Source organism: Rhinopithecus roxellana, chromosome 14 (assembly GCF_007565055.1).
Source record: "Rhinopithecus roxellana isolate Shanxi Qingling chromosome 14, ASM756505v1, whole genome shotgun sequence".
NCBI lineage: Eukaryota > Metazoa > Chordata > Mammalia > Primates > Cercopithecidae > Rhinopithecus > Rhinopithecus roxellana.
In genome coordinates this window covers 152297-440654 of record NC_044562.1, presented here as the reverse complement: position 1 = coordinate 440654, position 288358 = coordinate 152297, and the positions used below count along the sequence as shown (strand labels likewise).

The 288358-nt window shown below is 35.5% G+C and overlaps 1 long non-coding RNA gene and 1 pseudogene across 1 annotated transcript; both read right to left on the bottom strand.

The window, feature by feature from the left end:
• Positions 1–242280: 242280 nt before the first annotated feature.
• Positions 242281–243760, bottom strand: LOC104672445 (annotated as a pseudogene).
• Positions 243761–273016: 29256 nt separating this feature from the next.
• LOC115893270 lies at positions 273017–274730 on the bottom strand. The gene is made up of 3 exons (XR_004053256.1): positions 274626–274730; positions 273520–273673; positions 273017–273051 (listed from the first exon to the last, which is right to left on the bottom strand). It is a non-coding gene; the product is annotated as an uncharacterized LOC115893270 (long non-coding RNA).
• Between the last annotated feature and the right edge of the window lie 13628 nt (positions 274731–288358).

Here is a 288358-nt window from a genome sequence, read left to right as displayed (position 1 = left end):
TTAGGGAATTAAAATACATTAAGTAACTTTTTTAGGGTTGATTGTTCACCTAGAGTTGACCTACTTAAGGAATTTTTTAAAAGATATCGATGAGTAAAACATAAACCCAAACTGTTGGGTTTGTTTTTTTCTCTTTAGGATGAAAATTCTACTGAAGTATCCCCTAAACTTAGGGATGTTAGCAGCAGTTGGGCTAGATGATCAGTTTTGCAAATCACAAAATACAAGAAGATTACTAGGAACAACTAGTCTCTTTTTCTCAGTTTATGTATTTATTATAGAAAAGTCTCACTTCCTGGTTCCCAAAATGGACAATTGAGCCTTGCCCAGGCAATTAGGATATGCCAATGATCTGGCCACTCTAATGAGCTCAGCTTTGGGCTCATGACACAAACCAGCCAGTGACAGTCATTCTTGAGAATCTAACCTAAACTACCTGGAAAAAGCAACACTTTTAAAACTTAAATGTTTGTTTTGTTACTTGTGTTACAATATAAACCTTAAACAAAAAGTAACCTCGGTCTCTTTTCCTGTGGTAGACTACTGTGGGGGTTCAAGACAGCAAGAATAGTTGAGTCAAAGAAAAAGTGTAAAAACATACACGCCATGCCCCTTTTAGAGAACCCCCACCCCTTTCTTTTGTTGCCCTCCATCAGGATGTTTACCTAAGAAAGGGAAATATCTTTTGTAGGGTAGAATGACTGTAAGATAATAGACTTCTCCCAGTTGCATTTGTATTTCAAGTCTCACCTTTGACAGTTGAAAGTACTGGCCCTATTAAACAGCTTTAAGTGTGAGAAAGTGGTCAAAGAGAGGGCTAAGTGTGCACTCCAAATTTGTGAAGACTAATGAGGGTCTCCTTGAGTCCATGAAACATCTCAAGTTCAACATCATTTCTGTAGGTAACCTGGAAATCCAAATTTAAGAGATTTGAACAAAAACAAATTTAAGAGATTTGAACAAGAGCAAGACTCTCCTATATCTACTTCAACCTCTTGCAGACATTGATTCCACCTTAGCTATGAAGGGCAGGTCTTACTGGAGGAGAAAGATATTTTGCTTTATTCTATTTTGACTTGAGATCCATTTGTGCCAGTATATTCAGGATTTCAGGATGTTCCAAATCAAACTCTGGTAATCTTGATGTCCTAGAATAAGTTTTTTTTTTTTTTTTTTTTTTTTTTTTTTTTTTTTTAATGACTATCCTGGAAACAATTAGCTTTCAATCACATTTTTCAAAAATATGTGCAGCATGCTGTACAGGTTGTGGGCAGATTATAAACTAGAAGACAGTACCATGCTGTTTTGGTTACTGTAGCCTTGTAGTGTAGTTTTAAGTTAGATAGCATGATGCCTCCAGTTTTGTACTTTTTACTTAGGATTGTCTTGGTTATATGGGCTCTTTTCAGTTCCATATGAAATTTAGAGTATTTTTTTTTCTAATTCTGTGAAGAAAGTCAATGGTAGCTTGATGGGGATAGTATTGAATCTATAAATTACTTTGGGCAGTATGGCCATTTAAACGATATTTATTCTTGCTATCCATGCGCATGGAATGTTTTTCAATTTGTGCCCTCTCTTATTTCCTTGAGCAGCGGTTTGTAGTTCTACTTGAAGAGGTCCTTCACATCCCTTATAAGTTGTATTGTTAGGTATTTTATTCTCTTTGTAGCAACTGTGAATGGGAGTTTACTCATGACTTGACTCTCTGTCTGTTATTGGTGTATAGGAATGCTTGTGATTTTTGCACATTGATTTTTTATCCTGAGACTTTGCTGAAATTGCTTATCAGCTTAAGGAGATTTTGGGCTGAGACGATGGGGTTTTTCTAAATACTATCATGTCATCTGCAACAGAGACAATTTGACTTCCTCTCTTCCTATTTGAATACCCTTTATTTCTTTCTCTTGCCTCACTGCCCTGGCCAGAACTTCCAATATTATGTTGAATAGGAGTGGTGAGAAAGGGCATCCTTGTCTTGTGCCAGTTTTCAAAGGGAATGCTTCCAGCTTTTGCCCATTCATATGATATTGGCTGTGAGTTTGTCATAAATAGCTCTTATTATTTTGAGATATGTTCCATCAATACCTAGTGTATTGAGAGTTTTTAACATGAAGGGGTTTTGAATTTAATTGAAGGCCTTTTCTGCATCTGTTGAGATAATCATGTGGTTTTTATCATTGGTTCTGTTTATGTGATGCATTATGTTTCTTGATTTGCATATGTTGAACCAGCCTTGCATCCCAGGGATGAAGTTGACTTGATAGTGGAGGATAAGCTTTTTGATGTTCTGTTGGATTTGGTTTGCCAGTATTTTATTGAGGATTTTCACATTGATGTTCATCAAGGACACTGACTTGAAATTTTCTTTTTTTTTTCTTGTGTCTCTGCCAGGTTTTGGCATCAGGATGATGCTGGCCTCATAAAATGAGTTAGGGAGGTGTCCCTCATTTTCTATTGTTTGGAATAGTTTCAGAAGGTATGGTATCAGCTCTTTTTGGTACCTCTGGTAGAATTCAGCTGTGACTCCATCTGGTTCCAGGTGTTTTTGGTTGGTAGGCTGTTAATTACTGCCTAAATCAGGGTACTTATACCAAAACAGATGTATAGACCAATGGAACAGTAAAGAGGCCTCAGAAATAACAACACACATCTACAACCATCTGATCTTTGACAAACCTGACCAAAAAAAAAAGCAATGGGGAAAGGATTCCCTATTTAATAAATGGTGTTGGGAAAACTGGCTAGCCATATGCATAAAACTGAAACTGGACCCCTTCATTACACCTTATACAAAAATTAACTCAAGATGGATTAAACAACTAAACACAAGATCTAAAACCATAAGAACCCTAGAAAAAAACCTAGGCAGGAATTCAGGACATAGACATGGGCAAAGACTTTATGACTAAAACACCAAAAGCAATGCAACAAAAGCCAAAACTGACAAATGGTATCTAATTAAACTACAGAGATTTTACACAGCAAAGGAAATGATCATCAGAGTGAACAGGCAACCTACAGAATGGGAGAAAAATTTTGCAATCTATCCATCTGAAAAAGGGCTAATATCCAGAATCTACAAGGAACTTAAATTTACAAGAAAAAACAAACAACCCCATCAAAACTTGGGTGAAGAATATGAATAGACACTTTGCAAATAAATAAATAAAATAAAAATAAAAAAATTAGAAAAAAGGATATTTATGAGGCCAACAAACATAAAAAAAAAAAAAAAAAAAAAAAAGCCCATCCTCAGTGGTCATTAGAGAAATGCAAATCAAAACCACAATGAGATACAATCTCACACCAGTTAGAATGGCAATCATTAAAAAGTCAGGAAACAATAGATGCTGGAGAGGATGTGGAGAAGCATGAACACTTTTACACTGTTGGTGGGAGTGTAAATTAGTTCAACCATTGTGGAAGACAAGGTGGTGATTCCTCAAGGATCTAGAACCAGAAATACCATTTGATCCAGCAATCCCATTACTGGGTACATATCCAAAGGATTATAAATCATTCTACTATAAAGACACATACACACACACATTTTTTGCAGCACTATTCACAATAGCAAGGACTTGGAACCAGCCCAAATGCCTATCAATGATAGACTGGATAAAGAAAATGTGGCACATATATGCCATGAAATACTATGCAGCCATGAAAAAGGATGAGTTCATGTTTTTGCACGGACATGGATGAAGCTGGAAACCATAATTCTCAGCAAATTAACACAGGAACAGAAAAACAAACACCACATGTTCTCACTCATAAATGGGAGTTTAACAATGAGAACACATGGCCACGGGGCCTGTTGGGGAGTGGGGTGCTAAGGGAGATAGCATTAGGAGAAATACCTAATGTAGATGATGGATCGATGGGTGCAGCAAACCACCATGGCACGTGTATACCTATGTAATAAACCTACACATTCTACACATTTATCCCAGAATTTAAAGTGTATACACACACACACACACACACACACACACACACACACACACACACATACTGATAAAAAAAAATATATATATAGAGAGAGAGAGACAAATAAAAAAAGAAGGTATAGTCTTTGCTCTCTGCAAGCTGACCGTTTAATCGTTTCTCATTTCTTGTTATGACCTGGGGAAACGTCAGATTTCTGAGGACTTTAGGTGCTTTGGTGTGCACATTTTTGTAAACTGCATTCACACTCCATTTTAAAAGAAGATATTGTCTGTGAAGAAGATATGGCTGTGGGAAAGTCTATTTAAAAACTTCCTACATTACAGCAGAAAGGGTCTTAGACTACTGTAAGGAGAACAGCTGGCTTTATACCTTTCAGAGGAGCTGAGAGGCCTATCGAACAGCCTGACTGGACCAATTTGACACCATGCAGTGTCTTCAAAGTGAATAATTTGTACTAATATATCTTTATCTTACTTATATCCTAAGTTTAGATACCTTAGAAATATATATATGACTAATATTTTTAATCTCCTCCAAATTCTTTCCTACAGTAGAAATTTGTCCTTTCTGTTGCTTGCTTCTGCAAAAATCTCAAAGATGGAGGGATTTTATTAATTTCTGATCTTGGTAAGAGGAGGAGTCATTTCTAACTAAGGAAGTCTGTATATCTTTAGACAATTCAGTTAAGAAATCACATAAAACCAAGGTGTTCATGCTGTTTGGATTCTCAATGGTCTAAGCATTTTGCTTTATTGGCTTAGATGTATTTCTCTCTCACCATGTCAATAAATCTTTTCTCTCTCTCTTCTCTTAGCTTTCTTCTCCCTACTGCACTGGGGTCCTATGTCAAATAATAACGATCATGAAGAGGCTTTCCATATTTGTGTGTAAAATCATCTTTTTAGGCAGATGTTGGATCCCTTATAGTTATTTGTATTTGATATTATATTGGAATTACTCATTCTTTTCTATACATGTTTATGTGTATATATATATATGTTTATACAGATGTGCTATATATGTATGCATCTGTGTGTGTTTGTGTGTGTGTATGTATGTGTGTGTGTGTGTATATATATATATTTGAGCTCAAGATGACATTTCAGGAAGATTAAAAAAACTGAAGCAAAACACTTATTATTAAAATGTCTGAACTTTGGACTCAGTATAAATTAACTGTTGGAGTCTCCTATGTATCTGTCTATCTATCTATCTATCTATCTAGTCGCTAGTTGTACTGGAGAGTAAATAAATCAATAAACTTTAGCGAATATTTTGTAGCTGCATATCACCAGCATAGTAGGCCCCATTCATAAATGGAATTTGTGTAGTTAGACTAAACATCTGTTCATTCCTTATCACATTTATTTCACTACTTGTGGGTGTTACAAAGGTGACTTATAATGGAATGAGGAAAACTTGAAGGGTATTAGAAAGTAAAGCATAATCAAATAAATTATAAAAATGAACAAAATAGAGGGGTTGGCACCCATTTTCACAGTACTGTGTAAGCTGAATTTTTTGCGGAGGAGAGCATTTTGAGGAGAAGAAGAGCAAGAGGTCATCTTGAAGATCTTCACACTCAAATACTCTTCTTTTTAGTTTACAATTTCTTTGTGGGAACTGGAAGCACCATCATCTGTCTGAGAATATTGTATGTTAAGTAGAATGTCTAGAAACATAAAAGGCTTTCACCTCATTTCTTTCACTGTAATTTTGTTCTCCAAATGTTAAAAGAGAAATCTCCATACTAAAACCTACAAACAGATGTTTGGAAGTTATTTCTTCCTCTGATTTTCTTTTTTTAATCCATTTTGACCATCTTTAAGCTGAAAAATGAAAAAGAAGCAGGTAATAGTTTAATTTATTATTAGGAGTAATTGCTGTCTGGTCTTTCAGGGTTACTTCTATGTAAGTTGTAAGTAGAAAACCATCAAACAGATATTTTACTTTGTAAGCTATTCTAAATGATCAGCAAATACCTTCTCATCACCTAAAAGAAGCCATTTAAAACATTCTTATTCTGATAAAAGAAAATTATAACCTATGTGACCATAGAAACTAAAGTGGTGCTTAAGCTGCAATAGACACATATAATAAAGAAAGACATGTTTAGTTAGCACGTGTTTCTTTGATTGTCCTCTTTTGATTATTAATAGATACAGATTCTATTTTTGTACATTGCTGTGAACCCAAGTCCTAGTCAACTAATAAAAGAAAAAGGTAGACTGTAAGCTGTATGAAAGATTTGAATTCAAAGACTTTTTGATATCTTTTGATTTGAATCATCAATGTGCATAAATCAAACCTTACTCAGAACTTAGAAGAGGGTTTGTTTTGTTGTTTTTGTTAAAGAAACATAATGTTATCCGTGTATTTTGTTTTAGCTTATTTATTCATTCCTAACAAATAAAAATATTTACTGTGTTTCTCATATGTCAACCACTATTTTAGCTGTTGGGGATATGCACAAAACAGATAGTTATTGACACCATGAATTTAACTTCTGGAATGGCTAGATAGACAATAAACAACAACAAATCATAAATATATACTTGGTTGGTAGGGTGGATTTTAATAAATCCAATGGGGAAAAGTGAAGTGAAATAAGAACAGGAAGTTCCAGGTTCAGGGTCGGGTAGTCTTTGGGTCACTTTATAAGGATCATCAAGGAGGGTCTCACCAAGGTGACATTTAAACAGAGAACTGTAGAAAACAAGGGATGGAACCAGATAGATATCTGGGGGCAAAATTCCAGGAGAAAGAACAATAAGTAAAAGGGCATTGAAGTGGAGATTTCTGGGAAGATCAAGGAACAGGAAAGAGACGAGTGTTTCTGGAGCAGGCTCAGAGTCCACAAAGCAAGTGAAATCAGAATTATAATAGTATAAAACCACAAAGGACATTATAAGGGTGTTGGATTTTACTCTGATTGAAAAGCACACTACTGAAAAGTTTTAAAGCAATAAGTAACATTATCTGATTAATTTTCATCCTGATCACTTTGAAACTTGGCTATAGTGAATAATGGTTGCAATAAGATCTGTTTAGAAGACTTGCAAATATGTAGGCAAAGAATAATGATGGCTTAGACCAAGGTGTTATAGTAAAGGATATAATGAAAAAAGGTTAGCCTTGACTTATTTAAAGTAGAAGCAAATAGGATTTGCTGCTGGATGAGTGTTGAATGTGGAAGAAAGAAAGGGTTAGGAAAACATGCATATATTTTAGCCTAAGCAACTGAAAAATAAAAATGAATTGCCATTTATTAAGTTGAGAACCACTATAGAAAGAGCGACCTTGAGACAGGTGAACAGGGTTTAGAAGTCTGACTTTATTTATGTTAGATTTGAGATGACTTATCAACACTCAAATGAGCATGTTAGGCAGAGAGTTGAATATATAAGACTGAAGTTCAGAATAGCTATTACTCATGGAGTTTTCAGCCCCCTATGAAGTATTTAAAGCCATAGGATTAGATAAAATCACATGTAAAAAGTGGATAGGTAAAAGCAAGAAAAAAAAAAAAAAACAAAAAAAAGAGAGAGAGAGAGAGTCTAAGGTTTGAGTCTCGGAGACTTTGCTGAGTTTGAGTAGACGAGAAAGAATTAACAAAGGAGACAGAGAAGATGTAAACATCAGACAAGATGACTTCAAGAAGACATAATGTCCTGGAAGCCATGTGTGGAGGGTATTGTTAAATGGAGACAGTAATTGGCAATGTTTCAAAATATTGTTGATAGTTCTGTTCAAGTTAGGAACAGAAAACTGATCATTGAATTCAGTAATACGGAAAGTCAAAGTAAACTACTTAGAAGTTTGCTTACAGGAAGAGTATCTAAAATGCATTTATTCCATATAATATAAATATGGAAGAAATATAAATATATAGATTATGTATATAATTTATACATTTCCTAATAAATTCTGAGCACTTACATCAGTGTCTGGCACATATGAGACGTTCAATAAACATTTGGCATTTTTTTTTTTTATTTTAATGTATCAGATTAAGAAGAATTGCTAAAAGAAAATAAAGGTGCGGAAAATAATAAAATTACCTTTACTGTGTTTTTATTTAAAGCCAATACTGGCTTTAAATAAATGGGTGTACTTTGCAGTATATATATACTCTGCTTTTTCATTTTTATAGAAATAAGTAATTGATTTTTCAGAAAAAGAAAAATGTGTTCTATGGGATGTCATAGAATCCTAGAAACTAATATTACTATGCAAAATTCTTGAGTGACTATTTTTAGATATATGACAATGTCGATGCTTTTATCATTTGTCATTAAATGATAAATATGGATTCCTTCAATAACACGTTTGAAATTAATATTTTTAGTTATGGTTGCACAGGTAATTTATTTATTCAAAGTATTCACTTTGCAATGTTAAAAAAGAAAGAAGGCTAAAAAGAGGAGAATGCCTGTTATCTTACTCAAATTCTGCAAAAAGGAAAAATATCTAGAAATTATTACTTAAACACTATGAACTCTTGGTATAAAGCACACATACGCTTAGAGGAAGATTAAATTAGAAAACTTGTAGTTTTAAAAACTAGACTTGGTCATTTTGTCTCTCATTTATTTAATAATCATTGAGCACCTAATATGTGGTAAGTAGAATTCAGGATACCAAAGGCAAAGTCTCAGTAACAAAGTCTGCAAGTTGCCTATGCCATCTGCTGTTCTTGCTTGCTACAAAAACCTTTAATTTCTTAAGGAGGAAAAATGTCCAGTCCGCAATACCCACTATTCCAAACTCTCTTGCAATAAAGGTGAGGTATGGCATGTAATTCTCACGGTAATGTAAGTGGAGGTAAGACATAAGTGAAGTTTTTTAGGTATTTTAGAGAAATTTGTTGTCAACCCCAAAACCTTCTTTCTTTCTTTTTTTAAAAAATTTTTATTATTATTATTATTTTAAGTCAGGTCGGTGAATGTGATACCTGGAGATGGATGGGAGATCTGGTGGGGGGAATGGGTCAATTCCCTGTGGGGTTGAGCTGTAGTACTTGCCCTGGACTCCCTACTCCTGGAATTCCGGTTTCATGAGAAAAATAAGCCCTTTACCTGATGCAGTTTTCATTTACTAGATTTAATGATTTATGTATATTCTGTCCTAAACACTGTCACAGTGTATTGGGGGAAAATGCAGGTGAATATGTAATTATTCTTCAAGGTTATAAGATGAACAAAAGAAGTCAGCACAAACATGAAATAGCACAGAAGGAATGAACAACTGTGCCTTGTGGGCATGAAAAAACATGTAATTTAATTGTCATTTAAACAAAGCCTTACAGCATGAGTATCATTAACCTGAAAAAGGCAGAAAAGGGCATTCTTGGAAGGGAAAACAGCATAACACAAAAGGATGGAGTTTTAAAACAAAAAGGTGTATTGCATACTTTATTCTGATGTGTCTGTGAGTGGAGTAAAAGTTGGTTATTTTTAAGAATTCAGGCAGGAAGGGGAGGCAAAGGCAAGACGATCGGGGTCTTAGTCGGCCTATGTTATGGTGGCTGGGCTTTGGAGGAAGTGGGAAATCATAAGACTGTAAGCAGGGACTGACATTATCAATTTGTGTTTTAGATAGAGCTGGCAGCAATGTGGAGTATGAAACATAAGTGCCATCTCCCTTTCTTCCACATCAACCAAAAAGATATTGAATAAAATCCAAATATGCGGAAACGAAGGGATAAATACTGTCGTCAAGTATATGAAACATTTATGAGAAGGATGCTCAGCAGTTGTTCTGAGTGTCTGTGACAGACCAAACACAAAGGAATACACTCGAATAAAAGCAGTAGAGAGTTGAGTTGGACATTTAGCAAAAACATCTCAATTGAGGGCTGCCCTGGAAAAGGATACTACCAGAATGGGCTGATATGGGCAACTGGAAAGTTTCCCTTCTTATAAAGCTGAGAGAAATAAAAAGAGCTATCAGCTGTGGAGGATTTTTAGATATTCACTTCCCTGAGAGTAAGGAGCATGGTAAACTAGGCTTTGGATGCACTTCAGCTTAATTGTGTCATGATCCCTAAAGTCTCGACGTGAAATGTCCTATCTACCACCACCCCCAACAAAAACCCTCAACTACTTAGAATTTAGGCAAATAAAATGCTGATCAGTCATATTCATGACTACTAATGAATATCACTAAATGGTTATTTATACTAAGAGAAATCAACATTTATCAACAAAAATATATCCCAAATTACTATAGGAACTATTGTGGGGAATAAGTCCCATAACCGTTCCCATAGTAATTTGGGATATGTATTTTTTCTTCCTGCATTATGACTTTCTATTATACTTGCTAAAAGAGTTCTATGCTCTAATCGATTTGGTAAATGGGGTGACAAAATATTAAACAAATTTGTTCATTGCAAAACACCTAAAAGTCTTCAACATTCATTATGAATGTATAATAATTGCATCCAAGATTTTATTTAAGAGGACGATAAAATACGCTCTGATTCAAATGTATTTGACCATGGAACTCCATTTTTATAAATGAAACTATAAGCTGTTTAGAAAAATATGCTTTATATAAAATGATGGTGTTTACAGGTTTGAAAAATAATAATAGGAACTTTTGTTTCTTTAGTTATGAAATAAAAGCACAAAGCTAACATATGTTGGGTAATGTAGTATACATTTTTCACTTAATTCCCTATATATTATAGTATATTATCTCATTATTTTCTCATCTTACTTCTAATAAACAACTGTAGATTACTTTGCTGCTGGGCTTATTATGAGATTTATCTTTCAAGCTAAGATCTATTTATGAGCAAAATGGGGTGCTACAGTTATAAAATTACATAATTTTATAAATATTAATTTATTAAAATTAATTTTCTATATTTGGTAGACTTATATGTGGTTCTATTTATAACAATTTAGGAAATAATATTTTCAACTGGCAAACCATATAGGATGCTGGTGAAGTAGGCATAAAATGGGACAATAACGGGCAAGATGGAATATCTAGTCAAATTAATTCAAGGCTTTTGACAAATGAGTTCAATCCTCCTATCAACTTTGCCTTTCATTCTTCCATACAGCATTCTTCCACACCAATTAAACTGGATTCCTTGGGCTCTCCAATGGAGATCATTGACCTTATCACTTTCATTAATGTCTTTGTCTCTGCCTGACTTTTTTTTTAACAAAACAAAACTTCTCTAATTCTTTCATGCACAATGCAAATGGTACCTTCTTGACATCTTTCCTTTATCCATAGCCCCTATTAGTAATTGAGATATCTTGTAAAATTTGCTGACACTAGTTTAAGCAACTAACAGGACTCATCCCATTGGTGTTCTACTTCAAGTATTAATGGAATTATTTTAAGTTCTATGTTAAATCAGGGACTGCTTGAGAATAAACACGTTTATGCATTTGGTATATCAAGGTATTTTGTATCACATATGTTCTTTTGTATTCTAGGTGCTAGATAAATATTTGATTTTCAAAGTGTTTATGGATGAATGAATGAATGAATTCTGGAGTTCAAATGAATATTTGAACTAGATTTTGCCTTATCATTGATTTTTACTATTTCCATTCTTTAGGTGTTAGCTCAGGACTGAGACAAAGAATGGACAAGTTAAGAAAAAGATAAAAAAAAAAAAAAAAAGATGAACTGAATAAGAGACACATGTTATAGATCATTGCCGTATTTATGTAAGACCAAACATTCATGACAAAATTAAAAATTAAAAATCCACTCTCTGGACATTGACTTTATATAAAATGCCTATCATAAGAGATCTATTTCTTCTCATTTTTTGGTTTGCTTGTTTACTTTTGTATTATTGCTGTTAAATTGACTAAATCTAGAGTTTAAAGCCCAGCAGCATTCATAAGATCTACAGTAAGTAGATACAACCTGGTGGTTTTGCATCTACACATTCTCTAAACACATACTTCTTCGGCGATCACTATGTCTACATGGTAATCTATGTAGATCTACACTATGTCTACATACTTCTTCAGTGATCACTATGTCTACTATGTCTTTCAAATCAGTCATGAAGATAGACATTAACCAAATGATCACACTAATACATGCAAAAGAGCTACCATGTTTAAAATAAAAATTTGTGTAGTAAAGTGAGAGCATATCAGAACACATTTAACCTAGTGAGAGAGGACAAGTCAAATTTTCCTCAAGCAATTATCAGCACTTAAGATCTGAAGAAATAGCAAGCATTAACAAGCAGAGATTTAAGAAACAGTATTCTGTCTGGGGAAACAGCATGTGCTCTATGATGATTAGGAGTGTTCAGAGTTTAAAAAACTGACAAAAGCCAAATGAGGACGGGACATTAGAAGGGCCTTCAGGGCCACAGTACTTCTTCGGGCCTCTCAAAGTGATGACGTAAACCATTCAAGTCAAGAATATAAAAGGGTCAAGCTTAGGATAGTGTTTCCATAATATCACACTTTCTGAAGACTGAAGTCATGTGTCATCCCTCAGTCCAAAATGGTCCCTTGCACTTAATAAGAATTATATTTACACATGAAAATGAGGAAATACATTTATGAAATTTGTTATATGAAATGTACAAATGAATTAACATTTTCTCCCTTTTCTCTCTATGGCAAACCCAGTGGATTTCAGGAGCATAAAGAAAATACCTGCCATTTGTAATTTTCTTAAATGTTGAACTATTGTAGGTTGGAAAGTACATAATCAGCATTTTTGGTCTTGACTTCTATTGAATACATGATATTTTTCTGATGAACTCTCAATGTTTCTCCCTTTCACTCACTCCCATTTGCTTTTTCCACTCATAAAAACCTCACTAAGGGCATAGCAAATACCCATTTCATTTAGTTTCCTGCCAGAAGCTTTCAGATTAAGTATTAGAGGGCAATTTTACTTTGTATGTCTCTACCATAGGCTGGGCACCGTGCTAGATGCCAGGGATATAGCAGAAAACACAATGATTTCCTTGCTTTCAGGAAGTGTTTTTTAAAGATGAAGGAAACTGATTATAAACAAGTTAATAACAACAAAGATACTTTCCGAGCATAAAAATGCTATGAAGATAAACATATAATAAAAACCAGTGTTTACTTCTTTGAGGGGATGACTTCCATAATTACAAAGATTAGGGTCAATTAACAAGTGCAGTACCGAAATATCTTCTTCATGCCTCTGTTGAAAGAACACAGATCCAGACTGGTATTTCAACATTCAGTGTAGGTTTTTAATTATTTTTTATTCAGTTTGGGTTTTTGTGCTATCTATTCAAAATAGATAAGAGGCGTGAAATACTCTAACATATAACCAAATAATATTAACATTTTTTACTAGAAATGTGATATGTTTTCCCAATGAGGAGCACATATTTCTAAAATGTCAAGTTTAAGTTAGATTATCTAGCTAGGTCGTCAGCCCCTGACAGTGCAGCTTTCAGGGTCACTTGGTCCTCTCATTATGCTGCAATTTTTGAGGAATTATACTGCTGCTGGATGAACTTCCCAGTCAGGATGGATTTACTAAATCAGAGAAAGTAAGACTCACTCTAAATGCTAACTGAAATTGAAACTTTTCTCAGGGAGAAAGGAGAGGATGAAAAAGAATGAGCAGGGGAAAGAGAAAACGTGGGAGGAGAAGAGAGGAAAGATGAGCAAAAATAATTGAGAAAAGCAAGAGAGAGAAAGGAGAGAAGAAGAGCCAATGAGAGAACAGAGAGTGAGAACAAAGGAGAGAACAGAGAGACAGCAAATGAGAGAACAAAGACAGGATAGAGAGCACACTCTCATTTGAGAGCCAGCTAGCTGTGAGGAGCATAGAAGGTGGCTGCCTGCTATGTTGGGCTACTGTCCAGGGATGACAGGTGCTTCTTCTCAGCATGATTGCCCAAAGATTTCAGGACCTTACTCCTTCTACTTGTGATGCTTCATGCAAAACGGAGGAAAACATTCTTTTGTGGTTATTTAGAACTCAAGCCAGGGACTTTTACCAACAAAGCCATACTTAAAGGCAGGTTAAAGTCACAATCTTCTTCGTAGAGTGCATATTCAATCTGCGTTCTTGAGTGATTGACTAAACTGAAGATAGGGTCTAGAATTTTAACTATAGTCACCTCCACATCTACCGCATTCATTGAGAGTGGTTGGGATTTTACCAAAAATCTCATTTTGATTCTTCTTTCCTCCAGTCAAAAGTTAATAAATAAATAAATGCACAAACAAACAAAACAACAAATGAAACTGCTTTATAATGTGGTTTGACAAACAACAGTATCACCCTTCTCTTCAGGAACATTATTTAGTTCCTCTTTGCGAATACATCTAGAGCCATTTAATCTTTCCATACTAAGCATACCTCTGGGGCTGTGCTGTTTAGAGTGATACAGATGAAGATTATAGGATATGCAAGTTAGTCAACCTTTCTGGAACTCAATTTATTCAGCTATACAATGAGGATAATATGAGTACCTACCTCATAGGACTATTAGAGATATTAAGTAAAGTTGTCTGTATGAAAATATCATATCACATAAATAGTCAATGAATATTAGTCCCTAGGCAGTTCTGGATTGGGCAGGTCATGGGGGTGTAGGAAGAAGTCAGTAGAGTAAGAGCAAACATCCAGTTGAGTTGGGCATCAGTCTTAAATAGAAAATAAGATGTAATCTTTTGTATGCCAAGTTTGTGGACTATGTCATTTCACATACTCACACCCAAGTGAATCAAGAGTCTAAAAATATTTATGGATGAAAAGAAGAGACATCCATAATGAAGACTGAGAAGAAGCTGAAAGAAAAGATAGTAGAAACATTAGAAAAGTCAAGAGAAAGCAACATTTTAAGCAAGATAGGTTAATAATAGCCAATGCTATTGTATAAGAACTGAATGATGTCCCTTTGATATACTGACAAGGACAGGGTCATAGTAAACTTTGACAGAAGCTGTTGGAGTGGAGTGGTGAGGTGATAGTCTGCATTGCTTTGTTTTTAGAAATGGATAGGAAAAAAAAAATGAATTGAAGATCATAAAGACAGAAAACATTCAAAGAGAACATTCAAAGACCATGAAGAGAGAAAACATTTCAAAAGCTTGGCCATAAAGGAAAGGAGAAAAACAATCCATGTTTGGAGAAAAAGTTGAAGTGATTTGTGGCATACACAATGCAATGTGTGCTTCAAACCTGTGGTAAGCAGCAGAACAGATGCCCAAGGAGGTCCACGCCCTAATCTCCCGGAACCTGTAAATATCTTACCTTACAGGACAAAAGGGATTTCACAGGTGTGATTAAATTTACAGGCCTTGAAAGGAGAGATTATCCTGGATTATTCAAGCGGACACACTCTAACTACCTGAGTTCTTGAAAGCAGACCTTTCCTAGCTGTGGTCAGCAAGAGAAGGCTCAGAGAGATTCAGTGTCTCACTTTGAAGATGGAGAAGGGGAAGCATAAATACAGGAATACATGTTGCCTCTGGAGGCTGGAAAAGGCAAGGTCATGGATTCTTACCTAGAGAATCCAGAAAATAACTTAACCTTGCCGACAAGCTGATTTTAGACTAGTAAGACTCATGTTGGACGTCTGACTCACAAAGCAGGTATATAGTCAAATTTGTGTTGTTTTAAGCCACTAAACCTGTAGTAATGTGTTATGGCAACCAGAGAAAACTAGTCCAAAATCTATCTTTGCCTTTTGTCTCGCAGCCTCTCTTCTGGTTAGGTGGTTTCATGTGACTAAATTCTAGCAAATCCACAGAAAAGTGAGATCAGGGCCGGGCACAGTGGTTCACACCTGTAATCCCAGCACTTTGGGAGGCCGAGGTGGGTGAATCACCTAAGGTAAGAAGTTTGGGACCAGCCTGACCAATATGGTGAAATCCCGTCCCTACTAAAAAAATAAAAATTAGCCAGGCCCGGTGGTGGGAGCCTGTAGTCCCAGCTACTCGGGAGGCTGAGGCAGGAGAATGGCGTGAACCCGGGAGGAGGAGCTTGCAGTGAGCTGAGATTGCGCCACTGTACTACAGCCTAGGCGAGAGTGCGAGACTCTGTCTCAAAAGAAAGAAAAGAGTGAAATCAATACCTCAGGACTGGTCCCTCAAATATCTCATGAGCTTCTTCACAGTCTTTCTTTTTCCTCACTTGCTTCCAGTTGTGGAGAATTAAATGGTGTTCTTCCCAGCCCTATAAAGTGACATAACCACAGGATGGAAAGATTCCTGTGTAGAACTTTCTTGAGCTGAACTCTGTCATAATGAAAAATTAACCTTTATTGTGTTAAGTACCCATATGGTGAAATTTGGGGGATATTTTTGTAACAGGTGTCATTCCTCTGAATAATACAATCTTTGTTGTTTACTTTTAAAATGATTAGTAAGATTTGCTACATTTGAATGCTAATGAAATGAAGTCAGTGAACAGGGCAACATTCAAAATAAAGATAGAGAGTGAGTGAGAAGGAGAAGGCAGTAAAGTATTAAAAGTAATGGCAAAAACCGCAGTTACTTTTGCACCAAACTAATAGTAGAGCTAGCATCTATAGCACAAGCAATGGGAATACTCTGGTAGGGAAAGCAAGAAAAAAGTAAGTGTAAATGAGGGTAACTCTTAAAGTTGCAGTGTTAGAAAGTTTAGAAATAGTCTATTACATCTGATAACTTCCAATTTTTCTCTGAAGTGGTAAGAACATTTGTCGGTGAGATGGAGAGCAGTTTGGTCAGAGATGGCACTGGAGTTTTTCTTTATAGGTTTTAATGGATTGTAAAATGACAAAACATAATATTTGGCATCAGAATTGCTAAGCTGATGAGCCATGTGCCATTCACCCATTCCAGATCATTTTCCAGCTTTCTCTGCAGTGTTCTGAGCCTCAGGAGGTTGATGTCTATGGACTGCATTATGTAGGCTCCCATAACCTTGACTTGAGTTTCCCAAATGAAGACACCATAAGAGATGAAAGAAAGAAAGAAGGAAAGAAAGAGAGAAAGAAAGAAAGAAAGAAAGAAAGAAAGAAAGAAAGAAAGAAAGAAAGAAAGAAAGAAAGAAAGAGAAATAAAGAAAAGGAGGGAGAGAGGGAGGGAGGGAGAGAGAGAGAGAAAGAGAGAAGGAAAGAAGGAAGGAAGGAAGGAAAGAAGGAAGGAAGGAAGGAAAGAAAGAAAGAAAGAAAGAAAGAAAGAAAGAAAGAAAGAAAGAAAGAAAGAAAGAAAGAAAGAAAGAAAGAAAAGAAAGAAAGGGAAAGAAAGAAGGGAAGAATATTCTCAACCCCACCTCTGCTTCTTCCCTGCTTTGCCTTGATTCTATCAGTGATTGTGTTCCAGTTGCCTCTTCTGTCAGATGGTCCTTCACCCATGGCCCCAAGCTCTCTACAAACTCTAGCAACAAGTTTCATTATTTTTTTCCTCTTCACATCTAGCAGGTACAGTAGCTTCTCATTATTATTATTCCCAAGATGCTTTCCTTCCATCATTGGCTTCTTTAATACTATCCACACCTCTGTTAGTAGATCCATTATTAAATGATCCTTAGTTAAATTCCTGGTGCACCATTGGTTTCCTGCTACAGCCCTGACTGGCACCGCATTGGAGGCCATTGTAAACATGTTTTTATCCTGAGTGAGATGTGAAGGCTTGAGAATATTTTGAGCTCTGCAACTAGTTAGATGTGTGACTTTGAACAAGTCATATAGCTGTCTCTGTTTCGATGTATTCATCTGTAAATAAGATAATTGCACTATTGAATCATTTCAAAGGTCCTCAGTATTTTGAAAAGTATTTAGTGTGTTAGTCATTTTTACATTGGTTATTTAAATTCTTTATTAACTGGGTGAGTCAAGGATATTTTCTTTTATCACATCACAGCATACTTTTAGGCCAAGAAATTCTTAAAAATTCATTCCCTGGAGATTATTTTTCACTCACTTTTAAATGCACTTCTCTCTATAGATAGATAGATAGATAGATAGATAGATAGATAGATAGATAGATAGATAGATAGAGATATACACGTATATAGATATAGATATATACATATATAGATGGATAGATATCACCGTAGGCAAACTTCCTTTGTTTCAATGACTTTAATTTTTATATTTTAGAACTTCTGGATATTTACTACCATTTTTTAAAGAAAACATTTCAGTTGTATAGATAGAGATACCAAGATTTTTTTCTAGCACAGTAGATTAGATATTGCATGAGCAACAATCACTGACTTTAAAATGATCATACCGACTTTTAATATATAAAATATTTACTACAAAACAAAAAGACAAAGAAGAGATTCTGAATATGCTCTCACAAATCTATTTTGTTTTATGTGTATTAAACATTTGTAAAGTATTCATTGTTTACCAGCTAGTCATTTTGAGTAATTGGAAATACGTGTTTAATTTGAAATGTCTTTTTTCTATAATTTTGTTTGGTTAAAAAGAGCCAGTTGGATACTCTAATTTATTGCTCTATATGTTCACTCTACTTGGCTTGAGAAATTGTGAGTACATAAAGTAAAGCAACTTTTCAAAGAAAATGTATTATTCTTCCAAACCTTAACTTAGTATTAGCATAACTTACTATATTAGAAGTTACTTTTTACTTTTGAATTTTTAGTCTTTGATATTTCTGTGATTGACCTAGAAAGCACAAGTCCTTAAAAATCATACTCAATCCACTGCCATTCCCTGCCTTCTTAACATTATAATATATGTTTATTTCAACATCAATAGTGTCATTGGAAAGAAAGAAAAAAACCCACAGCAGATCACCTTATGCCTAGAATATGTTAACGACAGAGGAATGGAAGAGTAGCAGCCACTATTTTCCTATAGTGGTAGGAAGGTTTTAGTGGCTAATTCAAAAAAATTTTAATGTGAATTAATCATGCCATTTCTATCACTAATATGTAGAGCCTCTTATTGTCTCATTGTTGCATCTTGAACTATTTCTCTGATCTAGAACTTAATGGCCAACAACCATTAAGATTATGAAAATTTTCAGATACCTTGTATCATCAGCTATATAAATGTAGATCATTCCACAAGGGTAGGGTCCATCTATGGTAAGATGTTCACTACATAAACTAATCTCAGTAGTGTCGATTTTCTTATCTTTTGTCCCATGGGATTGTATGTTCTTTGAAGGCAGGGATAACTTCATACTTACTGTTGAATGCTAAACAAAATCATTTCACCTACTATTATTGAAATCAATAATTATGAAGATATTTCTTGCTTCACAGAATAAGAAAATAAGGTTCAAGAAATCAGATAACCTTTCTAAGTCTTATAAGTATTTAGTAGCATAGCAGACTCTAGGTTTCCTGACTTACAGACTGATTTATTCCTTGGCTCTCTTTTCATTTTCCTGGAACTTCTCTATGAACTTCTCACATCCTTTCTCTTGCCTTGAGTCTACTTCAATTAATAACTAATGAATATATATAATATATGTATGTGTATACATAATATAATTCTAATAGCTGATGAATATACATATATACACACACATACATATATAATAAACATGTGCATTTTTATATACACATGTAGGAAGTTTTTAGACAAGTTCCAAGAAAGTGACAGAGGCAAGGAATAAATAAGTCTGTAAGTCAGGATACCTGGAGTCAGCTATTCTACTAATATATACATAGATATACATACATAAACACACACACACACACGTACTTTTTAACTTCAGTAGCAATTTCTAGAAATCTCAACGAAAAATTTTGCCAAAAGAAATTTTTCCACTTCTACTACTATTGTCAGGAGAAAACAGTCACAGGCCTTTATGTTCTTGTTCAATCCTTGTCTGAAGGAAATATTGGACTTGTAATGCTGCACATATGTTATGTAAATTATCATAGCACTTTGTATTGCTTTGACCTTTACAACACCCTATAATTTGATTGGCTGACTAGTCAAGTTGATAGTGTTTACAGTCTTGCCCTTACTTGGATGGACATGATAAGATATTCCAATCTAGCCAATCAAAAAATAGAATATCGAAAAGGTCAGAGTAGTATAATGTTTTCTTAAACTACAAGCTTCTCTTTCCTGGTCAAATAATGCATTCTCAGAAGAAAATAGAGAAGTCATGTGAAAAGAAACATATCTGAGAATAAAAAATGTAATGAATATTTTATTTGATTACATTGATGTTAACTTTCCTGTTTTTAAACTTGATTGTACTAGGAGAACTGCTTAGATTTTTATCAAGGTTGTGTTGTCACATATTATGTTTTACTTTTCTTTGAATCTCTAGAACCTATAGTAATATCATAATACAGTGCTTAGTATATATTGACTAAAAAAAATTAAAATTTGAAAACTATATCAAAACTGTCTCACTCTCTTCCCCTTGCCTGTATAATAACACATAAGACGGAGGTTTTCCTTCTTTTGGGTGTCCTTCTTAGTCTTATCTTTTTTCTTTCTGAAGTTCCCCAAGGCTCAATGCCAGGCCCTCTTCTCACCGTATTCTTTTTCCTGGGAAATTTTATTGAACATAGTTCAATTATCACTCATAAGTTCATGACTTTCAAATGTGCATTTCTATTATGCTCATCTGAGTTCTTGATTCTTACATCTTACTGTCTATTTTAAATTTTCAACTGAGCCCCAGAAGGAACTCAATTTTATTATGTACAAAAACAAACTCAAACTTGTTTTCCTCCCAGTGTCCTTTTCTCAGTCAATGACACCACCATCTAATTTGATCCAGAAGCAATCTAGGAGTTAACCTTGACACTGCCCTTACTCCTGCCCAACATATTACTAAGAACAGTAGCTTTTATCTCTTTAATATCTCCTTAATGTATTCACCTTTATTTTTCATCACTGGGACTTTTCTAGTCAAAGGTGCCATCATCTCTTACCTTGGTCATTGGGTACTCACCTGTTGTTCTGTCTGCCATCACTTTCACAGGAATCCAGAGTTGCAATTTGAAAATAAATACTTCACAATGCCATTACGTCTCCTATTTTCTTCCCCTTCAATAGTCCATTTTTCTTAGTTTACAGACTAAAATCTCTTATATTATCTACCGGACTAATATCTGTCGCATCTGAAGACACCCTTTCTCTCCACCTCTATGCTGCAACTATGAATTCTGGTTCTTATAATGTTCTCTCTTGCTACAGGGGCTTTTGTTTCTGTATTTTAGTCTTGTTAAAGTCTTTTTTTCTAGTTATGAATGAAACTAAGAACAGATATTTTTGTCCACTAAATGAGTGGGTATTCAACACCTTTGAAAAGAAGGGAAAAAAAATGGGCAGACGTGCTCCTGGAGAATATGGACTCATCAACTGGGAAGAAAGCAAAAGCAAGGGTAATATGTTTGCCAATATTCTCTGAATCCACTGGGAAATATCAGAGAAAACCTTTAATCCAAGCAAAGAGTAAAATTATTCCAGGCAGACATGAGACATATTTTTGCAGTTAAACATATGTTCTATAATAATTATTGTATGATAAATCTGGTCATCAGCAAAGAACAGAAATAAAAGTCAGAATATCAATCCATCTATGTCTGTGCCCTTGGCTTCAGGACAAGGCTGATTTGACTTTCACTCTGAGACTCTCCTTCTTCCTAAGTCAGGTGGATTAGAGAAGAGGTGAGTTTATCTAACTTTTTTGTCTTCCTCAATGTCTGTCAAATATTTAGTATTTGTAATTCCTAGACTTTTAAATTTTTCCATTCTTACATGTAATATTTTACTCATTTATTAATTTATAGATTATTTGTTTTTGCATATACTCAAAAGAATTTTTTTGATATGTTGTGCTAGAAACAGGGGTATCCAAGACAAACAATAGCAAAGTTCCTAACTTCATGAAGCTCAGAGTCCAGCAGAGAAGAGAGATTTAATAAAACCAGCAGACAAAGAAAGTAAATGTTGAAATTTGCCAAATGCAATTGAGGAAAGTATCTCAGTGTCATGAAGGAATCTAACAAAGGATCCCAGTTGACTAAAGAATGCTTCCTGGAGGAAGTGATATTTGGGACCGAGATCTGACTGATGAGTCGGAGTTAGCCAGTATAAATCTGATCATGTATGTCACTCCACTGCCTGAAATATTCCAGAAGCTTCCCCCTTCTTAAAGTGAAATTCAAACTCCTGACCACAGTCTTGAAGGCCTTTTCTGGAAATTCTCCCTCTCAGACTTTCATATACTGTGCTTCCCTTTGTCATTCCATTGTCATCTTAAATTTTACCTTCACAACTTCCAGTCTAAAGAAATAGAGCTTTACCAAATTAATCTGAATGTTATTTTTCTCTGAAATTGCATATTTGTGGTTGTGGTTGTTGTTGATCACCTGCCTCTCTCAGTAGAATACAAACTCCATAACAGAATAATCCTTCTGTCTTTTGCTCCTCCCTGTATCTAAATCACTTAGTACAGCACCGGCACATAGAAGAAGCTTACTAAATACTTCTTCAATGAATGAATACTATTTAGATTAGGAGCATCCCTAAGTGAATTACATCACCTTTTCGAATCAGTGTGGCCTTTTGCTTTGGAACTGTGTTAAATTTAATTTTCAAACTTTGGAATTCATCTTAATTTAAACGTGAAACTTAAACACACCAGTGATTAATTAAATAAAAAGGAAGTATATATTTAGTATAACCAAGACAATATAGGTAATCCATTACTTTTCCTTATTCCTATATCCTTCTTAACCATGCAAGAATAGCTATAGATATAAGTGAATTGAATTCCGTTCACATTTTAAATTTGATTCTCAAAGTACCAAGGGTAAGGTCAAATTTGATTTTCTGGAAATATTTGCCTTTTTTGTCCCTTAGTCAAGCCAGAGTCATTTGGCATCCTTCCAAGGACCTTTCCTGCTTCTGTGGGTTATAAACTATGCGTGGGAGAGACCAGGAATTCTTCATTCAGGCATTAGTATATTGTTTGATGAAACAATCAGCAGAATGGTCAAAGGAGAAACAATTTAGGGGTTAAATGAGAAGTAAATTTTATTTTTGTTCCCCGCTTTCTTCCTATAGGCTCAATGTAAAAACTGCAGTTTTCACTGCTTGGGAAAAACATAATAAATTACTAAGTTTCTTGTTTTCAGCAGCAGTAGATGATCTGTCTAAAAACCTAGGCAATGTGTTTTAATGAAAAACCGCCAGTTTCAATGTGAAATATGAATGAGATAAACAACTCAAATGAAGTTAACCAAACAATATTTACCAACTAACGTCTTACAGTTACCTTAACGACAAAGAAATTGGACATTTGGGGATTTGTGGTTAAAACACAAAACCACCTACCATAATCAAACAAGTTTTGTAAAATTCCATAGTTCATCATAAAATGCATGGAGAATCTGTTTTGTCTACCAGAAAATTTCCTTCTGCACTCTCACATAACGAATTCTCTCAATCCGTGAGTAAGAGTATGCTTCAGGGAAATGCAATCCTTAATTGCTACTCTAAGTCATTGGTAGTTTGAGAGGTGCTGATTTAGATGTTGCTAGAAAATCAAACAGCAGAATGTCAGAAATGGAAGAAAATTTGAGACCATGGGCCCACCCTTTTGTATTAGAGAGGGTGTGTGGTGGTTCAACAAATTGTCTTGTAGTTTATTAGCAACTAGCTCAGATTATGCTTGAATTCTCATGTCTTACCACAGCATCCGGTCAGCTTCTCACTAGCTGGATGCTGCTTAGGCCACTACTTGTTACTGCATTGATGCTCAATAGAATTTCATTTCTATGTGGTTTATTTAATAACCACACAACATAAAATCATCTAAATGCACCATCAGGTAAAGCTTATGGTAAACTCATGATAGATTTCAAGGGATAGGGGCTCATATTATTATTATTATTGTTATTGTTATTAGAGTCAGGGTCTGGCTCTGCTACCCAGGCTGGAGTGCAGTGACACTGTCTTGGCTCACTGCCTCCTCGTCCTCCCAGGCTCAAACTATTAGGAGCTCATATTAAATAATCATTGGAACACCTTTCAACTCTCTCTAATAAGAAGCTGGATGATATGAGAATTATACTAAGATCGTATATAATTTTTAAAATCACAAAAGTGAATGGGCTTTGGAAAATAAATAAAATAGTGAAGTCTCTCTACTCCTGGAGATTTTAAGTACTGTGCTTATACTCTTGCTAGAAAACCATGGAAACTTTCTCCATTATCATAATCTATTCTGATCAGCCTGGTAGTCAACATTGTCAATGGTGTGCACTATAATTGAAGGGGGAAAAAAAGAAATTATTTCTGACTTATCTCATTTTAAATGCATGCTTGCCTGATGATGTATTACAAAAAGCCATTATCACAACAAAGTTTAAGCAAAGCTTGTGACCACTTAAAATGTTTGATTTTTCTCTTAACAAAAATAAGAAAGAGATTTAGTCTAAAACGAAGAAATCAACTGTATAAAAAGAGAAAAAGCATGATTTTACAGGAAGATGGATTGCAACATAGAGAATTTCTTTGTCAACATATTTTAAAAATTCTACTTTGCACCCACTATCACATATTCAATATTTTAGCAAGAAGGAAATTTCCTTCCTCCCCTCCACTGTGTATATTTCCTCTCTCCCCTCCTCCTTCTGTATATTTGGTATACAGATATCAAATCCTTGCTTTATAACCCATGGAAACCTACCCAAAGACCAGAGGCATATGGGATTAAAATCTGGGGCTTAATCTTCTAAACAGTATGTGTTGGGTCTTTTTAGAAATTTATTGGTCAAAACACTTTTTTTGTAAAATGGAAAGAAGATTTTAGTAGAGGAGAAACATTTTTATCAAGAGAACCTAAACAGTAGTTTCCTCAGATTTTGATGCCACTCCCCCAACACGTGATTCTTCTCTAAATCCCTGGCTGAGCAAGGAACCATTTTAATTAGACTCTGAGGCAAGCAACATTGTGTCCATGGTAACAGGTATAAAAAGAACTTAAAAAAAAAAGAAAAAAATAAGAAAAAATGTGATAACTGAAAATGTGTTTAAATCATGATAAAAGGATTTAAACAGATGTTATTTTTTTCAAAGTGTTATTTTAAAAAAGAATTTTAAAGGGCTCTTGATATAAGAAAAAATCATTTTTGGATGTATGTTTAGGGAAGGTTTCTCACTCCTATATTCTGTAGTTCATGATTGCTATGGGTGAGTTGGATGCCTGTTAAGAGAAAGGGGTGCCCAAGGGGAGAAATCAGAAAGTAAAACCAAGGTACCTTCAGGTAGATGCTTCAAGTCAAGTGAGCTAAAGTCCCTGCAGTGTTGTTTAACAGGCTGCATGTGTTACAGTCCTTTTTTGTTAAAGTTTGTGTTCAGAAAAGAGAAAGTACAGGACTTGAGTTTTGGAGACCAATGGGGGTGTGGATAAACCTGGACATATTGCTTGAAAAATGAGAAAAAAGGAAGAAGCGTAGAGCAGTGTATCCTTAAATGGTAGATGCACTTGCCTTCCACAGCCTTAGACAAGCCTGAACCTACTATGTGAAATAATTTTCTTGCACTATGAATTTTACCATCTCTTTATTATGAGCACTATATATATGTATATATATCATTCATTTTATATATAATGTATATAATTCATTTATTTTAGATATATATAAATGTATTATTTGTGTGTGTGTGTATATTATATATGGTGAGAGAGAGTGTGAGACAGAGACAGAGAGAGAGAGAGAGAGAGAGAGAGAGAGAGAGAGAGAGAGAGAGAGAGAGAAAGAGAGAGAGAGGCAGGCATAGTCAAGAGGTTATCCCTAGCAACCCACATTTTCAGAATCAGTAGAAAGTCATTATGAACAAGGCCAAGGTAAGAAGAGGGGCTTGACTTCATGTTGATTTTTTTGTTTTTCTGCCAATTACCTTCTCCAGGAATAGTGATTCTGCACTTTGTTTGAAATATACAAATAACTCCTTAAAATTAATTGTCCCTCAGAAAGCCCAGGCAAGTTCCATGGAACTAAGTGAAGGGTAAGTTATAAGAGGAAACCTGGAGAGTGTAGGAGGAAAGGAGACTTTGGGCCTGGCAGAAGGATGGCTTATTTTGGCTGGATTCCTCCTGAAGCTTAAATACCCACTGATTGAAAGCAAATTACATGTTAAGAAAGGCTGGAGTGCCCATGTAAAGGAAAACAAACAAACAGTGACCCTAAGTTGGTCTTAGAGGAAGTCAAATCTCTTGTTGCTTTGCCTCAAATGTTGAAAGAACCTAAATACATCTTTGTGTATTTACAACATAATTTTCAGTTCTTTGGATTTTTGTAAATAAACTGGTTGTCTGAGAAAATACCAGCCAGTGGAGGTGAATTTTGAAGAGTAGGAGAGAATGTGGGTTAATAGAATAGCGTTTAAAGTATTTTATTTTAAAGTTGTTCTTAGATTTGATATTTACATTAATAGGCTTTCTAAAAGTAGTAAGTCTAGATTCGTCATATAAGCTAAAGAGTATAACAGCATAGCACTGATTATAAATCATTTTTTATCGAACAGGGAATTACATTTCATACATCATTCACAAATTGATATAGTAATTACAAAAAAAATTCCTGATTCTACACACACATACAAACAAACTCACACACGAAGACATACTCATACAAACATACACACATACATTTTACACTTACAAATAAACAGGAAAAAATCAGCTATACACGGGATCTCGTGTTATAGATAGATTTCACTTCTGCTATTCTATTACAATGTGAGTATAATACCTACTTATAATTAAATTCTACACTCTGAAGTTTCATTTACACTCTCTCAGTTTGCCTAAGTGCAAAATTGTATGTGTTGTGAAGACATTTGTAATAAAAGGAGAGTCTTTTCCCAAAGTTTTGCGTTTTCTTTTGGATATCATTTCTATGATATTAATAGGTGTCCCATAAGGAAAAGGTCTCCATAGCTACATATATTTATAGAAATTATGGTTTAAACTCACTTTTTCATGAAAACCTTCAATATTTTTAACTTATTTATTATGAATATCTCAATGAGAAAGAGTTATTCTACATTGGCTAAACAAATTTGTTCACAGAAAATTATTTTTCACAGCATCTTCTAAGAAAAATAAAACATAAGGTAAGATACATTGACAAATAGAAAGTCACTGTGGTTCAAACAGTTATTGCTCAAAGACTACATCCTTTTAAAATGAATGCTAGTTGCATATCTACTAGACCAAACACTGCACAACAGCTTGTTTTGTTCTTGGGATAACCCCATGAGATACGTAGGAATATCTGCTTGTAATGAATAAACAAACTAAGACCCGAGAAGGCTAAATATTTTTTCCCAAGTCCAGGCAGCTAACAGATGAAGCTAACACCTCAAATAGTGTTTTATCTAGACTGTGTTCTACCAGAAATGATAAGCAGTCTACTGACTTATTTTTCAAATCAGCGTCCATGCAGGCGCGATGTAAGTAGGAGTACAGTTTTGAGAGAGTATTTCTTTTTACGTCATGATTTTAGACGTGCCAGGAAAAGTCCCCCCTCCTCAAAATGCCTTCTCAAACCATCTACATAATGCAAAACTTCTGAGTAGAAATGTTTCTTTTAAAAGATGTATTTTCTCCTTTGAAAAATGCAAATATTCTTGCAAATTCTTTAAAGCTGTCTCAATACTGTAAAGAAGTTCCCAAATCTGGCTGAGCAGCAGCATTACTTAGAAAAATCTTTAAAAACATATAGACACCTTACAAAACCCTAGATCTTTTCAAACATAGTAGCTAAAGCTGGAGTTGAGAAATCTTTATTAGTATTTTGAAGTTCCCAGGTAATTTTAGTAATCACTACTTAAATCTCTATCAATGTTTTCCCTTCTCATCTGAATGGACTAATTAGAGAGACATTACAACAGTAGAGAACTGTAAATTTGGAGTCACAGGATTTGAACTGAAATCCCAGCTTCACCACTTAATCTCTGTAAGAGGCTGGACAAAATAAATCATCCCTTTTGGCTTCAATGTATTCATTTTATAATGGGGATACTAATATTCCTCAAATATTGTTATTATTATTAAAATATATAATGGCTGCAAAGAGCTTTTTGTATGCTATATACTTGTTGTTTAATCTTCTTTCTTAAGAGTACAGTTTTATTCCTGGTGCCACATGGAAGACTTAAGACACTGTTTCAGCATTGAAAAAGACAGGCTGATACAGAAAAGGACACAGCCAGGAATAGGGGCCTCCTGCGTTTCTCCTTGGCTTTTCCACATTTGTGCTTCTTCACTGGGTCTTTTTCATCAGAACCAAACTGAAGGACACTTTGGCCCCAGAGGTGTCATCATGACTGAGTCCAGATCAGATTCGGCTTACTTGAGCCTTTCTTATTGGGAGCTATTGTGACTTTAAATAAGGTCGCATCTATAAAAAAGCAGACCAGACTAGGCTCAAAGGAGCATCCACATTCTTGATGACACTTGTTTTCTGAGTATACCACCTCCAGAATATGATATTGACCAAAAAGGGGATTTATATGATCTATTTCCAGAGTCCAGGGTACAGTCTTAAGAAACAGTTTCTTGCAGCATAGTGAGACCGCAACTCTACAAAAAAAAAAAAAAAAAAAAAAAAAAAAAAAAAAAAAAAAGAATTAGCTAGGCATGGATGGTGACATGTGCCTGTGTTCCCTGCTACTTGGGAGGCTGAGGTGGGAGGATTGCTTGAGCCTGGGAAGGAAATAATTTTGTTTTGTTTTGAGGCAGAGTCTTGCTTTGTCACCCAGGCTGGAGTGCAGTGGTGTGATCTTGGCTGACCGCAACCCCCACCTCCCGAGTTCAAGCAATTCTCCTGTCTTAGACACTCAAACAGCTGGAATCACAGGCGAGCCACCATGCCTGGATAATTTTTATCTTTTTAGTAGAGATAGGATTTCATCATGTTGGCCAGGCCGGTCTTGAGCCACTAACTTCAGGTCATCTGCCCACCTCAATCTCCCAAAGTGCTGGGAGTGAGCTACTGGGACCAGCCAGAAACAGTTTCTTAAAGCAAATTCTTGTTAATACTAATAAACTGTCAAAGTTAAATTAGTAAAAAATCATCTTTGAATATACAAATAGAGCTTTTGTGTTTTTTAATGAGTGACTTTTTTTTTTTTTTTTTTTCACTGAATGAGCATAATGTAATACAGGGCCTTAAATCTGTGTTATTGTTTCTGTTTTGATTGGTTGATTCCCTGGACACCTTGACTTGACACAACCCCAAATATTTATATCACGTTAAGTGGCTAGCTTATGGAGATTCACATTCAGAGGTCTATTTTTGAATATATTTTTCTTCTTGCATATTAAATGTTTTCCAATTTCCAAGTATAAAATCTCTTTTTTTATATTAATAGTATAAGATATCATCAAAGTGCTATTAAAGGGAAACAATGTGTTTCTACATAAAATGGAAGGGTCTAAATTATTGTCATTTTTTAAACCAAAATTGTGTTACGCTTCTCCATGGCTGAAATGCTTTTAAAAATGTGTCTAGACATACTTATTGATATCACAACTGGCATTTTAAGGACACGATAAGTGAATAATTTTCATAAGATTCTTTTTTCATCTGACTTAATTTTATGAGTCATCTTCTACTACAAGCTACACAATATACATGTGTCAAAAAAAAATAAAATAATTTTGATCAAGTGAACAATGTTGTCTATTACCTTTGAAGAAAACTGTGTAGCCGTGATGCTGCAAGGTACTACAGCTCCAAAGAGTTGTCAGCCAGTTCTCATTTTGCTCATTATCCAATTCTTCTCTCTGAACAGAAAACCATACTACCTAGAAGTTAATCGATCTATATGAAATTGCAAAGGTTTAACCATGTTTTATCTGGAAAGGAATGAAAATTTCTTATAATTCCATTAAACATTGAATCATTTTCATGACAGAAGATAGTCAAGTTAGTATTACCAAGTCTAGCAAAAAGTACATTCTTCCTCAAATAAAAACCAAAAGAAAAAAAAAAATCCAAGGCACAGACAAATTCATGTAGATAAATAAGCTTATTCATAGTTCAATTTTCTCAATTCAACAAATGATAGACCTTTTTTTTTGTTTCATAGTGTGTTAACAAGAATGAGCTTTACTCTACTAACTGCCTCCGATTTGTAATTTATTATATTAACTTCTTCCAATTGCCCCATTAAAATAGTGCAAGCACCATTTTTTTATGACGTAAGAAGACTTCTGGACACTGATTATGGTACATAGTGCTAATGCTTACACTATAGCTCTTATAGAATTCTGCAGTTTGTTCATTCATCAGAAATATATAAGAAAAAGGGGGCTTGAATCAATCTCACACAAGCTGGTATGAAAATAGATATGTTTTAATGATCCGTAATATCAATATAATTCTTTCATCATATCATTTGTTATCATAACTTTTTGAGATAGGGAATATTGAGATAATTCTAAGGGAATATCTCCAAGACTGGAAATTTCAAAATTAAAAGCAATATTTAGAGAAAATTGGCACAATCTCATAGTGGAAATGGATTATTACAATGTTTAGAAAAAACAGCCAGAGTAAATTCAATATGTAGGTAAAATGTATTTCAACTATGTATGTTATAATCGTTCACTAAGGCAGCCCCATTATACCTGATAGAAATTTTAAAATAAGAATTTGGGAAAAGTTAGTCAATGAGATTTTGGACATCTCTTTATTCTCCCTTCAAAGTTTCTTCTAAATAATTAAACTGCTTCACTGTATCCTAAAACAGAATATGTATATCATGTATTACGTTTGTGTACCATAGATTTTATTCCACAGATTAAGGCCTGTTACATGTGAAAATCAGAATCTGAATTGGAATAAAATAATAGTGCCATTTTTCATTGTCTCAGTCCCCACTTTCTTTCTTCTTTTTATTCTCTGCTATATTTTGTAAAGCTGGTGCTGTCTGTGACATGCACTGTTACTATTGGTATTTAATTGTGACAGAGGGTGAGGATGAGAGAGATCTTCCTAAAGTAAGCTTCATGTTTCTCAATGTATCCATCAGTATAGACATTGTTTTAATTAGTAAATTCACTGGCAATAAGCCTAAATTAACAATAGTGGCCTGGCCACATAGCCTTAAATAATAGTAGTTTCCTCATCCTCAAAACTATATAAAAGAAAACAAAACCTAACAACAAAACAATGCTTATTCTCAGCTGTGAGGCCAAACACTGGTTTGAAGACCTCAGTGTGTGGTTGCACCTACAAACTCTTCCTATGGCCAGCCTTGGATGAAAAGGGATGCTCTAAGGGTGTCCACTATATATTTAACAAGTGCTGTTTCTGGTTTTGCTGTGTGTGCATCTTTGTCCTTCATATGCTAACTGTAGATGCTGAGTCAGATGATGCTCATTAGGGAACACATTCTTTCAAGTGATGTCTTCAATTACAAAACATGCATCCTCTTGTTTTAGGATTTCTGATCATCTAGTTACCTGGAAATGTATTGTACAGAAGTTTTTAAGAAGTACTCACCACAAAGTGTACCTAGATATGCCTATTGAGCCTAAATGGCACTTTTTAAACAAATCACAAATTTAGCCATATATATTCTTGTTCTGTTTTGTTTTAACAATAAAAAAATTACACTGTATTTTATTTCTGGATGTTTGGTTTAAGTAAAATATAAGTCCAAACTTTTGCAAATATAGAAAAAAATCGTGTTGATTAAGGATGTAGAAAATGCAGTCTCTTCCTAGTTATAATACAACATGGTGGAGGTTTTAAACTGGAAAGTTTCCATTTACTGTAACCCAAAGTTGCTTTTCTAAATGTTAGAAATTGTTACCCTTATTATTTTTTGGTTTATCTGAACACCAATTGCAGAGAACTTGAGATTTCAAGTCAAAAGTTGCTCTTTCACGGTAATTCCATTTAAAGTCTTGTTATATTTCTTGCTCTTGTCAAAAAGCTTGTATCTAAACTTAAATGGAAGTCACATATGTAGCTTTGTGAGATCCCTAGTATCCTTTAAATGTTCCATGGGGCTCAGTCAAATGAGTAATTGTCCATCAGCTTATGGTTCATTAGGAACCACAAATCAGTTGAGTGGGAGGTGTTTCATGGGAAACTATTCAAACCTAAGTTTTGCTAGATTTCTGATGAATAGAATAGCCTAGGACAAGAAACTTTCATCTAGGAGCTCCAAGGTAGTTAGGCTTGTGGTAGCTAAGGCCTCTAAAGCTAATTGGGCAGATAAGAAAAAGGGGTAGCAATATGGTCAGGACACAGAAAGGAGACATTCCTCAGTGCTTATTGGTGAGTAGAAAGCTGAGCTGGAAGGGTGATCTGTAAATGAAATTCGCTAAAGAATTTAACTTCAAGAGGCATTCTCCACAATGAAAAATATAGCAATAAGCCTTACAATTGTGATTTTTGTTTCTTTCTAAGGGGAAGACTATTTTCATGCATATATCAATTGTAAATCATTTTATTACAAGTGATGTTTAGCTTCATAAGTATTCTCTTAAAACTGATTTTTACAAAAATATTTTCAATTATTATTTTCAATGAAACTACTATTTTAAGGGGAATTAAACTGTAGCATACTTCTGAATTGATGATTTCTCTTAATCATTTCTCCACCATTTTTTTACCCTATGTGCATATGGCAAGAATCATTTAGTAGTGGATTTTCTCCTTAGTCCTATGGAAAGATAAATATGTATTCCAAGTTTCAGAAATGCATGAAGAAAACCAGGTACCCATCTTAAGGTTATATGATATTAAGAAAAGCTTTGAAGTTACTGAATCTTACTGAAACGAACACAAACCAAAAATAGCTTTATGCAGTATTCCAAGAAAGATTGGAGAGATGCAGAAATAGTGTGCAAATTTTTTTCAGATTCCAGTGATTTTGATACTTGAAAAGTGAACGGCAACCTATGCACTAATTCAAATGATAAGGTAGCCTTTTAGAATCTTATACACATACTATATTGTTAATTAAAACATACTTTAATTGAGTAGATTAATTGGATATGTTTAAAACAAACCATCTAGGCTTGCTTTATACATATTATAAAATTTCATTAACCCAAAGAAGTATATTGTCCTACATGTCCTTTGGAAGAACTCTAACAGGCACAACTTACCTGGAGGAGAAAAAAAGAGTGGTCTGGGAAATCTGTTGAAACACAGGTTACTTAATGAAAGAAGCTAATTGTGAATTTAGAGCTTAAAAGGAAACGTGTCTCTAAGGGTGTGAGAAATTGGACAGAAAATTGCATGGGAAAGAGGGAAGGGGGTCATGCATGGCGGCTCACGCCTGTCATCCTAATATTTTGGGAGGCTGAAGTGGACACATCACTTGAGGTTAGAGACCAGGCTGGCCAACATGGTGAAACCCTGTCTCTATTAAAAAATACAAAAAAAAAAAAAAAAATTAGCTGGGCATGGTGGTGCATGCCTATAATCCCAGTTACTCAGAAGGCTGAGATAGGAGAATCACTTGCCCAGGAGGTGGAGGTTGCAGTGAGCTGAGATCACACCACTGCACTCCAGCCTGGGCACAAGAATGAGAGGGAGACAACTTCTCAATAAAAAGAAGCAGGACCAGGATAAGGCAATCAGCATTCCTTCCTAGTAGCTAATCTGAGCAGGTATCACCTAGGGAAGGACTGCCAAGATAATCCAAATATTTTATGCTTTTCAGAAAAGACCATAAACAGAAGGAACATGGCAGTGACAGTATCACATTGACCAGAAAGAAATAGAGTATTACCACAAGAATATAGAAAAAGCAAACAGGTCTTCCTACTCGCTATTTACCACTCAATACTTCTGTGACTGCTGATCACCAAGAAATGAGTGAGGATTTTCCCCACCAAGATATTATGTAACTGATTCTACAATAGACACCAGCAAGGTGTCCACAATTCTGACACTATCTGCCTGAAGATAGCATCAGATCTCAGGGGCTGAGGACTCAGTCTCAGAAAACTGCCCTCTAATTCACATGCGAATTGCAAGACCCAGGTTGTGAACTGTGCTTCTCATTAACCAGATGTAAATCCAGGTTCCCACAGCCTACTCCTTGGGTTTGATTTATTTGCTAGAGCAGCTCACAGAACTCAGAGAAATACTTTACTTAAGTTTACCTTTTTATTAAGAAGGATATTAAAAAGGATACAGATGAACAGCCAGATGGAAGAGTCACACAGGGCAAGGCATGGAAGAAGGGGCATGGGATCTCCTCTCCTATGCACCACTCTCCAGGAACTCCTACATGTTTAGCGATCCAGAAGTTGTCTGGACTCAGTTCTTTTGAGTTTTTGTGTAAGCTTTACTACATAAGCACAAGTGATTACATCACTGACCCTTGGTGGTCCACTCAACCTTCAGCCCATCTCCCTTCCCTGGAGGTTAGAGGCTGCGACTGGAAGGCCCAAACCTCTAAATATGCCTTTGTCTTTCCTGTGATCAGTCCCCACATTGAAACTATTTAGAACCTTCCAGCCACCAGTCATCTCTTAGCTTACAAGGGAACCTAATCACTTCAGAGATTCCAAGGCTTTTAGGAGCTGCATGTCAGGAAACCAGGCTAAAGACCAAATACAGTTGACCCTTGAACAACACAGGCTTGGACTTCAAGGATCCACTTACATGAACTCTTTTTTTTTTTTTTTTTTTTTTTTTGAGATGGAGTCTCACTCTGTTGCCCAGGATGCAGTGCAGTGGCAGATCTCTGCCTCCCGGGTTCAAGCGATCCTCCTGCCTCAGCCTCCCAAGTAGCTGGGATTATAGGCTCCTGCCACCATGCCTGGCTAATTTTTTTATTTTTGATAGAGATGAGATTTTACCATTTGGCCAGGCTGGTCTAGAACTTCTGACCTCAGGTGATCCACCCACCTCGGCCTCCCAACATGCTGGGATTACAGGCGTGAACCACTGTGCCCAACCTATATGCAGATTTTTCCACCTGTGCCACCCCTGAGACAGCAAGACCAACCCCTTCTCTTCCTCCTCCTTCTCAGCCTAATCAACATGAAGACAATGATAAAGGCTTTATGATGATTCACTTTCATTTAATGAATATATACTCTCTTTCTTATAAATTTTCCAATAACATTTTCTTTCCTCTAGCTTACTTTATTGGAAGAATATAGTATAGAATACATAAAACTTACAAAATATATGTTAATCAATCAGTATGGCTTCCAGTCAACAGAAGGCTTTAGTAGTTATATTTTCGGGCAGTCAAAAGTTATACCTGAATATTTTTTTTCCTGCATGGTGGTTGGCACTCTTAACCCTCACAGTGTTCAAGGGTAAGCAGTATATATAGTCGTGTGCTGCATAACAACGTTTCAGTCAGCAGCAGACGACGTATATGATGGTGGTCTCATAAGATTATAAATGCAGCTAAAAACTTTCTGTCATCTAGTGAAACCATACCCGTTGTAAGGTCATAGTGTGATTACTTTTTTTCAAATAAATGAAGCATAGCCTAAATGTACACTATTTATAAAGTGTACAGTAATGTCCCAGGCCTTCGCATTCACTCACCACTCATTCACTGACTCAATCAGAGCAACTTGAATCCTGCAAGCTCCATTCATGGTAAGTGCCGTATACAGGTATACCAATTTTTATCTTTTGTATCATATTTTTACTGTATATGTCCTATGCTTACATATGTTTAGGTGAATACTTACCATTGTGTTACAGTTGCTTACAGTATTCAGTACATAACATGCTGTACAGGATTATAGCATAAAAACAACACCCTATGATGTTCACACGGGACAAAATTGCCTAACAATGCACTTCTCAGAATGTGTCCTCATCATTATGTGACACATGACTATATTTCACGATAGTATAATTATTTTATTTCCTTTTTCCTGAACAATTAATTAATCTTATCTAGCTTCAAGACTGTATACTTAGGCTGGGTGCAGTGGCTCACACCTGTAATCCCAGAACTCTGGGATTACAAAAAATTTAAAAATTAGCCAAGCATGGTGGCACACACCGGTGGTCCAAGCTTCTTGAGAGGCACAGGTAGGAGGATTACTTAAGCCTGGGTAGCAATGATTAGAGTGAGATGAGATTGCACCACTGCACTCCAGCCTGGGCAACAGGGTGAAACCTTGTCAAAAAAAGAAAAGAAAAGAAAAAGAAAAAACTGAATACTTTACATACCTTCAATTTTAAGTTTAAACAATATATTATTCAGATATTATTCAGTTAAGTAACTTGATGTTTTCATTGTTATTTGTACTTAGTAAATTGATCCAATTTTATATGATGTCTTAATCTAATTTTGCATATATAAGATTGCAAATATAATAATTGCATGTATAAGACAGCAGGACTTTAGGTCTCTTATTAAAAGTCATAAAAGCATGAATGATTTTTAAACTACCTACTCTCCATATCTGTTATTTTATGTATCAATATACTCCTGAATAAAAGAATTATACTACATTAATACACAGGTTTTTGTCAGATGAAAGCTTAATACAAAATTAGGACTACTGTTTATCATAATATTTGAACTTTGAAAAAATATTTCATTGAGTTTCATAGCAGAACTTTGAGTTATAGTTGAAAGCAATTGTTCACCTTGCCATCTTTGGCATCAAAATGCATAGATCTCAAAATTTCTTGGAGTATTCACACATCTAAGGGGAAAAACAAACTACACAGAACAGTTCTTCCACTGTGAAAAATAGCAAAATTCCACACCTACAACAAATTGCAAATTTTCACATATTTGCTCCAGGCAAACATTTGCAATTTTCACAGCAAATAAGGATTTTGGCTCCAATACACATTTTTTTTTTTTTTTTTTTTTTTTTTGTCTTCTCCCCTCTTGGAAAAAAGTCACTGTCCCTATTTTCAGAAATACAGAATAACACTTGAAACAAAATTACTGATAATATCATGTTTATTCTAGGTATTTTAATTTTGGTTCTACCCATTCAGATACAAAATATTACTGTAACATGACTGTACTTGATTCAGGAATCCATGAGTTTGGATAGAGACCCTGAAAATGAAACTTAACTATTTTTGTGACCTGAGATACCCAGTTCCACTCTGATCGAGAGACTGCTCCTAAAACGTTGCCTAGTGCTTTCAGGAAATACAGATTTTTTTTTTTTTTTTCAGTAATCAAATAAAAAGAGAAGTTGGATATTCCCTAAAATATATATATATTTTTTAATTTTAGTACTGTAAAGCAATGGTTCTCAGGCAAAGAACAATGATATTTCCCAATCAGCCATGTAGCATTATTACAATAAGGAAATTGAAAATTTTATATAACCCAGTCATGGGACAGTCTTCATTACACCACCATCCACAGAATTTTGGCCTATGTTAAAACAACAACAACAACAACAACAACAACAACAAAAATAGAAAAGCTGACTTTGTTATAGAAAGGGTGCCATTTTACTAATGTTGACTTTGTTATAGAAAGTCAACATTAAGTTTGACTTCATTATATAAAGCATGTCATTTAACTAATGTTGGTTGTCTTATGTTTTCAAACCCATGAATTCTGTTCTATTCCATCCAATTGATTTACTAATGAACTGCTTAAAAAAATTTGGTAAGTTAGGTGTGATGTGTGGTATGCAGTGATGTGTGTGTGTGTGCATGTGTGTGTGTGTGTGTGTGTGTGTGTGTGTGTGTGTGTGTGTGTGTTGCATGTTAGAGAATTTTCCATTTGCACCGCCATCTATATTGCTCCTGTTTTCTGGTTTCTGAGGAAAGTCAGCTCAAGCTATAGTACACATTTGGCTCTGCTCCTCTTTGAAACATAGCTCTGCTTTGACAGGAGAAAAGAGCACAATCTCTTTTGCATAGTTTTTAAAGACTAACCACAATTGATCTCTGTCTACATTACTAGGTTACTCTTCTGGATCTTTCGTTCATCTTTGGGCTACTGACACCTAAACATTATGCCATCTTTGACCCATTTGAATGTCTTTGCTTGTGCAAGAGTGGCATTCTCTGCTCACCCACTTTTCCTACTGAATTCTTTATCCACCAAAATTCAGCTAGCATGCCACTTATTTAGCAAAACTTTCATAATCTTACTACTTGGAACTTTTTCTTATCTTCAGTACCTTTATGATATTATTTTACTCATTCATTTATAATTATTCACTTATCAAATATTTATTGAGTATCTACTGTTGCCAGATAGAAACAAATACAAAACCTTTAGACATAGTTTTTGCCCTTTAAAAGTTCACAGTGAGGGAAATTGTCCCAATCCAATCGCAAAGAAAATTCAAAGAACAGAGATTATCTGCTTATCACTCTTATCGATGCTTTCAAATGGCAAGTAGTTACAATATGCTTTGACTAAATTACAAATGCTTTCCTATGTGATGAATAAACATAGTTAATTTGTTCAAAATTTGATTTGTGGAAAAAGTGAGAGCAAAAGGAACCCAGAAGATGGGAAGTACTTATACAAATATGGTTTTAAAAAGAGCAATTCCCTGCAGCACAATTGAAGGTACAGGAAATTTACAGAGGGAAATACCCTGCTGGCATGTTTGGGGAACTTCCCCCTTGACATCAGCTGCACAGTAGCTGTAGTTCCTATCGCAGCCTCCTATTGTTAGTAACTTTGTCAACAGATATATTTAAAAATGCTCAATATTGCTAATCATTAAAAAAATACAAATAAAAAATACAGTAAACTTTCATTTCACAATTTGTCAGAATGGCTCTATAGAAAAGATTAAACATAACAAGTGTTGCAGAGGATGTGAGAAAAAGGGAATCCTAGTACATTGTTGGTGGTAATGTAAATTAGAAAACAGTATGGAAGATCTTTAAAAATCTAAAAAGAGAATTACCATATGATCCAGCAGTTCCAGTTCTGGTGATTTACCCAAAAAACTAGAAATCAGTTAATTGATGAGATATCTGCATGCCTATATTCATTGCAGTTCCATTCATAATAGCTAAGTTATGAAATCAACCTGTGTTCAACAAATAAATGGATAAAGAAAATGCTGTATATACACACAATGGAATACTAGCCAGACTTTACAAAGAATGAAATTCTGTCATATGGAACAACATGGATTGAATTGGTGAGCATTATGCTAAGTGAAATAAGTCAGGCACAGCAAGACAAACATGACATGTTCTCACATATATACGGGAATCTAAAACAAATGAATTCATAGAAGCAGAGAGTAGAATAGTAATTACAGAGACTGGAGGGTGCTTGAAATGGGGAGATGATGGTCAGAAGTACCAAATCTCAATTAGACAGGAGAAATATGGTTTCTTTTCTTTTTTTCTTTTTCTTTCTTTTTTTTTTTTTTCTTTTTGAGTTCTATTGCGCTGGATAGTGAATATAGTTAAAAATAGAGTGTTGTACATTTCAAAATTTCTCAAAATAAATGTTAAATGTACTCACCACAGAAAATGTTAGTATTTGAGATGATGGATATGTAAACTAATTTTATTGAATTATTCTACATTATATTCATTAATTACAACATTAATTTGTACTCCATAATTTTTATAAAATTATAAATTATCAATTTACAATTTTTAAAAAAAGAGCAAAGAAAGGGTTTAACCGAATAAGCATAAGGTTTTTTGCTAATGCCATTAATCTAGTGCATATCTTAAATGTACCACACAAAGTTTAAATATTCTTTTTAAGTCTCTGTTTCCTGCACCTTTTAAGTCTTAGCCTAATTATTTTAAACAGAGTTGGACCACAACCTTCAAACTGCAACACAGTCAGTCAATCTCACGGAGGAAAAAAAGGTGATCATTTTCTTTTCTTTGCCTAGTTATAGGACAGTTGTGTAGTTATTCTTTAACTAGAATGAAACACTAATTGTATGCTTAAACCTATGATGTAAGATTTCTATGTACGTAATTCTATAACTATTACACATTATTCAACATAAATGGAATTTCTGCTAAGTGTCAGATACCAGTGCCAGATATTTTCATCCATCATTGCACTCTCAGGCCTTTATCTCTTATCTCAAATACTATGATCACCTCTTAACTGACAGAACACCTTTTCTACTGGCTTAAACATGATAGAATAGAATTTATTGTGTGTTTAATATGTGCCAGGTTTATATATATTGTTAATATATACACAATTAACTGCTTGCAGGTTCATTACCATTGAATTCTTAGCTGAACTTCTATGACTGTGTTATTGCTGCATATTCTGTGTAGAAAACCCTGCAAGTCTTCACTATGGAAGTATTAGTCAGCAACTCAATACAGTTGTCATTTTTTTTTGGAACATTCCTAATCACAAAAGCTAAGTGAAATGCTACCCTAACCTGCCTGACATGTTTAACACCCTGTGCAATAAACAATTTTAGCATGTACTTTATTGAGTTGATGATGATTATTATTATTGAAACGGAGTTTCCCTCTAATGCCCAGGCTGGAGTACAGTGGCACCATTTCAGCTCAGTGCAACCTCCATCTCCCGGATTCAAGCTATTCTTCTGCCTCAGCCTCCCAAGTAGTTGAGATTACAGGCTCCCGCCACCACAACTGACTAAGTTTTGTAGTTTTTAGTAGAGATGAGGTTTCACCATGTTGGCCTTTTATGTGTCTCTCTTCTACTAGACTTTGTGCAGTAGTGGGAAAATACTGTTTCCTTTTCATCTCCAATACCTACTATTGCTTAGCACATAATGCACATTCAATAACTGCTTATTTTTAAACTGAAATGAACTTGGGTGCAGGAGGAGACAGAGATGGACAGGAGACTGTCTAAGGCCCATGGTCTCATTCGTTTTTGACTTATGTACTTTGTCATATTAAATATGAAAATAACTGGCAAAACTACACTCTATTCAACAATTGAGTAGCTCTTTCTGGCTTGCCTCTTTCATACATGGTTTTATTGATCCTTACAATGTAAGTATGAGGTAGGTATTGTTCTTATCCCCACGTTAGAGAAGAGGAAATTCAAATTTAGAGAAATTGAATGACTTCCCTAAGGTCACACTACTGGCAGCCAAGGAATTGAAACCAGACCACCAGACCCTGAAATTCTTTCCTTAATTAAGATTATTAAAAAAATAATGAAAGGAAAAAGAATAAAAAATCAATATATTCATTGAGCCCTTCTAATGCACTATTGATACTCCCTGGTAACAGGCGTTTGAGGAACAGTGACAGTATGTGTTTCATCCCTGTGTGACAGAGGAAAGCCTTAATCTGGGAATTAATATCTATATGTGATTGTTCTGTACCAAGATATATATGTTTACTAAAATGATACTCAATTACTATTCAGTAATTTTATCTCCATCATTTATGGAGCATGTATAGGTATATAAAATCTGGAAAATTAATGAACATCTTCAATATTGGTTTTTCTGTATACTTTCAGGTGTTATATTTTTAGTAGAAATAGTTAATTTAAAGCTCAAGACTATGTAATGTTTTTATTTTTATACGCTCCTCTAACAGCTTTATGTGAAGTTGGCTGCAACTATAGTGTTCAGAAACTATTATATAATAGAACATATGTATTAAACTTGTTCATTAAATAAGTGCTAGTTCATATCCATAAATATTAATTGTTTCTTGTGTTGAACTTAGCATAACCCAAGAACTATGTTCTATTTTATAAACAAAGATGAAGAAGCCATATCCTTTCATATTTGCATTTCAATGGTTCTGCAATTGGATAGGGTTGGAAGTCATATTTGGGGAGGCTGTAAATTTTGGATAAGAAATTAAGAGATATTTGGTAGACAGTATAAAGCAGGAAGGTAAAATTGATATTCCTATGTTATTAAACTATGTTGGAATCTCAGACTGTCTACAATCCAATGGTATAAAATAACCAGAAAGCTATTAACTCAATATATATATTTACTATATATATGTTTACTATATATGTGTGTATATATATATATTTATTTATATTTGCAAAACAGAATATACGTATTTCCGAAACAGAATAAAATCCTGGCCAACAACACCAACAGTGGAAACTGAAAAAAAAAAAAAATGACAGATATAATTCTTTAAAAATAATAATAAGAAACAGTTGGTAATTGAAAGAACTGATTTATAAAAATGAACTTATCTGATAAAGTAGACAAATCTGCATTTGCTCCTTCACACTTGTATTCAAATAAAAATTTGTAGCATAAAAAAAAAGTGACTGATAACAGAGATACTGCCCCTGTGAGACCAGTAGAGCTTGTTCATTTCTAAGGTGGATGGATATAGTGAGGATAAACCAGGAGGTGAGGATGAGGTGGAGGTTTGAAGACTGCTGAGTAGATATAGTAGCACCACAGTCTCAGAGAAAAGGCCAAAAATAAATAAGTTAGTAGAAAAGTTATTAGTTGAGTTTAGAACAAGTATTTGAAGGTGCTTCATGACTAAATAGAAATATTCAAAAGTTGTCAACTGGAAATATGTTATCTAATAGTTACACATACCTATGCCCCGAAACCCATACATGTAACCATCCCCTTCCTCTCCTCAAGGACTAGTATGTTCCTACAATAACTGCTTCTTATTTTATGAAAAATAACCACCATGTCCAAAAACCCCTGATTTTCACTACATGGCAATTAGTGTTTCCAATACCTGAAATGCTAAAATTAAAATTATCGGACTTAAATGAAATACGCATACCTTTATAGGACAAAATGGATGGAAATACTTTGTGTAAGTAAAATGTTGTCATTACAATGATAAATGAAAAAAATTAAAATGTGGGATTTCAAAGAAATGCCATAAGTTCACACTTAAATAGCCAAATTTAGATATGTTTATGAATACTAATAATTCATTATTTTTTATCACTGTTATTTCTGACACAATTTCAGATAGAATTTTTGAAGGATGTGATCTTACCATATGTGAAAAGGTTGCTTAAGTTTTACTTCAGTCAGAACTCTATTGTCATGGAGTTCAAATGCCAACATACGATTTTGATGACATTGTTACGTGTTATCTCCTCAGATGATAACTGAAAAATCAATGCAGCATTCTGTTTTAATTATCTTTCTCTAGACACTGATTGTAGGACTATTTCATCACCTCTTGGAGAGGTATTTACTGAGCATTTCCTATGGACAAAGCATTCAAGTAAGTGTTGATGGTCATATATAAAATAAGTACTCAGGCTCCAAAATCTCAGAAGTCAACCTTTTCACAAATACCTCACTTGTCCACTACATTTCATACTGTTGTACTTTCCACCTTTTATCTATTTGATTTATGTTCCACTTAGCTAACAATTAATTATTATTATTATTTTATTCCAAAAACCCTGATAAAGGCACTGTACGTGAGTACGCTGGTTGATGAATGCTTTTATGACCTGCTACTTTATAAATTTTACAATGCTCTCATTCACCTGAGGTGGACTGAGATCGTATTAGCTACATGATGGTCAATGTGCAACTACTTACAATCCTTTGAAAATGTCACTGATGTCATCAAATGATAGTTAATCCTGTGGAATAAAGCTTCATAGTCAATTTTTTGAAACACTTGAAATGTAAAGGTAAAAAGTCTTAAGTCTATGCAGTCAATCTTAAATTGTATTCCTTAAATGTTATTTCTCACCAAGGTTTTTGAAAAGAAGTGGATATCCTTTTGGAATCCATACCTTTTACAATGTGAAGACTTCAAGCTTTTTATGTTGTTTAAAAAAGGCAGAGACCTGTGATTTGGAAGTCAGGTAAGCTGGTCACATTGAGTGGTCATTTTTTTTTTTTTTTTTTTTTTTTTTTTTTTTTGAGAGGGAGTCTCGCTCTGTCGCCCAGGCTGGAGTGCAGTGGCAGGATCTCAGCTCACTGCAAGCTCCGCCTCCCGGGTTCATGCCATTCTCCTGCCTCAGCCTCCCGAGTAGCTGGGACTACAGGAGCCCGCCACCTCGCCCGGCTAGTCTTTTGTATTTTTTAGTAGAGACGGGGTTTCACCGTGTTAGCCAGGATGGTCTCGATCTCCTGACCTCGTGATCCGCCGGTCTCGGCCTCCCAAAGTGCTGGGATTACAGGCTTGAGCCACCGCGCCTGGCCCGAGTGGTCATTCTTTTGTACAATTTAAAGAGCCTTCCTTTCTGAGAAATAAGGTTTTTGTAAATTTAATCCTCTACCTTACTATTCTGAGGGACACATGGGAGTGGCTAGGAGAATATAAAATGGAGGGAAACCCTCACTGGTGATAAAAATCGGAAACATAATAGTCTCATGCCCTCAAGTTCAAACATTTTTTTTTTTTTTGAGATGGAGTCTCGCTCTGTCACCCAGGCTGGAGTGCAATGGCCCGGTCTCGACTCACTGCAACCTCTGCCTCTGGGGTTCAAGTGATTTCCCTGCCTCAGCCTTCCGAGTAGCTGGACTTACAGGCGCCTGCCACTATGCCCAGCTAATTTTTGTAATTTTAGTAGAGACAGGGTTTCACCTGGTTGGCCAGGCTGATCTCGGACTCCTGACCTCAGGTGATCCACCCACCTCAGCCTCCCAAAGTGCTGGGATTACAGGCGTGAGCCACCACACCTGGCCCAAAGGATTTTTATTAAATAATAAACCGGAAGAAATGATGTATTTGGTAAGAACCTGAGTTTGGTCTAGATTCTTCACTCAATAGCTGCTTGATCTTACAAGAAAATATTAAAAATTCCTATCTCTCAGTTTTCTTACATGTAAAATGTAAACATAATGCATCTGTATCTATATCCTAGAGTTGTGAGATTTAATTAACATGGAAACTCCTCAGCCAGGTGTCAGTTCAGTGGGAAGTTAGCAGTAGTCACCTCCCTATCTTCCTCTCGATTTCTATGCAAAAGGGAATCAGTCAGAAGTAGGATTTCTGACCCTCCCCCACTGCCTGGGGAACAATGTGGCCAGGATCTGAGTAGAGCTAATGATGAGAAAACCCCTTTCACAGTCTCTGAGGAAAAAGGACAGGATGTGGTCTCAATGATCTTTTTACAAACCCAATATGGCAGGGTTTCTCCCTTCTCTAGCAGCCAGAACAAATAAACTTTCTTTTTAACTGTGTATCAGAATTTAAAAAAAGAAAAAAAAAAAAAAAAAGAAAAAAATCTAATAGCTGTATAAAAAGATGCATTGTGTCAAAACAAGAGGATATTCCTGAACGCTTAGAGGAATTGATTCAAAAAAGTAGATATACTGTAAAACAAAACAATATAAAAGCCACAAAACAGAATTGAAACAAAAAAAAAATTAGAAGCTTTCTGGTTTATAATCTCATTAATATTTGAGAGAATATTTTATATGTTTACATGGAAGAAGAAAATATGAAACAGAAACAATGTAAAATCAGAAAATATTGCATGAGAAAGAAAATGTGATTGCTTAATTTAAGGTAAGATAGGGCTCAAAAGCAACAAAAAAGATATAATAGAAATGGTATTTGTAGGAATTAAAGTCAAGAAATTCAAGTAGGACACAGAGAAAAACTGTCAAAAAAGGAAAGAAAAGGAAAAAAAGGAGAAAGAGCAAGTACAATTAAAAGAAAGAAAATACAAGACAAAAGCCCAAAACAATAACAAATATAAGGAATAATAATCAAATATATTTTGTTTTTAAGAAAAAACTGTATTGGGATGACAGAAAATCCAGTTACATATTGATATAGCTCAACAAATATCAAGAACAAGAAAACTGAAGAGCCTATTGCCAGCAAATATTTTAATAAATTTTTTCAATCTTAATGATAAAAATTTTACTAGTAGCCAGAATAAGTAAACAACAGGACAATGATTGAGTTATTGTGAATGAACTACATATTGTAAATGATAATTTGGCAATTACCCAACTGGATCAAAAAAAGATAGATTTTATCAACAAATACTGAAACTATTTAAGTTAGAAAACTAGGAGTACTGGTGATATAATTTAGTTCCTGTACAAAGGTCTGAGAACCAGAGGAACAGAGGGTACAATTCACAGTTCTAGTCCAAAAGCCTGGTGACCAGGGAGAGCAGAAGGACAGTAATATAAATCCCAGAGTTGTAAGGCCAGAGAACCAGGAGCTCCAATGGCCAAGGGCAGGAGAATACGAATGTCCCAGCTCAAGAACAGAAAGAGAAAATTAGCCCATCCTTATCTGTTGGTTCTATTCAGGCTCTTAATAGATTGCATGATGTCCATCAATATTGGTGAGAGCAAATCTTCTTTACTCAGTCTATTGATCCAAATACACACCTCTTCCAGAATCACCCTCCAGATATACACACTCAGAAAGAATGTTGTATCAGTTATATGGGAATCCCTTAGCCTATTTAAGTTGACATAAAATTAACCATCACAAGTTTACCCCTTTCCAACTTGGCATCCATACACATCTCCTTAAACCAATTAATCTTCAAATAAAGACAATAACAAAGTCAGGGATGGAGCCTTGACCTGTATTTTTCTTCTATGAGATGACTCACATGGCTCTTTCACTAGTTTTTCTATCCGCTAAATGTGATGTTATCAGAAAGACATACCCTAATTGTTCTATCTAAATTAACATACCTCACCCTTTCTCTATACTTCTTTATTCTTTAGCTGTTTTATTTTTCTTTATAACATCACTTGACAGATTACATATTTAGTCATTTGAATGTGTGTGTGCACACTAATGCAGCTCCATTCTAGAGCAGCATCTGATGTATAATATGCAGTTGATTAATATTCATTGACAATATTAGCAAGACTGGGGTTTGCAAAAGAAATCAGTTTTCAGTCTGCTCCAAAATGGACCAAATTTTTATATTAAAAGGCTACTTCATAGTGTTTTAGAAGATCATGACAGATTTTATCTAAACATTAACGAAGGTTAAAGAACTCTTTAGCATCTTCTTTTAATAGACTCTCACCCAAATATCTGGTTGATTTAGGAATATTCCTAGGAATAGCCATAAGAATATTCACACTTTTATTCAGAGCTTATATCCATAAAAATATGTTTTAAATGGACAGACTGAATGACATAATTGTGTATTGATCAAATAATTGTTGAAAATTATCTATCAATTATACAAAATGTACTTTTGAGGGAGAGGAGTTGTTTTTGCTGTGGTTTACCATAAGCTCTGATTCTTTATATTGGCTACCAGTCAGTATTATTATATTAAAACTACTCACTCTTAGTTCTTGATAACCAAATGGTGTTATCAGTGCTTATTTATTATTTCTATTTTCCGTGGTATGCTGCAAGTATCCATTTTATTCATACATCACAACAGTTAATAGTAAAACTTGACATTTTCTTGCTTCATTTATAAAATGATGAACTGAAAGACCAAAATCTGCAACTTGTTAATAAGAAATAAAGAGTCACAATTTATACTTCACCTTAGTCAAAAGGCCAAGAAGTGATTCGCATACAATTCCAAGGAGTAAGAAATGTAAAAATCATTGCATGAACTGTACTTTGAATCCATACAGAGGAATCATTTCTGAGGAAACAGTTAAAGTTAATTTGGCAAAGAACAGGGCTCACTGTTAGAAAAAAAAAAAAAAAAAAAAAAAAAAAAAAAAAACCTTTAAATAATCTGTTCAGTATGTCATCTTTACCCATACTTTATGTAACATGAAGGAAAAATTAAGTAAGTTTTGATAAAAGTAAATTTTATGATGAATAGCAGTGTGTGGATCTTCAGAATTTAGTAAAAATTTCTTGAGTATGGAGCTCTTGTCACAAGTCTATCCTATTTCACTCAGCCCTCTACAATACTCCCCTGAAATAATATTAATAAAAATATTACTTGTAATAATAAATTTGATATTATAATCAAAATTTGTGGTGGTTTTAAGCTATATCCATAGCTTATTTAACCCTTGTCCCATGGAGAGGTAGGTTCCATGTCTCTTCCCTTTCATCAGGACTGACCTTGGTGATTCACTTGTGAGAAATAAAATGCAACAGATGTGATCCTATGTGACTTCTAAGTCTAGGTCATAGAAGGTCATGCTTCTTCTTCCATTTTGAGATGTTAAATTTGGAGAAAGGCAGCCTCTCCAAGAAAACTGACCACTCTGACACTGCCATGCTCAAGAGACCCATGTAAGCACTCCAAACAACAGCTCAGCTGAGGTCCCTGTCAACAACCAGAATTAATTGCCAGCCAAGTGGGTGAACCATCATGAATGTTAAACCCAGTTGAACCTTCAAATGATGGCATGCTCAGTCGTCGTCTGACGAGAGTCACAGAAGAGACCCAAACAAGAAGGACCCAGTTAGTGCCTCTCAAATTCCTAATCCTTATTCACAAAATCATGAGCGAAGTAAAATTATTGTTTTAAGAGGCAAAGTTTTGGGGTAATTCATTTTGCTGGTATATGAACTGGTTCAGATTAGAGAGCTATACTTCTACAACCTTTCTGACCAAAAATTATGGCATGAATTAATTTATCAAATTGTCTGTTTATTCCAAGCAGCAAAACTTCTCACAGGAATATTTTAGGCTGGCATTTTATTTTTTTTTTTCAAATTTGAAATTTCTTATAAGTGACTTTGGGTTTAATGAATTCTAATTTTCAGATAATTCCTTTGATATTCTACTTTATGTCAGACAACTGTCAGCTGTGCTTTTTTTCCTTTACTTTTTGACTCTTTTCCCTCCATGGTACTCCAGGGAAAAGGTCCCTCAGGTTTTCTTCAACTAATATTGATTAATTTTTATGAAATTAATAAAATTTCCACACAGATTTCTCTCTTAAACTGTAATTTATAGATGTTAAATAATGATGTTGTTAAATTTGGCCAACAGTTTTTCATCTGGGATTTAGCCAAGCATCTTTAGAGTTGAGGAAAATGCCTTGTATATAATTAAATATATAATTATTGTTATAGCTACAAATATAACAGTACAATAACCTGGGTTTGCAGATAAACTTTTGGCAATGATGCTACCAATCCTTTCCATTAGATTTCAGAACAACATATGCCAACTGCTTTCTATGTAAACATAAAAGGAACAGAAGGCTGTCCAAACTTTAAAAATGCGTATGATCTGTATTTTCTTAAGCAGGGAACATACAGCTTTAAGCCATGCTAAATACATCTAATTAAGAGATGGATTAAACAGGTAAATCACATTCCTGTTACAGAAGGTTTAATAGGGTGTTAAGAAGTAGGCTCTGGAGCCATTCAGTCTGGGTTCAAACCCAGCCTAGTCCCTGTGGTACAGAATGCAAACTATGTAACAAAAATATGTATTTTCTTTCTCCATAAGCATGTTTGTCTGCATTCTTTGCTATTAGGATGACGATGTGTCTGAGTTCCTGAAAATGAAATGTGAGCAGAAGAAATATGAGGCAACTATCTATTGCATAAAGTCTTCTCCTTCTATCATCTTAATGTGCCTTTTATGATAATGGTGAAAACCAGGTTTTTAAGTTTGGCAGAACTTTTATCAGCCTCGTTCCATGAATATTGTGTGGAAGTGAATTTCTCCACTGTACCTTCATTCCCGACCTGAGATTGCCATGGAATATTTAAAAATAAAAATACTCATCTATTATAGAAATCCTTTCAAAATCTAGGGTTTATATATCACAGTTGCCACAGAATCCTAATGTAAGCACTTACTAGTAGTGTGACCTTAAAAAAATGTAAACTTTCAGTGACTCAGCTTTCTCATGTATGAAATGACTATAATAAACACTTCATTACAGGGTGGTTGAAAGGATTAAATGAAGTAATGTATGTTAAGTACTTTGAATAAAGCCAAATTCACAACAAACACTATGAAGTCTTGGCCATTATTATCATTATCATTATGAGAATTCAGTATATATAATGTTTGATAGCTAAGCATGGCCTTACATTGCACAAATAAACATTAAAGATTAATTTCTATGTTTGACCTATTTCATATGAAAAAATGTTAATACTTATTTTATTTATTCACACATTAAAATACCAAATACATACTATTTATGAAGCATAAGTTATGAATTGCAGATATAAAACTGAATATGGCAGACACTTTTCCAGCCCTCACAAAGCATGTCATTTAATGGAGAAAACAAGAAGCAAGAAATTGCTCTGCAATAACAATACAATGAGATAAATCTTATATTGAAAGTAGATAAGGATGAAATGGAGGCAAGCAAGTTGGCCACCTAACAAAATCTTAAGCAACCCAGGGCCCTAAGACAAGACTTTGGCGATAAGTGGGAGTTGTTGGGGGCTTAGATATCTAATTGAACTGGGTGGATATGGGGGCTAGACAGGAAAGAGAATAGCAGACCACACAGAAGGAAAAGCACATATTGAGGATAGAAGGGAAGAAGCAGCATGGTGGAATCTTAAGAATCACTGGAGCAATAGGATCTGGGGAAGGGACAGAGGGATATGGAGAAAGATGTGGTTGGATAGGGAAGCAGTGACAAGATCATGAAGGGACTCCAAGACCGCATGGAGGCCTTTAGATTTTTTTCACAGGTCATGAGTTATAGGTAGGGAGTGACATGACACAATTAGTGTCTTACAAATGTGACTCTGTCTACAATGTGAGACTAGCTTGTCAAATAAGTCTTAGGACCCTGAATATTACAACTATTAGGGAGCTGTTGGAGCAATCTAGATGAGAAAGGATGGTAGGCTGGACTAGGACCATGGTGGAAATGACTGAGACCAGTGAACGGTGTCAGTAATTTACAAGACTGAATTGTTATTTGTAAGACTAGAGAGGGTGTGTCACAAATAATACCGAGGTTTGTGATGAAGATACTGAGTGGCAGCATTTGAAGTGGCTCAAGAAGAGAGTTTTGGTCATTCAATGTTGTAGCATCTGGTGGATTTCAAAATGGAGAGAATGAGTAGGCACTCAGGTACCAATGTTCACAGGTCAGGTCTGCAGGTATCCTTGTCTGTTCACTCTAAAGGGTAGTGTGAAGGCAAAATGGAGCCAGTTCTTAGTCAACTCAATAGCCCTGAGTTGACCTGAGGCAGATTTAAGGTCAAGACAGGTTGCTAATATGGTGTCTATCTGTTTATCTTGTTGACAGTGCCACACAAAATAATGGGGATTTGAATGAATATTCATTGGGATGATTTAATAAAGGAGACGATCTCTGTCTTCCAAAACCTATTCTAGGGATAATTCCAGTGTTGGAAAATCTTTCCTTAGCTCTCATCCTCACTACAGAGGAATGGGAAGTGCTAAGAGGACTCCTTAATAAAACTCTGTTTTAAAAGAAAGAAAATCAATTTAATTGTTTGGAAGAGGAATAGAAAAGTGATTCCAGTAGACTCAAAAGAGTTTTTTATTACTACTTTATTGGATGTGTCTTTCAATTTTTTTCTTATTTAGAAAATATTTAGGATAAATCTAAATACAATAATACTTTTACAGTATATGAAAAATACTAGAAAGTTTATAGAAAAAACAAATACATGAAGATACTATTAACATATGTGTGTATTTTCTTCTAATTTTACCCTAGAACTTAAAGTATAATAAAAAAAATAAAAATAAAAATAAAAAAAAAAAAAAAAAAAAAAAAAGACATGCACTTTCAACATTTTTTGATATTGAAAATCTTTGACTAAAAGCAACTTTTTCTTAATGAAAGTCCCTAGAAATGAAAATTTCACCCTTTGTTTTCCGATCAATTTACTTTCAGCTATTTTTTTACTATGATCACTTGCATAATTTTTGACAGAAATGTGTCATTGCTATTTGCATATGTTATAAATATTTGTTTTGTACATTTACATTAAAATTCAATAAAGCCAATTCAATAAATGTTTGTTGAACTGAGTTAGAACACAGACACCTATCGAATCTATATGTACACACTCATATTGACTGACTATTCCATTTCGGTTGTTAATGTTTATCTTAGAGTCAAATCTCTGAATTGGCTGTATTAATTACTAAGCGCAAAACCCTGTATCTTTAGCAAATAAAGGCTTAATAATTAAACATTAAAAGTATAATAAAATTTACATATTCTTAAGAAATCAGAAATTGAAAAAAAAAAAAAAAATAAAATAAAATATTGACATATATATTTTCTACAAAATTCACAACACAATTTTTTATCTTGTTCCTGTTTATTTTCTATTTTAAAGTATTGCCCCAAGTCATTAGATATTCTTTGAAAATTTCAAGTATTATCACTGATGGCAATACTTTAAAAGTGTATCCATGCCCCTGTTGTTGGACATAAAATAGGTGCTAATTTTTATTCATTACAAATAACTCAAAGGGCCTTCTTTACAGGTGGTATAAGAATCATGTGTCCTTAGAAATAAAAGTATGTCATTAAAAGGTATGCTTAAAGGTTGTTTAAGAACAATTGATTATTTATTAGAGTTATGGCTGAGAAATCACATTTCAGAAACTAAACCTAATGTAACATTTGTACTATCTCTGGTTCCTGTAGTCAATTACTGTTTAAGGTAGATATCATGGAGTTTTTATGCATCTCACATTGTACGTTTTCTTTAAAGTTTGCTTTGAGTACAGATCTAACATGTGTGCAATTCTCTGAAATGGTACTGTTGATTTCCACCCAATGCCCAGACCTATGTGGAAACCTTGAAGCCATAGCTTTCTCTGTAACTTTAATGTGTTTCATTCTACATGACATTGAAGGCCTGTGTCAATTATTAAAAATTGTGAAGCTCACAATGAATGATACATTTAAAGCCAATTCATTTGTCTCTTTGAGCATGTAAATGCATTGGTATTCACCATGCCTGCCACGATAGGACATGATAGCTACTTTGGAGTCATTTCATTATACACTTATATATCAGTGCAGCTGCCACTAATGTTTATAAGCCCATGTGCTACATATCCTCTTGATATTTTTGCAGAGCTTAATGTTTACGCACAATAGATATATTTATTACTCAGGCAATAACAGACCCATAGGAACGATTAGAGCTCTTAAGAGATTAGTGTCTATGGTCTCTCCCATTTTATTCTATCTCCTTCTTACTGTTTACTTCTTACTCTGGTGAGCTTTATTTAAAAAAAAAAAAAAAATTCCACTCATACTGAAACAACTTATACATTCTAATAGTAAAATTAGTCTTATACCTGCCTGTTGTAGATTTTAGAATATATTTTATTGGTGTGTAAATAAAAACCTATTTCTAGAATTGCTAGTACTTGCTCTTTGACTTCAAGGTTGTGTCCCTATTCTTGCTAATTCACCCTTGATAATAGTCTAGACAATAATCTACTGTTATGTAGAAAATATTTCACTTCTTGCAAAGGATTTGGCTATCTTGAAATAGTAAGTGATAGCAAGGCATAAAATGTTATGCCTTAGATCCAGCGCCTTGCAACATAACTTACAGAGGCTTTCTCTTCAAGAAAAATTCTCACTTGCAATTCATGTTTAGTCTGTTTTTCCTATCTTATCCTTAACAGCTGGGTTATATCTACTTCCAGGGAAATGTGTTATGTATGTTTAATACCAATAGCTAAAAAGAACGTTGAAAACTGAAAATAGCCTTGCATTTAAGTTTAAAACAATCTGCTGAAGAATTTTTAAGTTGATCACCAAATTAGTGATCATGACATTAATCATTAAAAAAGATAATTATGAACTTAAGGTCCAGTCTACAGAAACACAGGAAATGTAAGCAAAGTTAATCATTTTTGTTTAAATCACAGCTTAATCCCTAGAATTACTTTCTATGTTTCGAGAAGCCTCTGGTTTAGGGCCAATTTACTTCAAGCAGAGACAGTATTTAATCCAAGTTTTTTGGGGCCAGGGTGTGAAGACAGGAGTTCTGTTCTTCCTATGGCCTTGTCAATTTCACTCTTTCAGCCTTGTCTGATTACATGCTTTGCACTTCACACACTTAGTCAGGAAGATTGTCATAATATTAAACCATTTTCATTCCCTCAAAGCCACACCATTTTTGTTCAAACCGGAAGAAGTGTTGGCCAATGGGGGCATTACTCACAGAATATTTGTCAGGCCAGATGTATTGGTGTTCATCCTCTACCTATGAGGCAATGTCTCTGGATACTGAGTCACAGGGGAGGGTTGAACAATTTAAGCAATTATAAACCTGCAGATGTTAGCAAGGGAGGTTTCATTTACCCCATCTGTTTGGGATTTTTTTTTTTCCTTTCATTTACATGTTTTTTTTTTAATTTTCTGAATATACATTCTATAATTTTAAAATAAATCTCATAGCTTTCACTAGAGTAATTTTCACCCACTCAGACTCATCATAGAGCATTTGGTTACAAGGGTTAATATCAATAAAAATAGAGATGCAAGTAAGTCTTGGGTTGTGTGAGTGTAATGAAAGATGCTATACATAACTATTGCTCTACCCAATGACAGCAATATGGAACAGGGGTGTTAATGAGAAAATGGTTTTATCACTTCCCTTCAGTGTTAGCTATCAATGGTGAGTGAACAAGGTTTCTTGATTCACCCTATGTAAAGAAGCATGAGAACCCCAATGAATTTGTTTCTCAGGTCATGGGGAACATTCAATGATGGCATAGTCTAGCAAAAACTCAGAACTGACTCTTACTGTTACTTATTTCATAAAATATATTTAAATGGCTTTTGTATTAAATGAATATTTGAACTTTTTCAGTTAATGATACCCAGGCTGAATTTGACTATAAATGTATTAATAGATTTTATTACCAGAAAAGTAAGCACCTGGGTGTAATCATGTCAGTACATTTTTTCAAAAAGAAATTATTCTTACTTATATTATTTTGTGCTAAAATACAATAGTTTTACTCTTGTGATACTTTTAAACCCACTGTTATTTTGAAACCAACTTATAAAAGAAAAACCGATAAATTACATTATATTTTGCACAAACAATGCACTTAGGATTGCGAGACTCTTTTATTCATAACAAGAATAGTTTCCTTTCCAAAGGACACCCATTCCTTTCTCTGAGCTTAAAGGAATACTATACAGGTAGCAGTGCCGTAAAAGATAAATGACCCTTTCAAATCCCAAGGATTTAGGATTATAAGCATTCCGTCATGTGGAGAGACTTTTTCATAATGCATGATACTAATAAACAGCACTGATTTTAGTTTAGGCTATAGAAAACCTACAAGATATGACAGGAGAATTTTTAAATAATTGATTTGTCATAAACCTAAGTTCATTGAGTAACAAAGGTAGATTTTCCTCTGGGGAAGTGGTTGGAGAGTTCTCTGATGTTACTAACGTAATTCCTGATGAGACAAACAAATTGGTCATTCAAAAAAAATAGTGTCATTACTATTTTTTGAGACATGGTGAAAGGCATAATTTATGATGCTTGATGCCAGAAATGGTATTTATTTTCATATACTATCTACAGTATAGGTGACTGAGGCATAATAACTTTAAAAAAAATCCATGTGGAAAAAAATGTGTGTTTTTTTTTTCCTTGGGCAATATGAAGAGGATGGGAGACAAACAAATTATAATCTTAGTGTGAGAATAAGCTATTTTATCTCATTTAAAAATACATACAACTTTCAAACAGCTTCCAAATTGGGATACTGCATCATTAAGCATTTGACATTTGTCCAGTTAAAACTATTGACTCATGCTTTCATGGCTTCCCCCTCAAATTACTACAGTGCCACAGCTGATCTGACAATATTTTCCATTTCTTATAAATAGCCACAAGAAAAGTATTAATTATCCTTGTACGATTTAATGCACCAACTGCCTTAACCTTTCAGGTTTTCTTAAACGCCAGCATAACAAGGCATATCCATGGCAGCAAATGTGATTTATGACAGGAATCTTTAATTTCTGTTTTTAAATATGTTACCCACCGATCTGCATACATTTAAATTCGCCTGCAACACTTTTCTCTGTCTTGAGGCTGTTGTTTAATATTCAAGGATGATTTTTGTCCACATACATTTTGGTCTATGTCACCTCAGATTAAATTATTACTGTTTGCAGCCTTTTCGGAGCAGGCCTCAGGCCCTTATTTACAAGAATCAATGAAACAGTAATGAAAATCCATTTTTCATACTATCAGCTCTGGCCTGCTTTTATTTAGTTAGCTGTGTCTAAGCAAGCAATTCATTTTGTGCAAATGTCATGTAGAGAAAAAAGGATACGCTGTGAAAGGGTTAATCATGAAATAAGACCTAAGCTTTCCCCCATAGTAAAAAGCATCCGTAATGTAGAAATTTTTTTAAGAAAAGCCTTTCTTAATATATGCAAAGTAATGTATATTGACACATAAGCAAGGCTTTTCATGATGAATATTGAAATATATATGCAAAGCACAGGAAATGTGTAGCATGTTATAGATCTTTCAGTGTACATTTAGAGGAAATGAACCATTTATATTCTACAATTTAGTGAATACCTACTGTTTATTGGTACAGAGCACATAGGAGTATATTTGTCTTAGTAATTTATTTAGGTAAATATATTTATTCTTCTAGGGGTTCTTGTGCTTTTCTTGGTTCTATAGTACCAGACATAAATATTTAACAATGCATTGTCTCAAATGTTATTCATGTAATTTATCAGAGAAAACAGTGGAGTTGTAATAACTTTTAAGCCTGAACCTTCTCTTAAACCTGAGATTGATTTAAAATGCAGGAAACTGAGCGAGATTTTCTTCATGCTGCTGCTGAAAATTATTTACTAGTTCTAACCGAGATAAGCTAAACTAGTCCAGCTACCAAATGAACGAGGTTCATTTACCCCTTTTTGAATCAGTGTTCTTAAGCTAATACTTTGGCTATACAATAAAATGAATTAGTATGAGAAGAAAGCATTTAATTAATATGAATATATTTCATAATATATTTGCTGACCTACCTACTTTCCTTTATACATATATATATATACACAGAAATATACATTTATATTACCTCATGTGAGTATTCCTCTTGGGAATTTCTGCTAAATTTTAATGTACTTGGCTATAAGGATGTCAGTTCAAATTATAGGTAAGATCTTGTAGAAGTGACTGTCCACTTTTTAATATCACAAAAGAAATGCACAGAGAGTGAAAGCATTTGGAGTCTCCGTCTTTGCTCTAGACTTTCTTGGAAATGAATGTTAAAGGCTCAAAATGTGGATTTTTCTATCTGTACTTTTTTTCTATTACATCTGATTTTTAAAAATCTGTTCCCTATGTGTGGGAATAGAATCTGTAATACTGGTGAAATGTGCAGATCTGAAAGCTAGCTGATCTGATGGTTTTAGCTATCTTTTAAAAGCCGATTGCAACTTCTATGGAGCCACAGCAGAAAATTTCTGCATCATAGTCCTGGAGCTGCATCAGAACACTGGGCTTAATACTTTCACTGCTCTTGAGGCCTGCAACATATAGATCAAGGCAAGGTCTTGTAACTGAACAATTTATTGTAAGCCAATCAGACATGAAACCTAAACATCTAGTCAACCTCAGTTACCAAAATTGTATTTATCTCCTCAGGTGCAGTATCTATCACAATGTAAATATAAAACAGTTTTTATTCAAATCCTGAAGTCCTACATGTTGAAATTTTAAAGCATGAGAACAGCACAACCATCGGAATTAACAAAATCTGGGCTGCAGTGAGCCGAGATTGTGCCGCTGCCCTCCAGCCTGGGTGACAATGTGAGACTTCCTCTGAAAAAATAAAAAAAAAAAAATTAATGATTTCTGGAAATTGATCATTAGAATTATTTATGATTGAAAAAATGTAGTTACCTCAAGTCTGATAAAAAATAAAATTAATAACTGGCTGGTAGAAAATAAGTTGCTGTTTTTTGATATCATTTCTTATGGAATTAGCCCACCATTAGCTTGCTTTCACATACTGACATTTATAAAAGGTGCCAAGGATTGAAAGACATATATATAGAGAGAGAGAAAAAAAAAAAAATAATAGTACTGTGCTTTCAAAAACTGCTTTCAATTTCTCAAAACGTTTAAGCTTGACTTAAAAAAAATAAACACATACTTATGCACACACATATATAAAGCTTTACTTTTGAAGTTCAAAAGCAATCAGTTTGAGTTTATTTTGGTTTTATTTATTCCAGCAATCCACACTGCCTGTCAGTAACCCCTTCAAATCATGTTCCACACAGTTGACTGAATATTACTTACCTTGAGACATCAACTTTCGCACTTCCACATTTTTCATATATATGATAAATAATAAACATCTAGTCAACCTCAGTTATATCTAATATTTTATATATAATATATTATGTATATTTATTATATATTATGTTATATATAATATGCTATATATAAAATATAATATATATTATATAACATATTATGCTATATATTATATTATATATAAAATTGTTATATATTTTATTATATATAGTAATATATAATATGTCATATATTATATTTTATATATATTATATAATATACATAAAATTGTGTAACAGATTCCAAATGTTCCAAGACAAAGAGCTAAAAATCATGTTTGAGAATGAGTACCTAAATTATAAATCCCTCTTTACATGTGACCAGTAGGTCTAAGATCTTTGTGTCATGTTCCCCATTTAGAGTATATGATGAGATATAACTCAATCATTTTACACTTTATCTACAAAAGTTTGGTGAAAGCTTGACAAAGGGCCAGTGTTACATATTAAGTTTAAAGTAGAAAAAAATCTGGAACTAAGGTCTCTCAACTCTGTATCTCTCTAAGAAATACGGGGAAAAGAGTATTAGAAAAACCTACATAAAAAGTTAACATTTGATTTTTCTGCTGGATCAGACTTAGAATGGATTATGTTTTAATCTTTCTATGTTTTTACTTTCCAAATTTCATATAATGGCTGAACACTAGATGGTATTTTTATTGTGGAAAGATTTTTTTTTTTTTTTTTTTTTTTTTTTTTTTTTTTTGAGACGGACTTTCACTCTGTGGCCAGGATGGAGTGCAGTGGCGTGATCTCGGCTCGTTGCAACCTCCATCTCCCAGGATCAAACGATTCTCCTGCCTCAGCCTCCTGAGTAGCAGGGACTCCAGGTGCGTGCCACCACTCTCAGCGAATTTTTGTATTTTTAGTAGAGACAGGTTTTCTCCATGTTGGCCAGAATGGTCGCTATCTCTTGACCTCATGATCTGCTGGCCTCGGCCTCCCAAAGTGCTGGGATTACAGGCGTGAGCCACCACACCAGGCCAAGAATTTTTTTTTTTTTTTAATGGAATGAGTTAAGGAAGGTAAACCCCTGTGAGAAGGAGGAAAGCATCTTAAAGGGGGCCAAGAATCTCTCCCATCCAAACAGGATGTTATCTTTTCTTTCACTTTTGTTTTCCAATGAAAATTATCCCCATAAGTGGTATTTATCTGAGTTCAGAAGGGGCTTTTTCTTTCCTTTTTTTTTTTTTTTTTTGTTTGTTTTGTTTTTTATTTGTTTGTTTGTAGAGATGAGGGCCTATGTTGCCCAGGTTGGTCTCAAATTTCCAGGCTCCAGCAAACCTCCCGCCTCAGCCTCCCAAGGAGCTGAGATTACAGGTGTGCAGCACCACACCTGGCTAATATTTTAAATTATTATTTATAGAGATGTGGGTCTTTTTATGTTGCCCAGGATGGTCTCAAACTCCTGCCCTCATGCAATTCTCTCATTTAGGATTATAGGTGTGAGCCATTGCACCTGGCCCGGAAGGGTTTTCCTTTTAAATCTCTCTGAGATGGTTGGGAAGAGAAAGTATTAATTAGATTAAAAAGCATATTGCTTTCTTCCTGAGACCTGGCTTAGTCCAGCCATGTGAATGAATGAGGAGTTAGGTGATGAGGTTATCACAGGGAGAGAAGGCTGCGCACTGTGACGGGTAGGCTTCAGTGTGGGGCCACATTGGACTGGGATAGGAAATGGAGTAAATGTATGGGAACCTGGTACTGTCATTTTTCATTATGCAAGGAATCAGTGGATCCTACTTCTCCTGTTTCCTTACCTGCAAAACAATGATAATTTTAACACCCTTGTCACAGAGTTTATGGCTAGAATAAAATAAAATGATAAACAATAAAATACACATAAAGCATTTATAATAAGAACATTGAAAGAGCTAAAAAAAAATTATCCATGGAAAGTATTTTGGGGAGGCTGAGATGGGAGGATGCTTGAGGCCAGGAGTTTAAGACTAGTCTAGCAGCACAGCGAGACCTCGTCTCTACAAAACTTTTTTAAAAATTTGCCTGGCATGGTGGCATACACTGTAGTCCTAGCTACTCAGGAAGCTGAGGCTGGAGGAATGAGCTCAGGAGTTTGAGGCTGCAGGGAGCTTCACACCAGCTTGGGCGACAGAGCAAGATCCGGCCTATAAAAGATTAAAATAAAATAAAATAAAATAAACATTTTAAATGCCTAGAAATCATTAGAGAGGGTAATTTTTAATTTAGAGATAGGTGCAGAAAGGGAAGCATAAGGGTATATGTTTTAAATTTTAATATTTCAAAAGGGTGCTGAGACCTGAATCCAAAAGAGAAAGGAGGATAGAAGAGTATTTATCTTTATTATCCTTTTCTTTCTTCTCTTTTCTAAAGTGGCAGGGCCCCCGCTATCAAGAACTGAGGCTAATATGATTAACATTGAGTTAAATGGTGTGATTTATATTTGGGCTTGCCTGGGAACTAAAAATTCTATACTTCTAGGAAAAATATGTTACTATTTACAGACAGCTGATCTAAACATTCACATTTGTTATTTATAATAAATTTGTAGTATATTTATTTCTAAATTAGGTATCATATTTTATTATATTTTATTTGCCATTTTACTCAAGTACATTTTTAAATTCTATTGATATGTATTCAACTGTGGACTAGAGAATGAATAAGGAATAAGAAAACAGGAATCGGAGCATATACTATTAAAAAAACTCTAGAATAGATCAAAATTGTGATTAACAAATGTTCTCAGTAAGCAAAGAAACCAGGGATAATTTGTTTGACTTTTACTGTTTTATTTTGTCAGCAATAGCTTACAGTGTAAAATATTACTTAAATTAGTGAATATTTTCTATTGCATTGTCTTCGTTTCAGATGAACTTTGAAATTAGGAAAATACATTATAGATAGGACACCTATCTACTAGATACCTGCAAATGAATCACTGTCCCATTGATGCACATAGACAAAACTGGAGAAAATATTACAGTGGACACATATAGCAATTATAGAGAGGAGGCAACATTTAAAAAAAGTGTTTATACCTTTGTTTTTTCTGAGTACCCTGTCATAGTACAGAATGTTACAAATACGAACAACAAAAGTAGCTATGCTTCTAAAAGAACCAGAAAAAGAATTGATTCATCCTGAGGATATTCAGATTCCATCAATGATTTATGACCATTTATGAAGAAAAAGGAAATATCAATTTCTAAATTTATATTTAATATTTACAAATATGTAAATTAGGCTGTCTCAGAAAAGTGTAGCAGATGTCCCTATCTGCTTGATGCTGATGGACTGCCTAGGTATTACTTTAAAATGATAGATTGGCAATGAGGATATAATTTTCTACTCTATTTCATCTTATTCATTTGGAAGCATTAATTTTTTTAAAGCAGATTATACATGCAATCCAATCTTGACAGCCTGGCTCTATGTAATGGGATGTTCTATTTAAATGTGAGGACATATTGATCTCATTCTGAAGTATCTATCTAGTATCTATCAAGAGGATAAAGTTTGAACATTTTCCATGGTGGGTCCTGTTCCAAAATTTTTGAATATGAATATGTTGTAAAGAAAAAAAATAGTAACTTTTCACTTCTTGATTTAGAGACATGTTAAGCAAAGAAAAGAACATTGAAGGAAGTTGTGATATTTCTTTACACAAGGTCTTTTAGCAGGAGGATAGAAAACTTACTTCAAGGAGAAAGTGAGCCAAAGGGCTTGATTCTCCTATATTTTGAAAAGTGGATCATTTTGCTCTGGGGCTCTGGGCCATAAACCATTACAATCTCTAAAATGTTCTAATTTATGGGAGTGTTTCTTTACGTATACCATTTTTGAGCTCTCATGAAAATGAATTGAACTAAGTAAATTAATATATGTTACGATCTTGGATTTGTCTTAACTATTTCAAATGTGAGTTGCAAAAGTGTTCTCACTATATTAATTTTTATTTTCTATATCTGTGTGTAAAAACATGGCAAACATCTATTTAGTATCTGTTTCATTGAAGAGAACCTTTGGTATGGAAAGAAAGTGGTATCTCTGAACAAAATAAAAATTGACCATAACCAATATTTGCAATAAATAGTAACTATCATTTCGTGGTGTGTGTGTGTTTGTGTGTGTGTGTGTGTGTGTAAATATATATAATACATTATATATTCTAAATCAAAAACTAAGGCAAATTAAGAGTGCCATAAAAAGCATAAACAATAATGAATAACAATTGCTTATTTACATTTTCTGCATTAACATATTTTAGCCTAGTGGAATTCTCCTAGTAAAGTTTGGATTACCTTTTACATATGACTATCAAGTGAAATGGTTGTTAAGCATAAAATATTATATGTGGTTAATTAAAAATATTTTCATTTCAAAAGAAAAACAGCAACTAATATGTACCAATTTCTCTTTATTTTTAATATAGATGAATTCAAATAAAATTTTGAGCATTGATGATGCATAATGAACAATTACCAAAAAAAATTTACTAAACATTTTCTGTTTGGGCTACACTAATGGTCATATTAAAGTGTTAGGCTTATCCTTAAAATTACAGTGAAATTACATTAACATTGTCCATATACTATATTAGTGAAGATTCCATGAAATTTGAGTGATAATCTCATACTTTAGAAGGTCTAGAATATGAATCTGGGATATCTAGTATCCAGAATTGTCATATTTTCTTAGAGTTCCCACCCAAATTTCTATAAACCAAGTAATGTATAATACTTTGTTTATAATACGTATTAACCAAGTAATACATAAAAACCAAACAATGATTAAGAGCATAAAAGTTACAATTTTTGTTAAAAAGTGATGTATAGAAATTATATAGCTAATACTGACTTTTAGTAGCAAAAAAATAAATTGGAACACAATTATTCAGACTAGCAGGACTACAATAGATTGAGTGCGAATACACAGAAAGATAAAAAAAAAAACACTCTTTTAGAAATATGTGTATATCCCTTTAATATTCACAGAAAGTCATACTTTTTCTAAAAGATGCTTCCGCTTATTTTTATATTACTTTTCATTATGTAGGAAATAAATTACCTCTTTCTAACAAACTCATGACTTTCTACACACGATATAGTTTTCTTCAGATGTATTTACTATACTTTTCTTCTAAGAAAAAGAGTTAGACTTTTTTATTAATTACTTTCTAACTGGCACCAAAAAGTCAAAGGTATCTAATTACTAAATAGTAGAAATTAGAAATGGGATAAATTTTCACTTATCTGCCTTAACAATGAAGAACAGATAGTTCAAAATATATGCCCACATAATAGTCATTTCTATTTGTATTTGAAATGCATTATTAAAATCAATTTGTATCACAAAGCTAATGGCTGAATGAGTTGGCCCCAATCCATTCTGAATGATAGTGGGAAATCAGCCTGGGAGTCAATTTGCAAAATATTCTCTCTCATTCAAGGGAGTGTTTCTGTAGAAAGGTTGACAGTTGCAAAATGTTCTTGGTGAATTGCTCTAAGCAATTAAAGGTCAAAATAATTTCAGAATCTCTTTTCAATCACCTATACAAATAAGAACACGGGACTATTTTACTAGTTGGTAATTACAGATGTTTTCAAAATAATGCTTTATAATAATAAATATTCATAAATTGTGTCTTGTGTCACTTTTTTTTTTTTTTTTTTTTTTTTTTTCCCAGACAGAGTCTCGCTCTGTTGCCAGGCTGGAGTGCAGTGGCATGATCTCGGCTCACTGCAACCTCCGACGACTCCCTGGTTCAAGTGACTCTCCTGCCTCAGTCTCCCAAGTAGCTGGAATTATAGGCATGCTCCACCATGCCCAGCTAATTTTTGTATTTTTAGTAGAGATGGAGTTTTATCATGTTGTCCAGGAAGATCTTGATCTCCTGACCTTGTGATCAGCCCACCTTGGCCTCCCAAAGTGTTGGGATTACAGGTGTGAGCCACTGCGCCCAGCCACCTTTTTAAAATATTTTGAACAAAATTAAAAGGGAAGGAAGGCTGACTCACATCCACCCTCACACTCACCTATACTAAACTGCTTTCAAATCTGCACTGTTTCTCCTTGCTATTAATGTATCTCCATCCTCACTTATTTTTGCCCTGTGGTGGGTTACCATGTGGAATTCCAGGATTCATAGCCTTCTTTGATTCATTATGGTCCCTGGTATGTGTGCCTCAGCAGACTCATCATTTAGATAAAAGTACCCTTTTTATACTGAAGCCCCCTTTCATTTTGGCCAATAGTACAAGGAAAGAAAAATGCTGTATTTAACAAATACGAGAAACTACAGGAAATGACAATGTTGAAAACTTTCTGTTAAAGACTCAAAGATAAAAGGAAACCTACTGCTTCATCTCTCTCTCTCTCTCTCTCTCTCTCTCTCTCTCAATCTCTGTCACACACACACACACACACACACACACACACACACACACACACACACACGTAGTTGCTTTGTTACATATTTTCTGCCCTTCCAGGTTCATTCTCTACCTTTCTACATCCTACTCTGCTTTGTGCTGTAGGAGGCTGAGTTGTGAGGACTCTGTCTCTGCAAGATCCTTTGCCCTTTGACTTCTCGTTCAGTTCAGCCAATGAGAGACAATGAGATATGTTGGAAAAGTGGAAGGAGAGTGAAGTAGGGATATTTATTTCACTGGATTCCAATGCAGGTCATCCCTCTTGCAAAGTACACATGCTATTTGTTGGCTCTCTCCACTGAGTGACAATCTCAGAGTACCCTAATCATTCCTACCACTTGCCCCTTGAACCTGTGGTGGTAATGCCTCATTGCTTTTGATTATCTTAGATAAATGTGCCAGTGTTGTTGTTGTTGTTTTTTCCTTAGACCCTACTCATCACTTTAAAAATAATCCTTTTATTAAATCTGACTCGCTGATAAGCCAGAAACCTGACCCAGTAGTTCTCTTATTAGCCACTCCCTGTCCCTGACCTTGTTTTCCTTCTGGAGTTTTTACTTTCAATTCCTCTCAAGGAATTCATACCAAAAGAATTGAGTTCCCTGCATACCTGGGTGATCCATAGCACTCAGTAATTCTCAGCTACATATTTCTGAATGGCTGCTTTAGTCTAGAATATGACCCCTCTTTGCTTTTGCTAATTTCTAGAATCTCTAGGTTAATTTTTCAACATAACATCATCTCTCATGGGCAAACAATTATTTGATTATACTCTCAGAAAGTATAATCAAAATTTCTTTAAAAGAAGATCAATAACTTTTGGAAGACAAAGTATTGACAAAAGAACTTGTTTTTCACAGATGTGACTCTATGCACTATTTTCCAGAATGATGTCAGTCCCCTTCTCTCGTCTTCCAGTTTTCAGACAGGGCTGAAAGGACTACAAGACATAAGAAATGTCCATCATTCTGCTTTCCTAAACAACATAATATCCACCCTTTAATACATTATTTTTTTCCTTGGGCAAAAGTAAATTCAAACTATTAAACTTCACAGGCCAAAACATAAATCTAGAAATGCATCTCACAGTGTTTATAAAAATTAACTCAAAATGAATTGCAGACCTACATTTAAAATGCCAAACTGTAAGTGTCCCAGAAGATAACATAGAAAAATAATCTAGGTGATCTTGTATATCTCAATGATTTTTTAGATGCAACACCAAGGCATGATATATGAAAGAAATTATCGATAAGCTGGACTTCTTTAAAATTTAAACAAACCTGCACTGCAAAAGTTACTGTCAAGAAAACAATAAGACAAGCCACAGACTAGAAGAAAATATTTGCAAAACACGTGTTAAAACCCAGAGAATGTTCAACACCAAGAGTAAATCAGATGTAAACTATACATTTTGGGTGATAACAAATGATGTATGAATGTTAGTTCATTGATTGTAACTAATATACCATTCTGATGGGGGCAGGGAACATAGGGAGATTTTCTGTACTTACTGTACAGAAAACCTAAAACTGCCGTAAAAAATGAAGTCTACTTGAACGATAACAAAAAATAAATCTGTAGTCAAAGTTTTCAATTCTATTTCCATCCTTATCCACACAAAAACATAAAATGAGACGAGGAACGATGGAGGAGATATCTTCTCTTTTGCAGAGTGATTGTCTCTCGATTCCCACTCCCACACCACCTCATAGCTCCCTAACTCAGGAGTTGAGAATCATGCATTTGTTATTTCTGTTAATTAAACTCATAAATATGTAGAATAGTATCAAGTAGCTCACATTGGATCCAGGAATTCATTGGGCCATAGTCTATGGGAAGTTGATAAACAGTTTTACTACAGTTTCACTGTTGGAGGAGCTATGGAGCATATATATATATATATATATATATATATATATATATATATATGCTGTGAAGACTAATGTGCAAAATGGAGCCAGAGATAGAATAAGTCTTCAGAATTCCAGATTTTTTCAATATGTGAAAAAAAATACAGTTTTGCAAAAATCAAGTCATTCTTCCTGAAATTTCGTTGAATAGCATATGGCGCTCTCTACATTCCAGTGATAACATCTTTCAAGCTATTAATTTGAAGAGATATACGTTAATCCAAATGAAGACATACATTTGGATTAATGTGAGTCTCTTTAGAAATTTTTACTATGACTTTCCTTAATGTGACCTTTTTAAATTAACAATTTACCAAAATATTTTTATGTACACAGTTCCATCCACCTTCAATCCAGTGACATAGAAATGATCACTGATATTTTCTTATTACCTACACTTAGTCAGCGAAGTGTGTTGAAATGACTCCCAACTCTTTCCCTTTTTATTTTCCTTTGTTAACCAGTTTTCCTTTCCTGGTCACTACCTATATCCCTGACACTAAATTTGCTGTGGAATAATGAATCTCTCTCTCTCTCTCTCTCTCTCTCTCTCTCTCTCTCTCTCTCTCTCTCTCTCTCTTCTCTCTCCTTCTCTCTCTCTCTCTCTCCTCTCCTCTCTCTCTCTCTCTCTCTCTCTGTGTGTGTGTACCATTTCCATGTTAAAAGCAGACAAAGATAAGACTGGTAACCTATTTCTCCACAAGAAAAAAATTCCAAATTCTTCAGCACATTTTTCAGAGCCTTCAGAATTTAGCCTTAACTTTCTTTTCCTTTTACATTTCCCAATATTATCTTCATTCCTTAACCCATAAACTTTATTTTCAAGTCCACAGAATTTATCACACTTAAAATACTGTGCATTTCATGCTTCCATGTTTTATGTATACTCCCCTTTCTTGCTAAAATTTCCTTCCTCTTCCTCCTGATAAATGTATATTAATCACCTAAGACCTGGCTAATATCATTTGATCTGTGAAGTCTTACCAACTTTGACATCACTGAAGAGAACTGGTAGCTCCAGTTCTCTTAGATCTTTATACATATCTATCAAATTTAAGTCAGTCTGCTCCATTAGACTGGAATTTCCTAGAGGAATTATTCATTTATGCAAAGCGCATAGTATACAACGGATAAATATTTTCTGGAAGAATGAAAGGATAAGTGAATGGATTTCCATCTTTCAAACTGAGGCTTAGAGAGGATAAGTGATTAGCTAACACAGCTAGAACATGAGTTAGTTGGGAAGATGACACAGCTGTTTCAGAATTCCACTATTCTTTCTATACAATCACCTGAGAAGGTTTTTCAAAATATAAATGCCATGCCTTAGGCCAGACCCAACAAATCAGAGTCTCTGAGTTCAGTGACAGGGGATACACATTTCTAAGCCTGCACACGTGGTTAGTCTTAGCAGTGAGAGCTGACAACTGTTAATTGTGCCACATCACACTTACATCTGAGTGCGGAAACATAGTCGCTGGCACCTAAGGCACTCAAATCTTGTGCCTATATTTCTAGAATTCCAGACTCTAGCTCAGGAAGAGCAGGGAGAAGACAGTGGAACTGGAGTGGGGAGAGCAACAGCAAATGCGACAAAAGAGAAGGCAGACTCAAACCAAGCTTGCAGAGAGGAGACAGCGTGTGGCCAATCACCCTTTGCAGGGAAGCTAGACTACTGCATTGTTGTGTGACAAAAGCAATAAACCAGGCTACTGTAGAGTTGCCGATATAGGATGCAGGCACATCAAGTTAAATAAAAACTTGCCTAGAAATTACACATAAGATTAGCTGCCATTTAATTATGTTGAGGTAACTTGCAATACTTCTCCACCCATCACCTTTTTCAAAGGACATATAATCTCAGTGGGCCAGAGATACAAAATCATCCAAAACTCTACTACATCTTCATTTTTTAACTTTTACCACTCACTCCTTAAAAATAATTTTCTGTGCCTTCAGGATAGTGGGAGAATCATATTTAGACAGAGAGTCAGGATATCAATCTGTTTATTTGCTTGATCTGAGGGTTTATTTTTATTTTTTGGCTGTGTTTTTGTTTTGCCCCCAAAGACTTAATAACAAGGCATTCAATAATTTCTTTGATTCTCACAAATCCCACATCAAATTGTCTGATCCTTGTTGTGCTGTTATTGATTACATATGAATCTCCTAGTATATCAAGTGAAAGACAAGTTTACCTACTGTTTCCTTGCCCTTAGCTACTAGGTGCTTCATTCTGTGTGGTGCTACAGGCAAATCATTTATGTGGAGGGGCGGTGCTTTGTCCCTTATTGGCCTGCAATAATGATGATCTCTGTGATTCTCCTGTTTTTCCCTGGTCCTCCAGTTTTCTTCACCCTACAGGCAATTGCTGGTAGTGAGCTAAGACTCCAAAATAGATTCAATAGCAGTGCTGCATGATCTTTTCATTATCTCAGGGTTGTCTTTTCAGAGGCTCTGTTTCATTTCTATGTTGTTGAGAAGCTCGAAAGCTCCTAAGTCTAATGAGGATTAAAATCCTCAGGAGTAACTCTCCTCTTCCCATCAGCTATTTTTATGTTCTTGCAGAGTTCACTTCCCCTTTAATCTTGGGGCCTCATTAGTTACTTTTATACTGGGACAAAGGGTTGAATTTTATGGAAGGGGAGCTCGCACTCTGAAAACAATGACATTTCATCTGTTGTTGTGACTGCATATGGTGGTTGCTGTTACTGACATTTGTCCAGAGATTTGCTACCAAGATAAACTTATTTTTCTTAGGTGCATGAAGCTGATCTTTTTTGTTCTATAAATATTCATGCAAAGATTCAAGAGTCAGGGAGAGCCTCGGAAAACCATATTAGAGTTTGTAGGAATAATTAATGGGAGTTTAAAGACCTGAGTAGAGCTCAGGGGCTTGTACATGATAGGTAGGCAATAAATATTTGTTTGCATATACTGCATGTGATACATATAAAAGAAGGAGATAGAGACAGAGAGATAGGGAAGGAGAAAGAATGAGGGTATAGGTTAGGGCAACTCTCAAAGTCTATTTCATCTATCCAGTGAAGAAATAGTGCATTAGAATTTCAGCAATGTATACAGAGCCTAATGTGAGACCTTTGGGAAGGATGCTTTAAAGGCACTAAAAGATTATCTCTGACATTGAAAATGCCTGGTCTCTTGTCCTTGCCTTTCAGACTCTCTGTGTTCAAAGGCGTCACCTCTAGAAGGACTGGCTGCAGTGATATGCTTATAGCTCCATTTGCAGACTTTCTTATAGGTTCATAAATGGAGACTAGAAGGAGGAGGGAAAGAAATAAAATTTAATAACTGAATAAAAATGTAAATAAAGATTTGCCTAAAATTACTTGTCCAAGAAATAATTCTCCCTCCCCCTTAAGCTAATACTTTGATAAGCTCAGTACAGTGATCCTGATTTGGAGCGTGACCTTTGAAAATGCTCTCCAGCTTGATTAAAGATGTATTAAATTTGTTTAAATAAACCTCGTTGTAATGGCACATCATTTGTAAGAAGCTATTAGGGGGCTGGAAACTGTGCTGCTGTATTTGCATGAAAATGTGCCCTGCTCGAATTGAGGATCTCTCCTGAATTAACTGCAAAGGGAAAGTGACACTTTCATAATTTTTTCTGACCAAAAAAAAAAAAAAAAAGAAAAAAAGAAAAAAAAAAAAAGGAAAAACTTTATGCAAAGCTCTAGGAGAGAGGGGAGAGTTGCACGTCAGTAACAGAGACATAGATCAAGTCAGTGCTCTTAGTCCAACCAGCATTCTTGATGTTCTCAAGGTATTTGGGTAAGTGCAATCAATAATATTTATCTATCAATTACTTTGCTCCTAGAATGGCTTCATCTTTGAGTCTGTGTGTGAGCACATGAATTGTTTGAGAGTAAACAGATCCAGTATGATGTTCAAAGGAAAATTACATTATCATATGTCTCGAAATCTCATGACTGGAGTTCTCTTCCTGGCTTCAATTTTAGTGTGGTCTTTGCTGCATGGGTTTGTGGAGAAGCTTAAGCACCCAAACACCTCCACCCATCACTTCTAAATGAAGTATATAGTTGCCAGATGTACTTAATTCCTGCCAATGGCTCCCAAATGAGCTTCTACTCTAATGAAAAAAGGGCCTCTCCTTTTCCTCTTTTTTTTTTTTTTTTTTTTTTTTTTGAGACGGAGCCTGGCTGTGTCGTCCAGGCTAGAGTGCAGTGACGCGATCTCCGCTCACTGCAAGCTCAGCCTCCTCGGTTCATGCCATTTTCCTGCCTCAGCCTCCCAAGTAGCTGGGACTACAGGTGCCCGCCAGCACGCCCAGTTAACTTTTTTAATTTTTAGTAGAGACAGGGTTTCACCGTGTTAGCCAGGATGGTCTCATCCCCTGACCTCGTGATCCGCCCGCCTCGGCCTCCCAAAGTGAGGACCTCTCCTTTAAATCAAATATGATACTGAAACCGATTGCATCTTCCTAGAGGAGTGAGGAATCTAGGCCACCTGCCGGCTATAGGAACTCCATTCTCTCTCTAGTTACCATTTAACCGTTTTGTCAGGTACAAAGAACTTTTTTTTTTTAATTTTAGCGTCTTCCTGATCTGTTCTTCTATTTCACTAATAAAAATTTCCAATTTTATGTTTGTGGAAAATCACCATCGTCTATCCAGTATAAGAAGTCTTTTTGTTGAGGCACGAGTAAAGAAGAGTTCTCTATTATGCATATGAAGGTGATTAGGAAATGCAATATGGTTTCCTCTGGTACTCAGGCAGCTGCTCTGTTCCAGACATTGTGCTATGAGTTTTCATTTTTTTTCTTCTTAAAATAGCCTCAAGATTAGATAATATTCCCATAATTATAAGTTGACAAACCAAGGCTCAATCACCGGCCTGAAATCTCATAATTAGCAAGGGATTGAAGCTGTGTTTTCAGCTTAACTGTGTCTGAATCTAATACTCAAGGCATGATATTATAGTAACTTTGATTCAAATTTACCATCTAGAGATAAATTGAAGGGCCCAGCTATGAGACATGACTGGTAATACTGAATAACAGTCCTAGATTCAGAGATGAGCATGTCCCCAACAAGATAGACTATTTACCTAGGAAGACAATTCTATCCTAAATAATAATGTTTAGGGAGAAAGAATTGTTTGTTGTGAATCATTTGAAATATCTTCTTTTTCTTTTTAAATTTTCTTTACAGGCTGTGGCACTTTCTGTTAAGTATTAATAGTTTTAGATAGCACATTTCCAACATTGAAAGTAATTTATATATATATACACATTTTTTTTTTCCTAAAAGAGCCTAAAGTAATATGAGGTTAAATATGGTGATCAAATTTAATTATATACATTTTTTCGACATGACTTGTGACTTGTGACTTACAAGTAGTAATGTCTTTCTGCTGTTTAAATTTGCATGAAGGGAGTTTTAAAACATTTAGAGCAATGGAAACATGTTTAGAGCCAGCACATCATTTTCTTAGGTAACTACTTTGAAGGTAGTAATACACATTGATATAGATAGTATTTTGGTAACAAAATGAAAGGAAGAAAATAACTCAGGGAGAATTTGCCAGAAGACTAGAAAATGCATGGATGAACATTTTGTTTCTGAGAGAATATGCAAGCATATTTGAAAAAAAAAAAAATCTTGCCCTGGTACTGATTTCTTAAATTATTTTTTTCCTACCAATGTCCACATGAAATATTAAAAAGAACATTTTTGAATTGGAAATTATTTAGCACATTGTACGAGCCCAAGCCTCTCACTCAACAAAGCAACAACAAAATAAACAAAAAATGGACTCTAAGTTATGAAAACAGAATTGATAATTGCGACATAATTAGTGAATGACATAGTTATAAGTAGTTTTCTGATCTATAGTTCTCCACATTTCTTTCTACTACATTCCTCAGTCTTACTAAAAGTTCTAAGATTTGATATATTAAAATTTAAGGTCTCCAGAAAAAGTGTAATGTCAACCTTGTAAAATTATTTTCTTTTGTTTTTCCTCATAATCTTCTTCAAATTTTTCCCTTCATATTTGATATAGAAAAAGGACTAGATACTTTCATATTTGATGTAGAAAAAGAACTACTTCATTAAATAATGAAAACAAAAGAAAATCAGGAAGTAGTAAAGGTATCATTTCTGGATAGGCTATTTGTTAAATTTCTACTACGTTATCTTGGCTCCAAATGAGCCTCTTGTTCCTATTCCAAATCTTCATCAGTTACGGCTCTAATGTTGTACCTTCACATTATTTTAATGTATTTTCCAGAAACAGAATTCAATGTTAAGAGAGCAAACCAAAGCACTTTTTTGTTATTATCTGTTTAGGTTGGGAACAAGTACTATATGTGCTACTCCTAGGTGGGTGGAGGCCCACACAGGAGTACCTGCTCTTTGCCAGAGATCTGGGCACATGTTTGTTTGCTTGTTTTACTATACAAAAGGAAAAATGGTCTCCCTCTGAAGGGACCCAGAACTTAAACCAATGCTCCTGTCTTCTACTCCTTTTTTCCTCCCCATTTCCTTTTAGTTTTTAATTTGCCATTCCCAGCTGAGATACTTGAGCAGATAGAATCAAGCCAGCTCCAGGCTAATTGGTTCATCATGCACTTTATGATAATTTTCATTCTGGATTTTGATTAGGTCAGTATGTTGACTGCTTTGGTCAAACCTTGTAATGATCTGCCTATTAACTCTGAAATAGGGTCTTTGTACTCATCTTATTAGATATCTCAGCTGCCTTTAACTCTGCTAACCATGAAATATTACTGGACTGTATAATGTCCTATGCTGGAGAATAATATTTTCCATATCAGTTTTAGTTCTATTTGACTCTACTGTCACCTTCATTGGAAGTTCAAATGTTGCCGATGGGGAGGATGACATACTATTTCCCCTTTAACTATCATTTGTAGGATCAGCTCTTTACATCTTGCTAATGTAGTGAAGTGTGTCACTATCCCCGGAGTCAGTCATGTATGGTACCATCTGTAGCTCTACCACTTAATAAATTATTTAACTGGTGGCTAAATCACTTACTCTCTTTTCGCCTCTGTTTCTTCAGTGTAATCCTGTAAAGCAGTTGATATGATACATCTGTGGAACATAGCACAAGGCTTTGCATATAAAACAACTTTATTTAATGCTGTTCCTACTGTTATTATTGTTTCGGGTTTTCAAGGCAGATTTCAAACATTGTAATTAATTAAAATGTAGATTTAAACAGAATACAACATTGAGAATATAACAATTATTAGGAATTTACATTAATATTAGGAATATTAATATAACAATTATCAGGAATCAAACTAGAACAACTTTGCCTCAGTTTTCTTGATTTTTACACAGTCACATTTAGGGAAGTGAAAGTATTTGAAAAGTTGATTTTATTCTTATTCTCACTTTGTATGTCTGACATCCTATTAAGTTTGGTTAATTCTATCCAGGCCTTGATTGATATCGATTTCTATGAAACATTACAGAGGAGTGACACTTTCTTTACTCACATTTTGTTGACTCAGATTGTTTTACAATTTTTTAAGTTAATTTTTTACATTTTTAAGTTCATTTTGGATTACAAGTTTTGTAACCCATGTCCATCCATCTCTTCCACTCCAAGTTTTTACTTTCCTCCTCCTGAATATTCAATTTGATTAGAAATGTTGTTTTTAAGTCCTGATATAATTCAATTTGTGATTTCTGATAGTATTATCCCTTTACTTTCTAGGATTTAATAATTAGATAAGTGGCTTTTATTCTCAAAAGGTTAAGAACTGCTAACAGAAATTGCTTTTATAAAACCAAAGTGAAAATTTGAGATATAATTTTCCAAAGATAGATGTTTCCAGGAGAAAACAATGTAATTGTGTTTCACACATATATGTACATATATGTGTGTAAAATTTTGATCTCAACTCAACTTTCTACCATAACACATTATGTTTTAGTTTGTAATATACAACATATATAGCTCTAACTCAAAGATATTGCAGGTTTGGTTTCAGACCAACAAAATAAAAACATCACATGAAAACAAGTCACGTAAGTTTTTAGTTTTCCCATGCATATAATAGTTATGTTTATGCTATATTGTAGTCTATTTAGTGTTCAATAGTTCTATGTCTAAAACAATAATGCATATAGCTTAATTTTAAAAATAATTTATTGCTAAAATATGCTAACAATCATCAGAGCCTTCAGCGACTCCTAATCTTATTGCAAGTGGAGGTTCTTGCCATGATGTTGATAGCCGCTGACTGATTGGGGTGGTGGTTGCTGAAGGCTGGGGTAGCTGTGGAAATTTCTTAAAATAAGATAGCAGTGAAGTTTACCACATCAATCTTTCTTTCAGAAAATATTTTTCTGTAGCATGTGATGCTGCTTAATAGCATTTTACCCAGAGTAGAACTTTCAAAATTGAAGTCAGTCCTCTTAAAACCTGTCCCTGCTTTATTAACCAAGCTTATCTAATTTTGTAAATCCTTTGTTGTCATTTCAACAATGTTCACAGCATCTTCACCAGAAGTGTATTCTATCTCAAGAAACTGCTTTCTTTGATCATCCCGAAGAAGCAAAATGTTATCAGGAGATTGCAACAATTCCGTTGCATCTTCAGGCTCCACTTCTTATTCTAGTTCTCTTGCTCTTTTCACCACATCTGCAGTTACTTCCTTCACTGGAGTCCTGAACCCCTCAAAGTCATCAATGATGGTTAGAATCAACTTCTTCCAACTCCTGTTAATGTTATTTTTTGGACCCCCTCCCATGAATCACTAGTGTTCTTAATATTATCTAGAATGGTGAATCCTTTCCAGAGGGTTTCCAACTTCCTGTGCCCAGATCTGTCAGGGAAATCTTTATCCATGGCAGTTATAACCTTACAAAATGTATATCTTACATAATAAGACAGGAATGTTTGAATTATTCCTTTATCCATGGGCTGCAGAATGGATGTTGTGTTAGCAGGCATGAAAACAGCATTAATCTCCTTGTACATTTCCATCAGAGCTCTTGGTCGACTTGGTGCATTGTCAAGATTTCAAAGATTTCAACATTTTGAAAGGGATCTTTATTTCTGAGCAGCAGATCTCTACAGGGGGCTTAAAATGTTCAGTAAATCATACTGTAAGCAGATATGCTGTCATCTAGGCCTTGTTCCATGCATAGAGCACAAGCAGAATATATTTAGCATAATTCTTTAGGACCCTAGGATTTTTGGAATGGTCAATTAGCATTAGCTTCGACTTAGTCATCAGCTGCATTAGCCCCTAATAACAAGAGACCTAGGCTGTCTTTCAGTGCTTTGAAGCTATGCATTGACTCCCCTTTCTAGCTATGAAAGTCTCAGATGATGTTTTCTTTCAATACAAAGCTGTCTCGCCTATGTTGAAAATCTGCTGTTTATTGTAGCCACCTTCATCAGTGATCTTAGTTAGATCTTCTGGATAACTTGCTGCAGCCTCTACATCAGTGCTTATTGCTTCACCTTGCACTTTTATGTTATGGAGATGCCTTATGTCCTTAAACATCATTAACCAACCCCTGCTCTACTACCTTCAACCTTTACTTCTTCAGTTTCTTCACCACTCTCAAGCTTCACAGAATTGAAGAAAGTTAGGCCCTTGCTCTGGATTAGGCTCTGGTTTAAGGGCATATTGTAGCTGGTTTAATCTTTATGTTTGGTTTTCTAATCATTTGCATGTTCACTGGAAGAGCACTTTTACTTTTTTTCAAAAACTTTTCTTTTGCATTGGCCACTTGGTTAGCTATTTGACCCCAAAGGCCTAGCTTTTGGACTATCTTGGCTTTTGGCATGCCTTCCTTACTAAGCGTAATCATTTCTAGCTTTTTATTTGAAGTGAGAGATGTGCAACTCTTCCTTTCACTTAAACAATTAAAAACCTATTGTATTGTTATTAATTGACCTGTTTCATTATTGTTGTCTCCTGGAATTGAGAGGCCCACAAAGAGGGAGACAGACTGGGGAAAACCCAGTCAGTGGAGCAGTCAGAACACATACAGCATTGATCAATTAAGTTTACCATCTTAAATGGGCATGGTTTGTGGCACCTCAAAACAATTATAGCAGTAATGTAAAAGATCAATGATTACAGATAATAACAAATATGATACAAATTTAAAAGATTGAAATATTATAAGAATTACCAAAATATGACACAGAGACCTGAAGTACATGTTATTAGAAAAATTGTAGGAGTAGACTTGCTTAATGCAGGCTTGCTACAATCCTTCAATTTATAAAAAATCTGTGAAGCATAATAAAGTGGAAAAAAATAATGCATGCCTATATATAAAGGTATATAGAGGTATAGATACATACAGATATGCTATCTACAGCTGTATATATGTGGGTGTATATAAATATATTGTTAACATATATATTAATAGTCCTGGTTGCTGCATGGATTCTTCACCTAAAAAAAAAGAATAAAGATTTTCAGCTGCATACTAATGTCACGAGTAAAGATTTCATGTATTTAGTGTGCATTTATTGTTTTTAACTAAAAACAAATTGAATCTTCAATCATTTATTCACTATGATTTATTGAGATTTATTAACTATATAATGAGCATTCTATAGTTGTTTAGGTCACTTTTCTATAAAAACTAGGTAGAAAACTATCTAAAACCTGCTCTCAATCTACAGCAAAATCTAAGCCATAAATTGTCAAACTGATATATTCTTTTCTTCTCAAAGTCATTTACTTTTTACATAAAGGTAATTTACCACTGACTGATTTTTGTTAATTTACAAGAACTATAGGCCACAAGTTAGATATCCTTTTTCCTCACATGTAGAAAACTGTTATTTTCTGAATTGTGGCAAGTTGTATTTTAGTCTCTTTCTAAGAGAAAATTTCTAAAAACATATTTATAATATTTTATTGTGGAAGCACTCAGTTACAAAAGACAGTTTAAGTTTTTTTGATATTCAGAGACCATAAGCATTTGGGACTTAGGCAAGTTAAATCTGCTACTGTCTGAGGGCAGGTGGAAGTTCTGCCCGCTCAACATCGCCAGTTCTGCAGTTTCAGGAAGATACTGCAGCACTGTGGGAGTGGGAGGTTCTTGCACTTTCGGGCAAGTTCTTACAGGTAGGGTCAGCACATTTAAGGGTGTTGTGCTTGTTTTGATAGACTTAAAAACTTTATTTGGTTACATCTTGAAGTAATCTACCTCATTAAGCTGTCTAATTAAAACTTACCCAACTAATATATAAGTAAGTTCAAATTTATTTGTTGACACCATTGGCTCTTCCCCTTCTTGCGCTAGGACATTCATGCTTACTCCCAGAAAGGCCCCTTATATCAGATTAATCATGAAACCAACACCATTCTCATATTTGCATTGTATATCTCTAATGGAGACCTTTCCACTAAACTCCAAGATAAGCCCATCTTCATCTCCCCCTGGAAATCTTAGGAACACCTCATACTCCAGATCTTTAAAACTGGTCTTATCACCTTTTCCTTTAGACTGCTACTCTTCTTGTATTTCCTATTTCAAACAGTATTGTTACTGAAAACAGAAATCTGAAGATCTTGCAGGTTCTCTCCCACAATCTTAGAATTATTCTGCATCAATTCTAGTACATCGACAGTGCTTAATATTTCTTGAATTCCTTCCCTCACCTCCCATTAGCCAGCTTAGTTCATTCTTTCTTGGTCACTCAGTGATCTGTAACCAATGCAATCAGTGGTGAGTAGTCTCTTGACTCTCTTGCAGCCCCTTCCCCCTTCCTCCTACAGCAGGCCTTTTTTGTGTGTGTTTGTTTGTTCTTGTTTTGGCTTTGGGATTTTGTTTGTTTATTTGTTTTTCAGGATTTACCACTTTCTACCCTTATTGCAAGTTTCCTGTATAGTGTTCAGGGGTGAAGTTAGTAATTTGGCTCTAAGCCAGGTAATATATGCCTTTCTCCTGGTGTGAAAAAATAACCCGAACAAGTCCAGTAAGAGGAATAGCTGAATTCTTGCAGGAAACCCAGAAAAGAGGCTCCCTCTTCTTGTTCAATTTAAGTTTGGAAAATGTATGACTGAAAGTGGCAGCCATTGGCCACCATAATTGTGAGAACAAAGCCAGCATAGACAAGAAAGAACTGAGAGAAGAAATTGTTTCTTGATGACATTGCATTTTCATTTTCATTGCAATATTATTAAAAGAGACAATGCATTTACTTTTTTTAAATTAGGTAATTTTTGAGTTATTATTTCCTAAAATGCATTTAATTGGAATAGTATTTTTTTTTTTTTTTTTTTTTTTTTTTTTTTAGAGACGGAGTGTCGCTCTGTCGCCCAGGCTGGAGTGCAGTGGCTGGATCTCAGCTCACTGCAAGCTCCGCCTCCCGGGTTCACGCCATTCTCCTGCCTCAGCCTCCCGAGTAGCTGGGACTACAGGCGCCCGCCACCTCGCCCGGCTAGTTTTTTGTATTTTTTAGTAGAGACGGGGTTTCACCGTGTTAGCCAGGCTGGTCTGGATCTCCTGACCTCGTGATCCGCCTGTCTCGGCCTCCCAAAGTGCTGGGATTACAGGCTTGAGCCACCGCGCCCGGCCTGGAATAGTTCTTAACGGCTTCTTGTCTCCTCAGTCCACCTCAAGATTCACTGAATCTAAGGCAAAAATACATATGTAGGCTCACAATTTGTCTAAGTACTTAAAAATTATAAATTAAGCTAAAAGCTGTCAAATAAAATTTCCCCCCATATTTGCCAAATAGGCCTTCATAAAGATGGAATTAAAAACATAAAACTGTTTTTTAAAAGACTGAAAATAATTGAAATATCAGACAGAATTTAAGTATTATTTTTAAAGTATGGCTATTCTTCTGATGGGCTGGTAAAATTTGGAGAGTTAACAAAAGAAAGATATATTAATTACTAAAGTATCATTTCTTTATTCAATATAATTTACTTTTTATTTTCTAATTTTAGCAAAATTGCTAAGTTATTGTATTTGCATATAATTTTAATTCTAATGGCAGAACTGATGTAAAGGATGAAAATAAAATGCAATCATATTCACAGTATATTAAACTTGTATATCATTTCATAAAATTTTTAAAAAGAAGATGCAAAATAGAAAAATTATGATATTCCATGTTTTCAAATATATTTTTATATTAGACAGGCAAACACATATATTCAAGTTAAAAGTCAGGTCTAGCGTGATGGCTCATGCCTACAACCCTGGCACTTTGGGAGGCCAAGGAGGGTGGATCACCTGAAGTAAGGAGTTGGAGAGCCAAGATCATGCCACTGCACTCCAGTCTGGGCAACACTATGACACTACACTTCAAAAACAAATTAAGAGTCAAAAATAAATTATAAATTCAATTACTTAAATTAAATAAAATTTTAAATTCAAATTTTGAAAGATTTATAAAATTTTAATAAATTCTGTTATTAAAAATGAAACTATTGCAGTTCTTCTGTGTTCTATTCCAGATGTAAAGAATTGATCCCTTGGCTGGGTGTGGTGGTTCATGCCTATAATCCCAGAACTTTGGGAGGCCAAGGCAAGGAGATTGCTCGAGCCCAGGAGTTTGAGACCACCCTGGGAAACATGGTGAAACCCATCTCTGCAAGAAGTACAAAATGAGCCTGGTGTGGTGGTGCACACCTGTAGGCCCAGCTACTCAGGAGGCTGAGGCCAGAGATCACCTGAACCCAGGAAGGTCAAAGCTGCAATGAGCCGTGATCATGCCACTGCACTTCACCTAGGGCAACAGAAACTATGTCTCAAAAAGAACAACAACAACAACAAAAATGGTACTTTGCATCGCCATGTTACATATAGACGTACAGTGAAAAAAAGCCATTAAATTTTTCACATTGAAAAATATTCCATAGCCAGTAAGAGCAACTATTGTAAAAATTGTGCTAATTCATGAGTGTCTCCAGAACTTCAAATTACAACAGGAAAAGAGGAAACAAAATGGAAGCTTGACATTCCCGGGAAATGGTACTATTTCATAAAAATGTATTGCATGCATACTTTCTGAGAGGAATAATTTGACCAAAAAAAAAAAAAAAAAAAAAAAAAAAAAAAAGAGTATTTTCTCTTACCAAGCACTTCTACTGCTTAAATATCCCATGCTCTCTGAAGCATTGTCTCCCTCTGGTATCAGCAGGAGTACAAGTCTTACATCTTCATGGTATGTGGATGCAAGTATCTTTTTTTTTTTCTAAGGACTTTGGACAAGAGATGTGGAAGAGTATTTTCTTGAGGACAGATTGGTATGAACCACAAAGTGAACCTTCAGGGTTATGAATTTTATTAGTTTTATTGGCGACTGCTGAGTGCCAGATCCTAAATTCCAGATAACCTCATCTGTAATGTACAACATTTCTTTTGTGTATTTCTGATATGCGAGGTCATCTAAAGCAGGAATTGCATTTTCCGTAAGACAATCTCTTCCTTCAGTGGACAATCTCTCCCATCCTCTACTGGAAAAAAAAAAAATCTTTAGATGACATTCAAGTTGAAAGCTCTGACCCAAACATCATTACCTACTTCTCTAAGTTTATGTCTTACCACTGCCAGCCCCTGCATTGATTCTCCTCCCTTAATATTCCTCTTTCCATAATGTTTATTCCTTCTATAAATGGTGGAGTTGGGACTTGTACACAAAGTCTAAATCCAGGACTTGTGTCCTAAAGACTACACTCAATTGTTCATTTGACTCTTGTTCATCTTGTGCTTCGCTTTTCTTCATGACAGAATTTAGTGGCTTCTGTCACCTAAAGGGAAATGTTTATACACAATGTTGTGGCACCATATATGAAAACTTACCTCGAATGCTCACCAAAGTGTCTTGTTTCCTCTCTTTCATGTTACAGCATATTTACCTCCAAGTAGATTACAGTCTCGTTGAAGGCAGAAATTATACTTTATACCTCTTGATGTGCCTCTTATTACTAAACATAATGATGTAATGTGTGGCATTAAAAAGTTACTTTCTTAATGAATCCATTTTCATTTGAAAAAAATACATATAGTTGAGAGATGCCTTGTGTATAATGAATCATGGTGTTATTTGTTTTCCCTCTCCAATTAATTTGGTGCAATCTCCAGCTAGAACATCATGTCTGGGTAATTTATTGTAAGGCCATCCCTCTTCTCCACTGGGACACCTTCTTCTTGTTCTGTATCTGTGTGTGCTTGGGGTGGACACCTGGTGGAAGGTCTGTTCACAGGCTTGCAGATGGGTGCAGGGGAGCACACCGCCCCCTCATGAAAACTGGCTTGCCACTGAGAGAAATACCTTATGTCCTCTAATCCAAAGCCATTCTGCATGTTTTCCTTACTAGGATTTAAAGAACATACTCTATTCCCATCCAAATGTGAGAAGTTTAATTTCAAAATAAAATGTGTCACAATAGCAAAGAAACAAAAGTGGAAAGATTCCTTATTTCATTATCAGTCAGCATGTCTTTCTTTTAGTGGTTCTATGCATAGTATAAATCCTTCAAAATTGCTCTTAATAAAAAGATTAACACACTTTTTATTCTTGTGAATCTGAATCATTTAGAAAGAAATGCCAAAGAAATATTTTCCTCACACAGTCCGGTCTAGACATGACAGTTTAACAACTACTCCTCTTTACCTCTCAAACATGTGTAAATTCTCTTTTCTTCTGCCATGAAAAGAACATTCCATTAGTCTTATTGTAAACCAGCACTGATAACCCTGTAGATGGGACAGACATACAACCAGTAGTTAGGATTCAAAGGAACTTATAGTGACTTCTGTTGCAATTATCTACCTCTACTAGAGTGCACCCACTCTTTAATTCATTAAAAAGCAAACAGGTTGGGTGCTGTGGCTCACGCCTGTAATCCCAGCACTTTGGGAGGCTGAGGCAGGCGGATCACATGAAGTCGGGAGTTCGAGATCAGCCTGACCAACATGGAGAAATCCTGTCTCAATTAAAATATCTATATCTATATCTATATCTATAGATATAGATATATATATACAAATGTAGCCAGGTGTGGTGGTGCATGCCTGTAATCCCAGCTACTCAGGAGGCTGAAGCAAGAGAATCACCTGAACCCCGGAGGCGGAGGTTGCAGTGAGCCAAGATCGCGCCATTGCACTCCAGCCTGGACAACAAGAGTGAAAACTCCATCTCAAAACCAAACAAACAAAGAAAAATCAAGCACTGGCTATGAATTGATGAATCAGACATTTTGTCCAGAGGTTAGTCAAGCAAGCATCATGCGAACTTCCTACCATCCAAGAGAACTGATAGTCCCTATCAAAATGCAAATGTTATCTGAATAAGCTAATACATCAATCCACTTAACCACAAATGGTTTGTCAAATTACGAGTTAATCACTCAGTAGGGTACTGACCTGATGGAGTGAAATTTGTTATAGGTTCTTGTGGTAGAAATAACACAGATCAAGATGTTTGTACCTGGGATGATGCCTAAACAAAACTTTCAGAAGACCAGTTAGTAGATCATTTGTGTTTGTCGAAAGAAGTTAAATGAAAAAAAAAAAAAAATATATATATATATATATATATACATATATATGTGTGTATATATATATACATATATATGTGTGTATATATATATACACATATATATGTGTGTGTATATATATATACATATATATATGTATATATATATGTTAAGAAGTTTTAAAGGCATGATTGTTTCAATTAGTATTTTATCCTATGACTAACCCAGTATAATGTTCATATAAAAACACTTAAAGTTTTAATATTTTCCTCCCATTAAGGCAAATCTGGTCAGAATGCCTTTGTGGCCATATGCTTTATGTGAACAAGAGCATGGACTACACGGTTTTCCAAATAGAAAAGCATAGTTTCCCAGTCCTCTTCACAGCTTTACAAAACAAATGAGATTTGTGTGACAGACTGGGGTAAAGCAGAAGAGTGTCTATGGCCAAAGGCGTCTGACTCCAGGGGCTCCACAAGACCCAGGTCCCACACACTTTCCCTAAGGGGGAGCCATGCACAGCTCCACACACCTGCATCCCATGTGCGGCACATGAGACTCTTAAGGCACGTTCATTAAAAACTCTTCATAGAAGCTAGAGTATGTATGTTATAAGACATCAATTTGTAGTATAATAATGTAGGAAGGGGAAAATACCCTTTGAGAAGGAAAAATATGCTATTTTCTATTGCAGAAATTGTTATTCTGAAGAGGAGAAAAAGCTGATCATTGGGAAGTGGAGGGGTTTACATGTAGAAAACGTCATTTTAAAAACAGAGTGGCTTTAATAATAAAAGCACTTCTCAAAATTGCATAGAACAAAAATTAATATATAAAAATGAATATAAATTTTTCTCTTTTTGTATTTTGCTTGACATTCCACATTTGCTATAATGAGACCTATATACTTCCATGATTAGAGAAGATTATGTTGATTTAAAGATTAGTGAAGAATTTGTCATTGGGAGGAACTTGGTCAAGCCTTTCCAATTTCGCCTGACAGTGCACTACAATGTTTAGGGAACCTGGAATGTGCCATGTCATGGCTTCGTGTAATTACCACGCAGTAACAGATCCTTTAAATATAAATTCAATGCATATTTAGGAGCTAAGGCATACTTAATTGAAAGTGCTACCAGTTGTCTATTCTAATGAGCTGCTAGCAAATTGGCAAGTATCAGTGGATTGTCTATCCTTTACTTTGAAACACTTAAATAATATGACAAAGAGAAGTGGAAGTGAGTCTCCAAAAACAGTTGCACAATATTACAGTTGTGAGTCTTACCTCCTCTCTCAGCAAAGCTCTTCCTGTCACTTCAGTTGTTTATCTTTCCAGATTCTTGATGTTTTTCTGATGAGAGCAGTACTGTTATCAAAGTGTGCCTACTCTCCTCAATTTAACATGCTATTTATTATTCAAAAATATATCATAGAATGAATGGCTTAAACAACAGAAAGCCAAGAAGAACTGTGTTTTGAATGACTTCTGTGATTTTCATTGGTTTCCTTTTCATGTAATGGGAAGACTACTGGTCTGATGATACATGCCAAGTGAGTTTAAACTCCAGCTGTATAAGTTTCCAATTGCGCTTGACTTTGGATGTTTAGTCTCTTTAAGGATAAACATTCATGAACAATTATTTTTACTTCTATATATTATTATGAAGTGCAATACAAACAATATACATGGAAATGCTTTGAATATAGCAAAAACTCAATATATGTTTCAAAAATACTTTTTAATGAAACTTACCTTGCCTATTATTAGACAAAGGAAACACACTATACAATTAAGCAGACATTTTAAGAAAATAACTACAGTTGACCCTTGAACGACATGGGTTTGAACCAGGCAGGTCAACATGTGGATGTTTTTCAACCTATTGCAAATCAAAAATACAATATTCCTGGATGTGAAATCCATATATATGGAGGGGTGACTCTTCATATACACAGACTGGGCAGGACTTATTGCAAGACTTGAGTATGCATGGGTTTGGGAATATGAGGAGCTTCTGGAAGCAATCCTCCATCTATATACCAAGGAACAACTGTATAATTGGCCATGATCACCCAAAATTCAAGATGAGGCACGTCCTATCTTCTAATATTCACAGTACTTTGTTGAATTCTAATTCATTACATAAAATACGACCAAAAACTTGGTATGGAAAAAATTCTCTAAAAGCATTATTTTGTATTTATGTCATGTATTAAGTCATATCAGTGGTTTTACAGTAAGAACAAAAGAATATCGTCTGCAGATATGACCTGTAGGCTTGTAGTATGATCTTCTAAGGAAAATCATTTTTCTTGAGCTTTCTACTATTTTTGTTGTTATTAATGGTTTCTTTCAAGTTTTTGACCATGCTGAATCAGGTTTGTTGTATGTATCTTTCTCTCTGGTTGCAAATTTCCTTTAATAGTCAATGGGACAATTAGTAAAATACATTCCAAATACTCTGGTATAGAATAGGTCCTGGATTTCAGCATTTGAGCAGACACACATCTACGTGTTCACGTCTAGACTTCTGTTGAGTACAAAGATAACAGCTTCAGCTCAGAAAGTATTTCACCACATTAATCTCTTGCCTTATTGAAAGTAATTCCCAGAAGAAAACTTCATGAGTAGCTATTAGTGAGTCATTTACAGTTACTCCATAGACCAGAGTAACCAAGATAAAATTTTGGTAATGAGTATTACCTAGAAGGAAGGTAGGTTGTAAAAATAGTTTTGGTTGAAACTTGAGTCAACTTAGTTGTATGTATGAACCTACCGAAATACAACTTAAGAAATAGTGAAATTCTTCAACTTTAAATGAACTTTCAGAGTCTATTTGCAAGGCATTATTTTCTGTCTTCTATTTATTTGCCTCATGCTTGTTCACTTTACATTCCTATGCTGCCGTCACTTATTGATTGCTTGAGTAAAACCAGACCACACCCTCTGTAGACTCTCATTAAACTGATGAGGATGAGGTTGACAGACTAGAAGGCAGGAATAATGTCAAAGCACACAAATGGATGTGTCAACTCCCCTCTGAATTGTGAATTCCATTATCATGTACCTGAGGATCTCTGGAGAAATAAGCCAATTAGCCAACTGACAAAAGAGGTTTCAGGTTTTTGACACAAGGTGTAGTGACACTTGGGCAATATGACCTGTTCCATGGTATTTTACATTATGTCATGATAATATCACAAAACAAAGTTCTTCAGGTGATCTGCTACATCATATTCCACCGTAAGTTCATAAAGAATGTAAACAGCTGCTTATCAACTTGAATTAGTGTAACTGCTGCCAGACAGTTGCAAATAACAACAATAATATATTCAAAGAGACCTTAGTTATAAATGCGGTAGGCAAGGAGACAGAATCAGCATTAAATGTCACACAAAAAATTCTGAGTTAAAGATTTGGGGAAGCAATCTATCTCGCACTTGATTTAGAGGTGATTTTAATAGACTGGGTGGAATCAGTAGACTTGCAGTGCATATTCATCTTGAATGACTCTAGATAATTGAAACAAAATACACAAAAGGAGACTAGGTGATAATTCTAAGAACCTATACTCTGGGGATAATATTATTAACAACTGTATTCAGATTTCTCCTTACTCATTTGTTTGCCATTCTTTAATTTTGTCTTACTGAGGAGTTTTGAAATTGAATGTATTCCTTCCCCCAAATTGTGCCTGTATGACTATAGAGTTGAACTAATGTTTTTAGAAGTGAGCAGCTCAAATAATGAAAGTTTTGAGGGCCACCATATTGCACAACTCCAGGGGGCACTATTTACATTGCATTCTCTACTGTAAATATGACATACAGTTATGCTGAATTTTATCTAAAAAATAAAATAACTTCCTGACATAAACTATTACAATTTATAGCAACAGTCTACTCTGTAATTGGGCCCCTCTGCAGGCTTTTAAACATAAATTGATCACATACTCATCTTTAGAATGGCTTATTAAGGCAGGACTCACTAAAAGTCATAATGCCTTTATAGGGGGAATAGAGGGAAATGGAAGTTGTTGATTAAAATAAAAACAAAAGGTAGACTACTTGACTTAGACATCTCTTATAAGCTATCTTATTTAAATATTTAGTCTTTCCCTCTCCAGAGCAGGGAGGTTTTTGTTTTGTTTTGTTTTTTTTTATTCTATTGCTTACATAAAATTTTCTACTGCACTTGCAATTAAATGTAATGTTCTCCTACTTTCTTTGTTTTTTCTTTCCTTCTCTACTGTTAAGAGTCATAACCACTTTAGTCCTGCAATGAAATTACCACCTCTGGAAATATGAAAAAATAAGAGATCTTAAGAAATAATGTGACATGAAGGGTGTAAGCTGTGATCGTACTTTCACCAGCCTCTGCACAAAGACTCCTTGGCAAAAGAAAGTCAAAGGGAGAAAAAAAAAAAAGGCATGAACTAGAAGTATAGGTTTTTAACCTTTCCGCTTTTTATCATAGGTGAAACAGATCTGTGAAACTACCATATTCTCTACAAACCTGAAGAGAGCCAGGCAAATTGGGCTCCACATGTCTTGTTATCATTGCAATAGTACCGTCTTGGGAAGAGAATATTTCAGTTCTGGAAATGCTAATAGGTTGGCAACATTCCCCCAAGTCTTTCTAGCTTGAAGGAAGGAATGAGGGCAGAGTGCAGCAAGTTACTTGGGGTACTTGCATTTCTGAAGTCCCCCAAATTGCTTACCTACTATTCCCCCCGCACTTTGCTGGGTCTGTGAAACAATTTATATTCCTGGGAATTTGAAACTTCCTAAATGGTTGAGGTTGTGCTGGGGACACGTTGTTACCTGCGTGTGTGCTTAAAACTCACTTTCATGCTCGCCCCAAATCAAACATTTGTTTTCCAACCAGTAAAGAGGAAGTAAATTCAGATTCAAGTTTCTTTAGGAACGAGACCATGCTGAGAGGCAAATGAATGGCCACTGTGGGGAATTTATTTCTCCTGCTGAAAAAGCAAAGTCTAATAATAATTGAGGTTGATTTGCAAAATGCACAGCTTTACAATAATCATATGATACCTAGTAATTTTGAAATTTAGGTAAAAAAAGGAAGCACTTCAGAAGTCGGAATTATGAAAATCAAGAAGTTGCTTAAAATATTTGAGGGTGTGCTTAGAGAATCAAATGCCATATGCTTTATTTGCTTCTGATGAGAGATCATGTTTTCTCTTGGAACAAATTACACACACAGGTGTTTGACACAGGGTTTATAAGCTATCAAGAGGAGCCAGAATGTTTGGGGTTGGGGTAGGAGGTGTTAATTTGGGGAAGGTGATATGTGGTGGGGATGGGGTGGAAAGAACAGGCAGTAGGAAAAAACAAGTGTTTTAGCCATATTTGCAAACTAGGTAGAGTTGTTAGAATTAGAATTTACCACCTAAGTGTAAACCCACCCTGATTGATGCAGTCAGATTCAGACTTTACTTCTCAACTACTTTGCTTATGACTCACTCCTGTAAGAGGAATGAGAAATAATAGAATTAACATACAAATTTGCTTGTTCTCTCTCTCTCTCTCTCTCTCTATATATATATATATATATATTATATATATAATATATATCATATTTATTTATTCTTGCTATATGGAAACTATATACATACAGCTAGGTTAACAGTTGGTTTTTTCCTACTCACAGATTCAAAAGGAAATAATTATCACTCATGATACTGATGAACAAACTGAGACTAATTTTAGTTCTTCTCATACTGACAGATGCTGATAGAAAAGATAATTGTTGCCTGAAATATAAGACATCACTATCATAATTTCTATAAGGAAATATACAATGTTGTTTTTGAGTTGGAGTCTATAATGAAACATTGCCAATGAAAATTGACCCAGGTCGGTAAAGTAAGATAGAGAGCTTGACATTTCATAGATACTGTTTTAGGATATAAAAAATAGCAAATGAAAGAAGAAGTATTAACGAGACAGAATTAGGCCCACTACACAGATTTTATATTACATTAACTATTCTTGCTAGCATGTAGACTGTGATAATTTGTCCTATATGACAGCCAAACATCCTGATAGACACAATAAATTCTGTAATATTTGATAATATACCCCATAGAAGTAGGTTTTTAAAAATTATCAGAATGATTCATTTCAGGAGAAACTCTCTCAACTGGTCCACATAAATTAGTGTGTGTTTAAACTCCCTTAAGTCTGTCTTCCAATCAGGAATGTTTCAGAAACAAAAAGTAATGAAGATGGAAAGGTAACCTTTTATTTTATTTTATTTTATTTTATTTTATTTTATTTTATTTTATTTTATTGTATTTTTATCATACTTTTAAGTCTTGGGATACAAGTACAGAATGTGCAGGTTTGTTTCATAGGTATACATGTACCATTGTGGTTTGCTACACTCATCAACCAATCATCTACATTGGTATTTCTCCTAATGCTAGCCCTCTTCTAGCACCCCACCCCCTGACAGGCCCTGATATGTGATGTTCTCCTCCCTGTGCCCACATGTTCTCATTGTTCAACTCCCACCTCTGAGTGAGAACATGTGGTATTTGGTTTGCTCTTCTTGTGTTAGTTTGCTGAGAATGATGGTTTCTGGCTTCATCCATGTCCCTGCAAAGGACATGAACTCATCCTTTTTTGTGACTGTATAGTATTCCATGGTGTATATGTGCCACATTTTCTTTATGTAGTCTATAATTGATGGGCTTTTGGGTTCATTCTAAGTCTTTAACCTTTTGAAAGCTCTGAAAGTATATTTTATAAAAACACATTTAAAGCAATTGAATATTATAGCCAAGGAATTAACTACAACAAACAGAAGTTAACCTTTTTAATTATCACAGTTATTTTAATTATGACAATTTTTTAAATTCTAAAACATTATCTCAAAATATAGAATGCTTTAATATTTATCCTTTCTCTTTAAATACAGATAAAATACTTAAGGTAATTTCCATTATGTGTGATTTTCTGAAATTAATTACAAAACTCATATTTTGTGTTTTATTAAAATAAATTTTTAAATAATTTTAAAACAATAATAATTGAGCATTAGAACATTTTTAAGAGTTTCTAGCTGAAGTCAGCTAAAGACCCAAATAGGATGTTAAAATTCTAAAACAATCAACCACTTTTTTTAGATGATAACTTGCACCAAAACCAAGTTAAATGTGAAAATATGTATTTCTTCTCACTGTACTCAATAATAAACTCATGGTTAGGTTTTGAAAGGCAGCACTCACAATTAGTCTGACTTATCTGGAAATGCTGTTTTTTCGTAAACAGTATTTGACTTACATTATATCCAGTTTTGATAGAATAGTATAATTATACAAGTCAAACTTATTGAAAATCATTTATGAAAGGTAATATGCTTTTTTGCACCCAGACTATTAGTGATGTTTGAATCTTGAACAAGCCTAAAACTGTAAGGTTTCCTTTTTCATTGTTGTTCTGACTGTAATTACTTAGAAATATGTGTGGAGGTAGCAAAGAGGTTGAACTGTAGTGATTTATAACTGGTAAATTTCCAAACTGGATGACTCAGCAGCATATAACCAGCCCAATCTGTACTGATTTTACCAACATAAGGCCTGCTGATAAATGATAAGCATGACATATGTAATAACAACGAAAAGAGATATTTTAAAACAATAATTTTAGTTTCCCTGTGTAGTTTCTTATCTTTACTTTCTTCCAATGTTTTATTTACTCCAGTGCAAATGGATAGAGTTTCCTTATCCTTCCTCAGACTTGCAACTTCATTTATAAGATTTTAAAGTGCAGTTAAATAGATAAGGGGGAAACATTGCTTAATCTGGACAATTTGGAAATGTTAGTTGTAACAAAGTACAAATAATTTAAAAGTTGTAGAACTAACTTTTTTTTTTTTTTTTTTTTTTTTTTTTTTTTTTTTTTTTCCTTACAACAAGATCGTTTACTTAAAGATAATTGACTTAAGGTCATAATGGATTACTACCTTGTTCATCTTGTTTTTCTACTAAGATGGGGAGGGAGGGTGGGATTGGAAAAGATTTTCTCTTTTCAAACTAGTCCCGTTCAGATAAACAATAATAGGCAAACGTTCTTCATAACTATTGGGTTTCTACTTTTAATTTAATTATTTTTAATTGAAATGTTAAGTATGTACCTTTCAGATACTCCATAACTTTTAAAAGTTCTAATGTAGATTATGTATAGTGTTTTAATCTCAGTACTGGAATGGAATTATCCCCTTTCTTTTTGTTGTTGTTTTAGTTATCTTTTAAGAAAATAACCTAGCAATCCTCAAAGGTAAGGAGTTTTACTGCTTAGCTCAATTTCATAAGATAATTGTGTGCTACTTAAAACTAAGTTCTAAATCTAAGGTGAACAATTATAGATGTACTTCAAAGGGACAAAATATGTTTTTACCAAAAGAAATTCTGAAAACATGATATGGGAAATGCACTTAGTGTTTTATTTAACAGTTGTGTACTAATGAAAAATCAATATAGGTATATAATTAGGAGTTACACATCCAATAGCTTCACTCATCCTGGTGAGCTCTTTCCTCTAGCATCTTTAGTGAGGTTTGTGAAAAATTGTTGTACATATCCCTCCAGTCTAGAATAACCTAGTTGAGTTATCTTTTTCTTTTACTGGTTAAAATAGCTTGAAATTTAGGAAAACTTAATGTCTTTCTTTTCTCCCTCTGCCTTTACTGGCAATTATTTTCTGGCAACTGATTAACTATACGAGTATAGTTCTCAAGTAAGATTACATACTGGAAAAGTTGTCATAAGTAGGATATTAGCTATGTTACTTTTAAAGGGTAAAACCTGTTCTATTTGAGGTTGATTTTCATAATTTTTAGTCATTATCCAGATAACATTCTTATTAGAGAGTAGCTGATAATTAAGGTAATTAGAACTGAAGCTATTAATCTTTTCACAAAGAATACTATTTCCAAACGGTGTGGGTTGAAGTCAGAAGAACAGGAACCAGACCAATATGGGGCCAAGTTTGGCTGACTCAATATAATAACACTGAGATGTGATGGTGTTGGCATAATGACATCATCACTCCTTTGGGACCAATCTTTTGGAGTGCAGGTGGCAGCGCTAGACTGATCTCATCGGAAAATAGCTAACCCATACAAACCAACTTGTTCAGGGTCTAGAACTGCTTTTTCCTGTCCATCCTCACCACTAGAGGAAAGGATGTATGTAAGTGGCATTTCAATATTAACTTTAAGATGTTACAGGTTATTGAGAACCAAATATCCTACTTGACCATTAAAGCACCTATTCAGCTATTAATTAAAACTTTAAATACCAATGGACCAAGGTATTGAGGAAGTGTAACAATCAATATGTATCTATCACCATTATTTTTCTGGCATTTATTCATCCCTCCTGTGGACTACATAGTATCAAAATTTGATGATATAAACTGCTAAAGTTGAAAAAAATTGTGTAAATTGAATTACTCACAATACTTTCCCATCATTGTGACTTCACATTTTTTAGTAAATATATTACAAGTATAAAGATATAGTTGTATCTATATTTGATTTTAAGGTTTCAAAATATTTAATTTTTAAAATTATATAAATTTTCTGATACCTTTTAAGTGTACATCCAAAAGCAAAACCACCAAAATCAAAAATTGTCTTTAAGATCCTGTCTGGGATATTAGTTCAGAACTGTTTGGATGATGCCAGATCCAAATATGTACCATTAAATATTTAAATCTAATTCAAACCTGATTCAAGGCATGTCCAACTAATAATGTTTGATCACCTCTAGAGATCTTATTTCTTGATATCTTTGATTTGCATGTATTGTAAATATCTATGTATGTTTAATGCAGCAAGACAGAAAGCCTTGAAATCTAGAAGGAAGAATAAATTATATAACTGATTAATACTCATTGTTGATTATTTAGTAATTATTCTTAAGTTTTCAAGGAAATGTTGCTGTTATTCACACACAGGAAAAACACAGATGGACGGTCCTTTGCAGCAGCATTTATGTTCATACGAACTTCATTTTATAAAGCAAAGAGCTAAACGTTTTATGAAAAGGGCAATAATCTGTTTATGGAAAGATGCAGGAGCATCTCTTTAGGAAAGTAGTTTGTTCTGAGTTGGTAAGTTGACAATCTATTTGTAGCTATCATTTGAAATTCATACCATTTCCTTCTCACAGTCATTCACTACCACTCACCATGCAAGGTTCTACAAGTTCTCCCGTTTGGATGCCCTTAAGAGAGGCTTGCAATGACAGATGGTTTGGTTAATTACAAAATTAAACTTGGTGCTATTGAGACATGATTTCAGTGAATAATATTTTCCAGACAGAGTTTAATAAGCAGCTTGCGGTTGAGTAGCCTTTAGCCCAAAAAAGGGAACCAGGTCTCTGTGACTACCTTCTACATTCAGAGAGCATGAGCTTAGAGGATGTTAACTTGACCACCCCAGGAACTCACTTCCAGTAACCTTATCAGGGTCTACCAGAGCGACCCCACCCTAAGCATTGTGAAAGAAGTACTGTTGAAATAGCACCTGGCATTTCACACTGAACTCCTGTAACACTTGCTGATTCACTGACCACAGTGAAGGGAAAGTACACTGGATGTTCAGCCGGCCTTTAGGGTGAGCCCTGCTGGTAAACATGAACTCATCTGAGAAGCCACAGGTTTTAACATTCGCATGCAGCAACTTTGAATTTTTTTTTTTTTTTTGAAATGTGGTAAAACAAATCAATTTTTAAAGTATGAAATTTAAAGAGATTAAAACTAGAAATCTAAATATTTGTAAAAGGAATAACTTTTACAATCACGGATCCTTTTGCTGTTGCTGATGATGTATTTCTTCCTGGAAAGTAATTGAAATAATTAACATCTGATATGACCAGACATCTGATTTTCAGTGAACAGATTTACTCAAGGTAATTTGGGATGAATATGCTTGACTACGTTTGTGTAACTTGAATAGGTTTAAGAGAGGAAGTTTCTAGATCAGGCCACTAGTTCTGATATTTATTAGTTTTAGAAACAGTATCTGAATTAAGTAAAACTAAACAAAACCAACTTGGATTTGTAATAAGTCAGAAAACTGATAATGTATGCAGTGATCTATAAGATTTTATTTTTACTTCTTATATATATGCTTGGAAAATAGTCCTAAATTCAACTGATTTTTTTCCTCTAATAAATTGATTGGTGCTTTTACTAAGTCAGCAATAAAAAATACCAGAAGCAACCAGATGATAAGTTAATTGCCATCCAGAAAATATTTAAACAACTATCCTCCCATGAAAATTCTCCTGTTCAGTTTTCTTAGTTATATCTTCAATAGTTTTTTTGAGATGTTAGCTACATGATGCTGTAATCTTTTTCATTTTTCTATCACTACAGAAAATTTACCACGATGTATAGCATATATTTAATAAAAAGTTTTAAAATAAAAAATGACTGGAATCAGACTACTTAGAATATGAGTACCAAAATTTAAATCAATTCAGCAACTATCTGCTTCTTATATAAAATATTGTTTAGCTGATAGAACTGGCAGATTACATATGTACTCTCTGAATGAAAGACAGCAACTGTTTTTAACAACGATAGCACACACCGTGGTCTAAGGACCTAGGGGCAGAGTTGTAACAAATGAATGGTAAAATTTATTAGAAAAGCATAGCAAAAGTAAAGAAGCCACAATTTTTCAATTAGAATATTTCTGTAAGTTATTAGAATATTTCTATAAGTGGGAGATAGGATGAGGAAAGCAAATCAACGTTTATTGTGCCCTTTTCACATGCCTTACACATTATTGCTTTTCATCTTAATGAAATTGATAAGGACTTGGGAAACTTAGGATCAGAGAAATTGTTTAATTGTTGAGGGCGGACAGAAAGATTCTAAGTCATAAATTTAGTGAAGACTTTCTTTATAGCCCAGTATGTGCTTAACTTTTAAAATCAATCCTATTGAGGTATAATATGCATTCAACAAAATGTACCTATTTTAAACTATTGAAAACGTGTGCACATAGAACAACACCACAATCCATACAGATTCTTTCCAACATCTCCAAAAATTTCTTTATGTCCCAAACTAGATAATCCTTTTCTCCCAACTGACCCAGAAAACCACTAATTTGCTTTCAATCACCATATGATTCTTGCTTCATTTAGACTTGTGGATATATGACAAATAATTTTTACTGCCTGGCTAATTTCACTCAGCATAGAGGTTTTAAGTTTCATTCATGTTATGACATGTACTGTTGTCTTTCTTTTCCCTGAGTTCCTAGGAACTCCATTGTGTTCCACTGTATGTTTACCACAAATAATCATTTCTTCATTAATGGTTAGTGATTTTACTATTAAATAAATATTTATTAAGTAAATATTTGCTTATCCTAATGTTGTTAAAATATTTTTTCATATTTCTACCAAAGTTTTATCATTTTGGCTTTTGTGTTATTATTTGATCTATTTTGGTTTGCCAGTGTGTGTGTGTGTGTGTGTGTGTGTGGTTGGGTCGGGGGGAGTTGAGAGATACTTTATTCCATGCGGATAAAGAGTCAGATTCCAGCATCATGTTTTTTAGAAGACCATGTTCCCTCCATTGAGCTACCTTGGTATCACTGTCAAAAGTCAATAGACCCTACCGATATTCTGTAATTGATTAATATCTGTTGCCAGTATTGTATGTTGATTACCTTAGCTTTTCAGTTAAGTTTATACGTCAGATTGTATAAGTTCTCCAAATTCATTCTTCTTTTTGAAATTGTTTGGGCTGTTCTATGTTCTTTGCCTTTAGAACCAGCTTTTCAATTTACATACACACACAGACAACACAAAATATCTGTGGGGACTTTTGTTGAGATTGCTTGAATCAGTAGAGTAACTTGCAGAGAGATGGCACCTTCACAACAGTTATTATTTCAGTGCATTGATTGGAGAGAGTTGATACCTTAACAGTTTTTATTCTTCCAGTGCATGAATACTTACATATTTAAATATCTTTGGGAGTAAGGTTTTTGACACATTTTATTATATTTATTTCCATTTTTATATTTTTGATATTATATTGTTTTTAAATATGTTTTTAAGAATTATTTTTTCCTGCGCTGCAGAAATACAACTGATTTTTTTTCATATTGACCTTGTATCTTGTGAACTCTGTAAGTAATTAATTTCAGTGGCACTTTTGTAGATTTCTAAGATTTTACATGCACAAGATTATGTCTTTTTATAATAAATAGAGCTTTATTTTTCTAACTCCAATGTATATGCCTTTTATTTCTTTTGCTTGTCGTAATGCTGAGGCTAAGACTGCTAGTACAACAGTCAAAAGCAGTAAGGGAAGACATTGTTAGTTTGTTACAGTATTAGAGAACAATATATATTCTTCACAATCACTTTTTGTAACATAAATCCTATCAAATTTATTGAAACTTGTTTTTGGGCCTATCACATATACTATTTTGGCAAATGTTCCAAATGCACCTAAAAAGAATATTCATTCTGCTGTTGATGGCAAAATTAATGGTGTTTCATAAGTGTCAATTAAGTCAAATTGATTTTTAATATTATTCACGTCTTCTTTATACTAAATTTTTTGTTCTACTTAAACTGCTAATTACTGAGACATGAGTGTTGAAATTTCCAAGTGTGACAGCTTTTGTTTCTTCTTTCATTTACATCATTTGCACCATTTATTTTGAAGCTCTATTAATAGGTGTGTACAGACATTTATTATTATGACATATCTTTTTATTTCTGGCACTAGTCCTTGTCCTGAAGCCTATCCTACATGATATTAATATAGTCATTTCACGTTTTATCAAAGTAGTTTTAGCAGTGTATATCTTTTCATAGTTTCTTATTTAACATAACTGTTTTTTAAAATTGAAATATGTGTATAATAACATGTCATTTGTTCTTTTTTAAAATACATTTTTTCTAATCTCTGTGTTTAATTGTGATGCTGAGACCATTTACATTTTGTTACTTTCTAATTTGAAACATGAAAATACGTATTAGAAGATGTTTCTAATTGACCCACCTATACTTCATTTTTCCTTTTTCTCCCTTATTTTGGATTAATTGAGTATTTTTTATTACTCTATTTTATCTCCATTCTTGGCTTATTAGCTTTGTTTCCTTGTATCTGTTCTCTGTTAATTGATCTAGAGTTACAATACACATCTTAAACTTATCCCAATCCACCTAAGAACAATATAACACTTGAAGTAGAGCGAAGAAATTTTTTTAAGCGTATATGACCATCTCCACTGCTTTGTTGTTTTCCTGTTTTTGTACATTTTACTTTTACATATTTTATACACCCTAAATATAGTGGTGTTATTTTTGCTTTAAAGAATTGATTATCTTTAATGTATCTTCAATTTTTAAAATATTTTTAATTTTTAAAATTTGTCCTACAGTTTGGAAAAGAATGTATTTTAGGCAATGTTTGGTATATGACCAATAAGTCAAAATAATAGTTATGTTAAAAATTTTACTGCCTTTTATAATCTGTTGGATGTATCAGGGTGATGTTTATGAAAGCAAAATGTTCACATTTTCTAGTGTGTTTCCAAAATTCTCAATTTTTTTTGCAGTTATTTCAATTTTTCAAGTTGTATTTTGGCTGTGTATATATTTAGAATTGCCTTAATTTTCTGGTGAATTTAATCTGATACTAACATAGCTATTAATATAACCTTTGCAGGTAGAAAATTAAAGCTCATCATGCTACTATAAAGACACATGCGCATGCATGTTTATTGTGGCACTGTTCACAATAGCAAACACTTGGAAACAACCCAAATGTCCATCAATGATTGACTGGATTAAGAAAATGTGGCACATATACACCATGGAATACTATGCAGCCATAAAAAAGGATGAGTTCATGTCCTTTGCAGTGACATGGATGAAGTTGGTAACCATCATTCTGAGCAAACTATCGCAAGGATAGAAAACCAAACACTGCATGTTCTCACTCATAGGTGGGAATTGAACAATGAGAACACTTGGACACAGGGCGGGGAACATCAAACACCAGGGCCTGTCGTGGGGTGGGAGTTTGGGGGAGGGATACCATTAGGAGCAATACCTAATGTAAATGACGAGTTAATTGGTGCAGTAAACCAATACGGCACATGTATACCTATGTAACAAACTTGCATGTTGTGCACATGTACCCTAGAACTTAAAGTATAATAAGAAAAAAAAGAAAAAAGAAAATTAAGACTATTTGTAATAGGTCAAAAATAGTTAAGAAAGTACCAATCTTTAGGAAAGGTAAATATTGATGTCACAGTTTGCCCATAGGAATATATCACAATCTGTGGTGACTTGTAGTGTGAGGATATTGGTTCACGAGGTTAAATAAGAATGGAAAAAAGAGAGAGAAATTTCAAAACACATCTAACCAGATTTCCAGACATGTTAAGGAGAAAAGTGGAGGGAGGCAGAATTTAAAACAATATTGGGTAAGAATTATCCTGACAATGAAATCTAGCCATTCTTGGGTTTAGGAAGTCATTAAATACTGAGTTGAAAAGAAATGAAGGTTCTATACAAGTACAAATCACTGAGCTGCAGAACATTAATGAAGGAAACTGCAGAACAGCAATGAAGGAAAAAAAATCTTAAAAGCAGCCAGAGGAAAAAAATACAGATAATTTAAAAAATAATGGCAAGCAGAACAAGAGCTGACTTTTTAATAGCAATACTGAAAAGAAGCAGTTGACTTTATCTTCAGGGTATGGTATAGAAACAACAGACCATCAGAATTCTGTGCCCAGTGTTAAGAATTAGATTGTGTCTCCCAAAAAGTACTTATAGGTGGGCATGGCATGATAGTGTAGAAAATCAATTAGGAAAGGGCAGGTTTATGTAAAATAGGTGAAGGGTGAAGAACAATCAGAGGAAAATGCGCCAAATGGGAAGACAATTTCTCGGTTGTTTCTTGGCTTTCAGGTTTTAAACTGTCTTTGGCTGGAGGGGTTTCACCAGGAGCCCACCCCTATCTACCTAGGCATTTGACTGCCTTCTGCCACTCTCAGTACTACAAACTGAGTTGCCTAAAACAACAAAATTTATTTCTTTCACAATTTTGTTATCTGAAAGTTTGAAATCAAGGTGTCAGCAGGATCACGCTCCTTCTAAAACCTGCAGTAGAGAATCCTTTCCTACTTCTTTCTAGTTTCTGGTGTTTTACTGGCAATTCTTGGTATATCTCGCCTTGTAGCTACCACACTTCAACCTCTACCTCCGTTGTCACATGATATTGTCTCTTGTGTCTCTTTGTCTCTTTTCCTGTTTTTACAAAGGCACCAGTCATATTGGATTAAGGGCCCATCCTACTTCACTATGACTTTATCTTAAATAGTTACATCCTTAAGGACCCAATTTCCAAATAAAGTCACAATCTGAGATACTGTGTGTTAGGACTTCAACAAATGCCTGGCATTTGGGTTTTTAAAAATAATCTTTTATTATTACTGAAATCATAAATACTTATTGTATAAATTAATGACATTTAGACTGGCAAAAATAAGATAAAATGTCACATTCTCACTATCCATAAATTATTGTTGTTAATATTTTAGATTATATTTCTGTACCCATTTATATGCAAACTACACAGACACAAAATAAATATATGTGCCATTATTTTTACTTACTTTAAAAAATAAATGTATTAGTTAACTTTTTTATAAACTATTTTGTAATAGTTTATTTACAAAATAAGTTGAAATGATATCTTTTTGTAAGCTTGATTTTTCAATAATTGATCTCCATTATTTCATTTCAGAAACTTATCAACACATAGATGATATTAACGTTTTCTGAAATCTCTGTACAAACAGAATATATGTCATACCTCTGATTGTTGTTCTCTTAAATCACATTTAATCTAATAAAACCCAGTTTTTCATGACGTTTGGCTAATTTTCTCACAGAATGTTCCAGCTTCCGGATTTCTGTGCTTGCTTGTTTTGTTTTCTTTTGGTAGGTTACGATTGATTCACTTTTTATTGACATTTCATAGTATGTCATAAATAAAATATTTTTTGTTTTGGAGTACCTGGTTTTTATTTATTTTAAATTTTTGTGGGTACATAGTATGTGTATATATTTATGAGATATATGAGATATTTTGTTATAGGCATGAGATGCATAACAAACACTCATGGAAAATTGGGTCTCCATCCCCTCAATCATTTATCCTTTGTGTTACAAACAATTCAGTTACACTCTATTAATTATTTTAAAATGCACAATGAAATTGTTATTGACTATAGTCCCCCTGTTGTGCTATCACATACTAGGTCTTATTCATTCTTTTTAACTATTTTTTTTCCCCATTAACCATCCCCATCTCGCTGCTCCCCTCTACCCCTGACTACACTTCCCAGACTTTGGTAACCATCTTTCTTTTCTCTGTCTCCATAAGTTCCATTGTTTTTATTTTTAGATCTCACAAATAAGTAAGAATATGTAATGTTTGTCTTTCTGTGCCTGACTTATTTCACTTAATATAATAACCTCCAGTTCCACCCACGTTGTTGCAAATGATATTATCTCCTTTTTTTATTTTAGAATAGTACTACATTGTATGTAAGTACCACTTTTTAAAATCCATTTATCTGTTAATGGTCACATAGTTTGCTTTCAGATTTTGACTATTGTGAACAGTGCTGCAGCAAACATGGGAGTGAAAATGTTTCTTCTATACACTGATTTCCTTTCTTTTGGGTATACACTCAGCAGTGGGATTGCTGGATCATGTGCTAGTTCTGTTTTTGGTTTTTGAGGAACCTCCAAACTGTTCTCTACAGTGATTGTACTAATTTACATTCACACCAACAGTGTATGAGGGTTCTCTTTTCTCCACATCCCCACCAGCCTGTGTTATTGCCTGACTTTTGAATAAAAGTCATTTTAATTGGAAGGAGATAATATATTATTGTAGTATTGGTTTGCATTTCTCTGATGATCAATGATGCTGACCAGTTTTTTATACTATTGTTTGCCATATGTATGCCTTCTCTTGAGAAATGTCTCTTTAAATCTTTTGCCCATTTTTAAAATTAGGATTATTAGATTTTTTTCTTATGGAGTTGTTTGAGCTCCATATATACTCTGGTTATTAATTCCTTGTCAGATGAGTAGTTGGCAAATAATTTCTCCCATTCTGTGGGTTGTCTCTTCACTTCACTGATTGTTTCCTTTTCTGAGCAGAAACTTTATAGCTTGATGTAATCCCATTTATGCTTTTACGCCGTGGTTGCCTGTAGAAGATGAGAGATAGGGATCAAGTTTTATTCTTCTTCATATGGATATCCAGTTTTCCCAGTACCATTTATTGAAGAGATTGTCTTTTCCCCAGTGTATGTTCTTGGCACTTTGGTCAAAAATGAGTTCACTATAGGTATGTTGATTTGTTTCTGGTTTCTCTATTCTGTTCTGTTGGTCTATGTGTCTGTTTTTACGCCAGTGTCATGTTATTTTGGTTACTATATTTCTGTAGTAAAATTTGAAGTCAGGTAAAGTGATTCCTCCAGTTTTCTCTCTTTTTGCTTAGGATAGCATTGGCTATTCTGGGTCTTTCGTGAGTCCATATACATTTCAGAATTTTTTATTTCCATGGAGAATGTCATTGGTACTTTGATAGGGATTGCACTGAATCTGTAGATTGCTTGGGGTAGTATGGACATTTTAGCAATATTGATTCTTCCAATCCATGAACATACAACATCATTCCATTTTTGTGGGTCCTTTTCAACTTATTTCATCAGTGTTTTATAGTTTTTATTGTTAAAATCTTTAACTTATTTGGTTTAGTTAATTCCTAGGTATTTATTTTTATCTGCGGGTATTCAAAATTGGAATAATTTTAAAATTATTTTTCAGATTGTTCATTGTTGACATATAAAAATACTACTGGTTTTTGTACGTTGAGTGTACTGAATTTGTTTATCAGTTCTAATAGTTTTTTGGTGGAATCTTTAGATTCTTCCAAATATAAGAACATATCATCTGCAAACAAGGATAATTCAACTTCTTTCTTTCCACTTTGGATGTCTTTTAATTATTTCTCTTATTTGATTGCTCTGGCTATGACTTCCAGTACTTTGTTAAAACAAACAAACAAACAAACAAAAAAAAAAAAAAAAAAAAAAAAACAGTGGTTGCACTGGGCATTCTTGTCATGTTACAGATCTGAGATGAAAGGCTTTCAGTTTTTCCCCATTCAGTATGATACTCGCTGTGGGTCTGTCATATATGGCTTTTATTGTGTTGAGGTGTGTTCCTTCTATACCCAGTTTTTTGAGGGTTTTCTTCATTAAGGGTTGTTGAAGTTTATCAAATACTTTTTCAGCATCAATTGAAATGAACATATGGTTTTTGCCCTTCATTCTGTTGATATGATGTATCACATTGATTGATTTGTGTATGTTGAACTATCCTTGCATCTATGGGATAAATTCCAATTAGTCGTGATGAATGACCTTTTTAAATGTATTTTTGAATTTGATTTGCTAGTATTTTGATGGAGACTTTTGCATCAATATTCATAAAAAACAGTGGCTTGTAGTTTTCACTTTTTGATGTGTCTGTGTGGTTTGGGTATAAGGCATAGTGAACTTGTTGAATGAGTTTGAAAGTAATCCCTCTGTGTCTATTTTCTGAAACAGTGTTAGTAGGATTGATATTAGTTTGTTAATTGTTTGGTAGAATTCAAAAGTGAAGCCATCCAGTCCCAGGTTTTTCTTTCTTGGGGAGACATTTTATTATGGTTTCCATCTCATTACTTGTTACTGCACTGTTCAGGTTTCAGATTTTTTCCGGTTCAGTCTTGGTGGGTTGTATGTGTCTATAAATTTATTAATTTCTTCTACATTTTCCCAATTTATTGGCATATACTACAAAAGATTCTCCGATTTTCTGGGGTTTCACTTGTATTATATCCTTTTTATCAATATTTTTATTTATTGGATATTCTCCCTTCATTTCTGTTAGTCTGGCTAAAGGTTTTTCGTTTTTTTTTTTTTTTAAATACCAGTTTTTTAAATTGATCTTTTATATTGTTTTATTCATTTCAAATTCACTTGTTCCTGCTCTGATCTTTATTATTTTTATTCTATTAATTTGGGGTTCAGTTTGCTCTTGCTTTGCTCGTTCTTTAAGACACATAATTAGATTATTTATTCAAGGCTTTTATTTATTTTATTTTTATTTTTAATTTTTTTGAGATGGAGTCTCGCACTGTTGCCAGGGTTGGAGTGCAATGGTGCAGTCTCAGCTCACTGCAACCTCTGCCTCCGGGTTCATGCAATTCTCAGTCTCCTGAGTAGCTGGGATTACAGGTGCACACCACCACGCTCAGCATTTATTTATTTATTTTCGGTATTATTTTAGTAGAGATGGGGTTTCACTCTGTTGGCCAGGATGGTCTCAAACTCTTGATCTTGTGATCTGCCCACCTCGGCCTTCCAAAGTGTTGGGATTACAGGCGTGAGCCACTGTGCCAAGCTGCTTTTATCATTTTTTTTGATGTAGGTACTTATAGCTATAAATTTTCCTCTTAGTACTGCTTTTACTGTATCCCATCAGTTTTCATACATCGTGTTTTCATTATAATTTGTTTCAAGAAACTTTACAATTTACTCTTTAATTTTTTTATTGATCCACTGGTTATTCAGGAGCATATTGTCTAATTTCTATGTATTTGTATAGTTTCCAAAATTCCTGTGTTATTGATTTCTATTTATATTCCATTGCAATCAGAGAAGACGCTTGATATTATTTCAAGTTTTTGGATGTTTTAAGACTTGTTTCGTGACCTGACAGATAGCCCATTCTTAAGAATGATCCATGTGCTGAGAAGAAAAATGTGTATTCTGCAGCCATTGGATGAAATGCTCGGTAAATATCTTTTAGGTCAGTTTTTCTACAGTGCAGATTAGGTCCTACGTTTCTTTGTTGATTTTCTATCTGGGAGATCTGTCCAATGCTGGAAGTGTGGTGTTGAAGTTTCTAGCTATTATTGTTTTGGGGTGTATTTCTGTCTTTATCTCTAATAACATTCACTTTATATATCTGGGTACTCCGGTGTTGGGTGCATATAATCACGATATCCTCTTGCCGAATTGAACCCTTTATCATTATGTAATGACCTTCTTGATCTCTTCTTATAGTTTTGTCAGGTAACCTATTTTGTCTGACATAAGTATAACAACTCTTGCTCTTGTGTGGTTTCCATTGGCATGGAAAAGCTCTTCCATTCCATTATTTTCAGTCTACATGTATCTTTATAAGTGAAGTGTGCTTCTTTTGGATAACAGATCATTGGCTTTTGCTTGGTAGAGAGCAATTTACTATTTTATTTTATTTATTTTTTAGAAACTAATTTGTGATGAGTGACTGTCACATATAACACAGGGTTCTGATATAAAATATGGTGTTGAATTAGATAAACTTTACAATTTAGTATTCTTATAATGTTTCTGTATTCTAAACTTACTTACAAAAAAAAGAAAAAGATCCAAAACTGTTGAGCAATGACATTATATGCGTACAAACTTATTTTTTGAAAGCTAGCAATTCTTTGGATGAATACATTTTGAAGGTTTACTTAAAAAAAATGATCAAAATTACTTAATAGTTGCATCTTGAATTTTGACTTTTAATTTTTTAATGCATTTTTAAAATTTCTTTATTTTGAAATGATTTTAGATTTAAAGATGAGTTCCGGAAACAGTAGAGAGTTCTCATATATGTTTCCCTCAGTCTGTTAGTGTTATGATGTTACATAAACAGAGTACATTCATCAAAACTTTGATATGGATGGTTGAAACAATACTATTAGCAAAACTATTGACTCTATTCAGATCTCCACAAGTTTTCCATGGTGTAATTTTCTCATATCCAACTAGGATTAAACACTGCACTTAGTTGTCATGTCTCTGCAATCTTCTCAAGTCTGTCCAAGTTTGTTAGTTTTTATCTTATCCAATATTGCTAATTTAAAGAGTAGTGGTCAGGTGTTTTGTAGAATATCCCTCCATTTGGACTTTTCTGATGTTTTCTCATGATTAGACTGAGATTAGAAATATTGGGAAATAATTGCATCATGTCAGGTGGTACATAAGAACAACATGATTTATCAATAGTGATGTTACACTTGATCACTTGGTCAAGGTGGTGTTTACCAGATTCCTCCATGATAAAGTTACTATGTTTCATGTTCACACTCTAGTGGTTTTGGCATCAGAGTAATTCAGGATGCATAAAATGAGCCGGAAAATATTTCATCCTTTTTCTATTTTCTGCAAAATTTTATACAGAATTGGTGTTATTACCTGATTAACTGTGCCATAGAATTTACATTCTAGGCCAAGAGCTTTATTTTTTGGAAGATTTTAAACTGTAATTCTATTTATAAAATAGACATAGAGCTATTCATTTTATCTATACCTTCTTGAGTGAATTTCTGTAGTTTCCGGCTCTCGGATTTTGTCAATTTTATCTAAGTTGTTGAATTCATGGGCATGAACTTATTCATAGTGTTTCTTTATTGTCCTTTTAATATTTTGCCTCACTATTGAGGCCTCCTTTTCTACTCCTCGTATGGATAACTTGACTCTCCCATATTTTCCTTCTTTTTTTCCTACTTTGTTGCCCAGGCTGGCATGAAATGGCACCATCTTGCATCACTGCAGCCATAACCTCCTGGGCTTAAGTGATCTTCCCACCTCAGCCTCTAGAGTAGCTGGGACCACCATCCCTGACTAGCAGTGGCATGCACCACCACACGGGGCTCTTTTTTTTTTTTTTTTGGTAGAATCAGGGTTTTGCCACGTTGTCTAGGCTGGTCTTGAAATCCTGGGCTCGAGCAGTCCTCACACCTCGACTTCCCAAAGTGTTGGGACTACAGGTATGAGCCATAGCACCTGGAATTTTATTTTATTTTTAGAAACGGTCTTGCTCAGTCATCCAGGCTGGAGTGCAGCGGCACAATCATGGTTCACTGTAGCCTCAACTGCCTTGGCTCAAGTAGCCCTCCAGCCTCAGCCTACAGAGTAGGTGGGACTATAGGCACACACCACCATGACTGGATAATTCTTTATTTTTGGTAGAGATAGGGTCTCACTATGTTGTCCAGGCTGTTCTCTAACCCCTGAGCTTAAGGAATCCTTCTGCCTCAGCCTCTCAAAGTGTTGGGATTACAGGCATAAGCGACTGCACCTGGCCTATATTTTCCTTCTTGATCAATGTTCTTAGATATTTATCAAACCCATTGATATTTTCAAATAATAATATTTTAAATGTAATGATTATTATCTTCATATTTTAAATTTCATGATTTCTATTCTAATTGCTTCATTTCCTTCCTTCTGCTTGTTTGATTTTTAATTTAAAAGTGGAAGCTTAGATTATTAATATTGACCTTTATTTGTTTCAAATAAAAGTATTTCACACTATATATTTCCTGTAAGCATAGCTGCATCTATCAAATTTTAATGTGATGTATTTTTTATTTTCATTCAATTCAAAGCTAAATTTCCTTTGAGACTTTCTCTTTGATTTGTGGGTTACTCAGAAATATGTTTAATTTCAAAATTTTGAAGATATTCCAGATAAATTTCTGTTACTGAATTCTAAGTTAATTGTACCATGGTCCATATGTCTTCTTATAAACCTTTTCAGATTATTTATGGTCTAGATTATTGTCTTCCTTGGTAAATGTTCCTTCTGTATTTGAAAAAAGGTGTGTGTGTGCTTTTTTGTTGTTAGATGATGTTTTCAATACGTATCAATTTAGACTGTTTTATGATATTTTCAGTTTTGCTATGCATTTGCTGATTTTTCTATAAGCAATTGCTATGTGTTATATTAATTACTGATAAGAAATATTGAAGTCTCTAATCATCATTATTAATTTGTCCAGTTATAACTTTGGCTCACCCAGTTTTTCCTTTATATATTTTCAAGCTCTCTTGTTAGAAAGCGACAGAGCGAGACTCCGTCTCAAAGAAAAAGAAAAACAAATATTAATATTTACAATTTTTATGTCTCCTTGAAGAGTTTATCCTTTTTGTTTAAAGAATGTCTCCTCCTATCCCTGATAACCTTCCTTGTTGTGAAGTTATCTTTCTCTGATATTAATATGGTTACTGTGTTCATAGTATATCTATTTACATCCTTTTAGCTTTAACCTGTCTATATATTTCCATTTTAAGTGGTTTGTTGTAGGGAGCATATAGATGTATCTTGCCTTTTCTTCAAACTGACAATCTCGATATATTAACTTATGTGTTTAAATCATTCATATTTGGTGAGATTATTGATCCATTTGGCATAAAATTTGTCATCTTGTTAATTGTTTACATTTTTTCATTTTATTTTTGTGTCTTTTCATGCACGTGTTTCTGACTTCTTTTGAGATAATTTTACATTTTTAAAGATTTATTTTTTCCTCTTTTATTAACATATAGTTTATTCACTTCTTTGCATTTTTCCATTTGTTTCCCTTGTGCTTATGATATATATTTTAGATTAATCAAAGTCTCTCTCCCATCTTTGTGCTACTTTTGTTATATCTTCTATTTTAATTATGATATAAAACTCAATATATTGTTACTGTTTTTATTTTATGAGGTCAGATATATTTCAAAGCAAGTAAAATTTATAAAAATTTAATTTAATATTGCCTTCATTCATCTGATGTTCACTTTTTATTTCCTTATCTAGATTCATGTTTTCAGTCTCATAGTTTTTCTCTCCAACTAACTTCCTTTAAAAAATCTTATACAAGATTTCTAGAAATGGACTATTTTAGCTTTCATTGGTCTGAGAGTATTAATTCTTCAGTTTAAAAACATAGTTTTGCTGGGTATAGAATTCTGAGTTGATAATTTCTCTCCTTTTTCCCCCTGCTTTATTGAGGTGTACTTCAATATATATTTGTGTGTGTAGATATATATGTATATATAAAATATATTTAATAAACACAATATATTTGTATGTAATAGTCTATACAATATTTAATATTTAATATAATATATACAATATTTACTACAGTATATACAATATATACAACATATTATATATAGTATATAATATATATTTAATACTATATATACAATATATTATATAGTATATACATTTGTATATACTGTAAATTATTATACTGTTTATGTTGTATGTATTTAAGATGTACAACATGTTTTTATATACATATACAATGTGAAATTATTACCACAATCAAGCTAATTAAAAAGTCCATCTTACATAATTACTTTGTTTTTGAGAACACTTAAGATCTACTCTTTTGTAAACTTCAATTATCTAAAATGGTTACTATTAACTATATTTACCATGCTGTACATTACATCTTCAGAACTAATTTATCCCGCATAATTAAAACTTAGAACCCTTTGACCAACATCTTCCCATTTACCTCACACCCCAGGCCTCTGAAAACTGTCATTCTTATGAATGCAACTTTTTAAGATTCCACATATCAATGAGATCTTGCAGTATTTATTTTTCTGTGTCTGGCTTATTACTTATTTCACTTAGCATAATGTCCTCCAGGTTTATCAATGTTGTACAAGTGGAAGCTTTTTTTTGCTTTTCAAGGCTGAATATAATTTCATTTTAGATAGATAGATTAATATATGGATAGATAGATAGATATAATGATAAAATATTATTTTATGTAATCAGATTTTTCTTTACCCATTCATTCATCAACTTAGATTGTTTACATATGTTGACTATTGTGAATAATGCTATAATGGGACTGCAAGTATCTCTTTGGCATAATGATTCCATTTCCTTTGAATATATAACCAGAAGTAGGATTGCTGGATCATATTACAGTTCTACTTTTAACTTTTTGTGGAACCTCATTTTTTTCATAGTGGTTTTACCAATTTATACTTCCACCAACAGTATACAAGGGTTACCTTTACTCCACATCCTTGCCATTAGTTATCTTTCTTTTTTTTTATGAGTGATAATAGCCATTCTAACAAGAGTGAGAATATGGTTTTAATTTGTGTTTTTTCCTGATCATCAGTGATGTTGAGGACATTTTCATATATGTATTTGATATTTGAGTATCTTCTTTGAAGAAATGTCTATTCAGGTGTTTTGTGTAATTTTAAATTGAATTATCTAAGATGTATTTGTTATTAAATTATTTGAGTTTCTCATACATTTTGTATATCAACCTTTTACCAGTAGTATGTTTGCATGTATTATCTCCTATTCTATTTATTTTCTCTTCACTCTGTTGATTGTTTTCATTGATGTTCATTCGATTTTTAATTTGATGCTATCCTATGTGTTTATTTTTGCTTTTGTTGCCTGTGTTTCTGGATCTTATCCAAAATTTCATTGCTCCGATAAATGTCAGAAGCGTTTTCTATGTTTTCTTCTAGTTGTTTTACAGTTTGAAATTTTGTATTTAAGCCTTTAATCTATTTTGAGTTGATACTTTATATGGTGTGAAAAAATAGCACAATTTCACTTTTCCACAGGTGGATATTCGGTTTTACCAACACCATTTATTGAACACCATTAACTGCCCCCATTTTGTGTTCCTGGCACCCTTCGCAAAGATCATTAGGCTGTAATGAATTTCTATGCTCTCCATCCTGTTCCACTTTTCTATATGTTTGTTTTTATAACAGTACCACATAATTTTGATTACTGTAGCTTTCTAATATATTTTGAAACCAGGAAATATGATGCCTCTATCTTTTTTTGTTTTCTTTTGCTTAAGATTGATTTGCTTTCTCTTTGGGAGTTCCATATGAAGTTTAAAGTAGTTTGTTTTTTTCTGTTCTTGGGAAAAATGCCATTGGGATTTTGACAGAGTTAGCATTGAATATGTAGATTGGTTTGAGCACTATGGGCATTTAAACAATATCAATTCTTCCAATCCATCAGCATGGGATATCTTTACATTTATTTTGGTCTTCTTAAATTTCTTTCATCAATGTTTTGTAGTTTTCAGTGTATAGGTATTTTACTTACTTAGTTAAATTTATTTGTAAGTATTTTTTCTATTTTGATGTTATTGTAAAAACGTTTTCTGGATTTAATTTTGGACATCATATTGTTAGTGTGTAGAAGCACAATTGGTTTATGAATGTTAATATTGTATCCTGCACATTTATTGAATTTGTTTATTAATTCTAATATTTTTGTAGTGAAACCTTTAAGGTTTTCTATACATAAGATTTCATCACCTGCAAACAGAGAAAATTTTAATTTTATCCTTTGTATACTTTTCATTTTGTTTCTTGACTACTTGCTCCACTAGGACTTCCAGTACAATGTTAAGTAGAAATTGTGACAGTGGACATCCTTGCATTATTGCTGATCTTACAGAAAGAGCTCTCAGCTTTACACTGTTGAGTGTGATGTCAGCTGTGAGCCTGTCATATATGGCCTTTATCATGTTGAAGTACATTCCTTTTATATATAACATTCTGATAGTTTTTATCTTGAAAAAAATGCTGGATTTTGTCAAACAATTCTTCTGCATTTATAGAGATAATCACATGATTTTTATCCTTAATTTTGCTAAAGTGATGTATCATATTTGTTGATTTTCTTTTGTGGACTCATCCTTGCAATTCAAGGAAAAATCCCACTTGATCTGGTGTGTGACTCTTTTGATGTGCCATTTAATTCAGCTTGCTACTATTTTGTTGAGAACTTTTGCAACTATTTTCTTCAAAAATATTGGCGTGTAATTTTCTTTACTTGCAGTGCCTTTGTCTGGCTACGGTATCAGGATAATGATGGCCTTGTAAAGAAATTGAAGTGTTTCTTCCTATTCAATTTGTAGGACAACTTTGAGAAAGACTGGAATTAATTCTTCTTTAAATGTTTGGTAGAATATACCAGTGAAGCCATCTGGTCCTAGCTTTTCCTTATTAGGAGGTTTTTTGATTACTGATTCAATCTTCTTATTTGCCTTTTGTCTCGTCGGATTTTCTATTTTTTTTTTACTGATTCAGTTTTGGTAGGTTGTATGCTTCTGGGAATTTATCAGTTAGAAGTTTTGCAATTTGTTAACATCTAAACATTCATAGTAGTCTCTTGCAATTTTTGTAATTCTGTGATATCACTTGTAATGTCATCTCTTTCAGTTTTGATTTTATTTACGTGTGTCTTCTCTCCTTTTAAAAAATTAGTCTAACTAAAGGCTTCTCAATTTTACATTCCAAAATATTGTTAGTTCATTGATCTTTTCTATTGTTTTGCTCACATCTATTCCATTTATCTCTGTTCTAATATATATGATTTTCTTCTTTCTGTTGACTAGGGGCTCAATGTGTTCTTTTTCAGCTTCCTTGAGGTGTAATGTTAGGTTGCTTATTTAAGGTCTTTTTTAAAAAATGGGTGTTTATTATTATAAACTCAACTCTCAAAACTGCTTTTGCTTCATTCCGTAAGCTTTTTTTTTTTTTTTTTTTTTTCTTTTTCTTTTTCTTTTTCTGAGATAGAATCTTACTTTGTCACCCAGGCTGGAGTGCAGTGGCGCAATCTTGGCTCACTGCAACCACCACCTGCTGGATTCAAGCAATTCTCATGCCTCAGCCTCCTAGTAGCTAGAATTACAGGCACACACCACCAAACCCAGCTAATTTTTGTATTTTTAGGAGAGGTGGGGTGTCGCCATGTTGGGCAGTCTGGTCTTGAACTCCTGACCTCAAGTGATCTGCTCACCTCAGTCTCTCAAAGTGCTGGGATTATAGGCATGAGCCACCATGCCTGGTCTCGTAAGTTTTGTTAGTTATTTTTCTGTTTTCATTTTTCTCAGGGTTTTTTGTTTTGTTTTGTTTTGCTTTGAGTTCTCCTTTAATTCATTGGTTATTCAAAAAGGTGCTGTTTAATTTCCACAAATTTGTGAATTTTCCAATATTGTTTTTGTTTTTGATTTCTGGCTTCACAAAATGTCATAAAAGATAATTGATATTATTTCAATATATTCTTAAATATGTTAAGAATTGTTTTGTGTCTCAACATATGATCTACCCTACAGAATGTTCTGTGTGCATTTGATAAAAAATGTGCATTTTGCTGCTGTTGGAGAGAATATTCAGTATATGTCTGAGAAGTTCATTTGGTCTGTGGAATTGTTAATTATTGTTTCTTTATTGCTTTTGTGTCCAGACGATCTATTTATTGTCTAAAGTGGGTTACTGAAGTCCCCTACTGTATTGTATTGTTGTCTATTTTTCCCTACAGTTCTATTAATATTATATTACTATTTAGGTGATTTGATGTGAGGTGCATATATATTTACAATGGCTATATCTGCTTGATGAACTGATGCTGTTATCATTATTTAATGATTTTCTTCATTTCTTTTTGCAGTTTTTGACCTGATATCTATTTTGTCTAGCTATAGCCCCCCATATCTTCCCTCTCTTTTGGTTACAATTTGTCTGGAATACTTTTTTCCCATTTTTTTTTTCTTTTCTTTCTTCTTCTAGACTGTGTGTGTTCTTAAAACTAATGTAAGTCTTTTATAGGCAGCATATTGCTGGATGTTTTCTTTTGTTCCATCTATTCAGCCACTCTATGTTTTGTGGTCAAAAAATTCAAACTATTTACATTTACAGTAATTATTGACTGTAAGGACTTACTCTGGTTCTTTAATTGTTTTCAAATGTTTTATAGTTTTTCTGTCGCTTTTTCTCCTTTCTGTCTTCCTTCGTGGTTTGATGATTTTTTGTAGTAATATGCTTTGATTCCTTTTACTTTATCTTTGTGTATCTATGTCAGGATTTGCTTTGTGTAAGCCCCGTAGTAATACACATAAAGCATCTTATAGTTTCACACACAAAACTCAACACTTTAGCTTGTCTTACCCTTACATTTCGTGTTGTTGATGTCACATTTTACAAATTTTTAGACCGTATATCCTTTAACGAATTATTGTAGCTGTACTTATTGTTAATGCTTTGCTTTTAAACTTTTACATCAGGTTCAAAAGTATTTTACACATTACCATTATAACATTAGAGTATTTTGTATTTGACAACATTTTTACCTTTATGATGAGTTTATTTCACTGATATGTTTTCATATTGTATGTAACATTTGTTTATTTAAACTTGGAAGAACTCCTTTTAGCATTTCTTGCGAAAGGTCCGGTGGTGAACTTTTTTAGCTTTTATTTGTCTGGAAAAATCTTTCTCTCTCCTTAAATTCTGAAGAAACTCCTTGTTAAGTGTAATATTCTTAGCTATAAAGTTTTTCCCTCTATTCTTTTAGTTCTTTGACTATGGTTTCCTGGCCTACAAGGTTTCTGCAGAGAAAAATGCATATAGTCTTATGGAGATGCTCTTGTTTGTTACACGTTTTTCTCTTGCTGTTTTAAAAATTCTTTTTGTTTTTGACATTTTACAATTTGGCTATAATGTGTCTCAGTGTAATCTTTGTAATCTTGATCCTATGTGGGATATTTTGTACTTCATGAACTTGTATGTCCACATCCTTTCCAAGATTTGGGACATCTTCAGACATTTTTTTGAAAAATGCTTTTCATTCTCTTAACCTTCTTTCTCCTCCTGGGAATTTACAATGTACATAGAGGTTCGATGTCTCTTATCTCAAATGCTTGGGACCAGAGTGTTTTAAATTACTTTTTCTTTTCAGATTTTGAAATGTTTTCATTGTATTCACTGGTTGAGCATGCCAAATCTGAAAATGCAAAATCTGAAATGCTCCAAAACCCTTTTTTTTTTTTTCGGTGTCATGATGGTGTTTGAAAAGTTTCAGAATTTGGAGCATTTTAAATTTTCGATTTTCAAATTTGGGATGTTCAACCTGTAGTGGTGTATTTGGTGATGTCCTGTAAATCTCTTGGGTTTTCTCTACTCCTTTTAATTTATTTTTCCTTCTTACTATTATAATTAGAAAATTTCTGTCTTTAAGATCATAGATTCTTTTTTCAGTTTGTTTGAATGTGTTTTATACTCTTGCATTTTTTATTTCCTTCAGCACCACAATTTCTGCTGGTTCTGTTTTATGATTTCTGTCTCTTTTTAAAACTTTTTGTATTGTTTGTGAATTGTAGTATTAATATTGTTGAAGCTACTATTTTGGTCTAGTGTAGTTCACTGAACTCTCTTAAAACAATTGTTTTGGATTTTTTGTTGGGCAATTTGTAAATCTACATTTCTTTGAGATTAGTTACAAAATTTATAGTTCTTTGTTTTGTTTTGTTTTTGCTTTTTTTGGTGGTATTGTGTTTCCTTAATTTTTCATGTTCCTTGAAGTCTTGTATTGCTGTCTTCACATTTAAAGGATCAGACACCTATTTCAGTCTTATGATTAGCTTCAGGAACCAAAGGCCTTCACCATTCATCCAGGCTGGAGATTATTAGGACCCTTAGACCTGTTTTTTGGATGCACCTGCTTCACTTTTCTTATTTCCCTTTTTGTGGGAGGAAACAGTCTTAGGGCTGTATGTATTCTCTCAATTCTGCAAAGCCAGTCAGTGTGTGAGAACCCTATATGTTTCCTAGGCCATTGTGCCCTGAAATGTTGAAGGATAAACACCATCTCTCAATCCTGCAGAGCTAAATCAGCTGTCTGCATGTGCTTGCCCACAATCTTCAGGCAGTCATATACACTATATGCAGGGCGGCACACTGGGCACCAGCTACAGGGTCCAGAGAAAGGTACATGGAGTGCTAGTGCTAGCAGCATGAATGGGCTAGTTGGGGGGTGGAGGGTGTAAAGGTGTTATATTCTACAAGGTCTATGGGCACACTTCTTGGTGTAGTTTGCGAGGTTTACAGAAACTATGGTCCTTTACTGAATTCTGTATCCCAGTGCTGTGATTCCCCAACCCTCTTCCCTGCTCCTAGCCATACCACATTTCTGGGGAAGTTGGGTGCTGACTGTGTTCTCACTTCTCACATGGAGGAAGTCAAGAGCCAAAGGGGTCTCACTGAGCTGTGCCACACTGGTGAAGAGCGGATGCGGGTAAAGTAAAACTTTTTTTCTTATCCTTTTCAATACATCTATTCTTGCAGTTGTTTTTACTCCAACAAGTGGTGGGGCTTATTCGTTAGATTCTCAGTCTCCTACAAAGGTGTTCTCCTCTGTGGGTAGTTGTCAAAATTGTTTGCTCTGTGGGAGGATAAGAACAGAAAACTCGTATTTCTTTGTCTTGATAATGTTCAACACTTTAATTATGTCAATATATTGTCTTCTGGCTTGTATGTTTCTAAAGAGAAGACTGTTGTAATTATTATTTTTTTCTTCTATATGTAATACCCCTCTCCCTTACTAGCTGACTTTAATATTTTTTTTGTTTGTTGTATTCAGCAATTTGAATATGACAAGTTGAGGAGTGGTTATGTTTTGGAATTATCATCGTAGGTATTCTCTGAGCTTCTTTGATCTGTGGTTTTGTTTTCTGTAATTAAATTTGAATATCCTAGCCCACTGAAAATGTTTCTTACCACTTCTCCTTCTTTTTTCTCCTTCTGGAATCAATTGCTTACATATTAAAGTATATGATAACATCCCAGAGATCTTGGATATTGTGTTTCAATTTTATTTTCACCTTTTCTTACTCTTCTCTTGAACTATGTTCAAGTTCACTTATTCTTTACTTAGCTGTTTTAATTCTACTTATTAGCCAATTGGGTAAATTTTATATCTCTTTTACTGTATCTTTATTTAGAGCATTTCCATGTAATTTTCTACCAGAGTCTTCATGTTACTATTGAGATTACCCTTCAAATTTTGCCTTTTACTTAACTTTTAGAGTGTTTAATGTACTAATCACAGTTATTTTAAATTGGCTTGGCCATATCTTATGGTTAATATAATTTGAAGAGAAAACTAGATGACCTTTCATAAACATGGTATGCAGTTAAAAATTAAATGTGTAAAGCTGACTAAGCAAAGTTGTTTCCAGTGTTTTAAAATATAGTTTGAGAATCTATAATGTGCCCCAATGTAGCACAATCAATAGAAAGATATAAGAAATGTGAAGAATATGTCATACAATAGAAATGATGTCCAAGAAAAGAAAAGATGAGCATTTATTTGGACTCTGTCTTAGCTGGTTCAGTAGTAAATTTAACACACCAGACTACTTCACTAATTCCTTAGAGCTTTCTAGTGTTTCAAAATGTACAATAAACTTTATAGTCATGTGAGGTAAATTAGACAGGTTATAGTTCATATTCAACCTGTCTACCACTCTGTGAAGAGATTCTAGGCATGGACAATTCCAAAATTAACTTTCTTACATCCTACTATTTCCTGAAACATCCATTGTGCTTCTTTCCATATTATCAATTTATTAAAAGAGTAGGCTCTATTTAATTCTTCATTTCAATGCACTTTTTAAAATTTTAGAGCTATCTGTTTAGCACACATGCACACACACACACAAACACATTTTCTAGATATGCTTGTAGGTTCTATATTGGTGAGCAAAACAGAAGAAGGTCTTATCATCATGTTGTTATGGTGCAGAAATAAACAAAAAAAAAATCAGCAAAATTTAGCGTATTGCTGATAGGAGCCATAATAGAGGTAGCTAAGTATGTATACCTCTGCCATTGTAATCTGGGCTTGACTCACCACTTTGGTAAAGGTGTTTTTTGGTAGGTCATCAACATTTGCCCTCTAAGGAAACCAATGTGTTTAAACATTTTACCTTGGTTCTGTTATGGCACTCACAGTATTTAATTGTTTTCATCATCTTTTTATTATATTTGAAATGTTCCTGGAGACTTCAAATAAGTTATTAGTTTATGATTAAAATACATGTAGCATGCATGATACAAATATTTAATCAATATACAAAAGTGTTTACTCATGTTTGTACACACATATATGCTTTTTACTTACACAATTGCTGAACTCAGCCCCTCTATTTCTATTGTTCCTTTTTTCCTCATTCTGTTTATTTTTGCCATTACATTAATTAATTTTGCTATTAACTATTAGCAATGCAGAAAAAGCAGGAAGCATAACTCTCTTTTACAACTGCCTTCAGTACTAAGAAATGACTTCAGGGAGATGTATAGAGCTATAATCTTATGACTATATTATGACTTTTATAAATCTTCTTATATATAACGTTGTATGTACATATATGCTTAAATACTGCACATTAGATTCATCCTTAAAAGTATTACATCCTTTTATCTATCTATGGATTTTTAGTTTATTTTCCTTAAAAATATTTTCTTTACCAAGAAGATTGTACAAAAAGGTTAATGCTTTGTAGGTTATTATTTGATGTTCCACGCCTTAGGTTGACATGCTATATAATACATATGTATAACTGTAGTTACAGGATATAACTTGGAAATTTGATTATAAAACTAACATTTGTCTTTGTGTTGGGAAAAATAAAGACTCGACCTGTCTATAAAAGTGTTTCTCAAACACTTTTTTATTATATCTCCCTAAGAAACTCTTTAAAATATTTTTCCCAATCTCCATCTCATATGAATTTAATATCAGGAAATACTGCATATCTTTCTGTGTAGTGTGGCCCTTTTGAGGGCCACAAAGCTTTGAAATATCCATACTTTTTTTATAACCCAAGAGTTCATTTTTGGTCCCTTGGGGGTTATATTACCCATATAGAGAAAGCATGGTTTGTAAGGTCAACTCATCATGGTTGACCATGTTACTACATTTTTTGTTCTATTTCATTCAGAAAATCAAATTTAAAGCAATTAAGAAAACTTCGGTTACAAATTAAATGAATTTTTAAAATAAACTTCAAATTTTAGTTTGTCTGAATTTTTTATTATATTATTCTCATTATATAGTCATAATAATTTAGTTCTATAATAAGTACTTTTTTAGTTATATAATCTTGTGCCATAAATCTGTGACACTAGATTATATATAGATACAATTATATGTTAGTGTGTATATATGTGTGTATATATATATATATATATATATATATATATATATATACTTATTCCCTTACACCGCAGTTTGAGATTTTATTACAGCCATAATTTGTGAAGAAATTAATTAGACAGCATGGAAACAGATTACCCAAAAAAAGAAAGTTTTAACATAAGTAATAACAGAGGATGTATTCAATAAGTCAGGAAAAACAAGTAAGTTAGGGCAACAATGTAACTTTGGGAACTGTCCTGACATTGACACTCAATAATAAACTCCTTTTGTTGATATGATTACAATGCATTTGGGAAAAGGTATATTCCTGATATAATCTTAAAATTGTAATAATATGATCAGTACGTCTGGAAAATAACAGTGAAAACTAAGCTGAACTTTGTCTGGATACTGCAATTTTTACATGGCTCTGTCAAATGTCAGGCTTCCCTCTCCCTCACCAATTTCAAAAATGTTTCACCATGATTTCAAACAGTGAATCATCCCACCCCGTGCCAACCATCTGTTTTGTCTGCCCCCTCATTGACTCAAATTAGATGATGGAGGGCGGGGCAGGTTCTTAAGAGCAGCCATTAACACTGGAGGAGAAAGGTTCTGGCAGCAGACTTTCCATTGGAAATTATGGACCACTAAAACTGGCAAGAAGAAACTTACAGGCAGAGCACTTAAGAGTAAAATAAAACTATGAACAAGAAGGGGTGTGGAAAAAATTTAAAAAGTAAAAGATCAGCTAATCAATAGAAAAATAAATTACAAGATAAAATTCAAAAACTGTCAGATACCAAAGAGGCTAAAAAGGGTAAAACTTGTATGAAAAATATGATAAGAAACATTAGAAAAGAAGCCATATATGACAGAAAATATCATGCTTATGAAATGTTTTGCCTTATTTTATATTTAAATATGCTCTCTGGATTAGTATTTGTACTTGTGAAAAGATGTGTGAGAAAAGTAATTTACTATCAATTTATTTTGTATTGGCACACATTTGAAGAAAAAGAGAACAATCAAATGGAATTATGTACATGGAATAATGGACATACTTTAGGAAAATTCTTATAGGTACTACAACAGGATGAAACTTAGCAGGACATGGTAACAATTAATTTTTCTGATAAAAAAACTAATATTCTCTTCGTTTGAAGGAATGAATGTTTTAAAATCCAAATGAGGAGAATGAAGCAACTGCAAAAATATTTTCTATCCTCAGAAATCATGCAGAAAGTTGCTAAAGCCAGTCCATAGTCAAGGGCAGGGAACTTAGATTTTGCATCTTGATAGGAAATGTGTAAAACCGTTTGTAGATCTGTTGTACGAGCACCACAATGATAAGCACATTTTCAATATAAAATTATATAATGGGCATCAAGTTTCACAAGAGGCTGGCCAACCAGAACAGTTTTCCTGGGACGGAGGGGCTTCCTCGGATGTTAGAATTTCAGTACTAAAACTGGGAAAGTCTTAGATAAGCTCCAGAAAGTTGGCTACGATACCATTATTCCGACAACACTGAAAATGGGAACGTGAGGTAGAGAAGTATTAAAGTCCTCACTGTTAAAGTATGCATAAGCCCTAGCAAAGTATATTTCATGGAAAACTCCAAAAAAAAAAAAAAAAAAAAGAGAGATGCTTTATAAAATGATTGATTTCTGGTCAAATAAATTAAAGAAACTGTAGTCACATTATTTCTCCTTACAGACTTAGATAATTAAGTCTGGCATCATACAAATATCTTTGATTGACAAATATTTCTTTTCCACATAAAACTTGTTAAATAGAACATATTTTGGAAAATGATAAACTAGATACAAGCAAACAAGGCCATGAAATGTCTATTTGTGCAAATACAAAGTCATTAACATGGAGACATGCTCGAGGATCAGAAAATGTGAGAGATTAAAGAGCACAATGCTGTTGAATATGCATGCTTTGTAGGTTTCCTACCTGACCAATTTGGTTTTAGTTGTATAAGGATTGTATTCATTCAGGTAAAGATTGAAATGCACAGTTAAGTCAGGAATTTCCAGAAATAGAACCAATTTTGTTTTAAATAAAATAAAGTAACAGACACCCAAGCTTAAATTATCTGGCTAAATGTCTGTGTGGGGAAGTTCACACATCCTCCTCACTTTCTGCTTCACTCTAATCAGAACCATTAGTCTTCTCATCTTTTGAATATCAAATTCACCTGCAGTGGAAAAATACAGGAATATTAAAGTTTCTTTTGTCAAAACATAAAGTACAGCTTGAAAATCATACTATAACTCTCTTGAAGGCCATTTTATTCATTGAAGAACAAAATCAGGCTTAATCATTTTCTAGATCAATCTTTCTGAAAGTTATTAACAACACTTAAGAATCATTTAAATCAAAATATGAAACCAAGTTTTGAGGGAAAATAGCTAAAAGATTCATGGGTTTCTTTCTGTTCTAATTCAGGAGAATCGTAGCCTTAAAGTCTTTCAATGAACCAAAATACATAACTTAGTAATTCTAAAATTGGAATGCAATATGATGTCATAACAAGTATCCAAGAATGGAGAGTCACAACAACTGATTTTGGGATCTTTTGCTGCAGTTAGTGTCTGGAATGATTTGAGGAAATATAAGTCTCTCATAATCTCAGATTTCTCATCTGCAAAATAAAGAATGATTTCTTGGCAGGGCGCTGTGGCTCATGCCTGTAATCCTAGCACTTTGGGAGGCCGAGGTGGGCGAATTACCTGAGCTCATGAGTTCTAGACCAGCCTGGGCAACACGGTGAAACCCTGTCTCTACTAAAATACAAAAAAAAGAAAAAAAAAAAAAAGCCAGGCGTGGTGGTGGGCACCTGTAGTCCCAGCTACTAAGAAGGCTGAGGCAGGAGAATCGCATGAACCCAGGAGGCAGAGGTTGTAGTGAGCCTAGATAGAGCCACTGCACTCCAGCCTGGCTGGCAATACAGCGAGACTCCGTCTCCAAAAAAAAAAAAAAAAAAAAAAAATTTCTTTCATGCAAACTCTTATAGTTACTGTATGTATAAAATGAGATTATATTTGTGAAATAATATTGAAAAAATAAAGCCTGATTTATGATACTGCTATAACTAGGGATCAATTTGTACTGAGAGCATGTCATTCATTCTGATAATGATTGTCACAGTCACAGTTTATGAAATACTTTGCCATTACCTGATTTTACGCTAAGCACTCCATTATTTAATGCTGACAGCAGTTTGGTTGAGAGAGGGATTATTTTCATTTTACAGTGGAGGAAACTGCGGATCAGAGTTAGAGAGGCATTTCCCAAGATCACACATCTGTCTAGTCAAGAGGAAGCAAATGTGCTTGTTCTTGTCCCACTGTTACATAGCATCTCAAAAATCCCAGTTAACAGATTTTGCCCTTGGTATTAAGAAGTTCTTAAAGATCTATTGTAACAGGCCTAAAAAATATCCTTACACAATACTGGTAGCTACTTATATTAAGTAGTATTATTTAAGGAGTTGTTTTTTTAATTGAGCTGGAGTTTCTGTCATCCTTGTGTTTGACATTTTTCATGCATTATTAAATTTATTTCATTCGACAACTCAGCTAAGGAGATACCACTTTCATGGTGCAGATGAGGAAACTGAGACTCAGATTGACTAAAAATTTGCCTAAAGAGGTGATAATTATTTCATGTCAGAACTAATTATTAAACCTAAGTTCCCGTGTTATTGATTTTATGTGATGCACTGCCTTCTACTTTCTACACTATATTTTTGGTAAATATTTCAGATAAATTACTGAAATTCTAGATAAAATTTCTTTTAGTGACCAGAGCTAAAGAGATATTATTGCTGAAGCAAGTGTTGTAAATCTAAAATCTCAAAAAGCTAAGTCCTTTAGTACTTTCTTAGCAGTTTACCAGAAGGCCTGTCAGGTGCTGACAATCAATAGATAATCATTCAGTAAGATCAATAAAGATTAAAAAGGAGACAAACTCCATCCAAAACAGTTGCTTCAAATTTCCATACCTAAATGTAATAGTAAGACTCATCTTTCTTTTTTTTTTTTTTTTTTTTTTATTTGAGACGGAGTCTCACTCTGTCGCCCAGGCTGGAGTGCAGTGGCCAGATCTCAGCTCACTGCAAGCTCCGCCTCCTGGGTTCACGCCATTCTCCTGTCTCAGCTTCCTGAGTAGCTGGGACTACAGGCGCCCGCCACCTCGCCCGGCTAGTTTTTTGTATTTTTTAGTAGAGACGGGGTTTCACGGTGTTAGCCAGGATGGTCTCGATCTCCTGACCTCGTGATCCGCCCGTCTCGGCCTCCCAAAGTGCTGAGAATAAGACTCATCTTTCTAATGACTGCAATTCTGCAACTTTTTTTTTTTTTGTCTATGGACACAAGTTCTACTTGGAGCCAAGGGATTTATTCATCAAATGGAAGAGGTAGGAAGTTTCACACTGAAATATTTCTAATTTTCCAATGTATTGGTCTCCCTACAAATTTGCCTTAGTTTATTCTGGTATCACAAAATACCTGAGACTAGAAAATTTATAAGTAATAGAAATTTATTTCTCACACTTCCAGAAGTTTGTAAGTCCAAGATCAAGGTACTGGCAGGTGGTGTCTGGTGAGGATCTTCTTGCTGTGTCCTTGCATGGCAGAAAAATGGAAAAGAGTGAATGACCCCTTTCCTCAGATCTTTTATATGAGCCCGATTCCGTCTATGATGGCTCTGCCCTCATGCCTTTATCACTTCGGAAATCTCCACCTCTGAGTACTCTAACATCAGTAATTATGTTTCAATATATAAATTGTGGGAGAAACATTCAGACCATAGCATTCACTTTTCATTCATAATTGCTCTTTTGGTATGACTTGCCAGACTAATATATTTTACATAAAAATATTAATCAAAATAACTGAAAGTTGAATTTTGATTAATCTGTGGATTAATTTTCTAGAAAGCAAAAGTGTGGCTAATATTAAGGTAAGCCAAAACAGAAAAGTAGTTTTTCAAAAGAAAAAAATAAGCAAAAGGAAAAAGAGACAAAGCTTGTCTTTTAAACTCAATTCTCCTATATTGAATGTGGCCAGGTATAATTGAAATTTGACACCACAGTTAGTGTGACTACAATTATATTGTATTCAACAGAGGAAATATACAACTTGATTTGTGTGTGCCCAATGAAGCTATGGGACTATGCAACACAGTAACCAGAGCAGAGTCTTCCAAACTGTAACCTATGGAAAACAAGAAAGGATTGTCCATTTAGGAGAAAGTTGGGCTGGAGGTGGTAACAATTCAAAGTTTCATTTTTTCTAGTTCATGTGTTTTTTCCTGGCTTTTATTTTTGAGAGAGGGTCTTGCTCTGTTGCCCAGGTTGGAGTGCTGTGGTACAAACACAGCTCACTGTAGCCTTGACCTCCCAGACTTAAGCAATCCTCGCACCTCAGCCTCCCAAGTAGCTAGGACCACAGGAACACATAGTTTATGTAGTTTTGCTGGTTCCATTTTTTCCTTCTACTAAAAAAAAGGTAAAAAAATATTCCAGTATATCCATGGAAAGTCTACTATATGCCAGAGACTTCTCTCTCAGTTAATCACTAGAACAATTCTTGTCAGTTTGACAATGTTATTTAATTGTACCAATTTTACTGAAAAAAAAAAATTAAAGTTCAGAAAAATAAAAAGAAGCTTTCCAAGGTCACATAGCTAATCATGGAATTTTTATCTGACATTGATTTTTCTACTGAACATTTCAAAAGGAAGTCAGGCATTATAAATTATATTAACAACAACTGCCCTTAGAATTCTCCAACTGCATATATGCATGCAAATAGGAATTATATGTGTGTTTGTGTGGGGCTGTATATACACTGTGTGTATGTATGTGTGTGTGTGTTCTATATTTTCTTTTTTTTTTTTTTTTTTTTTTTTTTTTTTTGTATATATCAAGGAGCAGAAGTATCCTGTGCTTTTCTTTTAGGGAATCATGCTTTCACAGAAACAGGGGATTATGTGCTCCACTTCACAGCCAAGCTTTTGGAAGAAATATTACAAGCATAAGAGTGGGCAGTGGCAACCACTGAGAAAAGAAAGCAAAATGTACCCATGGGAGCTACACTAAAAAGAGAAAAGGAGCCACAGGGAGTCTTTGTGGATATGAAAATGGGCCCTGAGCTTGAGGGTAGCAAGCTCTCTGCTAATAGCTTGTACTTGCTAGTATTTCCTACAGTTTGGACACATATATTAATAAAATAATTCAAAAGGCCAAATATTTATTTTATCAACCCGATTAAAGAGAGATGTCTATGAATTTGTCAAAATAAATTTAATGGAATGGTAAAATTCTGGAAACAATTATCACATAGTGCCAAAATGGGAGTCTGTGTTTATCAGTTTCAATTCTTAAAGCTTCCTCAAAGAAAAAACCCCACGAACATCACCAAATGTAACCCATAAGTTTAATAAGCATCACTTCTGATATAATCAAAGCGTAACTTTTGTTTGTTTATTACGGTCTCCCATTATTTATTTAAAATGTATGTAATCGGGCCCTGTTAGCCTTCTCTTTCTCTAGTTAAAAATGAAACAGGTCCATTTTCTTGTTTTGTTTTTCACATGACTCATTTAAAAACATTCTTAAGGCCCCTTGAAGTGAAACTATCATTAAATTTAATTTAATGCAGGTAGAGAATGGTATGGCCTTTTCCCCCTCTCCCTTTTTACCTCCTTCCTGACTCTTAGCTGCAGTTTTACAAAAACATTGAGTCCAAGCCGATACCAGGAACAGAGGACACTGATAAATCAGGAAAAGATTTTATTTGACTGATGATGTATACTCTTGTAAGGTAGCTTCATTATCTCAGCCATGGAGGGTATAAGAGTGAACTCATTCTCTAATGCCAAATTCACAGACTGCCCAGTTCTCTGGGGGTATCTCTGTTTATAACCCTCCTCTGTTCATTTTACACATATGCTTGCTCTGGAAGTCTCATGATATTCTTTGGCAGAACTTAAAAAGGCTCTAGCCTAGCAATCTCTTTTCCCTGTGGCTCACATTTAGTCCATTGGAAATACATCTTTTGCCCTAGTAAACTCTGAGATCCAAGCATAGTCTACATCTATATCCTGTGGCCAATAGTTGCTACTGCTATTTTAGGTTTAAACGAGTACCCTGTGCCATCTAACACCAGGGAAAGCATTTTCTTTCTTTCTTTCTTTCTTTTTTTTTTTTTTTTTTGAGACCGAGTCTCGCTCTGTTGCCCAGACTGGAGTTCAGTGGCGTCATCGCGGCTCACTGCAAGCTCCACCTTCCGGGTTCACGCCATTCTCCTGCCTCAGCCTCCTGAGTAGCTGGGACTACAGGCGCCCGCCACCACGCCCAGCTATTTTTTGGTATTTTTAGTAGAGATGGGGTTTCACCGTGTTAGCCAGGATGGTCTTGATCTCCTGACCTCATGATCCGCCCACCTCGGCCTCCCAAAGTGCTGGGATTACAGGCGTGAGCCACCGCGCCCAGCCAGGAAAAGCGTTTTGTGGTTTCAGAGATCCCACTAAGTGCTCTCCCCTAGATTTGTGAGGTAAGATTCAAATACTGCTTGAGAAGGTAAGATTCAGCTGCCACTTTGGGAAATGTTATTGAAATTCACAGGACGGCAAAGGCTCTCTAAAGGAATCTCTTTGTGTTCCAATGCCTCTAAGGCCCTGATCCAACAGAAGGGTCTAAGAATTGTGAAACAGTATTTTGATTATTTTTCTTTCTCAAATTTTTTGTTGGGATTTGCACACACTATCTAATATTAATATCTATTTTGTGGGTGACAACCTTGTACTTAAAATCAAAATAGTTTAAATTTTACAGTCTGTTACATAATAAAACATACTTCCACATGAACAACACGACTTTTAAAATGTTCATGGTATACTTGGTCCACTTGAATATTTCCAAGAAATTCAAGTCAATTGTCTGACATAGGCCAAACTGGATAGACCTGCCCATAGAAGACACCAAAGTCATCTCAGGACAGCTTTTTTTTCCTGAAGTATTGTAATTGTTTATTTCAGCATCTGTTTTTATCCACTGTTCTGAAACCTCTTTGAAGACAGGAAATACAATTTTTAAATGTCTATATTACATGACTTATCACTGTATCTGTTGCATAGAAAGTTTAAAACATAATTGTTGAAAAAATGAATAAACTTAAAAAACTTCACCAGTTCAGAAATAAGAATAATCATTTATTGACTGTAAGCCCAGTTAAAATCTTACATAGTGTGCAGTGTAATATAATGGTCATAAGTGAGAGTAAATCTTCTTATGTGAAATCTGCCAGTGATTGGGGCAAACAACTAATAGTGAACAATTCCTGGTGTATTGTATTTAAATTCTCCATAAATGCTCCTTACACTATTTCACCACCAAAACTTTCTGTACAACTCAGCCTTCTTATGATATAGATGGAAAGTTACAAGAATACAGAGAAACCTATCAGATTCTTGTTTTAAGTTTCTTTGTAGACATTAGTTAACTTATACCTTGCAAGAGCTAGTCTAAAGATGCGGGGTAAAGAGTTATTTTATGATTGCAGTATTTTAATTTAACATTAAAAATTGGGAAATAGAATTTAAATCAGAAACCATAGAGGAAAAGGAGACTACAGAAGAAATAAAGGTATAAGAGAAACTTTCTGGGCACTATAAAAAGAGACAAAAATTTGACCAATTGGCAGGGGAGGAAAAATTGGAGAGGTCACATAGAGGGATAGAAGGAGGCTGAGTGTCTAAGAGGGTGTGCAAAACCCCATCCTTCTGGGCCAAGCCCCAGAGATATGTGCCAAGGCCCCAGGAGGAGTTGGGGGATGCCTGAGAAGCACAAGCATTGATTGGCTTCCCATGTTAAATCTTAGGTAGCTTGGTGCCTCAGGGAGGCATAATTATGGGGGAGATGGCTGAGTCTAGGACCCCAAAGAGCAGCATAGCAGGATCCTACAACCTGCAGTGGTGTAGAAAAAGTATAGTCTCTGAGTCCCTAGACAGCAAGCAGGAGACTCCAAGGGAAGTAGCACTTTTACAGTAGTCCTTAAAGTTCAGGCACAGACAACTCTGAGAGACTAGCGCGGCTCTAACAACTGAGGAATATAGAGGACTAGCTATTAAGTCAGCAACTACAATGGAGACAGAGGCTCATGCTTGAAGACTGCAGGACAACTAGCATATCAAAGGGGACCCTGAAAAGGTACCCTTTCACAATGCCAGGGTGATACCTCTGTCTTCCAGGAAGTTGGGTCATTTCTGGTAGAAACAGCAGACGGGAAAGTTAAGGAATCCTCAACTGATTGTACACTTACCCAGTTTTAAACTGGAAGTGGCTCAGTTCTAGAATTAACTTTATTATTATTATTATCATCATTATTATTATTATTACTAGTAGTCCTTAAGAACTAGGCTAAGTGCTCTATAGAAAAAATAAATTAATTAAAATGTTTTAAACCTGAATTTTGTAAACTGCTAAAAATGTGAAATCAGTATGCCCGTTGCACTGGCTATGAAAATTTTTGCAAACTCTGTTTTTGTTTCTGCATAGTTAGAAGAGGACACGGCTAGAGTAACCACACACATTTTTCCTTCACTCTTTGAAATGTCCCAGTTATGGTTATCTTACATTAATCATTAATAACAAAACAACTCATAGAACAATGTTTAGCTCTGAAAATGCAGATAAGCTTTTAGCGTAATACCATTGTTTTCTAAGCACTCAAAAATTATTATTGTTGTTTTTCTTTTTCTTTTTTTTTTTTTTTTTCGAAACAGGGTCTCACTTTGTCACCCAGGCTGGAGTGCAGTGGTGTGATTTCAGCTCACTGCAACCCCAACTTCCTGAACCAAGTGATTCTTCCACTTCAGCTTTCTGAGTAACTGGGACCACAGGCGTGCACCACCACCCCAGCTAATTTTTGCATATTTTTTTATAGAGACAAGGTTTTGCTGTGTTGTCCAGGATGGTCATGAACTTCCGGGTTCAAGTGATCTGTTCACTTCTACCTCCCAAAATGCTGGGATTTCAGGCTTGAGCTACCGTGCCCGACCCCCATTATTATCATTTTTAAGCAACATATTGAGGTAAAGAAAAAAGGTTTTAAAATGCATCAAATGTCTTCAGTAGTGGCAAACTCTTGATTCCTTAGGTGAACTTCGAGCAACATTAAACCCATCAACTTCTCTCCTGAAAGATAGCTCTAAACAAACTTGGGTGGCAATTTCTACCTTAATTTAAGAAAATATTAGATAATATAAGACCCAGAATATCCTGATTTAGTATTTGAGAACATGTTCCTATAGCTGATTCATGATTGCAAGCAGTAAGTTTATTGTTTAACCATAAGTATAAGGAAATGCAATAACTAGTATGTACTTTAAAGGTAATCTGGTTTGACTTGAGGTGTCCTGCTAAAGACGCATCATAGTTGCGTAAGGAATTAGGAAACACATCTGTACACCATTTCTACAAGCTTTCTCATCTAGATTTCCTTTCTCGCAGTACATCCTTTTCTTAGCTAATGAATGACAATGGGTTGAAAGCAAAGGCTCTTTCAATGAAAGGAAAGCCATTATGAATCAGAAAATTGTAATAATGAGAAAAAATGAACTACTCTGAGACCCCATACAAGTTTAGGAGACAAGTGCAGAATTTCTCTTCTGGTGAGGCAGTGTAGTAGAGTGAAATTAGACAAATAGGCATCCAATTAACCATCAACAAATATGTGTGCCAAAATGCCAGGCAAAGAGCACAGTCACATGTAAAACCCAGGCTCAGTGCCTAATTCTATCCATTTCACAGAATAAAAATGACTCTATTTCTGTAGTCTGCACTGACCTTCACATAAGGATTTCATCCTGGAAATCTATTGCTCTATATAAGCCTTTGGCAATTTCATCCAATCCCAGCTTCAATTATCACCTCTGTGGGAATGACTCCTGCTGCTACTCATTCTTCCTTTGTGTTTATATAAAATCTTAGGTTCTTTTGAAGATCACCCCCTCCACTATCTCCATCTTTTTGTCTTTGTCATCTGTAGGACTTCTTGGTCTCCTTGAAGACATTACCAGTCCAGTTTTTACCTCTATCCTGACTCATATGATCCTCTTAGGTGTCTTTATTGCCCAGTGTCATATGATTTAATAACATTCACCTCTCAGTTGATCCAATGTCTTTAACACATGTCCACTATTTGTAACAGTCTCAAGTCCTACTCTCAAACCACAGGCTGTAAGATTACTGAGAGCAGAATCCATGTTGAGACCACTTTTGCAAAAATTATAACTGAGGAAATTATGACAGTGAAGGAGATCAGACCTACCGACTCCATCTTCCTTCCAACTTTTAAGCTTTCCTTGTTCATTCCTGGGCATAGGCTGAGCTAACCTAGAGAAGGAACTTAGTTTGTGGGTGACTCTGTAACAACATTGATAATAGCCCTTTCCTGAAAAGACCCTATCTTGCCTTGGATACAGTTTGCCTTTGTGGGACTAACAAATTAGCTACAAGATTAGAAATTATGATTTAGGGGTTATGCAGCCTCTGGCTGTAGGAGTCTGAACCTCCCCAAATTGCTCCTGGAGATAACATCACTATTTTAAAACCTAAGATTAGTGCTTGAGATATTTTGCAGACCCTGTACTCAGTGGATCAGCTGACACCACCCAGACTAGTAATCTGACTCAATCAGTTGTGCAATCCCACCCAGGAAGAGAAGACAGCAAAAAAACCTCACTTCAGTCCCCCTGTGATTGATTCCAACTCCAACCTGGTCAGTCAGCACTCCTCACTTCCAAAGCCCCTACCTGCCAAAACTCAATTTCTGGAATGCTCTAGGAGACTGATTTGAGTAATAATAAAACTCTGGTCTCCTGTACAGCTGGCTGTGTCTGAATTACTCTGTTTCCACTGCTATTTCCCTGTCTTGATAAACTGGTTCTGTTTAGGCAGTGGGCAAGGTGAAACCATTGGGTGGTTACAAATTTGGGAGCTCGTCCAGGATTGCTCTTGGGGATACCTGCCTGTGGTTTGGTAGCCCAATTCCAGCAATGGTTTCAGAGGCCAGCCCAAGTGGCTACCTTGTTTTTTGGACAGGAGGCTGACTCTGGCAATGTCTCTACCAGTGGGGCCCTGCTGACCCAATGTGCATGGATTTAATTGTCATGGAGAAATAGTCCTGGGGAGACACCCCATAACTGTAGCCCTATCACAGGGTATCTGTCTGTAGCCAGAGAGTGGGGTGTCTGTCAGTAGTTCCACTATGGAGTGACCTATTCTGTGAGTATCCTAGGCACTACCAATGCCTCCTTCCCTCTCCTGATTAGTTCTGTAGCCACATTCATTGTGGGTTGTCTGTCTCTGTTCAGCTCCTTTGGGGGTTTCAGCTGAACCTGCCCAAATTGCTCCTGGTGATAACAACATTATAGTAAAATCTAAGAGTAGTACTTGAAATATTTTGCAGATCCTGCTCTCGATGGATAAGTGGACACTACCCAGACCAATAATCTGACTCAACCAGTTCTGTGATCTCACCCAGGAAGAGAAGATAGCAAGGAAACCTCACTTCAACTCCCCCTATGATTCCATCCCCAATCTGACCAATCAGCATTCCCCACTTCCTGAACCCCTACTCACCAAATTATCTTTAAAAACTCCAATCCCTGAATGCTTGGGGAGACTGATTTGAGTAATAATAAAACTTCAGTCTCCTGCACAGTTGACTCTACCTGAATTACACTTTCTCTATTGCAGCTCCCCTGTCTATAAATCGGCTATGTCTAGGCAGGGGACAAGGTGAACCCATTGGGCAGTTGCACATTCTAAACTTTCATCGTAGTTTCCAAAAGATTTTTTTCCAAAAACATAATTTAAGAATGAAACATTTCCCACACCCAAACAACACTTTACTTTTCTTTATTTTACCTTTCTGTGCAGATTTTGATGCCCCCTTTTCTTACTTCTTGTCCTTGTCATCTTTGGAACTGATTTCCCAAATGCTCTACTCTCAGTGTCTCATTCAAGTCTCTGTTTCTAATATAAGTCTCAATTCTAGGCCATTTATTCAGTTCTGTAACGATCAATTCCGTTGTTTCTACTTTATAGGAATTGTGCCCATAGCAATAGCATTATTCTGGGCATTATGTAATTCTCTGTGGATTTAATATTAGTTTGGAGAAAGATTCATCCTTGCCACACACATTAATATCAGAAAGGAACTGATGCCTGGTAACAGCCTGCTCTGCCAACACTGGGCAATGCACATATATTAAGACATTTAGTTCTCCTGAAAACCATCCCAGATTGATATTATTATCCACAGTTCAAAGAAGTGGAAACTGAGAAGTTAAGTGTTTTTCACATAAATACAGAGTTAGTAAGGGACAGAATTGGAATTTGATCAATGCTATATAAAACAATTCTGCCCTCCAAAGATAAAAAAATAAAAAAAATGATGTTGTGATTCTCTGTGGAAAGGTAAGTACAAATGTTTTTATTTCTCAAGTTTGAAAACTACACAGAGGATGCAACCTGACACAGCTGTGCAGTCAAGTATATGTTCTAGTGTGTGCTTGTACTCATTTATTTCAAGTTAAGCCACTTTAATGAAATATGTTAAATCACATACATAAGTAAATAAAAGATGTAAGTCTGAAGTCCATGGATTTTCTAAGTACAACCTCACAGTGGTACTATATAGGCTTCCATAGACTATTGTCTACTGAGAGTGATCTAGTCACTGAAATTTCTCAGTGGACTAACATCATGTAAACAAAGACTCTGGGCTTTATGCTGCCTCCGATTCATTTTTGATATTATTTATTTAGAACATTCAATGTTCTCTTTCTCCTTGGAGACATCTGGCTTCAGACCCAGTAGTTCTTCCCCTAGGCAGAGTCAGGAAATCTATATGATACTCTGTAAAGCATTGTACACAAGAGACATAACTTCAGGCAAATGATTTTAGGAAACCAGATCATCAAATGAACACACAAAAAATAAATCATCCCAAAACTTCAAAATTCTTCCTGAAGATTAATCCTCTGGCTTCACAATTGTAAGTCAATTTCCAAAGGTAAATGCTCCTGGATAAGATATAAGATCTAGTTTACATCCTTGGGATAAAACTGAGAAAGGTTGAAAACATGGCGATAGTCTCTGGTCCTTGATTTAAAATAAGATAGGCAATTGGGAAGAACAGAAGAAGCCCTGATTGTACCAATAATCAAATTTGCTCACTTGATAGTTTTTCTTAAAGTGGGCCCAAATCCCAGATACTGAAAATAAACTAGTCAGTCATCTTCCCCTCAGAAAAATGACTTAGATAGATACCCACTTGCCAGGGCTTAAAGTATATCAAGCAGGAAATTTTATAAACTATCCCTTCAGTCTATGGTGTTAGCTTTCACTCTACTGGGTTTATAATTGTGTGTGTCAGGGGTGAGTTTGCATAGCTATAGGCATCTGCTTTTGAGAATTTACTTTAATGACGTAGGAGTCAATGATGAAAAGCAGGCTTTAAGAGAGATGTGGAATCTTGGATAAATGTGGAAAGATCCAATGCAAATTGGTGTGTCCCGAGGGTTAAAAAAATCATGAACACATATTGTTTAATAATTTTGAGTGTCTTATTGATAGTAAAATGAATGAGTGAGAAAGTAAGAAAAACAATGTGGGTACCAAGTAAAATATGAACTCACAGCTTATTCCAGAAAACTTTTAAAGCTGTGTATATTTACCATTCTGTTTAAACGGGAGGAAAGGGCTTAAGTATGTTGTAATACACCAAACACTTCAGGGAAATGGAAAATACCATATCAGACAAGGGAACACAGGTAAATTGTTTCCTCTGGTGAGCTGTAGCCCTTGAAAGCTCATTTATGTTCTCACTAAGGTGAAACATAGGTTTTAGAGAAATATAAATATCTATGTGTATGTAGCACACTTCCAACCAGAAAAAAGATCCAGTCCGTGTGTGTGAGATGAATTATACTGATGTCTGTTATAAATCCCTAACATAGCTCATGAGATCAATTAAGATGTTCAAGCAGCTACAAAAAGGATGATTGAGGCAAATGGTAACATCAGGATGACCATATGGTAAGGGGAAACTAGAACTGTTTGGACGTAAAATGAGAGCCATCGGAATTCCAGTTACAATCATGCACTACACAGCGAGGAGATAGCAGAATGAAGCAGCCAAGAAAAATACTAGATGAAGAACAGTTTGCGCAGTGATAAAGACAAAGTAGCTTGTGTTTCCAAGTCAATAAGCAGGTGGTAGGGACAGAGGGTGACATCATCTGTGCCTGCTCTCTTTCCCTCTCCTAGACCAAGAGCCTCATGGTTTACTGCAGGGCCAGGTATTTGTCAGACAAGTCGCTTTTGGATTTTTAAGTAATGACAGAGGCTTGCTGGGGAGTGTTTAGCTGAGGGGAAAGCTATTTCTTAAATGAGAACATCAAAGGTTGTATTCCCCTTGCTTTGCTCAGGAGCAGAGCACATTAATTGTGTGGTTCTATATATGTTCTAGGACAATTTCTCTCAATGCTGCCCAGTGGGCTGTGCAATGACAAACCATCATCATCACAGGATACAATGGCCTTTGGAAAACGTAGCTCACCTAGAAATGCATTATCAGGTGATAACAGCCTTGCCGGCTCATGTCACCCCAGTAGTAAAGTTTAAAAGGCTTTCAATGTTGAGGTTTTCTGCAAACTGCTAAACTGTGATAGGCAATTTAGCTTAACTTTTCACAGCAGTCCTAAACCTATATTTACTAATGATTTCATCATGTGTTGAAAGGAATATACTTTGAAAATCTTCATCAATTAAGGATATTGAAACATAAGAGCTTAACCCAGCCCTCTAGATGGAATGTCTTTTGAAAAATACACTAATCTTTTGATTCACAAATAATGAAGCCAAAGTGAATATATTTTAGCTGTCTGAGGCTAAATGAAAATCTCACACCAGAGAACACTTCACGATAAACTAAGAGAAAAACAGTAAATCTTCATAAGATGCTGAGCCAGAAGAGCACTGTGTTTAGGAACACAAGTTTTAAAGCAAGATCTGGAACTTTATATGTGACATCAGGCAAAGGACTTAACCTCTCTGCACATGGATTCACACATCTTCAAAATAGGTATAATTATTGAATCTGTTGGAAGTTGGTTGTGAGGATCAGATGATATAAAGCATACAATATGCTTAATGCAATATTTGCTATATAGCAAATGTTTAGTAAATATTACTCATCATTAACATTATGAAACTGAAACAAGTGAGAAGAGACAGGAGAGTTCTGCTTCATTGCAAGTGGAAAAATGCAAGAAAAACAGTGGCTTTCAGTATTAGTGTGCTTAAGAATCATGCAGCCTGGCATGGTGGCTCATGCCTATAATCCCAGCACTTTGGGAGGTAGAGGAAGATGGATTGCTGGAGCCCAGAAGTTCAAGACCAGCCTGGGTAATATAGAGGAACCCTGCCTCTACTTTTTGAAGACTTTGAGGACTGCTTGAATGTTTTGGAGCAAAGAGTTAATACCTTCTTGGCCTTAGAAAGATGGTATTGCAAAGTATGCATTGGGACAGACAGTAACTAGAGAGAATAACTAGTTTGGAGATCATTGTGGTTAGACAGGCAAAAAATGATGAATTTAGGTCTCCATAAAGTAGATGGATAGAAAGAGATAGATGAAAGAAACACTACAGAAAACTAAGCAACTATAATGGGGGGTAGGAAGAAAAAAAATATGTTTTTGGCCTAGAAGACTTTATAAAAGATGGTGTAACAAATGAAACAGAAAACCCCCAAGGAAGAAGCATTGTCAGTGTGGAGGTGGAAATGTAAGGGCCAATGAATTCTGTTCACATGTCCATGGCACATCTATGCAAAAATGTTCAACAGGCAATGGGAAGTACAAATCAGAAACAAGAAAGATCATCTTCCAGCTTGTAAGTGTAATTTTTGCTAAACCATGTAGATGTCAAACCATGGAAAGAGAAAAATACACACATGCATTTGACTTTTGAGCATGGAATTTAAGTCAGTAATACATAAAAATGTGTGTTGGGGAAGAGAAGTGAGGCTATGAGAGAGTGAACAGGTAGATTCTGTAATAATAATAAGAAGGCAGGGCTGTCGAAGCTGTGGACAAATTGCATGCAGGATGTTTGAACAGAAGGTCATCAGAAAAGAGGTCATTGTGGCCATGGGCAGTGGCTCATACCTGTAATCCTAGCACTTTGGGAGGCAGAGGCGGGAGGATCATTTGAGGTCAGGAGTTCAAGACCAGCTCAGGCAACATGGTGAAACCCCATCTGTACTAAAGATATAAAAAAATTAACTAGGTGTGGTGGTGCACACCTGTAATCTCAGCTACAAGGGAGGCTGAGTCAGGAGAATCACTTGAACCTGGGAGATGCAGAATGCAGTGAGCCTGCATCACGCCACTGTGTTCCAGCCTGGGTGACAGAGTGAGGTTCTGAAAAAAAAAAAAAAAAAAAAAGAAAGAAAAGAAAGGAAAAAGGCCATTTTGTTGTGTTTGACTATTAGTAATGTTACTTCACCAATAGCAATGCAAAATTAATAGTATGAATTAACTTCCTAATAACCTCAGCCTTTAATTGTTATTAAAGAAATGAAGACTATTTGGGGAATATGAGAACTAATTTATTATCCTCATTGTCATAGTTATGAGTTTAAACCTTTGTTTTTATTTTTTAAACTCCTTGAATATAATGTTCTGTATTAGACAACTCATAAACACTGCTTTCCAGTTTTCAGTTTGCAGAATCATTATATTTAACAAGTACAGAAGATATTACTGTGCTTACAAAGATGCAAGAGTTATCAATTTTGTGATTTCAATATTATGGAATGATGAGAGTAGTAAGGATAAAGTAGGGAGGGAACAAACTGGAGCGAAGCATAGGTATGCTAATTTCCTCATTTTACATGCTTGGTAATTGAGGAGATACCATCTACAATTTTGAAAATAGTTTAAATATATCATTTGTCATTATAAAAAGGCATCTCCCACTTCAAGATGACTGAACAGATATGTGCTCACATATCCTTCAGATCCAATGAAAGGCAAGGCCTGAAGTACGAAAATGTGATTACCCATAACAGTAAAGAGAATAGGTAAGAAATATTCATGAGTAGATGAGGGTTTTCAATTTATTCTTAGACAAGTTAAAGTGGGTAGGTCAGAAGAAGTTACAACCCAGAACATACTTTGATAAGCTTACGTTTCTGTCAGAATCCCAGGAGAACTTTAAATATGAAGTTTGTAGATCTAATGAAGAACAGAAGTGAAAAGTGGAGCTGAGAAGAAGATTAGTTTAAAATCCATATGGGGAAAAATTAGTGTCTTCTTACTCTCTTATTTCTATGCAGAGAAGGAAGCAGTTTGGCTTCATCTCACAGGTAAATTATAAATGAGTAAATACATAAAAAAATTTATTATTTGGGTGGTTTCAAATAACTTGGAGAACTTTAGTGTGGGTGCTGTTTCGCCAGGACAAAGCCTTTTGAAAATTGGAATATAAGTGTTCCAGGCTGAAAGCCAGCTCCTTCCTCATCCAACTCCAAACAAAACCTGAGACTGTATCATTACTTCCAGCCATATTTCTCTCACATGGGTGATGACTATTATGGAATTTATCTACTTGCAAAATAGCAGAGGAAACTCACATTTCTTAAATCTTAAATATAAATGGACTGTCAATAATCTCCAGATACATACAAAAAATCCAACAAAATGGAGGTGAATAAAAAGAAAAATAAATAGAAAAACGGATCTTTGAAAAAAATAATTTTTGAACTAGAAAACAGAAAAAAGCTTTAAAAATGAAATAACTTTACGACTATATCAAAATAGGTTTTATAAAAAAACATCATATACATAGACTAAAAATAACACCATAAGAGGCATAATTGTAGATCAGAAACAGGTCTTTCTACAAGCTAAAGAATACATCTTCAATTTAGAGAGGCCCGCCGCATGCCCACGAAAGTGAATGAAAGATTCAGACTTAGACATATTCACTTACAAAACAAAGAAAACTTTAACTTCCAGGAAATAAATTTTAAAAAGTACCTGTTTTTCAATTACAGCTTTGGATTCTAGAAGATGGTGATGTAAACTCTACAAAATTTTAAACAGAAATTAATTTGAATATCGTATTCAATACCCAGCAAATTTATCAGACTTTTCTGAGAGGACAGAACACTTTTAGATATGTGAAAATAGAATATTTTCCTTTCAGGTAATTTAAACAGTTTGTTGAGCTATACTAAATTAAACAACGAAGCATATGAAGAGATTGGAAAATATATAATGTAGAAAAGAGTAGATTTCCAGCATGTCACGTGTGTGGCAGGCCTAGAGAGAGAGAGAGAAAAAAAAAAAAAAAAGTCCAGATTGAAACAGGAAGACTGAAAAATTCATGGGAAACATTTCACATAGACAGAGAATATGCAAAAGCTAGAATAATTGAGAGCTGAAACCACAAAGTTAGAGACAAAAGTTAAATTAAAAGGCCACCCCACTGTGGGGAAAAAGAAAAACTTAATGGGAAGATCTGTGTAAGAAAGAAGTAAAATCATTATCCAAATACCAGGTGAAATATATGGTATAAGTCTGAGCAATTAATAGTTTAAGAAAATGGAATCCACTCAACTTGGTAAGCTTGAACCACGAATATTCTCCTTGGAGAAGAAAATGGATCCATAGCAGTAGAAATACATTAGTATTTCTCACTACTTCACCCAACAAGGAACATCATATGGAGTGTCGAAATAATGTAAATGCTATTTAGTGACTTTAACATTTTGGTCAATTTTTGCACACAGCACAAATGGCCTGATTACGTTTCATGTAACATAACTTAAATGCTAAAATCATAATAAATTTGTTCAGTTGACCAAGAAAGTAGAGTAAATATGCCATCTGGTATAACCTTAATAAATATTTGGTAGTTTGGAAATATTTTGTTATAATAGAAATATAATTCTTATGTGAATGCTGTTATTCATACATATTTATATTAAAAGAAAAGTAAGCCAATAAAATTATAGGTAACTTTGACCTCCACTGAGGTGTCTCAGTGGCATAAAGATCATATAAGCAGTTAATAAAATCATGTATATAGCATGTAGTTTATATGGTTAATTAACCTATATGCTAAACTTGCATATATTATGTGTTGGACTTGTAAGGATTACAAATTCTATGATATATATATATACATATATATATGAATGACAATATTTTGGCTTATATTTTAATAAGCACCTTGTCACATTTAATCCTCAATCTATCCATGTTATAATGCTTGAAAGATTTTACATGTGAAAACATGCTTTTCTATATATTATAAATCAAAGAAAATGACTGAGGTGAGTCTCAATCATTTTAGAGGTTTATTTTGCCAAGGTTGAATATGCACCAAGGAAAACGTAACACAAAATCACAGAAACATCTGTGATCCTGATTTTTCCAAAGAGGGTCTGAGGATTTCAATATTTAAAGGGAAAAAAGGAGGGCAGTAGGGGAAAGAAGAAAGAAAAAAAGATGAGGAGGGTAGATAAAAGGAGCAAGTTGTTGCATTCTTTTAAGGTTTTGATCAGCTTTCACTGAATCCACATGTTGCAAATGAAAGGAGGGGGTTGAGGAATAGTCAGTTATGCATTTGTCTTTTGTTCAGTGAATTTGCAGTTTTACATAAGATGAAGTAAACATAGAATGGAGGAAGCAGTCAAACATGCATTTGTCTCAGGTGAATGGAGTAATGACTCCTAGTCCTGTCCTTGTCCCATATAAGCTATTAATGTATATTGTCAGGGTAAAATTCAACAGGACGGTTTCACAGAATCTTGGGAATCACAAGAAATTATTTTTTGAGCAAATTGTGAGGGAGGCCCCTTGGGGAAGTATGTAGCCTTTTATCTTTGCAGCTATCTATTTAGGAATAAAATAGGAAGCAGTTTTGCTTTATTCGTTTCCTAAGCTTGACTATTCTCTTTGGCATAGTGAGTTTCAAATTGTAAGATACTTATGTTCTTTTCACAACGCATATGTAATATATCACTTACAGTACACCTTACATACTCTCTATGCTGTAGTGGGAAGCACAGGACTTGGGGTAATGCACACAGGATTTGGAATGAGATAACATTAGGTATGGATCCTGATTACACCGCCTTTTAACTGTATGAACTTAAGTTTACTTTGCTTTTCTGAGTGTTATTTTCACACCTGTAAAATAAGGATAATAGCACCTATCTTAAAGTTTCATTGTAAGAATTAGACTGGGTTTGGCCAATGAGAAGGTAAAATCAATCAATCAATCAATATCAAAAAGTAAAAGAAATAGAGAAAAATACCAAGAGCCAAACTTTTAATACTTTCTAAAACATATCTATTGTTATTTTTATTAACAATGCATATTTACCTATTCTATTGACATCACAAAAATATGCTGAAGATTATGTTGCTAATGGTTTTACTTTTAATTTTTTAGTATTCATGTTATTCTGAAATAGCATAAAGCACATGAATCATAAATTTACTAAAACTCATTTATGAAACCTAATTTTACAAATGAAACACATCACCATCTACACAATCTAAGAATTTTAATATGATTATTAAACTAGGATCTGATGATATCATTGCAGCTGCCCTCACAAAAAAACTCAGAGACAAAGCTAAAAATAAGTCCTGATAATAAACTAGTGTTGCTTCTGACTAACAATAAGAACTGGGAGTCAAGAAAAGCCCAAGACATTTCATCAATACTAAGCAATAGTTTGTATAAATATAATATTAAAACTTTAGACCTCTTAGAGTTGATCGTGTTAATTTCTACTACTTTCTGTATCCTATTTCCTGAAACAAAACAACACAGAATGTGCCTCCCATTTTTTTTTCTAATTTAAGATACAAAGTGGAAGAACTTGGAAATGAGTTATTGCTACCCAATTTTCTTATGGATAATTGCCAGTCACAAGAGATTGGTAGAGATAAATGGATCCTGATTCCCCAGCAATGTGAAGCGCCATGTTTCCATGGAGTATTGGGGAAGACAGCATATGAATCATGCAGGTGGCGGCATCATTGGAGGCTCTCATGATGGTGTGGATCTGAAGACTGAATCATTAACGTTGTTGTAAATGTCAGTTGTCAGATTCTCAATGTAATCTGACAATTTATTCCTCTATTTTTTCTATATCTCCCACAAGGGTCATAAGTGCCGCGTTGTTTAAGTATTCATCATGGAGGTTGCTACTCTTTGATGGCTTTGGAAAGAGAACATGGCTATTGTATCTCAATGCAAGCCACTTGGTATGTAGAATAGTCTGTACTGGAGAAACCAAATAATCCTGGGTCATGACACATTGAATGGATAAGAATGTAATGATAACACTTAGTTTGGATTTATTTATTCTGCTTCAGTTGACAGGTTGCCTTAATTGTAGACTTTGATGTTAACATTTTCTATATTAATATAATATTAACATAACAGGATATATTATAGTGTAGAATGTATACCACATGACATTATATGTTAATACTTATATACAAATACAGTATTCTCATATTATGTTAATATTAGTATAACATACTATGGATTGCAAAGAAATGTTTTATAAAAGCACACAATTCTTTAGATGGCAAGTACTGTAGCAGCTGTCTTATAGATGCCTTCATTCATTTTTCTTGTTACTAGAAAGGATACTGGACTTTTACCAAATAATAAGTGACAAATCTCATGTAAATTATTGTTGAATGAATTAATAACTAAGCTCTCAATGTCTATCAATAGGCTATAGAAAATGACAGTTTGGGTTGTTAGACAAATAACCAACTCTCAGCTATTATTCATTAAAATGTTAATCATCCTTAAGGTAACACTCACTAAAATACTTGGTACAGGCAAGATGCTCAATAAAGATTGGAGGAGGAATTGTTCCTAATTACCTATATATTTATGTAAAATATATATATGATATGTGCCAAGTAGTTATTTCAAGGTTTTGAATATCTGATGCAAAGCTTTCCAAATAAAAATAATCACAGCATTAAGAAAAAAATGGTTTAGTTTTAGATAAATGCCTGGGAATATACAAATCTTTACAAATTTGAATATGAAGAACCTGATTGTTTAGCCTTTTTCATCTCATTCTATTCTGCTTATTATTGGAAAGATCAAAGTGGCTAACAAAGAAGTTGAGTGTGAAATTATCCAAATTGAAAGGGAGGTGAAGCTCATCATAAGTGGTTCTTGTGATTACAGCACCCTATGTTTTAATGCACTTTTTTTCTGATGCACTTTTTCCTTCCTGAATTCTAAATCTCCTCACGCAGTCCAGTCTACCAACAAATCTATATTCTCTTATATAATACTGACTCTGAGATATTTGGAAAGATATGTTAAATGAGCAGGTTTGGCACTGAAATTGATAGACATATGTGAACCCAAGGAACAAACACTAATGATGCAGAGAGAGCATTGTAACAGGAGGGTAGAGTTAAGTATCTATTTCACTGTTTGGATGGTATCATGGAGAATGAATTTACCTACGTTTATACTCAGCTTTGACCATTCTTGAAATATTCAATCAGGAAGAGACACTAAAACAATTAGATACAAAAATAGTATCTTCTAACAGTAGAAAATCCACTGCAGGTCTCATTTTCTTAAGCAGTGTAAATTCACTCATTTCTGAGTTGATTTAAACAAAATCATTTTTTGCACCACATGCCTTAAGCTTTGTTCAGTTCATTTTGTGTGGAAAGACTTGCCATTCCCAGTGGTGCTATTCTTACTGTCATGCACACACACAGAGTTATTTCTCCCAGAAAACCCTCCCAGGTGTGTGCCTCACATAGCACAGGGGATCAACACAGAGGCTTTGGAGGCAGGTCACCTTGCTATGCAAGATTCAATGTAGAATTCTATAAAATGGCATAATATTAATTTAATAAAAGAGTTTTGAGATAAATAAAGCAAGTGACTCAGTACCAAACATTCAGTGAATGGGAACACCATCAAATACTGGTGGAGTGCAATCTACAGTCCAAGAACACTGCAGTAATTTTGTTTTCTAAATAAACCTGTGATATAGGCAGATTAGCCAATTTGTACAGATGAGAAAAGTAAAACTTGGAAAGGTCCAAAACTGTCACAAAGTTGTCACTAATTGGTCCCTCTAGTGGCAAAGTTTACAATGCAAGTTTTCTGGTTTTATCTTTCCAATAAACTAAAATTACCTGTAACCTATTCTAGAGTCATTCTCTGACCAAAACTTGTCAGGATTGTGTTACACATTGACTTAACGTTTCTACTTGATCTAGAATATTTGTCTATATATAATAGTGTTTCCAAATCAACAAAAATGATTACCTAACATTTATGATTACCCTATATTTTCTTATCTCATGAAACATACTTGCATTATTTGTTTTAAAGATTTGTATGATAATTCCGAATTGTGGGTCATTTTGAAATTTTCCCCCATGGGATTTGGACACATTTTTATTGTTATTTGTATGCCAGGTAATTTTGAATAATATTCTGGACATTGCAAATGTTATATTGTGTAAACTCTGAGTCTTATTATATCCTGTAGAGATTGTAAATTTATTTTAACCACTAACCAACCTCATTATGTTCAGACTGTAAATTTTGTCCCTTGTCCTCTGAGCTATCTCAGTTCAAATCTCAGTTCCTTCTCCCACTTTTTGCTATGCTGATTTGGATCTATGCATTGTATTTGTAGTTCAGGGTTATTGTAAGATTTGTGAAGGAGGTTCACACCTTCACACCTCAGTTCAGCTCTCAAAATCTATGAGACAGGTTCACTGGTGTTCCAAAAAAGGCATAGTTCTTGGGTTAATTTGAGAATTGTGTGTAGTTGTCTCCAGAATTAGCATATTCCCTTCTTTGGTTCTCATGTCACAGGGATTCACCTACACCTTGTAGCCCACTGGGTCCTCTTTTCTGCTTTTGTGGTTCAAGAAGATTTGTTTCATTGGAGTTTCAGTTATGAGTAAAAAGAAGAGTAAGAGGAAACTCATGTTCATGTGGGTTGCTTCTATAATTTTGGTCTCCCATGCAAAAGTTTTATACTTTTGTTTAGTTACTGCTATCCTAAGATAATTGTTTTTGTTGTTTTTTAAAATAATTTGTGTGAAGTTTTCTGTTATTATCAATGGAATTGATTGACTACTCCACCAAGCCAGAAATGGAACTGTCCAATGTCACTTTGAATATAAAGAGTCAGTACATATAGTATTTGCTTCTGATTGTACATGTTCTTTTGAATGTTATATCTCTCTTTGAACATTAGACAATAAAAGAATCATAATCATCACCTCATTCCACTGAAGAAAAAAAGAACAACCTCAAATCATCTATTCAAATTGTTGCCTCTAATGACTACCTTGTTTTAATTTTCTATTTCACTATCAAAGGGACCATTTCACAAAAAAAGTGATGAATCACTCAAAATGTCTAGCTTTCACTGAAAGTTAGTGTATTAGTCCATTTTCACACTGCTATAAAGAACTACCTAAGACTTAACTGACTCACAGTTCTACAGGCTTAATAGGAAGCATGAGTAGGAGGCCTCAGGAAACTTACCATCATGGCAGAACATGAAGGGAAGGCAAATACTTTCTCCACATGGTGGCAGGAGGGAGAGAGAGAGGAGAGCGAGCAAAAGAGAAGTGCCACACTTTGAAAACATCAGATCTCATGAGAACACACTCACCATTATGAGAACAGCAAAGGGGAAATCTGCTCCCATGATCCAATCACCTCCTACCAGGTCCCTCTCCTGACACATGAGGATTATAATTTGATATGAGATTTTGGTGGGAACACAGGAGCCAAACCATATCAGTTAATAATAATACATTTATCTTATACATTTCACTAATATTACATTCTTAAGAAAGGCTTACTACTCTAAATGTGACCTAGCTTCTTGCTTTTACTGACAAATGGGCTCTACCAGATGGAAATTTACTCCTAGATATCTAGGTTCATGGAGGTATTCAATGGAAACCACTGAAAAACATAAGAAACATGCATGAGGAAAATGGCCATTCTCAGATACAGAAAAAGGTAGAGTAACAATCCCAAATAATCTCAAATAGACATATATCAAATACCTTTCTTTTAAAAAATTATATATCATACATACATGCATATGCATCTGTGATGCTTGATGCCATCAAAATCTTGGCTTCTGGTTTGAGGGTTAATTTTAATAAAGCTCTGTGTGTACCTGGCCCAATGTCAATTTGCATAGCTGAGTAAATCTTCCTATATCTATCTCTTGATCAACAGTTTTAGGGTTTCTCATTCTGTATAGTCACGATAATTAACCTAAAATTTCTGTTTTCACATAGTTCCATATTAGCTAAGGGGACAGGGAAACATCTGGACTCCATCATCTATAAAATAACTCTTCATATGATGAAATTCCTATTGTTTCCCTCAAACCATTTCTTCTCTAGATTAAGCAATGTCAGTTTCTTTCTTCGTGGTTTCTATTTTCCAAAACTTTTCTCACATTCATTTTTTCCACTGCTGGATCCCTCTTATTGATTGGTGGAGCTCCCTGTTGTTCTGGATTTGTGTCATTCTGACAAGTTTAATCTTTCAAATCAGTCCCAACTAACACTTCATGTTCTAAACTTTGATTATCTCCAGTTTTTACAGGTTATGTCCCTGTTTATATACCCACTAAAATGTTCTCTTCCCATTTTATTCTTTTCAATGGAACTGCATTGCTCTTAAAAATATTATAGAATAAAAACCAATTTGTGACTAAAAAGAAAGAAGAAAAGTAGTAGTCACTATAGAAAATAACTCTACACTTACAGTATGTTAAATGTGTGCCAAGCCAACTGACATGTATGACTTGAATTCCCTTCTGTCTGTGCAAGGAAACTTTTAAATTTAGCAAGAGTTCTTCATATGGAGATCTACTGCTAAGAAGAAGGAATGCGAATTGAGCTGTTTATGAATAGTTATTAGATAGATGCAGCTTAAGAGCAGCTATTCACAGGAAAAGAAAAAAAATAATTCCGAATAGATACCCATTCTGGCTAATGACTGTGTTGCAACATATACAAAGGTTATGGAGGATTGAGGCCATTAGCTCAACAATGCAGGCCAACAGAATACTTTTTGCCTAAAACATATACACCAACATGGCAAAGGTTTTATTCAAACATCCGGCTGAGAAATTTTTTTTGGTTTAATCTGAAGGCACAGCCTAAGGTGAGATTTAGTGTTAACAGGGTTAGTGCTTTCATGAAAGTCCAGTATTAGTATCTGCATTATGACAGACTCCAGGTTGCCATAATCAGGAAAAGAAAAATGCTTCAAAAATACAAGAATCTTTAAACCTACAAAAACCTGAAATCCTGGGCTGGCATTGCCATCTTAATTGACCTCTTCCACAGAGGGGAAAAAAGAGTCAAGTGGAAATGTTAGCCTGGATTTACAGTTTCAACTGTAAGTTGCTAATTTTAGTTATACGGGGACAATTTCACTACTTCATTTTGTACGTGTCATTTTTCCTCACAATTATATTCTGTACCTTGACTGAACAAGTCAACATAATACAATGCACTGCAAAAAAATTATTTTAAATTATAGTAACATGTTACATAGTTTTACAACTGGAAAAGTTTGGTGTTTCTTTCTCTCAGAAGTAGAAATTGCCAGATAAATTGATGGTTTTCAATTTATTAATGCATCATAACAATTACTTCAGGCTATTAATTATTTGACTACAGTATAATTTGTATGACTTAGATTCAAAATCCAAAACAATATTTCTAAAGCATTAGTAAGTTTTTATTGTCAGTGAGCTTCTTGAGATCAGGGGCTGTATATTTTTCCCTTGTAAATTTCCAGGGCCTGCCATGATACCCTGAACAATATAGAAAATGCAACATTTATGATTATTAAGTCAGTGTATAGCAGTGACAACTTTTTCTACTGCAAAGTGTAATGGTATTTGGAATTCAGCATTATATGTAAAAGTAGCAATTAGTCATAGGAAAGACCCTATGTATACATTTAAGTTTCTTTCCAAAATAATTTATTTTCTTTCCACAGTATAATGTGTACTTATTTTTTCCAGCTCGGTTTAAACTCAGAGCAATGGTTGTAGCCCTCACTGTTTTATTTTGCCCACAGTGAGTAATTTCTAATGCAGCATAACTTTGACACAAGTGTAATGAGGATGAATATCAACGGGACCTAAAGAATCCAGCTGAATGGAGAAGTTATTCCCATGAGAGGGCAGCTTCTTTCAGTTCCTCTTCATTTCCTTCCTCACTCCTGCCTGGGTATTTCCTTAGATGATACCTTTTATGTGTATCACAAACTCAAACCGGCCAGCCAAAACTTCATTTACTGCAATTATTTTGCCTTCTCAGGCAGCACCATATAACAATAACAACAACAACAACAACCAAAAAAAGAAAAACAAAAACACTTCTCTATCAGTTTTACGTGGCATGGAACATTTTTAAGAAAGAAAGAGGAAGGGAAATCCCAAGTAGTAAACGAATACAACATTAAAAACTACATTTTTTTTTTTTTTTTTTAGGGAAATCAAACCTGTGGAAGAACATCACTGAAACCTTCCAACAGAATGCCCCTAGTGCAGTTAGAAACAGTGAGAACTTTCAAAATTCATTAATCTGTGTCATATTTTTAAACTGATACAAACTCTAACACCGATTCTTATTGGATCTCTGACATCATGAGAAGGATAAATGATTTTTTAATAATAATTAGATGTAGACACCACTGTGCCTAGCATAGTGCTAAAAACAGAAAGTGGTATGTAAATTGTTATTGAATAAACAGATAAAGACCCAGCTTTGAAGAAGGTTATGGAGAGAAAAGAGAAGCAAACATGTTTATGATTTTAGGTCTCATTGGGAACATGAAAGAAAAGAAAATGTATCAATCAAGATAAATCAGTACAGCATGAGTCTTTCTTCCTCATAGATTTCCTTTGTGTCTTCCCAAAATTTCTGTTTTAGTAACCTGTTTAGAACTTTTGTCAACAGAATGTAAGGTGAGGACTGTCATGGTAGGAACAAGGTACGACAAAGTTTCTGAGAATGTGCCTTTTAGCATCACTTATTTGGGAAGTCTCCTCACTTTTTTCTCTAATATGTATAGTTGGGAAATGCTCTTGAATTATGCTTTACATTGTAGGCTATTGAAAACATAATTCATCATTCTTTTTTCTTTGCTTTTCTCTCTCTCTCTTTTTTTTTTTTTTTTTTTTTTTTTTTTGAGACAGAGTTTTGTTCTTGTTGCCCAGGACGGAGTGTAATGGTGCAATTTTGGCTCATCACAACCTCTGCCTCAAGCGATTCTTCTGTCTCAGCTTCCCAAGTAGCTGGGATTAAAAGCACCTGCCACAATACCCAGCTCTGTGTGTGTGTGTGTGTGTGTGTGTGTGTGTGTGTGTGTGTGTTTGTGTGTGTTTTTAGAAGAGACAGGGTTTCACCATGTTGGCCAGGCTGGTCTCGAACTCCTGGCCTCAAGTGATCTGCCCGTCTCACCCTCCCAAAGTGCTGGGATTACAGTCGTGAGCCACCATGCCTGGCCCATAATTAATCATTCTTATCTGAGCATCTCAAATATTATTTTTGAAGATTCAGCCATGTCATTAACTAGTGCCTTCTTCCAAAATGAGAATCATACGGAACTCTAACCATTATATCTAGCTTTGTTGTACGTTTCTTATCTCCCCTGGGAGCATGAAGAAATGGTGATCGCATGAGATGATCTGGTTCAGACTTTCCAGCACAGATTAAGCACTCTAGGAGAACATGACTCCTTGAATGAGAGCAGTTACTTAACTACTCTCCCCATCCAGCAAGTGATGTACCACAAAATTGAAAAATAATGTGAGCTGACATCATAGAATGCTTACTGCGTATCAAGCTCTTTGCTAAATTCTTAGTGCAAATGTTCTCATTTAACCTCAAGAAACTCATACCACAACCTAAAAAGAATACACTAGCATTATCCTCATTTTACTCATGAGGACGCTGAGGCTAAGTAAGGGCTAGTAAGTTTCAGAGACAATTTGAAACACAGGCCTCCTGTGTGATTCCAGAGCATAAACTCTTCTAAATACTGTACCTTCTCTCTTATCTCTCCACCTACACCTCGCAATGCTGCCACTCCATGAGATCTTGCAGTTTATTTTTCTTTTCCTTCATTATTACAAGTCTCCTAACTTGTTACTCTTCTCTGTCTCTCCTTTCTAGAACTAAGGCACTCTCCTTGATCTTCCTAAAATGCAAACACAGTCAATTCATTCTCCTCCTTAAAATCTCGTTATGAATCCCTATTGTCCACAGTCCACAGAGGAAATGTCAAACTCTTTATCATTCTATTCAAGGATGCTTGAGTCATACCATGGCTAGAATTTCTGAGCAATGCTGCTGCTTGTGGTTTCTTAACCCCAGCCTCTCATATTAGTGTTCTGAGTCTGATGAATATAGCTGTCTACAGGCAGGCACACACTTGAGCTTCAAATGGCCTGAGATCTCTAATACCTACAAGTACTGATGTTGCAGAGTATCCAGGCAGATTATTTTTTCTCCTAAGTTGTAACATGAGAGACATGGAGATAGAGAGAGACACAGACTGGTGAATGACACAGAAATCCAAAGACCTATGTAGAAAGAATTGAGTAGAAGCCATGAAAGAAAAGGGAGTATATCAGAAATGAGGGCATCTATGAGTGGGAAGAATAATACAATCAGCAGTTGCTTGCTAGAAGACAAAATGCAAAGGCATAGAGAAGTGGAATCTTAAAAGAATAGCAAGCTAGAAAGTCACCTCTCATATCTTGAATGTCGTTCAGCGTCCCATGGGTCCTGACATGCATCTGGATGAGATAGTTTTCCATGCTCTCTGATATCTCTTTGTGTCCATTTCTTTCTTTCTTTTTTGTTTTGTTTTGTTTTGTTTTGTTTTGTTTTGTTTTGTTTTTTGAGACAGAATCTCACTCTATCACCCAGGCTGGAGTGCAGTAGCATAATCTCGGCTCACTGCAACATCTGCCTCCTGGTTCAAATAATTCTCCTGCCTCAGCTTCCCGAGTAGCTAGATTATAGGCACCAACCACCATGCCAGGCTAAATTTTTATATTTTTAGTAGAGATGGAGTTTCACTATGTTAGCCAGGCTGGTCGTGAACTCCTGACCTCAGGTGATCCACCTACCTGGATCTCTCAAAGTGCTGGAATTATAGGCATGAGCCATCACACCCAGCCTATTAATGTATTCTTTTTTCTTTCTTTTCTTTTCTTTCTTTCTTTCTTTTTTCTTTTTTCTTTTTTTTTTTTTTTTTTTTTTTTGAGACAAAGTTTCCTTCTTGTTGCCCAGGCTGGTGTCCAATGGCATGATCTCAGCTCACCGCAACCTCTGCCTCCCAGGTTCAAGCGATTCTCCTGTCTCAGCCTCCCAAGTAGCTGGGATTACAGACATGCACCACCATGCCTGGCTAATTTTGTATTTTTAGTAGAGACAGAATTTCTCCATGTTGGTCAGGCTGGTCTTGATCTCCCAACCTCAGGTGATCCACCCACCTCAGTTTCCCAAAGTGCTGGAATTACAGGTGTGGGCCACCCTGCCCGGCCCATGTATTCTTAATAGAAACCATAATTACCTAATACTTTTGTTGGGATTTGTATAATAAATAATTATATTTATATATTGGACTTATGCCTAACTGTCCAGACTTAACCATGGCTACTCTCCTCAGTCACCAATGTTCCACTTTTACCTTGAGAATTTGCTTGAACACACTATGCTGGCTTGTGATTTATTTTGTTCAACTGTCCATTACACTCCCTCCATTCATCGTTGAAAAATTGTTCAAACATTTATTCCTCCTCTTGTCATCACCTGATATACTTAGGTGTTCTTCCTGTTGTGTTTCAGAAATACACCTGACATTGTCTCTGGACTGTGAACACTTTGAGAATAAGAACTATGTCTTCTTCATATGTGTATATTTAGAAACCAATGCATTTCTTATATAATGGATGCTTAATCAATATTTGATGAAGGAAGGCAAGCAGGCAAACAAAGAAGAAGGAAGGAAAAGAGAAAGAAGGAAGAAATAAAAGCAGGCAGGCAAACAGAAAGAAAGGAAAGAAGGAAGGCGGGTAGAAGAGATTAAGGGAGGGAGAAAATGATATTAGGATATGCTACACATATTCTATCTATGACACATAAAAATGCCTGAATCTCAGTTCTCCTGTCCTGTTTGATTAAGCTGAAGTAAAAGAAGCAGAGCCTTAGGTATGCTCAACTATATAAAAGTAAATAGAGTATATTATAAAAGTCAAGTAAACTTCTCAAACAAAGAGAAATAGAATTAAAAGTCAGGTGCATGCCATTATGTTTTCTGACTCCCTCTGTGATTTAAGTTTAATCTCTGGGTTCCTGAACAAAAAATTCAGATAACTATCCACTTAACATTTTTCTAAGGATCTAGACTTGAAGTAAAGATAATTACTTACTTACATAGACATACTCTATGAGACAATGCTATTAAAAGAAAATTTACTAGTACTTTTATGTATGCCTGAAGAAATCAATTTGCTAATTTTAGGCCTTTGCCAGGTGGACTGATGCTGATTTCCAAGATTGTCTGGCCCTATGTCTTTCTTGACATACTAGAAAGGATATTTGATGTACATACCGTGAAATGTACAGGGAAGCCATAGCCCTTGCCCTGAAGTGACTTAGGAAATAAACTTGACTATCCCCACTGCCTTTGATCTTATTAAAAGTCATGGAGGCTTATTCCTAGCACTGAGAACATAGAAACAGGCATTTGATTATGTGCACATCACATGGTGATACTATGGCCTTGCCACGAACTGAAAGCATTCTGGTCAAATTAGAACATTGATTTCAATTTGTCTTTGTAAACAAGAGTTACTGATCAACTGTTCTAAAATAAAATCTAATGTTGAAATGGCCAGTGGCAGGCAGGATTGTAGCCCCCATGGTCATCTCCTCCTTGGTGTTTCACCTGTAAGTATGTTACTAAGGTTATAGAGCAAACTGAAATTTGTTAAATGAGTTAAATTGATTGAAATTAAGGTAGGGAGATTATCCTGTATTATCCAGGTAGGAATCACATGAGCCTTCAAAAGAAGAGAATGTTTCTTCACTGAAGTGGAAAAAAAAAAGGGGGGGGGTAAAGAGATGTGGCCGAAGAAGAGACAGAAGAGATTCAAAGCATGAAAGGAGCTCAACCTATTACTGCTGACTTTATAGTTACTGGGGACACATGCCAGGGAATGCAGGTAGGCTCTAGAAGCTGAAAACAAAATCTGTATATTTAACAAGGACACAAGGACCTCAGTCCTGCAACAGCATAAAACTGAATTCTGCCAATAATCCAAATGAGTCTGGAAATAGATTTTTCCCTAGAACCTCCAGGAAGAAAGGCAGTATTGCTGACACTTTGACTTTGGCTTTGTGGGACTGGAAGCAGAGAATCCCATAGGTCTAATGGACCTCTAAAAATAAATAGGTGGTGTTTTAAGCTGGTAAGTTTGCAGTAATTTATTATGGCATCCATGGAAAACACAAATAGGACTATATACATTTTGGTAAGTTATAGTCAATAATCTGTTACCACAAGTCAAATCTACCAAATGCCTGCATGTATCTTTTCCAGTCTTTTAAATGTAGAGGTTAAATGATCTATGCACATTTACACAAGTTTTGGTTTAAAATTTTGTTACTGTGTATTGTTTCTAAATGTCTAAGGCAGGCATTTGGTTACATGTGTTTGAAAAATTTTCCAAGTTCAAATCACCATGGCCATGCTCTGTGGCTTAAAATTTAGTGATATAACTGCCCTCTGTACTCTATGTTTTCTTCTTTGAAGGAGAATCTTAGCTTTTTATACAACACATTCATGGTACATCTCCAAGTAGAGGTCATTGGTCATCAATTCAGATACTTGTCATCATCAGACTCCTTATCTTCTCACACTGGTACCAAAAAGACTATCATCATGTATTCTTGATAAAGTTTATGTATCTGTCTATGATATGTAATTTAACAGTTGCCCTCCAAGTAACTTATGATAGAGAATTCCTTCAAATTTCTTGTGGATAAATAATTACAAAATGTGGAGTGAAGGAAATATTATCTGTCAAAAATGGATACACAAATTATTCATTCTTCTGGATATTCCAAAAATCAATCTTTTGATTTATTCATTCATTAATCAGTATGTTTTCTATTGAGCATCTATAATGAGGTCAAACACTGTTTTGAGCATTTGAGACTTGTCAATAAACAAAACACAAAAATTTTTGCCCTCATAGAGTATGCAATCTGGAAAATAAATGAGGTAAAAAGCAACATCAGTTAATGTTAAGTATTCTGGAAACCAATAAAACATGGTAAGAGAAAAAGCTGTTGTCAGGGGAGGTGAGGTGAGCACTCAATTATGGGCTTTCTGAAAACATAGCTTTGGATCAGAGATCTATAGAGAAGTAATGATATTTTCTAGGGGAAGAATGTGCCACATAGAGAGAAGAGTAAGTGCAAAGGCCGTGAGGTGAGATTGTGCTTGGCATGTGCAAGAAATGACAAAGAAGTCACCATTGCAATCACAAGATGAGCTTAGGGATAAGGTTGCAGAAAACAGGGAAATCACTATTACATAGGGCTATGTAAGCCATGGGGGGAAAAACCTGTTTTTTACTGAAAATTGAGTAAGAAGGCAAATGAAATTTTAAGAAAGGTAATGAAATGATCAGAGTTGTTTACTAAATGAATCACCTTGACTAATAGGCAGAGAATAGATACAATGATTGAAAAGTAGAAGTGTTCTTGAAGAGAGAAAATGCTGCCTCGGTCCCGGAAATGGCAATGACAGTAGTGAGAAGTGGTGCAATGTAAGACATCTTGAAGAAAGGGCTAACAGAAATTATCAATGTGCAGTATGAAAAAAAATGAGGCATAAAGGATAACTCTAAAGTTTGGGGGCTTAATAACTGAAGTAATGGAGTTACATTTTATTTGGGAAGGTGAGCTTGGGGAAGAAGCAGATTTGGGGGATAAAACTATATTTTATTTTTGTTAAATTAAGTTTGAGATGCCTATTGAGCATCTCAATGGAAATGTTGAGTCTGGAGCTCAAGGGAGAAGCCTGTGATAGATACATTTTAGCGTCGCCCATATAAAGATGATATTTAACATCTGCAGTCTGAATGAGACCACCAAAGGGATGAGAAAATAGAGAGATGGAGTTTCAAGGGCTGAGTCCTTTGAAGAGTATCTAGCAATCAGTCCGAGAATGGAGTGATTATATTGTAAGCATGTTGAGACTATGTCGAGTTGTTCTTAGGAACTTGAGCTGGAGAATTATACTATTGGTGGGCATTGGTTAAATTTTCTGCCCTCTTTTTGAGGCCTCATGAAAGAAAGTTCTTTCCGGTCCTAGAACTATGTATAATTATATTCCTCCTGAAAAACTATTTTATTACATTATGACACTACAAATTATAAAATAGTTTGTAACTTTTTTTTTTTTTTTACAGTGCTTCTGAAAGCGTAGAGTCTAATTGGTTAGACACCCCTAGCAAATGTAAAGTCCCTTAGGGAACAAGTTTTATGTACTAACCTCACCTGTGCCTCTTTCTTATATTTCCTACTGTTATTTTACCTTTGTTCTAGTCCCTAAACACACTTAATCTTTAATTTTACTTTATTATGTTTTTTACATACGTATATAAGTTCCTGTATCTAATTTCTGGAATTAATAAAAGCATTAAGAGGTTTATAGACAGTGGAGGATAGACAGATGATAGATGATACATAGATTAGATAGACTGGTAGATAGATACATTGATTGATAAGCGATTGACAGTTTTAAACACAGTAAGAGTCACATATTTTGGTTTCAGTGGCATTTTGAAGGAAGTGTGCTGTTGGGCAGTGTCTTGTGATAGCATGTCAACAGGTCTGTATCTGACTGATAAAGAAACTAAGTTGGTCTCTATTCTGTGCATCATATCAAGACAAATGCAAGTTACAGGATGTAGCCCTCTTTCCTACACTATTCTCCACTTGCATTTATTTTCCCTACACATATTGAAATCTGAAAACTAGGCTGAGATAAACATTAGAGAAGTTTCTATAGTGAGTTTAGCTTCCCTTGAGTCATGTGCAAATGAGCTTATTTTATACACATATATTTATATAAAATCTGCTCTCATAATACACATTGGTCAAAATGCCTTTGTCTGCTTTAAAAAAATAACGTGTGCACTCCACCAAAAAAGTTCTAACAGCTATTTTTCACTGTATGTTCAAACAAACAAAGGAGACAAAAAGAGAAACTAAAGATTATTTTTAATGATAACAAGTCAAAACCTCACCTCAGAATTACACATGCACACTAAATTCTGCACATGTCCAGTGGAAGCTCTCACTTAAAATCAAATTATTTATCAAATTAATGCTATGAAGACTTAACCTGAGAGAATCTGAGATCTGGCCCCTTTTATAATACTTTGAAGTACAGCTGGGAAGTTAGGATTTCTAGAAACCTATCTTTGATTTCCACTAAGTTTATCGCATCAACCATTTCAATATTGCCTCCATTGTGCATCCATTAAACCATTAAAAAGTTCTTGCAAGGGGTGGGATTGGGAGAAGTAGGATTGGGATTATACCTAAGTCTTCACTGTGGGAAAATTCCTGAGTGCCTCATAAGCTGTTGATATTCAAAGGTAGCTGTTGATCAGTTATCTGACAGGTAGAGAATAATTCAGATTGCCAAAAACTACAGTAACCTTTTCAGAAATGTCTTAGGGTTGAACATATTTATTCCTTGGTCAGGTAAATAAGGTCACCATTATATTCATAGAGGATCCTTGAGTCTGGGCCTCCTGTTAAGAAGAAATAATATATTCTTAGGACAACTGCCACACTACACAAACCCCTTGCTATCTGCAAACAGCTTGGGGAAAATATTTCATTAGGTCTGACATGAACTAGGCACCTCTTTTATGATACTTTCTTGGCAGAGAGAACCAGCCTCAACAAACCAGCTTCTTTCCAGTCACACTGCATACACATTCACCACCTCTGGCCTTCTTTTTAAACCCTATGATGATAATAATTTTAAGGACTGTGAATTATAAAGTCTTGCTTGGCAGTCTCTTCCTATTGTGAATGATAAATCAAACTTGAGGTGCTTGCCAGCAAAAAAGTTCTTTCTTATCTCAGTAAATAAGTGAGGGTGGACCTGATAAAGGCAAGGCAATTTGGTAAGAATATTGTGAGAGGGGCAATGGGTGGGCTTTGATATGGTTTTATTGCCTGCCTCGTTTTAGTTTTTGGCTCACACACATTTGTCCACAAGCAGTGTCAGTTGGCTTTTTCCTTTTGCAGCAGATTTTCTTACCTTGTAAGTAGAAACCTATGTTAACCCTCTGCCAGTGAAAATAAGAGAAGCATTTTCTAAGCATATTTCTAATCAGCCATTCCTCTCAATAAGTGGATCTGTAAGACTGCAAACATAAAACAATGTTTTCTAGTCACCCCGATTTCCTAAGTGTGTAAATCCCCACGTCTCTTCCCCTTTACAGCTTGCTGTCACTTGCATGCTACTAGTTTGCATTCTAAAATGCCACCTGTTGAAAATAAAAGTCTCATGATATTTGCAAATTTTTGTTCATCCTGGTTTAACTTTACACAGCAGTCTAATTTCACCGTGCTTAGCAATTACTTTTATTAGTTACTCCGCCCAACAATCATATGATGTCAGAAACTTCATCTGTTTCTGTCTTTGTCTCTCCCTCTCATTCATTTCTTTCTCTTTCTTTTTTCATACAAACACACAGGCACCCAGTTATTATCACTCATATTGTTTTAGCAGATCTCTACATGTGTCTCAAAATACTCCATATAACTCAGAATAGCAAGTATTTGACAAGATAGTTATCATCCCTCTGAACAGGCAAGAGTAGCTGAGACACAGATATTTCTCTGATTAGAGAGTTGTTGTTTTAGAAACAAGTTACCTAAAAAGTCTGACTGCTTCTAGTTGTATCTGTGCAACTTTGAGCAACTCAGTTTCTTCATTGGTTAATATGAGGGCAGTGGATGAGGTCCACAGTGTCTGTCAGGGATATCGTTGTACATTTCTATTTCCCCCAGGGCACATGTGAAGTAAGCGAGGTATCTGTATGTAGACACATCTTCTCAGTCCCAAAACAGTGTCCCTCCTGTAGATCACACATTTTCTGATAATAACCTGAGGGGAAGAGGTGCAAGGTTGCCTGTTTCCTGAAATCCTGCTTTGCATACTCAAGACGCTTACTTTATTATAAAGTTAACTTTGCTCTCAAAATAAATTTTCCCTACGTTTTTCAAGATTGATTGTTTCCTGTTATTGTTGGAGGTTTGCTTTCTATGGTCATCTGGTAAATAAATAGCTTTATAGTGGAAAACAAATGGCCTTGTTTTGTTTTTCTACTGCAGGGTTTATGTGTTAAATTTCAGCTACATCGTGTACTCACAGCTTAGTGCTTCAGATAGTTATGGGGAACTAGGAATTCTTAAAGGGGTAGGACAGGATGTCCTTTTCTATCGCTCAGTGAGTCATGGAGGATGAATGCCATTTCAGGGGTTTTGTAGTTGTGATTTCAGTCAAGTTCCAGTGGCTTTCAACCACTTCTCTAAAGCTGAATGAAGAAGCAGCCACAGGGACTGTGTGAATTATGCTAAGATGCATTCCCGTTAAGTGCTGAAGTGGCCTTTGCAGTGAATCCTTAAACTTTACAATGCCAGCAAAACTTGGAGTATATAGGGACCAGACTATCTAGAGACAGGGCAGAACCCCTACATATACCCTCCTCCGTGCTCAGGCAGCAGTTTAAGACATTTGCATTTAACTCCATTCTTCTTTCATTGAGCATCTCTGCCTCCTGGTCAGCAAAACTCTGTGTCTTTGGAAAGTCAGGCCTCACTCAGAGCATGCTCCCTTTTCAGGCATTGTGACAAGATTGTGTTTCGGTTCCAAAGGGTTAATCCCAAAGTGAATTCTTTGCATGTGTAATTCAATACTTCATAACTGCTGAAAATTGGAGTCCACATAATTTATTTTCTTTGGTCGGGCACATTTGCCTCATGCTTGGCCGGGGCTGACTTCAGAGAGACACACCTAAAACTCTCAAGTGTCCCAAGTGGCCCATGTCAGTTGTACAGAGAGATTGTGGTACTTGGATAGAGCCCAAGGATTAGGTGTTCCTGAGAAGGTTTTTTTGGCCCTACAAAGCCTTAGGATGTCATGGGAATAGGCTGCACTCCCTTTTCCCCCTTGAAGGCCACGTATCAACGGGGTATCTAACCACTCAGAGACAGGCTCTACACAAAAGTATACATTAAAATAAATAGAACATGCAAGCAGAAAGAACTGAAAGAGAGGGAGGAATTGCTAAGTGGAGACAGGAAACAATTGCTTCATTGTTGAGGCAGTAATCTTAGAATTGCAGAGTACAGCTCCATCTACAGGACAGTTTGTAAATTTGGATCTTTTGGCTTAAAACCCAAGACAGAACTTTACATGCAGGTTTTAATCCAGCTCACTTTGCATGGGCTTCACCTCACTGACGAAAATCCTACATTTTTACTAAAAAATAATTGTCTCTCTTTGATGAGAGGGATTCAGAGAGCGACACATAGATAAGAAGTGAGAGGGAACGCAGCTCAAGGGTGCTTTCATTTAGCTCCTTTTCTTATTTTGGCAGTAAATACTCTTGTCCTCGCAATACTCATTTAATCTCTTTCTTTCCTTTTCAACAACTTCCTCTCATTTGGTTTCCTCTCATTATTCCTTCATTTGGGAGGGGGTATGTGTATTTTCACCATTCAAACAAAATAAAAAGCTGTGCTTGTTTGAACACCATTTTTGTGCTGGCTGGCAAGCATGCGACTTTAAAGAAGGTTCAGGTTTTTAGGCTGAAAGGAACTGAAAAACTTTAAAGTAATAATTAAAGCCAACTCTCTACGTGCTCATTCCCTCCCCTCCTTTTATTTTAAAAACCTTGCCTGCCAACGCAGTGGCTGCTGTCTCAATGCTATTTCAACAGGAGACCTGGGTTTCAGGACAAGATCCAGGCCATAGGGGAGACTTGATGGCTCGGGGAATTAGTAATGGGATTTGGAGCCCTTCATTTCTAGGTCACTGGTTGAATAGAGCCCAGGTCAGTAATGACTGAAAGTTGTTACCACCCGATGCCTGCTCTTCCCGAGCTGATCTGAGCTTGCCTGCCACTCCATCCCTGAGTGCCTGTGGCCCATCTGCACTAATGGCATTCATTGACAAGTTGGCTAACTTAGGCCTTAAATGTGAGGCAGCCCAGTTTCTGCCGTGTGCAGACACGGGGTCCACACTCTGCTTCAGCTGCCTCTTCAGGGAATAATGCAGAGAGAGACAGAGTTACAAAGCTATTTTGCCTTTCTGATTACTCTGGGACCTAGCTAATCTATCCCCACTCACCTTAGGTCTCTGAGGCATTACATCTTCAGCCATTTAAAGGTAAGATCCAGGGAGAAGAAGTAACAGGCCTCAGAAGATCAAGTTTTCAAATACTCCAAATGTATGCATTCTGAGAAGACTGATTTAAAAGATCTGAATTAGGAGCTGCTGCTCCTGCTGTTTCTGGTACCAGATAATCACAGCCCTTTTAAAATAACGCTTGCTGGACCCCAAACCTGTGCTTACAAAGTTTAGAAAGAAAGCAGATGTTTCCAGAACTTATATTAGTAAAGTGCTTGAAAAAAATAATTACTGCTTTATTTCTTTTTGTTTGTTTGTTTATAAAAGGAGAAATGCTTGCTGTAAAAGGATGGAGATAGAGAAGGAAGGACTGTGGAAACTCAAGAACAATGTACTACATTGGCAGTTCCTGTGACCTGCTACACCAGAGGCCACTCTCTATGTACAAAGTCGAACTTGCTCTGGAGCTGTGGTTAAAGAGGGGGAGGAGCTGGGGTGGGGACTAGGCGCCTCTGAAAAGGATCTGAGGCCCTTCTCGTAGCTGCCTGTCAGTCCCTGGGCCAGGGGCTGCAACCTATACATGCTTAGCTCTGTCTCTCTAGGGGTACCAACACCCCTTCCCTAAAGGCAGGTGAAGCCCCTTCCCAATAAAGAACTACATATATATCATCAATTAAGAAATACAATTATATAAAGACCCATTTGTATCAGTCTTATATTTAGATTTCCTTTTCAGGCAAGTGGGTTTTTAACAGAATTAATTTTCAGTAATAAACCAATTACAGGTGCTTACCACATTGCTAAGAGACTGGATGAGAAGGTTTAACTACAGAGTTTGGTTAAAGTGGGTAATGGAAAACACAGCACTCTGTTTCCATTTGTTTCTGATTTACTGCTTCCAGCTCTACTTTTATTCCTCTTAGATATCTTGGATTTTTGTTTACTTGGTTTTTGTTTTCATTTTTGTGTTTTCATTTCATTTCCAAGACTATTTGTCTGCTTTTTACCTTTGCATTCTCTTATTTTGTTTAGGAAGCACAGTCTTGTACATTTTTTTGCTGGAAATATGGAAAAGCACTATGGCTAATGGAAGGACTTGATGCAAGTGATCTGACCCTTCAACTAAGTCATCAAGCTCCATTCTTCTCTCTGATGGCAGTGGACCCAGCCCACGGCACCGCCCCACTTCTTCAGAAGGGACCCAGCCCATGGCACTGCCCCCACTTCCAGCATCACCTGCAGGGCCTGAGCCAGTGGTTCTTTGTGTGCCATCCATTTTCTGCCTTTCCTTAGATGAATCCAACTAGTAATTGATTTTGTTATTCTGAGAATCCTAGAATCCTGGTGTTGGATGAAGGCTTACAGATCAGCCACTTCACAAATTTCTCTCAGCATGAAGAACTGAGTATTGCTTGAACACGTTTTGAAGAAGCACTCTTTCCTCTTCTAGGCTTTCTATTCCATGTTTGTTTATTGTCTCACACCACTCAGGAAATGGGGCTACAGTGGTAAACAAAATTGCCTCTGCAGAGCTTGAAATTGAGTATAGAAGAACAATCACCGCATACTTGCAAAGATGTTAAAAGTTCATCAGCATTGTTCACTACCCTCTTTCCTAGGTTGAATCTGAATCAAACCCACATGTCATGAACACCCACTCATGTCTTCATCTGCCTGCTGAAACTTCCAGGTGGTATTCTTTTATATGATGGCTCCTGGGCACAGTAAATGAGTTCTTGCCCATTTCAGGGGTTTTATTTCTTTAACTCCCACAGCCCTGAGACCTTGACGGGAGTTGACTACTCCATAAATGCCTGGCTCCATCAGGAATGTCAGCTTTGGTCATTGTAGCTGGACTTTGGACCTAGCTGAAGTTGCAGAGGCTACTGGCATGCAAATTAGCCCTTTAGTATGTTGAAGAATAGATGAGAGACATTTTGCAAGATTTCAAATGAGAAAAAAATAATGTGAACTACCTGCCACCACACTAAAGTTTTCATATGAAAAACTTTAGTAAGGAGCATGAGAGCTAAAAATTGTAAACTTTATGATGGAATAGTTTTACATAATACTTTTGTTAACACTATGAAGGTACAAAAAATTACACCAAAACTCATAAAAGTGATTACAAATAGGGAGAAGAGGGGCCATAGGTAGAAAAAAAATTTATAATGTGCAAATGTTATATTGCTTTTATTTTGTACCATTGAATGCATTAACTATTCACAATTCCATGAATTTTAAAAATTATGTTATCACCATTTAAAATTGGTTTAAAAAAAGTAAAAATAGGAAAAATAACAAGAGAAAAAGATTCTTTTTCTATCTTGAATTTTGAGAGTCATGAAAATATCTGCCAAAGAGTTTAGCAGAAATTTTAAGCTTTGATTCTTGTATTCAACCCAAATCCATCCCCTGGGCAAACAAAATTACACAGTTTGTAGCCAAAAAAAAAACAACAAGAAAATAAAAATAAAAACAAAGCAAAATAGAAAAATTTCTGAGTCTGCAATCAGAGACTTCAGGCTCCAGTGTCTTCAGACCTACTATCTTGAACTAAAGGCATAGCTCTTACAGAGGAACAGGCTTGTGGGGAAAAGATCTTTGTACCGAAATCTTCATGCGTTCACCTTTGACTTGGCATAGAATTGAAGATCTAGAATTACAATTCTGCAAGACTTTTTTTTCGGATTTTTTTTTTTTTCATAACATCAGATGTTCAGAGCTGAATGTGTGAGAAATGGAATATTCTGTACATATTGCAGAAGCTAATTAAAAGATGCTGATGTTACACAGTCCTGAGATCTATTCCTACCTTTGTCACATACAAAGCACTTTGCTTAACTTCTTTAAAACTTAGCTTATTTATAAAATAGAGATGATAATGCTTATTAATATACCTGATACACACACACACACACACACACACACACACACCCATATACATACATATATATGTCAGAGTTTTTTGTTTGTTTGTTTTTTGACAGAGTTTTGCTCTTGTTGTCCAGGCTGGAGTGCAGTAGCGAGGTCTCGGCTTGCTGTAACCTCTGTCTCCCAGGTTCAACTGATTCTCTTGCCTCAGCCTCCTGAGTAGCTGGGATTACAGGTGCGCACAACCATAGCCAGCTAATTTTTGTATTTTTAGTATAGACAGGGTGTCATCATGTTGGCTAGGCTGGTCTTGAACTCCTGACTTCAGGTGATCCACATGCATTGGCCTCCCAAAGTGCTGCAATTACAGGGTTCTTAAGTTAATAAAAATGACATATTTTAGGTTCTTAGCAAAGTGGTTATCACATACTGAGTGCTCAATAAATATTGGCTATTATTTTGAGGTTACTGCTTAGAATCCAGTAGTAGTCTTGTTCTAACAGTTCTTGCTATCTCAGGTTATAACTCTTTTATGTAGTCAGGCTGTGTTTTTTTCCCCTGCTCAGTGTATATTGGCTGGCTTGAAGTAGCAGTGTAACCATTCAACCACTCTCTGTTTGTAGGGTTCTGTGGTGTTGACCCTAACAACCTATTCCAGATGTGTCCCCCAAACCAGAACTGCCGAATTAGCATAGTCCAATCCTCTGACAATAATAATTAGACCAAGGCTGAGCATCAGACCAAAGTCTGGCCAATAGGATTTAATTATATGGCTTTGCTTTTAGAACTTTTGTCTGTTTATGTTTTTATTGGACTTTCTATTGATTCTTAAAACTTTAAGTCTGATGTTGCTGGTCACCACCCAGTATTCCTCTTAGATGGGGGTTACTATTGCCCCCATCCAAGGCATACTCTTGCTCTCCTGCCATGCCCTTTCCTAAGGAGCAAAGGAGACATGACTACCAGAAGCACACCCCTGCCTTGGTACAAAAACACTAGAATTTTCTGCCAAACAGTTGTCAGTTTCCAGGGCCCAGAACAGGCCCTTTTCAAGGCTCCATATTCAGGGAGAAGGGAAGGACTTCAAGGCAGGCATCCCTATTTTACGCAAGCCTACAATATACACTTGCAGGCCTTGAAAGCGTTTGGAGAATGCTTAGGGCAACTATGTGCAGTCAGCGTGCCTAAAAGCGAAACCAATGATGAGACAAGCAATCAAGGAAATGAGACAGTCTTGATGAACTTCTTGGAGTTCTAGATCCAGCTGTGTGAGAAGCAAGACTGACCCTTGGATTTTCGAGCTCCTGAGTCAATAGGTTAGTTTGAACTTGTTTGCTTTCATTTATAACGCAGAGAGTTATGTCTGAGACACTTTTCCTTGGTACCACATCCTGAATTGACATTCCTTTATCTGTAATCATAGCACCACTTATAATATTCAGAACTGTATTATATTCTCTAATTATTTAATGCAGGATAATTTTTCTTTCTCAAGATTTCCAAAATTTCCAAAGGATGTTTGCAAGCTGTGCAAGAGGAGGAAGTTTGGACTCACTCTGATGTGACTAAATGTGTGACTTTGAATAAGTTAGTTAACTTCTCTGATAGTTTCTTCGTCTTTAAAATGGAAATAAGGCTACTCAAAGTTGTAGGATGGCTTAAGGGATCTCATATAATCAGCCTTGTACACAGTAGTCATTCAACAAACACCTTGATCATTTCCTTGAGGGCTACGATTGTAGGAGGTAAGAAACCCAAATTAACTAATTTAAGTAAAGTGTATTTTTAATTTAAATATATATTTATTTTAAACATTTTTGTGGGTACATAGTAAGGTGTATAAAATATGATACAAAAAGGGTCTTCTAAAAAATCATTAATGTAATATCTCATGGAGAAAGACATAGATAGGCAAGGGTTAGCTGGTAGCAGGGACACAAAAACCAAAGTATTTTTTTTCAGCTCTCCTCCCTATTCCATGTTTGGCTTTGTCACATTCTCAGTATATAGTGAGGTACAAGGCTTCCAACAGACCCTAGGTTTGTTTGCATCTGCTTCATTGAAGAGTGCATCTAAACTGAGCTAGCAAGTTTTTATTCTTATATCAAATTTTTAGGAAGTAATCTGATTTCTTTAACTTGGACCAATGAAATGTGGCTAGGCAAGAGGTTAAAAATTGTATTAACTTGGTACTTTCAGCAGTAACATAAGGTTGAAGTGAGGGGAGGAGAATTCCCAAAAGATACAGCGCTGGTACCACAAAAAAGGGAGATTAGGCTAGGAAAACATGTGACATTAGACTATAGCAATAGTTTTTAAGAAAATATTCTGATTTTCCTACATTTCTAACAAAATACTAAGTACATGTTAGTGTACCATAAGCACATGACTAAATATTTTGTGTTTTGAAACTCAAAAATGAATGTACAGAGGAGCTGAGTGGTTTCTTCACCACCACACAGCAGGGGAAATAAATCAGCAATGAGACTTGACCTCTTAGTCCCTTAATATGATCCCAAGAATCTTTAATTCAAGCATTTATCAAGGCTTCTTCTTTTAAAGTGACCCTGTCAATCTTTAGTAGATGGCTGTTATAATGTTGATATGGACACATTATGTATGAAAAATGGTTAGCTCAACATTTGCACTGACTGATTTCCATGAATTAATAATCTGACCACTTAATTAAAATATAATGCCCGAGGGTCCCAATCCACAACACAGAATGACCTAGAGAATGTCCTGTCATTGAGAAGTGGGAAAGGGATAAGAAAGAAGTAACTCAGTGACAGATTGGTCACCTTTGTATCTTTGCATGACTTACTATAACTAAAGCCTAACTATGTCTGAGCCCAGAACTCCCACCTAGTGGGCTTTCTAGCTCTGTGTACAGTGTTTGGATTTTGTGCATTCCTTTGAGCTCCAAGACTGTGAGTGTACTCCAATACAACAGAAACGTGCAAACTCCAGTGGAAGTCACTGCACTTCTTTGGCTCCTGAAAATACACCATCATTGTGATGTCCCAGAAATAGCCACACTCTGAAGGCTGTTTCCTTGGCCAGTGTAAGCCAGAGACTCTACTGCATAAGTGGGACATGCTAGCTCAGAAACTTATAATGTAAAGTTTTCATGTTCACCTCACTCTTAGTTTACAAAAACCCTTATCAAAACAGCATTCTAAATTGGAATTAGTTAGTGATCCAGGTCTCTAAAGCCCAGGACTGGAAGAGAAGATTTCTTAATTACACCAGCAGGGGCTTGGTTTCTATTCTTAGTGCATCTGGGTAATGTGGTTATGTTCACGATGCGTCTAGTTTCTGCACTGCCAGGGATAGCCTTCAGTTCATTCTGTGTTAGGGTGCACAAATGGACGGTCTCTGAGTTTGCTCTTTTTCCTGGATAGAGGTAATTCAGGATTCCCAAAAGCAACATATCAATGTAATTCTTATTGCGCTGTGCCTCAGGCCAGTAAGATTGAAGTTTATGTAAAACATAAAATTGTTAAAACAACAGATAATTTGATAGGAATTTTGAGTTATCTGCATTTCCTGTTCAGTGTACCTCACTACACAGCCCTCACTGAAAGTAGATAAGATTGAAACTTCCAGGCTACCTTGAGGGAGAAGTAAGGGTTACTGTTCAGAGAGTATCTATGCTGCAGGTTTCTGCTAGTAGGCAATCTATGAAATGGAAAAGCTCGGGGTTTCTTTCTTTGTCAATAGAGCACCATCTATGTGCTTCTGTTTCCATACTTAGTCTTGACACTTCCTGACACTTAGTCTCAGGAATCAGTTTCCAACAATCTCTCTTTCTCTGCCTGAAAGTTGAGTTATTTGTTCTGAACTACGGTAAATTTTTATACAAACCTATGTCTTCATGATATTGTTTGATTTATAACTTTTGGCTACCTTCAAAGTTCTGAAAAGTACAACAAAACACAGCTTAGGGAGAAAATACAGATTTCTTTTTAACAGAAATAGTTGGTGAGTTAAATCAAGTGCCCAAATGCTTTTAATTGCTATAGTTTTTATTTAAAATTATATAATAGTCTACCATGAGGTAAAAAATAAATAGCTTTGTGTCATAAAATTAATAGACACTACTCAGAAAGTTGGGTTTCATACCAAGGCGTTTATTTTCGATCATTAAAAATCTACTTCAGATGGCAATATTCTTTTGTACAAAAATTTAACAGAAAATCATTTACATTCTTCTCTATTTTATGTTTATCTGAGGAAAATGATGCCATAAGTTCTTACAAAACAGAACAAGCCAAAAACTTTTCTTTTAATTAATCCTGATGAATTTTGTCAAAGTAAGATTTAAGGCAAGAAGGTTGCTTCTTGGCAGGAGAATTCTGGAAGGGAAAAGTGGCTGAAACTTTGCATGGTTGCATTTGTTTCTGGTCAAGCTGCCTTATCACAATTCAAACTTTCATGCTGGGAAACTGCTCTTTCTTTGGTACCTTTGCTGCCAGAATTCAACTCTAACAACAAAAGTTTATAAACAATGAAAATTCCAGCTGGTTGACATCAGCGTCACAAAGCTTTCTCTTCACACTGATACAAATATTTACCCTGAGCTCTGGCAAGGCTTTCCTTGCCCATGTCACCCTTAATCATACATTTTTCCTTGATTGAGTTATGCTTTCCAGTACTTGATTTGCTCTGGTTTACTTTTTAACACATCCCAGAGGCTTCGTCAAAATCAACTCTGGGCAGGCCATGTCATTTGGTAGCTGCCAAACATGTTATTGAGAAGAAACTTGGCAAATATCAAACCAGTCCTTTCTAACTGCTCTAATAAATGTGTTTGTTCTTTTTGACCACCATTTACTTTTTAGGTCCCTCATATCCATAAAGCTATGAGCCAAGAAAGTAAGCAGAGATGCACTCAATTCCCTTTAATCTATTCTCTTGAGATAACGCACCAATTTCTCTTCCAGGCACCTTATTGAAAAGAAGTTGAAAACTTAAAAGGTTTCATCAATGACTCTTTATTTCTTTTAAGAAGACACAAGGGTTATTTTCAAAAGGTTAAAACAACAGATTGATGTACTCTGTTACTGTAGTAAAGTCCACTAGAACAAATATTTGCCACACCAAAGTGACTAGTGGAGGGATTAGCACAAAATATTGCAAATATTTCTACAAAGCTTCCCTTGCCAAAATAAAACATTAGGTTCTCTGCCCTAGGTGCTTGCAAAATCATTGTGAAGTGCATCGATGATGAAGAATTTGGGGAAATTTTTCTCTCAGTATTGAAATATTTGTCTAAACAGGTGATGGTGTCCTACCTGTTAAAAATATAAATAAATATCTCAGTTGCACTAGTTTATATTTATATTGCATTTATGTTTTAGAAAAATCTGGTCATTATACAAAAGCTATATATGGACCATATGCCATAGTACTAACTCTTTTGAAAATAACATGTAGTAAGCTGTGAGAGTTAAACAACTCTTTCTTTTGCCTGTACTGGCTTAAAAATTAATCTCAAAAATGAGATGGAACTCCCACCTCCAAGGCATTCATCATTCTTGTTGTTACTGTTGTTGTTTCCCTTGTAGGCCTTGGGGAAGGCATGTGAGCGTGCACACACACACACACACACACACATATACACACACACACACACACACACACATTCCTTATACACACAGTATACTTAGAGGGTCCTATTCTTTCTCTTTGTCAACCTACAGGTTCATCCATGTTGAGATATGTACTTTCCAGAGCATACTGAAATGCAGTGATTTATAACAAAACTTACCTTCTGTGATTATTAATACATAAACATATCTGAAGACCATAGCAAATAATTATTATAAACTAAGGTGTGGCCAACACATTTGAGAAAACAGGAATTTAGTAAGATATTCTCTTCAGTTCCATGGAAGAAGTTGTAGCAATTTTTTGTTAATGGAATCCCATTATTAATTCTTTTGTATCATGAGAAGTAAATGTAGTGTAGAGATGTGAAAGAAATAAGCTCTGAATAGGCCTGAAGGAGTTAGAGCAGCTTTGCAAATTCCGAACCTGATCAATTCCCAAGAAAGCAAGGAAAGAAATACCATGCACCAGTTTTTACTCTAAAGACCATGTGGAAACCAGAGTGAATGGTAGAATTTATTATCCCTACTTTACAGGCCATGGGAAGAAGACCCTGGAAATTTCTCTAACTTGCTCCTGGTAATTTAACTGGTAAATGGAGATTAGAGGTTTGAATCTAGTTAGGTTTGACAAATAGGCTTGTGTGTTTTACCTCATTTGGAGTGCCCCAATGGAGTGACCCAGAGGCCAGATTCGGCCAAGTGTACACTTACCTGGCCTAAGGCACTGGGGAATTTAACAAATGGGTAGCCAGTTAGGGACTAACCTCACATATCTATAGGGAATCGTTATCATGCTCAAATTGTGGAAATTTTCTTGGAAATAAAGTTAAAAATGGGGTGCTCTTTGTTTTCCCTCTGTACCCTGTGGAACTCCAGAGTTCTGCAGAGGGAGGTTAGGAGCTCCTACTGAGACTAACACGTGGCCAAAGAGGTAGCACTGAGACCCTGCCCCTGCTATTGTATAAAGGTCTACTCTTATCTTTTTGACACATTAGGATTTTACTTATATAGAGGTTTATATTATTAAAAAATAATGTTTTAAACCCAAGAATTTTCATGACTCAGATCTTTGAGCATATTAAAAATATTTGAGAAATAATTTGATCCAGACAACAATTTACATGAAGTTGCAATTTCTGCATGACATGCAAAGGCCCTTAAAGTCAAGACATCAAGTCACTGATGAGACTAGTGCTCAATATAACCTAATTTATGCTCAATTTTTCAAATAGTAAGAATGTATGAATTACTAATTATATACCTTTATGCTCCAGTTAATGTAATAGAAAATAACGTGTATAAGTTTGCTTTCATATACATCATTGCGATGGCTTACTCAAGGGGCTGTATTAATGATTCAAAGGGCAGTCTTTTATTCATTTGAATTTTTCTAGATTATATGCAAGTTATAGCTGGTAAGAGGGAAGTTCTTCATTTAATTTTAACCTAACAAAGTCTATTGTGAAGCAGAAAATACTGTTTTTGAGATTTCAGTTCTTTTCAGAATTGTTCAGGGCATTGCTTATATTATGAGACTATATCCGGTTAGAGCCATTGAACTGGAATTTCCAGGAGTAGGGAGCAGAATACTGTACTGTAAAATCATGCCCAGGAGGTCTTGACTAATCAATCAGATTTGAAACCACTGATGTGCCCTATTTGATTTTCAGATGTGAAAGCCTTACTTCTTTCCAAGGAAATGATATTATTTTTATATAAAGCTTCCTAATTTTTAAAGATATCATACCTTAGGTCCAGCTCGGTCATGATGTTTTCCAGACATAAAGTGAAGTGCAGCTGAGAGACAGAAGCAGTATCTGCGGCAGGCCACCACTGACACAGAGCCCATATGAATGGCACGACAACCAGTCAGTCTGACATGTCTGGGGGCTCTGCTGCTCCTCTTACTCATCCTCACATGAAGATGTCTCACTCATCTTTACATCCCCAGTCCTTAGCACAGTACCTGGCACATTTTAGATGTGTGTGTTGTTTATAAAAATAATTAATGAGGACATCAGTCAACTTCAGTGGTAAGAAACTCTCATCAAGAGTTCAGTTTTCGTTCCCTTTTTGTTTAACCCAACTGCTTCTTCATTTTCAGAAATTGTTTTATCTCTTTTTTTAGGTTCCACAATAGCATTGGACTTTCTTCTCCTAACTCTAATTCAATATCTTCCTATAGTTTCCATTTCTCAGATTCCCTTCATGATCTTCTTTCACAGGCACAGCCAATCAATCATCCATCCTCTCCTCAACCTTCCAGAAGACTGTGAGTCCTGAGAGCATAGAAGCTATCCTGATGTTGCTCCCAGACCGTGACCCATGCTGGCAAAGCTTCTGCTCCCATGTGCCTGCATGTTTCATAAGGAGAGCTACTAAAATGCAGGAAAGCACAGAGTCTTAATTGCTTGCTAGTGGGCACTCAGCCAACATGCTGTTAGCAGAATGAAATCCAATCTTAGAGAAAAAGTGCTGAACCTCAGCTCTGGATCGCCCAAGCCCCATATGGATTGCGTGTGTTTTGGAGGAAGATTTGGATATGGCAGTCTTTTTTTTTTTTTTTTTTTTTTTTCACTCTTTTGAATGGGAATGTCTATCTATGGGTTACTAGAACACTTTATTCTTAATGTGATAATCCCAGCTGCAAAACAACATTAAGAGGGAACACTGCACCTCTTCCCCCCACTTATGACATGGACAATTAATACATTCTCATTTTTTGTGCTTCTCTGAAAATACTACTTTCAATGCAATTTCCAACCAAATTGTTACTTTGAAGAATTCCTACATAGTCATTCTGAAACTATCCCTGCCTTGCTCTGTTGTTTGCTATTTGGTCTTTGATAATTAATCTCCCTAAACCTCAGTTGACTTACCTTTATAATGGGAAAAATAAAAATGCTTTCCTGACAGGGATGCTGTGAAGACTCAGTGAGATTCAAAGCTCTTGGCAGTGTGTGGCACAAAAAAAAAATGTTCAATATATGTTAACTCCTAATTTTATTGCTAAAAATAATAGTCTAATAACTTTCTCACTGTGAAAAATCTCAATATATAACATAAAATATTTGGCCCCATGCATTTTCGTGTTTGGGGTTTTGACAAGTTTTCTTTGTTCTGTCACATTCAGGATTATATTTTGATATATTTCTACAATATTCATTTTTTTCTAAAATGATTAAAAACCTCTCTTCACATAAACATTACATGAGACAAAAAAACAAGCAAGCAATATGTAGAGAAATATCAGTTACTACACTTCTTCTGTAAATTTTAATATGAATGCCATGCTCCAAAACATAAGCTCTGGATCTCTGTCTAAATCCTAGAATGCTGAAAATCTCCCATCAGAGTTAGATGATGATGACAGAGTTGAACATGAATTTTATTTGGTTCAAAGTACTTCAGAGAATGTGACTTTCAAACTAATTACTAAAACTTAAGGATGTTAGGATAAGATTGCAACCTACTTAAAACAAACAAACAAACAAAAAACAAAAAAAAAAAACTTATTTGAGACAGAGTCTTGCTCTGTCGCCCAGGTCTGGAGTCCAGTGGAAGGATCATGGCTCATTGCAACCTGGACATCTTGGACTCACGGAATCCTCCCACTGCAGCCTACCAGTAGCTGGGATCACAGGTATGCACCACTAAGTCTGGCTAATTTTTTTCAGAGACAGGGTTTTTCCATATTGCCCAGGCTGGTCTTGAACTCCTGAGCTCAAGTGATCTGCCTGAGTCAGCCTCCCAAAGTGTTGGGATTACAGGTGGGAGCTGCCAGGCCCAGCCAAGTTTGCAACCTACTTTGAATAACAGTCCATCCCTGAAGTTTGTAATAATTATTTGTCACACAGGTGTCTGTAAAGGATTGTTCCCAATGATACAGAGCCAAACCCATCAACACCAAATCTGTCAATCATCTCTCCTAGAAGTTTTAGAATGTTATGCAAATGGGATGTCTTTTGCCTCACCTTAATATCCCAGAATTCCCTAAGGAGCATAACGATTATCCTCTTCATGGGATTTTTATTTTTTATTTTTTATAATATTGAATTAAAACTCCAAAGAAGCAATGTCAGTGGTTTCTGTGGTCAGTTTCTATAATATTAATCTGTTGGTTGATGTAGCAGTTTTTAGCACAGAGAGATCTCATCCCAGAACTCTCATTAATATCAGATACTCATTCACATAACTATTGCATCCAACATTAAAAATTACCTTTGTCATTTTCTTGGTAAACAATAAGAGCTAGATTTGATGAAAAAGACATCATCCATATGGTAATTTGATATCTTCAAAAATCAGGGTAGGCCATTTAAATTGCTAAGTTCAATAAAGTACCATTAAAGATATCTTATTCCCCTGCTCCCCAACCAATTCTGCACCCCAGGAAAGGGTTACCAAGAAAGCCTGAACGCTATGTCTTGTTTAACTTTGAATCAGATATGGCTCCATTTATTTCTTCAAAAAATTGTAAGAATTAATTAATATTAATCTATAATCACATTGATGGAAAATTAATGGAAATTTTAATAAAAATATAACCTTAACAGGATTTGAAGTTGTCCTTTAGAATATAAAGCTAACACTTTATCCACCAAGCAACGAATCCTCTGGTACCAGTTGATGAAATTATAAAAATTAACTACAGGATGGTTCTTCTTTTGTTCCCTATGTATCAAAAGTTTTGAGAATTACAAAGAAAAAGGCATTAAAAATTAAAGTAAATTTAGAAATTCACAATGCCTATTCCATATCTCTATTTCTTTAGAACACATATTTTTGGGGGGAGTTGATGTGGTTGTTTATTGAAACAGACTTTATTTTCTTTCTTAACCTATCAACACTTTGGTTTGTGTTTTTACACTTATAGTTTCAGAAAAGACTTGATAAACTTACATGAATAGGTCAATTTTTTAAAACTATTCAAGTCAGGAGAAATATACAATGACAAATAGGTATTTGGCACATTAAATGTTTTTGCTCAAGGAAAAATGTATATATGCAGAAAATTAGTGCAATATTAAAACCACAATTACCAATATTAAGCATGCATTTTCTGAAATATCAATAGTCTCATTCCTTTTCTCTATTCACTATATACTATGTAATATTTAGCAAAGCAACTTATGTATAGTGCTAGGAGCTTATAGAAAAATGAAAGTTTGATCTTTTAAAATATTTGTTGAATGTTCATAACATTACATACTATGCAAAGTACATAATTATATATACTATTATTTTTGTCATTGTACTTGTTTAGTGCTTATCAATATTTCAATGTCAGTATGGGATGTTGAAAGCTATTTTTCTTGGCATTATATTAGCCAGAAATCCTTGTCAGAGGACACTTCTTCATAGCTATTCTTCGTAACTATGGAATAAAGATAACTTAGCTTTATAGTGATAACCCTAAAGCAAACAAAACATTCTGAAATCCCTTTTAAATTATCAAAGTAAAAAGATTAAATAATATGAGAAAAAATGTAGTACTAAGTAGACTTTTATTATATTCTACTAATTTGAAAATGGATAATTCATATATTTATGGTTACTCCTTGCAAAGCAGAATTTTTGATTAACTAAAACGATGAATCCCTGAGTACACCTAATGACAGAATTGACAGTCTTAGCATGATAATTAGACCCACTGGTGGACACTCACAAAGATGAAGAAGCAGGGATACTGACTTCTTTTCTGTTTATTATTGCAATTCGAGTCATGTTTATAACCAGCGATGTGGTAAATAATCTTGTCCCTTTCTTTCTTCCAATTACTTGATTTCCTGGAACCAGCCTCTTTATTCCAAAAGCATAAGATGAGAAAAGTAACTTTAAAAAACACTGATACCAGGAGGGAGCAGCTTTTGTCATGAAGTATTCCTTAGTTGAGATACTTTTCTTTAACACTGGGCAAAAACTATCTCAAAGCTGCACACATGCAGGAGCCTATGACCTAATGGGGACCTGCAGAAACCAATTCCCCTCCTTAACAAACGACTTGAGGTCTTTGTCTGAAATATGTCTTCTTATATCAGTATTATTTAACCCTTAATGTTTCCCATCTTATTTTCTTGCTGACTACATAAGATGTATAAAATAATATTGTAGATGCAAAATACTTACCCACTATAGCTGTGCCAGCAAATTAAAACAAACATAAATAAAACACATGATGAGAAAAAATACATACCTTGTATCTGAAAACTAATACAAACTGATATATATAAGGACAAGCAATAATTGGTTCAAAGAGTATGTGTACTTTCAAGACTTCATTCCTTTATAACAGTAATTCCCATTTGAAAGGTGTTTTTCTGTTGTCACAAATCTGAGCGGCAGGTGCTAGCTCATAGTCAGTAGAGGCTACCAACACAGAAAAATATCCTACAATGCACAGGACAGCCCCTGCAACAAAGAATGATCCACCATAGAAAGATCAGTATTACTGAGGCCAAGAAATCCTGCTTCATATCCAGTGAAATTGGGCTAAATCCCATTTAATGTGACTAATCGCCAATTCTCTGTTTAACTTATTTGTCTACTAAATTCAGATAAAAACATATGTATATATACATATATAAACACACAAAATACAACACATGTCTTCAAAAATGAAAGAGCTTATGTGCTACTTATTTTGAGTGTAATATTGCTGTGCCTAAGAGCACAGAAATACACCAGAAACAGTTGTTCCATGTTCTCCACTGTCAGCACTCTACCACAGATACCCCATCTGGTGCAGTCTGATATGGATAATAATGGTGGAGTGTTCTTGCTGTCTTGACTGTAGTCATTACTGTGATGTTATTTTAGGACTAAGTAGTGTTTGCCCATTGGACCATAAAAGTGTGTCATGTAAATACAGGTTTTAGAACACACAATAGTCTGTCCATGTGTAGAAATATGCAGAAAAAAAGCCTCATAAAATGCCTTTTAATAGTATTTGTTGGGCATGTAAAGTAATTCCTTTTCAAAGTTAAATCACTTGGAAAAAAAGGGGCTTCTCTTTTCAAAGACCCCGTAAGTAATTATACTGCATTATACATCATTCATATGTCAATGTAAATTTTGTTGTTAAATGGAAGGAGTTTTGAATGACATGGTACCAAGCAAATGTCCGACATTAACCAAACCTTTTATTTATTTATTTACTTTCACCTGAGTTGCTCTTTGAAATTGAATTGGGGGTAGAGGGTTAGTATTTATGTAGCCAGCAACCGTATATTTGATACTTTATCCTAGAATTAAATTCTGAACAGCAAAATATCTCACAGAAAAGAAATTCCAAATGAAAACTACATTCACAAAAGACATCCTTAACAGTGAAGCCAGTTTCTCAGTAGATGTTATGTTTATATCAACAGCAAAAAATAAAATGAAATATTTTAAAATCTTCTATACTTTGAATCCTACCTAGAAGTGTGTGATTATATTACAGGATGTTTGAAATCTATGTTTGATTGACTTTTTTTTTCATTACCTGTAATAGTGATGAATATTTTCCCCAAATCAACCTTTGATAATGTCAGAGAATGAAATTTATGGTTACATATAAGGGAACTGTCCAAATTGGATGAAGCAACTTGATGCTACACAGAGTGATCAGAGTTACTAAAATGGTGAGTGGGCTGTAGATGCTTAGATGCTTCTCAAAACAAATCACCTTCACAGTCTGAATAAAAATCTCACAAAATGGATTTTATTTTCGTCATGGTATTCACAGACATTTTATGATTGAGAAGCAACTCCAGATAATTACTGAAATTTTATTCTTTCAAAAATAAAGTGGCCAAATATTCTTAAATGTTCGTTAAACTCAGCTATTATTTGATTCTGACATTTGAAGAAATGTGTGGAGATTTTAGATAGATATAAATATTTTTTCTTTCCTTTTTCAGATTTTTCTGCATCATTTAAAAGATAGCTGAATCCACTTCAGTAAGAGTCAAGTTTACAGTTAACTTCATCAACTGATGTTTAGGTCAAATCAGCAACTACATCAAAATCATTATGCAATTTTATTCTGTAGGTGTTTAAATAGAAAAGAAAAAGTGATTTGAATATGACTTTATCTGACTATGGTGACATAGTCCTAGTTACAAGAAATACTGGCCAGTTTCAAGAGTTTCTGTAATATGCGTATTTTTTAAAAAAATTATGTTGTCACACAAGAAAAGATTGTGGAAGAAAATGTGACCAAATCATTTTTAGGGACCTACTCAACAATATGAGTGTTTACATGCCTCCAAATGGATCTTTTTGCATTAAAAAAAGTACCAATCAGTGAGAGCTGAGATTGTGGATTCTAAAACAAGACTGTCTAATTAAATTCCAGTCTACAACTTATTGCTGTGCATTTTTAGACAAGTTCAGTAACCATCTGTGATTTGATTTTCTCATCTTTGAAATGGTTATAATAATAGTACCTCCTTCATAGGATGGTTACAAGGATTAAATAAGTTAATATATATAAAGGCTTTCGAACAGTGCCTGGCATATAGCACCACTATATGAGTTCATTGTTTGAAAATATTCCTAATTTTTTTTCTTCATTTGAGGAAGCAATGCATAATCCTTGAATAGAAATGTAATTCGCTCATGCGTACTTGTTATGTGGACCAGAGTCAGTGACCATTAGCAATGTGGGATTTAGCTATAAATATATTTCCTCTAAGTCAATGAAAACACAAGCCTTTGCTAAGAGACCTGGATAATTAAATTTAATGCTCAAATCATAGTGAAGTTTTCCAAAATAAGCCTTAAGCAACCTTAAGTTTTACTTCCTAGGATTTCTATGTGATAGGTTTGGTTTGAACGTATAATAATATAAACAAGTGCAAGTGTACATAAGAGAAAAAAATCACAAATGATTTTCAGTTTACAAAGTTCCCCTCAAGGTAAACGATCATACATAAATACTAAACTTGTATATATTTGTTTCTATGTGATTTAACATACCAAATACACTTTCTTTTCCATCAACACCTTTCCTTGTCTAATAGTGCTTTAACACAGATTAGATGTCAATTGGTCTAGCCGTAAAATCATTTGAACGATATTATCTCAATTTTGTCTGATGTGCCTGGGTAAGACCTAATACCTAATAATGAATGGATCTCTCATAACAGCTGAGGTCCTTTTAGGATTTGATTAGAGTTAAGCTGCAAAATCTCTAGATATCAAATAGCATCCTAACAGTCAGAACCTAACAGACCCATCTTTAGCATGACCTACAACTTTATCTTAAGCCATTTCCTCTTTTGCTTTCTATTCTCCAGCCACACTGGCCACTCTTTAGTTTCTCAAATGAACTAATTTCCTTCTTTCCACAGAGATTTAAAACAAATACCGTTTCAACTGCCTAGAACAGTTTTCCTCCATCTATTCAACCACTCAACATGTCTCCACTGGGACATAGTTTGAGTTGCCTTTTTTTTTTTTCTTTTTTTTACTCTTTAAAAAAGATTGTCTTCTTACTACATTGTCTTATGTTTTCTTATACTTTTTTGTGTAGCATTAATTCAATCTTGTAGTTTATCATTTCTTCCAAATCTTCTTCCCCAGCTTATCCTAACTTCCATGAGGACCTAGACCTTTGTATTTCTCATTTCTGCACGCCATTGAAATAACACTGATGCGCTCACCTCAACAAAATGCGTATTGACATCCTTGTCTTCTCTTCTAAGTTCTTGACTAATTTCATATTGTCTGCTCAACAGTTCTACTGAACATGGCTCAGACTGAACTCTTGACCTGCTCAATCCCACCTAGTTTATCCTCTACTCTCCCTGTGTCTTACAAAGGGTCCCTCCATCTACCTATTAGTCAAACCAGAAACCATCTGGAAGCCATCTTTGATACCTCTCTTTTTCTCACCCTCCAATTCTAAACCATCACTAGGTCTTGTCTTCTTTATCATCAAATGCATGTAAGTATGTCCACATTTCTTTCCCTCCACAACTGCCACATGTATTATTCAGAGGCCTGCCAGAAAGAGTAACCTGTTCAAAGTAAGCAATGTGAAGAGGGAGTTTAATAGAAACATATTTAAAAGATATGATTAGGTTTGAGGAAAACAAAAAGAAATACTTCAAGACCTCAGGGCTAGGAGCAACAGAGAACTGTAACAATTTAGGCTAAAGGGACAATGGAGGGGAACAGTTACTGGAAACTAGACAGGATAGCATGATGGTAAGAACTGTCTGAGATAAGGCATTGCCTTTGAGAGTGGGACTAGAAAAGTCGAAGCAAGGAGGGAGCAGGGGGAATAAATATCCCAACTCATTCTGCTGCCACTTTCCTTTCTTAGGCTGGTATCACCCACTAGCTCAACAAAATTGGAACTTGAAAGACAAAAGAGCAGTTTTTATGCCGTTCATGATTGTCAGCATTTTGGAATCTGATTACCTTGACTACTGTAGTTGCCTCGTAACTGGATTTCCAGCTTTCTCTCTCACCAAAACCAATCCTTAAATTCATTCTGTACACAGTAGCCAGAGTTCCTTTCTTAGGATGAAATCTGTCTTAAGCTCTTCTGATTAAAGTGTCTCGATTATTATTTATTTCTGTATATTCCAAACACCCCATTTTAAAATTGTAAAACTTTTATTGCAAAAATTAATTTTCTTAACTTTTTTTCCTTACTAGACTGAGCTCTGTGAAGGCAGGCATCTTCTATGATCACCTCTGAGTCCCCTTACAATGTGACTAGAACAAGTACTAAATAAATATTGATTGAATTAATGAATTTCAGAAGATAGATATATAGTTTTAAAAGCTTCCCAGGTAATTCTAACGGTCTAGATTTTCAAAAGCATTATTGGAATGATTAATCTTCAAATGCCCTAGATTAGGAAAAAAAAAAGAATTAAGATAATTAATCCTAAATCATGGAATTCAGTTATTGTATGTTAATTAAGAACTCAAGATGTGTTCATAAAATGTGTTGCTTTGCCCAAGGCTGACTGCGTCTGTTTTTTTTTTTTTTTTTTTTTTTTTTTTTTCCCGAGTTTTTAATCCTTTTAGACATCAAATTTAACCTTGATTAGGCCAACCATGTATGTCTTCCTTTTTAAAGCTCAAACATGAACAACTTTATGGTGAACCGATTTATATCTAATCTTGCATTTGAGTAGAGGAAACATTTCCCAAGGAAGTGCTTTAATGCATTTTCATTATTGGATACTGTAGAAGAACAAATTCTTTTCTACAATTTAAACATTTACTATTTTATATATTTAAACAATTCTGTAGGAATGAGGTCATTTTCATTGAGTATTTTAAAGTTAAATTGCTTTTTCTTTGGCTCATAGGCCTTTGAGATTCCACATACCTGGCTCTGATCTTTTTCTGTTTCATTTCTGATAAATTTTCTTTAATATCTTGTTTCCATTTCATTTGAAATAAGGCCAACATTTTCTTATCTGTACTCAGATGTTTATATACATTTGATGTGCATCTGCCTGTTGCAGTACTGAAGTAATTCCATTTCTGTGACACATTCTTTTTTTTTTCTTAACACCACTTTTGCCAAATAATTCTCCTATTTTAGAATCTCCTATTTTATAGATAAGTAATTAAACAATAATAAATTACTCAGCTAAATACTATACCATTTGGGGGCATAAATAACTCTCATGATCTCAAGTATTTTTGATGCAATTTTTCAATAAACTGATATGACAATTAAGAATATGTATATGTATGCATGTCTGTAAAGATATTTATGTATATGGATAAAGATAAAAATGGCTATGTCTTTATTTCATTCCTTCATTTTAAAATAAAATGTCATTATAATTTCTAATTTACTGAAAATGACTGGGTAAAAAGCAATTTGTTAGAGCAATTCCTCTTAAGCATATAATGTTGAAAAGGCACTAGCTCTAACACGTAATCTACAGTATTTCCATGAGCAGGTTACCCTTCCTTGTGTTTGCTATGTATTAACATCCATCCTATATTAATCCTATGTATTAGCATTCATAATGTAATATTTCTATAATTATTCTTGGCAAAGTTAAAGGTTACAAATCATAAGACAAATATGAAGCTGTGATAGCATGTCTCAGTAAATTTATAAAACCTGGGGTATTTCTCGACAAATTCTCCAATAAGTGAGTTCTATAATTAAATGAATGCCACCAAGGTTTTCAGAAAAATTATAATTCCCAAATCTTGATTCCTATTTATTCATTTTCTACCTCCTCCCTGAATGCAACCAATATTGATTTCTGTTTCTGCCCCATTTATTTCACTGTCTTTATCCTAAAGGTTTCTAATTGAGTTGAAGCATATCCACCTAGTTTTTCCAATATGATTGAATCTTCCCACAAAGGCAAGGCAATGTCTTATGTCCTTTGCATCTTTCATAAATCCTGGCGTATTTCTAGATAAGAATAAATATTCGATAATTATACTGCTTTTTTACTCCAAATAGTTAGCAATCTCACCTGATTATTAAGAAATATTACACAGTTAATTTAGCAATGCTGGAGTTGAAAAACTGAAAGCAAAACTCTGGCATTTCATTAAGGAAAAAAATTAAGAATCATTTATTTAGAAAAACTATTTTGCCAGGTCTTCACTTGGTGTTAGATGTGATCAATATATCCTGATTGCTAATGGGAGTAATAAGATTATTACCCTGACTTCAGAAACAAATGGAAGTAGAACACTGAAGGCAAGTGCAGGAGGAAAGTTTGGGTAAAAGATAAGCACTCAATCTTGTCCTATCCACCAGTGGGGCGCAGGTAACGATGAAGGAGAAAGTCAATAGCCTCTAATAAAACACCAAAACTCTACCTTTACTTTCTTACCTTTACTTTCACTTGTGTTATCATAGACTTAATTATAATTTTAAATCAACAAATACACATTTATTAAGTATTGCTAAATTAGGACACTGTGCTAAAATTGTATGGGGTACACTTTTTTCCCTCAATTTTAGATCCTTTTGGATCTACAGATATTTGGAGAAGCAATTGCTTTTATCTTCAATTTGATCTTGATAATGACTGAGGAGTGGCAATTGATTATCTGAAGATATATATATCTACATAGCCTTTCATTGCAAAATCCACTTTGTAGTCTTAGGTAATCTGCTGTGTTTTAAAATGAATCTGAATATTAGGTCTTGGGGGAAGATCAACATTTAGAATAAAATGCTAAAATATAGTGGCTATGTTAATACTTATTAATACTCATTTATCTACAAATCTTAAAAGGAAAAGGTTTTCCAACATTTATAAGATGTTATAGTGTTAATATACATTTCAATAAGATATTTAAAGGCAATGCTAGAACTGTCAAGGACCTGCTCCTAAGCCTGAGAGAAACTTACAAAGGAATGCTGATGTGGGAGCATTATTTTATCAAGCATTATTTTATTTTATGTGATGTGGAAGCATTATTTTATCAAGAAAATGTTATTATATTTTTAGACATTTGAGTACGTTTCATTGCAGATTCTCAGGAAGTTCCACAGATGCTTGTAGTATGTGATGGTAGAATATTACCTGTGTAAAATATCCTGAGCTATCAAGTTAAGGAAGTGATTTAAATAAGCAAGGTTTCCTCTGTTTCTTTTTTCCGCTTGCTTCTATCTAGAAATCATAGCAAAGTCTGAAGCTTTGAATAACAGGCACTCATGTTTGAAAATTGCAAACTCAATGAAGAAATTGGAAGAGATTTAAAACTATATGCTCAATTATGTTTAGGTGCTTGTTAAAGATTTGTAGTCTGGGAGAGTCACACCTTAAGCAACCTCATGGATTTTACTGAACAGTCTTGGTGAAAGCACTACATTCCTTGTTATGATATATTGCTGAAGATTAGAAAAGTCTTTCTGAGTCAGCAAAGAATTAGTATTATCCAAGCAGCCTGGAATTCTACAAGTTTGGGCATAAATAAGTCAAGATAGGGCCGGGCGCGGTGGCTCAAGCCTGTAATCCCAGCACTTTGGGAGGCCGAGACGGGCGGATCACGAGGTCAGGAGATCGAGACCATCCTGGCTAATACGGTGAAACCCCGTCTCTACTAAAAAATACAAAAAACTAGCCGGGCGACGAGGCGGGCGCCTGTAGTCCCAGCTACTCGGGAGGCTGAGACAGGAGAATGGCGTGAACCCGGGAGGCGGAGCTTGCAGTGAGCTGAGATCCGGCCACTGCACTCCAGCCTGGGTGGCAGAGCAAGACTCCGTCTCAAAAAAAAAAAAAAAAAAAAAAAAAAAAAAAAAAGTCAAGATAACCTTTAACTTCACCTGTTATTTTGTCCCCCCTTCTTTTCTCCTATTATATTTCATATTGCAATATTTCCCAAAGTATAGCAAGCTCACTAGTAATGGTTCATGTGATGAGTTTGGACAAGGCATGGGTAGATTTTATTATTTAAAATATTTAAATAGTTGCACATTTACTTTAACATGCATTATATCAAAATGAATCTATGCATGAAAATACCTCAAATATTATTGCTTGGGAATAAAGGGAATATATAGGTAATGCTGTGGCAAAAAATGTGAAGACCGGACACAAATGTCTAAAATTTAGGAGACTGCGGACCATGGTGCTCATCATCCTCATTCTTCTTACAGACATGTAATCCCATTCTGAGTGCAAGTAGACATATCACCCCTTGAAAGGTTCTAGTATTTCCATAAAGATATCGTCAACCATTTCCACATGATGCTGTATCCCAGTGACTTTTTACTACGTCATCAGATCTGATGCAACTGCTATGTGGGAGTAGAAAAAAACTTTAGTGAAATATTTTGTCTTTTATCCTTTTATTGGTGGAAAAAACTGTCACTTCTTTCTAAAGCATGTCTCTTTACGTATTTTATGTAGTTCTTCTTTTCTACCATGATCTTGAGCTTTCATTTTTCTATATTAATTAATCAAAAGTGCAAGACAGAGGGATTTTCTTATCATGCTAATTTACATCCATCCATTTCTCCTATCACCTGCTGGATCTAATGAAGAACTTGCAGTGTCAGTGGGTAAATTTCTCCTCTCCCATAGCATGAGACTTTTTGCTTGGACGAACTCCTGTATGAAGAACTTAGAGACTGTCTACTATCACCATAATGCCATGCAACAACTCCAGTGGAAAAAGCTATAAGGAACTGGGAATGCATAAAAGTACACACTTTCTAAAACCTAGGCTTTTGAAGTATTTTGATATACAAACCTGATATCAAGACTTATTCTGAATCTTCTTTCTTATTTCTCTAAAGTATAAGATATCACCTATCATGCTGTCAATTTCAAAAGCCTACTTTCCTCGATCTTGTGATGTTCTACCTTATTGATTTTCTTTTCATTTTCTCAAAAATTGCATACTTTTTTACTGATTCATTTGTCTTTTACTGTTTCTGTGAATGACATTTGTACAAGTTAGCATAGTTGACCTATCTCTATTCTCTATCACATATTCATTAGCATGTGGTGAATATCAGCTCAACATTTGAGACAGGAGTATGAAGATAGTACCCAAAGAGAGCTATTACCCACTGCAGAGTCTTCAAAACATAACATGTGACTAGAGTGACGTTTCCCACTAGCTTGGAGTACACGATCACATTATATATTGTTTTCTGATTAATTGTATGTGTTCATATATATGCATATTTAGTAGAAACTACAGTTAATGCGTATCTTGGTTAACTGCACTGCCAAACACCAGGGAAAAGAGAGAGGAAAGAGTAGAAGGGGAAAGGAAGGGAAGGAAGGGGAGGGGAGAAGAGGAAAAGGAGAATTAAGGTTTTTCTTTTTAATGTTGTCTTAACATCAACATTAGATTTCAAACCACAGTAGCAGAGGTACTGTCACAAGCCCAGTCCCTACTTAGACCAATGTGTGCTACTAAAGTTAAAATTAAAACTAATATTAGTTTATACTCAAAAATTAATCACACTTTCAAAAGCGTTACCACAAAGCAAGAGTCTCAAGGTTTTCTGCTTCATTCCCAATATGAAAAGCCATATTCTGTTTTTTAAGCCCAGGAGACCACTTTTGACTTTGACTTCTCATATGATTATTTCTTCTCTAAGGACTTAGTATGCTTTCCAAAAATGTGTGATTCAATTCGGAGTGTTATAGTTAATTAGAGAAATTCAGCAAGCATTGGATTTCAAAAAAAAATGGGTTAGGGTCTTCATTCATTGTCTCCCAAAACACTCAGAGACCACTATGCAAATCTCCAAAAAAAAGTTTATGAATAACACAGGAGATTGGTAGAGGCAAGACATGCCAGCATGAAGGATTCTACTAGCTACTCCTCTGAGATAGTGGAAACCATCCAAATGTTGAGGGAAAAAGATATGAAAGAATTGTTGTTCCATTTTCTTATAAATTTGTTTGAGTTCTTTGTAGATTCTGGATATTAGCCCTTTGTCAAATGAGTAGATTGCAAAAATTTTCTCCCATTGTGTAGGTTGTCTGTTCACTCTGATGGTAGTATCTTTTGCTGTGCAGAAGCTCTTTAGCTTAATCATATCTCATTTGTCAATTTTGGCTTTTGCTGCCATTGCTTTTGGTGTTTTAAACATGAAGTCCTTGCCCATGCCTATGTCCTGAATGGTACTACCTAGGTGTTTTTCTAGGGTTTTTATGGTATTAGGTCTAACATTTAAGTCTCTAATCCATCTTGAATTAATTTTCATATAAGGAGTAAGGAAAGGATCCAGTTTCAGCTTTCTACTTATGGCTAGCCAATTTTCCCAGCACCATTTATTAAATAGGGAGTCCTTTCCCCATTTCTTGTTTTTGTCAGGCCCCATCAAAAAGTGGGCAAAGGATATGAACAGACATTTCTCAAAAGAAGACATTCATACAGCCAACAGACACATGAAAAAATGCTCATCATCACTGGCCATCAGCGAAATGCAAATCAAAACCACAATGAGATACCACCTCACACCAGTTAGAATGGCAATCATTAAAAAGTCAGGAAACAACAGGTGTTGGAGAGGATGTGGAGAAATAGGAACACTTTTATACTGTTGGTGGGATTGTAAACTAGTTCAACCATTATGGAAAACAGTATGGCGATTCCTCAAGGATCTAGATCTAGATGTACCATATGACCCAGCCATCCCACTACTGGATATATACCCAAAGGATTATAAATCATGCTGCTATAAAGACACATGCACACGTATGTTTATTGCAGCACTATTCACAATAGCAAAGACTTGGAATCAACCCAAATGTCCATCTGTGACAGACTGGATTAAGAAAATGTGGCACATATACACCATGGAATATTATGCAGCCATAAAAAGGGATGAGTTTGCGTCCTTTGTAGGGACATGGATGCAGCTGGAAACCATCATTCTTAGCAAACTATCACAAGAACAGAAAACCAAACACCGCATGTTCTCACTCATAGGTGGGAACTGAACAATGACATCACTTGGACTCGGGAAGGGGAACATCACACATTGGGGCCTATCATGGGGAGGGGGAGGGAGGAGGGATTGCATTGGGAGTTATACCTGATATAAATGACGAATTGATGGGTGCTGATGAGTTGATGGGTGCAGCACACCAACATGGCACAAGTATACATATGTAACAAACCTGCACGTTATGCACATGTACCCTAGAACTTAAAGTATAATAAAAAAAAAAAAAAAAGAATTGTTGTTCCAATGTAATGGCGCATGTTTGCTTAGTATCTCTTAGAAACTTCTTTTGGAAGAAAAAAAAAAAAAAAAACAAGTCCCATTTTCTGGGTACCCCTGGGTACCCTATTAGACTTTCTACATTTAGTAAACAATGGTAGTCTAATAGGGTAAGTATTGTTATTTCAACCTCTTGTCCCAGAGATTTTTTCCATTGAGATAATAAACTTTGATTGGGAAAATGTTTCACAAACTAACACTACAATAAACCAAGAAAACCAATAATAGATAAACTGCTCATTTGTAAATTTAAGATGGATTAGGGGATGAAGGTGGGAGGTGAAAGAAGACCAAGTTTGGGGAGAAGCAGAGTGAGCCATGCATCCTGGCAGGAGGGTAGAGCCTGTTGTAAGATATTGCCAGTTTAGAGTCTCCAATCATGGAGGAGACTGGGTGATTTTAAGAACAGGAATATCTAATTATTCAGCCTTAACTCGTTCGCAATTCTCTCACATAAATGCCCCCTGCAATCCTCATTCTTAAAGAAAAGCATCCTAAGTCAGCATTTTGTGTCAATAGAATTTTGAAGAATAACTCAGTTTAGGTACTCCCTGAGGCAAAGCCCAAGTGGAAAAATAACTTGTGTGTAGGTAGTTAATTTATTTTAGATAAATAAATTCTGATTCTAAGATGCAGAGAAAATTTAAAAAGGTAGGAGGAAAACAGAGTAAGGGTGAATCGTTGAGATCTCTACTGTACAAACTAAGTCCTTCATTCCTTCATGGTCTCACAGAAATGTGCAGGATGGTATGAAAAGACAGGAGCCTGGAGCACTGTGCCCACAGGTTCCTGTTTGCCTTTGGTTGAGGGTCATCTTAGAAGTGTTAGCTCTTCTCTATTTATAGATGACACTTGTGTCCAGGTCAGTAAGCCCCCACATAGCCAAAGAAGACATTGGGACAGAATGCAGAAAGACACTGTGGGTGCCTAAGATGGGATGATCTTAGGTTTGGGGTGAAGCTGAATGGTCTACCATTCAGGGCTAAAATCTGATGTGGACTCAGGACACGTGATGTGAACCACAGAAGTAAGCTAGAAAAAGTAGTCATTATCGTGTGATATGATATGGAATAAAAGTCTAAGGATCAGGTGATGAATTGGTTCAGAAAAGTCCAAAGCTTAAACCCCGATGTGTCTAGAGGAAATGAGAACATCACCACAATACCCTAAAATCTATGGAGAGTTTCAGTGAAATACTGGGTCTTCCCTCCATGTCCAGCATGGTGAGTAATTGTAAATAGTATTTCGTAGGAGAGATTCAAGTAAAAATTCAGAGGAAGACTCTTGTCAGACAACTCACACTTGAAAAAAAAAGCAGTATTCCCTGCTTGAAACAGAAGAAAAGGTGATTTGGAACAATGATATTACTAAATTGATAACATCTCACTGATAAATCTGAGTTCTGTAAAGGTAAACTGAGGCTGGAGCCGAACCAGGAACGAAGACACAAGACAAATGGCAGTGAGAATAGCCTTTATTAGGACTCGCGGGCGAGGTTCCTCGGTCCAAAGCTGCTGGCCGAGGAAGTCGTGCTGAGGGAGGAGGGTAGGGACCTTTCATAGCTTGAGCGATGGGGAAGTTGGTTGTGCAAAACAAGTCCTGGGGGGTCTTGAAACTGCAATGTCACGAGGAAGGGGTCTTTGGAAACTGTTTAACTGAAACTGCTGTTTACGAACTTGTGAAATGCAGGTGAGCTGCGGGTCATGGGCGAGTGTGGTTGCCCAACCAGAACTCTGACGCATGTAAGTCTGCGGGTGTGTACAAGGGTGAAGGGAGTCTTTAACAAAAGGCCTGCTATGCCAGGTAACTCCTCCATGTTGGGTCTAGATTCCTGCCTAACAAGTTCTAAGACCTTTTTTTTGACTCTCCTGTTATACGCCTGCCACTGCATAACTCATTAAGGCACAGTATAGGCAGTTCACACCTGACAGTTACTGTTTTTCTTAAATAATAATAAATTGCTATTACTGTGTATTTTACCAAGTGTTGTCACTCTTCTAAGTGCCTTGCATGAGTTAACTTCTCCCAGCAATCCTGAGGTTGTTACTGTTGTAACCACCTCATGGACACTTCCTGCCACTGCACAAATAAAGACCACAGCATTGCAGTAAAGAGTTTAATTGACACTAGACCACACAGGAGACGGAGTTATTAATCAAATTAATCTCATCGACAGCTTATAGGTTAGGGGTTTTTCAAACATAGCTTGGGGAAAGGAGTGGGGGTGACTATGAAATGGGTACTTTCTGCTGATTGGTTGGGTTAGAGATGAATCATAGAGGGTTAAAGCTGACCTCTTGAGCTGAGTCACTACTGGGGCTATCAGTGTTAGACATGTGAAAAAACCAGAAGAGATATCTCAAAAGTCCAATCTACAATAGTGGTCATCTGTAGGAGTGATTGGAGAAGCTTCATATTTTATGACCATTCTACACCTTAAAAGAATTCATGCTCTTCTCCTCCCCCTAGCTTGGTGGTCTCTCATTAGCTTTAAAAAAGCTGTTTAGTTTAGGGGAAGGGCTATTGTCATTTAAACTATAAACTAAATATCTTCCAAAGTTAGTTCCGCCTAAGCCCAGAAATAATTAAGGCAGATTGAAAGCTAAAGGCAAGAATTGTGGTAGGTTAGACTGGATCTCCCCCACTGACAAAATTATCACACTGGTATAATTTTTGTGAAGGGAGTTTCACTGTTATTATTCCCCCTTTTTTTTAGATACACAAATTAAGGCAGATGAGGTTAAGAGTCTTCCCTAAATTCTCCAACTAGTAAGTGGCAAAGCTGGGATTCAGACCTAAATTCTGGGGTGCAGTCAAACCTCTAAAACAAAGCATATTATGACACTTGGGAAAGCTCAGACACAAAGTTCTTAGAAATCAAGATCCAGAATACTGTCTACAATATTAGCTTACTATAGTGTTACCATGCTTTTAAAAGAAATACCTTCATAATTTTTGTTTCCTAGTCATAATATTGACCTTTAAAATGATCTACTATGTTCCATCAGATATATATACGCAAAATCCACTTTATTTTAGATTTTATTCATTTTTTAAAAATTTAACAATACAAAAAATTAGGTCATGCACCTTTGTTAATTAGCTCCATTTCATTAAAATCATGACCTCTAGTTGAAAATGCCTTCACTCTTGTGTGTTAAATTTATATGGATGGCCCACAAACAGTCCCTAATTAGTCACATGTGTATTCAGATGTGGGCTCATGTGTTATAAACTAACACTGAAGTGTATAAGGAACTGTCAGTCAGATCAAAAGTCAACTGAAAATCATCCCGTTTGCAAAGCTGAGAGTCTGTCACAGTTAGTTAGTCATAAATGTTTAAAACAGCAACCAAACTTTTATTCTAATTGAGCATGAGTTGAAAGGCTACTCACTTTGATGTCTTTGCTTTTATCATTTGTATATAGCTAAAAAACTACTATTATGCCTTTAAAAAAAAAAAAACCCTTGGAGTGGTAGACATTACTTGGTTCTGAAAATATACAGGTAGATCAATCTATAATTGCAGAGCCCTTGTACAGTTTCCAGTGATGCCTATAATCTTTCACATGCAAGTGTTCAAAAGTAAGATTCTTTCCTCCTTTTTCTCTATTTGATCTCCTTCTCCACAGATTTGTGATTCAAGACATAAGGAACACATTTTTGTAATGATATTTTGGGAGCCATCATTTAAAGTATAGTATTCATCTTACCCTAGTTGTTCAACCTTGAAGAGGGATATATAATTTTATATTTTTAATTAATATTTCACAATTTATTAGTAAAATTCACTTGTATTAAGGGTACCATTTGAGAGATTCATGTGTGGATACTGGGAAATGAAGGAACGATGAAGGATCCTACAGCAATACTTCTGTCTATATGTCAGTGATCTCAAAGTACCAGTCCTGTACACATTTCTATTCATTTAATTTAGAATTTTCATGTAAGTGCCATATTTAGGACCATTATCTAATAATTTTCTCTCCAACAATGTTATTAGTTAGGCTGGCTTATGCTCAAAACGTTCCCTAGATTATCCACAGAACCATAAAATTGGTGTCCTGCATTTTACTCCTCATGTTATAAAACCCCAAATGATTTACTAGTTTTATTCAAAGAATCCATTGTTATTTAAAGATATTTAGATAATAAGAAAGGAATGTATATTTACTTATGTAGTTATCATTTCTAGTTCTGCTTCCATTTTGTGTAAATCTGGATTTTCTTCTACTCTCATTTTCCTAAGTCTGAAGGACTTAATTTACTGTTTCCTGTAGGGCTGGTGATAAATTCCCTCAGGCATAAAAATAAAAATATGTTTTGCTTTCATTTTTGGAAAATATTTCTTGCCAGCTATAGAATTCTGGATTGACGTTTTTGTCAAAAAACAAAGTAAGTTTTAGACAAGAAATCTAATATCTTGTTTTTTTTTTTTTTTTTTTTTTTTTTAATCTTTGTTTCCTTGAACAGATCCTGTCCTTTTCTTCTGGATTTTTTCAGGGTTGCTCCTAATACAGTTTTTGAGAAATTTTGTCATGATATACCTTAGTATAGTTTTTATTTATTTTTATTTTTAATGGGTCTTTTGAGCTTCTTGAATTTGTGAGTTTATAGTTTTCATTAAATCTGGAAGTTTTGAGTGTGATTTCTTCAGATACATTTTCTTCAGAAACAACAATTACTCCTATATTAGGGTCAATTGAAATTGTTCTGCTGCTCACTAATGATCTTTCTATCTCTTAAAATTACCTTTTTTCTCCCTGTGTTTCATTTTAGATAGTTTTTTTGCTGCTAAGTCTTCAAGTTCACTAGTATTTCTCTTGCAATGTCCAGCCTTTTAAATCCCACTCAGTGTTTTTTGTTTGTTTGCTTGGTTTTGTTTTTCATATCAGACATTGTAGTTTCACCATTGGAGTTTCCTTCTGGATCTTTTCATATTTTTCTCTGCTCTATAAACTCTTTGCACATATGAAATAGAGTTGTAATAACTGGATTTTTGTTCCCTTGCTTGTTTTGTAATAATTGTTTTTTTGTTTTTGTTTTTTAAATGTCATTCCTATTATTTGTATCTGTGTTCGTTCTGGGTCCGTTTCAACTGACTGATAATTTTCCTCGTTACAGGTCACATTTTCTTGTCTTTTTACATGCTTGTTAATCTTTCATTCAATGCCAAACATTGGGACTTTTGTCTCTTTGGATGCTATCTATTCTTCTTTCTTTTGAATCTTGAGCTTTGTTCTGGGATGCAATTTAGGTCCAGAAGTGTTCACTCAGGAATAATTATTCCTCAGTACTGAGGGAAGACCTTCCTGAGGACACTGTCCAGTGCTCTGTGAATTGAGTCTTTCTGGTATATTTTGTAGGAACAAGCATCATTCCTGGCCCTGTGGGCACAACAGGTACTCCTTAATCGTTTTGAATGATTCTCAGCCTTCAGTAGTTTCCCACATGCATGTGCTGATTGGTACACTGCTGAATTCTGAAGGAAGACTGTGCACATGTGCAGAGTCCTCCTGTGCAGCTTTCTCTTTCAGGTATTCTGTGTCATGATGTCTAATGGCCTTGGTTTCCCTGGGCTCCCAGCTCTATCTACTCAACTCAGCAGTTTCTCTGGGCTCCATCTCAGTTCCCTCTCTTCGTGCTGTGGCCAGGTAACCACTGAGGCAATAACCTAGGGGCAAACTTAGGGCTCACCTTGTTTGTTTTCCACCTCTCAGGTATTCATAACATGATATTACCTTCATAACCTGATATCCTAAGTCGTGAAAGCTACTGTTTATTTTGTCTGAATTTTGTTGTCATTGCTTTTGTTATGTTTCCAGTGGGAAGATAATTCAGTTCCTGTTACTCCATCTTGGCCAGAATGATTACTTTTTGAAAAACATATAAATGTATTGAGCACTTACTACATCTTAGACACAAATTTAAATTCTTTAAAAATATTATAACTTAATGCTAACCCACTGAATCCATAAAGTAATTCTTGAAGTAAGTATTATTACTCCCTAGCAGCAGACATGGTTGGTTACCTGTCCAATAGCATTACTATCTTTTTCATTGATAACAAAAACTCAGATTAGTTCCGAGGACATTCTGTCCCTGATGTATAAGTCTAAAGAAAGGACATCCACTCTTGATTCAATTTGTACCTTCACTCTTCTCCTAGAATCTCTACAGCATATATTTCAGTATCTTAGAAAAGACAGGATAATTCCTTCTAAGATTATTATTTTTTTTTTTTGGATGGAATAAAATTTCTAAGGAAGTAAATTTCAGGAAACAGAAATGGCTTTTGATGGTCTTTAAAGTAGTCTTTAACAGTAGTCCCATCAAAAATATTTCAATTATTTCTTAAGAATTGTCTGTGAATGACATATACAAGTAGCTTTCTTTTTTCCTAACATAAGTAATCAATTATTGCCTTGCCCTGTTTTTTGTCTTTTAAAAATGTTTTATAAAACAATACTTGTTATCAAAAGATTATGTACTGGAGCTGTCTGAATAGGAACAGCTCCATTCTGAAGCTCCCAGCGTGATCAATGTAGAAGACAGGTGATTTCTGCATTTCTGACTGAGGTACTTGGTTAATCTCATTGGGACTGGTCGGAAAGTGGGTGCAGTCCATGGAGGGTGAGCTGAAGCAGGGCTGGGCATCACCTCACCCAGGAAGCACAAGGGGTAGGGGAATTTCCCTTTTCTAGCCAAGGGAAGCTGTGATAGACTGTACTAGGAAAATCAGGACACTGCCACCTAAACACTACACTTTTCCAATGGTCTCAGAAAATGGCACACCAGGAGATTACATCCCATGCCTGGCTCAGTGGGTCCCACGACCACGGAGACTTGCTTACTGCTAGTCCAAGATTCAACTGCAAGGTGGCAAGCCTGGCTGGGGGAGGGCGTCTACCATTGCTGAGGCTTTAGTAGGTAAACAAAGCAGCCAGGATGCTCGAATTGGGTGGAGCCTACTGCAGCTCAACAAGGCCCGCCCACCTCTCTAAACTCCACCTCTGGGGGCAGAGCATAGCTGAACAAAAGGCAGCAGAAGCTTCTGCAGACTTAAACGTCCCTGTCTGACAGCTCTGAAGAAAGCAGTGGTTCTCCCAGCATGGTATTTGAACTCTGAAAATGAGCAGACATCCTCCTCAAGTAGGCCCTGGACCCCCATGTAGCCTAATCTGGAGACACCTTGTGGTAGGGGCCGACTGACTTCATACAGTCAGGTGCCCTTCTGAGATGAAGCTTCCAGAGGAAGGATCAGGCAACAATATTTGCTGTTCTGCAATATTGGCTGTTCTGCAGCCTCTGCTGGTGATACCCAGACAAACAGGGTGTGGAGTGGACCTCCAGCAAATGCCAACAGACCTGCAGCTGAGGGTCCTGACTGTTAGAAGGAAAACTAACAAACAGAAAGAAATAGCATCAACATCAACTAAAAGGACATCGACACCAAACCCCATTTGTATGTCACCATCATCAAAGACCAAAGGTCTTTGAACAACAAAGATGGGGAGAAACCAGAGCAGAAAAGCTGAAAATTCTGAAAACCAGAGTGCCCCTTCTCCTCTAAAGGATTGTAGCTCCACACCACCAATCGAACAAAGCAGGACAGAGAATGACTTTGATGAGGTGACAGAAGTAGGCTTCAGAAAGTCGGTAATAACAAACTTCTCCAAGCTAAAGGAGGATGCTAAAAATTTCAAGGAAGCTAAAAACCTTGAAAAAGGATTAGACAAATGACTAACTAGAATAAACAGTGTAGAGAAGACCTTAAATGACCTGGAGGAGCTGAAAACCATGGCACGAGAACTATGTGATGCACGCACAAGCTTCAGTAGCCAATTCGATCAAGTGGAAAAAGGGTATCAGTGATTGAAAATCAAATGAATAAAATGAAGCGAGAAGAGAAGTTAAGAGAAAAAAAGTAAAAGGAAACTAGCAAAGCCTCCAAGAAATATGACACTATGTGAAAAGACCAAATCTACATTTGATTGGTGTACCTGAAAGTGGTGGGCAGAATGGAACCAAGCTGAAAAACACTCTTCAGGATATTATCCAGGAGAACTTCCCTTGAGTATCAAGTCAGGCCAACATTCAATTTCAGGAAATATAGAGAATACCACAAAGACACTCCTTAAGAAGAGCAACCCCAAGACATATAATTGTCAGATTCACCAAGGTTGAAATAAAGGGAAAAATGCTAAGGGCAGCCAGAGAGAAAGAGTGGGTTACCCACAAAGGGAAGCCAATCAGACTAACAGCAGATCTCTTGGCAGAAACACTACAAGCCAGAAGAGAGTGGGGGTCAATATTCAACATTGTTAAAGAAAAGAATTTTCAACCCAGTATTTCATATCCAGCCAAACTAAGCTTCATAAGTGAAGGAGAAATAAAATCCTTTACAGACAAGCAAATGTGGAGAGATTTTGTCACCACCAGGCCTGCCCTACAAGAGCTCCTGAAGGAAGCACTAAACGTGGAAAGGAAAAACTGGTACCAGCCACCGTAAAAACATGCCAAATTGTAAAGGCCATCGATGCCAGGAAGAAACTGCATCAACTAACGAGCTAAATAACCAGTTAACATCATAATGACAGGATCAAGTTCACATATAACAATATTAACCTTAAATGTAAATGGGCTAAATGCTCCAATTAAAAGGCACAGACTGGCACATCACACTTATTCCAAAATTGACCTTGTAGTTGGAAGTAAAGCACTCCTCAGCAAATGTAAAAGAATGGAAATCACAACAAATTGTCTCTCAGAACACAGTGCAATCAAATTAGAATTCAGAATTAAGAAATTCACTCAAAACCATACAACTACATGGAAACTGAACAACCTGCTCCTAAATGACTACTGGGTAAATAATTAAATGAAGGCAGAAATAATGATGTTCTTTGAAACCAATGAGAAAAAAGACACAACGTACCGGAATCTTTGGGACACATTTAAAGCAGTGTGTAGAGGGAAATTTATAGCACTGAATGCCCACAAGAGAAAGTAGGAAAGATCTAAAATCAACATCCTAACATCACAATTAAAAGAACTAGAGAAGCAAGAGCAAACACATTCAAAAACTAGCAGAAGGCAAGAAATAACTAAGATCGGAACAGAACTGAAGGAGATAGAGACACAAAAAACCCTTCAAAAAAGTCAGTGAATCCAGGAGTTGGTTTTTTGAAAAGACTGACAAAATTGGTATACCACAAGCAAGACTAATAAGGAAGAAAAGAGAGAAGACTCAAATAGATGCAATAAAAATGATAAAGGACATATCACCACTGATCCCACAGAAATACAAACTACCATCAGAGAATACTATAAACACCTCTATGCAAATAATCCAGAAAACCTAGAAGAAATGGCTAAATTCCTAGACACATACACCCTCCCAAGACTAAACCAGGAAGAAGTTGAATCACTGAATAGCCCAATAACAGTCTCTGAAATTGAGGCAATAATAGCCTGCCAAACAAAAATATCCAGGACCAAATGGATTCTAAGCTGAATTCTACCAGAGGTACAAGGAGGAGCTGGTACCATTCCTTCTGAAACTATTCCAATCAATAGCAAGAGAGGGAACCCTCCCTAACTCATTTTATGAGGCCAGCATCATCCTGATACCAAAGCCTGGCAGAGACACAACAAAAAAAGAGAATTTTAGACCAATATCCCTGATGAACATCGATGCAAAAATCCTCAATAAAATACTGACAAACCGAAATCAGCAGCATATCGAAAAGCTTACCAACCAAGATCAAGTTGGTTTCAACCCTGGGATGCAAGATTGGTTCAACAAATGCAAATCAATAAATGTAATCCATCACATAAAGAGAAACAAAGACAAAACCCACAAGTTTATCTCAATAGATATGGAAAAGGCCTTCAACAAAATTCAGCAGCCCTTCATGCTAAAAACTCTCAATAAACTAGATATTGATGGGATGTATCTCAAAATAATAATGTGCTATTTATGACAAACCCACAGTGAATATCATACTGAATGGGCAAAAAGTGGACGCATGCCCTTTGAAAACTGGCACATGACAGGGATGCCCTCTCTCAACACTCCTATTCCACATAGTGTTGGAAGTTCTGGCCAGGGCAATCAGGCAGGAGAAATAAATAAAGGGTATTCAATTAGGAAAAGAGGAAGTCAAATTGTCCCTGTTTGCAGATGACATGAGTGTATACTTAGAAAACCCCAACGTCTCAGCCCAAAATCTCCTTAAGCTGATAAGCAACTTCAGTAAACTCTCAGGATACAAAATCAATATGCAAAAATCACAAGCATTCTTATACACCAATAACAGACAGAGAGCCAAATCATGAGTGAACTCCCCTACACAATTGCTACAAAGAGAATAAAATACCTAGGAATCCAACTTACAAGGGATGTGAAGGACCTCTTCAAGGAGAACTACAAACCACTGCTCAGTGAAATAAGAGAGGACACAAACAAATGGAAGAACAGGGCCGGGCGCGGTGGCTCAAGCCTGTAATCCCAGCACTTTGGGAGGCTGAGACGGGCGGATCACGAGGTCAGGAGATCGAGACCATCCTGGCTAACATGGTGACACCCCGTCTCTACTAAAAATACAAAAAACTAGCCGGGCGAGTTGGCGGGTGCCTGTAGTCCCAGCTACTCGGGAGGCTGAGGCAGGAGAATGGCGGGAACCCGGGAGGCGGAGCTTGCAGGCAGCCGAGATCAGGCCACTCACTCCAGCCTGGGCCACAGAGTGAGACTCCGCCTCAAAAACAAACAAACAAACAAACAAACAAACAAAAAAAAACAAATGGAAGAACATTCCATGCTCATGGATAGAAAGAATCAATATTGTGAAAACGACCATACTACCCAAGTTAATTTATAGATTCAATGCTATCCCCATCAAGCTACCAAAGACTTTCTTCACAGAATTGGAAAAGTTCATATGGAATCAAAAAAGAGCCCACATTTCCAGAACAATCCTAAGCCAAAAGAACAAAGCTGGAGGCATTAGGCTACCTGACTTCAAACTGTACTACAAGGCTACAGTAACTCAAACAGCATGGTACTAGTACCAAAACAGATATATAGATGAATGGAACAAAACAGAGGCCTGAGAAGTAACACCATACATCTACAACCATCTGATATTTGACAAATCTGACAAAAATAAGAAATGGGGAAAGGATTCCCTATTTAATAAATGGTGCTGGGAAAACTGGTTAGCCATATGTAGAAAGCTGAAACTGGATCCCTTCCTTACACCTTATACAAAAATTAATTCAAGAGAGATTAAAGACTTAAGTGTTAGACCTAAAACCATAAAAACCCTAGAAGAAAACCTAGGTGATACTGTTCAGGACACAGGCATGGGCAAGGACTTCATGACACTAAAAGCAATGGCAACAAAAGCCAAAATAGAGAAATGGGATCTAATTAAACTAAAGAGCTTCTACACAGCAAAAGAAACTACCATCAGAGTGAATAGGCAACCTACAGAATGGAGAAAATTTTTGTAATCTACCCATCTGACAAAGAGCTAATATCCAGAATCTACCAAGAACTTAAACAAATATGCAAGAAAAAATCAAACAACCCCATCAAAAAGTGAGCGAAGAACATGAACAGACACTTTTCAAAAGAAGATATTTATGCAGCCAACAGGCACATGAAATAATGCTCATCATCACTGGTCATCAGAGAAATGCAAATCAAAACCACAAGGAGATATTATCTCACACCGGTTAGAATGGCAATCATTAAAAAGTCAGGAAAAAACAGGTGCTGGAGAGGATGTGGAGAAATAGGAATGCTTTTACCCTGTTGGTAGGAGTGTAAACTAGTTCAACCATTGTGGAAGACAGTGTGGTGTTTCCTCAAGGATCTAGAACTAGAAATACCATTTGACCAAGTGTCCCATTACTGGGTATATACTCAAAGGATTATAAATCATGCTACTATAAAGACACATGCACACATATGTTTATTGTGGCACTATTCACAATAGCAAAGACTTGGAATCAACCCAAATGTCCATCAACGATAGACTGGATTAAGAACATGTGGCACATATGCACCATGGAATACTATGCAGCCATAAAAAAGGGATAAGTTCATATCCTTTGTAGTAACATGGATGAATTGGAAACCATTATTCTGAGCAAACTATCACAAGGACAGATAAACACCGCATGTTCTCACTCATAGGTGGGAATTGAACAATGAGAACACTTGGACACAGGCGGGGAACATCACACACTGTCATGGGATGGGGGTATGGGGGAGGGATAGCATTAGGAGAAATACCTAATGTAAATGACGAGTTAATAGGTGCAGCAAATGAACACGGCACATGTATACATATGTAACAAACCTGCGCGTTGTGCACATGTACCCTAGAACTTAAAGTATAATAAAAAAGATATGTATTTTTAAAAAAGATGATGTATTGAGGGATTATAAAATATTAAAAAGGATAAGTAGCTTTAGAGAAGGTACTACTTCAGTTCTATAAAATCTCTTCCCAGCCAATCCCGTACTTGGTTAATATAACTCATAACTACACAAACTTTAAAATAGTAGCAAATTATACCTTGAAACTTGCACCACCCCAATATCTATTAAAGAATAAAAGTGGAGAAACAGAAGCAGTAAGAAAATTATGAAAAAGTACACCTGTTTATGTTTGAGGATATTTTTCTGGTTTCCTCTTTGAAACACATCTATCACAAAGAAATCTAGAATAGGACACAGAGCATCTAGAGGAAAAAAGATACTGTGAAAAAATATATAAAAAGATAATTTGTTATGACAATTACACTTATGGATAATGTTTCAACCAAAACCTTAAGGTCAAAAAATGTAGATAATAGTTTAGGAATGTTACTCACCAAGGTTTTTCTGTGATTTAAGTCCCCGGCATAAATATATTTGTTGAAAGCTTTAATACTAGGATTATATGTGTTGTATTTAAGTAAAATACACAGAGAAAATGATATATAATTCATGAAAAGAATTCATAACTGCAGTTAAAATTGCCCCTAAAAGAAACTGTATTTTTAGAAGTTAAATTTTAGGTAGATACAGCACAGTTTTATTGCATTTGGGATTAAACTGAAAGACTATAGCCTGTGAAGTAATATAGAGGAAAACGATAAGATGAGAAAAATGAATAAATAAAGTTATTCATAGATTATTTATTATGAATCTATGATATTTATAAATTTATTATGAATCTATGATATATAAATATTGGCCTCCAACCCTCTCCATCTATACAATGGTGCACCATGATCTAGAGTGGTTTGGAGGTGACCACATTATTCCACTTTCCTCCAACTTCCAAAGGTGGTTGCATTACCTAAGCAAGATAAAACAATTTTCTTTCTAGAATGTTTAATTTTAGTGTCACTAGAGGAGAGAGATTCTCATGTGTCTCTCATTTACCAAAGTAGGATATATGTAGGGATACCTGCACTTTTTTACTCTACAATTGTGTGATGGCTAATCGTCCTGTGGAAAGGATGAAATAATGTGGTAACAAAATGAAAAAGGAGAAAGGGAGAAAGAAGAAGAAAAATATCAGAAGACAAATAATTTTAGCAGTACTGAATCTCTGGTTCCTGGTTCTGAGATTCTTAAGGTTTCCCTAGTGTTTTCTTTGATTTGGAGAGCTGCCTCATCATTTCTACTTGATATGAGTAATTATTATTCATTCTTACTTTATTTGGCTTAAACCTGCCTAGTATAAGTTGAATCTCCATTACTTAAACTAAAGGAATTCTGGGAAAGGGAAAGCATTAGCTGAGTTGATTCTTTTGTGATGCAATAGCATGAAACTTTCTACTTTACATTTAGGAATTAGAGTTTAATAGTAAGCTGTGCATGAAATCATATTATGGACCAAGTCAATTCCAAGTGCCTAAATTCTAACCTACTCATTTTATTTTACATATTCCTCTGAAATCTGAACATTGAGTGAAATATAAAATATTTGAAAAATAAAGGGATATGAGATGTAAGAAAAAAATATTTAAAGAAAGAGTAGAAGAAAACTAACTGTGTATCGACGTTGCAGAGTGTGATGGTTAGGATCAAGGACGTACTTTTTGTGAAGATGATGAACTTAATTGTCTTAGACTCCTACATAAACAGGTCAATTCTACTGACCACGAGAGGCCCTATCAGTCTATTTACATGGTCATAGGATTTAAACATTTTTCAGAATTAAGATATCCTCATCATAATTAGTTAAAACTACCTGCATTTTCCACTTGTTTCCTTCATCATATCTCCTTTTATGTAGGCTGGTGTCAGAATGGCCACAGGACCATCGACATTTTTGGAATCTAAGGATAAGTTGTGTCCCAGTTACACTTGTTTTGTATTTATTGGGTGTAGTGCTGTGACTTACAGCCACTGTTATGTACAGTTACATTATTGCTAGCTCTCTTGCTATGGGAATGCCTTCGCAGGATATTTCTGCCATCCACCTTATCAACACTCTCAGTATCATGACAGTGGAACAGGAGAACCCAAGATTGTATTGCAACCTGAATGTGTCCTACAACACTGACCACCAGAGACATATGGGCAGGGGAGAGAAAATAGGGTTGAAATGCCTGGAGCCAAAAGGTGCTCTGTGGAAAACAAATGACAACAATCCTAAAATTTGATACAAAATAACAATAAGTTGTGAAGCTCAAAGTGAATTATAAAATTATTATTAAAAATCAATTTCTAGGCCGGGCGCGGTGGCTCAAGCCTGTAATCCCAGCACTTTGGGAGGCCGAGATGGGCGGATCACGAGGTCAAGACATCGACACCATCCTGGCTAACACGGTGAAACTCCGTCTCTACTAAAAATGCAAAAAAAAAAAAAAAAAAAAAATTAGCCGGGCATGGCGGCGAGCTCTTGTAGTCCCAGCTGCTTGGGAGGCTGAGGCAGGAGAACGGCGTGAACCCGGGAGGCGGAGCTTGCAGTGAGCCGAGATCGCGCCACTGCACTCCAGCCTGGGCAACTGAGCGAGACTCCGTCTCAAAAAAAAAAAAAAAAAAAAAAAATCAATTTCTATCAACCATTCTTAAGGAAAGATCTAATTATCTTTTAATACTCGTATAGAACGTATAAAATATTAACACTAAATATTTTGTTTCACTGGATTTTGTGGGTTTGTTTCATGGGTCAGGTTTTTGTTTTCTAATTTGTAATCTATTAGAGATTCTTTTCTCATTCCAGATAATTATCTACTTTCATAACTAATTTTGATTTGTAATTGCTGTTCTGACCCTTAAAAGATTTGTCCAAATAATATAATCTTCAGGCCCCACAAAACCTTGGTTTTTTGCAGTCTGTACCCAAGCGGTGTCAGGACCTAAGACGGAGGTTGGCTTGTGGGTTCATGTGGACACTGAACAAGAGAAAAATGGTCATGCTTAACTGTGGATAAATCTTGTGAGTGAAAAAGAAACAAACAAACAAACAAAAACTATTGTGAAAAGCAACTTTGAGGCCAACCAGTGTTAGTTCGTCTAGTAATGGGCAATGGTATTATACGCCAGAATGAGTAATGCCAGCGAGAATGACAAATGCAGAGAGCTGACCAGAGATCCAGAGATGCCTCCCTTCCCCTTGTTTTCTATAATAGCAAAAGCTCCAGATGCTTTTGTGACCTAACTTAAAGGAACAATTGCTTCCCAAAAAAGAATGCTGTGAGATTTCTCACTGTCTTTGGAGATAGGGTATCAGTAAAGGATTTGATTTAAAAAAATAAAGAATAGTTGAAAAAAAAAAGAAGAAGAAGAAGACATTACTAAAATAGAAAAGAGATTGCGAGGCTCTGTTACAAATGCTTTAACAACAACAACAAAATGAACATAAAGCATCAATAAGAAATGCATACATGTTAAAAGAAAACTAAAGAGGTAACCTTGGGAACTTTGAAATAATGTTACATACGCTTCTCTCTTTTGTCCAACTAGTTATACAATATGAGCTCAATGCTAGTTGCCTTTTTTCCTATAATATAAAACATCTTCCAAGCAATTCCTGTAATTAGAGTTTAATCCTCCAATTTTTATTATTCTTTGACTCTTAAATATAATAAATAGAACTTATATGTAATGTATAAATATATATATATGTATTTTAAGTTCAGATTTTCAGAATTTACAAATTTCACTCACACCAATTTTTTATCTTCTGGTATAATACAAGCAACTCCTCTTTAAGTAAACCAGACATTAGAAAATTGGGTTTATAATACAAGTATATAAAATACAAACACAAGCAGAATTTTTTCTACACATTTAACATAAAAAACATTGCCACACAGAGTCATACACAGGTGATTTAATCACATCTCAAAAACATTATTTCAAGGTGGCTCTTGTATTTTTTAGCTTCATTACAAATGAAATTTCATGTAACATATGAATAATGCTTCGTAATAATAATTACTTCTTTCTAAAGTGAAGTCAGTTTTATATTAGATAATTATTTTAAAATGTCAGCATGTCCTGTGGGTATTTTATTCTGAAAATAATATATAACGGTTAAGAGAAGACCAAAGTCATCTGGTCAGTTATTTTACCTCTCTGTGCCTTGCTTTGGTGTTATGTAAAAGGGTGCTCTATAAATATTAGATATGGTAATGTATGTAACTCTTGATGCATAATAATATCTTGTAAAATGTTATTTTCTCTTACTTATTCTACTACTATATACTAGAGTAGTCCCTATTGGAATATGGTAGTTGGTAGAGAACAAGAAGAGATGGTTGAAATAGAAATAGAAGTGTTATTGTCAAACTTTGTTTCTAAGTTTTTTATATACTGAAGTTTTTCATAGTAATTTACTAATTAAAAAAATGAGTTTCTCTACTGAAACTGTATTTGAGAACCTCTCATTCTGGTCTGACCTTGCTTCACCTGTGAGATTCCCAGCTCTCACTCAAATCATCTGTCATGACAGAGACGGATTCTCTTAACTTCCCACTCAAGCCACATTCTCATCATCAATTATAGTGCATCATAGGATTTAACCTTAAATGCCCTTTCTTAATCTTTCAACTGGCATATATAATATAACAAAGAAGTAACTCCCAAGAGGCACCCAAATATGTTCCAAGGACAATGGGTCAGTGTTAGAAGAGCGGGGAAATTTTGAATCCTGTATGGGTTTGGGTATCGCTCACTCAGATTGTCCCCTAGCTCTGTTGGCCTCATGCCTGGCTCCCAGGGAAGTAGGGGGAAGATTGCAAAGACTGACTAAAAGCTGAAAGAGCTCTTTCATTAGAATCTCTAAAAGATTTTGGAAGCCCAAGGCAATAGGACTTTGCAACCTCTGTCCTACTGAGATTAGGGGAACAGGGGTGAGTAGAAGGGTGGGGTCTCTATTCAGGCTTTCTATTGAGCATGAAAATGTCACAGTGTCTGAGAAGTGGATCAGCTGACAACTGGAATCCAGAAAAATTAGAAATAGTATTTCACTGTGGTCAGTCTTGGAGATTTCTTTGCAGCAATGATGATTTGGGATAAAATGGAGAGTATAGTTGGCAGATTAGGATGGGAGACCTTACAATGGTTTTGATGTCACTGGAAAGATCCAGACTGGAGAAAAGGGGAATGACAGTAACTGAGAGGACAACTTCCTGAGCACAGTACTGTGCCGTCTTACTGTGAGCACAGTAAGACAATCCTGGACCAGTTTTGGCAAGGTACTATGTTATAAAAAATCTGAGATTCACTAAAGGCCCCAGCAACTTGAACTATATAGGCACTGTGAGAAAAAGAATAAGATATCATGAATATTCAAAAGCAAAAGCTTCAGTAGATTTTCACAGAGACTGAAGGGAGTTACAAGGATACTGGGTCTCTGGTAACTGTAAAGACCTCAGTTCAGTCATCTTCATAGTAGGGCTTCACAGTTTAAATTAGTGTCTACTTTCTTAAGAATTTCTTATTTCTATCACACCACTAAATAGTTTCTCTGATACAGTGGCTTACAGTTTGTTAAGAGCTCAGTCTTCTTATCAGACAAACTGGGGTTTGAGTCTTAGACCTTGGGCTAAGCACTTCACTTCTGTAAGCTTCTATTTCTTCTTTTCTACAGATAAAATAATAATTTTACCTACCTCATAGGATTTTTGTAAAGATCCAATGAAGGAGAGGACATAGTCAGTACTCAATCAATGTCAGTTAAGAATAATTTTCTATCAGTACTTTGTAACTATATCTATGTTTAACCAGTATTTCATTGGACCTTTTCTAATCCATTTGTGTTGTGATCTTTCCATTTGTTACTTATTCACGAGTGCCATAATGATTATTTATGTATATATATGTATATTCATTTATGTGTGTATATATATGTATATTCATTTTGTACCTTTAAGAGAGATTCTGATTGGTCTGAATAATCTTTTTCGAGACTCAGTCACTTGTTTCTGAATCTGTTGGGTCATTTTCCTAAATTCATGTAATTAGATATAGGAGCGATTAAGCAAATATATTTATATTTTATCATGGCTTACCTTTATGGTCAGCAAGATATCCAAATGACATATATATACTAGGTCCTTACTTTGTATTAAGCAAGATATTGAGTTCAAAAATTTAGCTCTGAGCATTAAATACATAATTTCATTCTCTAGACTCCCAGAACCATTTGGAAGACATTTATTTTATTTTTATTTTTTAGTTTTTTTCAATACAAGGTCTTATTCTATGTCACCCAGACTGGAGTGCAGTTGTGTGATCATAGTTCACTGCAGCCTTGAACTCCTGGGCTCAAGTGAATCCCCTGCCTCGGCCTACCAAAGTGCTGGGATTACAGGCATGAGTTACTGTACCTGGCCTGGAAGAAATGTTTTTATGGACTACAGCTTCCATAGGTCAGGTGGGCATACATATATAAAAGTAACCATTAGTGTTGTTATTTTTATCTTATAACCTGCAGGCATCTATGGCCTGGGAAAACATGGGTTTCACTTTATAAGACTGAGGAAGAGATAATTTTAAAGAAAGCAAGCCTACGTTTGAAAGATCAACATGGGAATGCAGAAAGGCCTGGTTAAAACCTTTGCAGGAATGGGAACTTGTACCAACTGAGGCAGAAGACTCGTGGCTCTAGAGAAATCTTGTGATGAAATTGAAACTTGTGCTAGATAAAGCTGCAGAATTGTGCTGCTACTTTGATGCATATAGAAAGTCTTTAAAACAGCTTTAGCGTCCAAGAAATAAGAAAAAGAATGTATTTTGTTATTTGCTCCACCCTTCCTTCCCCTCAGGTAACCAGGGCCTTTCTACAACTTTCAGTTTGCCAGAATTAACCGGTGGAATTAACCATCCAGCGCTCCCGGTTACTCAAGCTCTCAACTTTCCCATCCATCCACTCTCCTCTGAAATATGACCACAGCAGGCACATTAGTTAACTTTCAGTTTGGAAATGACATATTCCATTATAATGAGAATGATGAGTAAGATTGTTCTAAACTGGTACTGAATTTAAAGAGAAGAAAATAAATTATTTGAAGGAATGAAACCTTAATGGTATTATATTCTGAAATGGGGAGTGAGAAGGTTGAGAGATATTTATAGTGTTGCATGGACCTTACATATGGCACTTAAATCACAAGTAAGCCTTGCTCATTCTCCAATGTGTGAGAATGATTCTTAATTCTTTGTTTATTTAAGTACTGCACATTAAGCAGGAATATTTCTCATTAGTTAGACCATGCATTATGGGTGGCGAAGCTATAGCCATACCACCCTAAAGAACAAAATTCAAGAACAAAGTTTTCATGCACTCTAAACATACTTGCCAGATAATTAGAAAATGGTCCACTGCGTCAAAAACCTCCTATATAATACACAGTTAAGTGATTATCTTGGAGCTTACTTTGGAGTATTATTACCTTTGAGAAAGCATTGTTATTGGGCACTTTTTTCTAGCAGACATTAATGCGTATAATTAAAAACATACAATTTACAATTCAACCTCTCTGCAGGACATCTATGAAACCATTTATGGTTTGTTTTTTCTTGTCCTTCTAGGTGTTGCTGACTGTGGGTTCATAGTAATGAGAAGAAAGTTATTTTTAGGCTGGCATAAGTGTTTTGGTTGCTCTAAACTAAAAAGCCTTATTTAGAGTTTGTATACACTATTATGGTACATTGTGTTTTATACAAAGCTAATTGCTTTCCTAAGTTTTGCCATTATCCTTTTTTTCTTTTTCTAATAAGCCTTTTCCCACTAAAGAAATGAAAATGGAGTAGATTTATATTGCTGGTTGGAAAAAAAACAAAATGTTCAAAGAAAAGCAATATATTGAAAACATTTTCCCACTGCTACCACCTCAGTTTAAAGGGATTTTGCATCTCATCTATTTTGAAAATAAGAGATAAAATATAGGTGTTCTATATATGCTCATACAATCAATGAAATGACCCAAATGGTCATTATCTGCCACATATTTGCAGAGACAGTAGATGAAAGAAATTTTAGTGTAACTCTTGTGCTCATTGTTTGGACAAACGGAGGCAAGATGGCGCAGTTCCGGGTTCTTCACCGTCAACTTTCCCGCGCCTGGGAAAGACACAGGTCGACTGCGCAGGCGCAACCCGACCTCCGACGGAGAGAAACCGGAACCCGCCTAGCCACGCCTACTGCCCCGCCCCCGACCCGCCTATGTCCCGCCCACTGCCCTCCCACTCCTGGGTCCAGGACATAAAAGCCGCTCCCGGCCGGCACGCGGTGCGAACTTCCTCGGCCCCTCCTCGTGTGCGGGACCCAGGAACCTCGTCCGAGAACGCGGGAGCGACTTCGTCGGCCTCCACCGCCGGAGACCGGTGAACCTCACCCCTCCCTCACATTGGTTTGTAAATAAAGTTTTTTTTTTGCCTTGCCTACTTGCCTTTTCTCTGGCATTTGCTCTGGGGGTCGCATTAAAGCCAATCACTCATAAGTATTCCAATATCCAAAATAATTGTTAAGTATTCTTATTAAGCACTTACCTATTCCCCCATCTCTGTTGGTTGTTGAGCAAAGCAACATTAACGCCCCATGAATATTGTACTTAGCAGCTTACTATCTAAAATAGTAAAACGAGAGGCCATTGGTTCAAAAGTTGCTTGAAGTCTTGCCATCAAGTTTCAAGCCCAATTTATCCTGACAAATGAATAATAAGTTGATTGTAAAACCCAAACTACTGTCCCCAGGCCATTGAACATTTGATAGTATATGGAGATGTAGCTCTAAATAGCTAATTCAGGATATGATTGGACTATCCATTCAGATCTGAATATGTGGTGATTTATTTGAACATGAAGCTTTCTTATGTTTGGTCATAAGAGGATGAAAACTATCTCAGTCATAAGTCAGGAACATAAATTTCTACTGGACTGAGTTCAAGCACTTTTGGGTGAGTTGAGGAGCCAAGCGCAGGCAATCAAGTGTGTGCATATGGGAAGAGGGGAGCAAACAAGATAAAAGGAGGATTAGGAAATGTGTTCTGCTGCCCAACATCGGCCCTTCATCAATCTCCTGAGTACTAATTCATTTTGAAAGATTATTCATTATGTGTTTTTGGAGTTTCCTCTTAGGTCTGTAACCTCAAAATGATGAGCCAGATGTTAGAGCGAGTGAGGCTGGACCTGGAGAGAGGTAAAGTATCCAGAGTGGGCCTTTGTAAACATATGCCCCCTCTCACCTCTTCCTCTCCATGGCTGCTACACAACCATGGGCAGGTAACTCTGTGCTGCCATTTCCTCCTGTCCCAGGCTCTCACTGGGTATTTTGCCATGGTCTCCGTCTCAGTCTGTACCTCAAGTAGTCCCAGGAGACTCCAGGGGTAATGACTAAGCCGGGTCAGTTCACCCACCCATGCTCCAAGACCAGCCATGCATTGCCTTTCAAAGTATCTTTATGCCTCCAGTAAGAAGAAAACAAGATTCTGTTTCCTGTCATCTCGTCCCAGCCTTATCTGATATGCAGTAAAGTGCCTGAATTTAAATTATTAAAGAAAGGGAAGGGGGAGAGGCTCAAGGAAATTAGGAGAGAGTGTATTTGAAGGCTGTTAAGGAAAGTAAGTCTCCACCTGCTTTACTATCTTTATAAAATGTATTTTAAAGAACATAAGAGTATTCCACAAACATAATGATCAAGGACAAATGAGAGAACTAGCTGTGTGAGAGCTCTAGTACTTGAATCTTTTCACTCTTCAACCCACTCTTCTTTCCTAAGTTAATATGTACTATTTGTTCAGTTAAAAAAAAATATATTTATTCAAACACCTGAATATGAGCCCAGTACCAGAAAAGCCCATTTACTTGCTCTTTACATATAGTGGTCCCTCCTTATCCAAGGGAATATATTCTAAGACCCCACAGTAGATGCTCGAATTTAATAGCTACTACAGAACACTACATATACTATGTGTTTGTCCTATGCATTCATATCTATGATAAAGATATCTATTTAATTTATAAATTAGGCACAATAAGAGATTAACAACAATAACTTTAATAAAATAGAACAATTATAAAAGTATACCATAAAAAAGGCAAAATAAAGGTTAGTGGAACTCAAGCATCAAGATACCATTAAGATCAGCCTGATCACTGAGTTGATGACTAAGTGACTAAGGGGCTAGAGCATAGACACATTGAACACATTGGACAGGAGGATGATTCACATCCTGGGCAGGATGGAGTGAGATGATATGAGATGTTATTATACTATTCAGGACAGTGTGCAATTTAAAACTTATGAATTGTTTATTTCTGATATTTTCTATTTAATATTTTCAGACATTAGTTGGCTGAGGATAACTGGAACCATGGAAAGAGAAACTGCTGATAAGGGTGGAATAATGTATTTAGGGCACTGATCTTATTTCTTAAAATTATCAGTGCAAGAGAGTAGAAGGTAGTCTTGAGGGAAGAAGTTTTTACTTGATATTATTGAAGGCAGAACTTTTGTCCCCATGATCTTTTCTCTCCTGGTTATGTCACGCTATATGGAAAAATGACTTTTGCAGATGTAATTACAGTTACTAATCTGCTGATGTTAAGATAGGAATATTTTCCAATGTGGGCCCAATTTAATCACATAAGCCCTTAAAAGCAAAGAACTTTCTTTGGCTGGAGACAAGAGATATAGCAGAACAGAAAGTCAGAGACTCAAGACATTTATGACTCACCTTTGCTGTCTTGGGATGGAAAGGACAGCATGAAAAAGGACACAGGTGGCTTTAAGGAGCTAAGAGATGCTGCTACAGCATAGCCAGCCAGGAAATGGGAACTGAGCCTCCCAACCACTAGAGATTGTGTTGTACTTATAAGTGGATTCCTCCACCTCCTCCCCAACAACCTCCAGATAAAAGACCAGGCAGTCTGACACTTTATCTTCGACCTGGTGAGACCTGAAACAAAGGAATCAGTGGAGCCCACTCAGGCTTCTGAGCTACAAGAACTGTGAAAAAGTAAATCTGTTATATTAAGCTTCAAAGTTTGCAAGTAGTTTTTTATGTTACTGATAAGAAAGTAATAATACACATGTAATCGTTTCTCCAGAAAACACACACATGTGCATGCACACACACACACACACAATGACTATGAATGCCACACCACTCTGCTGTTTATATTTTACAGTCAAGTGTTCACAATAAGAAAAATTAAGGTTTGGAGTGGTAGCTCACACCTGTAATTCCAGCACTTTGGGAGAAAAAGGCAGGTGAATTGATTGAGCCCAGGAGTTCAAGGACAGACTATGCAATGTAGTGAGACCTTGTCTCTACAAAGAATACAAGAATTTGCCAGGCATGGTGGCATTCCCCTATAGTCCCAGCTACTCATGAATCTGAGGTGTGAGGATTGCTTGAGCCCAGGAGGTGGAGGTTGCAGTGAGCCATGATTGCACCACTGCACTCCAGCCTGGGCAATAGAGTGAGACCCTGTCTCAGAAAAAAACAAAACAAAAAGAATAAAAAGAAAGAGCAGAAAAAACAAAACAAAAAGAAGAGAGAGAGAGAGAGAGAGAGAGAGAGAGAGAGAGAGCAAAAAGAAAGAAAGAAGAAAAGAGAAAGAAAAAGGAAAATCAGAGGACAGCCTCTAAAAACTCATCTCACTTTTAATCTGAGCAGAGAAAGTAGTGGCAGCAAATTTCTTTTTTCCCTATCATTAAATGGAGTAATAAAGTACACTTCTAAGCATTTTGTGAGAATTAAATGTAATTTTCTTAGCACATTTTCAATGTTCCATATGTGATAGTCTCTCTTCTCCTCCTTCCACTCCCCAACTGAGGCTGTCACTTAATTTTATTGTACCTGTATATTTACAGGGCTGTAAACCCAAAAAAAAAAATCTTTAATATAAACCAGGAACTGGAAAACTTGGCAGTGAATCAGTATCCTCTGAGATGCTTGTTAAATATAGACTCTTCAACCCACACCACACCTACTGACTGTGAATCTCCAGGGGTGGTCTTCCAGGTATGTGAGTTTCTAACATGTTCCCAAGGTGAGTCACATGCAGGGCACACTGAAGAATCATGCAGCTCGGATATGGTCAGACTTGATCAGAGTGGAGTTATCAATGCTGAGTTATGTGAATCTGCCAGATGGGTAATGTGGCCCCACATCATGGCTGAGGGCAGAATCGTTGCTCCTTCTGGCAGCCAGGTAGGCTGCTCCATCTGCTCTTCCTAGATTCCACCAGCGAGCTAAAGGAAGACAAAGGAGCTTTGTTCTTTCTACCTCTTAGTTTAGAAGGTTAGATAGGAGGGCATTACTATAAAAGAAGAAGAAGAAAAGATAGTGCCATGGTGGGACTACTCGAAATCATACACTGAGCTGCTGAGTTGATAGCTGTCCTTGTAATTCAGCCGTGGTTGAAGTTGGAAAACCTGTCGGGTTTGTGGGAACCAGCTTCTGGTAGCAACTGTGACCGTTATTTTTCTCTTTTATGGTGTTTCCTTTTAAACTATGTTTGAGATCTTTGTTGTAGACGTATACCCTGTGGCACCAGCCTGGTGTGTGGAGACATCAGTGAGACACAGCACATAAAAGGATACAGTGTGTGACGAATCATAATGACAAGGCTGAGTTGGAGGTAACTTGTGAATGATAAAGTGAACTGAATACTCCCTTCCTGTGACAGTGCAAAGGGGAAATGGGGGGCAACCTGAGGATTTGGACTGTGTTCTTTTCCCTGGAAAGTGTGGCCACACACACTATGTGCCACCACGTCCTGATCAAACGTCCAAGGTCTGCATTCACTCTGTCCAAAATAAATATCATCTGCCATCAAGTGCACACATTATTAGCAACAGGCTACATGAGTTAATCATTCATGAAGGTGGGGAATTTGGCATTGATCCAATGTTGAGCAATGTGTGAGTAAGATGAAAGAGCCTTGCCTAGGTATTCAGAAGAAAGACCAGTGCAAACACGGCCATGCAATCAACAAAGCAATGCAATTATTAAAGCCCTCCCATGGTGAATAAATACAAAATCACCAATGACAGCTTTGGAAAAAATACTTTCCCCTGTAGTGACCTCTTTGTACCCCTCCTGCGTTTGACTTAAGAAACAAAATTTTAGTTTATAAAAATAAAAGAAAAAAATCAAGTCATATCCCAAACATCAAACAAAACTAATTCAAGTAACACACTGAGTTTTACTTCTGGCTTGTGCTTGACATGAAGAAATGGTCATGACTGCTTTTTGGCATCTTTTCAACTGGCCTTCCTTAACGGGACTTCCAGGATGATGTTAATTCAGAAAAGAGTTACAAAATAAAGGTGGTTTGAAGAAAAGAAAGTAAGACTGTGGTTCAAATACAATGGATTCTTCTACGATGTGCTTTGTTGTCACTGTCAGTTGTATCATTGTCTGGAGCATCACTTATGAGCCAGGTACCAAAACATGAACTAACTGACTGTAGGACACAGTGAGTTCTTTTGTTTTACAGTTGGAAACATACTGCTGTATCCCTCTCCTTATCTTGTACAAATTTAACTTGATTGGTTCCTTTCTGCTACACAAATAAAAAGAGAAAAAGATTCTTTCAGAATTGTCAAATTTGCTGATAAAATATTTCAGAATAATGAAAAAATAGCATATTGAGCTATATTAGATGTACCATTGAACCACAGAGGGCACTACGGTGTTCCACAATGATTGGAGAACAGTGGTGAGCACAGCCCTGGATCCCACAGTCACCACAGTCAAGGTAGGAATCCTCCAGACTCTGGCACTCAGAAGTTGTATTTCCCTGTTATCCCTGATGCCTAGATGCTCTCTGATGTGATGATTTTCTCAGCTGGGACTCTGATGTTTTCTCAATAGCTGGTGGTGACTTTGGTTGTAGTCAAGTATGGCATCAAGAACTACTTCTGAATGCCTGTTCAGGGGAAACTTCTCAATTCAGCACCATGCTACCCGCCTTTTATTTTTTTTAAGACCACAGCATTGTTTGAATTTTGAATGAAACAGCTCATGGAATGTATTGATCCTTTCGATTACTCTTTCCATTTGTAATGTTGGCCCCTATACCGCTCATATCAGTCAAAATTTTATATATCTACACACATACACACATATGTATACATATATAATATATATGTACATAGATGTATGTGTATATATATGTGTGTACATATACATATATATGTATGTATATATATATACACATACATATATATATATATATATATATGTATACATCCATATATATATATGGAGAGAGAGAGATTGATTTTTAAGTAATTGGCTGATACTATTGTGGGGTGCCTAAGTCAGGCAAGAGTTCATGTTGCAGTCTTGAGGCAGAATTACCTTTTCTCTAGGAAACCTTGATTTTTGCTCTTAAGCTTCAACTAACTGGATGAGTCTACCTCATATTGTATAGGATAATCTCATTTATTTAAATAAATTGATAGTAGATGTTAACTATACCTACACATTATCTTCACAGCAACACTAGCTTAGTGTTTGATTAAGTCACTGGGTGTTACAGCCTAACCAAGTTGACACATTAAACTAATCATCACAGTCTCCATCTATGGAGAAAAAAGCTCCACCACTTTGGTCGAATTCTTAAGAAATCTGCTTTATAATCTTACCCAGAAATATGGATAGAACTATGAACCACTTTCTATCTTTACTTCTCTTCTTTAGAGAGCATTCCTGATTGAGAGTAATGACTTTTAACTTTTTTCTTTTTCATGACTCCCCCTTTGAGAGTTGTTGAAAACTATGGGGACTTCTTTAGGGGAAGAAAAAATTCACATATATAAATGTAATATTTCAAGTGTTTCCTTTAGTAGACCTTGTACCTCAGTTTACACACCTTTGCTCTAGATTAAGCACTGGAGAAACAAAACAATTTCTACTTTTTTTGAAGTTGATTTTCTTTTCCTCCTCACTATGTACATGGCTCAATCACATATCCTTGCAAGTTGAATTAAAGTTAATTGAAAAATAGATAAGGTCAGTTGAAGCAACAAGCAAAGCTTATACTGTATCATTGTAGATAATTTAAGACATGAGGAAGTCAATTACTTTAAAAGAAAATACTGACTCGAAAAGTTATTTTTACCCCCAAGGCTCGTAGGAAACTTTTCTTAATAATTGTAACCTCAACAAAGGAGAATCTTATTTTAATATACCATAGGGAGTATATAATTTTAAAAAGGTTCCCTTTAAAATCCAGAACAGTAAGCTATATCTGAATTATGGAATCACCAGAAACTTCAGTTGGTCACCATGCTTTGCTTAAGAGTGCAGACATATTGCTGTCAGTTGGGTTATTGTGAATTATTTGCATTATTTGAATGATTATTGTGGAGATAAAATCAGTCTTTGCATGATACCTTTACAAACTCAATTTATAATGAATTAAAGATATAATCTTAAGTATGTATTAGAGAATCTTCCACCTAAATTCAGGAGTGGTTTTATGTCAATAATAATGGTTTTAATAATTGTAGTGGCATTCAATGTAAGGTGCTTTATGAAGAAAATATAGTTTTTAAAAGTTAGCTTTGTGTAGACACTATATAAATACAGTATTGTATCTAATAGTTCTCTTCTTCCATCAGAAACATAGGGAATTTAATTAATTGACAGGTGGTAGTCTGTATTTTTGATTTATTTATTTATTAAGAGCTGTGTGTCAGAAAATTTAAAAACATTATGTAGTAAGTTCTTGTAAAGTAGGTACTCCTATTCCCATTTTAAAAAGTTATATTGAGACTTGGCAAACTTAAGAACCTATTTCATGTCACTTCTATGATACAAAATCAAAGTAGAATTTGATTCCAGGTGTGTTTGACTTTTAGCCTCCTGCTTAAATCTCGTATTTGGTGGCAAGTTGTAGCAGATGATCCCCAGAGTCTATTTCAGTCCTATTACCCTGTGACTTTCAAAAGACTAGAACTGAGAAATGAATGGTTTCAAGTCTTTTTAGTTATTGTCATAAAGTCAAAAAGACCATCTGGTAAATAAGCAAGTAGCTCTTTGGTTTTGAAAATTGAGTGCTGAAAATGCTAAGGTTAACAAGAGGGAAGCTAGAAATGGGTCTCAATACAGAGGTTGAGAAAACTAGTATACGCATGTAAAGATTTCTTGGCAAATAACCTATACAGGCATTTAGAGTAAAGACAAAAGTTTCGAGTTACTTGAAAAGATAGAGGGTCAGTGAAGGATATTCATGGAACAGGATGAAGTAATTACAGCTGGGAAATAGAGAAATGAGCTCAGGTTCTTTCTTGTTTTAGATATAAGAAAAGAAGGGAAGCAGAGAATAGCAACAATTTCTGTGGTTCACATGAAATTTCATTCACATTCTCATGATTTCTTCCAAATACTTGGCTGATTACAGTAGAAATGACACATATTTCATTGAACTCTGAGCACACTCTTATTAAATATAGTCCCTTAACAATAACTGTTTTAGTTTTTGTTGGAAAAATTATAACTACACAAGTTAGCCAATTACTATATCTGATAATAGTCAAGATTGACCAGTGGGTAAATGTGCTAAACTACAGCCAAATTAAATATTTTGCTTCATATGTATTTGTTATACAAATTATAACATGGTTCCCAAAACTTTGTTTAGGCTAAGAGATACTAATTGGAGTTGATTGTTAGAGGCCTAAAAAATATTATAAACTTACCTGAACCTCCTGTTAATGCAATGTTTATTGGGCTTATACAATAAAATAAATTAATGTAGATGACAAAAATTTGGAATTTGAGGTAATCCACTGAGAGTCTGGGCTAAGTGGGTTTCATATGTATTAGGAAGGAGTGTGCTTTCTGAGTCAACTAATAAAGTGAATATTATATTGGGGAACATTAAAATATTCAATGCAGAATGAAAGCTATTTTCAAGCATCTTCTAGAACAGTATTTCTGTACCAGAAGATGGGGGTAATTTTGCCCCCAGGGCACATTTGAAAATGCTGGAAACATTTTTTTGGTTTTCACAAGTATTGTAGTTTTGGGGGGTGCTACTGGCATCCAGTAGGTAGAAGCCAGAGATGCTGCTAAACATCCTATAATATACAGGATAACCCCTCGACACCAAAGTATTATTCAACCCAAAAAGCCATTAGTGCTGAGGCTGGGAAACCTCTGAAAGCACCCATTTATCTTATATCAGTATGTTTATTATAAACTATGCTTATCCAATCACTAAAGTAGGCCCCCTAAAACTTCTGCTAGGAGGTTCTTTGTAGGTCTAGATTAGTTATTGCCTTAGAAGTCATTAATGAATCCATCCATTATTCTTTTAGTATATTAAGACTCTAATGGAAGGCGTGGGTGTTAGTTTATGGGAGTATACAGAAGTCATTCCCATAACATGGCAACCAAAAATACATAAGAATGACTAAGTAAATTATTTTGAAACACGTGTATTGTCACATAATTCACAAATTTAAACTTGTCTTTTCCTGCTTAGACTACATGTAATCTAAATGAAAATTTGATTCTGTTTTTTTTTTTCTTTTTGATGTCTTGAATTTGAAATAGTTGGATGTATTTGAGAAAACAACTTTTAATAAAATTGAATAGTCTTATAGTTGGGTTTAAAATAATTATATGTTATGTAACATATACTATTAGAAAATGAATGCACCTTAATGATAGAACCTCAGTTATTATGATCATTTTTGCTATTTATTATTTAGTAACCTGATTACATTGTCTAAACTCATTGTACACATTTCCAAAATGTACTTTGTGTTAAGTTACAAAATTAAAATTGAACAAAGAAAACAACATGTTTAGACAAAGGAGAAAAGAAGTCTCTAAGTAATTTTGTTAAGGCCTCCAAAAGCTGCTAGACCCTAGGGCAGCTTTGCATTAATTAATATAGCTTTGCTTTAATGATATACATTTGTAATTATGCACTCTTAGGTATCTAAAAAATTTAATGTGTTTCAGATGAAAAAAATCCTGGCCTCACAACACCCTATATAAAATAATATTTACTTCTATTTATTTTAAGTAAATATGAAAGCAAGCCAAGGTAAGCATTCTAAAATCTGGAAGGCAAATACAGCCTTTTACCTTGCCTTTCAAAATTTTTTTCAAATGTCTCCTAGAAGAGAAACAATTATTTTGTTGCTATTAATGAAAGTTAAAAACAAACAAACAAAAAACAAAACAAAACAGCAACAAAGAACCCACCACCAAGGCAAATTTTCTCCTACAGGGCAGAGCCAGTGATCAGAAGGCAAAACAGCAGCACAACCTAGGTTATCTAATCACTTCTACCACATAATCAGTGGCATTTTAGTCCCTACTAAAAATCCCTTCCTCCCCACGTGTTTGAATATCTAGAATGGATTTTTATTTGTAAACTAAATTTAAGGTAATGAATGGAGATTACGAACTAGAACACCTAGTCGTTGATATATCTACCTTTGGTCTACAAAGAAACTTAAGACAGAGTAGGAAGACATAAAAGTAAACAAAAAGATAAAAATAATTAAGTTAAGATCAGTACTTAACCCTTCACAGCCTTTCTTCTGCATGCTTGCTCTTGCTCAGTATAATAATAAAACATAGGACTTTTTGACCTAATTCTGCTACTGGCTTTCTGAGTGAACTTAGAAAATCACTTAATTACTTGCTACCAGTTTCCTGTGCGCAGTGATAGCATCTGTACCATATGTCTTTTTTCTTCAAAGTGGAACATCATTTATCAGCCAGAGAAAGATTAAGCAAACGGCACATTCAATGCTTGCCCAACATGCAGTACTGCATGTGGTTTTTCACAAACACCAAGCTGTGTTCTCTAGAGTTCTAATGAGTATAGCCATGTTCTGCCTTAGTGAAAATGACTGTATGGCATATTTGGTTCTTATCTGAGGAATGTCAGCCAGATTTTGGAGTAGGTGAAATTTGTTGAATTTTGTGCAGCATGCTTTAGGGGTAGATGCATGTACAAAATGGATGTCTTACCTGAGAACCTTACAAATAAATGATAGCTTTTCAAGTGAATTCATTAGCTGAACTCCTGAAATTCTTTGAACTTTACATGTCATTTATAATAACATTTATAAAACCATTATTTTCAGTTCTCCAAGTTTGTGACTTTTCTTTAGAGGTGCCTATCTTCTCACACACAGATGGCTACTGGCTTGCAACGCACCAGCAATATGAACTTAAAGAAAGTAAAAGGCTATCTCACTGGAAGTCGATATCCGCTCAGGAGGATAATTAGAAGGATAGGCTATAATAATGTCTCACACTGCTCACCAAATTTGTATGAGTAGCATACTTAGCTTCATACCCACATTTGGGGATAATATATGACTTGAGAAGTCTCCTCTTATAACACTAGTGCTAAAACCAAGAAGGAAGTACCTTTAAAAACAATAAACTTCAGTTTTCAATGTATTATCCTGCTTGTCTAAGTCTCTTCACAAAGTGCCTACCAATGTGGCCATATTTGTCTCCAAATTCTAAGGCTCTGGTTTCCATTTTCTCTGAATCCCAGGCAAACACTCCCTCCCACTGAGCATCCCTACCAACTTGTGAGAGGTGTGTTGTATAATAAAGAATTTGATCTTGGTCCTGGTTCCTACCATGGAGCTTCTAAAACTCTTGAAATTTCCCAAATGATAGAAATGTCTTTGGTACTCAGGAACTTTCTTATTCATGATGACACTTGAGTTTAAGCTAATGAAGTGACTCATGTTGAGCCCTTAGGACCTCAGAGCAGGTCACCAGAAAGATCCGTCATGCAATTCCAGAGGTGGGATTTTTTTGTTACCACAGCCTCCTCAGAGGGGAGGGAGCCTAGATAGTAAGTTCAATCACGTGGCGATTTATTTAACCAGTCATGTCTCTGTAATAAAATCCCAAGACAAACTTTGGACATGGAAGCTCAGTGGTGCATTTTGATTAGATTTGTGAAGACATTCATATGCCAGGAAAGTGACACACTCAGATTCCACAAAGAGAAGGCATGGAACCTCTGCATTCAGACCCTTCCAAGATTTGCCCTATATGTTACTTCACTTGGTTATTCCTAAATTGTATCCTTTGCTGTGTTCTGTGAATCATTCTAGTGAATTGTAAAACTTGGGGGAGTCATGGGAACACCTAACTTGCACTGCCATCTGCAGTCTTGTGAAAGATGAGCCTATGGCTTGTGGGGTCTGTGCTAACTCCAGATAGCTGGTGCCAGAATTGTGCAGTATACCAGTTGGAGTCACAACAGCATGAGTGCTCTTGGGATTGTCACTGAACATCAAGAATAGATGAATGACCTGGTACATCTCTTGTACTTCTTCACCCTCTCCTCTCTCCCTACTGCTTCTGGTGCTAGGAACATTCCAAAGATACCTCTGTTCTTGGAGATGCTGAGCTGTGCTTCCTGTTTGGGTTTAAGGGAGGACATACTGCTCTCCCCTTTGCTACTCAGTCCCAAGAACAGAACAGGTTCTCTTTAACAATGTGGACTTTTCTGAATGCTTAAGACTGATGGAGGGGTAGTGCAACCCAGAGGATCTAAGAATGTTCTTATCTTCTGGACTGTTACCTAATGGCAAGGCCAATGGAAATGCCCTCAAGCAAACTTGCTCTTCCATTGATCAAGCTCCAATCCTATGAGGTTCCAGAAAGATAGGAAGATTTCCTGCAAACTGCAGTATAAAGTTTGCCTCTCAAGTACTTATTTCTTACATGCATAGATCTTTTCTTAAAATGATTGGTAGTGGGACTCTTCACTCATTTCCTGCAGAGTGGTAAGGTGATACAGCCCCAGAAACATACAAAAAAATAGAATAGATATCTGGGTTCATCAGTCTAGATTTCCAAAGCAGAACATTCACTGCTCACTCAGGGCTGAACTGGGCCAATCTTAACCCATATCTTTCTTTCCTATATTCTTCTTTGAGTTTCTGGTAAATTTCAGACCTTCAAGTTTCAAACAAGAATACAACAGAATAAGCAATATCCTATAGAATAAGCAATATCCTATAGGTTTAGATTAGTCTAAATTCAGAGCAAAGAAACATTTTAAACTTACAAAGCCTGCAGAAGCTCTGCTAAACCTATATCCAATTCTCATTATCAAATAGAACGTTTACCTTCTTCAGATGAACATCTGTATTCAGTTCAGTGGTCACTCTAGGGTTTTTTCTCAAGGACAATGTGCTGGTATTCTCTTCTTAGTTGTGTAAGTAAAATTTCCACTCAAGTGCTTTTCTCAGAACAAAATAATTCTTTCCCAAAGCTGAATTAAATTCTCACTCTGGGAAGTTTAAACTGCTTTCAGTATTGTTTAAATGATATTTGGTCTACTTGTTACATATATATTAATACATACATGGTTCAATAAACTGTGATCTAAGGAACATATTATAAAGAGCAACAACCTAATTACTGAATATGTCATCAAAATACATTGTGGTCATATGTATAAACATGATATATTTTACCCAATACAGCTGGATTATACCTAAATTTAAATATCCCTTGCCCCTTAGATATTCTGCTTCCTATGCAGAAAAAATTGTTCCCACGCTCCAGGCTGGAAAAAAAAAAAAATACCACCATCTGGATTTAAGACCATTAATGCAGAAATAAGAGTTTGTTTTAAAATTGATCTTACCTCACAAAAAGAATAAACTTTAAAATTGCTCAATTTCCCTTTATTTATAGGTAATAATGGACAACAATTTTACCTTTTAAACTCTCATATACTTTTATTAGTTGTTTATTTAACCAAGCACAGCAGCATTTCAATAACGTGCATCTAAAATTTTACTGTTCATTTGCTTGCAACTGCAGACCCTGGAGGTTCTACATACCTGGCCCGGATCTTTTTCCACTTCATTTCTGATAAATAATTCTTGTCTATCTTTTCTTCCATCTCATTTGAAGCAAGGCCAATATTTTCTTATCTGCTTTCAGATGTTTATGTACATTTGATACGCATCTGCCTGTCCCTAGCATTAAAGTGATCATATCTCTCTAGCATATTCTTTGCCTAACAATAATCTCACCAAACAACATTAATATACACATTCTGATGTACAGATATTATTAATAAAAAATAACTGGCTAGTTCCTTTGTTCTTATTTGGTTAGGAACCAGGATATCTCCCATGCTATGAATTCCATGTAACTTTAGTGACTACAATTCAAAAAATTGTTTTATTCTTCAGTGAGAAAATTAGCAACAATGTTCCCTCCTATCTGGGAAGGAAGTAACAAGATAGTATTTAGGCTTTGAGGGGAGAAATTTTTACTTCCTTTCCACCCACTTCCAAGTTCTCTTGTTCTCATGGTCAGACGGTGAGCCTGATTCTCAGTCTGAGAGTGGCAACATGGCTGATAGCAAAAGAATGTTTCTGTGATTCAGCAGTGGCTTACACTACGCTATGTCTGTGGCAGTGGTGGGGCCCTTGAGGGAAAGGAAGAATGACCGCTCATGGTGGGGCCAGTTCCACCTCAGGACACCTAAGTTGTCCCTGCCTTCAGGGTAAGGCTCTGCCTGGGTGAGTCTCAGGTGTACTGCACTTGGGCAGAGAGGGGAACATTTGTCCCCACTACTCTGCAACAAGCAGGGAGACCAAATATGTGATGCTACCATTGACAAGAGCCTGCTGTCCCTCCAGTCACACTGCCTGATCCTCCTCCCCCATAACAGTCCCCAACACAGGAGTCCATCAGGCTGATGGACCAGTCCTTATCGAAAATACTGACAGAGTCAAATGGAACGTGGGCACCTCTGCTCATTTTTAAAACAAGCTATTTTATGTTACTTACTACCTTTGGCAATAAACCAGAAAAGAAAAAAAGTATTACAAAAGTACATGGAGTGTTTTTATCGTATTTGTGATTCAAACAAACTCACATAATTCTAAAAGTCCTTCAAGAAAAAAGAGTTCACCCCTTTAAGGGGTTCAACTAAGTTTAGAAAAGAATATGGTCTCATGATTTTATCTGAAGAAAATATTCATCTCCTTTGAGTTCTATCAACTCTATCTGTGTGTATATACATATAAATATGGATGTGTATCTCTATCTATCTGTGTATATATATATAAATATGGATGGTATATATAATATATAAAAAGTATATATACATATATCTATTACATATTTTTATATTTCTCCTCAACTTATCAAAGCTTAGAAACCTGCATCCTTTCGCATCTTTCACTTTGAATAAATACATGCATACATGTTCCATACTAATGATTCCCCTTTCAATTGTCACACTATGGGATAATCACTGGCTATTTTTTCTCTAAATTATCAGTGAAATTGCACTTTCTCCTTTCAGAGAACCTGTCAATAATTTCCTAAATGTATATGGTAGTTGTGTTTCCGTATGATATGATTTGCTGTGAGACAGGAAAGAAGAGCTGCAGCCCATCCCTTTTAGTCTTCGCCAAAATGATGAAAAGAACTGCTTTCAGTTTTGCCTTGGGTTCTTGAATTTTTGCAACTTCTCTAATCATTTCTTATAAGGATTTTCACGACTTCAGTGAGTTTTGGGACAAAATAACAATCCTGAAAGCTGTGCACAGTATTGGCCTCCCTTTGAAAATCCTAACTGCAAATGTCTCTGTCCAGCTAGTGAACCCCAGGAAGTATGAGGATGTGAGGCAGCTTCTTATCAGAGAAATGAGTGGGAGAGCATTTCCTTCTAGTGGCTGTGACAGCAGTGGTAATTCTGGGCTAAAAGGCCATAATGATAACATCCACAAAATGGCACGCTGTTCTCTGAAATGCAAAATGAACATTCCCAAAAATGAAAAGACAACCAGCTGCAAACACCACAAACAAAACATATGAATTCACAAAACCATGGAGTTGTTTTTTTACTTGTCTTTTTTTTTTTTTTTTTTCTCCAATGCTTGAAAGAACAGTGTCAGAAAGAAGAAACAGGCAGTTTAAATTATGTTTCTTTTCTTTCTCTTCCTTAACAATTCTATGAGAGAGCTACAAGAGGAAAGGCAACTCCTATTGCACAAGCCCTGGTTTTGTAAGAGAGGAGAAGTTGATGAATTAGCAGATAAGATTGTAAAAAGTGAAAATCAAGAGGAATAATTGAGATCTAGCTAATCCAGAGGCCATGAACATTAATACAGGGGTGCACACATCCAGATATTTTCCATGAGTGAGGGGAAGGAAAGACCTACAATAGTTTGAAGAAAAAAAGAGAACATATAGGAAGGTTATGAAAGGTATGTCTATCCAGGAAGGAGCTAGGGAAGACATAGGAGAGTTCCTTGCAGTTGACTGATTCCAAATAAGCCACTCACACATGAAGCATCGTGTCCAGGTTTGCTTTTTACTTCTATGTCAGCCATGACCAGCGGTGAACCATCAATCACTCCCACTCAGAAAATGAAGTGTGAGCGATTGATTGTTCAAGGCTGAATTAACCCTGCCTGATTCACAGGAAATCTTAATGGAATCTGGAGCCCTGAACTGGAAACTTGGATTTTGGCCCGGAAACAGACCCTAAACCTTGGGGCCAAGTCCAGGTGTGCCCTAGTCAATCCAAATCCACAACTTTGGGAGGAAAGCATTTGGATACCATTTCACATATTGTCTGTTTTATCTTATTTTGAACACTTTTAAGATTTTCTTTCTGAAAAATATGATATAAATAATATGGCCTTTTCTTGTTATTTCTGGAGCATATTCTATTAATATTTTCATTAAGAATGTATGTACTTCTCTACCCCAATCTTAATAATAATTACTCTCTATTTTAAGTATCTATTTTTAGAAAATGGTTCTATTCACAGAAATATGATATAGAAAAATACACTTTTCAACAAATACACATTGAGCTGTGATGAAGTGTTCAGCACTTTGCTAGATGTTTATGCAGTCAATCCCAATTCAAACTTGCTGAGGACTTCTTGCTCATTGCCAGACATAAATTTTCTTACCTATTCACAAATAATGAAAACATTATTTCTCACCTTGAGAACATTAACATTGCATTGACAAGAATCAATAAAATAAAATAGATGGGTGTATTCCTTTAAGTAGTAGGAAACGGAAACTCATATCTCATTTTCATATAATATTATATAATAGCCAACAGAATATTGAGTATCAAACATTATTTATGTATGTAAGTCACGCAACCACACACACACGACCTAAAAGAATGAACAATCCCAGGGTAATAATATTATACCGTACAGCCGGTATAAACAAGAATATTGTTATTTCTGATATGTTGCTTCAAAACTATTTAGACCTGCTCTGCTGTGAGCAATCACCATCTGTATTTAAAAATGAAACTAGATCCTTTCTTGATTTTAATTATCTTATAATGCATAAGAGTACCTTTAATGTGCTGATATACCACAAGATAATAGACATTTCAACAGATTCCTTTTCCCCTCCTAGATGATTTCTACCTCTCTTTATTATTATTTTTAACTCTGAAGCACATTTATTTTTGCTGAAATAGTAAATAGTTTAAACACAATTTGGTTTCTCAGACTTGCTCTCTCCGTTAGGAAGAGGAAATGCTTGACATTTCTTAAACAGGACAATGGTGACAAGCTATATATGGCCTAAGCATGACAATCACTCCTCTCCTCTTGAACCTCTGACCCTTGAGGTTTACAGACCAGCTTGAGCTTGAATCTGAACTCTCTCAAGACCTGGTAAGAACATTTATTTATAGTGGAGAGCCCCCTCATTCTTGGAATTCCTCCTTTCTCCAAGTCTGATAGAATCTCAGTTTAAGCCTCTGAGGAAATCGTAGGGGAATGTTTGAGAGCAGAATCTTAGTTGCTTGCGGGTTGCACTCTTTTTATTAGCAGTGGAGGTCCCTCCTTTGGTATTCATTCTATTTAGGTATAACATTACATCCATTTTAGCACACACTTTAAACAGAGAAATAATAAAGTAATAGATGTCAAGCAATTTATCTGATTCAGATTTCAATCTACACAGACAGCAAGCCCAGTCCAAACTCTACAGCACTTAGGGATAGCCCAAATTTGCCATGCCTCTAACTAGGTTGTCCGAGGTTGTTCCTTAAGGAGTCAAATCTGGGACTGAAGAAGTATGAAATGTTTCCCTATCAAGCAGACAGGCTTTGACACAGCCAAAACACAAAAATAAGTGTGCTATTATTTTTGAGACGGAGTCTCGCTCTGTCGCCCAGGCTGGAGTGCAGTGGTGCGGTCTTGGCTCACTGCAAGCTCCGCCTCCCGGGTTCACGCCATTCTCCTGCCTCAGCCTCCCGAGTAGCTGGGACTACAGGTGCCCTCCACCACGTCTGACTAATTTTTTTTTTTTTTTTTTTTTTTTTTTTTGTATTTTTAGTAGAGACGGGGTTTCACCGTGTTGCCAGGATGGTCTCGATTTCCTGACCTCGTGATCCGCCCTCCTCGGCCTCCCAGAGTGCTGGGATTGCAGGCGGAGCTACCGCTGCCAGCCTCCCTTACTTCTAAGCATTCATTTTGGTGCTTCATGAGGACAGTGTATTTAATAAAAATAAGTCTGGGGACCAAATTACTAAGCGTACATTGATGTGACAGGAAGCTTGTTTAGGAGAAATAATGTGGCGTACGGAGTGCCTGAGCATGTCTTCAGGTCTGATTTAGTTGGAAAGAAAAGAAAGCCCTGTATTCCAGGAGTTGGCAGCTGCATGGGGCGTGATTTAAGGTTCCCTGAGCATCAAATCACTTGCATCTCTGCCTGGCTTTTCCACCTGAAATGCTTGCTATTTGTTTAATTAAAAGTTTCTTTATATATATTACAATACAGAGCTCTGAAGGAAGACAACATACTCACTTTGTTTTTCCATTCACCTTGATAATTTGAATTCATGCTAACTAGCCAAGAGACCTGAGAGTGGGGTACCACAGTGAAGACTCAGAAGCCAAGTGCACGTTGTTGGTGGAAGGGTAAGGAAGTTTCACAGCATGTGCTTCTGTCAGAAAACACAGCAGTCATCATAGGAGTGCCTCTATCCCAGAAGAAAGGTATTGAAATGTAAATGAAAGCAATAGGCAGAACAACTTTTTCTAGAACCATCAAATACCATATTTTAAAAATTTACACATTAGATATGAAACTTAGACCAATTTTTTTTTGTTTTGTTTTTGTTTTTGTTTTGGCTAGGATCTAGTTATTCTCATTTTGTTTCTGTGATTATCACCTGGTCCAACTATCCCCATTTTGTTTCTCATTAAACCCTCAATTGCATGCTGAGACTACAGATGCAGGAACAATGTGTTTACCTATCACACTTCCGCTCAATGGGTCCACCATATTTCTGTCCTAAATCCTATCCTAAAGATGATGCTTACCATACGTCTTTCAGTGATATTCTCCTGTTCCACGGGTTGCCTCTGAGAGTCACAGTGTAGGAGATGGTTGGGTGACATTTTTATAAAAAATAAATAGATAAGGTTGAGAAGGTTGTGCAATTGTAGGTCAAGCTAGAAGATTTGGGAGCTGGAAAATGGTGATTTTAGAGACATCCCCCCACATTTATTTCTACTTTCACAGATTTTGTCTACCAAATAAGTATATTAATGTAAAGAACTATGGAATGAGAGCAGAAATATAACTAGAAAACTAGTACCTTTGAAACAATTTAATTGTAAAGGCAAGGAAGCTCACCAAAATAATGTCTATGGTGTCCAGTGAAGTACTGATACAGCATTTGTGATGAAAGACTTTCTGTTTCCAGGCAAAATATGATTATAAAGCATCTCTTTTAATTTTTATTTTTCAACATTTGTGGAAACTCAAGTCCAGATTTGAGAGTGACTTCATCTTGGGAACAGTTTCATCTGGGTTCATCAGTGATTAAGAACCAGTTAGTTTAAAAGTAGGGTCAGAAGCCGTGAATCCTAGGGAATATGAGGTGCAAACTTAGTAGGAAAGATGTTCTCTCTGAGCTATGTTTAAAACCATACAGTGGAAGACTGTGATGCCTGGATTATGAATAAATGTCAGAGAGAAGGAATCCTACCACAAACACCCTCAACCATATTTTGCTATATCAAATGCCAAAGTTAATGTCCCAAGACAGTATGCTAAGTGAATTCTATCTGAACACTAGTGGTGTGTGTTCCTGACCCAGTATGAGAGAGAGAGAGAGAGAAGAGAGAGAGAGAGAGAGAGAGAGAGAGAGAGAGAGAGAGAGAGAAGAAGAAGAAGAAGAAGAAGAAGAAGAAGAAGAAGAAGAGAGGAGGAGGAGGAGGAGGAGGAGGAGGAGGAGGAGGAGGAGGAAGGAGGAGGAGGAGGAGGAGGAGGAAGAGAAGGAGAAAGAGAACAAAATAAGAAGAAAAGAGGAAATAAAATAGAGGCAGTTAGTACCTTTTAATTAAGAGTTCAGATTTTCTATGTCCATGTGTCACCACTTAAGAGCATACGATGACCATTTAAAAGAGTACTCAATTGTGATGAGACAGATGCAACAGGGATATGTGGCATGCACAAGACAGCATGGTGTTATGAAAATGACAAAAATAGTGGCTGGTGTTGTGACTCATTCACATTATGAAAGGAATAAAACCCTTGGTGTATTAGCACCCTAGAGGCCATTTCACTTTTTTTATTATTATGAAACAAGACCTTTATTTGTAGCTGGGCAGCAGCACCTCTTTATGGTTACTGCACCATGGACTTAATGGCATGCTTACAGAATTCTACTTTCAATCAGTTCTATAAATACAGCCATGGATTAGAGTATATGTAGCTTTTATAAACACATATGTGATCATCTTTATTATCAATCCACATCTTATTTTCCCCTTTCTTTAGACTTTAGCTTGGTGACAATGATGGATATGAATTCCAAAGTGTTAGTTTCCTAATTTTTTTTCTTAGCCTAAAATAAATATATCTTAAGTACTTTCCTCCTTAGGCAATGTGTTTCTCATTTGCTGTGACACTAAGTGTATAGGTATGGCTGACCGCTAACCTGACATGTGCCTGTCACCAGGGACTGCTGGTTCTTTCATCTTCTTAATGGACATTTCTCTACAGATGTCTGTGGCCTACCTGACTATAATCCTTTAAATTTTAATTCACTTTACATTTAGCCTGGTCATAAATACCATTTAGGTACCAATACTCTGCTTTATGGAATCCCTAAGGTAGTGCTTTTATTTTAATGAGGCCATTTGCAACTTAAGAGCAAAAAAACATTCCATCTTTGATTGAATATATTTGTCAGTTTTATTCCCGATTGGCATTTTCATGGGAAAACTTGGATAAAACTAAGGGATGGCTGCTTACCAAGTGGGATAAAAGTTTCAGTATGTTTCTACTTTCAAAATTAACTGAATAAATAGTCTTTGAAATTCATTTGGAAACATTAAAGTAAATCATGGCTATAATCAAAAGTAAAATTCAGAATTAAGTTAGGTTACAAATGAAATTTCCACTAGCATTTTCTTTTCTACTTGAAAGGAAAAAATAAAGTGAGACCCCAGTTAATAAACTATCCAGGTAACTAATGGGCCAGCATAGAAATACGTGGAAGTGAATGTAGTAGAATTTGTGCAAATCGTGGCTCATGATAAATTTTGTGATTTTATTGTCCCATTTTTACTTCAGTGCTAGTCTTTTTACAAGTAGCACAGTATCCACACCCCTCCCTCCCCAGCTCCACAGCATTTGGGAGCAGGTAAATTGCCACTGATTTTTTAGTTGATTTCCAGTTTGGTATGAAAGACATTTTTTTCAAAAATCTCTAAGGATGATATACATAGTTTTCTCTGATCACGATTCTGACTCTCTGCTCTAGTCCACATGCTATCCTGAGTGTTATTTACAGATGCCCTCTATATTCATAGAAACTAATTTCTATGCATATGACATCATAAATATTGTATTAGAATTTTGCTCTGCATAAGTTAACGATAATTGTGTAGTTTTATTTGGGGATGGGGACAACAGACAAATGTTTAATTTGAAAAACAACAATATTGAAATATTTTCTCAATATGGAAATAAAACCCTGACCATTTAAAATGCTGTAATAAGTACATTATTTTTTGGTTATGAGTTTAATAACCCTTTTCTAGTTTAGAAAAATAAAAGTGCAGCTCGCTGCCAGTGATTATTTAATTTTACATAAACACATTCTTTGAGGCTGAAGTAAATCTGACTGATTTTCAATGTGAAAATAAAATATAAAAACTGTTTTGGAGTTATTTCTAAACAGAACTAACATCAGAATTATATGAATCATCACAATTCTCTATTTCGCAAAATTCGGATTTGTCAAATAAATCCTTGCCTAACAACTGTTCAAGAATGATGTTAACATCATGCATAGGAATGTCAAGGTTTCTAGGCTTTGACATTTTCAATAATTAAGAATTACTATATTTTATAAATGGAAATACCACCACTAAAAACAGAATACTATAAATAGAATGATGTCTCTTGTTTCCAAAGTCGATATACTAGAGCGATGCAAAAATAATGATAAAAGTGACATATTTCATGGCAAAGTTATCTGAGGGTAAATGCTGCAGCCACAAGCACTGCCAGTGAGTGGCGAGTATTCTTGGTGCAAATGGGGCAAGGGTTTTAATTGTTAGATTTTGTTTTCCATCTATGGTTTACAATATTCCTTAGATAAAATCATGGCAGTTATTTTCTTAAATAAGATGAATGGTAGTTCACCATTTAAAACAACAGAATAATGTTTCGTACAAAGGTTTCACTTTCTTCTTTGATGTAATCATTTCATCCAATTTTAAAATGTCATAATTATTTGACAAATATAAAAACTAAGGTGAAGGAAGGTTACATAAATTTTAAATTTCATATAGTAAGATATGAAACCAGATTTAAAATCCATATGAATCAGAATTCCAACATTTTAAATTTAGTCTTATATACTGCCTCTGCACTGTCTGCTAAGTATGTCTTTTGTTTTAGGTTTTTAACAAATATTTAAGATAAGCTAGTATCTTAATAGAACTAAGCCAAGACCAAGTGTGCAAGTTGACATTCTAACATATCCCTAGTAATCTTTTTTACAAAGGCACTGTATCTTTCAGAGGAAACCTATACCAGATGAAGTTGAGAAACAGGAGTGAACGTTTTAGCTATTGTCTATGTAATTTGTTTCCAGATTTGAATACTTTCATCCTTAAAAATCATTTGCATGAATGAAACTCAACAAAAATAATGTGAATTGTTAGTCTAAATCATATTTTATACCAAAGTAGGGCTTTTATAAAAGAAAATGGCACCACTATTGTTTTCTAATACACGGTGACACAAATGTTTTGACATTATGAGAAGAATCTTTAGTATTTTACTGTTTTGTCAAGTATGTACACCACTCAAGAGACTTTGCATGCATTGAGAAATAACTCAATTTGTCATGGTCATCCAGGATGTCAATTACAAGCTGATACATGGTAAATTTATGAGGAGATAAAGAAAGTTCTATAAAAATAAATGTATCCATAAGTTATTTTTTAGATTTGGGAATACTGATACTCAAAAACCTATTTCCTATTCACTGTTACCTTCTTGCTTTTCCTTCCTTCTTCCTCTCCCTCGTTCCCTTTCCTCCATCCTTTCCTCCCTCCCTGCCTCTCCCTCCCTTCCTCCCTCATCCCTTCCGTTACTTCCTTTCTTTTTTCCCTCCCTCCCTTCCTTCCTTCCTTCCTTCCTTCCTTCCTTCCTTCCTTCCTTCCTTCCTTCCTTCCTTCCTTCCTTCTTTCTTCCCTCCCTTCCCTCCTTCCTTCCCTCCCTTCCTTCCTTCTTTCTCCCTTTCTTCCTCCCTTTCTTTCTTCTTTCCTCCCTTCCTTCTTTCCTTCCTTCTTTCCTTCCTTCCTTCCTTCTTTCCTTCCTTCCTTCCTTCTTTCTTACCTCCCTCCACTCCCTCCCTCCCTCCTACCGTCCTTCCTTCCTTTCTCCTTCCCTCCCTTCCCTTCTTCCTTCCTTCCTTCCTTCCTCTATCACCTCCTTCCCTTTCTTCTTTCATCCCTTCCTTCCTTCCTTCCTTCCTTCCTTCCTTCCTTCCTTCCTCCTCCTGCCTGCCTGCCTGCCTTCCTCCCTCTCTTCCCTTCTTCCTTCCTTCCCTCCTCCTTCCTTTCTGCCTCCCTCCATCCCCTTCCTGCCTTCCTGCCTTCCTTCCTTTCATCATTCCGTCCTCCCTTCCCTCCTCCCTTCCTTTCTTTCTCCCTTCCTCCCTTTCTTCCTTGTGCTAGAAGTTAGGATTTAATTTAACTACCTCTAATGTTAGAAAAACAAACAAGAAAGGGTGGTGCCAAGACTCTTTGAAAGGCTTATATTTTTAATGAGTAAAAATACAAGCAAATATTTTTTAAAGATCCAAGAGTCCTTTTCTTCTTAGAGTCTGAATAAAATCTTATATCATAATTTTGTAGAGTCAAAAGGCTTGGTTAACATATTGAAGACTCAGCATATTCCTGGATACCTTTAAAATTAAGTGTTCCTTTTTCATAAATTGAAGGCAAAAGGTTTGATGTGTACTTATTTTCTACAAAATGTATAGTAAGAAGAATATCAAATATTTACTGAGCGTATACTATTTGCCAGGCATTGTGCTAAATGCTTTTTTTAAAATTGTCTCATTAATGCTTTGCAACTGTCATGATTGACAATATTATTTCTACATTATGCTTAATGTAGATGCCTTATTATTAAGATATAGAGAAATTAAATTACAATAATTACCTGTGTTTCCATTAAATTGCAAAGCCAAGATTATATCTCATGTTTCTGTGTCTTATTTCAATAGTCCAAAAGTCGTGTATAGTCATGACTCCATACAAATTTTCCTAAGTAAAAGGAAGTTCGGGACTCTACTCTCACCATTGCCATACCTGACTATTGATATCTGTTAGTTACTCAGGAGGAACCAGGCATCAATTGATGTATTTCTTATTTCTTAGTAGATATCTCTAAAACAACATTTCCAACATTTTATGGAGTAAACGCTAAGCTATTGATATGTGTGTGGTTTCAAAAAAAAAAAAAAAATCCTTTACTTCTCATTGTCTTTCCCATTCCAGCTGCTATGCAGAAACTCTTACGCTTGGCTCTTCCTTCTCTTTTACACTATATATCCAATCCGTCAGGAAATACTGTTAACAGTACCTTTGAAACCCATGCATAACCCAGCTACTTTTCATCAACTAGACCACAGCCTGAGATCTAACACACCATCTTCTCTCACTCAAATGACTCTAATCACTGCCTAAATCATTCTTATTGCTCCTTGTCCCCTTCAATCTATTCACACAGCAGCCAGAAAGATTGTTTTGAAACCTGATACACCATGCACTCCACTTTTCAACATCTTCCCCTGCTTTCTGTATCACACAGGAAAAACCCTCATATCCTTACTCTGTTCTCCAGTCTCCACATCGCAGATGCATGCTCACTTTGCTCAATCCACTCTACCAACACTCTGGCCTATTGCTTGATCTTTGATGACACCAGACAAACTCCTGCCTCAGGGCCTTTGCACTTTCTGCTTCCCCTGTCTGGAAAGCTCTTCCTCTGGGACCCATATGACTGGCTCTGTTATTTTCTCTGTTGCGTTAGGTAAATGTAGCCATTTCAATGAGTCCTTCTTTACTCTCATCCCTGACTCTTTCTATCCTCTTTCCTTGATTTATTTCAGGAGTTGGCAAACTTTGACTAGCAGGCCAAATCTTGACTGCCACCTATTTTTATCAATAAAGTTTTGTTGGAACACAGCCACTCTCATTTATTTACATTTAGTCTATGCTTGCTTCTGTGCTACCAAGACAGAGGTGAGTAGTTGTGACATGGACCGTGTAGCCCCCAAAGCCTAAAATATTTACTACCTATTGCTATTGAAAATTTTGCCAGCGTCTGCATTTTTTATCGCTATGTAGCATACGATGCATTTTATTTGTTTATCTCATTATTGTCTGTCTCTTTTTACTTGAATGTAAACTCCTCCAGTACAGGAGTTTTCAACATTGTTTATTGTGGTACTCCCAGCACCTAGAACAATGTGCGGAGAGCATATAGGGTGTTCAATAAACATTTGTGAATGTAGGAAGACATTTGCTGACTGACATATTTTGACCTATACACTCATCTCATGTCTCTTAAAGATGTCAATGTTCTCTATAGCAACTCTCTGAGATATCTTAATCTAAAAAAGAAAATTTCATCTTGCTAATGAGAATAATATTTATGGTGATGCAGTGATTGTCGGCTATCAGCTTTGGATTTAGTTTAGTTCATAAAGATAACTTTACTCCACAGGAATTTGGATTTTAAAAATTATACTCATGAACAAATTTGATGAGAAAATGTGCTGTGTGTAACAGTGAGGATAGAAGGTATGGGATATGTTCCTGCTGTATTCATTATTGAAAAAATAGTTTGAAAGAGCTCGTGAGGTCTTTAAAAATTCCTAGTTGAAACATACACCTGAAGTGTATATTTATTTATTTTTTTTTTTTCTTTTTTTTTTTTTTTTTTTTATTATACTTTAAGTTCTAGGGTACATGTGCATAACGTGCAGGTTTGTTACATATGTATACTTATGCCATGTTGGTGTGCTGCACCCATCAACTCGTCAGCACCCATCAATTCATCATTTATATCATGTATAACTCCCCAATGCAATCCCTCCCTCCTCCCCCCTCCCCCCTCCCCATGATAGGCCCCAGTGTGTGATGTTCCCCTTCCCGAGTCCAAGTGATCTCATTGTTCAGTTCCCACCTATGAGTGAGAACATGCGGTGTTTGGTTTTCTGTTCTTGTGATAGTTTGCTAAGAATGATGGTTTCCAGCTGCATCCATGTCCCTACAAAGGACGCAAACTCATCCTTTTTTATGGCTGCATAGTATTCCATGGTGTATATGTGCCACATTTTCTTAATCCAGTCTGTCACAGATGGACATTTGGGTTGATTCCAAGTCTTTGCTATTGTGAATAGTGCCGCAATAAACATACGTGTACATGTGTCTTTGTAGTAGACTAATTTATAATCCTTTGGGTATATACCCAGTAGTGGGATGGCTGGGTCATATGGTACATCTAGTTCTAGATCCTTGAGGAATTGCCATACTGTTTTCCATAATGGTTGAACTAGTTTACAATCCCACCAACAGTGTAAAAGTGTTCCTATTTCTCCACATCCTCTCCAACACCTGTTGTTTCCTGACTTCTTAATGATTGCCATTCTAACTGGTGTGAGATGGTATCTCATTGTGGTTTTGATTTGCATTTCTCTGATGGCCAGTGATGATGAGCATTTTTTCATGTGTCTGTTGGCTGTATGAATATCTTCTTTTGAGAAATGTCTGTTCATATCCTTTCCCCACTTTTTGATGGGGTTGTTTGTTTTTTTCTCGTATATTTGTTTGAGTTCTTTGTAGATTCTGGATATTAGCCCTTTGTCAGATGAGTAGGTTGCAAAAATTTTCTCCCATTCTGTAGGTTGCCTGTTCACTCTGATGGTAGTTTCTTTTGCTGTGCAAAAGCTCTTTAGTTTAATTAGATCCCATTTGTCAATTATGGCTTTTGCTGCCGTTGCTTTTGGTGTTTTAGACATGAAGTCCTTGCCCATGCCTATGTCCTGAATGGTACTACCTAGATTTTCTTCTAGGGTTTTTATGGTATTAGGTCTAACATTTAAGTCTCTAATCCATCTTGAATTAATCTTCGTATAAGGGGTAAGGAAAGGATCCAGTTTCAGCTTTCTACTTATGGCTAGCCAATTTTCCCAGCACCATTTATTAAATAGGGAATCCTTTCCCCATTTCTTGTTTCTCTCAGGTTTGTCAAAGATCAGATGGCTGTAGATGTGCGGTATTATTTCTGAGGACTCTGTTCTGTTCCATTGGTCTATATCTCTGTTTTGGTACCAGTACCATGCTGTTTTGGTTACTGTAGCCTTGTAGTATAGTTTGAAGTCAGGTAGCGTGACGCCTCCAGCTTTGTCCTTTTGACTTAGGATTGTCTTGGCAATGCGGGCTCTTTTTTGGTTCCATATGAACTTTAAAGCCGTTTTTTCCAATTCCGTGAAGAAAGTCATTGGTAGCTTGATGGGGATGGCATTGAATCTATAAATAACCTTGGGGAGTATGGCCATTTTCACGATATTGATTCTTCCTATCCATGAGCATGGTATGTTCTTCCATTTGTTTGTGTCCTCTTTGATTTCACTGAGCAGTGGTTTGTAGTTCTCCTTGAAGAGGTCCTTTACATCCCTTGTAAGCTGGATTCCTAGGTATTTTATTCTCTTTGAAGCAATTGTGAATGGAAGTTCATTCCTGATTTGGCTCTCTGCTTGTCTGTTGCTGGTGTATAAGAATGCTTGTGATTTTTGCACATTAATTTTGTATCCTGAGACTTTGCTGAAGTTGCTTATCAGCTTAAGGAGATTTTGGGCTGAGACGATGGGGTTTTCTAAATATACAATCATGTCATCTGCAAACAGGGACAATTTGACTTCTTCTTTTCCTAACTGGATACCCTTGATTTCTTTCTCTTGCCTGATTGCCCTAGCCAGAACTTCCAACACTATGTTGAATAGGAGTGGTGAGAGAGGGCATCCCTGTCTTGTGCCAGTTTTCAAAGGGAATTTTTCCAGTTTTTGCCCATTCAGTATGATATTAGCTGTGGGTTTGTCATAAATAGCTCTTATTATTTTGAGGTACGTTCCATCAATACCGAATTTATTGAGCGTTTTTAGCATGAAGGGCTGTTGAATTTTGTCAAAAGCCTTTTCTGCATCTATTGAGACAATCATGTGGTTCTTGTCTTTGGTTCTGTTTATATGCTGGATTACGTTTATTGATTTGCGAATGTTGAACCAGCCTTGCATCCCAGGGATGAAGCCCACTTGATCATGGTGGATAAGCTTTTTGATGTGCTGCTGAATCCGGTTTGCCAGTATTTTATTGAGGATTTTTGCATCAATGTTCATCAGGGATATTGGTCTAAAATTCTCTTTTTTTGTTGTGTCTCTGCCAGGCTTTGGTATCAGGATGATGTTGGCCTCATAAAATGAGTTAGGGAGGATTCCCTCTTTTTCTATTGATTGGAATAGTTTCAGAAGGAATGGTACCAGCTCCTCCTTGTACCTCTGGTAGAATTCAGCTGTGAATCCATCTGGTCCTGGACTTTTTTTGGTGGGTAGGCTATTAATTGTTGCCTCAATTTCAGAGCCTGCTATTGGTCTATTCAGGGATTCAACTTCTTCCTGGTTTAGCCTTGGGAGAGTGTAAGTGTCCAGGAAATTATCCATTTCTTCTAGATTTTCTAGTTGATTTGCGTAGAGGCGTTTATAGTATTCTCTGATGGTAGTTTGTATTTCTGTGGGGTCAGTGGTGATATCCCCTTTATCATTTTTTATTGCATCTATTTGATTCCTCTCTCTTTTTTTCTTTATTAGCCTTGCTAGCGGTCTGTCAATTTTGTTGATCTTTTCAAAAAACCAACTCCTGGATTCATTGATTTTTTGGAGGGTTTTTTGTGTCTCTATCTCCTTCAGTTCTGCTCTGATCTTAGTTATTTCTTGCCTTCTGCTAGCTTTTGAATGTGATTGCTCTTGCCTCTCTAGTTCTTTTAATTGTGATGTTAGAGTGTCAATTTTAGATCTTTCCTGCTTTCTCTTGTGGGCATTTAGTGCTATAAATTTCCCTCTACACACTGCTTTAAATGTGTCCCAGAGATTCTGGTATGTTGTATCTTTGTTCTCATTGGTTTCAAAGAACATCTTTATTTCCGCTTTCATTTCGTTATGTACCCAGTAGTCATTCAGGAGCAGGTTGTTCAGTTTCCATGTAGTTGAGCGGTTTTGATTGAGTTTCTTAGTCCTGAGTTCTAGTTTGATTGCACTGTGGTCTGAGAGACAGTTTGTTATAATTTCTGTTCTTTTACATTTGCTGAGGAGTACTTTACTTCCAATTATGTGGTCAATTTTGGAATAAGTGCGATGTGGTGCTGAGAAGAATGTATATTCTGTTGATTTGGGGTGGAGAGTTCTATAGATGTCTATTAGGTCCGCTTGGTGCAGAGATGAGTTCAATTCCTGGATATCCTTGTTAACTTTCTGTCTCGTTGATCTGTCTAATGTTGACAGCGGAGTGTTGAAGTCCCCCATTATTATTGTATGGGAGTCTAAGTCTCTTTGTAAGTCTCTAAGGACTTGCTTTATGAATCTGGGTGCTCCTGTATTGGGTGCATATATATTTAGGAGAGTTAGCTCTTCCTGTTGAATTGATCCCTTTACCATTATGTAATGGCCTTCTTTGTCTCTTTTGATCTTTGATGGTTTAAAGTCTGTTTTATCAGAGACTAGGATTGCAACCCCTGCTTTTTTTTGTTCTCCATTTGCTTGGTAGATCTTCCTCCATCCCTTTATTTTGAGCCTATGTATGTCTCTGCATGTGAGATGGGTCTCCTGAATACAGCAGACTGATGGGTCTTGACTCTTTATCCAGTTTGCCAGTCTGTGTCTTTTAATTGGAGCATTTAGTCCATTAACATTTAAGGTTAATATTGTTATGTGTGAACTTGATCCTGCCATTATGATATTAACTGGTTATTTTGCTCGTTAGTTGATGCAGTTTCTTCCTAGCCTCGATGGTCTTTACATTTTGCCAAGTTTTTGCGATGGCTGGTACCGGTTGTTCCTTTCCATGTTTAGGGCTTCCTTCAGGGTCTCTTGTAAGGCAGGCCTGGTGGTGACAAAATCTCTAAGCATTTGCTTATCTGTAAAGGATTTTATTTCTCCTTCACTTATGAAACTTAGTTTGGCTGGATATGAAATTCTGGGTTGAAAATTCTTTTCTTTAAGAACGTTGAATATTGGCCCCCACTCTCTTCTGGCTTGTAGAGTTTCTGCCGAGAGATCTGCTGTTAGTCTGATGGGCTTCCCTTTGTGGGTGACCCGACCTTTCTCTCTGGCTGCCCTTAAGATTTTTTCCTTCATTTCAACTTTGGTGAATCTGGCAATTATGTGTCTTGGAGTTGCTCTTCTGGAGGAGTATCTTTGTGGCGTTCTCTGTATTTCCTGAATTTGAATGTTGGCCTGCCCTACTAGGTTGGGGAAGTTCTCCTGGATGATATCCTGAAGAGTGTTTTCCAACTTGGTTCCATTTTCCCCCTCACTTTCAGGCACCCCAATCAGACGTAGATTTGGTCTTTTTACGTAATCCCATACTTCTTGCAGGCTTTGCTCATTTCTTTTTCTTCTTTTTTCTTTTGGTTTCTCTTCTCGCTTCATTTCATTCATTTGATCTTCAATCGCTGATACTCTTTCTTCCAGTTGATCGAGTCGGTTACTGAAGCTTGTGCATTTGTCACGTATTTCTCGTGTCATGGTTTTCATCTCTGTCATTTCGTTTATGATCTTCTCTGCATTAATGAGTCTAGCTGTCAATTCTTCCACTCTTTTTTCAAGATTTTTAGTTTCTTTGCGCTGGGTACGTAATTCCTCCTTTAGCTCTGATAAGTTTGATGGACTGAAGCCTTCTTCTCTCCTCTCGTCCAAGTCATTCTCTGACCAGCTTTGATCCGTTGCTGGTGATGGGCTGCGCTCCTTTGCAGGGGGAGATGCGCTCTTATTTTTTGAATTTCCAGCTTTTCTGCCCTGCTTCTTCCCCATCTTTGTGGTTTTATCTGTCTCTGGTCTTTGATGGTGGTGACGAACTGATGGGGTTTTGGTATAGGTGTCCTTCCTGTTTGATAGTTTTCCTTCTGACAGTCAGAAGGACTCTCTGTTGGTCTGTTGGAGATTGCTTGAGGTCCACTCCAGACCCTGTTTGCCTGGGTATCAGCAGCAGAGGTTGCCGAAGATAGAATATTGCTGAACAGCGAGTGTACCTGTCTGATTCTTCCTTTGGAAGTGTCCTCTCAGGGGTGTACTCCACCCTGTGAGGTGTGGGGTGTCAGACTGCCCCTAGTGGGGGATTTCTCCCAGCTAGGCTACTCAGGGGTCAGGGACACACCTGAGCAGGCAGTCTGTCCGTTCTCAGATCTCAACCTCCGCGTTGGGAGATCCGCGGCTCTCCCCAAAGCTGTCAGACAGAGTCGTTCGCGTCTGCACCGGCTCCCGCTACTTCCCCTGTTGGTCTTCAGCTGTGCGCTGTCCCCAGAGGTGGAGACTACAGAGACAGGCAGGCTTCCTTGAGCTGCTGTGAGCTCCACCCAGTTCGAGCTTCCCAGCGGCTTTGTTTACCTACTTAAGCCTCAGCAATGGCGGGCGCCCCTCCCCCAGCCTCGCTGCTGCCTTGCGGATAGATCGCGGCAGACTGCTGTGTTAGCAGTGAGGGAGGCTTCGTGGGCGTGGGACCCTCCCGGCCAGGTGTGGGATATATTCTCCTGGAATGCCTGTATGCTTACAGCGCAGTATTGGGGTGGGAGTTACCCGATTTTCCAGGTGTTGTGTGTCTCAGTTCCCCTGGCTAGGAAAACGGATCCCCTTCCCCCTTGCGCTTCCAGGTGAGGCGATGCCTCGCCCTGCTTCAGCTCTCGCTGGTCAGGCTGCAGCAGCTGACCAGCACCGATTGTCCGGCACTCCCTAGTGAGATGACCCCAGTACCTCAGTTGAAAATGCAGAAATCACTGGTCTTCTGTGTGGCTCGCGCTGGGAGTTGGAGACTGGAGTTGTTCCTATTCGGCCATCTTGCTCCGCCCCCCCTGAAGTGTATATTTATTTAGAGGAGTCCAGAATGTAAAATCAGAAGTAGGGTTAGAGCACTGGCTGTATCGTGTACCAGCTATACAAACCTGAGGTGGAGATTCTGAAAATATCCATTTTACAGGGTTATTTTGAGCATTAAATGAGATTAATATAACTAAATGAGATTAATATGATTAATAAATATAATTAATATAATATAATATAATATAAATTAATATAATTAATATTGTACAATAAATATTCAGTAAATGTAAGCTTCATCTTGAAACTCTGAGCTGAGTTTATTAAAAAAAACAACAAATGTTATAACTTTATGGGCTATCATTACCCCAGGAAAAAATACCTGACATGTATAAAATTGACTTTGTGCCTTTCTCACCATTGGTTCAGTGTTTGTTTTTTCCTGCATATTTCTCAACCTGGTTTCATAGAAATTTGAGGTGAGCTTACTTAAATTGGCTCATATTTTCCACTGACTAGCTGTGTAGCCTTAAGCGAGCTATTTAATATCTTTGAGATTCAATTTCTCCTCATCCTCCTTACCTAAAATGAGGATGATAATAATACCTACCTAACAGTGCTCTTATGAGGATTAAGGGATTATGTATGTAAAGTACTTAGCAGGGCATCTAGCATATTTTAAGTTCTTAAATACCAGTTCATTAAGGTTCTCCTCTGTCTCTTCTTTTAAGCCTTGCTTCCTATGGTCAGTCAATCATGTAGGGTGTGGTTATGCTACATAATTTTCAGGTTTCCTTGAAAATTTATCAAAAAAATCTACTAAAGAATATGGCAGAATTTGTTATACTCTATGCCCAGGACATTTACATTTTGTTGGAGTTTTGAAATCACCTTCCTCCTCCTACACACACACACACACACACACGTACACACACACACACACGAAAACTTAAAGAAATTTGTCTTTGGTAATAAGCTCAAGACCCCCTTTCCCCCCAAAAAACAACAAAAACAAACAAGGGCAGAAAATCTTTTTTTAATCTTTCAAATGATGCCATGTAGATACTATGTAATTATCCTAGTTTTGACATAGTTGTCCCCTTTAAATATATCTGTACTAACATCCTCTCTTGCCCCTAGTATCAATTCAGTCTATAGATTTTTTGGAGAGGAGGGGAGAAAAAATGTCTAGGTTTCTTTTGTGTTATTGTCTGAACTGGAAAAGTAGTTGTGTTACTGTAAAAATCTGACATGCAGCTCAAGAAGAAAAAGATGTCTGTTCCCATAACTCTACTCTGAGCTCTTACAGTCAGTATAAGTCTGCCTTTTTTAGCATTGAAATTCACCATGTTTTTTGTTTTTTTATTTTTTTCTATTTGTTTTCTTTGCTGCTGCTGTATACAGGCAGAGTGAGTAAAGCTCTTCCCACACTGCATCTGAAAGTTCTTTCCTGCCATACCTAGCAACTTAAACAAGCACCACTTCTCTTTTTATTGGTTTATCCCTTGCTCATTATTTTACCTTTATCTATATTCTTCTGCATTTCATCGGTGTCTTTGATCAGGCTGTACTCTGACCTATTTCTATCTTGAATAGGTTTTATTCACAGACTTTTCCCACCTTTCCTAACCTTTCTCAGAGTCAGTTATTTTTCCAAAGGGTCAACAGCTATGGAATTCCCTATGCTAACTTCAAATAGTGACCTCTTTAAATAAACATTGCTAAAAGGAGTTGTTCGAAGACGATTGTGAGGTCTAAATAAAGCTGGGCTTAGTCAACCTTGTGAAGCAGTTGCAGTTTATCTTTCTCTTTCTTCTCTTCTATAAGAATATGACTATCCTATATTTCATTGTCCTAGGGCTTGGCTTTAGCTGGTTGACATCAATGCTTAAAAGTTGAGTTAATATGGGTCTTTATAGTCTTCATTCCTCTCTCTCTCTCTCTCTCTCTCTCTCTCTCTCTCTCTCTCTCTCTCATTACTAGCATTTTCACTTACCTTATTTTAAGAATTGAAAAATATTTTTAAAAATATAATTTAATATCTTTGAAATTGAGATAAATCTTAGAGTTGATGATATGCCACAGTTAAATTGGCAATATATTTTTCCTTTAACTGTACATATAATAGTGACAGGTTTTATAATTGATGACATCTCTTAGATTCAGTGAAGTCAGAAATAAGTAAGTCCTAGAAAGCACAAGACATTGGTTGGTGGAAGTCAATCCCTAATAGTGGAATTTCAGGCACAATTGAATCGTAATGGGAGTGTTAATTTTGGCCAGGGAGTAACAACCTTACTTTCTCCAGACTCTATTCTGCAGGTGACTGCTGACTCCAGCTATAAACCAGCTGGCCCTGACTCCAAAAGAAGCAACTCAGAATTTAACTGATGCAAGCAGCTTGCATTGCAGGGATGGAAAGGCTGACATTATTTCCATAGGAAAAGTTTCTGCTATTTAGGAATATGCTAAAATAGTTTAAAGGAATGTAAATGAAGAGTAAGAATGAGTATAGAGTGTGTTCCAGGGGGACTCGCTCTGCTTAGTTTAGCAACAGGTCAGCAGGATTTGTAAAATATTTTAAATGAAAAGCTATACAGAGCTTTTATACTTATTCCTAGCATTAATTCTTTCTTCCTTATGACGATTGCATGAAGTTTCTCTTCATAAAGCAGAAGTGTGACACTTTGTCAATGTAAATGGGATAAAATAACATGCACAATCTGTTCAGTTTTTTTGTCATTAAACTACTTGATTTAATCATCATATAGCCTGTGTCCTCTATTTCTTTTCTAGTTATTCATTCATGACTTGGAAATCTAGGAGAAATATTTCCACTTGTGCAAAAATGACACTGCCATGTCTTGCATCTGACATGGGTTTAACTGACCATGTACCTTTAGAAATCGTTGGGCTCTAGGGACTACATGCTTGCAATAGGAAGAATTTGCCACTAGAGTGTAATCTTGCAAATTAGCAGCAGAACAGAAGCCCACTTCTCTTCCCAGTGAATTCTGTAGTCGCAAGACAAAAAAAAAGTTATTTTTTCCTAAAATTATAACCATATATTTCTACCAAAATATAAGTAATTTATATTATCCTATTAGTCAATTATTGTATTGCTATGAAGACATAACTGAGACTGAGTAATTGATAAAGAAAAGAGGTTTATTTGGCTCACAGTCCTGCTGGCTATACAGGAAGCATAGGACCAGCATCTGAATCTGGTGAGGGCCTCAGGAAGCTTCTAATTATGGCAGAAGGTGAAGGGGGTACAGTTATGTCACATGGTGAGAGTGGGAGCAAGGGAGAGAAGAGGAAGTTCCAGGCTCTTATAAATAACCAGATCTCATGTGAACTCACAGAGTGAGAACACACTCATTATCATGAGGACAGCAGCAAATTATTCATGAGGGATCCACCATCATGACCAAACACATCCCACCAGGCCCCGCCTCCAACATTGACAATCACATTTCAACAAGAGATTTGGAGTGGACAAATATCCAAACCATATCAATTATTAAAGTTTAATTATTTAAAATCATGAATCAAAATTAGAATATAGGTTAAACTGTAGACTGTTACTTTCCAGACAATCATAAAATATTTATGAATCCTATCTTAGAGAGGAGGTCAACATTCTCTGAATTTTTAAATCTTCCACAATTATTTCTGCCAAGGTTGATTGATGGACCACATTTGGATATGATTAGACTTGATGACGTTTATGGTTCCTCTGATTTTTTTCAGATCTGAAAATATCTTTTTTTTTTAGAAAATAGATTCCAGGCAGGTTAAAAAGTAACAATAGAGGGTATCTATGCAGAATTGTAGTCATTCAAAGCATTCGAGAAATATGGGAGTATAAATATCTGGAAACCGTCTCTTAGTTTTCAAAACAAAAGGTGTAAGTCATTCCTAACTAATTTGAGCTTTATAGCATTTTCCCAGACATAAAGGGGAAAAGCAGTTAACATTTGAAAGTTCTGAAAGTTTTTTATTTGGTTCATTACATTAGACTGTTTACCTTTGATCAAATTCCTTCTTTTTTACTATTTTATTTTTATTTCTTTTGAAACGGAGTCTTACTCTGTCAGCCAGGCTGTAGTTCAGTGGTGCAATCTTGGCTTTCTGCAACCTCTGCCTCCTGAGTTCAAGAGATACTCGTGCCTCAGTCTTCCGAGTAGCTGGGACTACAGGCGTGTGCCATGACGCCCTGCTAATTTTTGTATTTTTAGTGGAGATGGGGTTTCACCATGTTGACCAGGCTGGTCTCAAACTCCTGACCTCAGGTGATCCACCTGACTCGGCCTCCCAAAGTGCTAGGATTACAGGTGTGAACCACCGTGCATGGCCTAATTTCTTCTTTTTAAAACACAGATAAAAATATTATACAAGTCCACTGTTAAAGTAGACAACATGCTGTAAATTAATTCTGGTACGTATTCCAAAAAAGCTTAGAAAATAAAGGTGTTAAAGTTACTTTGGAATATGTTTAATAGTCATCTCCTCTGCTGACAGCTTCTTTACATGCTGGATGCAACAGTATGGTATGTTCAAATTGCACCCTGTATGATCCTTTAGTGTCACACAATGGTGGATACAATTTCCAAGTCACAGATTCTTCAGAGCCATCAAGAATTTCCTTTCTCCCAAGCAATCCAACCATCTGTGGCAGAGGATGAGGATGCCAAAATTTTCATTGATGACATTTGACAATTGTTTTGTTCTTGGAAACCTTATTGGTACATGTCCAACATCAAAATTTTTCATGTAATGTGAACATCCCATATCATCGTGAAATCTTTTCCTGTACTGTCAAAGTTTTCCATTGCATACACTTCCTTTCCTCCATTCTCGTTGCCTCTCCTCCTTTCGCAATGGACGCTGTTTTCCTGGAATGTGTTCTATATTTCCCAATTGAGTGTTCATTTAGATTATGATTGGTTTCGCTTGTTATGTCTTCCCATCTATTTCAACTTCATAGGACTCCATAACTTTTTGGATGGCCTCACCAACATCACACAGATGAACATCTATTCCAGCACACTTCATTCCAGTACGAGTAGCATCTTTTACAGATTTTAATAATGTATCATAATTGAGATTAAAAGTGACAGTAAGACCACAGTCAATAGTCAATATTCCTACCGTTTATACTGATTCCGAAATCTATTTTACAGATGTCATCCTACTGTATTAGTGTTGGGTCACCAGCAATGGGAGTATAATGGGCAGCACAATTATTGAGAGAACATCCAGCAGGAAATGCTAGGCCTGCATTTAATCCATTCTCTTTTATTAGATTGTGTGAACAGTTTTCCAACTTTTCACAGATTTCCATCATCCCAGGCTTGATCCAGCTCATTACATATTTTCTAACTTGTTGATGTGCTTCTGCAGCTTCTCAAAAGTCATTCCAAATATCTTCACTAGCCTGATATAACACTTTCTTTCCTTCACTCATAATTCTCCATCCATCTTGTGTGGGTGGGTATTCACATTCTTGTCCTTTAGGAAATACACTATTAGGATATAGTCACATATTGGAACTGAAGGAGGGTCTGTTTGAATTTTGGTTCTCTCTTGTTCTTTTCTTCTTCTTCTTCTTCTTCTTCTTCTTCTTCTTCTTCTTCTTCTTCTTCTTCTTCTTCTTCTTTCTTTCTTTCTAGTTGCTCCATCTCCATTACCATCTCCATCTTCATCATCATCATCTCTTTCTTTCTCTTCCAACGCTTGTCTTTCCAACTGTCTTGTTCCTTCATCCACTGAGGCTCTTAATACTTTATCAGTTACCTGCTGCCCTGCTGCAGCCCCTTTACTCTTCTTTTTCTTCCATCTGTTTCTCTTGGCTGCTTCCTCAGCTGTAGAGGCAGCTTCCTCCTCCCTGTCATCTGGATCCAGGTTGCCATTCAGGTGACTCCCAGAGGAGGCAGGTGGCTCCCGAAGGTTGCTGCCTCCTCCATGCCTGCCATGTTGCCTGAAAGTTTCCTCTGAATTTTAAGGGTAAATGTTTTCTAATCACCTGAATTTAATATTGTCTCTAAGTGTATCCTCTATATTCTAAGATTTGATGCAATGTACAAAGAACCTCTTTCTTGAATCAGAAACATTCCAGTACCTTTCACTTAACTTTGAAAATCAATGTTAGCCTATTATGCAAGTTTTAGTGACAGTATATCTTTCTATGAACAAACCAGAACTTAACACTTCTGTCTGTGAATTCGAAGTTGTAGTTGTTCATGCTAAAGGAAAGAAAGGTGCTAGAAGAACAATTTAAAACCCCCTTTTAGTTAAATTCTCTCTGTTTACTTAATAATTTTCCTTAACAATAGACTCAGGGAACTAAATCCCTAAGTTGCTGTTGAAATCTTTAAAAAAAAAACACACATAACACTTTGTATTAATTATAGTTACACAAACAGTATAGTATTTTCTACACATGCAGTCTAAACCTTAGGTTGATTGGACAAGACCTTTAAGAAATGCTTAGCTGAGTCACAATTATTTACAGGAACCTAAAGCTAAGAAGAGTTGAACCCATTTTTTAAAAATTTGTGTTAGCATCACCAAATATTTCTTTCTGGGTGGTCCAGGATCACATTTTCTCCTCAGGTATGTTAGCTGTTTGACGTTGGCTAACACCAAACAGCATCTAGGGCCAAGTGGAAGAATTAAGTAATACATAAAAGAAATAAGTGGTTTCCAAAATTTGCCATAACCACTATCTATGCCTTGTCTTAACATACATCTGTCTTCTCTGTGTACTGATTTCACCCACACTTTAGGCTATTTAAATCTCTTGCCTTCTCAGACTACCATGGTCTTCACATTTGTAGCTTGTCCTCTCTCTTTTAGATTCCATTTGATCTGGTTGTGTAGGAAACCTAAGTTAGTAATGTAAACCAGAAGATTCAGGTAAAATCTCACTAGCTAGTCAGCCACTGCATTTAAAAAGTTGACATTTATGATTTCAGTTATGGCATTCTGTTGCTTTCACTTACAAATTCTGCAACAATTCCTAGAGATTTTCAAATTTATAAAAAAAAAAATACCCAATGATTAGTCAACAGTGTGAATCATGAACAGCATTCTTTATTAAAACTAAAATAAGCCAGGTATGGTGGCTTATATCCATAATCCCAACACTTTGAAAGGCTGAGGTGGGCAGATCTCTTGAGCTCAGGAGTTCGAGACAAGCCTGGGAAACATGGCGAAAATCCATCTCTACAAAAAATACAAAAATTAGCTGGGTGTGGTGGCAGGTGCCTGTAGTCCCAGCTACTCAGGATGCTGAGGTGGGAGGATCACTTGAGCTCAGGAGTTGGAAATAGCAGTGAGCTGAGATCGCACCACTGCACTCCAGTCTGGGTGACAAGAACCAGAATCTGATTCAAAATTAAAAATTAAAAAAAAAAAAAACTAAATTTACAGAAATTACAGTCTAGGTGATATATACAGCGCTATAAAGATAAAAAGAATTCATCTGAATGTCACCTTATGGGACTTATAAACTAATTCAATATATTTTTAAAAGAGTTCTCATATTCATTTGTATTTGATCACGAATTTCACAACATACAAAGAAGACTATTGATTCATCAAGAATCTAAGGCCTTTGGGCACAATTTTTAATTCTTCTCAAAATATTTTCTCCTCAAGTCTTAATGACATCCAGTTTCTGCTCCAGGATACGGCAAGCTAGAAGGAGTATTGCTTCTACACTTATAGAAACAAAAAGGCTAGAAAAATCGTAAACCCACAACTTTTCTTGGACCCATTCAAAAGTTGAGATTACAAAACAATCCATTAACCAGAAAAATGGGGAGAGACGGGTGCCTGTAGGGAGAGACAGGATATATACATTTGCTTTGCTAAGGTGGATGTCACCTGGACACCACTAAGGGTTCAGAATAACTGATAAGTTGGAGACAGAGTGCTAAGTGCAGACTGGTAGAGAGGGTGAAGCCTCTGAGGTCCGCAGATATGGAAGAAGGAGACTCCCACACACCAGCAGCCTTTTTATCCATGAAGCCCAGTAGGTGTTAGCAGGAAGGTATGGGGGTGAGGGGATCAGAGAAGTGAATCTGGAGACAACTTCTTTTATGTAGGACTGGTGGACAGGAAGCACAGGCATGATAAATGAGCTGGAGGTATGGGGGTGAGAGGATCGGAAAGGTGAGTCAAGACACAGCTTCTTTTATTTAGGACTGGTGGACAGGAAAAGCAGGCATGAAAAATGAGCTGGAGGTAATGATCCTGTATGGAACCAAAGCTTTAATTTACAAGAAAGACAACAAAACCCACTGGTCATAGGCCACTGATATAAGCCTGTGGCCCCTGACAAAGAGAACAAGAGAAACAAAAAGGAGCAGAAATATGTTCTTAGCAAGAACTATAGCTGGAAAAAGAGCAGTAACATTTTGAGGGACAAATCACTGAGACGCAGGGATTTTTCCCAACTTCACTACCCACCACCAGGCTAAAAAGCACCAAGTAAGGTGATAATGGAATACTGCTGGTTAAGTTGCAAGTGACAGACACACTCTGTGGTACAGCACGAAAGGGAAGGCTAATGGGGGAGGTGGAGTAGAGGTTGAGAAAAAAGATTTTGGGAAGCCAGCCGCCATTCCAAACACACAGTATATTGCTAGAGAAATTTGAAGACTGTGGTCTACTAAAGACAAACATAGCAAGGACAATTTCAACACTGAACAACTCCTGGCTAGTTAACGCAATCCTATATACAAAAAAGGTATGCTTATTTAAAAGCCTAAACTCTAAGTACTTGAGTCTATGCTTTCCTATACAAAATACATGGTTTTCTACAAAAAAAATTATGAAGAATACGGAAAATCAACACATGCACACACACACACACACACACACACACACACACACACCCCACAATGTAATCAACAGAACCACCAGATTCAGATATGGTGCAGATGTTGAAACCATCTGACTGAGAATTTCAAATTACTATGATTAATATATTATACATTCTAAAGGAAAAAAGTGGACACATTTAACGTTATAGAGCCAGTTTTATCAAAAAGAGGGAAAGCGAAAGGAAGAAGCAAATGAAAATGGTAGAAATGCACAGCATAGTAATAAAGCATGTATTTGATTGACTTATTAGTAGACTCGACAGAGTGAAGAAAATATTCAGTGAACTTGAACATAGGTCAATAGGAATTACTTCAACTGAAACATAGAAAAAAAGTGGGAAAAATAAACACAAACAATAAACACAGAAAAAAGCATCCATGAGCTGTCAGACAAAATCAAATAATCTAACAATTGCCAAACTGGGATTCTAGAAGGAGAATCAGGAGAGAATGGAGCAGAGAAACATTTGAAAAAAATAATGGGGCCGGGCGTGGTGGCTCACGCCTGTAATCCCAGCACTTTGGGAGGCTGAGGCGAGCGAATCACAAGGTCAGCAGATTGAGACCAATCTGGCTAACACGGTGAAATCCCGTTTCTACTGAAAAATACAAAAACTTAGCCAGGCATAGTGGCGGGTGCCTGTAGTTCCAGCTACTCAGGAGGCTCAGTCAGCAGAATGGTGTGAACCCGGGGGGCGGAGCTTGCACTGAGCCGAGATCACGCCACTGCACTCCAGCCTGGGCAACAGAACGAGACTCCATCTCAAAAAAAAAAAAAAAAAAAAAAAAAAAAAAAAGACCAAGAATTTCTGACATTAATAACAGACACCAAAGCATAGATCCAGGAAACTCAAAGAACATAAAACAGAGTCAATACTCCCCTTAAGGAATGAGACCTGGTGGGACAGGGCGGTGAACACACATATGTGTATCGTATTATATTAATGCTGCAAACAAAAGACAAAAAGAAAACCCTTAACACAACCTGAGGGGGAAAAAAGACGAGTTACAGGGAAACGAATATATTATAGCTGATTTCTCATCAAACACTGAGAAAAAAATTACTGTCTTTCCATAATTCTTTACCCAGTAAAAATACATTTTGAAAATGAAGTATAAATATGGGCTTTGTAAGACAAACAAAATTAGATAATTCGAGAAGATCTACACAACAAGAAATGTTAAAAGAAATTCAACGGGCAGAAGGAATGCGATATCAGATTGAAATGTGAATCTTCTAAGAAAATGAAGAGCACTGGTAAAGAATAAATGAAAATAAATTAATTTCAAAATTTGCTCTAAAAGATAACTTAATGCCTAAAGAAAAATACAAGCAACATATTGTCTTTATGGCGTGTCTAAAAGAAAATGTGTGATATCAATAGCTCGAAGAATGGGGGAAGAATTGGACATACACAGTTATGAGATCCTTAAACTACTTGTCAAATAGTATATGATTTTATTTAAAATAAGATTCTGATTAATTGAAAGTATATATCAAAAGCACAGATCACTGGACTGTGAAAAAGTATAAATAATTTAATAATGGAGATAAAAATTGGTTATCATAAAATGTATTATTAACGTAAGATAAATCAGAAAAAGAGGGAAAAAATAGCAAAAACAGATAGAACAAATAAAACACCATGTGGCAAAATGGTAGATCTTTATCTCCCAGGCTTTTTATTGTTTTTTCCTCTAGAGTCACTCTGAAAAGTCTTAATTCATATACATAAATAGAGTGATTTGTTAATAATCCTACTGGGAAGCAAGGGGCATTTATAATATAGGTATGCTGTGTTTTCCCTGCAGGAAACTTATGGATTTCTTTATACAAAGCTTGTGGCTTTATCTTTACAAAAACAAATGTGTGAATACAATCATTAATTCATCAAGTATTTGTTGAACATCTTTTTTATTTATTTATTTATTTATTGTCTGAGATGGAGTCTTGCTCTGTTGCCCATGCTGGAGTGCAGTGGTGCAATCTCGGTTCACTGCAACTTCTGCCTCCCAGGTTCAAGTGATTCTCTTGCCTCAGCCTCCTGAGTAACTGGGATTACAGGTGCCCACCACCATGCAAAACTAAGTTTTGTATTTTTTTTTTTAGTAGAGATAGGGTTTCACCAGTTTGGCCAGGCTGGCCTTGAACCCCTGACCTCAGGTGATCCACCCTCCTTGGCCTCCCAAAGTGCTGGGATTACAGGCCTGAGACACCACGCCCAGCCAATCATCTTCTTTATGCTAAGGACTGTGGGTACAATGTTGAACAAAACAGTTACAGATCTAGTACTGTTCTTCCAGTACTGGCAAACTTACAAGTTCTTGATAGGTCAGTAGCTGTTACCCAAATTGTCTTCAAAGATCTGTCATTTTAAACAGCTTCCTTGTGATACAATAAATACATTCCTCTTAGAATATTTTATTTTCATACTTCTTGCACTTCTAAGAATAAAATCTTTGAAATATATCTATAGGGAAAAAATATAATGGACAATTTTGATTGTCTACTCAACATTCATTGTCTCCTTACACCTTCCTAAGAGAATCTGGGATGTTCTTCAGGAACCCATTCCTCCTTTATACTACCTGTGTGATTCAGGGAAGACTGATTCTGTTTCTAACTCAGATACCACCCTTGGTCAAGCTAAATTATTAATAATAATCTAATCTCCATTCCACATTCAATCAAGCCAGTGATCGATTCAGGAACACAAATTTAATCCAATCAGCACAGAGCATTCCAGCCTTTGGTTATTTTTATTCTGTGAGTTGACCCAAGACATGATACAGCTCAAACACACTAGATGAGAGGCGTTTTATTCCACAAATAGAAGAGTGGCTTTTCCTCTCTCCTACTGCATGAAGACTAGGAAACGGACTGTCCTGAAGGCTACTGAAAACCATGTTTTGGCCACAAGAGAGGCCAGCTTGAGAACAAAGTTATACATATACAAGAGTTGACCTGGAAGAAGCACAGGGGAACTGAGTTGGAATCCTCATTTGAATTTTCCTTGAGCTTGTTCTCTCTCAGGACTTCCAGTTATGTGAGAGTCACTTAACTCAATAAATATTTACTGAGCACCTACTTTGTGTCAGATATTCTTCTACTAGGAATACAGCATGAAGAGTAGAGCCGTGTTCACAGAGCTTATGTTCATGGGAGCACAGAAAATCAGTAAGAAAATAAATAAACATAGAATAGGTCAGATGTTAAGAAATGCTATTATTTGTTATTTTTGATTGATACTCTATAACTTTTAGTGACTCCAAATAAACATATGGGGTCATTTCCTTTAGCCTCTTTTCTCAGGAATCCTGCCCCCAAATTGCCATCCATTTCACTTTAGCAGCCCTGAACTGCTAAATGTTATGGTGATCCTGATATTCAACACATACTTCTTTTCTCTTTGTCCTTTGTCCCATATCTAAAACCACCTGCCTCATGCATTTTTGGTCGCAGGAAAAGTCCAGTATAAATCTCATGAGCAGGAGTGTAAAGAGACCTGAGTTTTCATAGTGAATAGGAGTTTAGAAAGACGAATAATTCACATATAAGGATTCATCTGTATGTAGATATGGAAAGATGAAATATATACACATACATATTTTTTAAGTTGGCATATAATATATAGTGATCAGATGAGGGTAATTAGCATATCAATAATCTCAAACATGTATCATTTCTTTGTGTTGGGGACATTCAACATCCTCCTTCAAGCTATTTGAGACTATCTAATACATTGTTAACTGTAGCCATCCTACAATATTACAGAACACTAGAATTTGTTCCTCCTAGCTGTGATTTTGTATCCTTTAACAAATATCTTCCTATTCCTCCTTTGCCCGACCCTTGATGTGAGATCAACGTTTATTTTTGCTTCCACATATGAGTGAGAACATGCAGTGTTTAACTTTCTTTTCCTGGTTCATTTCACTTAACATAATGCCCTCCAGTCCCACAGTCCCTTCCATGTTGCTCCAAATGATAAGATTTTATTTTTTATTTTTTTATTTTTATTTTTATTTTTTTTGAGAAGAGGTCTCACTCTGTTGCTCAGGCTGAGTGCAGTGGTGCAATCATAACTCACGGGAGCCTCAAACTCCTGGGCTCAAGTGACCCACTCACTTCAGCCTACTATGTAGCTGGAACCACCAATGTATTACCAAGTCTGGTTAATTTTTTAAATTTCTTGTAGAGATGGTGTCTTGCTTTGTTGCCCAGGCTGTTCTCAAACTCCTGGACTCAAGTGTTTTTCCTGCCTTGGCCTCTCAAATTTCTGGGATTACAGGTGTGAGCCACCATACTCGGATCTGACCTTATCATTTTATTTATTTATTTATTTATTTATTTATTTATTTATTTATTTATTTTTATGACTGCATAGCATTTTACTGTGTATGTGTACCACATTTTCTTTATCCATTCATCTGTTATTGGACACCTAGTTTGATTCCGTATCGTGGCTATTGTGAATAGTGCTGCAATACACATGGGAGTGCAGATGTCTCCCTGATATAATGATTTCCTTTTCTTTGGATAAATTCCTAGTGGTGGGATTGCTGGATCATATGGTAGTTCTGTTTGTGGTTTCTGAGGAACCTCCACACTATTCACAGTGGCTGTTTCAGTTTATATTCCCATCAACGGTGTATAAGCGTTCCCTTTTTTTTCTATATCCTCACTAGCATTTGCTAGTTTTTGTCTTTTTGATAATAGCTACCCTAACTAGGGAGTTAAGTGTGATTTGAAAAGGAGGACAGATTGCTTCTGAGAGTTATAACTGAATACAGATGTGTCTAGAGGGGAAGGCAAAAATTACATCATGAAGGGAGGGATAGCTAAATAAACATGTTCTTCCATATCTTCCCTTTCCTAACTTTTCCCTTATTATACTCACAGTTTCTATGGATTATTTTCCATTGCATATCCCCACTATAATATAAGGTTGCTGAGAATGAGACCATAACTGACTTGCTCATTGTTACATTTCCAGTTTCTGGATCATAGTAGGCACTCAAAAAAAAATGTGTCGAATTGGCTATGTCTGTGTGTGGTTGTGTATAGGTGAAATGTATTTATATGTGTGTGTGTATATATATGTGTGTGTGTTTGTGTGTGTGTGTATATAATATATATATATATATATATATATATATATATATATATGTGGGACTGTTTCATGCATTAAATAACTTAAAACATTGCTGATGATATGAAGGTAAAACTTAGGAACTCTTATTAGGTGGGTTATTTATGAAAGCATATTTCTTCTTTCAGGAAAATAATATATTACTAAGTGTATTTATTTATTTCATTAAAAGTTTCAAATTTTGGCCTCCACATTAAAACTATCTTGGGGCAAAAGTTCAAATAAATTGTAATTAAGTCAAATAGAAACAAGCATAAATGTCCAATATATGTTGTATCAGTGGAACACCTATTTTAGAAAATAGCTAGTGTAACCCCCATGGTAAGTTAGCATCCTGGAGACCATCAAAAAATAACCTTGTGAAGAAATCATAGTTTGTCAAAAGAAATAGCTATGGTGTGAGAGAGAGGCTTCCATTGAAAAGTAATTTTCATGATTTTTGCCTGTCATTGAAAAATTGTTACTTCCCTAGTCAAAATATGTGGTTTTGCCATGTGTTTTCAAGCACAATATGAATGTATGAGGGATGTTGCAAAACAGGCACCTGGAACAAACATAGTAAAATGACCAATCAGGAAACACAGAAGCTTCAGTGGAAAAAATAATACGTATTTTAATTCTCCCCAAATTTGCATTTATAAATATTTGTCAGAGGTTTTATTCACCAAAATAAATAACCAAACTTCTAAGATATCCCAGCTCACTTGAATTTAAATATGTTGTGCACATAGTTAAATTTCTACCTAGCTTCTCCAAAGTAACACTTATAGGTTCCCTGCTGTTTTTTATGTAAAAGTGTGTAGGATATTGAAATGCAGTCAGCTCTCAATCAACTGCATGTGAAATACTCTTCTTGTGAATTCTACATAGCACATTTAAATTGCATAAAACTTTATCTTCCACAAATATTTATGGTGCTTTTTGCAGGCTGCAAGCACTAAATACAAATTTATTGAGTAAAGGCCTCTCCCATGTCTTTTGTTAAAATAAACATTGTTTTATATTTTGACACAAGAAAAGTCTTGCTAAGCATTTTTTTTCCTGAGAATTTGAGGTAAATGTGTCAAAATCACATGGACAAAATAGTTTTCCATAATACGTTAAACTGGTGAGTTTCATTCCTTGTTCCTGTAAAGATATTTTCACACTGTGAAGGGACAGAAAGCAGGTTTCAGGATAAAATAATTTAGGAAGACATATTAGAGTTAGAGGTCAGTGAATGCAAGTAAAATATAATAACTTTAGCTAAATTAGGTAGATATTTTAATGGGGATGTTGGTGAGGAATTATTTACTGGCACATATGGGAATTTTATAATGCAAAGATAAGAAATACATCAAGTCCCTTTAGAAAGACTAGAGCCCGGTGTGTAGTAATACATAAAAACACCATCAGAATGTAGGGAATGTTTTGTTGTGCTCTATGACCTCTCTCTCTCTCTCTTTCTCTCTCTCTCTTTCTTTTTCTTATCTTTTTATCTTTCTTTTTCTGCAGATTGGTTGTCTCCGCTTCTTACTATGTGTGTTAAAGTATACTACACTACAATCTAAAATTTGTTATCTCCTCTGTGCAAGAGATCCACCCCAATTGAAACTAGAATTTCTTGGTTTAATTCATAAATTCTGGCAAAAAGAATCTGATTGGCTCCTCTTGAGGCAATTTTCCACCTACATTTTGACTCCTAATGCAATTATTAATTTTGAAGTACTCTATTTACTTGCCTTATATTTAGTGATTCTATAAGACACAGTTACGAAAAACTATTTTATTTACAATGATGACATGGTTCACTACATTGCTTGCATCATCTACAGCATATCACAAATGTGTCTATCATACAACAATGTTAACTGAAAATGTTTGAGAAACTGGTAATAAATTTATGTCAACAGAGCCATGAAAGCATGAAACTTTGAGAAAGGAAGTCCTGAGTTATCCTATCAAGCAAACATCCCAAACATCGAATGAGAACAAAGATAACATTAAAGTGGTAAGTAGAAGGAGAAAGGATAAATATCAACTCTAGCATAGTGATTGAAAAAAAATCATGCACATTTTCTTCCTTCTTCCTTCAGTTAAATTGCTCCTATTTTTTATGTGTTTGTGAATGATAAAATTGCAATTTAATTTTTAGAATATATGACCAGATAAGATTGTGACTGAACTAGAAAAGAAGTTGATATTGACCTGTGTAAAATATGACAAACAAGGAGACTTCGTATCATCCATTTTTGGAAGCGATGAGAACATTCCCATTTAGACAGTAGATAGTTTTAGCATATTAAGCAGAAGCAAAAACACTCTTATTATTTTGTGGTATGATAGTTAATTGTGCATAAAAGTGTGAAGTGGACACTTTGAACCATATACCTTCCTATAGAAGGTATTGCCTTAAGAATACGGAAGCAAAATCTCTTTCCATATTTTTGCTGTCATTTAGTGTGGCAGACACTTTGTTTGTGTAGTTTTTTCTTCACTAAAACAAACAAACAAACAAAAACAAAACAAAACAAAAAGCCATGGTGTCTAGAGTCAAGGGAGCAGTCAAGCAGATGCTGACTTTAATGAAACAAACCTAAGGCAAATGAAATATAAAGAACGATGGTTCCAAAGAATGGAAAGACCCTGGTTATTTGATGAAAAAGTTGAGCCACTAGGTCAATCCTGGGAGAGTGTATTTCTAGACTTCTTAAGGGAGGTAATAAAGCACAAATTATTTCTGTTATTTTGGGTTAAGAATTTTGATTCTCGAGTTCAAACCTATTCTAAGTTATACAAATAATAATTCCCTACTCAAACTGTTTTCCACATTACACTTCTAATTGATAATTACCTTATTAGTGCAACCTTCCCTGACAACCCAATGTATTTAGGAAGCCTTACCTGACACTCTCCATAGAAGCTTTATTTATTAACAGTCAAAAACTAGAAAAAAAAAATTAAAGAATCAAATGTTTTGAATTACCCTAATTGTCCCTGCCAAAATCATTAACACTCCTTAATTACAAAGGGAAAAGCAGTACTTTCACAGTGTCTAACGGGAACATTCCCTTAATCAAGTGATCAAATCCTGGGACCAGTGGGCATCACATGCTTCCTGGGAAGGGCATGCTATCATTCCTGTGGAGGTCCTGCCACAAATCATGGTTTGAATGTAACAATATGAAACATCAAAGGAATGTAAATTCAATTACAAATAAACTTTCTGTTCTTCTCAAAAAGATCAAGGTCAAGATAGAGACTGAGGGAAAGAGTCTGAAGAGATATAGCAACAAACTGCAACAAGTGATCCAGAGTAGACCTTGAGCTGTGGAAAAAAACAAATGCAGCATATTTTTAGGATTATTGACGCAATTTGGATACAAATTGTGGATCAGATCATAGAACTGTATGATCCTGTGTGAAGGAAGTAATACATTCCATGATATTAATGTAAACAGGCACCACATCTCCAAGTTATTGTCAAATGTTTCTGAACAAACTTTTTTGAAATTGCATGAAAATAAAAGTTAAAACACCACACACACATACACACAGACATGCTTTAGCTCAAACACCATTTTTCTTTATCTCTCAGTCTGACATAGATGTTTTGTCTCCCACAATACCCTGTACATGCCACTACCTTAGCATCTTTCATGCTATATGATAATCATATAGATTTGTCTCTTTTCCTATGGGAAGCAAAACTATTCAAGAGCAGAAACTGTCATATTTGATTTTGAATGTTAGGTTATGGCACACAGCTTTTTATAGTAGTGAACCTAAGAAGTGCTTATTGAGTAAGCATAAATAGATATATACATTTGCAGAAATATACATTCCATGTGAAGAAGGAACATTAATTATTATTAATAAAATAATTTGCAAATCTGCAATATTATGCATTTGTTAAATCATCTGTCTAACTATAACTTAAGGTGAACCTTTGACTAATTTTAGAAGACCCAATGTTCTAAGCTATAATACTTTTAATATTCAGATTGTTATACATACAAATTTGCACACCGGTGATTCCTTAGATATATTTGAAAACAGAAAAAATGTTGTAAACAACAAAAAAAAGATGGTGTGTAAATCTTAGGATAGCCTACCACTCAAATGTCATTGCTTCAATATCAGTGCATCACTTAGTCAGAAGAGAAAATAATTGCTTTACCTTTCTGCCTTTTTTAAAGTTTATATCTCATCCCATCTTTGTCTTGTTTTCTCTTGTCCAGCTTTAGGCACATTATACGTAGTCGTCTTGTCCCATTAACTAATTTCTGCCAGGTTTGTCTTGTAGGAAAAGTGTACTGTGCTCACATCTTTGTGTTTTTTTTAAATTGTTTACTTTAGGTTTTATAGTTTAGGTCTCTTACTACAAGAAGCAGTATGTTAGAAGAAAATTATAATTCCTCATTCCTAATTTTATCTTCCACATAGAGAAATAATGTCTCTCTATGCTTTTCCTCCCTATACCCCAGAAGCAGGCACTTAAGTTGAGGATTAAAGTCAGCCTACTCTAATAGGTTCCAAGCCTATTCCTCTTGGAAACTTTTTTTTCCCTTCAAGGAGAAACACAGACTATCTCTACCTCTTGTGGCTGACTTTTCTCTACCAACTTTATTCTGGCTGGCTCCAGGTGAGTAATTCAACCTAAATTCAATGGTCAGTAGGTAGGTTCAAATAACTGACTCTAAATAAAGGCCTCCCATCTGGTCTCCTAGTAGATGAGGTGATACTTTGACTTCCTCTCCATTCCTTTATTTCTCTATTAGTTTTAAGAACTCTGTTGCACGAGAGGGGTGATACTTATTGGATACATCCTTAGACTCCAACACAATAGAATGTGACAGATGTTGTACATTTTTAGTTCTAATAAAGTTTGGTGACAGAATCATCCCGACTGATCTTCTATAACTTCTCTAAACAGTACATTGTGGGTTACTTGTTAAGAATGGGCTCTTTTATAGGAAAGGAAGCTAAAGAGAAGGATGTCAGTGTCAAGGCACATCCAAGTACTGGTGTGAAGCAAATCTACCCAGGTTCTACATAAAACTAACTTTATTATGGCATTGTCACATGATATTCTTCTTGAGATCTATAGCTGAGAAATTCTCATTTTTATCAAGATGCAAATGAGATAAAAATCCCCAAAGAGAAGCTGTACTTCTAGGCCTTCTTCAGGATTCCTAGAACTATAGTATCTCACAAATAGAGTTTTCCATGGTATATTCCCAGAAAGTTTAATACAGATCACATGAAAGTAGTTGGAATACTGAGAAATACTGGGTTTTACAGCATAAATCAGGCTTATCTTTTACAAACTATTATATAACTAAATGCTGTAAATCTCTGAGGGAGAAGATGGTATGCACTGTTCCTGTTCACCTTAGAAGTTTCTTCCTAAGAGATTTGTCTCACTTGTAATTACCAGGAATAAAGAGAGAGGCTGACTGACTTGCTGTTTCCGGCAGGAACACATGGCATATATATAACTTTCACTGGGGTGACTTCAGAGCCAGGGTGTGGACCTTGGCTTTGCCTGGCTAGGAGTACTATTTTATCAGTTTTCCCAGGAATGGTCAGGCTCTAGAGGACTCATTAATGCTAAATAAACTTACAGGAAACAGATTTATAAACCAGAATGCCAATTTATTCACTTACACAGAACAACACGCTGTACTATGTAACAGAATACTTGCATCAGCTGGCAAGTACATGCTCCTTCTCAGTAAAAAAAAAAAAAAAAAAAGAGAAAGAAAAAGTCTTCTTGGGAAATCAAAATAAGATCAGATGGTTTTTGTGGTGAGTCAAGAGGTGAAACAAAGGGAGTTGGATGATAGGAGGGAATATTCTGTTCACATAGTGGTAGATGAGGTGGCCTTCTGCATTTCAGGTTTATACCTGCCAAAAAGTGAAAAGCAGTATCACCAAACTGGCTGACTACCCTTTGAGTTATTGCTAAATAAGCACAGACAGATTTTAGTATTTACTTAAAAAAGAAACAATGTTTCTAATCGCTTAACATAAGATTCCGTTATTTCAATGTAATGGTTATTTTACACAATTAATTACTTTCTAGCGTATCTATCATTACTTACATTCTTGATTACTGTCTCCCTTACAAAATATTGAAAAGAAAAATTTCATGGCTCTCTTACTGAATTTTAGAAGACTCATTCATCTTATCAAGACATGTAAAGTCGCTTCTTAGAGAGGGTTGCTTCTACAAATGGCTAATCTCATCTGTGTTGTGTTGAATGAGATCAGCTTCAATATTCAATGTAATGAGTATTGAAGGGTTCTTTTTACCTAAGAAGCATGATATCAAATACACACTACATAACTAAAATAATCTCTTTATTCCTGCTGTTGAGATTTTACACCAAAAAATGTTTTGTTTCTTTTTAAAGGGAGTATAGCTGAGGTATACTTAATTGCAAACTCAGACCTGTGTGAAAGATGGTCATATTCAATATAGAACATACTTATAAGGTGTCTTATATGTCCAGGCATTGCGGTTGGCATGGTGACTTAAAGGTGAATACAATTCATAATGCAATTTCAAGGCTATATTTAAGGTATTAAATAAGGATCAGAACTTATTCTAAGGTTGAACAAATGACCATATAGCCTATTACCCACTCATTTCAGAGGGTATGAAAAATAAATTGGTCTACTTTAAAAAAGTTTTCCTCATGACTGGTTGATTCTTCACTTCCTACCATTAATTAATATCTTATCCTTTTATAGTACAATGTACTTTGTCTTGGGTACAAATTTTCCTGAAAGAATTTGCCCTGCTATGGGCTGTGTGAAAGTTGAAACAAAGATAATAGAAAGTGAGATCCTTGACTCCACAAGACACAGGCTGGAGAAACATTGCACTAAAAGTCATAAAACACAGTATTTTCTAAACCTAGCTCTCTGCCATGTCACCTTGGATGAGTCATTTATCCTGCGTGGATTTCAATTTCCTTATTTTATTAGGATGGTTATAAATTCAAATGACCATCGCTGGAGGGTAGATATCCAAGTGATTGAACTGGGCTGAAGTTAAGAGATTAAAAAGTTATGGGGGATTCTGGCTTATTAAAGAAACAAAGATAAATCTAGAGCCTGACAAATTTGTCAGTTATCAGGGGAAAACCCCACCCTGATATTTAACCATGGGTTCTTTTCTATTTCCCTAAGCATCTCAGCTGGTTTGAGAAATAAAGGGAAAGAGTACAAGAGAGAGAAATTTTAAAACTGGGTGTCCAGGGGAGACATCACACGTCGGCAGGTTCCGTGATGCTCCCCGAGTCGTAAAACCAGCAAGTTTTTATTAGCGATTTTCAAAAGGGGAGGGAGTGCACGAATAGGGTGTGGGTCACAGAGATCACATGCTTCACAAGGTAATAGAATATCACAAAGCAAGTGGAGGCAGGGTGAGACCACAGAACCACAGGATGGGGCAAAATTAAAATTGCTAATGAAGTTTCGGGCACACATTGTCATTGATAACATCTTATCAGGAGACAGGGTTTGAGAACAGACAAACTGTCTGACCAAAATTTATTAGGTGGGAATTTCTTCATCCTAATAAGCTTGGGAGCACTACAGGAGACCGGGGCTTATTTCATCCCTTCAGCCTCGACCTTAAAAGGCGGCTGCCTCAAGGGGGCCGTCTATAGACCTACCTTCAGGCCACATTCTCTTTCTCAGGGTTGTTCCCTGCTGAGAAGAAGAATTCAGCGATAGTTCTCCTATTTGCCTTTGAAAGAAGAGAACTATGGCTCTGTTCTGTCCGGCTCACCAGCAGTCAGACTCCAAGTCTTATCTCCTTTGTTCCCTGAAGATTGCTGTTATCTTGTTCTTTTCTCAAGGTGCCCAGATTTCATATTGTTCAAACACACATGCTCTACAAACAATTTGTGCCATTAACGCAATCATCACAGGATCCTGAGGAGACATACATCCTCCTCAGCTTACAAAGATGATGGGATTAAGAGATTAAAGTAGAGACAGGCATAGGAAATCACAAGGGTATTGATTGGGAAAGTGATAAGTGTCCATGAAATCTTCACAATTTATGTTCAGAGACTGCTGGTAAAGACAGGTGTAAGAAATTATAAAAGTATTAATTTGGGGAACTAATAAATGTCCATGAAGTCTTCACAATTTATGTTCTTCTGCCATGGCTTCAGCCGGTCCCTCCGTTCGGGGTCCCTGACATCCTGCAACGGTAGGTGGTTGACTTAGTTGTAACATTCATCTGGTATCATATTTAGTAACATTTTCTATACTCCTGGGAGTAGGTTGGTAGGTTAAGCATAATGATGTTGTGATGGTTAATTTTATGTATGAACTTGATTCATCATGGTGTACCCAGATTAAACATTATTTCTGGGTATGTCTGGGAGAGTGTTTCTGGATAAGGTTAACATTTGAATTTGTGGACTCATTACAACAGACTGCCCTTCCCAATGTGAGTGGGCATCATCCGATCAATTCAGGACCTGAGTGGAATTAAAAAGTGGAAGGAGGAACTTGATTCTTTTTTCCTGACTCACTGGTTGAGCTGGGATGTCTCATCTCATCTTCTCCAGCCCTCAAAGTGGAATTTACACCATCAAGTCCCCTGGTTCTCAGACATTCCAATTCCAACTGAATCATACAACTGGCTTTCCTGGTTCTCCACCTTGCAGGGAGCAGATTGTGAGACTTCTAACCTCTGTAATCGTAAAAACCAATTTCTCATAATAAATCTCTCTCTCTCTCTCTTCTGTTCTATTTCCCTGAAGAACCCTGACTAATAAAAATGGGTACCCTATATGCTTTAGGACCTTGTCCAATATTACATGGTAAAATTGTGAGAGAAATGAGAAAGCGTTAGAGAACACAAAACCAGAGAAGTTTAGATCTCAAGATGCTTTCGAGGTCAGAAAGTATTTTGCCTTACTTTGTAGAAGGGGAAACTAAGGCCTAGAGTAAATTACTAATTTAGGTTTCTTAATTCTAGTCTGGGTGGAGACCACCAGCCTAGACGCCTACTGGGTCTCTTTTTCCAACACTCTGCTATTTTCTGTTAAGACACAGATGTAGAGAATTGTAGGAAATCTAATGATTGTCTAGTTCAATCTCTTCATTTTTTTTTATATTACAGCTGCCAATAACCCAGAAACAGAGCTGTAGCTACAAAGTATACTCAGAAGCAGCAGGTATTTATATTTCACATATTTGATACTTTTTTTTTACTTTATGTAAGAAATGATACAAATGAAAGCAATAGTCGTGAAGTCTAAATATTCTGAACAACTGTAACTTAATTTTAAATATGTTCCACATGTAATATAAACTCCCAATTATGAAATATTGTGTTTAGTGTGTCCAAACATTCAAGATATGGGATGAAGACTTTAATCTTGTTTCTTCTATTCAAATTCTGTTTCTATCACTGAGAAGTAATCATTAGAAGAGGGCATGCTTGTGTTATTATATTATTTCATCTCTTAATAAACACACATTTATTTCTCTATTTATATGTAAAAGCATATTATGTCAGCCATACACTTCTCTTAATCCAGCTGATAGAATATACATCAAAATTCTCATAAGTTTACTGGTTTTGAGAACAACACTAATTCTTGTATGCTGTGTAAGCCATTGTTATTTCAAGCTTTTTCCATTGGTGTCTCTATTTTTTGACAAATGTACAATTTGATCATTGTTAAATGTGCTAAAATTATTTCATGAAATCTTGTATAGCTGCAGGTTGTTCAGAATAGGAGATAATAATCTTTTGTTCATCATGATGGAAAGGTTCTGTGATCATGGAGATAACTATCAATATTCACATTTGTCATGGAATTGTTCACCTTTGAGAGGCTACCCAAATTTTTTTCATAAGGATATAACTGCTAAAAATATAATAGAAAAGGACAGTGATTTGCTACCAGTGAGTACGTCTGAAAGGTAATATGAAGTCCAGATGGTCATCCACCTGTGGACATAAAACAACTAAGCAAACAAGCTCCTGAGTAGTCAATATAGTCATTTTACTAAGGTAAATAAACAAGTCCTATAAAGTCTATCTCAAAATGTAACATTTGCCTTTACTTGTGTATTTTCAGCCTAGATACAGGGCTTAAATTGTTAATACTTTACTTTCACTTCCTTAAATTTTTTTTTTTTTTTTTTTTTTGATCAAACTTTGCTTTTTCTCTCCCTGGGGAACAACAAATGGACAGCTTTCCTCTCTTGTACTCCTCCTTCCATTACCATCACAGCAGAATGCATCTGAGACTGTAATAATTCAGTGATGAAATACAAAATGTCGCAATGCCATCTCTCTTAAAGTGAACTGAGATTTTGTTATGCCATTTTAGGTGCACTAATAGCAACTCAAGTCCCATGGAGTATCCTAATGTGAATTTAATGAGCTGATAGCATATAAATGACAGTACTGTGAGGGTGAAGGTGACATAACCTTTTTCTTCCTATTTGATGTTTGTCTTTGAAAAACTACAGATCTGTTCAAAATGCACTGCATTATTACTAAGTGGCACATCACTCACCAAAGAAACTACTATTGTTTTAGCGTTTAAGAACATTTTTTTCTCTTACTGGAACAAGCACCAAGAGCAATTTTTTAATCATTAGGATAATAAAAATCTGAACAGTCTTTTCTCTGAACAAACACAAATTATGTAGTGTTCTGGTGTCTATTTTGCCGTGGGCTGATGGTCTCCAGTGACAAATATTTGAACATCACAGTCAGTGATGTAGCACTACTAAATTGGACTTTAAAATAGTAAAATTATCCTTCATGATATGAGGTATTATTTGAGGACGTTATCAAGATAGTACTTACGGAACCTTTGCCAATTACAATTGATTCTTCAGTTTAGTTCAGACTTCCAGGATGGTCCATTGGTTGTGAAAATCCAGGTAACCAAGTTAAATTGAAAGTACCATGATCTGTCCCAGGAACATACTACAAATGGAACAAGGGGAAAAAGTTTTCACATTTTTTAAAATAGAAGAAAATAAAAATAACTGAATATCTCTGATGGTGATCAGTAAGCATGAATATAGAAATACTTTGTAAAAGTTCAGTGGAATTTATATTCTAGAAGTACTTGGTATATATCAGAGCATGCTGGTGGGTTTTGAGATGGAATGTGGGTCAAAGATTGACAAATAATGAGTAAGAATGTAAGACCTGTATACCCATGTGTCTCTAGAATGAACATCGTTGATATTCCTCTCATTTAAAAAGAAAATATACACCTCAAATATTTTTTACAACTCTTTGAAATGTTTAAGTGCATTTCCTTAATTTACCAATGGAGAAAATGGGATCAAAGGTATTGCATTACTTTCTGAAGTCTCAAGACTAGTTTAAACAACAGAGCCAAGCAAGATTAGAACACTCAACCTCTGACTCTCTGCTCATTTTTCATGGGTCCTTCAAGACATGATAAAGACATGAAATATATGTGACTTTTAGTATTTGTCATTCATGCAGGTCTAAATAAATAACATGGAATCTGATCTGAATTGAAGTTGACATGTTAAACTATGAGGTTAAATATCTTTTAGCAAAATCTATCACAACTCAAGAAGTCTTATACAATTAGCTCTCCAAACAGAAATATACCATGGATTGTGTTTTATGAATATAAAAATTAAGCAGCTTAAGAGTCTCGAAAGTTTGGATTTTGGCAAAGTTCAAAAATCTTTTGGTTGCCAGGTGACAAAGCAAAACATATCACATATGCCTAACAACGAACATGTACATATTTTGTCTTTCCAAGGTTTCTAGGGCTGGTCAGGCATAGTGATGCATTACTGCTGAAGGAGCTTCCAGCAGGGACAAATGTTTATCTGCTTCAAAAAGCATTTTCTTAATCCTTAACAAAAACAACCCAATATTTCTCATCGTTTAATGATTGAGTAAAGTTTGATGCTACCCAAGAGAGATTGTGTTCCACTTTATATTTGTACTGTCTCAAGAACAGTGTTTACTAAATGAGAATCACTAATTATAACATGGTGGCATGTAATTAAATATATGGAAGTATTTTTTTTTAATTCCCCCACCATGGACTGTAAAAGCATTGGAATGTTGGGTATATCCATTGCCATTAAAATATCAAATTATTTCTGTTACTTTTAGAAACAATATTAAAGTCTCAGTATTATGTTGCATTTTACATATATTTTAAATGTATTTTCTAAGCTTAAAAAATCTCTTTGAGGCAAAAGACCAGTCAAAACATCTTTTATTATATTTAATGGTTGGCAAAAACAGAAAGGTAGACTGACATGTTATTCACAGGCAAATTCCAAAGAGGATATTAATTACAAAATAAATCTATGCTTACTGAAGAACAATTATAACCTCTGCTCACTGTAAAGTCAACAGCTGATTTATTGGTTACTCATGGCAATGCAATTTTAGGAAAAGTGAAACAAAAGTTATATTTGACTTTTTAAAATCACCTATAGGTTTAAATTTCTATTTTTTAAATATTTAGACCAAAATGGAATTAAAATGTAGTAATACAAAGAAAAGAGTAACCATTATGAAAGATGTGAAAAAAGCAACGCTGGCATTTTCTTGAGTCTTTTTTTTTTTTTTTCTTACAATTATTTTAAACTGTTTTCTGTAGATGTGACATTTTTCTCATGGGTCATAGCACATTTCTAGGTTCATTCTACACTCAATATGAAAAATTATCTTTAATAATTTTATAGGACAATATTTTAACAACGCTATATTGATTTCAAAAAATGAATTATTAAGTGTTAAAATTTGTAAGAGTGAGCATTCTGTTAATCCCTAATAGTAATGCTGAGTATTTTACAATAGATTGATGCCCTGAAAAGTATGAATCAAACTGCTGATATTCCTTAAAATCCATGATAACTTGGTTCTCAAGGAGATTTTCCTGATGATTTGGACCAAATGTACTGTCATGGTGCTTTGTTAGACAGATTTTATTTAAATACTTTGAACAAATGCTTATTTTGTTTTCAGAGTAAAACAAATAATCTAATGCAGAGAAATATATTCTAAAAGGTAAACATCTTCCATAATTCTACCTCATGAAAAGACCCTTTGTCAACAAGTGTATGCATATTCCTTCAATTTTTATTTTTTCTGTATACATTAATAATTTTCTAATTTTTATGTGAAATGAGATTATACTTTTCATATTGTTCTTCAATACACTTTTCTTCAGATAGCAATGTATTCAATATATCTGACTTATTTCTTAAGATAAGCTTAAGAAATTAATATATCTACATATATTCATATATCATATCTATATGATGAATTACTTTAATCAGCCTCATTGATGGACATGGGTATTTAAAAATTGGTAACATTGCACATAAAAATGCAATACACAGCCGGGCGCAGTGGCTCACACCTGTAATCCCAGCACTTTGGGAGGCCAAGGCTGGCGGATCACGAGGTCAGGAGATCGAGACCATCCTGGCTAACACAGTGAAACCCCGTCTCTAGTAAAAATACAAAAAAAATTAGCCGGGTGTAGTGGCGGGCGCCTGTAGTCCCAGCTACTCGGGAGGTTGAGGCAGGAGAATGGCGTGAACCTGGGGGGGCGGAGCTTGCAGTGAGTGGAGATGGCGCCACTGCACTCCAGCCTGGGCAACAGAGCGAGACTCCGTCTCAAAAAAAAAAAAAAAAAATGCAATACACTTTTATATATGTACATATATTATGGAGGCATTTTTACAGAATAAATTCCTGGAAGAAGCAATGCTGGGTCAAAGCATACGTAGAGATTCAATCTTGGATTTATTGTCAAGTTTCTCTCCAAAAGAGTTGTAATCACTTGTTCTCCAAGTGACAGTTTATGAAAGCAACTACAATTACATCAACTCTGGATGTTTTCAAACTTTAAAATATTGTTAATATGAAGTTTGTTAGAATAACAGTTTTTTAAAATGTTCAATTTATTTGTTTATTACTGAGACGAGTTACTTTTCACCTGTGCCTTGTCTGTTCGTAATATTTTTCAGTGAATTCCTATTGGTATTATGCAAATTAGTTTTTTTGTTGGTCTGTAGTAGCTCTTTATATAAAATGGCTGTATGAGTCTGACAATTACATATAAAGCAATTATTTCATCCCAATATATCATTTGGGTTGTAACTTTTTTTATGAGTTGAAAATTTCCAAAATTTTTGTTTAGTCAAATGTATCAATTTTTTTTTTCAGATTATATTTTTATTTATTCTCTTTGACATATCCTAACCATTTCTAACAACAGGGATTTCAGCAAAAATTCAAGTGAGGACCAAAATCTCAAGTGGCTGAGATGAGTATGTGTTATAACTAACATTTCTTATACTTTAATGGGGTGGATCTCTTAATGTTGTACTTCTTTAACCTAAATTGTCACAAAAATAAAATAAACCTTTGTTTTCAAGAGTCTGATGGCAACACACTCAGTGAACCTGGCTGACATTATTGATCACAGAGAAAATTTCTGTGAGGAGCAAAGGCAGCCACTTGTGCTTTTAACTGGATATGTATTCTGGGTACTGCAGGGTGGGGTTTTGTTTTTGTTTGTTTTAGTGTTAACTAAGTGGAAATCCTAGTTATTATTTCACCAATTGGCCCTTGTTGACAGTCGTCTGATACCTGAGCTAGTGCTAACGGCTACAGATTTATTTCTTAAAAATACCTGTGCTGTTCTGCAGGAGGATTCTGCTACCTTTGAAAATCCCATAGAATCTCAGGCAACTTTCAAAGTAGCTCAGGACTCTGAGGAAGACAGGGAATAAAGCTTGGTGGTTCTCAATTCGAAAGGAGATAGATTTTAATTTAATTTGAGAACCTGTGGTTAAAGCGCGGTACAAAACCTAAGAAAAAAATAGTTTCTCTCTTTTAGACTGGAAATAGAATGTCAAGAAGTGCAAGAAAAGTCCTTTCCCACTGCAACAAAATATAAAAGTGTTATACTTCTTTTCACATCTTCAAAACTATGTATTAAGTATCTACATTATTCAAGGGATTATGCCAGGCATTGTATAAAATACAAAGAATGCAATGAAGTAAGGATTATTAGTAGTAGCAGTACTTTTTCAAGGAGATTTTTATACAACTAAACATATGGGCAAAAATAAAATCAAAAACCAAAAGCAGGAGGTAATATAAAAAGAAGACAGGTAAAGTTTGATAGAAGTTTTTAGGAAGAAAGTCTTATTCTTATTTGTAAACATCAAACTCTTGTGTGAAAGAAGTGACAATTTCATCAAGTCTTGATGAATAAGAGATTGTTAGGTGTGAAAATATGTAAGAAACAGAATCACATGGAGAGGAAAGGGTTCGAGTTAAAATAAAAATAAAAATAAAAAACAAAAACAGAAACAAAAAACAAACAAAGAAACTGCTCAGAGCCAAACTCCTTTGACTTCAGACAAAACAGCATCAATAGTTAAAAGTTCCTCACCATCAGAGTTGACACAATGTCTTAATATCATTAGATTGTTCTTATCTCTTCATTCATACACACACACACACACACACACACACACAAATTATATAAGTTTACATAAATATAGATAGATAAATGTAGGGATATACTTTTATAAATAAATTGAAATAAGTACTTATATAAATGTACATGTACCCATATTTTTTCAACTCTTGGCTACAACCATGTGTACAAAAGTATTTGAGTAAATTTCTGAAATATGAATGAGAGCTAAACCAGTTGACTTTTATCTGTGATGCCCAGAGTTTGATTTTTTTCTTATGTTAATGTCTGTTCTTATCATGCAAATAAGATGTCTGATAAATGACAGGCTATAAGACTACATTTTTTCATATATGCTTTTATCATATATGCTATTTATTTAGAGGTTTTATGATCCCTTCTGATGCAAGTGTTTGGATAAGGGTTGGATTAGATTATGAGGGAAAAAAGAATCCACAGCCTTTGATTTTCTGCTTGTAGATCTGGGTGAAAGTATATATAAAAATCAGCACTATTTTTGCTTCTGGGTTCTAATAGGCCCAACATAGCAGAATCCTCACAAGGATAGCCTGAAACATACAGAAAAATCAATCAAATATTCCAGTGTATGTTCTTTAAAGTACTGTGCAGGAAAGATTGTCATTTTTATCTGATAGCTGCCAGTAGCAGCCCTTCCAAGGACTGTGACCTGAAGCCTAAACAGAGTATATGAAGCTGATTCTTCTGAACAACCAAGTGATGTGCACCATCAGCTTAACACTCACAAGGTGCACAGGTTATCTCTGAGAAAAATGTGTGTATCAGAAAATGGGCATGGTTTGTCCGTATAAACCCCATGTGTACAATAGGAGTCAAAGTGACACACATCAATGAAGAGTGTGTTTTCTGTTTGCCTCCAACCAAGGCCTGTCCTTCTCTGTGGTTCAGTATCTGTGACCACGTCTGAGGTGTCATGAATAAGTAGATAGCAACATCGTATTAAAATGACTCCTTCTGATCAATGAAATAAGTGGGAGACAACCTTATGAAGCTCACTTCTGTGTCCCAGAGACCAGGTGTATGTAGTCAGGGATATGGTTTAAATGACCTTTCAATGAGGCTTTAAGCCTGATTATTCTGTCTTGCAAATATGTAGCAATCACTATCCCACAAGAGCTACATGGAAAGAATCTCATTCCTTAAAATCAGAATATGCCAAATATCATTGGCACTAACATCCTTTAACATTCATTTTACCTTAAAAGGAGAAATGCTAAGAGGAATGCAAATGGCTTAGATAAAAAGAACAAATCTCACGTGGTTTTCTCAAGAGGGAGACAGATTGGGAAACCCTCAAGAAAACAAAACTTGAGCCATAGAAGCAAATGGTCACTGCAGCAAAACTCAATAAATTCAAGCATTGTGTATACAAGCGGATTGAGTGGCTTTGGAAACCACACCTCCGTCAGTTTATACACATGGATCTGGTCCTGCTGTTACTAGTCAGATTTTAAGCTTTGATTTATGCAGCTTTTGGTATTTGAAGTTTTACTTGACTTTGGATCCATCTTTTTTTTCTTCCTTTTTTCTTTTTATTTGTTTGCAGTGACAGTATTGTGTCCAAAAATACACACCAGAATTTTATTTAAATGTACTTGTAATGTCATTTTATAAATCTTACATATTTAGTATAACCTGGGTGTTCTGAATCAGTGTTAGGCTGAAACAATATGTAAGTCTGTGTAACCTGCAATTACAAGAAATGTAATTACAGGAAAGAAGTTTTTTTTTTTGTTTTTTTGTTTTTTTTTTTTCTCAGTCTTTTCTGGGAACTCCATATAACTTATTTATTTACCCCACATTTGATTTATAACAAATTAAATGAATTGTTATCATTCCTCAAAATGCAATTATTTCCACAGGTCATAGATCTAAAATATGCCATAAGAAGTTCAAGGGACTAAGTTCTTTAGTGTTGTCCAAGTCCTTTAGTTGACAGATGAAAGAATTAACCTCAGAGAGGCTGGTTAAGTGATTTGCACAAAATAGTGTAATTTGTTAATTCTCAAGCTGAATTTACTTACTCTATCTTCCGGCCTCTAATCCAATTTCTTTTCACTACAATGTATGTCATGCCAAAAAACCTCAGCGTTCTAAATTTAATACTTCCCTTACATTGAGGATAACAAATTTGAACATCAAGGAGCCTGAAGTACCTAATGAGTTGGTTTCTGTGGGACAGGATTGAATCTATTAATTCTACATTCTGTTTTTACCAGCCCCCTCACAATAGTCATTCATCTTAAACACCAAACCAAACAAGAGTGGAAAGAAGAAGAGGAGGGAAAGATAAAATTTTAGTTTTCCAAAGGACCAGGTGCTTTAAAAGATCACAGTAGAAAATATATCTCCCCTTGTGACATGAAATTAGGGCAATGGTTGATCTGGGATTTGGGACTCAAATAACAGTACTGAAAACATTTTTAAATTTATTATTATTTTTATTTTACATTACATTATACTGTATCACCTTAATAGGAGATGCTTTATATTTAGGTGCCAGTTGCATAATAGCTACCTTTGTAATGGATGATATTGCAGGACCAATCAAGGTCATGGCTTGCCCAGGAACCAAGGTCATATGCATATAATCAGTCAAGTTCTTGAATGTTAATGCATTTCTTTTTAGATAACATGGAAGATCTTTTAACATTTTTGAATTGTGACACTGGAAATACATTTTGATTTTGAAGTAAGATAATGATGTATATGCATACATTCTGGTCTTCAAAGCAAATACACACTTAACTACTTAATATGTCTTTACAGGTATAATTTTCATTAAGTTCCATTTTCTGCATTATGGGATAAAATATTCAAATGCTGAGAGAAACACGCCAAGTCTCTCACTGGTGGTTTTCAATACTAGCTGCTTATTAGAATTATTTTGGGAGCTTTAAAAAGTACTGATGCTTGGGGGCCACCCTCAAAGATTTTGAATTAATTAGTCTGGGGTGTTGCTTGGGTACTAGCAAATAATAATAACAATAAAAATCCCAGGAGATTGTAATTATAGGAAAGGTTAGGAATTACTGTCATAGATGTTTTCATGGCCATGTCTTTAGTGTTATCTGTCCCTGTCTGCTCCTGCCCACTTGACCTGGAGATACGGAAGCCTCTACAGTCAGGTTCTGTGGGGGTGTCCTCTGTGCCTTAAGAGAAACTGATGGGCCAGGAGCAATGGGTCACACCTATAATTACAACACTTTGGGAGACTGAAGTGGGAGAATTACTTGAGCCAAGGAGTTTAACACCAGCCTGGGCAACACAGCAAGACTTTATCCATACAAAAAATAATAAAATAATAAATAATAAATTTAGTTGGGTATGGTGGCATGTACTTGTAGTCCCAGCTACTCCTCAGGAGGCTGAAAAGGGAGGATCACTTGAGCCTGGGAGGTCAAGGCTGCAGTCAGTCATGGTCATGCCACTGACTCCAGCCTGGGTGACAGAGTGAGACCCTGTCTCGAGAAGAAAAGACAGAGAGAGAGAGAAAGAGAGAAACTGAAGGGCAGTTTATTAAAAAAGTTAGTGGGATATTGTAAAGAGAGGGCTGAGATTCTTCCCTTTTCTGAATATTCCCAGAAGTAACAGAAATGTCAGAGGTGTTTGAACCAGAGTAACTCCATCTTGAATAGGGGGTGGGTAAAATAAGGCTGAGACCAGCTGGGCTGCATTCTCAGTAAGTTAGGCATTCTAAGTCACAGAATGAGACAGGAGGTTGGCAGAAGATACAGGTCATAAAGACCTTGCTGATAAAACAGGTTGCAGTAAAGAAGCTGGCCAAAACTCACCAAAACTAAGATGGCAAGGAGAGTGACCTCTGGTTGTGCTCACTACTCATTATATGCTTATTATAATGCATTAGCATGCTAAGTGACACTCTTACCAGTGTCATGACAGTTTACAGATGCCATAGCAACGTCAGAAAGTTACCATATATCATCTTAAAAGGGGAGAAATCCTCAGTTCCAGGAATTGCCCACCCATTTCCTGGAAAACTCATGAATAATACACTCCTTGTTTAGCATATAATCAAGAAATAACCATAAAAAATGGACAACCAGCAGCCCTCCTGCCCTGCCTATGGAATAGCCATTCTTTTATTCTTTCATTCCTTTACTTTCTTTTATTTATTTATTTATTTTTTGAGACAAAGTCTTGCTCTGTCGCCCAGGCTGGAGTGCAGTGCTGCAATCTCGGCTCACTGCAACCTCCGCCTCCCAGTTTCAAGCGATTCTCCTGCCTCAGCCTCCCAAGTAGCTGGGACCACAGCGTATGCCACCACGCCCAGTTAATTTTTTGTATTTTTAACAGAAACGGGATTTCACCATATTAGCCAGGATAGTCTTGATCTCCTGACCTCGTGATCCGCCCGCCTCAGCCTCTGAAAGTGCTGGGATTACAGGCATGAGTCACCGTGCCCGGCCTATTCCTTCACCTTTTAAATAAACTTGCTTTCACTTTATGGATTCACCTCAAATTCTTTATTGTGTGAGATCCAAGAACCCTCTCTTGGGGTCTGGATCGAGACCCCTTTCTGGTAATAGAAACACAGCAAAAGTATCCTCTCTTCAGAGGTCTAAAAAAATTAGATAAAAAAATTATTATGCAACCATCCTTGAGGCACAATGGCAAAAGAACAGTCAAACTTCCCTAGTTTAGGATGCATAGTCTATTCACCACCCTTCCAACCCCTTTAGCTTTATTTATTTACTTGAATGGGCATGATGGCCTCGGAGCTCCATTTGCTTCTATGCTCAGCATCCCAGTACTCTCAGGAACTATGCTAAATACATTAAAAGTCAGCCACACCCAAGGCTAATTAATATCTTTTTTCCATGAAAATTTCAGCTCCATTTCTGTGGTTTAGTGTCATAGGGATCATTTCATTTCCCATCTTTTAGGAGTCACTCACATTGGAATGAAGGTAGAAGAATTCAATGTCTTTCGCTACTATTCATCTCCTCACTTTCTTTTCTTTGTCTTTTTCTCTATTAGTCAAGGAGTTAGTTTCATTTGGAAACTTCAATGTCTATTGTGTGTGCTCTGACCTTCTAAGGTACATTCCTGTATAGCCCTGTGTCACCATCACAAGATACTCTCATTTGTATTTTTCCATTTGCAATTTCATATTCATGCACTGTCTTAGCCCTGAAAAGTTGAAGCCATATTTCTGACAATTCAGGAAAGTAACTTACTAATTGCACGGTGTGCTGAATGTATTGTCTTTACCACTGGGCTTTTTGTTTGCTTTAAGCATCCTGATTGGTTAGAGGAATCATCTGTAAAGCTTATTAAAAATACAGTCTTACCTTAGACCCACTTGGGACCAGGGACCAGGAGCTCACATTGTACAAAGCCCCATGTTCAGTGGCCTAGTGAACAAGACTTGGTCTTTAGAGCCATGTGATTCAAAACTCAGCTGATTACCTTGCTAAGCCTCAGTTTTCTTTTTTTTTACATCTCAAAATAGAGATTAATATGGAGGAATTTGTAAAGATAAAATGAAATTGTCTATATAATGAGCACAGTACAAAGTAAGAACTCAATTATTTTCTTTCTCCTTTCCTTAAAACTTGTAATTAATCACAGTGTTTATAGATATGTATAAACAAGAACAATCCAGTTTGAAAACCAAATTTTTTTGTTACTTTTTTATTCTTCCGTCTTCAGAATATGTCTCCACTTTCCAAAGCTGCAAGATAAAAAAAGAATCACTGAGTTTCCTGTACTAAGATTATAGTTCACATTCAATTTGTAGCCATCTAGTCAAAAAAGTGCAAAATCACCTCTTGGTCTTCTCTGCTTTGCCCTATCTTTCTCCAAATGGAAGGGAATGTGCTGTGCTCACCCATTTTGCTGAAATTGACCCGAGGGAGAGAAATTTCCCTTGCCTTTGTCATTAGAAACCTGTTGCTTTTTTATTCTCTATAGATGCACTAGTTCCATGACTTCACTTTTACTAGGGTCAATTGGGTTTACATTCAGATTGCATTACAAAGCTGTGAATGGTAACGCAGATAAAGGAGAAAGCAACAGTCATTAAGCTCTTTTGAACTCAAATTTGCGTGAAGGAAAAAAATAAGAAACAATATTTCTAGACAGAAGGTATCGTAGAGTGAGATGTGGAGACTATCTATGTCTATTTCACCCAAGAACTCACCTTTGGATTTGCACAGCCATAACAATTGACCTCTTAGTTAAGTGTTTTTGAAATATTTTACCGGGAGGACTATAACCAGTGTATCTAATAGTTTGGCAGTCATATCTTGAGTAACCAGTTGATTCATTGCCATGCCTGCAGACTTGGAGTTCTGCTGTAAAACACAGTTACACTCATCACTGACAAGTTCAGCTGAGTAGAATTAATCTGGAAAATATATATATATAATATAATCTTTCTCTTTCCTTCACAAAGGATAAACCAGAAAGCTCAAGAAATCAATGAGTAATGGGAGGCATTTACAAAATAAAAACTAATTAGAGGCAAAATGTGACTCTGAGAAATAACAGAGCAATTGGAAAGTACTTGTTAAAGTAGGCAGGCTACTGTAGAACGACAAATAAACATGAACCTCTACAAAACAAATGTCAACCAGAGATAGAATAATTTCCATCCTTCTGAAAAAACAAAGGAGTTATTTTGAGATAACAATTCAGAGAGGGAAAGCAGAAAACTATTCCTGGAAAAGGCAGGTATACAGCTAAAAATCTGACATGGTAACTAGCTTCCCCACTTTTCTATTCTCTGCCAAGTCCTTTTGACTTTCTTTTTTTTTCCTTTCTTGACATATTTTTCCTATCAAATCTGCCTTGGACCTAGTTTGCTTTTTCCTTTCCCAACCAAGTGATCTAACTGCATTTTGAAGTTTGATTATCTGTGTCAAGTTATGTCATAACTAGTAATAATCCACAGTCAGGATGCATGTATAGGTTGTATTATTATATACTGTTAACCATCTCAGGAAGTATATGTAATGACTCCTGGATTATAAAGATTTTGTATTTACCACCACTCCAATGTGTCCATAGTTATCTTTTGGTTACAAAGTTCCTGACCCTCTCCAAGTCGCTGCCAACACCTCTGCTCTCTCAGTGAAGTCAGAGCTTCTGCCATTCATCTTTTCAATCTCCATATAAATTTATTTTTAAATAGCTATGGAATTAAGATATGATACCAGCTTATATCCTCCAATCTCACTTTGAATAAAGTCCCCAAATCTTTAGCATGTCCTTCCTGCCTTGTTTCTTTATAGTCTCCCCACTTACCCTCATTCCTCTTCAGCCACACGAGTCTACTTGCTCTTCCAGAAATACACCAAGTTCACTGCCTCCTCAGGCCCTGGCACTTGTTTTGCTCTATGCTTTGAAGCTCTTGCCTAATACATTGTTCAGATGTCTCCTTAAACATCCTGTCTAAATGGTCCTCTCAGCACCTTATCTGAAACAGCACCACAGTCACTTTTATCATCTCACTCTGTTCTCGTTTCCTTCTTGATTCCTATCAATCTGACATTCAATTTGTTTTATTTGTTGACATTTTATTTTTACTCCCTCCATGGTGAGCATGTAAGCGCTGTGAAAGTAGGGACCCTGACAGTTTTCTTCATGTCTCTTTCTCTGTATTTATAATGGTGCTTGGAATATGGTAGGGGTTCAGAAAATAGACTGAATGGATAAATGAATGAATAAATGAATGAAACACCTTCTGCTGCATTCTGAGATGTTTGAGAGCAGTGAACAAACAGCACATAAAATAAACTACCTTGGCCACTGCTGTGGCTCATGCCTGTAATCCCAGCACTTTGGAAGGCAGAGGCGGGTGGATCAGGAGGTCAGGAGTTCGAGACCAGCCTGGCCAACATAGTGAAACCCAATCTCGACTAAAAATACACAAATCGGTTGGGCGTGGTGGTGGGCACCTGTAATCCCAGTTACTCAAGGAGCTGAGGCAGGAGAATCATTTGAACCCAGGAGGCGGAGGTTGCAGAGCAGAGATCATGCCATTGCACTCCAGTCTGGGTGACAGGGCAAGACTCTATCTCAAACAAACAAACAAACAAACAAACAAACAAACTCCCTTATATATGACCCATATTTAACATAATTCTATAAAAGAGAATGAACGAACAAATGAATTAATACAATAGCTATTTGATTAACTAGAAATTTTTTTTTTATTTTTTAAGACGGAGTTTCACTCTTGTTGCCCAGGCTGGAGTGCAGTGGCACCATCTCAGCTCAACACAACATCCGCCTCTTGGGTTTAAGCATTTTTCCTGCCTTAACCTCCCAAATAGCTGGGATTACAGGCATGTGCCACCGCGCCCAGCAAAGTTTGTATTTTTATTAGAGATGAAGTTTCTCCATGTTGGTCAGGCTGATCTTGAACTCCAATCTCAGGTGATCCACCCGCCTTGGCCTCCCAAAGTGCTGGAATTACAGGCATGAGCCACTGCACTGGCCTAACTAAAAATTCTTATTCTCTATATGCAATTTAGTGTATTCAAGAGATTTTCTATAAGTGTTAGTAACACAGAGGAACCATGAGGGAGTACCATTGCTGGTGTTTCTGGATTATAAATAAGGTTTTTAATTTCTACATTATAATTTTTTTACAGAAAGGTCCAACAGATATTCACGTAGCAGCCTGAAGAATGACCAATTCCATTGCAAGTAAGGGGTAATGACAGCTGTGTTTCATGAGCCCTGGAATTTCTACTAAATTATGTGATATTCTGGGGCTTTTCCATTTCTTTGGGGTGAGGTTAGTCGAATCCTGATCCAATCTTACTTTTGGAAAGTTTGTTATTTTTCAGTCAGGCAAGCCATATATTATCATTACATACCAATAAGATATTTGCATATTCTATTATATTCTAAACATTTTAGAATTATAGGAGTCATTAGGTCATGCAACATTTGCTATATTTCTTTATAATCTCAATCCTATTTATTGAAATAAAGTATGATTGCATATGTATTGCTAATGGGAGTTTGTCCTTGTTGAAAAATAATGATACATTTAAACTTTTTGCTTGAAATTTTGTACTAAAGAAAAGTTTAAGGATACCTTGTTCATTATTCTACAGAATAACTAATACCTAAAGACAAAAGAAAAAAATAACTTTGAAGGGAAGACATTTGGTATTACAAAAGCCTTTTGATATTTGATTCTGAAATCACTACTTGTCCGAGCCAAAAAAAAAAAAAGTTGGGGAGTGTGGAAATCCAATCTTGTATACTAAGATTCAGTTCAAAGCTAATGGCTTACTACTCTAAATTTCCTTTAAATTCACTAATATTCTTGAGACTGATTTTATGAGCGTGTTAGTTTGCAGTAATTCATGTGGTGTTTATATTACCAATATGTACCCTACTTGATCTCTGACTCTTCCAGAAACTACCACCAATAGATTATCCATACGTTACATATTCATTGTTACCAGTGCATCATTTGGGCTTGATGGATTTCTCTTTCTTAGCCATTTAAAATTGTAAGGCAGTGTTTATAGGCTCTGGACACTCTGAATGAGGAAATACATTCCATTAACTGTAATCAGAATAATACTTTTTGTCAGGTGTTACTATTTGTCACTGACCTCACTTTATAGGCCAGTTCATTGCATGGTCTGAATTTCAACTCCAGTGTCATGCTTGCTATTTGCAAAATGCTGTGCAGAACCTCTCTTCTTGCCTGTGGACAGCAAAATTAAACTGAAATAAGAAACTTGACAAATATTTAAAGAAGCAAGATGATGTGAGTGTGTGTGTGTGCAAGTGTATGTATGTATTTTGAGATCTAAAGATAACCAGTACCCTTCAAACATAAATCAAGGAGTGAATGATTTGCATGACAAACCAACATTTAGATTACAGAAAAGAAACATTTCAGTATTTTCATTTGTTCCATTCAAATCTGATCTCTTAGGAGCTATATTAGAGCACAATTTGTTCAAATATATACGTTTTCTAATTTGTATTTGCAAATTCTAGTTAAAATATTTAGTTTGTACCCATGTAGACTGGATTATTTCTGTGAATTTGGGCTCCACTTATATGACTTTTCCTTTTTTTGTGGGACAGTTAGCTGATTAGATTTCTAACATACCTTTCATTTTCATTTTCTCTTAACTCTTGGGTTTATCTCCACCTCTTACATTTTAATGTATCAGGAAGTATAATTATTTAAGTTTGAAGTTCAAATAAATGTAAAGTTTAAATATTTATCATGTTTTCCTTTATAAAGCTTCTTTTTCAATTTTTTTTTTTTTTTTTTTAATATCCCTGAAAGGTTAAAGGATTTGGGTTAGTGTCACATGACTGGTTATTGATAAATATAGAACTCCGGACCTGGAAGGATGCATGAGGTTCAGCATAAGCTGCAAAACTTGTTATTGAACTACTATACTTGATATATACTGTTTTATTTAACAAAACAATCATATAATATTGATTTTATAGCTTTTTCATATGTATTTCTAAAAGATCCACCAAGCAAACACTAACGTCTAATTCTCAAACCACATATATGTTATTTTCAGCTGTGGTTAGAGATCCAAATATGAAAATGGGGCAGTAAGACCCACAGTAGATGTCATAAAGAAATCTAATAGAATTAGCCTTAGCTATTCTGTCTTTTGTAAAAACTTGAGATGGCAATTATTTTTGCCTTACATCAAGTTGCTACAATTCAAGTATTATTGAATTACAATATATGTTTAAATAAAAATGGTAAATCTTCAAGCTTATTACAAGGGCAGTATATTATAGAATTGAACTAGATGCTAATACATAAGAGCTTTTGCTTCATATGCCATATGATTTATATTTACATCTCAGAAATGAATTCTACAATCATTTTATATTAATCAAGACTCAAAAAGTGTCCTAAATCTCCCAATAATTTTCTTCTTTTTGAAAATGGATAGGTATATTGGGAAGATTGTAGGGTTCACACTCTTTTCTTGCTTTTCACAAACATCTTGCTTTTCAATAAGCAAGGAAAGCTTAAAAGAGGGAAATATAACAAAAATAAAAACAAGCCAGAAAAAAAACAAGGCAACGAAAAAAGAAAAGCATAGTTGTTTGGCATATTTGGCACCTGATGATAAAGGCAAATGATCCTAAAAAGTTTTGAGGAAACAATTGTGCAATATTAGAATTTTAAAGATCAAAACAATCTTGAATAAGTACACAATCCATCTTGTAGTCTTTATTTTCCCCTGAAGAAATATGGTGAATGGGATTAGCTTTCCTAAATAAACTAATCCTATTTCAGGGAAATGTCGTTTTCCATGTGAAAACACCTGTACACTTCTAACTCTTCTGCCTGAAAGTTTTCTCATTGTGTGCTGTGTTTACTTGTTCCTCAGCGGGGTTTGCTGATGCTAATGGACTCACAGCAGTGCATCCTACTTCAGTTATTACAGGTCTAATTCAGTCATTAACATTTCGTTAATGGACAGGCCTCCTAGCTGCCTGTGAGGCTGTGCAGATATTGATGAGCCTCTGCTAAAAGAAACAAGTCTTTAAGGTGGACTGCTGCTTTAGACACGGAGTGTCTTAGTGAAGTTTTGCTGGGACAACCGTGAATTGTTTTCTTAGGGTTTAGCTAAGTCCCAGGTTAAGACACAATGGAGAATGACAAGAGTTTTGTCCCTTACCTTCAGGGATTCCACAGCGTTTAACAAATTGAGCACACATTTTATTTTAGAATGAGTGGTTAACTAATAATGTCGTCCAAAACAAAGCACTGTGCATGTGCCCCGTGTAAGAAATCAGAAATCATTTTCCCATAGCAATTTAAACGTTGCTGTTTTTTGTTACAGGAAGTACAAACTTGAAGAAGTAGCTTAATGAAGATGTCATTTAATGTCTAGTTTCCCAGCAGCTACTGTCACCATAGTAAAGCATCCTGAGCTTAATGCCTTCAGTCACTTTTTATACTTTCTCTCCTCTATCGACTCCAATCAGGCTTCAAACCTCAATTGCCAGGGAAACTAGTGATTTCTATGTTGCTAAACAGATGGTCATTTAAGCTGGCATTGTTTACCCGATCTTTCAGCAGCATTTAATATGGACCCAGCCCTTATTTCTTTCTATGGGCTCCATCATCCGCCACTCTCTTAACATTTTACCTGCTACTTTTTGCAGCCTTCTTTGCTAGTTTTCTCTCTTCTGCTCAACAATTACAGGTTGACACGCACCTCCTGTTCAATTCCTCAGTGACTCAGTCTAACCCAATGGCTTTAGTGCCATTTCTGTGCAAAGATTTTCAAATCTAAGCTTTTTGCCCCAACTTCATTTTGCAGTCCTAGGAAAGTTAAGAAGTGCTTTCCATTCTAGCTTCTTCACTTATTTTCTGTTATATTAAGTCAAAGAACTTCCCTTAACTTCTACTTTCTTTTCTATAAAATAAAGTTGATGAACTATATGACCTCTAAGGTCTCTTCAAGCTCTAAAATTCTGTGACTAGGAATCTGAGCTTTGTATAAACAGGACAATCAGATCTAAGAGTAGGAACTGTATCCCCAGCTCTCCTATTAAACAAATTGTTATCTTCCTGTGCAACTGAGAATTGAAATATATTGTATCATACCAATTTCTAATGCAAGTACTTTGTGAAAATTACTAATTTGATACCACAATTATGCTTGCAATGTAAGATTATTAAGCATAGCCGTATTGCTTATAACTGTACATGGAACTTATATTGTTGCAATAAAGTGTGTTTAAATTCCATTACATAACCTTATTGTATTCTTTGATAGCATCCACAATTTTAATAGGAGAAAAATAAGCAGGCAATCAAAAAAGAATGATTGTGAGTAACCTTAAATTCTATTCTGATGCTTAAAAGGAGTAACTAGTGAGTTTCCTATAAGCACCTTTAAACTGTGTTTATGGTCAGTATATTCTAAGCATAGCAACAAGCATAAGTATGATTAGGGTTGGGTCTGGGTCACTTCAAAACACTTTGAATAAGATTATTCATAAAAATATACTCTATGAGAATGTAGATTCTGCTTCATAAATTGGACTTTCACATTTTTGTTTGTTTTGCATGATATTTTAAGACACTTTAAATTTCAGTATTCTAGGATTATGCTGTTGAGTTACAGGAAAAAATATAGAAGCATGAAGAACTTAATTTATTTGATAAAGCTAAATATGAGGAAAGCAAAGACTTTACAAAATTATACAAAGAGGTAATCCAGTGTAAACTGGTTAATGTGTTTCCCACAGAAAACTTTAACAGTGTTAAGGATGTAAATGGTGCTCATTTAACGCAGGAGAAAATATGTATATAATTTCTAGGCTAAGTGGCCAAAGTTTTATTTAAACTTTTTAAAGTTTTTTTTAAACTGTTTTAAAAATTTAATAATAAAGATACAAATCAGAAATTGAAAAATGATGAGCAGAATAAACAGAGCTAAAGAGTGTGATGCAATGTTATAACTCTCTTCTTTGTAGTTGTCCCTCTGACTTCATTTTGATGTTCTCATCATTTAAAAGCTTTTATTCCTTTAAAATAATAGAATTCCAAATCCCCAGTCTCGAAAGGAATAAATGTACCCCAATTCAAAAATGGGAATACCTCAGTGCCACTCAGCTTTTGGTTTTATGCTGTATATAGAGAAACCCAAGTAAAAGAAAATTAATTAGAAATTATGTTAAATGTGTTTATAATTAAAATCAAAGTCATCTCAGCAAAGAAAAAAATTACAGATTATTTCTTCAATAAAATAATAATAGTCATATGAATCAATGCACAACACAAATCTGTAATATTTGATTTTTTCTGTCAACTCATAATTTTAATTAATTTTTACTTATTTACTTGAAATATAATACCTTCCCACAGTTTTCTTTCCTCTGACAGGATCTTGTAATGAACCTTCAAAGCAGTCAAGAACGCTCTGTCATGCATGTGTTTTGACAAGTATCTAAATCCAGTATGTGTCCAAGGCCTATTTTACTAGTACTATGAAGAGAATATGAAAGTGAATCACAAGGAAATTTCAGTTGCCTAAATCAGTTCAATCTGATGCAGTATGGTCAACTCTCTCCTAGGATAATTTATTTACAACTCTCTTAATTTTCAATACTTATATGAAGAACCATAATCCATCTCTCAGTTTCTTTTGCTCAAGAGCTGGTAGCCATGTCTCCATCATACATTTAGCTTTTTTGTGTAGATGCCCTAAATTTGTCTAGCTGCCTCAGATGCTCCTATTGTCAATGCCATTCTAAAATTCTGGAGAAGGAAACATTACTGTGCCGTCACTTTGTAAGGCATTTCTTGCTATTTATAGAACATATGAGAAAAATTGTTGAATACATTTTGTCTTTTACTAACCTTTCTACTACTGATCCTCTACTTTAGAAATGTAGATTTTTATGATCTACAGAAGCAATTGGTCTCACATTTGAACTCCAGATACCTTTTCAGATAAATAGCATCAGTTCCCTGTCATTCATGACATGATTCAGCCAGATTGTACTACTGGCTATGTCTGTCAAGAATGTGACATATTCTCTCCCTCTGCCTGGTCATGTAATGGCAGTTAACCCTGCAACTCTTCTTGAATACTTGTGTCTAGTTGACAAGCTCTTACTCATTACCTTTCCCTCTACCATCTTTTCTCTCTGTGATTCCAAAGCATTAGTTATACCCTCTCTTTATATTATGTAAAACATTGCATTCAGATCATTTATTTGTATATGTACTATGTACCTCCCTGAACAAACTAAAAACACAATTTAAGATGAAGGATGAAGGAAGGATTTTTTTTCCCCTTGGTGCCTCTACTGCCAAGAATATTACTTGATTTGTATTTGGAGTTTGGATATACAAGTTGGTTGTCATGAGAATTTCCTTATTTATTGATTAGATTGTGGATTTAGTGACTATTTAGTGCTATAGATAGAATTCTGTCCCCCAGCCCCAACCTGAAAAACTCATGTGTTTAAGACATGATCACCAATGGGATGGTACTGGAGATGGGGGCTAATTAGGTTGAGATGAGGTTCATGAGGGTGGGAACCTGATGTTGGGATTAGTGACCTTTAAGAAGAGACATCAGAGAGGTGGCTCTTTTCCTCTTTTTGCACACCGTGGGAGGACACAAGGAAAAGGTGGCTATCTGCAACTCAGGAAGAAGGCTATCACCAGAGCCCAAATATGCTGCCACCCTGATCTTAAACTTCAACAGTTCAGAAATATGAGAAAATACCTGTCTGTGGTTTAAGGCACCTAGTGTGTGGCACTTTATTACGGCAGTCTACGCCTACATTTTCCTCTTAAAATCTAGTCTTTCAATAACTAAAGCTGACTGTCAGGAAATATACCAAATTTTGGGTAGCCAATGAAACACTATTGTTTTTTTCAATTGTATAATTGAAACTATTCGTATCTTTAATTTCTCTAATTTATTGCCCCCACTTTTATAGATTTTCCTGCTATAAACCTTTACTTGTGTATAAGATACAATAGAGATGCCAAGATAGATTCAACTACTAATGGTTTTGGCATCAATATTGTAAGGGGGGGTGGTTCACAATTGGAGAAATGATTAGTCTAAATTTCTCTCCTGTTACCTATAAGGAAGTAAGTGGGGGTTTACTGGGTGGTCCAGTGTTATTTCCACTTGGAAAGAAAATTATTCTTATCTTCTATGGACAATTAACTTACGCCTGAAGAATGTGAGTTGATTTACCTTCACCATATTCACTTTGTAGCACTGAAGATGTTATTAGTGGTCATAAAATTACTTAATTCTGTCTGTGCAGATTATTTAATTAAATGGTCCTTGGAGCCAGAAATGCTGCAGGTTAACTATATGCTGTGTGAGAAAATATTTCTTTTTATTTGGTCTACATTTATTGCCCTTTAAATTCAATAAGGGTCCCTCTGCTGTCATATTTCACACTTGGGTGAGTAGGAGGGAGTGGTCAACCGTCATTTGACTCTGAAGGTCGAACTCAGCTCTTCACATACAACTAGTCTCTTCCCAAAATACAAATCTCATTCATTTTGTATTTTAAAATACAGACTTTCTCTTCTCCCTTATCCCAGTTATTTTTAATATTTTCCTCACATTTCCCTAGCGATATCACAGGTTTAAGTAAATGTCTTCCTAAAAACATTGGGAAATAATCATCCAGGAAGAGCGGCAATCCCTGGAGCTATGAAATAGATTCCATACAGGAAGTAGACATGATACCTTGTTAATCACCTCAGCTGTGCCTGGAGTGAGTCAGGGGAACAGGTGGAGTCATCAGGTGTTAGGATTTCCTGTTTGATTCCCACATGGGTGTTTCTCCAGATTCACTCCGCGTGGCCTGTGAGTTCTGTCCAGTTAAAAATTCTTCCCTAGCATATAATACAATACTTGCCTTACGTTTTTCTCAAAACTGATTAAACAAACAACAACAAAAAAAATGAGCAGAGGGAAAGAATGTTCATTAAATAGCCTTCCTATTTAAGAAATAATTGAACATTTATATTTGACATAGAAGAAGTCTTATTCATAGGATACTAGAGCAGAAATGTGGGCCGTGTTCATTTAAAATTCTGACTAGTCTTTTGAAATTGTATTTATTCATTTGTTAGGCTTTTTGAGATCTGAAGAAACAATCCATGAACTTATCTCAATGGATTATCCAAAAAGATTAGACTGGAAAAATGATCACATGGAAGAAAATTCTAATGAATAAAAGAAACAACAGCCTGAACCTATACCTGCAAAATGCAGTGCTCTACCAGAGGAGTGGTAGTCTTATTTAATATGGCTCAGTAGCTAAAAATCCCATATTATGGAGCTAAGCAGTGTTGGCTGAAAAGTCTAGCCCTACCTAATATATTGGGCAAATCACTTATCGTTTCTGTGTCTCAGTTTACAATTTAAATGTGTTGACTTTACTATTACCTACTGTGTAGGATTGTGAGGATGATAATGTTAATATTAATAATGTTGTTAATATGGCATCTGGCACAAACCAAAACCTATTCCCCCTTGATGTTCCAAATGATGTTGCTTTTAAAGATGGAGAGTATAAATCTTTTGAGATGTTGTATTAGTTATCTATTGCTGCTTAACAAATATCTCACATTTTTATATAAATGTTAACTGTTTTATGTAACAATGACTTGTTTATTCTTACATATGTATTAGTGGGTTGGGGATTCTGCTTATCACTGCTGGGCTGCATTGGGACCTTCTGGACTCCCACATATATCTGTGATTAGCTGTTTTGTAGTATAGGGGCTGGGTGATCTAGGGGGTTGTTGGATTGGATAAGTTGACACTGTGCCACCTGGTCTCTCATCCTCCATATGCTACTTCAGGCTTGATCGGATAGGGCAGTCTTCCAAGGGAGTAAGTAAAAATGTACAATACAAACAATTTTTTTAGGCCTTTGCTTGTGTGAAGCCTGCTAACAATCTTTTGACTAAAGCAAATCACATGTCTATGTGCAGTTGATGTGATAGGCAAATAGACACCAACCCTTGTAATAGGAATTGCAAAGATACAGAGGAAAGTGTATGGATAAAGGAATAGGTAATGATAGGTAATGTATTCGGGTCATCAAGCCTATCCATTTGCCACAACTATATGCTCAATACCTAGGATTATGTTAAAAAATGCAATTCATTGAACTAGTTCAATACTGTCCTTCAACAACTCTCAAATTTCATTTTACTTCCCAGCCATGAACATGCATTTATAAACTCTGTTAGGTTTGGAATCTTGAGAAGAAAGAGAAGTAGAGAACAAAGAAAAAATGTATGAGGGATTGGTATGAGTTGTAAAACAAAACAGTTTTTTAATCTTGTTCAGAAGTAAAGTGGTGGAATTATCTAGGAAAAAAGAATTTCTGTCATATCACTTTTACACACCACCCTAATAATATATATACCAGAAGCAGTAAACCTCATAAAAACATAACAGTCACTTAATCATTTACCAAGACTGCCTCTTTGCATTATCCCATCTCATTAAAATTTTCAATATTGCTTTTCATAGTACCTTTGTGATTTAAAAATGAGTCTAACTTCTGGTATCTCACATGGTCAGAAGGCCACAATGCTGTACTTGGTTTACCAATTACAGTAATAAGTGAATAAATGGAAGTATGGATGAATGGTTTTGTGGGATTCTGGAATGGTTATTTAAGTCATTTATATTTGGGTTTATTCCACTATAATATTTCTGATTTAAAACTCCAGAAGGCTATGGGATTATTAAGACGGTTTACATTTAGTTTTGATCTTTTACATGAATTTTTACTCACAGTTTCTTGCTTTATTTTACTTTTATTTTTTAAGTTTTATATTTATTCTATTATTATGGTTTCACTCTCTAATTACACCTTTTCCAGTTGTGCTCAAACTAACATTCTACCCTCCCCTCTCTGTGGAGTGTGTCAGACTTTACCATATTGACTGTGAGGCGTCATCTACTTGCACAGAAACAAGGAGGAATCTGTTGGATTCTCTTTGAGCTGCACCTACAAACATATTGAGCAAGGTCGTTTAGCAGCAGGTTTCAGTCTTTAACTCTCCCATTCAGAAGCAATAACACCATATTTTGAAGATAAAGCATTTAATTTCCAAAGACTTTCATGATTCCCAGTCTTCTTGGCTATGGATTTACATGAAACTCCCTTCTTACGACTTAGAACATAACTTTCAGCAAAATCGAAGTGTAGAAGAATAAAACGTTTAAAGATAAAAATAGGCAAATAAATACGTATGTGAAGGTACATATACCTTCACATACATGATTTTAGGAGAAGAGAGGAGATGTTAGGATAACATTGAAGTTTATTAAAATCCTCATTTTGAATTCGTGCCAAACTCCTTGGTTGAAATTACAGTCACTGTTGTTACCTATTTTAAGGGAAGAACAATCTGGAAAAAGTGAGGGTTCAGTAACTAAATTGGAATTTTGTCCCCTTGGCTTCCCAGTACTTAAACTTAGAGAAGTAAGAGTCTGTTTTTAAAGCTATTGTTCCAAATAAAATCTTTTCTGTGCTCATACGAGTGTCTATTTTTACTATACTACTGTTTTTATTGTAATGTGCTCACATTTTGTACTCTATAACATAGTATTTTTGCCCACTGAAAAATAAAAGAAAATATTCTCATTCTAGGCTCAGCTAGAATGTGTTTAGAGATTATATCCAAACCTGGCACACACTTAGCACTAACAGTTTCTTTTTTTCATCTGAATTCTCCTGGGAGAAACGTAAATGGCAATGGCTACAGTAGCAGTTGGAGCTAATGTACTGATGGCTACGGGAATCGTTACAACAGAGAGCCCCTCAGCTAGAACATTCCATTCAAAGGCCATTTCTGGAGAAAAATGGGCATTTCAGGGAAAACAATTATTAGACAGAAACTGGATTATAGCCACTGTAAAAACAAAGAAGAAAATATGCTAGTTAAATGATGTTGTGTCTTTCCTTCAGAAAACTTGATACAGCTATATTAATTTGTGTGTGTGTCTGTATTTTTGTATGCATGTATATTTACAGAAGAGCACACATAGACATATGTTGAAAACGAATGCATTTCTATACGTAGATAGTCCCTGTAAGTCTTTTTCCTCATCTGTAAAAAAAAGGAAATTTAAAGTATCTATCCAAAGTAATTGTGCAGATTAAATGCATTAATACTTGAAACTGATAAACTAACTCTAGAACAGTACCTATCAGTGTCTGCCATATAGTAAATGCTCAATAAATATTTGAGCATTTGAGCATTGTTGTTATATTTTTATTGTTAATATCATTATATTTAAACATATTTGGAATTAACAAAATTAACATCTGATTTATGATTTTATAATTAATTCAAATTTGCAATCTCTTGAGTACTACTTTCACTTTATTTAAAACAGGATTTGGTAAAGTAAAATATACTGGAAAATAGGTCCACATCTTGAAAAATGTATAAATGAAGTTTTTTTTCCACTGTGTAGCAACAACAATAATAATAATAATATCTAGATCATTATGCTGTTTTTGTTATGTTTTTTAAATTCATAATTGTATTTAAGAGACACAGGAAAAAAATCTTTTGACTCATTTTGAATGCTTTCACAACTGATACTATAAAGCCATAATAATTCTCATAAGTTCATCCAGAAGTTAATTATAAAATTGACAACTTTATGATTGTTGAATTCATCCATTTTAAAAGCATTTCAATAATAACTCAATAAAGAATACCAATAGTTTTGACAGATGTCAGTTGAATACTAGTGACATTAACAGTAAAAGAGAAGAGAGCTCACTAATTTTACTGGGAATGAGAAGAGAGCTAAGGGGACTGTTATGCAGAAGAAATCAACCAGGAAATAATTGTGATTTATCATTTCATAGACTCGTAATACAAACGGAGTTGATCAGAAAGTAGGCTAGAAGAATTCTGTGGCAGATCTTTAAAAGAGCAACATTTCCTCAAAGTAAACATCTTCTAGGGATCTGTATGAAAGATAATACCATAAAAAAAAAAAAAAGGCTAACCTTCAAATTGTACAGTAACTATTTTTATTTACTCAAACAACAAATTTGTAATAATCAGGTAATACTTTAATAAAATAAAAAAAAACAAATTTGTATTTGCCTGAAAATCTTTCTCTTGAAATGTATGCCTATAATTAGCCATGCATTTGTTAGTCTAAATTTCCAAAATATCTTTAATTTACCTGAACATTCTCCCAGAGGTTGACAAAGTTTAAATTTTTCTATCATACACAAACATAGTATTATCATACTCAAAATAATAGATGAGTCAAAAAAAAAACGTGGCTATAATATGTATATGTTCTTCCCTGTACCTAGAGCTCCCTTCAGTGTGTTTGGGTTATCTTGCCCCTTTTCCTTACCATAACATTGTAGGAAATATTTCTTTATGAGAGAAAAGGCTTATCTCTTACATATGAGTAGAAAATAAACAAAAATATTATTTCATTTTCTGCTAGATTTAC